The sequence below is a fragment of the Clinocottus analis genome, unplaced genomic scaffold, assembly GCF_023055335.1.
Source record: "Clinocottus analis isolate CAN_PGR_092001 unplaced genomic scaffold, fCliAna1.0.p SCAF_4, whole genome shotgun sequence".
In the NCBI taxonomy this organism is placed as follows: domain Eukaryota; kingdom Metazoa; phylum Chordata; class Actinopteri; order Perciformes; family Cottidae; genus Clinocottus; species Clinocottus analis.
Window position 1 is genome coordinate 21,971,821 of NW_027176153.1, and position 225,052 is coordinate 22,196,872.

Genomic DNA, 225,052 nt, shown 5'->3' on the forward strand with positions numbered 1-225,052 from the left:
ACTCTTGACAATAACTTCTTTCTAGTGCTTTGACACTTGACAATAACTTCTTTCTAGTGCTTTGACACTTGACAATAACTTCTTTCTAGTGCTTTGACTCTTGACATTAACTTCTTTCTAGTGCTTTGACACTTGACAATAACTTCTTTCTAGTGCTTTGACACTTGACATTAACTTCTTTCTAGTGGTTTGACACTTGTCATTAACTTGCATATCTAGTCTCTTTCTAGGGCTTTGACACTTGACATGAGTGTTTCTTAATTTGTATTAAACAAGCAGCTTCTTTACAAAAAACCTGTGCAAAGCATTTAATAGCCTAACTTTTTTTTTGTCTGTGGGATGAAATAAAAGTCCCAAGTCATCATGGGTTCTCTTCATAAACTTGTGATGCCAAATGTGAACGTTATGAGATGCTAACAGATCAAATCCTTATTTGGAAGACATATCTAAATCTATAATCTACAATGTTGCTTTTGTTGAGTTTTTTTTTATCATCTGGATTCACTGACTCAGTGAATAATTATGAAGTAGCCTGGTCGGATAAGTATTACACTTGTCGTCAAAAAGCAACAGCGTCCTGAATATATCACTCAGCTAAGTGAAATTGAATCTGTGTACTGTCATAAAAATATGATCTAGATGTGCCTATCTGGTGTTAAACAGAGGCAGAAAACCCAATTACCAGCCTGTTTGGAGGGTAGGTATTACACGCTGTTCACTTAACACTATTAATCCGGGTGTTCAAGTCCCCAATCAAATCTCATTGTGACAGGCATTAAGGGGATTATCCCTGGGGGATGTGGCCCCTTACAGCCGGCCCGGTCGCCCCGAGCAAACAGCACTATCCAGTAACAGTGGCCCTGCTTCTCCTCCCAGCCTGTCTCAGCCTGGCCGGGCCCGAGAGAGCCGCTGAGGCTCATGGGCCTTCACTCAGCTGTCAGGGCTCGGCCTTCAGAGGGATGTATGGCCAGAATGGGACGCTGCACTTCACAGACCCAGGTAAACGTAACGGAAGCAGAGCGAGCTCTGAGGATCGGGCCAGATTATTCCAGAATCGAAAGGGTCAAACGACAAGATGTGGAGTTGTGGAAGTAAAGCTGCTGGAAGCTAACCGGGCGAAAGCGGTGCCTGATGGGAACATTGGTCCAATGGAACTGGGTGATTCTGGTTTACTGCTGCTCGACTGCTGGTCTGTTTGAGGCGTTTCGGGAGAAGAAAGCTTTGAATTTTGATATTTTACAAGAGCAGGTCCATTGAGGAAAATATTGTATGTATATATGAGATTTTACTATCTTGGCAACCCCGATTATTGGATTCTATGTGATGAATATTTTGGATGCAGAATAATTCAGCCATTAGTCTGTTTGTGAATGAGACATTTAGCATGAGGCTGGTTACCTGAACGATGACCTGAATGCTGTCTTCGTGTGCTATGTGTCCACATGATGGCAGTATAAGTAGTAAGTTCACGTTGCCTGGCTGGCAGCGGTAGAAAGTTACTCAAGTACCAGTCAGGTATGATTCTCAGACACTAAACTTAGTGGTGACACAAAGTGCAATAACTAAAATTGAACTTTTATTGAATCTTGAGTATTTAAATGTCATGCTACTTGATACTTTTTTGTTTTTTATTCTATTTTTATTTGAAAAATGTAGTATTTTTTACTTTTTTACTTCCACCCATTTATCTGATATTTTTATATGCCACACCTTTAATTATAAAATGTGATGGTCTGTTATGAATAAAATATAGCTACAAGTAATCAACTGTTTATGATGTAGTTTAAATTTACTCCACCCTAACCATCTACAATATTATGGATAAGGATAAAGATATATTTATTGTCATTGGGAAAAAAAAAACATACAACGAAATTAGGTTGGCAACAAAAAGTTCAGACAGCAGTAACAGATAAAAACATGTATAAAATGTATAAAAACAGGACATCCTCATTTTAAATGAGACATTTTAATAAAAATAGAAAAACATAAAACACAGGCATCAATGATTTTAAAGTGACTGTCTGGTGTGAGCTGGGTGGGGTGGTGGGGGTGGAGGTGATGGAGGAAACCATCACTAAAATACAACTTACATATCTCACCTTGATTTTAAATTAAATTAACATAGAATACCCACAAATATATTGTACCATCAAACTGACCAGAAGTTTGTTGGCAACTAAATACACGTTGCTACTTTTACATAAGTAAACTGCAGAGGTCTATATTGATGTTTCCTTGTATTCTTTCACTGTGACTTTCCTTCTTTTAATCAAAAAAGAAAGGATTTGAATCATTTCCTCCGCCACCGTCGACTGGCCTGTGACGTTGAAATGAAAAATGACAGCGCGATCGCACCACAGAGTTTGTTTGTTCAAACACAACGAGACCAAAAGAGAGCAGCGTGTGACCTCGACGAAAAACGAGCCGATGGAGTGTTAAAACCATCAGCAGATGAATTATAATGCGTTTAAATATCAGTTAAACGTTTGGGTGAAGTCCTATTTGATGTAGGCCTCGTGCGTGGACAGGTTAAGGTTACATTCCTAAATATTTAGTGCCTTGTTATTCGAGCTGTGGAGGTTAAATGTCTATTGATTGGCTGCTGACTGAAGGACCTCATGGAGTATCACAGAGATAAAAGTGCTCAAAGCAGAGCTGCTGACAGAGGTGATTGGGCCAGCAGTCAAAATGAATTCTCAGCAAAACAGAGTTAATGATTACAGAGGCTTATCACAAACTGTGATTGATTTACGTCTTGCATGGGTCTTCATGTTTATTGATGCAATTGTTTACTTATTTGGTGGCACGGAGGCTACTAGAGCTTTTCAGTTTGACTGGATGTGTAACAAGATAAAACCTGTTTTTTGTGGATTGCTGATGTTATCTTGAGAATATTGTCTTCAGCTTGAAACATTACAAAATGTGCTGCGCTGAAGTCTTGTTTTGGCCTTAATGAATATGTGACGGAGAAAAATATTTGTTTTTGCACGCAAACTAGAAAGTTCTGCACTTTACAAAAGTTAGTTTGTAAAAAAATGTAATTCATTAATAGGACATTTTAGACCGTGTCAGAAATACTATACCAAGCAAACTAACAAATCTGAGTGTTGTATTATTCTTCTCCAACTGCATGATTAAATAAGCACAAGCTTTACGGACCTATCGTGGATGGGGACCATACGTCAACTCTCCTGTTCTTTCAGATGAAAGAGCTGATTTCAACATTTTTTTCATTTTTAATTTATTGAAATCATCTTCATAAAACACAATTAAACATTCACTTAAAACAATCTGGTTATATCGCTAAAGAGGTACAAAAACATTCTACAGCACATTTTTTTAGATCTGGCTGGTAACCTGATTACACACACTATAACATTTGTCCTTTTAAGACATCCTGCAGCATTGCAGAGGATAAATTGGCTTTGCGTTTGAGTACTAATTAGCCTCACTGGTGGAAGTATAGTGTTTTTATTTGACAATAAAACATAGGTTATTAAGCAGAACTGTTTCCGCTAAAAGCAGGAGAAACGTCTAACACAACTTGTCAGACTAAACACATTACAAACAAAACACGAGGATTTAAAAAAGGTCAAATAAAATCAATCTGTGTCATTTGAAGCAGTATAAGTAATGGCAAAGAAAATATGATATTCCTGCGGTCAGCCACAGGGGCTTGCATAAGCTGTGTTATTTGCAGATAGTTATCTGTTGACAAGGTCTTTGCCATGACACTCTACTCACCTATCTGCTCCATCTACTGCAGGAGAGCAGAGCAGCAGCCTCAAATATGCTGCAGCCAGCACATTGTCTCCTTCTGTTTTACTCTTATCAACATCATCACACTCCTGAATGGCGCTTTACAAACACTCACATTTCCCGTGTGGTGCAGCTCTCTTAGAAAGAAACAAAATAAGTCCACAGACAGTGTATATTCCACATCTTAATAACTCTTCCAGCGCCACCATGATTGTCTTTTTCGTCCCAGCTGCTGGTTTCCTGTCATTTTGATTTTTGACCATGTTGCTTTCCCGCCACCTGCCTTTGAGATCGGACTTGGGGAAATGAAATGTAGTCATTGAGGAGAAGGTACAAATAGGCTGTGGTTGCAAATGGAGTTTGGTCAGTGGTCGGAGATTCCTATTCAGAAGATAGACAGGACTTTGTTCACAAACTGGAGTTTCAAAGGGGAGAATCACAAGTGTTACATCAGGTCTCAGCGATCCTTTGACTTTTAGCCCCGGGGCAGGAGTTTGGGTGACTGATTATAAGACAGCACTGTGATGGGCCAGTATTTAGCAGGTATCTAACAGCTGAACGTCAGGCAGTTGTTGTCGGCTCCAGCCTTAACAAAGTGTTGTGAAAAAGTTCTGCTCAGCCTGACTGACTGCTTGTCATTTGTTTATTTTGTCCTCACAAACGTTACAATAAGAAAATATGATTTGATTCTTACATAAACATATAATACATTAACCAGACACAAACACACACACTAAATCAAATATATCGAGAAAAAAAATCTGGAGAAAAAAAGAAAATGTGCTTTATGCATGAAGCTAATGCACGGCACATGAAAGGCAATTACACTTATGTAATATTTCCATGGCATGATCTTATTGTGTGAAATATGTTCTTGCAGAAAGATCACGGTATGCTTAACAAGTCTGTGCTATCCGGCAGTAGCCAGGCAGAATAGCGCTTTAAGCTAAATGCTAACATCAGCGTGCTAACACGCTGACAATGGCAACGCTAACATGCTGATATCTAGCGGGTAATGTTTTATTATATTTACCATAGTTAGTTGAACGAGTTAGCATGCGAAGATATGCTAAGTAGCTTTTAATATATTTAAATAGATCCACTGGGGTTGATGGGATTTTTGCTGTAAGTATTACAGGTAAACAAATAGTTAAAAAAAAAAAACAACCTGATCCTGTTGTTAGATGTAAAACTGGTAGCCTACATTTAATCCTAACATAAATGTGTGTACACAATGTCATGGTAATCCATCAAAATTAGATGAGAAGATTGACACCACTATTGTGCACCTTTAGTAAATATGGAGCTACAGCCAGTTAGCTTAGCTTAGCACAAAGACTGGAAACAGGTAGAAACAGCTAGCTCCAGTAAAACCACACGATGTTTTTCACTTTTTTTTCTCACTATTTTTCACTTTTTTACACAGGTTTAGCTTTGGATTAAAGAACAAACAGGATTAATGCTCTTTAGACACACTGGTTGGGGTGATTATTATTGGGTTACCTATACCAGGCTAGCTGTGTCCCCTTGTTTCCAGTCTTGATTATGAATCTCATGGTGACGCTGGAGGAAAAGACAGATGACTCCCAAAGTCACAGATTATTTGTGTGGAAACCACAAATGTCCAAACTTTCATGGCAATCCATGCGATAGTTGTTGAAATACTAGAATGACTTCTCATCTAACTCTGCAGCAAAGCTAATACAAGTCAAAAGCAATTCAAAATCAAAAGCTTTTACTTTTGGAATATTACATAATTTAGACTTTTATTTACAGATAATAGAAGTTCTTCAGCAGCAGAATTTGTCATAAGTATGAACAGCAGTTTAAACTTTAGTTTTATTCAGATCTTTATACTTCACATAGCCTCTTGCACGTGTCAATTCAGCAGGGAACGTATGTACAGTATATATGCTAAAACAAACCCACCACCCACCTCAAAATGTAGATAAACTATGAGAGAATATGGAGCCAACCTGCCCTCTAACACATCAGAACAGTTTGTCAGTTTGTGATTAAGAAAGCTATAACCACAGATTATACTTTATAGTCCTGCATATATGACTGTTCCTTGAGGAGTTCACAGAAATTTAAGATGGGAGCAGCGATAAAAGCCCTTTAATGACGAGGAAGATAAGATTTCCTCTGAGTGACTCATTCATAGCCTTCCCCCCCCCTCTGTCCTCTGCTTACTGCTTTGAAATAATCAGCACACTTCTTGAACAAATAAGGGCATTGCAGACGAGCAGCACGGATCGAACATGAAGAAATGTTGTAATGCGCGACCTCTGTACACGCAAGCGAAACAACACGCTGCGACTGAGCTGCAGAGTTTGCTGCAGAACGGTCATCTGCGAGTGTGCAAAGAAGATGCTAATAATGTTCTGATCATGACTCATTGCGCCTGATTGAGTTAATCAGGTTGTTTAAGATTCCAAGATCAGCCAATCTAAATCTATGACAAAGGGGCATGAAAGGTCGCTGTGTGTTTAATCACAGCTTGATCACTACCATTTGCATTGGTGATGAGATTAAAAGGGGTTTTGTCAATATAATCATCAAGAGCCCCCGTGAATGTTATGGTGTTCGCCAGCGAGAACAATAATTTTATTAGCCCCCAGTATACTTTGAGTGTATGGTTAACAGGTTCACCTACATGCGGTTTACTGCTTCTGAGGTCCGGCCTGAACTCAAGATCGTTGACCTACTGCTATGTACTGGTACTTTCTCTTCAAATACAAGACTACTGTTTGCTGTATGACATGTGGAGGTGGGCGCTTTGCACAAGCCGACCATTTTTTATTTTTTAACTCAGGATTCAGGAGTGTGTTAAAAAACACACAAGTGTAAGAAAACCACCCAAAAAACTGCAAATAGTTGATGGAAAGTAACACCACTTTAGCATTAGGAGCATTTGTAAACACTTGATAAATAGCTAATAACTAATTAAAATGTAGCTATAAACAGATATCAATACACACAGGTGGTTTTTTAAATGTATTTGTCGAAGGTTATAACTCATGTAATGTCTGCCATAATAACTGTTAGTAAATTATTAATATCACAGTATAGCAGTAATGACATACAATGATTTAAGATTATATATATGTTTAATGTAAATCATTTACAGATGGCTTTGTATATGTTTATATATGTGCTGTTCTAATCTAACTTACGGTCCTCTTACTGGATTTTGCCCAGACGTTTCCTCCATCGCTGTGGCTTTTACAAACAGATGGAGTTTTTATGAATATTCAAAGTATTTAGACCCCAAAGAACCCTCTATTAATTAATTTGATATATTTTGATCACTGTGTGTATGAACTGCTAAGAACATGACTCTATTTGCAAAATGTTTGTAATTTTAATGATTTAAATTTTTCTATGACACCCTTATTAAGAATATTTTATATAATCCATTACAATGTAGTTGTAGAACATCTAAAATTGTTATTAATGTGTTAAATACTTCATAGAACATACTCATACTACATAACTATCAAGGCATTAAAAAGATCTAAATATTGGTCACAATGATTCACATTTTTATAACATAATCACAACAATGAATGCACGACTAATTTTCTTCTATTCAGTGAAGTGTTGCTTTTAAAGAGTAGAAAACTAGTTTTAGAATTTAACTTTCAACACCACAGGTCATGATCCAAATGTACAATTGATACTAAACATTTTCTCATTAGCCAAATGTTTCGGCGCTTTATGTTTTTTAAAGTTTAACAATGCAGCTGCCTTCCCAACAAGAATAGTTGAGCTTTTTTGGGTCAGCCCTTTTTCACAAACAATGAAGTCTTTTACATAAAGGCATCACTTTGCTTTAGCGAGAGTTATTTCCTCTGTTAATTATGCTGGAATTAACTCAGATTTACCAGCGTCGTATTATACATGGAAGTGGGGCTGAATGTGACGGACTGATATGATCTGGCTGGTTGGTTTCCTGACGTGGAAGAAGTTGAACCTCATATCAATACTACTGTGAAACTATTTTGTTGCAGTAAGAAGTACTGCAATCAAATTTAAAGATAGTCGGGCATTTATGTGTAAGACATTTACGTTTAAGGAGCACACAGGTTTTAAAATGAACATATGTGTTGTAATTAACATCTTGGAAAGTTAATTTAACTGTCAGCATTGAAAAACTATGTTTCATCAAAGTATACAATACAAATATTAACTTTAATCCGTTTTTTCAGCAGAAAATATTACCTATATCTCAGGTTTTCTTTGATAGTTTCTTGTAATTTTGTATTGTTTTGTATGATATCTGTGCAGAGGAACGTCAGGCTGGATCTGCAGTGACAGAAAGCTTTTTAACAAACTCTTCATCTCAGATGTTAACTTAATACTGAAGTTCAGATGCACTTTTTTAACACATGAGAGTACTGCTTCACCTGCAAAATGTTCAGACACTTATGCAGGAGAAGTTATGGCTCATTGTCTTAGACAATATATTGTGAACTCTTCCTCTTCCTCTGAAATGCAGTATAAGTATAACATAGCATGAACAGGAAATGCTCCAGTAAAAGCACTTTAAAGGTTGCAAAGTAAAGTACTTCAGTAAAATCACGTATCACTTTGTGTCTCCCTGCAGACGCTGGAAGGTAAGCTGCACCTTCATTTGGTCTTGGTTGCTTTATAACTTGATATGGATGCTGTAAATTGGTGTGCATGTGATAACAGCGTGCTTCGGAAAATGGTTGAAAAAAAAAACGAGCTGGTTAAAAGTGACAGAGGAGTGATTTGGCAAAGCGTTGGCAAGAAAAGACATCAGATATCAAAGTTGTGCTATCTCTTCCAGCCCCCCTCCCTCTTCCCCCCACGCCCCCCCTCAAAAAAAACAACCCTGTGATTCAACATTGAAGGGGCTAGTTAACCATCAACCAGAGAGACACTCCACCTCTCCTCTGGTTAGCGGCACGAGGGAAGGAGGAGAAAGAGGCGAGCTTCGCTGTCTGTCAGTGGTCTCCTCTGTGACACCAGTAGGTCCCCATCACACTCAACTGGGCCAGGGAGCTACCTTGTTACTGGGCGGAGCTGGGCAAGTAGGAGGGGGTGGGAGGGGGGGTTATTGGAGGTGTATGGGAAGAGTAGGAGAAGGAGGGGTGGAGGGTAAGGGGGGGGCCACATTAGCTTCTTGGACAAGTCTTTCTGTCCCACTGTCAGGTAGTTGAGAATTTGTTCATCCAAAGCACTGGCAGACATGGACATGGCAGACTACAGCGAGGCTTTGGACCCAGCGTATACCACACTGGAGTTCGAAAACATGCAAATGCTCCCCTTGGGCACAGGTGAGTCACGTATATGCCACTCGGGCATTGCACTTTGAAACTTTTACTCATTTAAAACGTTGGTCAGGAGAGGACAGAGTTAATTGTTGCGTATAAAAAGGGCTCATTCGTCCATGTACACGCAGAGAGAGGGTCCAGTGGAGTGGTCTTTTTTTTATCACCTCTGGTGCACAATCATGAAAACATTGAGAGACTTTGATTTACGAGACTTCGCTCTCGTCTCGATGCGTTCAGGTAATTTGGTCGAAGCAAATTTTTAACCTGTTTCAGCTTGGGGTGCGACATGGTCGATTGACGACTCGATCAGATCGATTACACCGGATTGATATTCATCCTCTGATGAAGCAGTAGTTGGAGTATTATGATCACACGTCTCTTGTTACAAACGGCCTGTTCCCACAGAGTCCAAAGTGAAGAAAACGGGTTCACGATGACGCCGACGTATTTATATATGCAGTCTCCCATGTCGTCCGGCTGTGATCCCGATTCTAAAATTCCCAACGAGACTCAAAAAAGGAAGTTTCACAGGGAACATTACTAACAACGGGACTTCATCACCACTGACATGTTTCTACTCTATTATATAAACGTATAACAATGCATCATGAGTCAGCCTGACATCCATAGCATGACATGCTCGATGATTGATTGACCCAGTCTGATAACTGTGAGACTGTGACTTAAAAGAAAACGGTTTCCAGTGATTGCCTTTTCCAGAGGCAATCAAGGCAACATCAATGATGCTCTGTTGACTCTGTCTGAGCTGCTCTGGCAGGTAACAGATCCTTGCAGGTTTATGAACATGAAGGCTGGTTTTGATCAGCCGTCAATAGAGCTGATCACTGCATTCGCTCTGATCCGTTCACACCTTCTTAAATCAAAATGTCATGTAGAAACATTCGCTGAACTCGTGAACACATTCCTTGATGTCGCTTTTATGAAAAAAAAAACAACACTCAGGTCTGAAAAGCTGATGATTTATTCTCTCTTTCTCTCGCTCTCTTTATGTTCATCAGACTCCTCACCGGCTGAGAGCACCAACATGAATGCTACCGGCCACCTCGGGGCCGGCAGCCTGTGTGCCATATGTGGGGACAGAGCCACTGGCAAACACTACGGGGCCTCCAGCTGTGACGGCTGCAAGGGCTTCTTCAGACGCAGCGTCCGCAAGAACCACATGTACTCGTGCAGGTGAGGGCACATCTGCAACTGATATTTCTACTGAGGCAAGACATTGCTCATGTGAACATGCCAGTGGAGCCAGTATCCAACTGCTGTTTTGGGACACAAAGAAAACAAGACCTTTGTGCTTGTTTTAGTAAACTGACTATAAATATTGCACACAAAAATAGCAGCCAAATGACTTCTTGGGCTGCAACTAGTCATTTTCTTTCTATAAAATGTCAGACAATAGTGAGAGATACCTGCACACAGGCAAGTCAACCTCAAAAGTTGTTCATTAAAATAGTCCAGGAATATTATCTCTAACTTCACTCATTCAAGTGTGTCTTTTGGCTCTATGTCTCACTAACTTGATCCACTCATTTCGCAGGTTCAACAGACAATGCATTGTGGACAAAGACAAGCGAAATCAATGCAGATACTGCAGACTGAAGAAATGCTTCAGAGCCGGAATGAAGAAAGAAGGTGGGAGCAGTTTAAAAATGTTTTTAAAGCACACTATTCATCTATTAACTCAATCTATGTGTTTTTATAAAACCAAAAAAGACACTCCTCTGCCGGAGTGTGAGCTGTCCTCGCTGAATGTTGCAATACTCTGGAGAGTAGTACTTTGTTAATGTTCACTCGGTGCAGCGCTGAAGTCTCTAACCAGCTTATGCTGAGCAAACATTTCCGGGCAATAATAGCCATATACTGATAAACATGACAGCCTTGGAAGACGTATTTTACTTTGAAATGACTCTGCAATCATTGTGTGACAAAGAAATGGGCAAAAAGTCCCTGTGTGTTGCAAGAAAATGGCAATTGTTTTCTCTGAATATTTCTGCAGTAATGATGACACCATAAATCTGTGTGTGTGTGTGTGTGTGTGTGTGTGTGTGTGTGTGCGTGTGTGTGTGTGTGTGTGTGTGTGTTTTAGCTGTGCAAAATGAAAGAGACAGAATCAGCACCAGGAGATCCAGCTATGAAGACAGCAGTTTACCATCCATCAATGCACTCATCCAGGCAGACGTGCTGTCAAGACAGGTAAAGACAGACTGAATCGTGTTTGGGAATCACATCAAACTGTGATTCATCGCTTGTAACAAGGCATCAAATGATTTCACATCTTGCCTCTGCCTCGTCTAGATCACCTCCCCTGCTCCTATACTGAACGGCGACATAAGGACTAAAAAGATCGCCGCCATCACAGATGTGTGTGAGTCCATGAAACAGCAGCTGTTGGTCTTGGTGGAGTGGGCCAAGTACATCCCAGCCTTCTGTGACCTGCCCCTGGATGACCAGGTAAGACTCATACACAGACACAGTGCACATAGTTGTATAGACACTCTGGTCACTCATCTACCAGTCGGCTTCAGACCATAGTATGGGCTGCACGAGAGCAGGAGTACTCCGAGGATGTATTCCTCCTAAATAAAGAAAAATGGCGTTAAGAAAAACAGGAGATACTTTCTTTCTTTTTTTTACTTTCAACCAACGTGGTTAATGTATTTTATATTGAGTTAGAATATGATGAGCTGTTTTTAAAGTTATATCCCAGCTTTAAAAAAAGTGCTGAATCATTAACACTGTGATCACCAGGCCTTGGTAACTGATTTGCTGATGTTATATCAATGAGAGAGCCAGTGAGTGTCTTCCTTCAGGGTTTTCCACTCTTCACTTTACACAGACAGCCTCAAAGAAGACTGACTTTTGACAGGGAAACAGTCAAATGAATGCAGAGTTATTATCACACAGCTAATAAGTCAATTGTATTTCAGGTGGCGTTGCTGCGAGCTCATGCCGGAGAGCACCTCTTGCTTGGAGCTGCAAAGAGGTCGATGCTTTACAAAGACATCCTCTTATTAGGTAAAACTGCTACATGAACTAGTGTTTTCCCATTCTCGTATTGCTCAATCCTGTTACAAAAAGCATTATCCCATCCTGCACTAAACCTAAAATGTGACGCTCTTGCAGGAAATGACCACATCATTCCCAGAAACTGCCCGGAGTTGGAGGTTGGAAGGGTGGCGGTGAGAATCCTGGATGAACTGGTGCTTCCCTTCCAGGAGCTTCAGATAGACGACAATGAATACGCCTGCTTGAAAGCCATAGTTTTCTTTGACCCAGGTACTACTACTGATCTGTTTTTTCTGATTGTATTAGCCACTTTGGAAAAGACATAAAATATCACTAGATACTGTATACTGGAGACTTATTAAAACACTTCTCTTTGTAAACAACACTTGTATTTGCTCACAGATGCTAAAGGTCTGAGTGACCCTGGAAAAATCAAGCGGATGCGATACCAGGTCCAGGTCAGCCTGGAAGACTACATCAACGATAGGCAGTATGACTCCCGGGGCCGCTTCGGGGAGCTGCTCCTGCTGCTGCCGACGCTACAGAGCATCACCTGGCAAATGATCGAACAGATCCAGTTCGTCAAACTCTTCGGCATGGCCAAGATCGACAACCTGCTACAGGAAATGCTTCTCGGAGGTGAGCTCTTCAGGATCACTTGAGAGTAATCATGACCTCTGACCTTAAAAGTTTTTGGCTTAATACACAGAGTCCATGTGTATTAAGGATATAGACATTAGAGAGGAGTGTGGCATTGTTGAGTCAGATAAGCAGTAGTAAATTAAGACTATTTTTGTGTGTTTTGTCTCAGGTTCTGCCAATGAGGCTCCACACGCACCTCACTCTCTGCACCCTCACCTGGTTCAAGAGCACCTCAGCAGCAATGTTATAGTGACTAGCAACATCCCAACGCCGATCCATAACGGTCAAATCTGTAAGTGCGAGAGACAAATGTGTAGCACAACTGTCGTGGCATCACGATCATATGTTCTGCAGTGAGCTTAAATGTTGAGGTTCATTCAGTACCACATGCAGGAGGAAAACTGGGACATTTTTGTCCGTCCGAGTTTGATCAGTATGATCCAAATTCATCTAAGTGAACACAAATCAATCATACTTTAATTGCCAGTGATGGTTAAATCTCCCTCACCCAGTTCCATGTGCAGCCTCAGGTAGCTGGAAGGACAAACAGGCTTGGCAGAATAATCCTCTAAATTCTTTATGGAAACTAATCTGGCTTATTTTGTCAAAGAGAACTTGTGTTATTCTTTCTTAACATGTTTAATGCTCTGAGAAATTTCACAAAAGTGCTTATTCCTCATCTGAAAATTAGTTTTGCCCTCAAGACATGTTATACCACAGAATGGTAAATATACACCTACTTATGCTGCAGTTTCCCCCTCTAACTCACGCCTGTTTCTTTGTGTTCTACTTTTCAGCCACTCCTGATACCCCAATCCCATCTCCGCCTACTTCCTCCAGCTCAGAACATTATAAACTGGCTCAGGGGGTCATAGCCACCGTGCCCAAGCAGCCAACCTCCATCCCTCAGCCCACTATTACAAAGCAAGAGGCCATCTAATAATAATCCTCTAAACCCTTATTCCCTCAGTTTTTGTATTGTGTTAAACCAGGTATTTGTATGTTTAAACATAATCAGCATTGAAGCTGTTAACTTGACTGAAACAATAAAGTTGCTAATTGAAAAGAAAATATAACTGCAATTAGTCCCTTGCAGATTGCTGTTTTTCTTCAGGGAAATATTTGTTCACACATGCAGCAGCAGTTGAACTCCACAGCTCAGCGAAAGCCAGACAAAACTATTAGTATCCAAACTATCCATTCGTACTGTTGTTCTGTAAAGTCGACGCCTAGGAAGATGTAAAATGTTGTATATATGTAGTTTTTTATTGGGTAACATCACTTCTTTTCACATGTCCTCAGTGTGTAAGGCTCATGTTAGACATGGTGGTGGGGTCATGTCAGTATTTTATGAATGTTACAACAGGCCTTCTTACATTGTCATGTACTTAGTGTTGCACAGTATTTTATTTTATGTTTATTAGTGATGAAATTGTGTCAACTTTCAGTCTGGAAGTCTTCATCAAAGTTAACAGAAATCACTTCAGAGTTCAGCTTTTAAACATTCTGTGAAAAGACAAAAATATATTTTGTTGTATATATTAGAAAATACATATCACACAAGTTAAATTGAACATGTTGAAATTTACACCAAGGAATCTTGGTACAAATGGTGAACTCTGTCGTGTCACTTTATAAAAGTCACAGGCAGACACACTGAGGAAGTTTCCCAAAAACATGTTGTATTTCTTTTTTTAATATATATATATTATATTTTTTGTTTAGTACTTTGTCACGGTTTAACTGATGGAATAAATTGTGCCTTATAACCTGTACTGCCTTACAAAAACAGGCAATATTTCGCCTTACAATGTGAAGATGAATTAATAAATCTCAAGATCTATTTTTACATTGCATTTTCTGCGGACCATATTTTACATTATCTATGCTTTTCTGAGGTATGAAATGGTTTGCACGTTCTCTGACTACTTAATAAGGAAATCCAACATATCGGAGTCTCTGGAGGGGAAAAAAAGGTCCAACGTGGCAGTGCTGCTTGTTCACTGATAGCCTAATGCAACATGTTACTTCAGACTGATAAAGTGCCATAAAATCATTATAGATAGCACTGATTTAAGAGAGGGAGAGAGAGGGAGAGATTTTTGACTTCAAGGTTTGCTTTCTACATTCTAGTTGAATAAGTCTGTAGATATTTATAATGTGCTCCATTTAGACTTAAGAGAGTTTCATGCGATTTGTTAGAAAACAAGTGGTAGATTCAACCACGTCATCCTCTGGATATCCAAGTAAAGTACTTTTGTTCTTTGAAATAGAAAACCTGATAGGCAGAAGGACAGCATACTTAACATTTAGGGATGCAGATCAAGCAATATGAAGGCAAACTCTGCCATCTACTGTATTAAACTGTACATGCAATCGAATCTGCCCACACACAAAAATAATAATTCAGGCAACTCTATAGTAAAGTTAACATAAGCTAAAACTAACTAGAATATTTGTATTTTATTGATAAATATACGTATGAATACATAGAATGTAGTTTTGTTTTAGCCAGTACAATATTTCAACGTCAGTAAGACATTTTTTCAAATAAAGTTTTTGAACAACAAACGTTTGATGTGAAAAAAAAATAAAAAATAAAAAAGACGAGACACTCACGAAACACCCACAAACATTTTTATACACGATCCATTTTGTTCAAGTTTGAGTGGCGAGGTTACGAGGGGCACTTGAACGCAGCATTGCCATCAAAGCAACAGACGCAAAGCTCAACCTCTCAGAAGCGACGACACCGCGTCACGTGCTATCAGATGAACCAATGAGAGACCGCCATCTCTTTACCCGGAAAAGGATTTTTTTCCTAACAGGTTAGTTGTGATTTTTGACAGTTTTCTGGTCGCTGCGGCTTCTGAATGAGATTTACATCTCTTGCCAATACATGCTCATAAAAGGCGTTGATGTGTGTCCCGAGCGATTCAAGTTAAACGCATATTTGGGTTGGTATTCAGCTATTACTCTGACTTTAGTTCTCTCGCTTCGGTTCTGCTTATGGTCAGATTATATTAGCTTCTCAGTTTTAGGAACTGACACATGCATGCAGTTATCATGGTTGTGGAGTTTAAGGGTTTTATCCCACTTGTTTCAATCATCAGTGAACGTTTTATTCCCACTTTATGGTGTTTAGTTTATGCTAACATATATTGATGGACGTAAACAATGTGTGTGCGGTGGTGGAGGAAGTATTCAGACCCCATCTAGGCAATAAATCGCTCCTGTGTTCTCCCTGCATATCTCGGGCATATTTCGTCTGCAGTGGGCAGACAGCAGCTGGTTCATTGACTGCATTATTTAGGATCAGTGCCACTCCGCCATTGCAACTCAAATTGTGTACATTTTTGCCATAGTCGTGTACAACACGCAGTGTTTCAGTTGCAAAACAAACAACACTGGCTGCCTGTGCATGTTAGTGTCGGTGAGTCCCTCAGCTGCAGATATTAAGTATGTTTATACCTGAAGACTGTTTACAACGTTACTTAAATTAATCCAAGGTCTGTTTAAGATGGAGTTTTCAATTTATAATATTTGATAATGAAAATAATGATAATTAATCATATTTAAATGATTATACTTTGTGATTAACATCTTAATCTGAAATGTAACCAGTCTCTCTGTCAGGTAATTTAAATATAATGTTACTTATTTACCTTCCACCACTGTGTGTGACATCTTCCAAAAGCTAAAGTGTTAGTGTCTGTTAGTGTTTTCAATAGTCTTTCTCATCCCGCTTGTGTGTTTCTGGCCAAACAGCTTCACCCAGTGAGTCCATGGCTGATCAGCATGAGTCCATCGATCTCAGGTCTCCTCCAGATGACCCGTCAGCAGCTGCAGGACACAGCTGGTTCCCTGGACCCCCTCCACCCATGTATTCCTGCACCTTGACCCCTGAGCTGGTGCACAAAGCCCGAGAGGAGCTCCAGGAGAAGCCAGAGTGGCGTCTGCGGGATGTCCAAGCACTGAGAGACATGATACTTAAGGTATTCCAAATGAACTTAAACGGCTCAGGTATATGTGCTACATGATAACTGTGAAAAGATCAAAACACTCGTATTCCGAAACTTTTTTAACAAGCCATGAAAATTAGCATGATTTATGGTCTTTTCTTGTTTTAAGAAGAAGTAAAAAAAAGATTATCACCGGCCTCACTTTATATTGACATGTAATTCTATGTATTTTATAGCTGAACTCGTATTCCTCCCCCTCACTCCGCAGGAACAGCCCAATCTCAGGACCCGCCTTGACGACACCTTTCTCCTGCGCTTCCTGCGGGCCAGGAAGTTTGACTATGACCGAGCTCTGCAGCTGCTGCTCAACTACCACGCAGGCCGTCGGGCTTGGCCAGAAGTCTTCCAGGACCTGAAGCCGTCCACAGTGAAGCACGTCCTGGACCTGGGCTTCCTCACAGTCCTGCCACAGCCGGACCCCAACGGGAGATACATCCTCTTCCTCCGACCAGGTTAGCATTGGCGTCGTCTGCTTTAATTCAGCAGTTTTATAATGAACAAACGTTTTTATATTGGCTGTTTTTCATTAAGATCCAGTAGACTTAAAACTAAGTGTATTTTTCCAAACTCTAAATACATACTGTTTGACTAATTCTTCCAAGGACGGCTTGACCCATGATGTATAATTACTAAATGTAATCTCTTTTTTTTTTTTTTTTTTTACAGGAAAATGGAAACCAAATGATTATCCGTTTGTGGACAATGTGAGGGCCATTTATCTGACTCTGGAGAAGCTGATCCAGCCGGAAGAGACGCAGGTCAACGGTATTGTCATCTTAGCCGACTACAGCGGAGTGGGCATGTCCCAAGCTTCCAATCCAGGCCCGTTCCTCGCCAAAAAAGTCGTGAGCATCCTCCAGGTAAAAACAAGCAACACACTTTTTTAAGCAAATAACTATTTTCTGGAATCGATATATGAATGACGCATTTACTGCAAATGTTTTTTGTGACTGCACATAATGGAATATTTACACGAGACACAAAACACATTTGAAATGTTTGACAAGGACTTGTTGTGACTGTTCTGAGTGCAGCTTCTCTTCTAATCCACAGGACGGGTTTCCAATCAGAATCAAGGCTGTTAACATCATAAACGAGCCAATGATTTTCAAAGGCATCTTTGCTATTATTAAGCCTTTTCTGAAGGAGAAGATGGCAGAGAGGGTAACTATTGTCCTTGAATTTTCTCTGTCTCTTTTGTTTTAAACCAAGGATTATTTTTCAATCGTGTGCCTCCCTTTTGTCTGTAGCCTCTGCTCCAGAATAATGGTCTATTTTCATCTGTGAAAATGAAGGTCGAGCATTTTCTTTTCAGGGGGAAGAACTCAACCCAACTACACAATCCTGTATTTTTTATATCTCTTGTATGGGCTTTATTTGGGTTAATTTAAACTGTTAGTAACTGTTTATTTATTTGGGGATAATGGAAATAAGCTATGAGCACAATGCTGACATGGCCTTTTCATTCAACGATGGGGCAAACGTTTTAGCAGACCGTTTATGAACACAACCGGCAGAGACAGAGCAACATTATCATTCATTTTAATTGGAAATAGGAAATATCTGTCCCCTTCGCTACTAAATGCTCCACTCTATTCACCAGCTAGCTGCTTACTCTGTCAGGCTGCCTTTTTGTGCCGAGCACGTTGTACATTTTGAGCTTTCCTACTGAAAACAGCTGCCTGCTGTGGCAGCCTTGAGAGTGAACTGAAAACGTAACGTTTTGGACTCTCAAAACGAAGCAATGAGCTGAAAGAATCTTTGTGAATTGAACTGCAGAGTTGGGTCATAATTCTTTGTGGGTGCATTACTATGAGTGACACCTTTTATAGCATGTCATGAAGTCGATGAATCATAGCCACTTCAAATAATGAGGCAGATGACTGCATCGGTATATCTGAATTTGTGCCGTCTCTTCCAGTACATGCTCCACGGCTCGGACCTGCGCTCTCTGTACCGCAACATCCCGCGGTCGGTTCTGCCAGAGGAGTATGGCGGCACCGCGGGCCGGCTGGACTCGTGCGCGTGGCTGAGAGTGCTGCTGGACTGCGAGGAGGAATTCATAGTGGAGTTCTGCCAGCCTGATCCACTAGAGGGCGTGGTGCTCCCAGACGCCATGCTTTTTGACGGCGCGCAGGCCAGCGGGCAGGACGACGACACCTTCAGGGGGCTGCGCTCGCAACTTTACTACTGTTACTGATGCAGGCTGTATACATGCATAAACTCCCATCACTGAGAGGACATTTTCTGTTTCATTTGAAACGAGTGTGTAGACTTTTACAGGGCAAGTTGCCAATAGTATACATGATTTATTTTACTAAGTAGCACTTCTATGGGTGTATAGTCTATTGTAGTTTACATGTAGCCCAGAATTTATTCATGGTTCCAAGGCAGCTGCAGGCTCAAGCAAAGGGGCTTTTGACATGAGCTGATACACGTTTAGTCCTTATTTGTGGCACTCTGTGAAGTTATTTCCTGCACTTAAAGGATAGGGTCACATTTTTAAATACATCCATCGCCCATATGGACATCGAAGCAGGTTTTGCCCGATGAAATCTGTCCTCTTGTCCATACTGGCTGTTAAAGGATCTTTTCTGAATATGCTAAGTTACGTTAAGGGGGACAACGTTCACAGTCCTTGTTTTGTTTTTTAGATGAAGCTGAAATGAGGCTCCAGTAGTACCAGCTGCACAAATCAAATGGGTACCTTCAAAAGTTAAACAGTTTTAAAATTCTCACTTTTTCTCATACCCACTTGATTTGGCTAACTGAGGCTGCTGGAGCCTCATATCAGCTTCAGCCGAACTGTAAAATAGTTGTTTTCTCCCCCCAGCATGCGAGGGAGGGGTCTCCTATCAGTATGAACCGGCAGTATGATTACAGCAAGCAAAACCTGTGCTTATACACACAAGAGTACTGTTTTAAGAGGGACATGGAAAATGTGAACCTTGCTTTAATCCTTTAATATTTGTTCACTGGGGAAGAACTCCTCAAACTAGCAGTTTATTTGGTATCTGCATATGGCCATTAATGCTCTGTTTGAACAGTTACATCACCCCACAACCAAACACAGGAATATGTTTTTGAGTATGTAACCATCGAATACATTGCCTTAAACTCTATTTCTCTATGTATCAAAAGATATGTCAGAGTTGTGTGTACCAAAGCAATATTCATGTGCATTCTCATCAGGGCTCGTTAGAAAAGAATGGATATACATACAGATGGCTGCTTTGACTTTGAGAAGGAATAATACATCAGATCTAAATGATTTTGCTCAATATTTCACACTTGCACAGTGTTGTAGGGTCTTTGTTTAGTTGATGGTTCAGTTTTCTCTAACTTGAATCTTCTGAGAGGATTATTTTTTTTAAATCAGATATTTTGCCTTATGTTATTTTTTTACATTTTTTTTTTTTGACTTGTTTGCTTGTGTTTTATCACTCAGTCTTACCACATGGCCATCACTGATCACAGGAGTCCCGTGAGAAGTTGAATGTTTAGTCCTGATTTAATGGACATCTGCTTTGCCAAAATTCCCTTCAGGCCATGTACACAAATGTGCAATATTGTTAGATATGTTTTCTTTCCAGTAGCCAGATGCTCATTTCAATAGTTTTCGTTGAGGAATGTCTGTGACTAAAAGCAATTGTGTGTTGCAGGATATTTATTGTTAGTAGTGAAGACAGTAAAGAAAAACTGAAATGGAGAAAATGCTATTTCTGTCTCGTTTGTGCTGTGGATGCTTTTGCTTGTTGGCAGAAGATGGTGGTGTGCTGCATGCTCTGGGGAAGTTGGGGCTATTTTCACAACACAATTGCAACACATTTCAACTGACTTAAACAGCGTTACTCTGTTCATGGTTTGACAAAGAGATTGTAAGTGATTGGAGGAATAAGTATTCCAATTTTTGTTGTGTAGTAGCAATTTTAAAATACTCAATTACAAGTAAAATGTTTAAGGCCACGTATGTTTGAACATAGGAGGAATTTGGCTTGTACATCAATACACATAACTTCTAAATAATTTTGCCTGGTGTCACCAAATTTCTTGCATGTGTGCACATTGCATCCTGCAACATACACCGTTTGTATCGACTTGGGAGTCCAAACTCCAGGGACGGCAGGACGCTGTACGGTCTTTCTGAAATTGGGATGGCAGCTTACTAGATGATGTCACCAACTCAGTTGTCGTGGCTGTAAATGAGTAAATCAAAAAGTCCTGCTGAGGTCAGGCTGTTCTCAGTGAGGTACTATGAGCACTGACCGCCTGGTGCTGATGAGGCTTACAGATTCCACTAGCAACACCGTGAATCTCCGAAATCTAAATGTTTTTAAAGTGGTAGAATCTTGCCAAACCGACCACAGATTTGATGCTTAAACAACTAACTTCGTGCCGAAAAAAAATCTTAAAATTACATTTCGTAACTCATCAGCAGTAGTATTTAGAACATTTTGACTTACAGTTGTGCGCTTTCTCCGCTGCCATTGTTTCCTCGTGCTGGTGCAAAAACCATTCCGAGATATTTGGGTGTCCAAAGTATGGACAAGTTACCTTTGATGCGTCCCAGGTAAGATGGACGGATCAAGTCACATCTGAGCATTTGGACCGTGCTTGGCTCAATGCAGACTTTAGAATAGGAACAGTACTTGGTCTGTGACTTATGACATTTCAAAAGTACAGACAAGTCTTGAGAATTGGCCCGTGTCTGGAAAATCTAGCTCGCTTCCAAATATTCCTCTTCCCGCCTCGAACACCTAACTTTAACCAGTATTACAGACTACGTAGATAGTGGAAAGCATTACAACCTAACCCTATACCGTTGTTCTCGTCGATGTTACCGAGCTAACATTAGCTACACATTCAAGTTACGTTAGCTACCTATGTTTCATTCGCCGACTGTACGAAGAAACATGGCGCTAATGTTACATTTTCAAACAGCATTTTCAACAAGATTAGAGATAATATTAATGACTAACTTACTTGTCTGTGTTAACTTTCCCTCGACTCAGCACTTTGTTGTCACAGTCAAAAGGAACAAATGTCCTTTCTCTTCTTTGAATTACCGCTACCTACTAGGTGGAGTAGTTTTTATTTGGATGATGACATTGACGCCGCACTGTGCAACTTGATTGGACAATAATTTAACTTGTGTGGTGTTAGTCACTCCTGTGAAATATTTGTACTATTTTAGCACAAACATTGATTCAACACTTCATGTGTTGAATTAGTACCAACACAAGAAGTGTGTATGATTTTAACACATCCTTTCCGAGTGTGAACATTCTGCCACATTTTCCCAAAGCCAATGACATAGTTGCTATCAACATTTTAAAACTGCTCTCCTCTCTCCTGCTTCAGTTGTCATTGCAGTATGAACCGATGCGACCCTCTTCCACCACATTAACCCCCAGTCTTCATCATATCCAGTGGCCAGTCTGCAGTTCACGCAGGAAAACTACATCTAACTCAGGGATGCGTTAGCCGACGTCGCAGACAGACATTCTTGGTTGCGCTTGCAAAGGGGGCACTTTAATTATTATCATTACTGTTATTGTTTTTGTTGTTATAATTATTATTTATCTGTGACTTACTGTCAAAATATAATGGCTTTGGCATGTGAGCCTGCTGGTTCGATCATTTCCTTCTGGAACATTCACACAGAACTCATTCATTTCTGCATCTTTTATGAAATTTCGACTTTTTTGTTGTTTTTACTCCACAGCCTACACTGTTGGATATTGTTAGTCTGCTGTTTCCATGACATTGATTTCGCAAATACATTTTTTTTTATACTGCACACTCATGTAATATGAGATCATAACAACACAAAAAGAAAAAAGACTGGTCAATTAAAGGGGCCCGCCACTAATTTGACACATGAAGTTTGGTTTCCAAAGTCTGCAGAATAAACGAGCAGTGGCAGTCAACTAGTGGCCCTGTTTATGCTCGAATCACAGATTGAAGCATGTATTTCTTTTCAAAATATAGTAGCGGTGATCTTTGAGAAACCTGAAAGGTCATTTAACAACGCTTAAATAAAAATCAGAAGACTTGCTGCTTTTTTTTCAATCGTACAATGTTGGAACAAGAAAAACACATTGTGAAGGTATCCCTTTTGGCTCTGGCTATTGTAACGGCAGTTCTCCCTATTTTCTGACTTTTCACAAACCCAAAAAAATGTATAGATCAATTAACAGAGAAAACAATCAGAAGAATAATCCATAATGATGATAATCATATGTAGTCAAAAACTAGATCCATCTCAACCAAATACAGCAGTGACATGCTGTTTTTAAATGCATGCATGAGAAACAACAATCCAATGATACAATATGTAATAGTATGACAGTGGAGGACATTTTCCTGATATTTCTTACCTATGTGCCATTGACTTGACTAGAGTCTGAATACTTCCTGGACCACTTCAACCATCAAAAGAAACATCTGAGGAGTTCCCTAGGAAATCTCATCAGTTGGGTGTCTGCTGGTTTTGATGTGTGTCTAAATAAAGCTCCAGTGACATGAAAGCTACATCGAATCATCCCGGGAAAAAAGGGAAGAACAACAGATAATGTGTAAGTGTTTGATCTTCAGAGTGCAGTGTGGCGTTGTCTCCAGCCCACAGAGGAGTGGGAGCCTCCACAGGCTCGCTCTGATTGGCTCAGACAAGGATAACTCCATTTTGGAAAACAGCTGTTTGAAGACACAACCTTTTCTCGTTGATTGCAGGCGGTACCCTTAGAAAAGCGCCGAGGCTTTTTAACACACACCCAATCACACACACCTGTGATATCCGCGGTGAGTGTATTTTTTGCCCAACTCGCGCGTGCTCCAGTTTGTTTCGGCCCCGGTTCGGCTCGCTTGCTGCGTTTTTTTGTCCGACTGCCAGGAAACTTAACTGGGGGGATCCATGGTGTTACATTTCCATCGTAACAAGTGGATAACAGGAGGCGACCCGACCAAGGTTAGTGGCGGTATATTTCTGATAACACGTATGGCTGGGACACGGCTTTATCTCTGGGTTTCTGTGCATAAGACGGTAAATGTTTGAAGTGGCCAGCCGCCGAGGAGCTGCAGAGTCACGAAGCGAGTTTTTTTTCTTCTCCCTTCCATGATTGTAAAAAAGGCTTCTTTTTTTTTTTTTTTTTTTTACCAGCCAGCACACCGACTGTAACGACAGACAATACATCTTTCTTTGCAGAGCCGTTAGTGTCCACAGTAGCGTTAAACATATTGAATCTGTCAAACGAAGACAATTAATTCACCCCGCGGGAATTGCATTATGAATGTTAATCACATTTTTCCCCTTCGAATCTATGAGGCATTCAAGTGCAATCCATTATGCGAGTGTGTATTGTGTGTGTGTGTGTGCAGTTTTAAAGGACTGGCATTCACGTCCTTCCCACACATTAGCTGCTGCATTCAGGGGAAGCTAATGAGCGCTCGGGTAGCTTTGGGAAGCTCTCATCTCCTCTAAACTGTGCTTTTTTCCCCTTCTCTGTCAATGCATGCATGCATCCAAGCCAAGCCAACCGCCTCCCCTTGGCAAACACTAATCAACTTCGTCTTTCATTTCCGAAGTCGATTAGATAACGAGGCATCGATGAGAGCTGGTTTTCATGCAGTAACCTGTCTGCAGAGGAAAGAGGAAACGTGCCCGTCCTGTTCCTCTGGAGGTGAATCTTGAGAAATGACAGGGCTGGCTGGAGATGGTGCTCTAGAGATTCAGCAGCTGCAGCAGCAGGCGGGGTGGGGGCAGCAGCCGTGGACCCCCTACTTTGCCTGAGTGTTGCTGGGCAAGTGCCAGTGTTACTGGGCATCGACTCTGGTGAAAATAAATACTGGCTTCTTGCCTGCATGTGTTGGTTTGCTTCACAGTCGACTGGCTGGCTGGCAGTAACCAAAAGCATTTTTTTTTCTCCCTGAGCTCAGTCAGTGCACGGTTAACATGTAATCTATTTCAATCTACCAGCAATTCTGATTTGCTTTAAATACCGGTGTTGCACAGTATCACCAGACCAGTGTCAGCGGGCTCGTGGCATGTCTTGACAGGCACAAGCTTTATTTACCGTGATGTGGCATTTCATGGCTCAGAAACTGTTGCACGTCACTTCACATCCTACATTTTGGAAAGAAAAGCAGGCAACTTTGTGAAGTGACAAAGGCAGGGTAATATGTAGGGCTGCAATTATTGATTACATTTCTCTGCTGATCATTTTTGACTAATCTTTTGACTTAATGTTAGAAAATGCGCATCATAATGTCCTAGAGCCCAAAGAGATGATATAAAATAGCTTTTATCAGATCAACACTCTCAAACCTTCTGGTGTTCAGTGTCATAAGTCGAACTAATCTTCATAATGTAGAAGCTGGAACTATGGCATGTTTTTCATTTTTGCTTGAAAAAATGTCTAACCATCAAAGTAGTTGCAGATTATTTTGTAATTAATCTTTTCAGATGTAAAGTAATATGCTTTCCCTTCTGCTTTATTATATTCTTAATCTTTTTGTACATTTTGAGATGAGTTTATACCAATAGCTTTATTGATAAAATGGAAACAACAAATGAACCTCCATGTTTGCACATACTTTCAAGAGCTCCAGCTGAGTGTGAATCTGTCTGGACACATGCCAAATGGCAACATCATTACTGGACATAATTAAAGAGTAAATGCTAGTTTTTGTATTGGCAGTAAAGTCATGTCATGGGGGAATAAAGTCACTTGATTAGTTTGTACAGACTGACATTAGATATGTCTTTTTTTGGCGTGGTTCTGTACTGCCTCATCTCCTCTCTTTGTACCAAGCTAACCAAACATGGCCTGCTCTCCTTCAAAATGGCCAAAGGGGGGTTGGAGAGCAGCCAGAACAGAACGCAGCAATGCAAGAAAACCCACTGCTCCTCGGGAGGACGCACAAGCCCCGCTGCCCTTAGACAGATCCCTGCAGAACCTCCTGTGTTTCAATCATATTTACCGACTCAAAACAAGTCTGCACAGGAAAAAGGAAACAACAGACCACTTACTGTTAAGATTACATGTGCTCATGGTTTAGATATTTTGAAGGTTTGTCCCCCAGAGGCCTTTTTGTGCCATATGCATCATCTAATCTGACGCCAGTCATTCAGAAAGCAGCTAAATCACGAGGAACCAGATCACGCTCGTGCCGTTATCTGCAGTGCTGCATGACCGACGCTCTCGCCAACACCGTTCCCTTCCTGCAACTCCTTCAGTGAATGGAAGTCATATCTGCGCCTGCTGAGGGCTGCCAACAATATGATTACCCTGAGAACATTTGGACCCCTAAATCCTGGTGCTAAGAAGGCTGTATAAAGAATACACGGCGGGGGTGGGTTGGTTACTGTGTTTTTTTTTTTTTCGTAAGTGGTCATCAGATTTTCTTTTCTTGCCAGACAGCTTTCTCTGATCTTCACTTCTCGCACCGCTGAAGGCTGGAACGGCTTTCCTTGTCATGTTGTAGTACGCGTGCGTTATTTCATTACTGGTTTGAGACTACTGCCCTTTTTAAATGGGAATCTGTGGCAGCTGGATTAAACGCTTTTTCTGCAGTGCGGACGGAACAAAAGATGCTTTCGATGGAGAAAAAAAAACACCTTATCTCAGAATTTGTTTATGCGCCTTTTAAAATTTCTTTGAGATTATATCCAGTCTGTCGCCTGCCCAGAGACCTTCCCATGATTCAGATAGCGGGGATCAGAAAACAGTCTGCAGTAACAGTGAGCCAGGGTCAGAACACACTTCTCAGGGTCTATTTTTGTTTGCCTCCATCTGTATAATCACGGGTTTAATGTGTACATATTTTGTGGATGGGGATTTGATGGTTCAACTGTGTTGACCTCCAACCGCATTCTTTGCCTTGTGTGCAGAGGACTTAAGCTCCTCTGTTTTTAGCTCCCTGCCTTCCCCAGGCGGAGAAAATGAGCACCATCACCCCGGCCTTCACTGTGCCATGTCCCAGACAGAAGAGGCGTTCTGATGCACAGAGACGAGAGGCTTTAGGTTATGAGTGACACGATTATTTTCTGTGACTTTTTCTCATTTTGTGTCGGCCGAGCTCCATTTCTCGTTTACGTTTCCTTGAACGTGAGTTCAGTTTATTTATGCACACCATTTTTGAGGTCAGATGTATAAACCACATGTATGCACAGAAACCGCGCACACATCGTTTCCCACACTTTTATTGAGAAAAGACAAGTTGGACTTTATGAAGACTATATGAAATGTACAGCAAGGGACAAAAATATTGTCTCTATTGGTTGGTAGTGTCACTGATATTTCTGCAGTCTCCCCTATAATGTGTAAATATTGTAGAATATCAATTTAAGGTTAATATAAAATAAATACCTTTTTTTTTGGGTATGCAATATTGCCAATCTGTTATTGGAGTCATACTTTTATCATCCTGTTTTAAGGCTCCTTTCATATTCTTTTATTGTGAAGCACTTTTTTTCAAGATTTGATTCCAGCAGTAAATTACATGTGATTGTCCCTTTGACGTTTAATGATGGTAACGTCACAGCCTATGATGGTCCATTGAATGAAATAATGATGCAGGCGCTATAAATAGGCACCGAGTCGCGAGTACCGTCATGTGTGATGATAGCTGACAGGTCTAATGGAGTGGTGGAGCCGGATGAAGTATTGATATGAAAACGGTTGATTAAGGGCACGTCACACCTATTTATGACTGGGGTTGTGCTGGTCTACCACTTTTACTATATACTGAGAATATAGGAAAAGAAACATACGGAGGGGAACAACACCGTCAATACTAAGAGTACCTTTTTTTTGTTTTGTTCTCAGACTACAGTACCTTTTTTTTTTTTTAAAATTTTTTTTATTTTTTATTAGCCACCTGGCTGCACTTCAGCCACAGCAGGGGCAGCAAACCAGGCTGCATGTCTCTACGATGGCCGTCATTGTTTATGCTAATGTTAGTGAGTCAACCTCGTGAGGCACTGCTTTGGTATGTAGAAATATGCATTTCCTGTGACTGACAAAGAGGCCTTCATGGGTTCTGCCCATGCACTTCATGCTTTTCACGACTGTCTTTTCATAAGCTACCAGCTTGGGAGATGTATTTACAATAGCCATGTTTATATTCATGGCCGTTTTGTCTAGAGCTATTGATGCTAGCCGCTTTCATAGGTTTCGATAATGTTTTTTTTTTAAAATTCTATTGTACTCTTGCTAATTTCCCCAGATTACCAATTCTACATTAATACACTTTTTGCACAAATTATTGTAGCTATTAACATCCAAAAGAAATCAGAACCTGTATGGAAAATAGCATTTTAAAATGTCAAAATCCTTTTTGAACATAAAAAGGACTAGAGCTAACTTTCATTCATGATTAATCTGACGATTATATTCTCGGTTAATCCAACCACCAAAAACTTTACGGTGACACAATCAAATGTCTTGTTTTTTTCTGACAAGCAGTCCTAAAGGCTGACATATTCAGTTTGTGAAGAAGTATCCAATCATGTCTGAGAAGCTGCAACTCTCAAATATTTTACACCCGAAAAATGTTTTGCAGTTAATTTTCGGTCTGTTGGATGTGTGCTGCAGCTCTAACTCCGCCCATGTTTCTTTGGCCCATATTTCTGTTTATAGATGACAGCATGAAACTCTAAATACTCAACAGGTGGTTCCAAAACGCTTGTAATTTGTTTCTTTAGAAGAACAGTTGGGAACACTTTATTTTTTTAATTTTTTTTTTTTAGCCACATGCTAGTGGTTGTGACATGCTGAGCTTTCCACAGCAAAAAAAGACATAAAGTTATTCTCCAGGAAGAGTCTGAGAAGTTTTCTTGGAACTTTTTGTACACTGTGAAACTGGGTCACCATTGAAATGTATTGTAACCGCTGTGAATACAAACTGACTCCCAAAACCCGCAGGGAACGAGTGTGAACCCAATGATTTTTGGGTGGAGTAGCACCTAAATGTTGGGTAGATTTAATTCCAACTGAAAATTGGCCACCGGAAATATCATATATATGCTGGCTGACTTAAATGGCCTGCTCATGTTCAGCTTCAACCCTACAGCTACAGGAAAATAGCCGGATATTACATATCCATTTGTCAATTATTTATTCTTTCTACATTTATAAGACCTAAATCTATTTCCTGTTTTAAGGTCCTCTTCAAAGGGGCAGCATGTCTGTTTTTCAGCATTAAGCCAGTTGGTTTGAAAGCCAAATTCTGCCCTCTTACAGCTGGACCGGCTCACAGCGCCAGCATACATTTCACAGATAAGGGTTGAGGTGTTGAATAAACAGGTTTTTTTTATACATTTGGTGAGATTTTTTTAAATCAAGCCTTATTATGTAAATGCATTCCCATCCATGAGGATTGGTTTGGAAGTAAAGTAGATGTGTACTGTTTTCGCCTCGCAAGTCAGTGAAAAGACAATTTGAGTCTCTCTCTCTCTTTTTTTTTTTTTCTTTTTTCATGGCAAAATGCAAATGAGCGTTGATTATTTCAGGTGAAGTGGCCCATTTCAAATTCCATGTGAAGTGATGAGACAGAAACATGCCGGAGGCTAAAAAGGAACGTGACCTTCCCTGTTTGACGGGGGAATCGTAAGCTTGTGATCTGCTTTACGCTTTGATTTGATCCACTTTGGGGAATTCTCACGCTCGGTTTGCTTTAAATGTATTTGATTGTTTTTCAGAGAAGGTTTTCATCCAAATCCCAGAGGAGAAACGATGAGCAATGTTGATAGAAGGTTGCTCACAGGAAGCAGAGAGCACATTGACTGTCATTAAAATACACTTTACAATGATTTTATTAAAAGCACATGCCATTTCCCTTTGTCTCGCTCGGAGAAAAAAAAATCATAAAATGTGCCAATTACTCTCAATTAGACAAATATGTTGTTAAATGAACGCTAAACGGTGACTAAATGGTCAACAGAAGGCTTAAAAAAAGATACAATTTTCATAAAAAACATACATTACATTAAAATGGTGAACGGCGGCCTCGACCTCTTGTGGAGGCAAAGATCACGCCGTGCCCCCAGGGAGTGCCGAGGCGGGTAATGGGGGTCCTACTCGCAATCATGTAGCACATGCCTACACTTATTACTCCATTTTTCATGTAGTGAGCCTCCCGTTCTCACTCCTAACTCTTCAAATACAGCGACCGAGTCAGCTCTGCTTCAGAGATCAAGGCGCAGCAGCCCCCCGTTAGCAGCTGCATGCAACGTGAGACTGGAGTACAGCTACGACGCTTACAACCGGATCATTCCTCAAATAGCTCGTTTACAGGCTAATTTTTAATCCAATGAAAAAGCTCGATCGTCATCAGACGTTAGCTGGTGGGGTTGCGTTCTGACCGGTGCTTGTTTTTTGCCTCTTTTGAGAGCAAGAGAGGATGGTGCAACGGTACGCTGTGTTTGCCAGTCAGCACACAGCAGGATATTGAGGATAATGAACGTTCTTTATCCCCTTTTTTAAAACATCAATTATATATTTTGTATGCCTCTGCCCTGTCAGACGGAGCCGGTGGAAGATATTATGTGTTCGCATGCATCTTGTGAACCCAATGTTTCTGGAGTTCTCTCTTCAGGAAACGTGTATTGCGTACTTCCACTGAGACTCAAAGACGACTTGATTTTGGTGCTCAAAGGTCACTCTGGCCTCGCAAACACCATTTTGTCTTTAACTCCTATCGGCCTTTTTATGTTTGTTTTTTTAAACGAATGTCTGACATTTTTGTGAAACTGCAATTACACTGGTCGGCAGAGGGATACGAGCACGAAGAGGTAGTTCTAGTTTTAACTTGTGTGGTACACTTAATCTAGCTTTGATGGCGCTGAGGTGTTCCTCGCCCGGCAGCAACAGCCCTCAGGTTTCCTTCAAGGACATTTTTAGAATCAAAGTATGCTTTCCTTGGATGTGACATATTTTTTTAAATTATTTTTTTTAGCCGTACGTATTCTAAAAGCTCAATATTTTCAGCTTATGAAATGATTTAATATCTCCCTCCCTTTGAACTGCTCGATTCTGAGGGATATTTTGATGTTGCATGAGCTCTCTGCTCATGTTGTACCGTCTGAATTAAACAGTGGATTATTCCATATTGGATGAGCTGGTAGATTGTTTATGTACTACACAAGAAAAACAAATCCCCAAGTAGATTATGTATTGCGCATATTGTTTTGACGGTATAATGATGGTAAATTTCTTGTATTCTAATCGGTTTAATAGTTTGTTGCAGCCCTTAATGTAGTTAGAAATATCCCCACTTTGACCAGCTATAACAATAAAATACTGCTTATAATATACATTCATCTGTAATCATCTAATCACCGATGTCACTTTTACTTTAATAAGTTAAATGCATCTTCAATGGGATTTTGAATGAAGGGGAATATTTTTACAATACTTTTACTTGATTGAATGATCTGAATACTTTCTCAACTGGTTTGGTGAACACTAGAAAAGGTGTGTGTGTCCCGTATGCCAACATGAGCGATGGTCTCCTTATCTAGGTCTGGATAAAAGTGCAACGTTTGCCTGGGCTCTTTTTTTTTTTTGTGTGTGTGTGTTTGCTCATGGTGGAGGGTTACGGATGTGCCTTTTTATCCCCGTCAACTCAGCAAATCGAATCACATGACGCCCACATCCTCCCAGGCTTGTGGGATTAAAGTGTGATGATGCAGCTGAGTGGCAAACCTCAGACACTCTGTGGCCATCGTAACAGGTGAGAGTGACAAATAATTTTATATGCAGCATAAAGAGCAGCTGTGCTTCGAGGGATCAAATGTAACTGAGCTGTCTTTTGGCGTAATGTTCCTTCTATTCTATGTTTTATTGGAGTGAGAATATTTGGGTTAAATTCTCCAAACGGGTCGTGCAGCGTGGATGAAGCCTGCAACCGAATGCATTCAGTTTAAATTGGCTAAATGGTTGAGTGCCGCAGAGGAGCATGGATTACGATTCTCAAGTTTTCTTTCTTTTTTATTTTGACTGGGCTAGTGAGGGATATTTCCATATTTAAAAAGCGCAGTAAACTGAGAACTCATTCCTTCTCTGCACGCCTCGTCCTCCCTCTTTTTCCTCACGTCATCATGCGTTTGTCTTTCCCTCATCCTCAACTGCTTTCCATCTCATCATCCTCATTACCTCCCTCATCTCGCACTCTCCTCCTCCAAACTAAAGGGTCTTTTTCAACCTCCAGTTGGTGCACAGAGAGCCTGGGAAAAGATAGGGCATAAACAACACGAGCAAACAAACCACCTGCTTCCTTTGCTGAGGTCTCGTGTTGTTAAATGTGTGGCCAGAAATAGAGGCGGGCAACCTTGCAGTAGAATTAGAATAGATAGAACGGACAGTGGGAGGAAATTCAGCAACCAGCATAGCAGTTACCACACGAGTACATCAGCCTCCAGATGTGGAAACTAAGCTTGGTGACAGCTGAGGACTTGTTGGCAGTGGGGCGTGACTCGTGGTTGAAGCTAAAACAATCGGTTAATTTAATTGCTTAGTCGGATAGGAAATGTATCTGCATTATAGATTGTGTTATAGATATAGACTTTTTATTTTACTAAACGTATTAAGACCAACTGCAACCTTGGCGGCTTTCATTGTTAAACTGTTGATGAATTTTCTGTTTCAACTATTCGATTGAGTTATAATTTTCTGAGCTTTACAAGCATACCATAGATAATGTAGGATTGATTTTTAAGCACAAATGTCAAAGATTCTGTAAGCTTCTACAATATTTACTGGTTATCTTTATCATCATATACTGAATATCTTAAAGTTATGGATACAACACAATACTGGAAGACACTTTTGACTGACACTTTATTTTCTGAGAATCAGCAAACCTTCAGTAATGTGTGCTCAAACCAGAGAGCGTTTAGGCTTTTGAGCTTTTCATTCTGAAAAGATGAATTCGGTATTGAAATTTGATTCAGCTGTAAAGAAGACATAAGTCTAAATATCAGTTTCGAGATTTCCGGTTCTTGTAACAAGAACAGGATGAAGATTTAGTTTACACTTTTTTTCACAACAGAATATACAAATTGATTTTACATTAAAGGCTGCAACGAATGCATTTACAGATTATTTTCTAAAAGGACATAGAAGATCATATCAGTCATCTTCAACATCTCAATTCAAACATCTTTCAATCACTTGTTTCTCACCAACGCGCCAAAGTCAAAAGAAATTTATTAAATAATGAAACGGAAAACATTTTTACGTTTGAGGAGCTGAAAGAAATGTTAAATGTGTTTGTTTATATACAACTTTCAAACAAATGGTGCATTTTTAATGTGTCCTTTCGGCTCAGTACTTTTCCAGACACACAGCAGAGTGACACACATCTAAATATTTTCAACTTAGCCGTTGCACCATTTTTAAGAGTTATAACCACGTCAGAGCCTCAACTTACAACATCCCCAGTGCTGCTGCAGACTTAAATTAGTCTGGCTTTAAGTAAACAAGAGAAACGGTTCAAGAGATGTTTTTCTCAAAGAAGATTAATGTGTACGTCACTTAATGGGACGGTTCACCCCAAAATCAAAAATACATATTTGTCCGCTTAACTGTATTGATATTTAACAAAAAAGATTATTCTGGTGTGAGTTGAGTGACGTTTAGAGATGTCGGCCTTCTCCCAAAAATAATGGAGCGAGACGGCAGTGAGCTTCTATGGAAGCCCATTTAAAAAAAAAAATCATTATTCCAACCAAAAAAATGACAAAAAAATCATAATGACCAAAAATAAAATGTGACAAAAAATTCACATCATAAATTCGGCTTTTTTTAAATCTCATTTTGCCTTTTTTTTAATTTTTTTTTTTTTAGTCTTGTGTGACTTTTTTTTTTTTTTTTTTTTTAGTCTTGTGTGACTTTTTTTGTTTTTTTGTCATTTTTTTGGTTGACATTTTGTTGTCATTATGACTTTTTTTTTGCGTGCCGTAAATGGGCTTCCATAGAGCTCAGACGATCAAAGGACCAAAAGAAAATGCATGAAACCTTCAACAGCAATGTTTTTTTGTTTTTTAAGACGTCATGAAGCTAATCCACAGATCTTGCTGCAACTATGGCCGAAAGAAACTCAATCCCGTGCTGACTTCACCCCGGACGCTTTCTGTGTTTTTACCACTCATGTCATAATAAAAATCTGTTTCTGTTGACACTTGTGTATGTGACAACATTCCCCGTGAAGAGTCTCAAGTATGATGAGACTCTCAGCGAACAGTTGCGATGCCATTTGGAGATTGAGATGTGAGAATGTGTTCTTTTTAAATATATTTATGGAAGGGGGGGGGGGAGTGTAATCACGATCTCATTTCAGAGTCCAGTCGAAGCACCTGCTCCTGACTCAGCTGTGAATCATGGGAGGTTGATGAGACTCACACCCGTCCTATTCCCACAGTCGACAAACACAAAGCAGGGGATTCCCTATAGCTGGAGGCAGCGCCTGCTGCTACATCAGACTCATCGTCTCGTATGTCTGGGCTGTCTGGCCACTCGTCTCTGCTGCCTGGAAAAAAAAGCATCGCTTGAGCTTATTTGCTGTGTTTTTTGGACCAGAGGGACACTTGCACAGTAGCGTGCGTCTAACACCTCTGGTAATATAACCTTTACTTCCCTGCAAACATGGATATCTGATCCCCCTCCGTAAATTCAATATTGTGACGCTCTCTCGCCTCAAAATCTGGTATCGATCGACTCGGCTGTTGCTAAGTGAGCTGTGCTAACAAAAGGGAACATGGTCTGTGGTAGAAATAATGTCTGTCTCTTCAGTGTTTATCATGCTCTCCTGCCATCTGTTTGAGACGATGTAGACTTGGTGGATTAACAAAATCAGGCGTTTTGGGTTCCAGGTTTTTGTTGGGAGGAGCGTTTTGCTTTTTATTCAAACACTTGCATACATGTGGTGGTCGAATGTTTTCAGCATTTGTCAGCGTTTCTTTTCAACGGCGGTGACGGGCGTCAGTTGCGTAAACTGGAAGTTGTTGAGGACTTCCTGTGCAGCAGTCAGTCATGTGAATGTGGTGTGGTCATCTGGGTGGAATCAGTTGCTGACGTCTTTGATATTTTGAAAGAATAATTGGACCCTTTTTTTTTTTGAAAATATGTATATTCTGTTTCTTCGCCCATTAAGATGGATACCCCACTTCATCTTTCTGTTTAACATGATGAGTCGTCACTGAAGCGTCCAAGCAACCAGCGTTCATTTCTAGGAAGTTGCACAGCACCCGACCAAGAAAGTCCAGTGTAACTAAGAGCAGCAGCCAGTCAGGCTGAAGCCCTTCAGAGGCGTGTTCAGGAACGTTTCAATGGGAGGTGGCGCATTTTTATTTATTTTTTTAAAGTGAGCAATGTGTTGAGCGGCTCATTGACGTCACGTTGCTTCTCTTTGCTGACGTCTTTTGCATGACTTTGTGGTTGTTTTGCATCTTTGTGGCTGTGTCGTTTCTCTATACGGGCTTTTTTTTTTTTGTTTCCGTGGTGGTTTTGCATCTCAGCAAAGTCACACATGTCCAGATCAGGCTTCTTAAGCAGAGAGGTTTTATCACTGCGGAAATGTGTTGCTTTTTTTTTTTTTTTTTTTTTTTTGGGATAGGGGCACTAAATGCTGAATTAAGAGTTTCATTGGAACTGGGTCTGGTGCACATGTGGGCGACCATAATTCTGTTAATAGTGACACCAATTCTATTTATTCTAAATGTCATACTGGCAGCTCACACAACGGTATTGGTCGCAACAATTGATCGTTTTGTGTTTCTAATACTAGATCTAATGGTATCACTTTTAGCAATAGTAACAGCTCCAAGCGACATCCACGGTGTGATCGTGCGAGCCTGCGTTTAGCTTTGTTTTACTACGACTGTGGTGGATATCGAGCAACAGTAAATCTTGCTGATGGGTGGATGGATTGCTGTTTAATTGCGGCCCACCTCGCACATTGATCCTCCTCACCTGGAGAACAAAGTCAAGACTTTTTTCACATTTCACTTGACCACAAAGGTTGCCTGTAAAGTGTGTAATAGATTTTTCTGACCACTGGGGTTCATGTTGCCTGAGTACCTCGTTTCATCTCTGACCTTCTCATCCACTAGGAGACAATTGTAGCCTGAAGTTTCTCAGGCAGGGAGCAGATAGTCGATCCTTACTTCTGGTGAACAAAACAAAGAATGATCCTGATGTTTTAAAGTCATCAACACGGTGAAAAAATGTTATTTGATTTTCATCTTCATACTGCACATTATAGCAACAATTGGATAATTTAAGACAGTCATTGTGATAAATTAGTCATTATTTAAACAATCTTTTAAAGGGTTGGTATAGCATTTTGTGGGGATCTATTCACAGAAATGTAATATAACTACATTACAACTCTTGAGTGTGATCACTTGAAACAGAGAATTATGTATTTGTTAACCTAGAATGAACAATGTCCACCTTGTTGCAAAGCCATTATACGGTAGCCCAGAACGGACAAACTAAACACTCGAGAGGGCGTTTTTACGTATGTTACCGCCACTGTCGTTGTCCCGCCCGCTTGAGAAACGGCAGTAACATGAGCCGCAGTGCACCGTGGTAGCCCACAAGCAGCCGCAGACTAACTTCCATTGCTCTTAAAGCAGTGTTATGGTGAGGATGGCCTGAGTGAGGCAAACGCCCTTACGGTGGTGTTGCGCTCAACAGTGCTGCAGTCTTGGAAAGAGAGGCGTTAAACACAAGGTCCCTTAAAGAAAATGTCACTGTTGCTTCTCAAATCTGTTTTTATGATGGTAAACTGGAGATATGTGGGTTTTCTTGATATAGTGCCACATTGCAACAGAGGTAATCTCATGATACTTTTCATATTGAGCAGGTTTAATAATCGCAGCTGTAGTACATTTTGGCGACACCATTCTTTACTCGTGCATTAAGTTGTCTATTTTCATATACATTTTTCAGGACATTGTGGTTTAAAGGGAATTATCAGTTATGCTATGTCTAACATTTCCAGCATCTGTCCTTTTTAGAAGAAACTGTTTTACAACAGTGAAGTACAGCTCAAGTGACTAGTCAATCAACTGTAAATTAATAAGCAGCTACTTGTATAATTGATTCATCTCAGGGGATGGAGGAAGTAGGACCCAAATGCCGTAGAACAGTTGAAGGAATATTTAATTCAAACGAAGGATTCTCTAAAACAGACCAGGAAACAAAGACAAGGACCAGGGACAGGAAACACCGTATGAACAGACAAGGAGACAGGAGACAAACGGTGTTTAAATACAAGAGGTAACGAGACACAGGTGGACACAATGAGGGCAGCACAGGTGCAGGGAATACACAATCAGGAACCAGGTAGACAATCACACAGTCACCAGGGCGGGAAGTGCAGAGACAGAGGACACAAGACTACAAAATACAACCTGGAACGGAAAACTACAAATCATGACAATTCATCTTTTCAGTCTTTTTTTTTTCTGCTTTTCTCATTTAATTTCTTTGTAAACGTTGTAATTGAATAATGAACAGAAAAAACATTTGAAGACTTAAGTCCTCAGGCTTTGGGAAGTGGGTTCTTCTTCCTCACTGACATTTTACAAACTAAAATGTTCTCTAAAATGCTCCGACTCATGAAGCGGGGGGACGCGCCTCTCTAGCTGGCCCTCGTCTAAATGCCTGCTAAGATCATCTGTCCAAGCTTGATAGATTTTTGATTTACTTGTAGCTTTCTGAAGATGCTTTCGGCAGGTCCTTTTGTTTTATTCATTAGTTCACTGAAGACGTTTCCACACAGCGGCTGATGCTAATGGCCTCGGTCAGGCTTCTTATCTCCTGTTCCTCGGCTGATTCATAATGCCTCCAGGCACCGGAGCTCAGTGCGCTCATTTAGGATGGCAATTACGCGAGAGTGGCAGCGATCATTCTCAGTATCTCCGCTCAGTGAGGAGGGAGATACCAAATTGCATTGAGTTTCCCAGCGTTATCTGTGATAATTACGCATGTCTGACAGAGAAGATGGGGACTTCTACTGTGAGAGCGAGGTGGTGACAACCTCTTTTGTAGTTGAGATTTGTGTGTGCTAGTCTACCCAGCAGGGAAAGTTTTCACAATCTGTTTTTTTAATGGCCGAAAAGCTGACGAGCAAAAGCTAGCAAGTTGCAATGTTTACGTCACTAGAGGAAATTAGGGGTTTCACACCAAAGCCCCCGGGTCCCATGGGAAGAGGAAGGATATAGGGCAAACGTATACACCAGAGCTGAACAGGCGAGGCTTTTATTTATTTATGAAAGGAAGACCGGAGACCGACAACAATGCTAATCCCGACGAGGAAATACAGCTCCCTTGTGTTTGAAGTGGGCTGGTTGTCAACCGAGCAGCTGCTGACATCATGTGAACAGACAGTGCCCAGACCCCATTCGTCAAGGGCTGAGAGGCGGCGAGCGAGAGGGCAGAAGAGCGAAGGGTCACAAGCGTTATGGCAGTCGCACTCTGTAGCACTTAGCTCTGGAGGGTGAAGGGATTTGACTTGGGCCGAAAGCAGTCCGGCTCTGCTCGTAAGGCACCTGAGAGCAGATGGCAGTGGCTCTGACTTTGGTAAGATAATGCAGTTTGTTAACGTTTGCTTCATCTTCTGCTTCATCGTTGGACCATGAGAATTGTAAAAAAAACAACTGGGACTTGATTGTCTGTTTTGTACATCAAGCTAATGTGGAAAGCAATTTCCTCAATTAGGACGCAGTTTTATTGGAGCTGTAATGGTTAATTAAATTAGTAGAAAATGAGTGACAACTATTTCAAATCATTCTAAGTCACATGGACCTACATTGGTTACAGATCCTCAAATGTTCGATTTAATGATGCAAGACAGAAAAGCATGCAATCCTCACATCTTTTGGGTTTTGAACCATTTCAAGATGTTGACTGTGATCAAAGTACAATATCCCAAATCTCAGGCACAGCCTGACAAACAAAATCCAATAAATCTTTGCTTGAAAGGCCGAGACCAGTAAATGTTTGGTATTCACGCTTACTAAAAAATAACGTGGTTATTGTTTTACATTTTCTCGGATGTTTGAAGGACGGATTGATAACTATAATCGTGACTATTTTTGTCAACTCGATCAACTGCTTTTATGTTGGATGAGATTAAGTATTTAGGGTTAAAAAAAAAAATGCCAGTGGAAAAGTTTAGTTGCTAGGAGAAGCACGAAGGCTTCTTTTTTTTTTTTTGCCTCGTCAATAAATGCAGCAGAGTTGGTTGTTGGACATGAAATGGGTTGTGTAGTCGGCCCTAATGGAATCAGCAAAGAGTTCTCGCCGGTCTTTTGTGTGGGTTATGGCAGATAATGTGAGTTTATTACACACATATCAGGCTTAAAAGGCTCCGGCGGGATGCTCGTGAGCCTGCCTCTCTAATGGGCCCCGGTGTAAGTGGCTATGCTGATTCATACACCCTCAGTGATCTCAAAGGCTTCTTTCCTAGCATCGACACGCCAAAACCTCTCCTGCTGCACGTCTCCTGGCCCACTGCGGTCACATGTTCCAACTGTCATGAAGGAAACCTTTCCTACACAATGAGGTTATAGTGCTGTTTTTTTGCATCGATATGACAATGCAGCTCCTTTACCTCGGCTTGAAGGGAATTATCATAATTAAAAGTTCTTTAAATAACTTTCATAGAGAAAATACCCAATGATTGAGGCAAAGTAGAGTTCATCAGCTGAGCTGCAGCGCTTTTTTTTTTTTTTTTTCCCCTTAGAGGATTGAGCTGTTATTGTGTTGTGAAAATGCACACCTGTGACATTTGTATTGTGGTCGTGTTTCCAACTGTGGCTGTTTGGAGTTTCCCTTCTGTATGCAAACCCTGGCCTTTTAACAAAGGGCCCTTTACTATTTAACCTTGGACACACACTTAAAGAGAGCTGCATTCATCATCTGCAGTCATCATTTCAATGTGTTGTGAGATGCTATTGAGACTTGGGTGACAAAGTTGTGAAAGATGCGAGGCCGGCATCTATAGGTCAAATATATTACACATACAATATGTCCTCTGAGAGGTCATATATCATACATAGATACACATTTAGAGTTTAAGTGCAAACATAACTAATCATTTGAGTCACTCATCAAGAAAAGAGGATGTTCAAATGTGCTGATTTATTCATTTCTTTACTATATTCATTTCTTTACTATTCTGTTTAATTTGTATCATTTAACTAATACATTTTAGATTTTGATTATTAGTTGGACGGAACAAGATGTTTGGCATCCCTTACTAAACAGGTTTTCACTATTTTCTTGACATTTTACAGTATAGACTAAACGATTTCTCGACCCAGATTCATAAAAATAGAATTTTCTTGTTTCAACCGTAGACGGAGTGCATCATTATTCTTTTATTCACCTCAATAAACAAGAGATTAAATTCCTTCAGTGACAATAAATGTCATTCTCTGCCGCCAAGACACTTTACATGTTCATTTGAATAACTCAAATCGCAGCACAACTTGTGCTGCTTCGGTCGTCAGTCAACGCTACAACTTCAACAACAACTTCCTCATCACGGTGTGATTTCTGGATATTGGGGGATGAAAGGATTTTAAAATGCAGCGCTATTAAACGGCACGTGCAGGAGGAGTCATCATAGTAATCATCATCATCCCTCCATGGAAACCTGTTAATGAGCTCACGGTAGGACTCGATCCACATGCTCAGGCAAGCCGACTAATTAAACAAATGGCAATTAGATGGGCTCCTGCTAACGGAGAACAAAAAGGCAATAATAAAACAGACAAATTCATTGCCGAGCTAAATAAACACTCAGTGCTTGTTGTTGGTTTAAACAGTCTTCCACTCTCTTTAGAACATGCGTTTATTAGTAAGCCTAACCTAATTTTCATATCGTTGAGAGCAATTTAAAGGAAGGTCTAAGGTTTTCATAATGGTCCAATCTACTCTTTAAGCTAAGCTAAGTTAGCCTGCTGCTGGCAGTAAATGGGGGATAAATAAAGTCATTATCTATCCAGGGAAATTCAGGTTCCTACTCAGCGTACAGACATAGTGAGTTGTCAATCTTATCATCTAACTCTGACATTTTGGGAAACTTACTCATTTGCTTTCTTACAAAGTTTCCCTCTTAATACATCTCGGTGACTACAGCATGTTGGTTAACGTCGTCTCGTGCTCGGCATCGCTTGCAAATTGATGCAAATGGTGTTGCGTGATGCTCGCACCGTATCTGCACATTTCCTCACATTATCTGCATGTTTGAGTTGGAAGGACCAAACTGTGTTGAATTGCAGCACTATGCAGCTTATTATGAAACCAAACTGATTCAACACTCTATAGCACATTTACAACCATGAAACATCTTAATGAAGTGGCGTAAAATATTGCTTTTCACTGGTTAAAATACAAACAAGATAAACATGTGGTTATTCAATACTACGTTGACTACAAAGAGTTTAATTTATTGCGATGGCAAAGTTTCTCAGAAAACATTGCAGTTGAGAGATTTTCCTGGGATTGCTCGACGCTAACAAGTGAGTCTCAGGTGTTTGAACTGAAGGTTGATGAAAAGGAGGTGCTGCAGGTGTGACCATGAACCTGTGAGACGCTGGCGTCCTGAGGCGATTTGGCATCGCTGATGACTGTACTGTCTGGCGCTCTCTACCAGGAGGTCGCGCCACCGTCTCTGCAGTCAGGAATACAGAGCGGCGCTTGTGTTTAGTGGACGAACTCTGGGGGGAAATGCCAGCAGCCCAGAACTCAGTGACATTTCCTGAGCTACCATCTTACCTACAGAGTTTGCCCTTCTCAGCAAATTACACATTCCCCAAACGGCGTAGTCTGCGTGGCTGGTGACCTCTCGGAACGACCCTGGGTGGCTTCCTGTTTGGCAGGGCGCTCGCATACTGTACACAAGCAAGAAACAAACAACTTCGGGACCATTTTAGGCAATGCAAAAAATGTGAGCGAAAGAGTTTGGGAGCAGGCCGGCCCTGGGTGGGAGTGTCTGTGTCCGCCAGCTCGTTTTTATTCCCCTCTTGTTCCCTTTCAGGACTCAAACACCCCCTCCCTGAAGTGTCTTAAAGATCTGTAGCTTAGCTGCTCAGCTGTTCTGTCGTGTTGCATGCTTTATTAGAGGGTATGTGTGTAGCTATAATGTAGTCAGTCATGCACAGCAGTGAGGTCTGTGGGAGGATGTTCAGGGACTGAAGCTGGAGAAGAGGAACTGAAGCTGGAGAAGAGGAACAGCTGTTGACGGCGTCTCTTAAGTTTCTTTCTCCTTTTCTTTCTTTGGACGACTTCCCACTGCTACTTTTTTCTATTCTTTCTATCGTTTCTTTTCTGGAGCGATCTTATTTTGTGTCCTCGCTCTCTCTGAGGAGTTACCAGCTGTATAGTGTTTTAGCGGTTGGCAGGATCCATGACCTAGTTAAATATGGACTGGGAACAGGAAACAAGAGGAATGAATGGCTAGTGAGAGCGCTACTTACTGTTTTTTAGCTGGGCCCTTTTTTAGCCACGCCTTGGCTTTTCCTTTTTAATGGTTTCAAGCTGTTTTTACTTTTTCTATATTTATTGATCAGTACTCTTTACAGCAACCCACTCCGTTCCCCCGCTGAATACATGCTGTGTAAGTACTTTAAGGACAGATAAATGGACTCTAGTAGAAAGCTATGACTGTGCAAGTGAGAGATTGTGCAGCTTTTTTCTTTTTTCCTGATGTAATTTGGAAAGCTTATTAGCAGAGATGCCGGTAGTGCCATTATTTGCTGTGCAGAAATAGGAATTATTAACACCGCCATTCTTCTTTTATTAATACTCTCCCGGCTGCTGTTGGCCTTTCAGGTGGTGGGAGTGCTTCCGAAGTACCCTGTTTCTATCCACTCTCTCACTCTGCATTGGTCATCCTCATTTGCCCCTGAAATAGCACGGTAATACATACATTTGCTGAAATCTTTAGCCGGCATCCCTGCGTCACATCCACAAGACACAGCGACGAGTCCTCCACCGGGTCCTGCAGACCACTGAAGGAAGACAGCCGGGGTGATTTATTTGCTTTCTGCGTCAATACCAGACATCTGACATCCCACTCCCCTCCCTCCCTCCTCTTCCTCTCCTCTCTTCTTGGCAGGTGTAATGAGAGAGCTGGTCATGGGCAGATAATGGACCCGGGGGCGCCGTCTTACTCTGAGTTCATCAACTGTGATCGCACAGGCCGCAGGAACGCAGTACCTGACATCGCAGGGGAAGGAGAAGGAGGAGAAGGAGCAGCCAGCACAAGTGGACTCACTAAAGATTTGGCAGAGATGGCCCTGAAGGCTGCAGGTCAGTGAACCCGCACCTGAATGCATGCGTAACACAGCGTGAGATGCTTTTGGACGGGTCCGTATGTGCCGGCAAAGTCGAGGTCTGATGTGTTCGGAGAGTTGCTAATGAATTATGGATGGCTGGATGATTTAGTATCATACATTACCACTACTATAGGGACCAGGCTGGACTCTATTCTGTTAAAACTTGTCTGTTTAGCATCTTTTGCGCTACCCTCATTCACACTGAAGTGTCATTACCTACTGTGTTCTATTGTATTGTCTATTTTAATGTTGCGTCTATTGTAATTTCAATATTCTAACGTTTTTTTATGCATTACGTGTGTGAAATGTGTAGGATAATGCAGCCAGATATGTGATTTTTAAAAAAAATATCAATGTAGCCACTCTACACCCAGGATAAGTCTCATGTCTCAATGGTAACAATCAGTTATACCTGATAACAAGTGGCACCAAATGACTAAAGAGGAAAACGTAGCTCATAAAAAAAATCTGTTCGTCGGCGTAACTTTTTGTTTAATGAGGTTGCCACGTTTTCTAGTATGGAAAAAAATTAAATTTACCCAGACTTCATGACATTCATCCTGCTGAAGAACTAGACCCGCTCAGTCCGTGTCTTAGTGCACCGACACCTCTCATCTCAAACAGGTGGTGCTGCTCAGCTTGCGGTCGCCATGAGATCCTGTGGTTTTGCTTCGTAGCCTGTTAAATGAGTCATACAGGACGCACGATGACTGATGGTCCCTGCTTCCTCTCAGCAGTGTCAAGTTGTGCCAGTCTGACCTTTTTTGTTACATTCTTATTCCTGCAGACTTTTAATTCAAAGATAAGTTTCCCATGACATATCCAATCTGATTGCTATACATCTACAGTAAGTGCTCTAACCCCAGTCAGCTGGGAAGCATCAAGTTTGGCAATGATCTCATCTCATGCTTGACACTTGTTACAGGAAGTTGTAGTTCCTTTTTCTGAATTTATCTTTATATTTTTTTTTCTTTCTGGAGCCTGAGGGCCGATTTATTGCCTGCTGTTAGGAATGCCAAACCAACTTGATAATATAAACACATGACTGTTCTCTTAAACTATGTGTTTTTTTTGCATATTGTTTCCTCCAGAAGGAGAAGCGGGGGCCTCTCCAGCCCCTGAGGCTGAGGGCTCCACCAGCCAAGATGCCAAGGGAGGTGAAGGCCCGTCCTAAACTCGGCCAGAGACCAGAAGGACGGCAGAGCCAAGCAGTGAAAAGTGGACGGAAAGCTAGTGAATGTGGAGCGACACGGAGTAAGAATAGAGAGTATATATTGGTTGTCCTAACTGGACTCGGGGACACCTTTGCTCACTGCCAGCCTGTTTGGAGCTTCAGCGGGCCCAAATGTTGGCCTTTTTTTTTTTTTGGGGGATCAGATTGTAAGACGCGGAGCAGAACTGACAATTTGAGATGCTGCTCTTGTGCTTCACTCTCCGCTAGTCATTTATATTCCTGACCGGACAAGAAAGCACAGAAAGTTTGGATTCGCGTCTGTGGAGATGAACCGAGCTGAACAGAATTCCTTTACGACACTCAAAACATTGTTCCAGCCCAGTGTGGCGCTGTGTCATGGACGAGCATATTCATAATCATGCGTTAGTCTTTTTTTTTTTTCGATGTATGCCTGTTCGTGACCCTCCCCTTTGTCCGCGTCTTTTTTTTTTTTTTAGTAACAAAACGGTCTCCATTATACTGTCGTGTACGGACTTCATATTTATTGCTTAATGTTCAGTGATAACTTTGTGATAGCGAATTTCTTTCTGTAATAAAATACTTATGAATTACTGCAACATTTGTATGTCATGTTTTCAAGCGTAATTAGCTTTTCACATGAGGCAATTTGCGGGATCCATTCAGACGCTGCAGGTACAGGCGCTGCCAAGTCAAGCAGGATTAATGACTCCAGTTCGCTGAGTTGTTCCAGAGCCATAAACATTATCGGATGCAGCTTTTGTGTACATTAGCGTTGCTGCAGGAGGCTCGTGTTTATATTTCCACCAAGCCTGCTCCCATTTATCTCTTCATATATAAAGCTACGGGATCGGAACGGCAGTTTGTCTGGAGAGATGTTTTCTTAAGTTAATTCCCTTGTTAATAGTAACAACCTGAAAAGATTTGTCCTAAAGTGGCATATTGTAATGAAGATGAAAGTCCTCTCTTTGGAGGAAAAACAAACCTACCAGTAATCATTTCAAAGAAACAAGCAGAGCAATTTTTATAATAGCTTTTATGTTCAAAGATACTTTTTTTAAGTGCCATAAATGTGTCTTTTACAACTAGAAGTGTTATGTCGTGAAATGTAAATAAAAAGTCTAAAATAAATAATTCAAAAGAATTGAGCTGTGCAAAACCAGTCAGTCAACTAGGTTGTCCATCAAGGTGACTGTAGTGCGCCCCCTTGTGTTCTAACGTGAGAGTACACCTTTGGTATTACCTTTTGTTACAGGTGTAGGGCAAAAAGCACACGTTTCTGACACTCATTCAATTACTTCTAAACCAAACTATGGATATTATCAATGCACCATATTTACCCCCCATAAGTGGCATATTCAATTATCCTTCGCCACATTTTTTTTTCCCGCTCAAAGATGAACAAATGCCCCCTTCCCTTACATGCTGACAAAGTGTTCAGACTGTTGAGTAAGTGCATCAACAGCTTCCCTGATTCTCTTCCTGACAACAGGATGTAAACACAAGATAAAGAATGTATCCAGAGGTTTCATATACACAATACTGCTTCATAAACACAATGATTTGCTTGTTTGTATTTTAACACCTTGCAGAGCACCATGACATCCTCTGGAAACTGAGCTTTAAACTAGAGTATTAAAAAGTATCCAAGTACTGATGGAATACTGACAAGAGGATGTACACATATGTGAGGTGAAGGCAGCAGCCATTTGACAAAACGGCATATTTCATATCTTATTGTCGGTTTTATGTCGGGACAAATTAGAAAAAGTCATTCCGCTGTGTCAGGTGGGTGGGATTAAGGGTTCAGAGCGATTCGTCCCTGGGTTGAGTCCCGCTTGCTCCTCAGACGTCCTTCATTCGTCAGGTCTAAAAGGCAGTCGACAGTACCATCCCGTACGCCTCGTACAGCCTGTGGACGAGCTCTTCTCTCTCCTCCTCAGGCAGGAAGCATGACTTTGCAGAACCGATGTTCTACGAGAACAAAGGAGGCATATTTAGTGTGCTTGATATATATATAGATATAGATAGAGAGAGAGATATATGCAATTTGTGATTGTTAGTTTAGCTTAGCCAGTCCAACCTTTCCTTTTAGTACAAAGCTAACAAAATCTGTCTACTTGACATGATCCAGTGGTGGAAACAGGGCTTTTACTGGAAGAAGTAAAAGCTTGTACTTTTCAGAATGTTTATTATTATAGTATTAATTCATGCATAAATGTGTTCATCACTTATTGTAGAAGCGTGTAAATGTGGATCTGATTTGATCATATTTAAATTATATTGAACGGGCCCTATTTCTCGGGTTGCCTCTTCACCTGTCGCATCGTAACGTCGGCTAATAGCTAAATAGCTAAAGTTAACGTCATCGTATGAAGTTAGAATAACTATTCTGGTGTTCAGAGAAAAACCTACAACACCATTTTGAAAAATAGTTTTTATTTTAAGTGTGCTGCACGAGCCATCCACTATCTGCCTAAAGAGATCTCCGAGATATAAAACTATGCAGTTTCTCGGCGGTGGAATTGGTTGCGATGTCAGCGGCATCAGTTAAAATCGTGTAACGTGATCTAGTGAGCTTTAGAGGGCCGAGTGGGCAGATGTTGTTACATCAATATCCCTCTTCTAGTCTGTATCTTGGCAAAAAAAAGCTAAGAAGAGTATTGTTCAAAAATGTCAACCTTTTTATTTAATGATCGATCCATGTGCAAACCGGATGTAACCCGACTGGAAAGCACAATCCTTCACAAAATGCATCAATAATTGTAATTATTAAAAGAATCTGAGCTTTTTTTTTATGTTGGCTTTTGTTCAATGCACAGGGCGACTACACCACCGGTTATGATTTTGAAACATATTCAAATGCCTTCATCCTGTGTACCCCTTCAGTAATTATTCATGCATTTGATCTCACCAGCCGCTTGAATTCCTCCTCTGTGAATCCCATGTATTTGTGTGCTGTGCTGTAGTCGAGGTGCAGTGTCGAGTTGAAGATCAGTGGGTCATCTGTATTCAGGGAGTAGTTTGCCTTGTCCTTCCTGAACCTGCATCAACGGGATATGAGGAAATCCAAACAAATAATGAATTAAGCAACTGCGATTCCACTGCAGGGTAAAAACCAGGCTGCCATGTGGAATGAACACAGCTCACGTGATGGCCGGATGCTTGGTGAAGTCTGGGTCGCAGGCACCTGTCAGTTTACTGGAAACAGGACACACCTGCAATACGTAGAGCACAGGCAGCACTGAGAAAATGTAATCACTGCAGTCTTCCTTCTTCCAGCTGAGACTCTGGAGGCTCCACTAGAGGTCAGCGTATCACTGTTCTCCAACCGGTAGGTATCGTAATAGTGCAGTGGGCTCAGTATGTTTAATAAATTCTTGCAGGGAGCAATAACCTCGTTGGTGATCATTCTGGCTCGTTCCTCACCTCAAAGTGCATGTTCTGAGCCAGCAGCTTTTTGTACAGAACTTGGTCTTCCAGGGTTCTGTAACCGTGTCCAACCCGTTCAGCTTTCAGCACTTCTACGGCCTAAAATGTCCAAGACGGGTCAAGAGGCAAAAGGTCACACAACACAGAAAAATCCTTCATGTCAGCAGAATTTGCAGGCTATTCGTAGAGGCGCATTGCATCTGCTGGGGCATATCTGTACTGTCACTTTCAGGCAGTGGCATTTAAACTTTTTCTGTCACGTCCCACTTCGGAGGAAGAAAAACGGCCCCAACAACATGGGAACAAAATGGTCCAACTTTTTTGAAACTCCTCCATCCGTGCTTTTTTAATCAAATTAAAGAAAATGTAAATCCCTTTCAAGTAAACCAGATTGCTCCATCTGACAAAAACTAATAACATGTGCAATCACTTGGTTAAAACAATGCAAATAAAGTTATATATGTGCAAAAAATAACTCATATTTGGCAAATAGATTACCAAGGAAGCCGGTTGGATCCCTGTTTTCTCCAAATAGTTTCATATTGAAGTGTCCTTGAGCAAGACACTGAAGCCCCAGAGCGTCACAGCAGCACAAAGCTCCTTCATTACTAACGATGGTACACTGCAGACAATAATTCCCCCACTACGGGATGAATAAAGGATTCTTAAATTGTATTTTTTTTTTAAATTTAAGAATCTGAGCCCCACTAGAGGGTCGCGCCCCACAGTTTAAGAACCACTGCTTTGAGGGAAGGCATGAGAGGCAGTGAGACATACTGTCGCCTTTCACTAAAGCAGTTTGAGATAAACAAATTGCATCGCAGCTGTTTATCTACCACACATGTATTTGTGTGCGTTCATGGAGCCTTTTGTGCAGTTGTTGTCCAGTCAATTTTCAGACACTCCCAATCTGCTCCTTCCCCGATTTTGTTTCTTTTGGATCTCTGCCGGCCATTGCCGGTTTACCAATTCACATAGTTTGTGCGTCACTTCATTGTTTTGTTTAGTTGCTGAGAGATGTGAGTCCTCAAAAGACTCCCTGCTCAGAAATGTCTCACGTTGCTGTTGTCGTCGTCGAGCGGCTTACCTCCTTCACGACGGACGGGGGCCCCACCTCTCCTGCGTGAACGGTCCTGTGGATCCCACAGCGCACTGCTTCCTGTCAACAAAATCCATCACAAGACGCATCAGCAAACCAAACTGCACCGCCAAACATCTGGCTTTCACATCTGTGATTCTGCAGCACCCAGCGAGGCACGGTTCATTATTGAGACAGTTTTTCAGCATACTCGATTGAAAAAAATGTGTATAATGTGTATACTGGGTGCTACAATTAAGATAACAATGAATGAATATGTGTACAGCGTGTGCACTTTGTCATCTGCTTTCATTTTAGCATTCTGACCCTTGGACACACTAAGTATGTTTTGCTTAATCTGCAGTTATCTAGAGGTCGCGCAGCCATGAAGATAACCATCAATATTAGTGTGGACTCTGCATAGTAAGTTCTGCTTCTCGTTAATAATTGAAGTATAAAAATGCAAATACATCATCATAAACTGTGTGTATACAGCGTTAGGGAAATTTACTGTACATTCTTGAATAAGTCGTACAAACACACTCACATTAAACGTCATACACACATGTGCCAGCCTGCATACACACATGACATCCTGAATTAAATGCAGTTGTAAAAAAGCCTTTCAACAAAAAACATATTTTACAATTTGATTTCAAAGAAGGCACTCATTTTGCAAAGTTAGTACAGTAAAGGTGGACAGATCCTTTGAATGGTGTGACGGCCTTTTTAACGTTTGATTGACTGGAGCTGAACAACAAAATATGTGCAGCCTCAGCAAATACTTTACACTTTTTATGACCATCTTGTGTATCATTGATCAATTACTTGCCTGACTTTTGACCAGCTGTGTTTTTAACTTCATTATGACACAAGTTGAGGCAGTGAGTGCATGAAAACATGTAATAGTTCACTCCTTCTTACCCACAAACTACTGAAAGCCACCCACTGGAACACCTTGGTATGTTTTCTATCTCAATAATGAGACTTTTAATTTGCTGTTTCTAAACTTCAAGCACAGATAAGAGATAATACATTTACCACAGCAATTCAGCAGCAATAGGTAGAAGACTATTAGGACACTTATATTACAGTATATACTTCATCCTCTAATCATTCTCATATTTAACTGAAAATGTATGAACAAAATATATGTGCAAAATATTATGAATAGTATGTCCCTGTATAGTCGAGTCCAACCATCCATGCAATCAATTCCAGGTAAGACTTGTTCCACTTCCAGCCCTGAAGCATTTAACTGATTAATCTACCGCATTCATTATGGTCTGACACGCAAAATTGATTACTTACTGCGGTCCTCTATGAATTAATCAATAAATGCTGTCTGAAAATCAAATTGGATTTTTTTTTGTTGGTTCGAGGAGATTTGGTTAGAGATTGGTTCGCGAGTATTAGCTTTTGCTACGATGTCGTGTTGGATAAAGATAACGATATTAAAGTCCACATCAATTTGAGAGGATTTTCTGACAGTGAAATGTAAAACAGAAGGATTGTTTGTCAGCCGAAACACCAGAAACCCCCTCAAACCCTTTTCACGAAGCCAGATCAGCGGGCTGGCAGCCTGTAATCTGAACCGTTATAGGACAGAATAACAATAGAAACTGGTACCGCAGGGCGTGCACCTATTCTGCAAGTTATCAAACAAGTCTTCCTTCAATACCAAGTCAATACCTTCTCAACAAGTCTGAGAGACACGTTCCTCCACATTAACAGTGTGACGCATGTATGACCCGCTTCAAAGAAGCTGTTTGAACTAGACTAAGAGTCTTGAGTCATGCTAGCAGCTGAACTGACATGCCAACCTGACACAATGAAAATGCTAACATGTTAACGCAGGTATAGTGTTTACCACGTACATCACTCAGCGTGTTAACATTATAATATTTGCTATTTAGCACTGAACACAGTACAGCTGAGGCTGATGGGTATGTTTTCAGTCGGTAGAGAAGGGCATCTGTTCACTACGAGGGTTTGTACGTCAAAGTGTCCTTGAGTGAGACATGGAAGTTGCTCCCTGGGGGTTTTACAGCGTTTCTTTGCTCTTAAAACACTTCGTAAGGGTCGAATGTCATGTTCTTTTACTGTCCCAACACAACAAAGCGTTCAATTCTTTCCAAGAATTCCTGAAAGTTGTTAAATAAACTGCAGCCATAATTCCATCAGCCTGCAGCTTGTGGTAACACTGGACTCTGACACGTGTTTACGACTTCAAAATGATGCAATATCTAGCAATAAAAAGGATGTCCACTGTGCTGTAATGCTGAAGTAAGCTGGAGTAAGCCGTCTACTGCAATTTTCCTTCAGCAATCACAAGCACCCCTCCTACAAACAAGAAGGTGGCAGCATTTTATCTTAAAAATAACTTTAAACAATGACAATTGCATTTAGTTTTCTACTGAGAAATTAGTGAAAATGCTAAGATATGATACCAGTTGTATATAATCTTTAAAAGGTTGTCAAGGAAGGCTTGTGACCCCTACTTTGGCTACCTCTTGTGGGGTCGGTTGGGAACCAGTGGTTTCACTGACCTTGGTTATCACCTTTATTGCTGGATACTACTGGTATACAAGTTGTTGCTATGTAGGCTACTTGGCGTGTGAGCCTGTGATTAAAGCAAACAAAACACGCCAAAGCCAACATCATCATCATCATCCTCATGCTTGTGACATCACTGTCTGTTGGTTGTGTCAACGCGCTCACCTCGTAGGCCTTCCTGTGCTCTGGATTGGCTTCACAGTTGAGTGACTCATCGCCGGCCAGATCGATGGCAACCACTCCTCCTTGTTGATGTTTCTTACACAGCTCCACCACATCCATTGACCAGTCTAGAGAAGTTTAAACACACATTATGTTACTACACAATTTGGTCCTGCCAACTCAAACACACACACACACACATACACACGCACTAGCGTACACACATGCAGATGACGTGTGGGTGAAATGTGACGTCACAGTTGAAGCGTCATGCTACATCCTTCTGTATCAATCTACAGCTGCGATTAGCATAAGACAACGCTAACCGACACGCTGCTGGCTGACAGTAACCAGGAGGAAAAGGAATAGAGCAACATTTCTAATGGTCTCCGTAAATCAAACGAGGATTGATGCCACTCCAGTCTTTTACTGTAGCCTATTTAGCTTAGCTTAGCTTAATGTTTGGATGTTGTTACTTTTGCTGAGTCAGGCAAGCTGTTTCCCCTTGTTTCCAGTGTTTATGCTAAGCTAACTGTCACTTGGACATTTCACATGTGCTGTACATACACAAGAGTGCTATCAGTGTTCTTATCTTCTTGCAAAAAAAGCATAACTATTCCTTTCATTTCCCGTGTCACATATTGACTTTAAATATTGTACGAAAACATAATACAAAACCAAAACAGTTGCACACATATGTCCCAGATCCTCATACAGTATTCATAATCAGAACACAGTGTGATGTCAGGCTGCAGTTAGACAGACACAAGTCCAACCGCATAGTGTTATGCAACAGCTTGTATAAGATGATGTTTTCCTTAAATAGCGCCGTGTATTCTCATGTATAATGACAAAATCAGACATCCTCCAAACGTTCAGGAAGTCTCTTACATTAAGATATAATCACTCTATTACTATGTACTATTACAGCTTGTTTGTGCAAGAGATGTATTGTGAAATACAGAATGACAGATATGATTTGCACTTGGCTGTTGGGCAGCACAGGAAACAGCTGCAGAAAGGGAGCAGAGCGGATCTGAGACAGCAACCGCTGATGTTGCAACCATTATTTTAACCTGTACAGCGTGTAGACTGTACACTGTGATTGACTTATATTAACATAGCAAATATTAGCACCTTATCCTACTTCTTTGAGCAAGTGAAGGCAATATTATCCATCTTTAATCCCCCACTTTGAAACATTTCAGCAATTATTAGATGAGTTTCTGTGAATACATTACTGGTCCCTAGATGATGAATCCTGTAGCGGCGATCTTCTCTCCGTACAGTAATCCATAATAATAATCCATATTACCACTGCTGTTACAGTCTTTGTGTTGGCTGTAAGCTTTAATATAATAAGGCAATAACTCCATTTTAACTCTTGACTTTGGTCATACCTTGACTTTTTCTCCAAGGCCACCGGCTGGTTTGTCTTTTAGTTTATTAGTGAAAATATTTCAACATTGAAAATTGAAAGCATTGAAATAGAATTTAATACAGATGTTCATGTCTCTCTCAAGATGAATTTGAACGACTTTAGTTTCCTCCCCTGATTTTTCTTCGATGTCATCATCATGTAAAAATGTGTCCGTGTCTAATACTTTGGTTTATGAACAAATACCTGCAAAACTAATGACATTCCCAAAGATACCCGCTTGACATTAGCATGTTAGCGTTGTCACTATATGCATACCAACTCTCTGTTTTTCTTTCTTTCTTTTTGTGGGGCTCATTAATTGATGAGAATAACCGAGGCCGAGCTTTAAGAAAAGACAGAAGACAGTAAAGTGAGGAACTCTGTCTCACAAGGTTGTTTTGGGCAGACAGGAGCGTGAACAGTTCATTACTTGGCATGTGGCGCATGCAGCATAGAATGGACCTGGCTTTGATATTGAAGGCCCTCTCCCCTTTGCTGAGGCCCTCGTTAACCAAACGCACCACATCGTCTGGGCTCACGTCCCCTCTGAGTGAAGGAAATACAGAAACATGCAATGAGTTTAACGTCCCTTAAAGCAACACCAAACTCCATTTTTCTCCAAAGACTTACTCTGTCTGGTCCCATGGTATTGGATCCACGTTAGTGTTAGCCAGAAAATGCGGGCTGTATCGGACCTCGACATAAATCACTCCTTCCTTGGCTTTGTCCTCAACGAACTCATAGGCAATCCTCTTGATGGCTTCTCTGTCTCCGCTTTAAGAGAACAAAAAAAGAAAAACACAACATGAGTCACAACGCCCTTTGGCTCTGATAAGCTCTTAACTAAGTGGTAATTTACAAATAAAAGCATTAGCCACTGCTCATCCATCATCTAATCTATGACAGCTTTCAAAATTAGCAATATAAGTATTTACTGATTCAACCGATTTAATCTAGATATCGCACATTAATTTGAGGATTAAGAAGAGGAGCGGAAGAAAAATCTGCAAGGATTTTTTTGGGGAGACTTTTCAAATCCTAGATTGATATTTGATTTCAGTCCATCCCTCTGAGAAATATTTCACATTTTAAATGACATCTAAAAAAAGACAGTGTTTGTGTTTGCTGAGAGTCATAACGGTGATAAATGAATCAGCTACTATTTTGATAATTGAAAAAAATATTCTTCAAGCAAAAGTAATTTTTCAAGCAAAAAAAGAAAAATATTTCTTTAATAAATCTAATCTATCTATCTATCTATCTATCTATCTATCCATCCATCCATCCATCCATCCATCCATCCATCCATCCATCCATCCATCCATCCATCCATCCATCCATCCATCCATCCATCCATCCATCCATCCATCCATCTATCTATCTATCTATCTATCTATCTATCTATCTATCTATCTATCTATCTATCTATCTATCTATCCATCCATCCATCCATCTATCTATGTATCTATCTATCTACCTACCTATCCATCCATCTATAAAGCTGGGAGAGCCCTCACTTATTTATGAAGTTTTCATAGTCCTAGGCCACATGCTTATCACATTTTATACATAATTGTCCTGCATGACATGATGTGTTGTGACAGTATTAGAAGAACCACGGCTCCATTTCCATCCTTACTTTAGACTCAGTAGAACAGCACATGACGGACAACAACACAGCTTCTGGCATTTACACAGGTCTGAATGTCTGTTGTTCTCCAGCATCTTCTCCCCCTGCCCACCACCACCACATCACCTCACTAAGCTCATACAACAATTATGCATGAGCTAAAATCAGCTAGCAAGTTCCCCATGCTGTTGAAGCTGCGCTGCACACACAAGGCTTTTCAAGAGCCTCGATACAAGAGGGTCCGGTCCATTCAGCACAACTGCCCGCTGCAGCCCGGCCACTACAGACCGTCATTGTGGAAAGCTTTCACGGCTATTGAGCGGCTGAAAGACTTTATTTGGCCTTTTCTTAACAGTTCAACTCTGTCGCTGAAGCGCTGAATACAAGACTCCGGAAAGGGTTTCCAAACAACTCTACTCTCCTCTTAGTTTAATGTGCCAATGTGACACTTGATCTCATTATTGATGTCTTCCTGTTCTGCACGTTTGGTATTTACACCCCCCCCTCCCTCATGAATCACAAACCGGCCCACTCACTCCGATTGTAACACGTTGGACGCATCATCGTTACATAACACAAAATTTCACATGTGTGTTAAAACTGCCCGGACGTTGAACCTCATGGCAGAACATTGTGGAGGAACATTCCTGTGACAGTAATAACGTGGGCCCTGACTCTTAATCACTCCAAAATATTGCTCTTTGCACTCCCTTCCACGTGCTCAGCAAAAAAACGCCATCGGTAATTATGAAACTCAGTCATTAAAAGGAGACATGTGAGAACTTACGCAACCACGTGCATGTACTCTGCAAACTTTCCCAGGAACTTGGTGAGTGTGGCAGGCTCTTGGAGTATAATGATCTGCGTCATCTCCTCCACGGTATTTGCTGGCAGAGTAATGCCGCGTCGCCTGGAAAGAGGAGAGGGGAAAATTGTTTTTACTCCAGGACAGTTTTGAAAGTTAAACCGTGTACTTTCCTTCGTATTTGAGACAAAAGGGAGCCAGAAGAGTGAATATTTTACTGCCATTTCATCGGGTGGACAAAACCACGACTCTAAACTAACGTGTCTGTTGGGTTTGTACATTAGCGACTGTTTGCTAACTTGTTGGCCATATTAATATATAGGATCAAATAAGAGCTGATAGCAAATTACCAGTATTCCTTTTTGAATATAAACACATTTTTAAGGATCGCTTCACTTTGGTTATCCATGAAATGTGGACTTGAAATGTTCTGAGCACATTTTGCAGTCAATAACACAAACCTGTGTGGTTTTTCTGTCCCCCTCTTTGGTGGATACAACTTTGTAATGTCAACAATATTTCAAACATATCTTTTGCATGCATCGAATGCAATTTCTTTTTACTTATAGACCACAATGTTTGTGATAATGTAACATTGGCCGATAGATACACCTGTTTGTGCCATTTATTTCAAACATTTTTTTTTAGTACAGTTAATCAAAAAAACTGGATGATATATTTTCTTAATTCTTAACTTACTTGGCAACATCAACAATAGTCTGCACCCTGATGGCTCCATCGAGGTGCACATGCAGCTCAACCTGTGGATGAGAAAGATACGCGATAATAAATAATGAACCAATCAATTCAAACAAATGCTCTTTAAACAGATGGGCGTTGCCATAGATCCAAGCCTCACTGAACACTACAGTTTAGAGGTAAAGATCCCAAACCGAGCAGCTAGGAAGCCCGGCGGCGGCGGCGGCGCTGCGGCTTAACGTTTTGGCTGCAGCACATCGTGAACGCAGCATGCATGGCCGAGCAACAAGTGGTGAAAAGGCCAGCAAAGGGTCAAAGAAGATTAAATGTTCTGGCTCTGGTTAAAGCGCTGAGGGCAGTGATTTACTCAGGCAGATGACACTGCTCCTCTTTCAACAGCTGAGGCCTAAACTTTGCTCATCAGTCAGGGTGAGGTGTAATTTGAAGAAATCCTAATAGCATGCTTTTCTAATTTTTCAGGTTTGAAATCTGGACAAAAGAAGCAGCTCGAAACGCTGCTTTGGATTTGACACAGCGTTATTTTCTAGATAACGCTCTTGTACTGTATAAGTGGGGGTCACACATAATCACACTATTTTCTCTATTATGAAAATGTTGGATCTATAAAGTTGAAGAAAGCAGTCATTGAGCCTTCTCATGACCTCAGTTAAGCTCCATTCAGCCGCTGACCCCTGGTGATTTTGTATTAATATTATTGATATTCTTGAAGAGGAAAGCTCCTCTTGACATATAAAAACGGGTGTGGCTGCACAAAGGACCCACACAAACATTGATTTGTCAAAAGACAGAGAATCAATCAGGAACTATTTAAACAAAAACTTCAACATTTTCAGTTTGTGCTGTTTTTTTCTTTTTGATATTATTGTAAATGAAATATTTTTAGGCTTTGAATGTGAAACATTTGAAGACACCACCTTGGACTTGTAGGGATTATTTTAAGTGTGAGCCAAATAATACATCACGAAATCAAGGAAGCACCCTGTGATAATCGGTTAATAGATAATAAAATAAGCACCAACGGAGGCCAAATGCTATTGAAACCTACTTCCTTGTCGCCTAGCTACTTTTATAGAGCGTACAAACATGAACACGTTGTACAACTGTGTCCATCTGTGTTGAGACAAAACCAAAAGAAGAGATCTGGAGATTAAACATTTACAAGAAGAAGAAATGTGTGTTACTGAAACTGCTTGTATGTATTTTCTTCCCTAAAAACTAAGCCTGGTGTGGTGTAGCGTGCCGAGGTTCACGGCTGGTTAACCCATCCGCAACTTCTGTGGAATTTCTTCGAATACACATAGAACTTCCTGTTGTTCCTGTTTTATCAAGCGATTCAACCGATTGCCTCAGAACATGGTGAATCAGAACCTTGGCACTTAATTCCTGTTGTGATGCAACGTTTATGTATCATTAATAATGTTAATCTGGACCGGAACAGAAACTCAACGAGTCGATTGACAGAAAATGTATTGTCAACTTTTGTGATAATGGATCAAGTCATTTTCCAAGCAATAATACAGAACAATCTTTAATTCTTTGTTGGATTATTGTGTAAGATTTAGTTTGATCTAGCGGGGAGGTTGCAGATTGCACAAAGATTGAACATCCTTCCTCTCAATCCACCCTTTATATGCGTGTCAGAGAACTGCGGTGGCCTCGAGGTAACGTAAAAAACGTGAAAGGCCTTCTCTCAAGCTCGTGTTTGGTTTGTCGGCTCTCGTCTGTACAAACATTACGGGGCAATATGGCGAATTCCGTGAAGAGGAGCCGCTCCCTGTGTAGATATGAAGGGCGAAGAATTGTTGTGTTATACTGAAGATAACACAACAATTTTTAGTTTTAGGTCATGAAATTAAACAGCTGACAGAAAATAAATGACCAACTATTCTCTTTATCGATACATTTGTTTACGGACAAATGCCAAATCTTTGTTTGCTATCACTGTTAACATTTTGTTTCTTCTTTTTTTCATTTTGTACCTTTGAAGATGTCAGACATGGATTTTATGACATTTTTATGGTATTTTTTTTTTTTATGGTTTTCAGACAATAAATTGATACAATAATCAAGAGATTAATCAATGATGAGTATAATCATGTGTTTCAGCTCTACTAACAATCACATATCCTTACCAACACCACTTACTACATGAGCACACACTGTAATAACCTGTAATAAACTACTGTGCTGTTGCCATATGGAGCATGGATGGTGAACCGATGGCTGCTGCGACAGATAATGACCCTACAAGTGGTATCATTTCCACAACAGCAAATTAATATTTAATGAGATTATCTCGAGCAGCCTTCACTCCAAAAAAAAAGGCCTCTCCTTTTACAATGTCTTATCTCTCTCTGTCTCTCTCAACATGCAGCCCACTCTCTCTTTGCTGTGTCATTTCCTGTCTTATAGTCAGCAGATTAGGTACATGTTCAGTCAACTCTCCCACTCCAAAGGGCAGCAGTGTGCACATGCCAGGCCTGATGTGCCTGATGTGCCTGATGTGCATGTGAAGCTGTGGCTGGGAATGAAAGCTCCACATGTCACCTCAAGGCTGGTTATGTAAGTGAGCCAACAGAAAAACTATCATAAAGAAAACAGTCAAACACATTTGTGTCTTTCTATAGCAGTCAAGAGAAGCTCGGGTGGAAAAAGGGAGCTCCTTTTTAATATATAATTTTAAAAAATAAATCTGTAAAAAGTAGTTTTCATCACCGTTAAGGCTTGTGTTTTAAAGCCAGGTGCTCGCATGTCAAACTGAAAGCATTAAAAATGTTCTTTCGTATTTTGCTCACCCACACACACACACACACACACACACACACACACACACACACACACATGCCGTATGCCGGTAAATCATGTTTTTTTGTTTGTTTGTTTGTTGTTTCTTCCAAGTTTTCCCACCTCGCCGTCATGAGCTGACGCTCCGGCCGCTGACGTACCTTTGGCTTGTTGAACACCACTTGATCTGACGGGAGCTCGGCCATCATCGCGCTGAAGAGCCTGAGGCTGCCGGTGAGTCTGCTGCTGCACAGAGAGCCGAGCAGGACTGGGGAGCCGAAGCCTATCGCGGCTCGTCTGGCTATTTTATGCATAGCTGCAGGACACGCCTTCCCTATTATCAAGAGGCAAACAGCAGTCACCAAGTGCATCGATGCTCCTGCACAGCAGAGACCGCGGGGCTGTAACGGTACCGCAGGTTACACATGTAGACTGCAGACGGATTAACGGATCTGTATGGCTTTGAACCCATGTGATACGAGCTTTGCCGCTGGTCTAATTGATATATGTATATAAATATATCCAGCCGGCTGTAATTAGCAGTGTCGGTTGCTCAAAACAACAGTCAATCTGAGTAAAATTTTGAAATTGAGTCTGAGAGTTTTTCAAGAGGTGACTCATGTCCAATATAAGTTGTGGTGGGATGTTGATACATTTTCTCAGGATTCTATTACGTTTGTAAAATGGGATGCGTTACATGAGGACAGTGGTTCTCAACCTTCTTTTTCAGTAATGTAGCCCTTGTGAAATGAAAGATCAAAGGATTTTGAATGGTTGCTAATTTTAAATGCATTTTTGACAAATCTCACATATCCTCTGGCTGGATCGCTTTTCACATACCTCTCGTGGTTCACATACTCCCATTTGAGAACCACTGCATGAGGACATTCTGGTATTTTTAGTATACTGGATTTACTATTTAGCCATACAAAATATTTTTTGTTATAGAACACTAAATAGTATGGAAGTATAGAATGAACATATTGTATATTAAAGCAGGAGTCATGATTCAATCAGAGCGGTTCCACTCGTCCATGTCCATGTGTCCTTAGGCAAGACACTTAACCACAATTTGCTCCTGTAGGTGTGTGAATGTCTGTCAGTCTTGATGGGCAGCGCCTGCCACCATCAGTGTATGAATGAATGAATGATGACAAGTAGTGTTAAAGCGCTTTGAGTTGTCAGAAGACTAGAAATGCGCTATATAAGCACAGTCTATTTACTGTTACTGTGACGCAGTGGCGAGTTGTCACGGCCCGCTAAGCCTTCTCTGCTGGCCTAAAAAGAGCCACAAAGTTATAGCTATTTTATCATTTAATTTTAAATTTAAAAAAGCTTAATTTTTCATTGACCAGCTGCTGTTTCCTGTCTGTTACTCCTGCCTTGCTGGCAAAGGTACAGCTGGCACCAATTCGACGGCCCGCCACTCCTGTGCCGTTTTGGAGCCCAAATTTGGTAGTTTGAGTGTTTGGCTTGTTTTGTTTTTTTATAAGAAGTGATGGTCTCATGAGCTGAAACGCGATATGAAAGAGTTAAAGCAGTAAGAGAATAAGGTGGACAACTCTGAGACCAAATAACACTGTGGTTTGACCAGACAATGAAAAAGTAGCCACAGCTCAAAGTATAACACTGCTTCTTTGTCTATCTTACTCTTAGGTTCTGTATGTTTATGAATATGACGTCATGCTGCAGTGAAGAAGACTTCAACTAGAAATTGAGACCAAAAACTCATATTTAAAATGTTTACTGAGTTAAAACAGTAAGCTGGAAGTATGGTCCTTTTCTTATAGACTTCTATACATTAGGGTCGCTTAGGCCCCCTGCTGGCCAGTAGAGAGAATGCAAATTGAGGGCACTTCTGCATCGACTTCACTCTTTCCAGACATGGAGGTTGTCATTCTTGTTTGGTTCTGAGAGCCATGTCACCCCCTCCCCCCTCCTTTTTTCCCCCACATAAATATTTATTTTAAATGATGTATATTGAAAGGAATTATTATTGCTTTTACTTTAACGCAAACAGCAGATGGGATCTGCAAGACCTACAACGAGGGAGCACAGCAAATATTAACAAAACACAAGGGTTGAATCCATTTGTTTTACTCGGTTCACAACTTTACAAAACTAAAATGTTACGAAACGCTTTTAGTCTGGTTTGGCTGCAGATTTAAGATCTGAACCAGCGGTGTTCTCTCCTGAAACTGATCTGATCAGCATTAATGTCTGCGTGGGACTTGCTCGTCTACTTCCACTTCCTTTGCCAAGATGTCTGCTGCTGACAGAGGAAACCTTTGGCATCATTTTCCTGCTTTTGAAACCAAAAAACAGCTGCAGAGATTCCTCTTAGTAAAGTATGTGTGGGTTCTGTAGCAGATCTCAAGAGATACTTTGAACTGGTGAAATATTACATACACAAGACCCTCGATGTCAATGGTCCTTCATTTTCATCACTTCTTCTTTTAGCCTTTACACAAACAAGCATCAATTACCTACCCATCAGTGTTTGAACACACAGCAATATATTTTTTTTTTCTCAAAACATAACTAAAGATAAGAAAGATTGCAAAGAACCACCTTTGACATCGAAATCATGTTTCTTATCCGAGTGCTTTGCTTTAACTTGTGCTTGCAGTTTTCTTCATAGGATAAAACGGAGACTTTGACATGGTAAATGAAACATTGCATCACAAGTTGTGAAACTAGTAGTGTCTTCCAAGAATTTACAAAAGTGTTGTATTTCATTCAGATATTGTGAAACCAAGTGTTGGGTCAATAAGAAAAATGTAACAAAGGGAAATTATTAGTACATTTTGGAGGGAAATATTGCAGTCTTATATTTTTTTTACTAAGTCTTACTCTGCAGATTTATATTATGAATACAACATCAAGTGCATACACATTTCTTCAGACTTTCGCCACCTACTGGCAGCACAAAACAGTGTGTTTTTAGTTCTAAAGCAATTCTACTGAGCAATTTGGAAATCAATACAACTACATGACCTGGAAAGAGCAACAGGACAGAGCCGGCTTTGTGAGAGCCAAGTTTGTCCGGATTTATCTGTTAAAAAGACATTTATTTGTTCTGCCGTTGGGATCCTCTTGTATTAAAAAGGCCCAGCAGGTGGCACTGGAACATAATGGAAACAAATACTGAAATCTGCCTTTGAAATACACATGATGTGTAGATTTCAATGGTAAATCCCCTGTGTTTGTATAAAAGTAACTAATAAATAGATACAAAGAATAGCCCTCTCGTTAATACTTATTATTTACACCTATGTTTTTAGGCCATGACATCAAGGTGTCCAATTCATTTAGATATTGTGTAATAAAACCAGATACATAGACGTATAACAAAACTCTATATGCAACAAATGCCAGGGATAATAATAATAAAGCAGATAGCAAACACTGGGTCTGCAGTTTGGTCCTCACTTGATGCGATGCATATATTTGGCCACTAGAGGTCGCTTTGGCTTTATAGAAAAAACCTTTGTTCAGTGCATCCAGAAAAAACTAAATCAATATCTGCAAATGGATACCTGACCTGGCTTCTAGACGGTTAACCAAATTGCAACCAGACGTACCAGACTGAGGAATTTAATCCCAGCATCCGACATGAAGAGATCTGCACCAGACAAGTCAACCAACCGTAACACTTCCATCTGTTTTACAGCTGATTTAGTCTTATAAAAGAAGTAATTTTACATTATGACACATTAAATAATCATAATATATACATAGTTTATTAAAATACTGGATTATAATCAGTGATAAACGCATGTGTTCATCACTTAATGTTGCAGCTTGTATAGGTGGAGCTTATTTTTTTTACTTACATGGATATGTCTATAAAGTTCCCTGGGGATTAATGATGTCATACATCATGGATAAAGTCCACATCTGTAAATCCAAAGAGCCATTAGAGCTCCCGTTACACATTCCCACACACTGGATGTCAGTACAAATTATTCCCAGAAATTGAAAAAAAAAAAGACAATCCATAAACACTGTGAAGAGTTACAACGCACGCTTTCAGACTGTTTCCAAGATTCCACAGAGAAAGCAACAGCACATCCTGACGACTCGCACAGAGGCAGCTACTGAACCGTTTCAGCTATAATCCAGTTATCTCAGCACTCCCTGTTCATGTCAGAGCTGTAGTCAATCTTTTACTCTCATGGGCTCATGTGAGCAGTTCTCAAAATAGTATTTGTGTTGTTTCTGGCATTAAAATATGAACAACTTGGATTGTGCTGTTCTTCCTGGTTCCCACAGAGCAGATTAAATGAATCAAACATGAGGTCAATTCTTACAAAATAAGTTGAAATGTTCCTTTAACATTTTTTATGTTGTGTGTCATGCTTTCACTTTCAGAAGAATCCCATCATATGTCTACATCTTAAAAAATTATGTTCCACTATTGTATCCATCATAACTTTATCTTCATTCAATTCATGATAGCGTTGTAAAAATCCCTGAGTCGGCTTCGTGTTTCAGATGTCTTCCCGCTGTCGGCAGAATAAATCTCTCCTCGAACCTCTGAACCATCTCAGCACAATCTCAGCTCAAAAATATTGACACTGTGTACCATGCTAGGAAGTGGTTGCCTTCATGAATTGAATCCTTGTTCCTTTTTTATTTGTTCTGATTTATTTTTAGTAACTGAAGCTGGAAATGGGTGCGTTGTTGGTTTAGGTGTGTCGACGAATGCAGGAGGCTATTTCCACGCTGTGTTGCTGCAATCATCTCTCCACAAACACCTCCTGAACCCGGGCACAAACAAAAAGAAAAAGGTTTACATAATTGAGAGCATGATGAGACGGCAATAATGCAAGTCCAGTTTTTTTGTATTGCCCAATATTACAACCGATGTGTCATATAGCCTTGTAGCGACATCAATGGAGGAATAACAATACGGAAAATGCAGTCATGTCAAGTGACAATGTTAATCTGATGTTAAATTCATATGCTAACCACAAGGAAACCACATACATAGAATAAGGAAGGGTTATAGCACCAAAGTTACTTTGAACAGAACAAATAACAAAAAAGGTTACTTGGGGTCATCTGCAACAACCAGTAACTGTAAGAAAAAAAGAGCTGCCACAGGTTCAAATGCGTATGAATACTTGAGACAAGGTATGAGCTCTACGCTACAATGATATAATGCCCCTTCCTGCTTATCTAGTTTCCTTGCTGTACCATCTTCACCATCGAAGTTAACATGCAAAAGTTTGTTAAAAGTACAGATGAGGCTAATGGAAATATCGTTAGCTTTGCAGGTATTGGACAAATCAAAATGCTGAACCCTGATGACGAGAAAAAGTTAATCAGCGACCAAATGTTATTCACATCCATCCTCAGGGGGACATAACAATTTGTTGCAATCCATCCAACTAAAACAGTTCAGCTAAAAAACCACAAACATCAACCTCATGGTGGGCTGCGGGAAAAGTCAACTATAAGGATTCCTCCTGTTGGGACCATGAATCTCAGTGTGAAAGGTTGTGTCAATCCATTGACCTGCTTGTGGTGCTTCATCAAGACTAAGAGGGTTACCAACATCTGTATGACTCATCCTCTGAGGAAGGCAATATTTCATGACAATCCATCCAAAGCTGTTGAGATACTTCAGTCTGAACCAAAATGGTAGACAGACAAACAGGCTGACTGTCATCCTGTTAGAAAACGCAGAAAGAGATTTAAAGAGATCCCGCCTCAATTATTACGTATTAGCACAACCATCTTTTTCATCATTACAATTTGAGGTCTGACGTGCAGCTGCCATGGTGAGTAGATGTCAATCAGCGTTTGCACAAGCTGTGCTTGTCTTCTGTCGCTGTAGACACGGCAGTGACCGCAAAGCCCGCATGTACGTCAGGTGTGACCTTTGGTCAGGACGACGTCCTTCTCGTGGGCTGCGGGTGTTCCTCTGGCAACACTGTGGGATTTTCACACATTGAACCGGAATGTCTGGAATTTTAGGTGTCATTTTAGAAAAAAACTCTGGTCGCGACTTGAGCTATTCATGTTGGGGGAGCCCCTTACAAGAAGTGTATGTGTGTGTCTGTGTCTGTGTGTCTTCTACTGCTGTTTAAATCTCCATCCGGTTATATGTACAAAGGACTTACACAATCATATATTGAGAGAACTATCCTTCAATGGTACAGTAAGTTTAGATTTTGTGGTTTTCCGTTCTGCTCTAAGACGTTTTTAGTCTTGGTGTGTGGAATTTTGGTAATTGCCGTATTTAGTTTCTGGCTCAGTGGCTGTGCCGAATTAAATCATGTCTCAGTTTGTTCTTTTGGATATATTTGGATCACTCTGTCAGGACAATTTAAGTTGTGTATTACATCACACAACAACTGTGCACCTGTCGTATTTCCTCTGCATTTTCACAAGAGTGATTTCAGAGGAAATGCCTGGCCTTCTTCGTGGTGAAAGTCATTTTTGCTACTCAAAAGTTCATCCTTTCCTCTTGTTTTGTCCCTTAAAACGGATATGATCAATTTGTGTTAAGCTGCACTTAATCCGCTTGTTATGTTACTGCCTATATTCATAGAATACCTAAAATATCTAGTAGTCATTAAACAAATGAGAAGCCTTTTTGCTCTGCCATGTTAATAACAGAAGACATTGACTACAGTCCTGACTTTAAGGGAAACCTGTTGAGGCCTTTTTTAAGAAGGAACTATTCCAACTGAGGTGTGTTGAAAGAGGGACAGAAAGAAAGATGGAAGAGAAACAGACATAGTGCAGTTTGAGCGTTTACTGTGTTTTGAATGGATTAGGACTGCTCGGTCTGTGACCTCTCCAGGGTGTGGTAGTGAGCCAGTGATGCCCGTCATCACATTCCCTTTCCAAAGTCCTTACTGGAATAATGAGTCAGTATATAACTCAATACATCAACATCAGGACCAGACTACAACTTGCATGCTTTCTGACTCAAGTCTGCAAAGCTGGACCACTTGCATACTCTTTGAAACAGCTAATCTTCCCCCTTCACTGAAATGATACCTGCAGATCTGGCACGGCCGGCCTACTTTGCCTGGAAGACTTTCAGCACCACACGGATGTCAAAACCTCACACACCAATTACTAAGGGCACTTGGAGCTGCTCATGCATGTGATGCGTGTGTCCTGGGAAAAGATTCAAATATTATTTGTGGCTGTTTCAGCCCACAGCCTGTTTATTCTGAGTCATGGTCAAATCAGGCTGAGCGAGTTGACATCACCCAAACCCACAAACTGGCACACTTGAATATCGTCTGGCTTTGCTGAAGTCACAAACGTTAGGGGTACAAAAAAGGGACTTTTCAGACTGGAGGCCTTTGGTTCAATCAAATCAGGAATTAGATGAAATTACAAACCTATTGAGTATGTAAACTTTTAGCAGCCATTTTAACAAGTGAACACGAGACTAAAACTGTGGTCGGACTGAAAACGAACGCAATTTTTCACCTAGCGTCATACGCTAAAATTTGTCCTGGACCTTTATTTGTGGGCAAAACGATAAACTGAGCAATAAACTAACTGTGTTTAGGGTCCATTTAGCCTCTCGCTGAAGTCTTTTGAAGTTATGTCTATCAACTTTGTTGCATTTCTACTACCCTTTAATTTGCCTTCTGTCTGAATGCTCCAAAATGTTCAACCTCCTACGAGAAACAGAGTTGCATTTCGCAACTCTGACTCAAAGTCAGAGTTGCAAAATGTGAACTCAGGCCAAATCCATTTACCTTGTAACTTCCCAAAGAAGCTGTTGTTCGACCTCACACAACAAAGGCAGCATCAATAGAAGCGCACATTGTAAACGGTAAACCATCAACAAAAAGGCAACGCTCATCACAGTATATTTGCCTGTATTTGTACATTTATGTTGCCTTAAAATTCATACGTATAATGCCGCATGTTACCTTATGTTTGATTTTTTTTATCCTCTGTTTTCATATGCAGGGAGGCCGCACTGCTGAGAGTTCAATCGTGTGTAGACAGTCAGCCATGTTTTTTATGCCTTTGCGCCAGAGTGCCTGGAAGGAATTTCTTCAAATTTGGCGTAAACGTCCACCAAGACTAAATGATAAACTGACTAGACTTTGGTGTTCAAAGGTCACTGTGATGAAGACATTTTGGACAGACGTGATGCATATCCTCCACTCAGTTGATGAGATATTTCAGTCTGACAGACATTACACATTCAATCAGCTATTGTTACCGTCTGACCTCAGCGTGAAACCAATCTTTACCAATTGTCTCTGGACATTTTCTATGACAAATGGAGGTTTCACATCTGTGAATGTGATTCCAGCCCTGCATACCTGCAGCAGAGTGTCACCTCTGAGGATCCGTACAACAGTCTGAGTCCAGGCTGCTTTTTGTTCAGCCGGTATTTTTGGCCTGTTGGCCAACTGCTTTGAACATGCGTTCAACATTCTTGTTGCACATTGATAGAGTTGGTGGAGTGATTTTCCTTTTTGCGATCAATGCATTCTTCTCTAACATTTACAGGACAGATAATATTTTCATTCCTGCGCCCCGCCGTTTTTTTGCATTTGCGAACCAACAAGGAATCCAACGGGATTTTCCTACATACCATCACATACCAAAACAATATTCGCCCCAAACTGAATGAGGGTCATTGTGCAGGATTCTGGGGGTTTCTTCAAACGTGTCTACTCTGAGTGAGAGTGATACTTTACTGTCTGGGAGCAATCCAACATCTGTGTGCTCTGGAAAAATGTGTCAGGCCTTCTCTGCCTCTCTCGGTTTGAATTGGCGGATACTGTATGATTTCACTGTGACTGAGTCTGGCTGTCGTTGTTATGTTATGACTTGGCTACATCTTTTTTCTTCCCACAGCCGTTGTTCATAAATCAAGCATCCTGAAGCTAGACTAACAATCTATTCTTATCGGGTGTCCTTCCAAGTACACGCAGGATCATTTGAGGAGCTTGCATTCAGAATCTTAAGCTAAGGAGAGAGCGTTTTTTTTCTTCTCCAAAGTCTCAGTCTGAGATCTTCCGCCAAACTCGAGTATGTTCTAGTGGAACCATTACAGTGCAATCCTTCCAGCCTCTGTCATTCTTGGAGAGCATGGAAAACACAGGGAGAGGTGGCCAGGACAGCATAGTTTTCAGAGAAGGCCTCGCAGTACATCTCCTCTGGCTGGCCACCTGGAGCCCACCTGCTCACACACACACACACACACACACACACACACTCGCACACACTTTCCTCTTTTCTATCTTTCTGTCTGTCGCCTTCTATTTATAACTCATCGCTGGTTTGTCTTCGCTGCCCACCCAGCTCTGTGAGAAATGTCTGTTGTTGAAATGCAGGAATCTAGTGTTACTTTTTTGACCGCATCCCTTAACCCGTGAACGCATGACGGTCTGTTTCCGTGACTGCAGACTTTTTGCTGTTGTGTTTGGATTCATGCGTCATGTGGCAATGACAGCATCTTTGTAGCATGCTTTGAACGTCGTTGTTCTGTCAAATGAATATTTATGTAATGTCAATTCAGTTTGAAGTTTTTTGCCACACTTAAGGAGGACTTAAAATGATTCTTTTAGCTCATTTGCATATAACGACACAGAAATACAGAAATAAATAAATGAAGAAATACTGTATTTTTTATACATTTATTTAAGCATTTATTTATTTATTCCTGTATTTATTTATACATTTATTTAAGGATTTATTTAATTATTCCTGTATTTATTTATTTATTCATACATTTATTCCTGTATTTATTTATACATGTATTCAAGCTTTTATTTATTTATTCCTGTATTTATTCATGCATTTATTTATTTATTTATACTTGACGCTCCACCACTATCGGGCTGAAATATATCAAGAATTATTTGATGGTTTTTAGCGACATTTGGGACATGCATTCATAGTGCCAAGAGGATGAAAACGTACGACTTTGGCGCTCCTGCCTCTGCAGTAACTACTCTGCAGTAATAAAGCGGCTCAGCTGTGCTCTTTCTAATCCAAGATGTGTCCTTGTGGCCTCTGAGTCCTGCTTGCGTCCAGGCTCCTATTTGAACTGTCTTCAAAGTGCAGCTTCTCTCACAACAGAAGAGATTGCAGTGATTCAAGTTCATGCCTCAGACATGCTGCCCTTACACCATGGAAACCAGAGGGAGGAGAAGGATTTAATCTCTTTTAAGTCTGGCTGAAGTTACACATAAAGGTTTCAGAAGTATTTTAGGGTTTCGGGGGATGAAAATGACATTGTGGCAATATCTGCTCTATGTCTGTCTTTTCAAAAGATCGTCTGCTATATCTGACTCACCATCCAGGGGAAATGGCAGCCTGTAAAAACATCAGCAAGATAAAAAATCTCGCAGACTTAAATCGGAATCGTCACCACAAAAGCCCCGCGAGCTGTTTGACTTGTGGACAACTGGGCTAATGTATTTTTCTCCCCTCAGCTCGTGTTAAGCTGTGTAAACTTAGAACGCCACAAGACTGGAAAGAGAGGGAGGAAAGGAAAAAGAGGGGAAAGACTTGGGGGTGGAGGTGTGTGTGTGTGTGTGTGTGTGTGTGTGTGTGTGTGTGTGTGTCTGGAAGTGAAAACGGGCAGCAGGGAGGAGGAATGTGAAACATTTCTTATGCTGGTCCAGTGGCTGTTTACACGGTAGTCCGCCTGTGACATCAGAGTCCAGACTTTATAAATGTCAGCAAGCGCAAGAATGAGCAGTTAGCAAACAGCGTCACACAGGTTGTTGAGACAGCGTGAGCTCCATCAGCAACACCAGCCCCCATGGACCGACTGCTGCGTGCCTGTGCCGTGGCCTCGGCGGTGCTGCTGTGCGCCGCGACACAGGTGAGGCCCGTTCCTGCTTACTTACTGGAGCTTTTTCTGAATGAGATGTAAGTGTTGTATGTGTGAGAGAGGAGGCGTGGAAGTTGAAGTGACAATTTCCAGGGATTTCTTTTTTTTGTGGCTCCAATATTGGAAGAAGATTAATTTATTGTTGATTTTTTTTCTTCTATGGAGGATATCACAGAGTCTCATGTACTAACAAAGTATAGTTTTTATTTGTTTAATGAGTGGATTCTTTATCTGCTGGTCGACCCTGATTTGAAATGAAGAACTGTGATCGTGTCTGGACAGAAATGAGATCACAGCTGTACAATTTAAACTCTTTAACTGTTACATTACATGTTTTATTGATTATTTGAATGATGTAATTGATTTGTTGTTTGGTAAAAATAATGGCCATGACTATCAGAAAGTTGCTTGTTTTGTTCAACTAACAATCCAAAACCCAAAGATATTCAGTGTATGGTCATGAGACGAATACAAGAAGCCAATCCAATCAAGACTTTCTGGCATTTTTGCTTTGAATATTATGTATAAGAGGGATAAATTAACTATTGCATTTTCTGTAGTTAATTGACTGATCATTTTAGCCATTAATATGAGCAAATTGCATTGGTTGTCACTTTTTGGTTTAAAGCTGATAAACAGTAAATGCATAATGTTTGATGGCCTTCAATAATTACAATACAGAAGCATTATCTTGTTGAGCAGTAAGCGAAAAGACAAGCCGCTGTCTGCGTTTCTCTCCATCATTCATAAAGCGCTGAAGAGATTCTTCTGCTCTAGTTAAGTGAGAATTGGCTGGTCCAGATCCTCCCTGTGTTTTGGCTCCACCAGCTAAATGTAATTGGAAACAGTGATTTGGCCTGTGTGTGTTGTTGGAAACCAGTGTGCAGTCTCTGAGAAGACCAATAACATCTTTCTTTACTCTGAACATGTAATCATGAGGATAACAATTGACCTCATGACGATGGCGCGAGGACAACAATGATGTATCATCCTCTCTAACCTTGTTCCCACCTGTGACCGCCCCCTGCAGGTGTTGTGCCAGCTGTGTGACACCCCCTGCCTCTGCCCCAGTTCTCTCCCCGAGTGCCCCGCGGGAGTCCCACTGGTGCCGGATGGCTGCCGGTGCTGCCAGGTGTGCGCCCGGCAGCGAGGCGAGTCCTGCACTGACGTGTTTCCCTGCGACGGCCGGAGAGGCCTGCAGTGCGACCGCAGCGCCAGCTTCCACGGAGAGCCCGGGGAGTGTGTCAGTGAGTGCCTCCTCTAACGAGCAAACAACCAGGCTTCACGGACGCGTGGGTGGAGAAGGGAGTGGAGGAGGACGCACAAGGGAGGAGGCGATAAAAAAAAAAAAACGCATTGCGTTCACATGAGCGGCACCAACAGACAGTTTAATGTTTAAAGTCTGCTCGACAGAGATGACCGGCGGGCCACGCCGCTCTGACAGAACCCTAAAACATTTAAACAGATCTGCGGTTGTCACATTTCCTCTGATGACTGTACATGGTAGATTGCAGAGACAACACACAAACGAATCCTGAGTTACTCAGTAGAGAGGCCTGGTTTCCCATGAAGCTACGTAACCCTCATTGGCACGGACAGCACCTCCTGTGTGTCCTCATGTGAAACCGCTCGCTTTCATTTCCCCCCTTATGTGTCACCTAATCTAATCCTTTCACTTCCTGATTATGTTTTCCCTCATCCATTTCAAGTTGCAGGTGCGTTTGAGAAAGTCAAGAAGCCGTCTGGCGCTGTGTGTGTTTCTCTTCCAGGTCAGGAGGATCTGAGCTGTGAAGTAAACGGCGTCACATACAATGAGGGCCAGTCCTTTCAGCCCTCCTGTGACACCTACTGCCACTGCAGAGGCGGAGGGCTCAGCTGTGTGCACGCTTGTCCTCTGAATGTCCGTCTTCCCACTCCGGACTGTCCCAACCCACAACAGGTCCGGCTACCGGGGAAATGCTGCAAGGAATGGGTGTGTGAAAACCTCGAGAACACAGTCATTCAGGATGCCATCACAGGTAAACCCGACAGATGGATGGGCGAGTTAACCCTTAAAGGAAAAAAAACAAACATTAAAGCTCCTCCAATGCAGGTCTTTATTCATGTTTTAAAGTGGTCGTACTAGCAATATGCAGCAGTGAAATACAGTAGAATATTCATAGTAAACTCAAAATGGAAAAGTGGGCTTTATTAGGAAAAAGCTTATTTGGGCTCTTCTTATCGAAAGTTAGAAAAGATGATGGATGCTAAGCTACATCCAGCAGCAGCTTAGCTTAGCAAAAAGACTAGAAACAGTGGGAAACAGCTTACTTGACTCTGCACAAAGAAAAAACTATTCAAAATCTGCCAGCAAAGATCACAAATGAACATCTTATGACATGACATATCTTATATTTAATAAGCTAAGCTAACTGTTTCCTGGCTCTAGCTTCATATGTCATGAGCTGACAGAAGAGTTGTGTCTCTGCGAGAAAGCAAAAAAGTGCATTTCCCAAAATGGCAAATTTGTCCTTATAATTATGTTCTGACTTCAGATCTAGGTATTTACAGCATATTTTCCAGTTTCAGATGTGTCTATGCATATACTATGATTGGTTTTCTCGGCTACAAACGTTGCTCATTGATGATCAGTCCATATGGCAACGTAATCCTTCCCTCATTTATATGAGGTTTGTCACTGGTGGTCATGTCTGGAAGTTTTTACTGCAGCATTTTTGTATTAAACTGGGGTGTGTCTGGCCAAAGGAAAACTCCCAAAGTCCAAATATAACCACATTTTGTTGGAAAAGTCAAAACCTTTTTTTTTTTTTTTCAGACACGCCAAGTTTTTGAGTTTCATAACAACTTCAGCCGTGTAACAATTAAACATATGAAGCCATGCCGAGACTATGACTTTCAAAAGGGGGAGTGTGTGAATGTAGATGTGAGTGTTAAGCAAATGAAGCCGCTCCAAAAACATCTGGAATTCAAAACATTGTCTGAGTCAAACAACCCGTGAGAGCAGTAACAGAACATTTTGTTCTTGGATGCAAAACCTGCGATGTCATTCCTGCAGATCAGCTGATTATCATGACTTTATCCATGTTTGTTTTGGTAGGAACGACAATTTGCTCCGGCATTTTTATGTCCACTAAAGGCAGAAGCATTGGCTTAATTTGAATTTCTTTGTGAGCATGAGAAACAATCCAATGAGATGTTAAAGTCAGTGGAAGTGAGTCGCTGAGCCGTCACCAGCTTCTAGTTTAGTGTACAGAGGTTCTCACACTGTGATGTGAACCGAATTTGCTTCTCACTCTCGTGATTGTTTTTATTTTGTCTTGTTCAGCCATGAGACCCGGCAGGTTGTGGCCGGCTCTCCCGATGGATCACCCGCTACGTAAACTGGTCCCACCTGCCCCCACCTGTCCAGAGCAGAGCACCAGGTGGAGCGCCTGTTCCCAGAGCTGCGGCGCCGGGGTCTCCACGCGCGTCTCGAACCAGAACCCGGCCTGCAAGCTGCAAATGGAAACTCGACTTTGCAAAGTGCGGCCTTGCCATAATGCTCAGCACGTCTCGAGGGAACCTATGGTGAGAGTCTATTTCTTCTACCAGGACCGTCCTCGAGTAAAGAAATGCTCAGTCGACTAACACGAGTACGACTTTATCGATTACTCATTAATTAACCAAGTTTCTCCACAAAGAATCATGCAAAAGCATCACTTCAAAGAATAAAGTATAACTGAATCAACTGAAGACATCTTCCGATTAGTTGACTAATTGACTAACAAGGCGGCAGCTTTACACATCTCACTGGGTTCCCCTGATGGCTTTGAATGGTCAAACCCACACAAATCCCGGCTTGTTTTGGGGTTTTATGTGCTGGATTTTGGAGAATATCTCCTAAAATCTGGATGGCTAATACAATACAATGGGAAACAGAATTTCTCACAAACACATTTTTAAAAACCAGAGCAATTGTCTGCATGGATAAATACATTGAAGGTAAACTTTTATTTGTTTTAATGATCCGAGGCAGACCTATGGAAGCCCATTCCCGCAACACACAAGAAAAAAAATTAGGACCAAAAAAAAAAAAAAGAAAAATTAGGCCCAAAAAAATTATTAATTAAGACCAAAAAAAAAAAAAAAAGAATTAGGGACGGAAAAAAAAAATCATAATTATCTGAGGCAGAGCTTTGGAAGCCCATTCCCACCACACACACAAAAAAAAAATTAGGACCAAAAAAAAAAAAAAAAAATTAGGCAAAAAAAATACTTAAGACGCAAAAAAAAAAAAAAAATTAGGGACGAAAAAATAAAAAATTAGGACCAAAAAAAATGAAGTCCTAATTTTTTTTATTTTTTTTTTTTGTCCTAATTTTTTTTTTTTTGGGTCCTAATTTTTGATTGGTGTGGCGGAAATGGGCTTCCATACAGAGCTGGCCTGCACAACCAAATACTAAATTAAAGATGGGAGGTAAGTGTTTTAAGTTTGTGTGTGTGTGTGTGTGTGTGTGTGTGTGTGTGTGTGTGTGGTTTTCCTAGTGGGGACGACAGGGGCGGTGCCAGGCCAGCTACACGTCACCCGGGCCCATCCGGCTAGTTCACCAAGGCTGCTACAGCACCCGCGCCTATCGGCTGCGGTACTGCGGACAGTGCGCCCACTCGCGCTGCTGCACGCCTCACCAGACGGCCACGGCTGAGCTGACCTTCCGCTGCCCCACCGGCAGACTGCTACGGAGAGCTGTGATGATCATCCACTCTTGTGTTTGTCACAACAACTGCCCCTACGCGCCTTACAGCAACCCGGCTCTGTGGGGATTCAGACCCTGATCGGCCTGGAGAAGAGCTGACATCCTCTAATTAAGGGACCTTGAAAGTAGATCAACTTTGATTTGGGTTGGGATGAATGAGGAACTTCAAACGTGTATAATCTCAATCTGCACTTATTCACAATACTTTCCACTCCTACACCTTGGTAACCCATTATACCGATGGTTTTATTAATTGAAAGAAAGAAAGAACACTGAATTTACAGTGTAAAGCACATTTTTTACTAAAAGTGCTTGACAGGAAGAAGAAAAGAGACAATGAAGACAATATATAAAACAACCAGAAACAAGTTTATAACCCATAAAAGAAAATTCTCAAATTAAGGAAAGAAGTTGGTTTTTAAAGAAAGATATGCACTGATTTTCCTTCTCTGAGACTTTCCCATCTGGGGGTCAGAGGGCACGATAACACCTTTAGTTTCAGAGGTGCCTGATGGTGTAACGCCAAAGTAAAATTCTATAATTAACCCTGTGACAGCGAGTCCATAGAGAGAAACAAAAGCTGGTGTTGTTTGTGATTTATATATTTAAATGTTGTCTGGTTGGCTTTCTCCCCGATCTTCAGACTGATGTTAAGGTCTGATTCTTGTAAAGTTCTTTAGTTTTAAAAAACAGGACTGAACAAGTCTTATTAAGGTCCCCATTTAGATTGGGATCAGTAATCTCACAATGTGTTTTACACTGCGGGAAATCTTTTCAGCAAGTGGACCGATAACGTTTGAGTAATTCTTCATCACTGTATCTGGGCCAAGAAACATCATTTTCTGGTATTTGAGTGTTTTTCACCTAAAAGACTTAAAATATGACCAAGGACAGCGCTTTGTCTTTTAGAGCAAATTTCATTTCATGGAAATTTATGCCACAGATTGACTCCAACCTCCGTGTTGACAGATGTTGTTTTTTAAACGTGAGCAATGCAACTTTTGACTTGTACAGTTTTTGTGTTTGTAGTCTCATGACATTGCACTTATTTCTTCATTTTTGTTGTGTTGTAAATAATGCTCTCCTCCTCTCATATGTATAGTGAAATTTGTCTCAATAATTTACACATGTCTTTTCTACTTTCAATGAGTTTTGTGTTTTTATTTGTATTGTTACAAAGTATTCACAGATTGACATAGTAGTGTTATACATGCTGTAGCTTCATCATTCATCAATAATTATTGTGCAGTGTACACTTCTGTCTTTCTTGACGAGCTGCCAAATATTTGCACGCAGTACTACACAGAACCACAGAAGTTAATGTTGATATTTCATATGAAAAATTAAGCCAAAAATAACTACTAATGTTACTATTAATGTCTTGTTGTTGACGTCTTCTTTTAAGTTGTGCACATAAGTGTGCAGTGTAGCTCAGTCATAGCAGACGAACTTGTTAGACATCCTGACATCTAGTGGACAAAAGAATCTACTGCTGATGCATTTTTGATCATTTTGAAACGATTTTATGATGAGGATATTATAATATAATTATATTTCAAAGTCCCTGCAATATTATTGATACTATGCACGTATCAGAAGATACAATAGGCTCATTGTTAAGCAACTGCAAAAGAAAGTACATTATACAGGATGCCGACACCCTCACAGTTTCAAACCACACCAGTTGTCTTCTCACTGAAATAGGTTACCCACCAGCAAATTACGTAACTGCAAGCCCTGCGGTTAAATTATTGTGTGTAAGCATTTTATTTCTGTAAAGACATCTTCTTCATGTAGAAAGAAAGATCTGTATAATGAGAAGCTAGCTACTCTTTGTAGCTACATGTCACAGAATTAGCTTTTAACAGACCTCCCATAAATATTTAAACCTCTAATGTTAGAAAAATTACTAGAAGCATTGCTTAGAGCGAGATATTCAGTTTCCATTTCTCATACGGTTTCATAAAGGGCATCAGACAAAAGAAAGAACATCTCCATGGGAGGCAGCACACACTCACTTTTAAACCTGTAATTGTCGTGTAAGTTGCTACTGGGGCTCAGCATCTACTCACTTCAGATGACCTAGATTTTATATTTTCAGTTCGAAAACAAAACAGACAAACCAGCCAACACAACCCATGTTGTTTCCTGAACACTGACAGGTGCAGAAACTTGATACAAAAGAGGCTGTGACAAAAAAAGAGGAAGTCTTCTCTGAACCACTCAACCAACAGTCATTCCATTTATATCTATCCAACACTTCTAAAGGGCAGAAACTGTACCAGCTGCTGTTCAGAGGACAATGAATAACACATATTGTCAACAAATCAGCTTTAACTTTACAGGCAGATTTCTGCCTCCTGTTTACATCTTAGTCTTCATCATTGGTCTGGTAGCTAATGGATGGGGATTGAAGTCTCTGCTGCAGAACTGGAAGAAACTGGGTAACGTCAACATTTTTGTTCTCAACCTTGGACTTGCAGATATTCTGTATCTGCTCACGCTCCCATTTTTGATGGTGTACTACTTCATGGGGAGTAAATGGATCTTTGGAGATGCTTTCTGCAAGATAACACGATTCTGCTTCAACATGAATTTGTATGGCAGCATCGGGTTTCTTACTTGTATCAGTGTGTACAGGTACCTGGGTATTGTCCATCCAATGAGAGTGAAGGGAAGAATAACTGTCACCCACTCTGTGGGCATCTCAGTCATGGTTTGGCTGTTGGTGAGCGTTCAAAGTCTTCCTGACATGTTCTTCAGCAAAACATTAAGAAACAAGCCTGGGAAATGCTACGACACCACCAGCAACATCTACGTGGAGGATTACCTGAAATACAGCCTTGGATGGACCCTCACTGGGTTTTGTATTCCATTCCTCATCACACTGGGCTGCTACGGACACGTGATTGTTTTTCTCTGCCGCACAAAAAATGCTGAAAAGGTACTGAAACAGAGATGCTTGAAGTTGTTGTGCATCTGGATTCTTCTCTTCTCTGTTTGTTACGCCCCCCATCATCTATTCAAGAACCTCAACCTCTGGTCAAGAGTTCTGTCCAGAAAGAAGTTATGCAGCGAGTGGTTTAATGGAGTCTACATTGCTCATCAGATAAGTCGCGGCCTTGTGTGTCTGAACAGTGCTCTCAACCCTCTGGTTTACCTCCATGGAAATGAAGATGTTCCTGCTCAGCTCAGACGACGGCTTCAGCCAGCCTGTCGGATATTCAGCTGCTTGAGTCCGTGTAACTTTGGCTGTTTGCCTGTGGCACAAACTGCAGATGAAGTTGAACCAGAGTTAAAATGTTAACATTAACTCGTTATGCTCAAACAGTATGCAGCTGTCATCACAACTAGTGGTGTGAAATGACTACAATGTACGTCAAATTGTTAATAGTTCTCTGATGTGTTGCTTTTTTGCCTGATCAATTATTTTGGCTCAGTCACATGTTTACAAATGTAGCAAATAAAAAAGGCAACTCAGATTAACCCCAGCGCTCAACGTATCTGTTTTCTTTCAGAAGAGTTTTTTTGGAGTGGTATGGATCACATCTCGCTTGGGGTGGTGAAGCCCAACACCATGCATCGTCTCTATAACTATATAGTTTGCGTCACAATCATTGCCTCAATCACTGTTATGTGGCTTGTAACATCCGGCCATAGTCATGTGACTGTTGCTATTATAAACTAACACTTATCACTATAACTCGTGCCGACTCTGTTTGCTGCTGCAGCTCCCTCAACCGCCATGAACTCAGTACGAAGCCTGTTTGTTCTGGAAAACCTCTTTTACCTCTAACGGGTCCCAAATATTTTTTATTTGCAAAACAATTTCCTCAAAAAGCTGGGTGCTGCAGTTTCTATCAAAAGTTACTTTTATTTCAGACAGCTTGATGGTCCGCTTTTGACTCGAAAATAAACACTTTACACACTATTTAGCATTAGTAAAGCATAAGTAAACACGTATGTACTGTTAATGAATTGCATACTAATGAGTTATGAGTGTTCATGTTGGAAAAATGCTTTATAAATGACGAATTAAGTGTGTACTCATGCTTGTAGTTCTTCTACAGTGCTACCGAATGTCCATACAATACTGTTGAACGTTTAAACTAAAACCCTGATGCTCACATGCACCCACTCACACAGTCTATTTCACTCTGTTCACACAAAAGAGTAATAGTTGCATGTCATCATCAACCTTCGAGGAAAAAAAGCCCAGCCGGCTTCATAGCGCATGTGCGCGTGCCACACTGGGAAGCTCATAGCTGCTCTGCGGTTCAGCTGAAACCGCCATCTCATCCAACGGCGGAGCTGCAGGAGCATCGCGTCTACCCTTTGGTTCGATCGACAGTGATCACTATCAGCTCCAGTAGGCTTGTCAGAGGTGCCTATGGCACAAAATACAAATGATATATTGTCCCTAATCCTGCACATTTTATATTTGGGTCTTTTCACAGGCATTGCAACATACAGATGAATGGTTATTAGAGGCCAGAAAGGGGTAAAAACCAGCATATGATTTGAAAATGAATTAATGATGCGCTTAAATCACTATGTGAAATATGCAAAAGATGTTATTTTTGCAAAACAAGACAGTAGAGAATAGTGAATTGTAGAATCAGAATTCCCAACACTTTCAGATGGAGGGTCCATATAGTGTTTATTTTCTGAGCACCAGAAACCTTTTTTCAATTATTTCAATGAGGAGAGAGCGTATGTAGAGAAAAGGCGCAGCAGGCATGACTCTTTTTTCTTTTAGCGCTCTGAATGCTTATTTTTTCTTTTCGGATAAGGTTTCATGAAGGACATCAGAAAGAGAAAGAACATCTCAGTGCGAGGCCGCACACGCACATTTAAAGCTGTAATTGTAGTCTAAGCTGGGCTCAGCATGTACACACTTGTGATGATCAACATTTTATAGTATTAGTTTGAAAAAAAACAGACAACGTAGCCAACACAACCCATGTTATTTCTTGAATACTGACAGGTGCAGAAACTTGAATGTGGTATATAAGAGGCTGTGGAACAAAAGAGGAAGTCTTCTCCAAATCACCGCAGTGATTTATTTTTATATCTATCCAACAATTCACGAGGGCAGGAACTGTACTAACTGCTGTCTAGAAGACAATGAATAACACATCTTGTCAACAAATCAGCTTTAACTTTCCAGGCAGATTTCTGCCTCCTGTTTACATCTTAGTCTTCATCATTGGTCTGGTAGCTAATGGATGGGGATTGAAGTCTTTGCTGCAGAACTGGAAGAAACTGGGTAACGTCAACATTTTTGTTCTCAACCTTGGACTTGCAGATATTCTGTATCTGCTCACGCTCCCATTTTTGATGGTGTACTACTTCATGGGGAGTAAATGGATCTTTGGAGATGCTTTCTGCAAGATAACACGATTCTGCTTCAACATGAATTTGTATGGCAGCATCGGGTTTCTTACTTGTATCAGTGTGTACAGGTACCTGGGTATTGTCCATCCAATGAGAGTGATGGGAAGGATAACTGTCACCCACTCTGTGGGCATCTCAGTCATGGTTTGGCTGTTGGTGAGCGTTCAAAGTCTTCCTGACATGTTCTTCAGCAAAACATTTAGAAACAAGCCTGGGAAATGCTACGACACCACCAGCAAGCTCTACGTGGAGGATTACCTGAAATACAGCCTTGGATGGACCCTCACTGGGTTTTGTATTCCATTCCTCATCACACTGGGCTGCTACGGACACGTGATTGTTTTTCTCTGCCGCACAAAAACCAGTGACGAGTTACTGAAACAGAGATGCTTGAAGTTGTTGTGCATCTGGATTCTTCTCTTCTCTGTTTGTTACGCCCCCCATCATCTATTCAAGAACCTCAACCTCTGGTCAAGAGTTCTGTCCAAAAATAATTTCTGCAGCGAGTGGTTTAATGGAGTCTACATTGCTCATCAGATAAGTCGCGGCCTTGTGTGTCTGAACAGTGCTCTCAACCCTCTGGTTTACCTCAGTGGAAATGAAGATGTTCCTGCTCAGCGAGGACGACGACTTCAGCCAGCCTGTCGGATATTCAGCTGCTTGAGTCCGTGTAACTTTGGCTGTTTGCCTGTGGCACAAACTGCAGATGAAGTTGAACCAGAGTTAAAATGTTAACATTAACTCGTTAAGCTCAAACAGTACGCAGCTGTCATCACAACTAGTGGTGTGAAATGACTACAATGCATTCTAAGTCACATGTTTACAAATGTGGCAAATAAAAAAAGGCAACTCAGATTAACCCCAGATCTCAACGTATCTGTTTTCTTTCAGAAGAGTTTTTTTGGAGTGGTATGGATCACATCTCGCTTAGGGTGGGGAAGCCCAACACCATGCATCGTCTCTATAACTAAATAGTTTGCTTCACAATCATTGCCTCAATCACTGCTATGTGGCTTGTAACATCCGGCTATATTTTCATGCAACTGTGGCTTTAATAATCTAACCCGTATCACAATAACTCTGCTGATACTCGTGTCAACTCTGCGGCTGCAGCTCCTTCAACCGCCACAAACTGGGCACAAAGCCAGTTTGTTCTTTAAAACTGTTGAAAAAAAATACAGCTCACAAATACATTATTTGTAAAACCATGTCCTCAAAAATCTGGTTGTTACTAGTATTTAGAGCAGCAGGATGGTGTTTTTAAACTTAAACCTGTAATTGTAGTCTAAGTTGTTACTTGCACTCAGCATGTACTCACTTGTTATAACCGACAATTTACATGTTCAGTTAAAAACAAACAAGCAGACAAATCAACCAACCCAACCCATGTTTTTTTGAATACCGACACATGCAGAAACTTGAATGTGATATATAAAAGGCTGTGACATAACAGAGGAAGTCTTCTCTGAAACCCTGCAGTCATTCCATTTATATCTATCTCGCACTTCACGAGGGCAGGAACTGTACCAGCTGCTGTTCAGAGGACAATGAATAACACATATTGTCAACAAATCAGCTTTAACTTTACAGGCAGATTTCTGCCTTCTGTTTACATCTTAGTCTTCATCATTGGTCTGGTAGCTAATGGATGGGGATTGAAGTCTCTGCTGCAGAACTGGAAGAAACTGGGTAACGTCAACATTTTTGTTCTCAACCTTGGACTTGCAGATATTCTGTATCTGCTCACGCTCCCATTTTTGATGGTGTACTACTTCATGGGGAGTAAATGGATCTTTGGAGATGCTTTCTGCAAGATAACGAGATTCTTCTTCAACATGAATTTGTATGGCAGCATCGGGTTTCTTACTTGTATCAGTGTGTACAGGTACCTGGGTATTGTCCATTCAATGAGAGTGAAGGGAAGGATAACTGTCACCCACTCTGTGGGCATCTCAGTCATGGTTTGGCTGTTGGTCAGCGTTCAAAGTCTTCCTGACATGTTCTTCAGCAAAATATTTGTGAACAAGCCATGGAAATGCTACGACACCACCAGCAACATCTACGTGGAGGATTACCTGAAATACAGCCTTGGATGGACCCTCACTGGGTTTTGTATTCCATTCCTCATCACACTGGGCTGCTACGGACACGTGATTGTGTTTCTCTGCCGCACAAAAACCAGTGACGAGGTACTGAAACAGAGATGCTTGAAGTTGTTGTGCATCTGGATCCTTCTCTTCTCTGTTTGTTACGCCCCCCATCATCTATTCAAGAACCTCAACCTCTGGTCAAGAGTTCTGTCCAAAAATAATTTCTGCAGCGAGTGGTTTAATGGAGTCTACATTGCTCATCAGATAAGTCGCGGCCTTGTGTGTCTGAACAGTGCTCTCAACCCTCTGGTTTACCTCCATGGAAATGAAGATGTTCCTGCTCAGCTCAGACGACGGCTTCAGCCAGCCTGTCGGATATTCAGCTGCTTGCGTCCGTGTAACTTTGGCTGTTTGCCTGTGGCACAAACTGCAGATGAAGTTGAACCAGAGTTAAAATGTTAACATTAACTCGTTATGCTCAAACAGTACGCAGCTGTCATCACAACTAGTGGTGTGAAATGACTACAATGTACGTCAAATTGTTAATAGTTCTCTGATGTGTTGCTTTTTTGCTTGAACAATTGTTTGCTGGACATTAAAGTGTATATAGTGTAACAAGCTGGGTGCTGTAGTTTCTTTTATTAAAATTAAAACAAATAGGCGTAACAGGTGCATTTGTTGGGGACTTTATTTATGAGAATTGAGTATTCGGGCAGCAGGATGGTGTTTTTGACTCAAATTCACCCAGTGCAACAGTGAGGCTCATTGTGTTTTTTATTGTTTTTGAACACCAATAGAGCTCTATGACACAGAGGGAATATATATATATATATATATATATATATATATATATATATATATATATATATATATATATATATATATATATATACACACATATATATAAGCTTGTCAGATGTGCCTGTTCATTACAGATGATCGATATTACCACCAATGCTACGCATGTTATTTGTGTCTTTTCACAGGTATTGTAACATACAAACGTATGATTAGATATTAGATACCAAAAAGGGAAAAAACATAAGATATGATTTGACACACTTAAATCACTATACATTCTGTGAAATATGCAAAAATCACAACATTATTTGTTTGGATTTTTTTTCCCACCCCAAAAAAGACAGTTCAGTCGAGAATAGTGCCAATAACTTGAAAACTTAAAAGCTATTATGTAATTAGAATTTCCAACACTTTCCTATTTTGGGCCTGTATCCATATAGAGATTTCTTTTCTTGCACGCCAGTGTCTTTTTATTTCCAATGAGGAAAGACTGATGTAGCTGCATGCAGACACTTACAGAAAAGGTGCAGCATCCTCAAGTTGTTGTTTATTGCGCTGTCAAATTAAGCAACCTCATCCATTTAAACGATGAGGGCCAGCATCTCCTGTTGGTGCTCTTTATGAATAAACAATGTTAAACAAACAGGAAGTAGCAGGCATGAGGGTGTTTGTATTTTGTCAAGTTACGTCAAAAGACAATGACAGCAGCACTTAGGCAGCACTTTGATGGCTCTTACTGATAGCACTTAGTAGTTTGACTTTATTTGAGAAATTGTTCTGTCTTGATTCTTGTTGTTCCTACTTCGTACTTACGGTTGAATGCACTTATTGGAAGTCGCTTTGGATAAAAGCGTCAGCTAAATGACATGTAATGTAATGTAAAATTGTTCGCTTTTTCGATGAAATACTGGGATGAAGCGCTCCCCTTTTATGCCAGAAAGACCATATAAGGACACAGGCCCTAATATATTCATATAAGTCCTTTATATTACTTCTGGTTGTCATTTCACAGATTCTGCCCCACTGTAAATTACATAATTTTTTCATCTCACTCATTTACACTCACTTATCTACAGTCTCCAGCTCACTACATCATGAAGTTATCTATTCCTTCTTGGACTTGGATGTGATTTTCTTGGTCCTCGTGAAACATCGCATGATACATCTACAGGAAACCCAAACAAATGTCATGACCAGCACACCAAACGCTAGGAAGGCTGCCATCACATCTAGACTGTGATAGGCATACCATGGCAACTTATATGACTCTGTGCGCAGATGCGCTGCGCCCTTGTGCCTCATGACGAACTCCATCCAGAAAACAGCGCTGTCTTTGGGTTTCATTGGTTTGTCGTGATGAAGCTGTGACAGTTTGAGCATATTCTGTTTGTACGGCCTCTCTGGGTCTAGAATATTCTTTAGGGCACTCGTCAGAGATTCAACAGCCAAAGTTGTCACTTCAACAATCTCGGCCACTCCACGGGACTTCAGACGCACCATGTTGTCATACTGGTCAAAGATGAGAGGAATGCCCAGAACTGGGACGCCATGGTAGATGGCCTCGTAAATCCCGTTAGTGCCCCCGTGCGTGACGAAAACCTTGGTTTTATGGTGGCCGAGTATATTGTTTTGAGGAAGCCATTCAACCAGCATGGTGTTGTTTCCCAGAGTGCTTGGTCTTTTCCCAACGTGTCGCCACACGACCTTCTGAGGGAGGTTGGCAAACGCCGAGGCGATGATCTCCGATATCTCAGGGCCGAGGTCGCTCAGCAGGGTCCCCAGAGTCATGACAACTACCCCATGTTCACCAGAACTCTGCACAAACTCCTCTAAATCTGATGATAGAGGCTTGGAGGGTTTACACTGGAAGCCTCCAATGTAGACAACATTGGGCATGCTGGGACGAGGAAACTCAAATATGAAGTCAACCCGCATTAGCCAAAGATCAGCCCCCTGTATGAGAGACATGACGCTGACATCAGGTCCAAAATAATGATCACACACAGCCTGGTAAGGTGGATTTGAAACAAAATAGTACATGTAAACCAATATACTATGATGAATTATATTATCAATTCTTTGGTAGAAGTTCATCTTGTCAGAGTTGTCAGTAAATAACTGAGGGACGTAGGAAAGAGGAGAAGGAGCGATGGCGAAGTGGGCCTCGCCATTGAAGAGCCAACGCACATTAAAAACCAAAGGAAGCTGGAGATGGTGTGCCAACAGCACTCCCCCTGGAAATGCCGGGTCAGTCAGAAAAAGGTCATATTTAGTTTCCTTCAGCTCCTTAATTAGTGTCGTATTCTCAAAGATGCTGACGACCAGTTTTGCCACAACTTTCTGGTTCTCCCCCATCATGTTGAAAAGGTTTCTATAAAAATCCACAAATCCCCACAGGGTGCCTCTATTCCGACGGATCTCTATGGACTCCTTCAAGAAAGACGTCATGAAGTCTTGGCTCTCCAGGTTTTGGGCTTGTTCCTGCATGATGGTGATGGAGGTGTAATAGGGTGAGAATTCGGAAACGTACCAGCTGGTGGAGGAACGCAGCACCGTGATGTTATGGCCCCGTGAATGAAGTGCCTCCACCAGGATTTTCATGTTAAGCCAGTGGCTCCCATCGATAGGGTAAACCAGAACCTTTCCACCGTCGCAAATGGAGGACAGAGTGGCTGAAAAAAGCAGGAGGAATGCCAGAGCTGGACCCGACCCCATCACTGTAGAAGAGACACCGAACTTTACTGAACAAATATTTGCAGTTCATACTGTAGTCAAGCTGCAGATGAACTCTACACGTTATCATAAACACACTGGCATTAACGTATCAGCAAACAAGTGACCATTTTTTCTTTGAACCGACATGGAGCAACATCAGCATTCATTTGGATTTTTTTTCTGTGCCAGCTGACAACTATGTTAAAAAAACAGTCCTGATATTATGTCGTTACTTCATTTATTTCCCATGAATCTCAAAAAATCGGTAAAACACCTGTAACATAGGTAAAGTTAAAACATGTAGTGTGAAAGATGTAGCTCATAGTGATGAACCCACACAGAGTTCACACCAACCGTGTCTTTATAGTTTTTACTCTACACAACTGCCCTGTGGCTTAACAACAAGCTAGTGACTAGCTGGTGATCGTGAGCGTTCATCATAGAGGAGCCAACAATTTTCCTCACGAGTTGAGGGAGACTAGACGAAAGATACAAAGTAAAGGATAAGAGAAGGTATTTCCTTCTGTATATTTTAGTTTGACACAATATTCAAATAAACGTTCCTGCCATCAACCAGATTTTCTGTTACCAGTGCAACATTAACATGAAAACATGGCAGAATTAGCAAGCTAACACCAGCCAGCTAACTAGCCAGCCATTAAATGAGTGAAATCAACCACCATAATGCTTCCTCTACACATTCTTGTTGCAGCGTCTACGCTTGTTATCGCCAGATAGTCAGGCATTACAATTGATTCAGTCATTTGCTGGGAGCTTAACGTCCGGGACACAGACGGGAGAGAGAACATGTTTATGCTGTGCTGTGATTGTAATGCCTCACTGTAGCATGTAATTAACAACGATAGAAACCGTTATGAGAGACGAGCGTTGACGTTCTTCTATATAATTATGTAGATTAGTCCCAAGGGGTCGACTCTATATCAGAATTTCCCTGGCAAGATTCGGGCTGATTTGACATTGTAGTTAGTGTTAAAATAGCTTATTGCTGCTGCTGGAAACTATCCAGTAAATATTCAGTTTGTAAAAACACAACAATGATAAGAAAAAACCTTGTTTAAATGGAAATTAAGCCCATGTTTCATATTTTTGCTCTGCCAATGCCTCTCAAAAACTACTCTACATCTACAAAAACAGATTTTGATGCTTGTTATGTTCTGTCTCTCATTTAGTACATATTTTGTGAATGACCATCTGCTTCAACTTTTCTTTTATTTCAGTGTCTCAGTTAGTTTTTTCTCTTTTTCCAGGAACTGATAAGTAATGTTCACCACTAATTAACCAAGTCAAAGTCCTTGTGCACATGATGCATGAAAGAGGCATGCACGTATTATCTAAGCAGCAAGTATTGTTGCAAAGTCTTGAATGTAAAATATTGAAATAAGGAAACTAAAGATAAAGCAAATTAAAAAAAAAATGCATGACCAAAATCAAATGCATGATTTTTCTGGCCTGAATGGTTTGTCTGCAAATGATCACTTCATAAGAAATTGTAATTTAGGTCACAACCACACACCATTTCAAAATGCAGTACACAGCAAAACCTTAGCTTCAATGCCCTACTTGACTGAGGCTAACTGTAGAATCAGTTTGACAATACATTTCAAGTAAAATGGCACATAAAATATTCTAAAATTGTGAATGTTTTTCTTGGCATCAGTAGTGTGTTACAATGCTACAATAAAGAAGCAACGTCTCACATGAACAACTAGCAGGACTGTTTTATGTTAAAACTCTGAACAATCTTAAGAGAATACCCACATTGTCTATAAAATAGAAAAAGAAAATAATTCTCCTGCAGCAACAGGATGTTTGTTAGAAAAACATCTCCTCACCTCAGATCTCTGTGACTTCTCACTAGGACCAGAAGAGACCAGTCAATCAACGAACCGTCCTGCTGAGTGGCCGGTCAAAATGCAAGTGAATGTGTAACTCTACATATCCCTGACTGATCCATTCTCCTCTCTGTTTGTCCAAGCAAAGGCAACCATGCGGAGGTCTTTTCTCAACCCTCCGCCCATTTTTCTCTCCAGTTCAAGCTGTTTTGCTTTCATGCACCAAACACCATCTGGATATAATTTCACAAACTTCCCGAATGTTGAATTTCACAGTTATCAAAAGGCTTTTAACAGGTCTGATGCATTCAAAACCAACAACAATGTAGTTTATACCGTCAATCACTGCACATCAATTTATCTCTTTAGGTTTTCAGAAAAAAATCAAATATATCACTCTGACCATATCTTTCCTCCCCACACACAAAAAAAACAATGTAGTTGCTTTTTTTGTACTGGGGTTAAAATAATGTTTCTTTTTCAAAGAATACTAAGTTTGAAACTTAGTTCCTACTTAAAGCAATGAATACAATATTTCCATATAATTGTGGATGACCTTTGAGTTCGGTCAAACCAGGTAACTTTAGTCTTCTCTGCTTTGGACCACGTGTTATACAAACGTCTGGAGGGTTATTGTTGCGGCTGTGCCAAAGAGGGGTTCATTCCACTAATGTGGTTATGTGAAAGGAAAACTCCACTGATCCATAATCCACATCAAAGTATTTTTTTAGCTGTTGGGGATTGCTGCTGTATATGTGAAGAAAGTTCACAAAAAGACTTTTGTGGCTGACAAGAGAGCAAACTTTTGGTTTGTTCACACAGGAAAAGTATGAAAATGAAAGATACTCAAACCAGACAGTTTGAAGCACAATGTTCTTCCACAAAGAAATGCACCGGGAGTTGATTACAGAGGGGGATTTTTTTTTCAAATAAATTCTGGGCGGTCAGTTAGCTTCAGAAAGAGGATACGAATATTTTAAGTTAAAAGTTTCCAAAATAGACCATATTTAGGATGCACAAGTTCACTTAATTTTGTCACAATATTATCCACATATCGTAATATTTCCTGTTTGTAAAAATTGACAAAATAGAAGTGTTTTACTGTAACTGCTTGACCATTACACCGTAAAATGTAAATAATTAGTATGTAGTATAGATTTGGGGCATGACGTATGTCATACAAAGTCAGTATAAATATATATTATAAAGTCACCGTTATGGATCTGTACTTTAAAGATTACATAATGCAGTGCATCACTTTCAAATCATATCTTAACTTTTGGGTTTTGATCTCAAGTAACCCTTTCCATTTGTTGACGCCGCACAGCCAACAACAACTCCCTCACCGCTGCTCATCAAACCGCACATGCACGATGAGTCTGCACACATGAATGTTGTCTTCCCTTGCAGCGACAATCGGCCTCTTGCCGACCTTTGCACATGTTGGAATTCGCCCTCTCGACGGCAGCTTCTTCCTCCCATGTGTGTAAGTTGTGAACTCTGGCCCTGGCAAACATTAAAGGACAAGCCCAGGCTGCTACTATCGTATGACACATGTGTCGTGAAAAGAGACGGCTCCATAGTTGTGGGGGTGGGTTGAGCAGAGGTGTTTAGTTTCTTTAAAAAGTCCTGTTGACTCGGACCTCATAATCCAGTGTGTCGCTGGTTTCAGCCACTTTTGCTGGTTGCTCCACTGGACTATAGTCAGAATGGAGTTTCTCCCGCTGGAACACGTAAGGCTCCGCAGGTGTGACAGTGCAGGTGAGCTCACAAATGAACCGCCTCTGCAGAGCACATGCCAAAACAATACACTGGAAGTCATGATGCAGCAAGGTTTCTATACTATGTGATACATGCCGGCTATAGATATGTTCAAATGGAGTGTGTACATCATGGATATAATATGCGAATACAAATAGACTTGTGCCATATAGTACTAGCTTTATGCAGAAATGCAGTACGGTCTGTGTTTCTTTAACCCTAGAACACTAACGTTAAAAATAGTCACACTATCACTAACGTCGATATAAATGTGCCTGATAAAATATACTTCTCATCAAAATATATTAAAATACAACAATACAAGTCAAATTAAAGTGCTCTTCTTTTATTTTACCATAAAGAAATTCTCATTAAAACAAAAATAGGTATGATTGTGGAACCCTTAAAAAAAGCCTCAAAATTGGTTGAAAAATTAGGGAATCGTCACTAAAATATGATTACAAATATAAATAATGAAGCTATGAACTTGTTCTATGGTCCACCTGTTCCTGTGACATGTGGGTCTTGTTCTGTGAAGGAAAAGTTTCAGTTCAATGTTAAAACCCATCCGGGATGTTTTCACCCTCGATCACTAACGTCTGGTGAAAATTACCCAAACACGTGCTTTTTGATTAAAAAAAAACAGGGATCGGAGCAGAGAGACACGCCCACCTCTGTGAGCAGCATGAAGCTACACAAAGACCCACGCGACTCAGACAAAAGCAACATAATAAAAATAACGCATCCACAATCGCTCGGGTGAAAACCATCCAACGTTAGTGTTCTGAGGTGCAAAGGTACAAATATTCAGAAACAGAAAGTCAAGAGAGTTGCTGGCTATTTTTAAAGTGGTTTTATTTTCCTTAAACTCCAAATGCAAGTGTGTTTGTTAATGTGTGTGTGTGTGTGTGTGTGTGTGTGTGTGTGTGTATGTGTGTGTGTGTGTGTGTGTGTGTGTGTGTAACTCTAGTCCCCCTTAGAGGACATGCTGAACTGCTGGCAGGCAAACACCCATTAGAATAACATATAGAGTACCTCCTCGAAATGGCTTGTGCAAAAACAGGAAACACTGGCCTTTATTGGCTGTTGCAAAATCAGCTTGATGAATATTCCCATTTGAGGTTAACAGAATGTGTGGTATTAAGGTTTGATCAAACGACCCTTTCGTTAGGTAGGATATATATCTTACGCAGGAAAAAATAAAGATATAGCTGTTTTTCAGTATTTGTTTGGTTCGGAAGATGTTCTGATGTCTCAGGAGACGTCTGCTCTTCAAAAGCATCAAATTACATTGTTGCTGTTCTTCAAGCCAACGTTTTCTTCATTCAGTGGTCGAGTCAACATGACTCCACTAGAGCTCTACATTGCAAATAGTTTTTGTTGAGCTTTGAATGCTCTGAATTTGGATCAGCTGTGGGGGGGTGACGGTGAGGGGGGGCGCAATCAGCTGTTAAACTCTACAGCTGGTGTCCGGACCATTTTCACTACCCATTACTGCACAAAATATACAAAAGATATCCCATGGGACAGAGATACATTGCCCCCCCCGCCGGTCAGCAGACCGGCGTGGATCAAGTCACGGCTATTTGCTGTCCGGCTCCTCAATGGAGCAATGAGCTCCAGTGATGGTAAAACATCGCATTGTAATGTTAAGTGACAGTAGAGACTGATTTAAATGTTTCTCAAAGATGGTTGAACCGGATGGTGGAGAGGAAAGGAGATCAAAGGCCTGTTGACTTTTCCTCACTTGTAGATGGGGTGTGTGTGTGTGTGTGTGTGTCTGTGTGAGGGGTTGGTGGTGGAGGGGGGGGGGGTCGTAAACAGAAAGGGGGTTGACTTCTCAGGGCAAAGGTAAATTGAGCTTCTTTGATCTCGTGGACTAGACGACAGCAGGTCAAGCAGATACCACGACTCAGCGTTTTGAGGCGTAACGCTCATCATGTATGAAGTAGGGTTGTGACTGTTATTTCACTGTGAATCTTATGTCACAGCCTGCTCTGGGTAGCTGCGGCATACTTTTCTTTTCTTGCAAGAAAATAAAGCACATAAGTCTTTCATTAGAGACTCTACTCCTCCTTAGCACATCGACAGAGAATATCTTCCATGTTACGCCCCATTGACATCAGGACAGCAAACTAAAAATACATGTTTTTTTCAACCATGCTTTGAAGAAAGAAAATAGCACTTACTTGTAGCACTTTGTCGCTTAACTTTCTTGAAGAAACTGTTCTTTCTTGCTTCTTGAGTTAATGTAATGTAGATCAGTACCTGCCCCGCAGTAGGCACCAAGAGATCTGCTGATTTCAATGTCTCAGCCTTGTAAAGTCAGCCCCCCTTCATCTGGTCAGCACCTCTTCTAGTCCATCGATTGGACAAGGCCTCGTCCTGTTAAGTGTTGGTCAACCTCAACCCCCATCCGCATAAACAACAGTCCTCAGGCCTTCAAGCAACCCTCACACACACACACACACACACACACACACACACACACACACACACACACACACACACACACACACACACACACACACGCACACACTCCTGAGCGCGTCCTCGTTATCTGCTCCAAGCTTCAGGCTGTGTACCTCATTTGTTAGGGGTCCTGATGTTTTCTGGATTTCCTTCCACAATCATCTAATACATTTGCAATTTGCATAATACACACAGTGTCATTCATTTGATACTGCATAATCATTTATTTGTCTTGACCCTCCGACATGCCAACTCATTTTCACCGAGGGCCACATGGCATCAACTCCTCCCGAACATAATGTCAAATAACTGTCTTTGTATTAGATTATTGTTTATTCAAGTGTAACAACATTGTACATGCATTTATATAAATGTAAAAATGCATGTAAGCAAATTTCTGTTATTATACTATAACATAAATCCATTTAACTTAAGGTTAAGAAATCCACATTACTATATTAAAAATCAAACTAAATACAGAATAAAATAACAAAGACAACAATCAAACGCACGATATTATATTAACTTTGTCCAAAGCTATTTTGTCACAGTTGAGAAGGACATATAACTCTGGTCTAAGTAATAATTGTGAGCTAATAAGAGCATGCATGTGGTCTTGGGCAGTGGTTCTCATCTGGTCCGGCTGCAGGACCTTCACCTTCACCCCTCAATGAAAACCCAAATCTTCCAAAATATATTTTGTGATCATTTCAAGCTGTCGCGCGCCACATACAATAACGTGTCGGGCCTTGAGTTTGACGCCAGTGACTCCTTATAGATACACAATAGCTCTCACCACTGGGAGCACTATTTAAACCCAGTTTTCTCACATTACCTAACAGTTCATAAAGTAGTCAATATAAGCTCCATTTACATGTTGTTTGTACCAGTATCAGCAATAGAGAAATGGAAGATATAGGCACTAAAATGATCAAATGTACAGAATGAGTACTTTGACTGCATTGCAATTTTTAATGCAGTTTACTTTTAAGTAAAGTCCTATTTATAGTGTGGTAGCTTTAATGGGGTGAGTAAGCCATTTAGCAGAATTTATTTAAAAAAAACAGTTTCCACATGTGCACAACATTTTAAAAATGTCCTGAACAATAAATGACCCTTGTCCTAGATTTAAGTATATGGTTTACACTGCCCTCTAGTGGTAAGAAAAAAAAATCACCGCTCCACATTCAACAAACAGACAAACAAACAACCTGTAACTGTGCTCATCTGAATTCCAGAGCGGGTCCCACCTCTGTTATACTGGTCAGACGACTCGGGTACTTTTACTTTCACTGAGAAACTGGGATGTGCAGGATGGTGGATGTGAATGCTTCTCTACTGCCTGACACCACAGAGACTGTGGCGGCTCCCCTCGGGCCTTTATTTAAATCTTGAAACAGACTGCGAGGCAGCATGGCCTCAGGTCCTCCCTCCCTCCTGCCTACCAAGTACTTCTCCTTAGTAACAGTCAGCTGACCTGCGGTAGGTAGTGCTCAGTGAAGCACACGCGTGCACACAGATCACAGAGCCTCAGTCGTTCACGCTCACTCCTCCATCTGCCACTCAGGCCTCATGGCTCTCAAAAATAACACAGAGCAGAAAAAACTCACCCAGACTCCACTGCTCAAGATCTGGGTGCCATGGATGGGCTGCAACTTGAACCGCAGGAGAGGATGTAAGTGCAGTGAAAACCCTGGCTCGGCCTGAATAGAAGCAGAAACATGATCTATTCTGTTTGTTCTGCCACTACTTTAACTCATTCTTGTTTCAGATTAAGCTGTGGTGTTTGCTTGCACACTTTCAACAGTCAACAGGTGTGTTTCATACGTCTGAATCCTTCAGGACTGAGCTCAGTACGGTTCAGGGGAACGCAGGTGGCGGTCCGAGAGACAAAGAGGAGTCAGTCATGGGATGACAGCCGAGCTTGACCATGCCAGGTCCGAGTTGGCTCTCTGTTCTGTGTCTGACGTGGGCCTTTGAGCATTTTGCTGACGCAGCATACTCCATTCATAATCGAACCGCCTGGATGCTCTCCTTGTCCCTGCATGGACTCTCACGGACCATCCGGGTTGTTTTTTTGGGGTACAGCGAGCGACCCTGCAGTCTGCCTTATAAATTAATGGCCTTTTTTTTTTTTGGAGACAAGCGCGGAAGAACTCATGACGGTTAAGAGATACACAAACTCTCCAAATGTACGGCAGATTTTGTGTAGAAATTCCTGAGGTCATTCTACAACGTTGCCTCTGTTTTCTTAACTGTAGCTTCAGTAAAATAAGTGCAATGTAGTGTAGCGACAGTCTGAATCAAAGCTTTAGATTTGAAGTATAACGGCGCTATATTGGGAACATTGGCTGAGTAAAGCTGGCTTGAGTTGAAAAACACCTGCAGGGAGGACACTCACACTTTCACACAGTTGGAGATTAGGAGGGTTTTACTCATGTTATTGTCGGCCATATGGTGCACTATGCTGATCTGGTTGTTTCTAAAAGGAGACTACCCGAGCATCCGGTTGCTAAACGTTGTACACATCTTTTAGGCTGAATTTGCAAATGTCCTTAGTTTTTATGTCTTGTTGAAGTGATGATTTAGATTCGTTGGTGGTTGGTTGGACAGGTTTCCGTGTCAGGTGCCTGCCAAAGACCAGCAGATAAGCCGTGTGACTCACAACTCTAGTCTGCAGACATTTGAGCTGCACCTTGGAGCTCTTATTCTCTCTACTAATGAAGATTACCTTGGCAGCGACACGCTGAACACATGTCCTGCAGCGCAGGGCCTCACAGAGTTGATCATGACTCTGATGTAACTGACACACAAGGACACAAACAACAAGGCTCGATGCTCTTCTACTGAATGATTCGCAACAATATCGCTTGAATTTCAATATCAGCAGCATTCGGTAACTATTGCCTTTATGTTTTTGTGCGTTTGTCTTCACCTCAGCCTCTGTGCCTCAGTTCTGTAACTCCCCCACAATGATTGTGATGGTGGGGTTGCCGGCCAGAGGAAAGACGTACATCTCCAAGAAGCTCACGCGCTACCTGAACTGGATCGGAGTGCCGACAAAAAGTCAGTTTTTAAAGTAAATCCTTGTATTCTGATCATAAAGATGTATGACAGAGACGAGGAATTCACTGTTTCAATGTCAATTTAAATATAAAATCATTGTGTTGTGCTGTATTTCTTTAAAACCTCTGTGTTTCTTACGTTAACCAGTGTTTAATGTGGGCCAGTACCGCAGAGAGGCTGTCAAGATCTACAAGAACTTTGAGTTCTTTAAACCTGACAACGAGGAGGCCATGAGGATCCGCAAGTAAATATAATATTGTTATTGTTGGCTTTATGTGGTCTGATCTGTCATTTCTCGTGCCAGATTCACCATGCACTCATATTTTTTGCAGTTTTTGCTCCTTTACCTGTGCGAGTGTCACTTCTCTTTCAGGGCCTGTGCGTCAGCTGCCCTCAAAGACGTCGCTGCCTACTTCTCAAAGGAACAGGGACAAGTCGCCGTGAGTAAGAGGACACTTGAAACTGTCCCTCCATTCCCAACGAAACACACTGATCCATCATGTATTGTGTTTGTGCATGAGTGTGTGTCTTTTTTACTGTTCATTTCTGCAGTTATCACAGAGATTATAGTGGTATAGATTTTACACATAAAGATCATTTTACTAGCCGTAGAGAGTACCACCAAATCTCTTGTATAATATCTTCTGTGGATATTTTTGGGACCAGAAGCAAGATATCTCAGCCTCTGTGGCAAAGATTTCAGCCCTTTTGTGTCATACAAACCAATTATTTTGATATTCCAGCTTGTTAAAGACTGCATTATTGTGCAAGTTCCTGTTTAAATCTGCACTTATTTGCTAAGCTTCCAGTTTATTTGACCAATGACTGTTGATTTCTTTTATTCTGATTCGAGAATTCAGAGCAAAAAGAGGAAGCTTTATCTCGTTTTGCACTTTTAACCATCAGTCTTGTTGAACCAGTTCACAGCATTTTGTTCAGGTTTTTTTTTTTTTAAACCCTTTCAAAAAAATACCATCTGATCTATCAGTGGAGATTACTTTCTACAACCTAAAAACATGTCAGTGTAACATGTTTCAGACATGATATTTATCCATGTGTTGTAATCTATAATACTATATTATATACATTACAATCGTCTTCTATTGTAATTCAGGTGCTTGATTGTTTATCACCATGATGAATAATGTAAATATACTTTAATTGCCAACGTTAAGGATGGATCAATAACACCTCTATGTTCTGTCTCATTTAGGTGTTTGATGCTACCAACACCACCAGGGAGAGGAGGGCAGTCATCCTTAGTTATGCCAAGGAGAGAGGCTACAAAGTGAGTTTGTATGTGGAACTTGGACTTTTTGGCAAATATGCTAATAAGCTTTCTTGCAGACAGATAGAGGACAAGATGAATATTATTCATTATCAGATGGGTCTGTTCAATTTGAAGTGATTAACTTAGCTTAGCATAAAGACTGGAAGCAGAGGGAAACAGCTAGCCTGGCTTGCTCGAAGGTTAAAAGTGTGTTTAAATTTTTTTTTAAACTATTGCTTTAAGGATGAGATTAAAAACACAAGATCACAAGTGGGAAAAAGTATATTTCACAGTCATATAATCTGAACTTTGAAATTGTGTGCAGGTGTTCTTTGTGGAGTCAATCTGTGACGACCCAGGAATCATTGCAGAGAATATTAAGGTCAGTCAAGGATGTTTTGTTTGGGCTGAAAGGATGAAGTGTTCGCAACTAATTTCCAAAACTGTCTTTTCTTTCCAGCAAGTAAAATTTGGCAGTCCAGACTACGTGGATCGTGACATAGTCGAGGCCTTGGAAGACTTCAGTCAGCGAATTGAGTGTTACAGGGCCAGCTACATGCCTATAGACGACGAGAGAGACAGGTACATTCCCATGATGCTTTTCCTCCTGTGAGATCAATAAGAGAACACACGGCATAGTCTCGTCCCTTTATGTCCAACAGATTAATTTCATTCATTTCTCCAATGCCCACTTTGAACAGGAAGCTCTCCTACATCAAGATCTTCGACGTGGGCAGTAGATACCTGGTGAACCGGGTCCAGGACCACATTCAAAGCAGGATAGTCTACTACCTCATGAACATTCACGTCACACCAAGATCCATCTACCTGAGCCGCCACGGTGAGAGTGAACTCAACCTGCTGGGATGCATCGGTGGAGATTCAGGCCTCTCGCCGAGAGGACAAAAGGTGAGTAGATTACACGAGACCAGAAGAGGGAGTATTCATTACCTTTACAGAAGTAACATTACTAATACCTTGTAAGAAGTACTCTAGTACAAGTCACAGTACTGCATTGAAAATGAAGTATATAATCAGAAAAATGTACTTCAAGCATAAAAAGTAGAAGTCCTCAATGCAACAAACAAAAAAAATGTTCCACCATTATAAATGACATTATAAGGTTATTAATACTCATTTACTGTTGTAGGTGGTTGAGGTGGAGTTCATTTTGAACTTTAAAAAAATATTATTTTCATTTAGGATAAATTTGGTGATAAGAATAGCGGACACAAATAAGTAAAACACAAAAATAAAGTTTCTTTCTCAAACTTTTCAGCAAATCTCCATTGATTGTTTGTTTGGTTTAAGATTCTGGAAAAAGTGAGAAATTCGGTCAAAATTACACAGGATGACACCTTTACAGTGAATGTTTTGTCCAACAGTCCAAACATTAAAAATATTCAATATACATAAAAAGAAATTGAAAGAAAAGGCCTTAAATATTCACATTTGTGAAGCTGGACCCATGAACTGTTTTGGCAAATGACAATTATGAAAATAGCTGCCAATTTCAGCCTTTCTTGTAAATACTGATGGGTAGTTGGGTGAAGTAAAAATTGGGTACAAATTGCACTAATTGTTTCCAGTATGCCAGTGCCTTGGCGACCTTTATCAGAGGTCAGAATATCAGAGACCTGAAGGTGTGGACGAGCCACATGAAGAGGACCATCCAGACTGCAGAAGCTCTGGGAGTCCAGTATGAGCAGTGGAAGGCCCTCAATGAGATCGACGCTGTGAGTCACATCTCTCCATCTTAAAACATGTTGCTTCAAACAAAAGACACACACACAGGGACAATTTAGACTTGTAGACGATGCTTTCAAATGGTGCAATACAAAGAGCATTCAATCTCCAAATAATGTAGGTTGAGATCTTCAAAGCCAGACGTTCAGCCGTGTTTTCATGAAGAGATGTTCGTTACTTTTTCCTAACTAAAGGGTGTGTGTGAGGAGCTAACCTACGAAGAGATTCAGGAGAATTTCCCCGAAGAGTTTGCACTAAGAGACCAGGACAAGTATCGTTATCGTTACCCAAAGGGCGAGGTGAGTACTCTTGTAGATGCACAATGACTTTTGTTTTTAACCTTTTTCTTTAACCAGTGAAGTATCACTCGGAGTTTTTCGGGAACACACGATCACACCTGCGAGCTGCACAGTTCAACTACAGTCCACGAGAGCAAGTCAGGAAGTTAAAGGAACAGGTCAACATTTTGGGAAATACGCTATTTGCTTTTTTTGCTCATTGTTAGATGAGAAGCTTGATACCATGAAGATGTTTGTCTTTGAGCTATAGAGTGCAGTAGACTGTTGACTAAGCGTCGCATAAAGACAGGAAACAAGTGTGAACAGCTTGTCCTGCTGCGTTTAAACTCCAGAGATAACAAAGTTGTGGTTTTAAGAGAAGCTCACAGCGATGACAACCCTCCAGGAAGTCACTGCATTTATTTTACGTATTAAACACACAAACAAGCTGTGGGGGGAGTAGTTCTCAGGTTAAAGAGAAAGTCCTGCATTAAAGATTTCACTCACGGTAAACTACCAAAGTACTGCAAAGTAATGCAAAAGAGCCCATTTAACAACATCTCAAAATTGTGCTTAAGTTCAGTAATCGAGTAAATATGCTTTGTTACTTCCCATCGCTACAAGAGACAAAAGAGATGTAACCATGTCAATGAGTGAAGATGTGCTGGAAGGTGGATTTTTGTGTTACTTTTGGACAGAACAAGGCTAGCTGCTTCCCCCTGTTTCCAGTCGTTGTGCTAAGCTAAGCTAACTGTTATTTGGCTGTAGCTTCATTGATGAGACGAAGCAAGTATGTCTTGCTCAAGGGGCATTTTTCACACTTTTATGTAACCCGTCATTATGAGAGAATCTGAATAAAGAGAGGTTGGGTCAGTTATAGACTGAGATGGAAAGATGAGAATGAGTTTGGTTAAATTTGTTATGAACTCCTCTATTATCGTGTCTTTTGTCCAGTCCTATGAGGACCTTGTGCATCGTCTAGAGCCGGTGATCATGGAGCTGGAGAGGCAGGAAAACGTTCTGGTTGTCTGCCACCAGGCCGTCTTCCGCTGCCTGTTGGCCTACTTTGTAGACAAACCTTCAGGTACAGAAATCCAGGCTTCCAAATACCTTGACACGATAGAATATGATGCTATTTTCAACACCACAAACATTCTTGATAATCCTCTTTCCCCCCTGTGAAGATGAGCTTCCTTATCTAAGATGCCCACTTCACACAGTGCTCAAACTCACACCGGTCGCTTACGGTAGGCGGCAAATGTTTTAGTGTCTTGACATCTCCATATCTTTGGAAATCTCCCGCTGACAGTCTGACTTTCTCCTCTGTTTCAGGCTGTAAAGTTGAGTCATTTTTCCTCAATATTGAAGCGGTCAACACACACAGAGAGAGGCCAGTGGTGAGTTTCCATGAGCACACGTGTCATAATAGATACTTAGCTTTGCCAACTATTCTGTGGGACAGTAATATTTATGTATTGATGAAATTAATATCCACAGCGCCTTGCAAAAGTATTCACGCCCCCCCCCCCCCCCCCCCCCCCCCCCCCCCCGTGTCTGCAGTGCATTGTGGGAATAGTGCCAATCAGGCACATTGTATTTTGCATGGTGTCCCTTTTTTGTCACTTTGAACACACTACATACTAAAATTTGGTATGTAGTAATAGTTATTATGGAATGAGCCAACAGTCTCCAAACAGGTCGTCAGTGGTTGTGTTGCTTTCGTTGCAGAATGTTGACATCAACAGAAACCCTGAGGAGGCTCTGGTGACTGTTCCTGACCACGCGTAAATGCTGTTTTCGGAGAAAAGGACTATAATCACGTGAAACTCGACGTAGTGCAACATATTAGTGACTACATATTAGAGATGCACTCCAGTGATTGTGTGAAAACAGACAATTTGAGGGAATAAAGGTGTCTAGATGGTGGAAATGGGATGTTAGCTACAATAAAACGCATCAGTACAAAAGCACATGGACTCCTGCTGCACCGACGGAATGGGACACATTTGGAGATAATGTTCAATTATTCATTTTTTTGTAAATTGTCACATTGTTTACAAATAATTTAGAGAAAATACTAATGCACCTTGTTTTGAGGCTGGGAGGAAAACACGAAAAAGGTTGTAGTGAGGTTGCCATTGCACTGATAATGTCTTGTTGATAATTGGATTATAAAGGCGGGGTTCAGCACCACGGACAGCACCCAAACAAACAAGACGTGTTGACTGTTATAGACACTAAACTTCAGGCAGGGTTTCATGAAATAATGTAAATAAATGCAGCAAACATCCAAGACATTGCTGAAAATGAATCTAATGTGCAAGTCCTTTTTTTTGCGTTTGCTTGGCGACTGTGTTGTGTTGTTAACTCTCCCGCAGAGAAGCTGAACTTCGATGTGACAAACTGATTCCACAACAGACCAACGTGCTGTTCCAGTCAGCCAATAATGGGTCTTTGTGAAAGAGCTCTCGGGGGGGAAATGAAAACTCACATTTAGGAGTAATTTAAGGAATAAAACTCAGACTGGAACATTTAGTCGGAACATTCCTACAGGGAGGAGGAGGGGGGGGAGGAGGGGAGGTGTTTTGCTAGCGGGGGTATTTTCCCCCAAATAGCCGAGCAGGGGTTAATAATCCCTCGTTTTTCGTGTACCTCGGTGGCAGCACTCTGTGAAATTTCCAGTATGCATGAACGCAAGCTGGGGGCTGCTTTCTTCAAGCCGAGCGGGACTTTATGCTTTTTTTTTGCAATTTCTTTTCTCCTTTTTTTTTTTTTTACCCCCCTCCTCCCCAACATCTGAGGGATGTTTAACAATTATCAGTGCACGTTTTTATTCTCACTGCAGTCGAGCCGTCTAAATTAAGCTGAGGTGAGGGAGGAGGAGAGACTGCCCCTTGCACAACATAACTTGTGTAAAATGTGAAGTATGTGCACAGCGTCCTGCTGCACGAGCTTCCTCAGTCCCGCTGACACCGTGAGACCACTTCACCTTGGAGTCTAAAACCTGAGGAACGACGGACATGATGAGCTTAAAGCTTCACTGCATTCTAGTGTTCATCACTTTCTATGTGCGAGAGGGATTATCAAAGGATTATGAAGCAAACCTCGGAGCAGACAATCTTTTGCAGGTATGTTCTCATTTTATTCACCTTTTTCCTTACTTATTGTTGCAATTTGTGCCACTTTTTTTTTTGAAAACACCCGGCAGAAACAAGACAGGAGAACACTGTAACAATAACGATATATAACGTGTAAACAATAATAACTCAACTTCAAGCTCAGTCACAAATATGAGGTTGATTGGTCTGTAAAAAAAATAGTTAAGTCCTTTTTTTCCCCTAAGTGAGCTTCAGCAGCTCTAAGACAACCAGTACAGTGTCTCACTTTGTGCGAACATATTCAATTGCCCAATTTTTTTTTTACATCAATTATATAATTTATATGTTTACCTAGAAATGGTTTCCACTCCTAAACTTTCATGTTTATGTTAAATTCCCAGCAAGGACCCAGCGTATGTAGTAATGTATTGACACAGCAATGACTTCTGTGCAAAATTAACATTTGAGAGCAAACCGTGCAACCCTCACTGGGCCTGTACACAGTGAAGGCTTTTATTTCCAGTTCCACTTCCCTTCATCCATGAATGGCTTTGATTCAGGCTATTTTGACACAAAATCTTGACCCAACAGTCACGTTACTTCAAAAAAGGAGGCATTTTGAACACACAATGGTACTAATAAAGTATGGATCATCACGTTGTGCCATCGGGTTTAATTAAAAGCACTATTTGCAAAAATGCACTTGATTGACTTGCTTGTTTCTTTCCCAGAGAGTAAGACGTCAAAGCAAACCAACAAAAGCAGTGGTAAGTTTTTTTTACCGTCATAAATTGTGTTATAAAATACTATTAATCCAATTGTTAGTGTAACATTGCATCACCTCATTCTTCAATGAGAGTCTCTCCTGCTTCACTCCTGGTAAACGTTTATTATAACTATGAATGCAAGACAAACATATATTTTTAAAGGTCACATTTCTATTAATAGACTTTTCTTCAATAATTACATTTGTCTAGTTAAATATTGGCGTACAAAATCCAAACCATTATTTAAAAGAAGCATCTGAAAAGACATGGCAATCGAGCCAAGCTGTCAATCACTGGCTTAATCTCAATGTTGTTTTTTATGTTAAATTATGTATTGAATAGTGTCGAATGAATGTAGTGCAGTAAAAAGTCTGTTTTCCTTTAAAATGTAGTAGAATGGACATGAAATGATCACAAAACGAGCTTGGACGGTACTCGAGTAAAAACTACTTAGTTTTTTCCAGCACTGATACAAAGTGACTCTCAGAACGAGCTTCACAGACAGGAAAACACCGTCAGCACCTCTCAGGGGATCATCAGTAGCTCCACTGTGACTTCCCTCAGTTTGCATCAAGGTTAACTGTGAAGCAATCCTCTGCAGGCACACAGTCATTCGGTTTGTATAGCACAAACCACAGCCTTCCTAAATACCAGCGAGCTGTGGCTCTCTTCCTCCTGCCGGTCTCCTCATCGAGCAGTAATGTGGGCCGGCACCGACCAGGTCGGTCTCAGCAGGCGCCGGCGTTACCCGAGTAAACAAGAGGTGGACAGAGACGCCATGCTTTGTGTTGTAGGGCAAACCGGGATGTGATGGTGGGGGTTTAACTAAGCATACATGGTTGTCTGGTAGTCATCCCTGACACCTGGTTTGTGTTTGAAATGTGGCATGAACCCCCAGTTATGATCTGTGAGGATGAAAGTCACAAAGAAAGTGGTGGAAGGTAGATATGTAGCCTACATTTACTCAAGTACTGTTTTTAAGCTCAAATACAAGGTACTGAACTTTACTTGAGTACTTGCACTTTTTGCAAGCTAATGCGCTACATCTTAGAGAAAAACGATTATCTTCTTTACATTTGTCTGACAGCTGTAGTTACTTTTCAGGTTTCATATTTTCATAAACTCCCTGCTCAGTGGAAACAATGTGGTGATTTAAAATGTTTGTGATGAACTGATAGATGAAGCGTTAATTCAAATCTTCACAATGACTACTTTTACTTTTGATTGGTCCATTATGCTAACACATGTATTTGTGATGTCACTAGCTGAAGGTCACAGACTACCATGTGAAGACTTCGGTGGTGTCGCGCTACGCTATCACCACCGTCCAGAGTTCAATATGGAACCAGCTGCCCATCACCAAGGAGGCTGCCTTTGAGGTGGACCTTCCTTCCTCTGCTTTCATCTCCAACTTCACCATGTGAGTCATCAGCTTTCTCTTCTACAGCAAACAGCTCAGTTTCTATTAATACTTCCTGTATTTTTTATTATTATGATTAGTTTATTTGAGTGTTTGTCTTTCAATTTCCTTTATCTCAAACATCAAGTCAGGAAATGCAACAGCACTCTGAACACGTGTGAACACTTTAATTCATCCCCTGGTGCAGTATCTAATACGTACAATATCCATGACTTTTAAGTATGTTGAAGTACTTTTATACACATTTTTATTCCATCTGTTTCAATATTCTTCTTACTTTTGTTTTATTACCGTTTTACTGTTCATTTACATTATTAATCTTTATTTACTTGTGAGCAATGCTGCTATAATCCTGTAATTTCCCCACTGAGGGACTGATAATAATAATCTTATCAATACTTATCTCACTTACAGATTGGTAATTCCTCACACTATACAGGGGTCAAAAAGTATCGACAGGAAATATTATTTCTTGCCTGCATGTATGTTTAAATAAACACAAGTAATTTACTCATTTATGGGCATCATCCATAAATAAAACTTCAGAAGATTTATGTCAGGGACTAAAAATCCGGTCTGGAGGAAAGATGCATAATTTGATTACGAAGAGGGTTTGCTCAGCGCTCCCTTTCAAAAACGCTAAATATAAACAAAACAAATAAGTCAACATTGAAGGCCAAACCTGGAGCTGGATTTGGGAGCGGAAGCAGGTCAGAAGGAGGAGGAAGAAGAGGAAGAGGAGGAGGAGGATGAAAGGGGGGAACCTGAAGCCTGAAGAATACCACGCTTTGTAAATGCAAGTCAGAAAGTTGATAGAGAAAATGACAAGAGTTTGCCCAGTCCCTCTTTTCTCCCCTGCACTGTTTACTCAGGCAGCCTGCCAGTTTAGATACGACACACACACACACGACTGTACGTATGCGTGCCTACATGGAGGTGGATGTAGACTGCTATTTTTTAAGTATGTGTGAGTCTGGCGCTAGTACAGGTTTTTCTTTTACAACTATAATCCTTCACTTCTGTGTTTCATTGACACACACACACACACACACACACACACACACACACACACACACACACACACACACACACACACACACCTTTTCTCACTCAGAACCTCCACAGTCGTCTGCACATCACCAAATACCCCAGAGGAGGAAGAGGGTGGGAGGGGGGGGAAGCTGTGGCAAATGTGTTGCGTTAGTTGTTTGGCATTTCTGTGTCTAACTAAGAACTCTGTGTTCTGTGTGTAGGTCACTGATGTACACACGTTCCTTCACCCCCCCTCGGCCAGCCGCACATATAAATACAAGCGCCTCCATTTTCCACTCTCGCCATTCTGCTCTGTTTCGCAAACAAGAACCTCTTCAAGCCAGTGGGTTTATTTTCGTTAGCCCTTGATGTTATTTTTCTCTTTGGATATATTTGTTCAAAAAGGACTTGACCTTAATTTAGTACCTTGTCACGTGACATCAGTGGTCACCGAAGTTTAGGACCCGCACTGTGTGAATTGGATCCCACTTTGGAGCGGCGGTTTTGGTCGGGATTTTGGCGGGTGTAGTCGGCGGCGGCACTCCCTCGGAGCGTCATCGGCCTGCAAGATCTCCCTTCATTATTGCTGTTTTAAGAAGGAAATTACTCTTTTCCACTCGCCCTGTTTATGACCCCCCCCACTTCCCTTTCACATGTTATGAACTCCATTTGTAAACAAGCATGATGCGTGTTTGTGAAGCTGCTTTGTGATCGCTCTGGAAATACAGGCAGCAAAATACAGTAAATCACGCTCAGCAACGCAACGCGGGCCAGGTGTGTTTCTGACTGAAACATAATCTGGCCACTGTGACTCACACAGAAAGCCGTTTCTTCTCCCTCTATCCTCTCTCTCCCATCAGCACCTCCAATGGCAAGGTGTATGTGGCCCAGGTGACGGAAAGAGCCGCTGCCAGGAAAATTTACGATGCCGCGAAGAAGCAGGGAAAAACAGCTGGACTTGTCGCTACGAAGTCAGTCCCAGGTTTTTCCTTTGACTTCCACAAAAATAAAACGTCTGAACGAGATAAAACGAGATTTGCTTCCCTCTTACTCTGCTGCGTTCCAGAGAAAGGGAGATTGAAAAGTTCCGCGTGGCCGTCAGCGTGCCGTCAGGAGCTCGGATGTCATTCTCCCTGTCCTACGAGGAGCTGTTGCCTCGTCGGCTCGGCCGCTATGAGCTCAGTTTGGGTTTGAGGCCGGGACAGCCCGTGCAGAACCTCACACTGGACGTCAGTATAACGGAGCGGACGGGCATCAGTTTCATCAAAGCCTTTCCTCTCAAGACGAACCGGCTCCTCTCCAACATTGCTCAAGGTAAAATATGACAGAGTTGCTATACCTGGCTGTGGTGGCTGGGGGGGGGGGGGGGCGTGGTTAAGCTCAGCTGAAGAGGGGAGGGGCGGCTTAGGGAACAGGTGCAGTTGATTAGGCCTAATTGGCCACAGGTGAAGCTGTTTAAGGGTTTGTGTCTTGTCCCCCATATGGGGTTCAGTGTGAATGGATCTGGGGGTCATTATTTATTTATTTTTCTTTTCTTTTCTTTTTCTTTCATTTTTCTAATTTAATTATTTTGGGGTGGTTTTGTTTCTGGGGTAAAGAGAGCCTATACTGTCTGAGCCGTACTCCGGAGCAGAAGGTGGCGGTAATGCACCAAATTTTTCCAACGGCCATTAAACTTCATGAAGAAGAAGAAGAAGAAGCGCTGGGGGCAGAGAGCAGAGGCACAGTCTGCCAGCATGCATGACATAATAAAACCTGTTACCAACGTGATATCAGTGTGCTCGTGTCATTGGTGCTCTTTCAAGGGGGCCCCACGTTGGGCTCCACTGTAACAAGCTCCTGCTACTTCCCCGGCTTTCCCCCCAGCACCAATGACACAAGCACATTAATATTACTTTGGTACCAGGAATCTCAAGAGACTTCCACCTTCAAACACTTAATTAGAGAATTAGTTTTTCAAGGAATAGTTTTGGGAAATAAGCATATTCACATGTTAGATGAGTAGATTGATGCCACTCATTTTGTGAATGTAATTGGTACGCTTAGCTTCACATAAAGAAGAGAAACATGGAAACAGCTAGCCCAGCTCTCTCCAGGTAACAAAGACCTGTTGTAACCGTGAGGTTGACAGAAAACTCTTAGAAATCACTGCTCCCAGCCGAGAAAATAGCACGTCTTTTAATCCCCAGTGCACCACATCTTTTTACGGGAAACAAAAAGCTAACTAACGCAACAAATATGCTAAGCTTAGCTAAGCTAACTGGCGTGGATGCTACTTTCCTACAGGTGATGCAGATGCCCCTGCCTCCACTCATGTTGAGCATAGCGCTGGCTGTGCTCGGGTTCGCTACAGTCCCACTCTCCAGCAGCAGAACAGCATCTCCTCCAAAGGCCTTAACGCAGACTTCATCATCCAGTACGACGTGGACCTCAGAGATCTCATGGGGGAAGTCCAGGTCAGAAGCGTCTGTTTAAGCCTGGCCTGACAAATAGACATGAGTATTTGTTACAAGACAGAAATGTGTTGTTGGTAGCAGTAAAGGTTGTCTTCTCCCCTATTTATTTTTCATAATTTCTCTCAGGTATATGATGGCTACTTTGTGCATTACTTCGCACCCAGAGGCCTTCCTGTGGTTCCTAAGGATGTTATATTTGTCATCGATGTCAGTGGCTCAATGATCGGCACTAAGATAAAACAGGTAAAGTGGACAAACCTCATGGACTCATGTGGTTTTATGATGAGAACATGTGTGAACATATAACAATATTCTGCAAAGATATTGTGGAATTTCTGTCAATAATTTGAATGTTTTTTGTCAGTAGACCAAGCAGGCCATGGGCACCATTCTCGGGGACCTTAGAGAGGGAGACCACTTCAACATCATCACCTTCTCAGACAAGGTTCACACCTGGAAGAAAGGACGAACAGTCCGTGCGACTCGGCAGAATGTACGAGATGCCAAAGACTTTGTAAAGAGGATTATTGCAGAGGGATGTGAGTTGAGAAGTGATACTGTTTGAGTTGTGGCATTGCAGCCAAAGTGATTATTGTATCGTAGTGTTCTTATTGTTTGTTCTCTTCCTTCAAAAACTGATTATTCCACTCTTCTGTATCAGGGACCAATATCAACGCAGCTCTGCTATCAGCCGCCCGGCTCGTCAACCCTCCATCCTCCGACTCCTCCAACCAACTCTCCTCCCGTCGGGTCCCTCTGGTCATTTTCCTTACAGATGGGGAGGCAACCACCGGAGTAACAGCTGGTGACACCATCCTCAGCAACGCCAAGGAAGCTTTGGGCTCCTCCTCTCTGTTTGGCCTTGCCTTTGGAGACGATGCAGACTTCCTCCTCCTGAAACGCCTGGCTCTGGATAACCGTGGTGTGGCGAGGATGGTGTATGAGGATGCAGATGCAGCCTTGCAGCTGAAGGGCTTCTTTGATGAAGTGGCTAGCCCTTTGCTATCAGACATCCAGCTGTCGTACCTGGACGACCAGGCGTTTGACATCACCCACGCCCTGTTCCCAAATTACTTCCAAGGCTCGGAGTTGGTGGTCGCTGGGAGGGTCAAACCAGGGGTCAAGGACTTCAAGGTGTCAATGTCCGCCACTGATTTAAAGCAGCGGGTCAAGTTAGAGAACGATGTGTTGATTTCCCATGCTCAGGGGAATGGGAGTGCAGAATCGCTGGACTGTTCGGCAGGTCTAGAGGGAATATCCAGTTTCGTGCGTCGTCTTTGGGCGTACTTCACCATCAAAGAGCTGTTACTTGCCAAACTGAAGGCTTCTGACCCCGCAACTCAAAGGTTACTGGCGGACAAAGCCACCAACCTATCCCTCAAGTATAACTTTGTAACACCGGTCACTTCTTTAGTTGTAGTTAAGCCGGACGCCGATGAAGCCGCTCCAACTCCAACCACCCTAAAACCCACCGTCGCGGCCACTATAACCACGACAGCAACGACCACTGTCACCACCACAATGTCAGCTGCTGGTCCTGCAAAGAAGCCCAGCTCACCTTCTAACCCCAGATCCAATAAAAACAAACCAGATCCTCCCCAGCCACCTACAAAGCCAACAAAGAGAATCTCATCACCAACTTCCACAGCAAAAACAGCACCATCCAAGAAAACCTCAACCACTTCAAGTCCCAGCCCTGTCAAAACTGCCCCAGCTCCATTCTCGGGTAAAAAGGCCTCTTCTTCCAGCAATGAATCCAAAACGGCCTCTCCTCTTCCTCCTCCTCCTCCTCCTCCTCCTCCTCCTCCTCCTCCTCCTGTCGGTAAAATACTCACTTCTCTGCTGAATGCTCTGAAAACGGCGCCGCCCCCTGCACCTGGAAAAGTGTCCACCCCGCTGCCCAAAGCCTTGAAAACAACCGTGCCCTCCACGACCAGCACCACGCCCGCGCTCAGCTCGGCCAGAACCGACCCTGCACCTCTGCCCGGGAAACCCCTCACCCCTCAGCCCGGTACAGCGAGGCCAGCTTTGCCTCCGGTCAAAGTGGCTGTGCCCTCCGCAGAGGCAGAAAACACCACCACGTCTGCTCCAGATGTGCCTGAAATCACCACCGCTCTTCCCGAGCCGTCGTCTCCGCTCGCCTCTCCCACCCCGGCACCAGCTCCAGCTGTGAATGACAACAACACAGAACTCGGCATCGCAACTTTCGTGTCGGCCACCTTTGCTCCTATGCCTGGTGTGACAGATGGGCCACGCCTGTGGGAAGCAGCGGGGCTTCTGGGTAGGTCATGCTCTGGTTTGTCTGTCGAGTCTAAACTGCAATCACCAATCAAAGTTTCAAGCTGAATATCAAGGATGCAGACTTTTGCATTTTTGTTCTTAACTGAATTTTATTCATCTCTCCACTAGATGTCTCTACTTTCATTCAAAGAAAAGGTGAAAGTGAATTTTCTCTTTTTATTTCAGGCAGCACTTTTTGTTCTGAAATTTTTATGACAGTTTATCTGGTAAAAATAAATCAAATGTTATAAGATACTCTGACCATGACAATCAGCTACACCACAGCATTGGAACTGAATATAAATCTGATGTTCTATCTCTTATAGATATCGACCTTGTAAAAGGTGAGTATAACCTTTAATTCTTGTTTCACATTTGTTCTCTGTAAATTCTCAATGATCTCATGAGCAGCTGAACGTGAACTAAACTTCAATTCTCAACGCTTGCCTTCATTTCCCAGACTATGATGCGACCTATGACTATGACTATGATCTCAACTATGATGCCTGTAAGTTTCAAATTCTTACTAAAGGTGATTCTATGCTTTTCAGGACTTTAAAAATATATTTCTTTACTTATTTCTAGGGGATGATACTGCAGACTCTGAACCATTTGGTAAGTATTCAGACACTAGCTGTCATTGATTTCAGTGTTTGGGTGTGAGGAAGACTTCCTTCAGTTGAATGTCTTGTGCTTTTAGATGATGCTCCCTCCAGATTGAGCACCATCCGGGTCTTCTCTTCATCAGGTCAAGAACTTAACATTTAATGTTTTTTTTACATACAATGCCAAATACGTTTTCATATGTTCTGTACCTGCGCCGTATTAATGCTTTTTGTGGTGCATTGTAGTTGATGGAGATCCTCATTTTGTGGTCCAGCTGCCGAAGCTGCATGAGAACCTGTGTTTCACAGTCGACGGAAGAGCTGACGACGTCCTCAGACTGTTGGAGGAACCAGAGAGAGGTAAGCTTCGAAATAATATCTCTTGTTTCAGTTATAGTTGCATGAATGCACATGTTTTGAGATCAACTGTTACTGGCATGAAATAAGTATATTTCTCAACGTGTGCTCCCTTTCTCCCGAAGGCATCATTGTTGACGGCCACCTGATGGGAGCTCCCTCGAAGCGCGGCGTAGAAGACCGCCCCCGAACTTACTTCGACCGGCTCACCATTTCCTCATCCGCATCCGGCTCCGGTGACATCATGATCACCCTCTCGTTGGACGCTGTGGTGGTGGAAGGGGAAGGGCGGGACACTCTTCTCTTCAATCAGCCAGGGTCCGTGACGAGGCAGGGCGTGACGGTCACTGTGGACAATCACCAGAGCTGCTGGATCGAGCTGAGCAAGGGTGTGAAGTTCCTGGTTATGTTCCATCGCTATGAACACCCCAGCTACCTGCAGATGGCTCACCTGGGTTTCTACATCACAGATGGACGGGGGTTGTCTGCCTCAACCCAAGGCCTGCTGGGTAAGTACACATCGGCTCTTCACTGTCAGCTTTCACTAGATCTTCGTATGCTGCTCGCGGCCCTTCATTCCTACCGACGTGCACTACAGAACTGTTATCATCGAAATGTACTTCAAGTAAAGTAAAGTAACAACCCATCCTGCAGAAAAAATGTCCTGTGACTGATATGTAATTATATATGACATTATTTGTTTGTCATATTGATGCATCAGAAGAAGCAACTTACTGTTGCAGTAGTAGTAGTAGTAGTAGTAGTAGTAGTAGTAGTAGTAGTAGTAGTAGTAGTAGTAGTAGTAGTAGTAGTAGTATGGCGGCTCCCAATGGGCCAGATACAGCAGAAAAAAGTTAAGTTAGGCTATAAAAAGCTTCTTTTTTTAACTTTTCCCGAAACATTGGACAACATTTATTGAAATACAATTACCTCAAATCTTTAGAGGAGTAATGTATCTGGTGGAATTGTAACAACTCATAAGTATCTGAAATGGCACAAGGTTGGAAACCACTGGTTGTAATCTTTTAAAACGTTAACTGTCATGTACATGATGCCTTTAAGTTACAATATTCTCCTCTAAAACGTAGGGGAGCAGAACTATAAAGTAGCATGAAATTGAAATATTCAGTACAAGTACCTCTGTTTTATAAGTACTAGACAGTGCTAAAGTAAATGCACTTAATTACTCTCCACCTCTGCTGTCCATTTTCTGCCTACAGGCCAGTTTCAGCACGCTGACATGAGCGTCAAAGCGGTGAAAGATAATCTGGGTAGAGGGGCTCACAATGAAGCCGTTTCAGCCGCGGGGATCCTGAGGTGGGGATCAGAAACCACGCGGGTCACCTTGCAGGACAAGACGCTGAAAGACACGCTGCGGAAACGCCACCCGAGCAAGTGTTGGGTGGTGCCCAAGGCCGAGGTGGAGAGACTACTGGGTCATCCGTACGAGAGCTACGTGGTGGATCGTGTGTCGTTCTAGCCGAGTCTGCTCCGCCCCGTTGTTGCCTCTTCGGCTGCACGGCTCAGGTCACAGCAGTTATTGGACAAAGCATGAGCACGAAAATTGGGACTCTGTGAGGGCTAAAAAATGACACGCAGGCACACATTGTCTAATATTGTGTAGGGAGCAGTGGAACACAGGTGTGGTCACAATAGAGGAAAACATTTTATAAGAGTAATGAGGATGTACGGCATGGCAAACATAATGAAGGACTGAATGATGCAGTTGTCCTCCATCAGCGAGTTGGATTTGAAGCTCTGTGTTCTGTGTCTATGACGCCGTGTGCTCCTGTTCGCATGGCAACCACAAAATGTCCATCGATGCTGCAGCAGTTTGTGCTCGCTCCAAAATGTCTTGCACTCTGTTTCACGACTTCAAAGATGTTTATCTTGGAATGATTATTATTATTATTATTATCACGTGACGACTTGTAATTATTAAAACTGTATCATTATTGTAAGTTGTATTTTTCCAGTACAAGTGTGTGTATATAAAATATTATTGTATGAATGTGTAGAAACTCTTCCCACAAACGTCACCGGGATATTGTGATCGCATCTTCTCTCGAGGATACACAAAACAAAATCAGGGTCTTTCCAGGTTTGCCATGTGCTTTTTATTTTTCTATCATTTTATTCATAGTTTAATTCATTTTATTTGTTACACAAGACATTAGGCATTGCTCACAAACTAGTGATCAAACAAGGACAGTAAGTTTTCTACTACTCAGCCTGAACTATTTCTTTTTGTCAATTTGAAGGGATATTGTCAATAGTGGTTTCCAAAAATGCCAAACTGGATGGAAATTAAAACAGTACAACCACACGTGAGGCTTTTTGTTTTCAATAAATAAGACGAGATGACAGTATCTGATGCTGAGGAAGGGCAGGAGAGGGATGGCTTCAGATATGTCTATGTTCAAAAAGTAAACAGTATTCCAGTTTTGATCCGATAACATGTTTCCAGGATGAAGACCACACACAGTGCTGAAAGCTGCACAGTGTGAACGTTCAGATTTTAATTTCAGCTCCACGACTGACTGTTGCTTTCAGTCTGCCTTCAAAACCGGTTTCTTAGAAATGCTAATAATCATATTAAATCGTGACGCAACACGGGAAAGATCACTGAGTAAGGTGAACGTAACACGTGACACAGCAAATAACAAACAAAAACAAAGAATTTCTTTTGTGCATCACTTTGAAATCCATTTTTATCATCAGAACAGAATCTAATAGCATAGCATATTCAGCGTTTGACATAAACCTTTCCACAATACATCAGTGAAATTCAAATAAATAGAGCATAACAATAAGACACGTCAACACCCCAAACACGGGATCACTTTGTTTAGAGTTGCTCGGGGACTTGTCGTGGTGGGTGAAGTGAGATGGAACTGCTTCAAGTGTTTTAAAGAAACCGATCGGGGCGTCTCATCTGTTTGTTGTTGTTGTGTAACAAGCCACAGATCAGCTGGCTGAGAGTGAATGTGCACTGCAGAGAGGTCTGCCTCCACTCAGGTGTACAATAACAGCCCTAATAGAATACAATATCCCTATATCTCTATAGCATTAGTCAGATCTGCGGAGCGACACACACACCAACAAACTGTACTTTTAACATTGCCAGCAACTTTTGCCAATAACAGCGACACCATTTTTGGCACTAGAACCGACCTGCCACTAACGATTAGTTAAAACAAAGCAGTCAACTGTTGAAAGGGCCCAAACGTTTTAATAAGACCCCAAATTAAGGCTAAAACCAAATAAAAGCATCTTGGTTCGTTCTTGTGGGGCAGCACCTGCAACTGTGGCTCCATACTTTTGCTACAAAGTCTTTGAAAGTTACGGGAATATCCAGCTTTTCCCTCTATTTAACAACTACAATTTTCCATAGGATTTAGTCCCCCAGGGAATGACTTACCTAAATGACATACACAAGGGTTGAAACAACCAAGACATGATCTGGTGCTTTCACTGAGCCGAAATTTCAGTCTTCATCCTCTTCACTCAAAAGTGAAACTTTCCAAAATCCTAAACATTTCCCACACGCATTCTGTTCCCTCCCGACACACTTCATCGCATCTCAACGAGTACAATTTGCCGTCATCAATTTGTTTTTCATCGCTCGTTCCAGTCCCTACAGAATACTTCATAGAAAGCCTCGTCTAACACTAGAAAAATCCTCCCCGTGCCTCATTTGCTTCAGACGTTCCCTTTTCTTTTCCAATGTCGCACTTGAAGACCACAGTTTCAACCTCAGATCTGTAAACTTCATAAATTCAGCCAGTGAAATGGGCACCAAATATATAGAAATAAAACTCTTTAATAATTTAAAAATGTTAGAATGTAAAGTATTCAAATTCAAAATTAACATCACACAACAGAGATAAACAAAGGAACAGGTTTTTTTCGGGGGGGTGATGGGGTGGGTGGGTGACAGTTATTAGCCACTGGTTAGCTTGCCTGCTAGCACAGGGAACACAACAGCATTGCAAAATGAGCACGATCATTTGACGGAACAGCCCATTTACATTTTTTTTTCGCCGTCTGACCAACAGATTTTGCCAAAGAAAAAAAAAAGAGCGGCGTCTTTTGACGAGAAACAGGCAAAAGACCAAGTTAGAGGAAAGTGAAAGCAGGGTTGACAGGAGCGATGTGTGGAATGGTCCAGCCTTCATACCGCAGTGTCATTTTAAGTCTATGTACAATACTACTGTGTGTAAAAGATGCATGCATGTCAACTGGAGGTGACCCTTCCAGAGGATTCTACACTAAGCCATTACAGATCTCTCGTGTTAGAGCTCGCAGTTCAGACCTTTCAATCCCATCAATCTTCCATCCACCCAGCCTCTGGTAAGAGGAGAATGACGTTACGGAAAGAATGAAATGCGTTGAAAATTGCCAACAACAAGTAATAAATTCACCTCTAATGATAATAGTTAAGACATGATTATACTGTAAATTCTACAATGGAATGAAAGACCATATCAACCCTGCTTTTCAGTGACACAGATAAGGATTGTGAGTATTTGTACGCCGTGTATGTGTGTGTGTTTGTGAGCATTTGTGTGTTTCAAGAGAGAGAGGGACGTGAGGAAAAGGAGGCAAACGGCTGAGGGCAGGCAGAGCTCAGGAACACGCCCTATCCGCCTCGCTCCCACCCGTTTTGTTTTTTAAAGGCCCTCTACCCACGAGCACCGCCGCACTCTTTCGCCCCGCCTCCTCCCCCGGCCCCGCCCTCTCTCGGAAGCCCCACCCCTCTACCACTCACTGCTCATCCTCCCCAAACACATCGTTCTGTTTGCGCTTCATGTTCTCAAAGTCAAAGTCGCTGCCCGTCATACGTTTGTAGATGTCCTTGATGTCGTTGCAAGTGGTCTCGAAGTGAGTGGTGGCATCGTAGGACCTTGAGGCGAAGACCTGGGAAAGATCAAAAATAACAGGAGTGAGAATCTGCAGCCTTGTTAGCGGCTCTGGGAGTTGAGTTGAATGATGATAACCTGCCGACATTTAGATGGTAATGTTTACAAAGTTCACCGTCTTACTTTAATCTAACTCTGTCTCATGAATGTCAATCAATTAGAATATATTTATATTCTTCCCACAGCAGGGGAGGGGCAGCTATGATGGTAACATTGTGATTATGGATGAATCTGAGTCTAGCGCAGCTAGCTAGCAATGTGACCTCTAACTCCATATTAGCTTGATAAGTAAAATTGTAATAATATAAATACACGTGTTGATCATTTATATGAAGACACACAATTCCAACTTTCTATAATGTATTGCGCTATTTTTTTTTAAAAAAAGAAACAGTTTTGTTTTTCACTCATGATGACATCATTTTGTTTTACTCAGGTAACTTTAACTTTTCTTTTCTCGTACCTGGCTTTCAGTACCATCATCTGTGGGCTCATAAAGGTCACTAATAGCCACAAACCTGTCAAAAAAAAGAAGAAAAACTCCATTAACAAGTATTATCATAGGGCTTCACTTATTTCACATTGTTGTCATGTTTAGTTTTATAGCTGCATGTTTGTAAAACCATGAATGCATGAATTGTTAACACTGACTTTTGGTCGATGGGCTCCAGCAGCTCCAGGGCCGGCTCTATCTCAGCCTCGGGCTCGCTGGTTTCCACTGTGGTGCTGACGATGGCAATGTACTTCCCCTGGGCTGCCACATTGTGAGCATAGGAGATCATGCACACGTAGATGTCTGGAGAGTTGACAGAAGGGTTAAGAGGAGAAAAGATGCATTAACTTTTTTTTTTTTTGGCCACTTGGTGGCAGTGGAAACAAGCTGTACACACAACACTACTGTATTATCCCCCTTTATACTTGATTTCGGAAACTTGTTGGCAAAAAGTTGTTTATTTATGCTCCCAGCAGCCATGGAGAAACATTAACGTTTCTTTCAAGTAATGTTTTTGGGAACCTACAATGTTCATACTGTCCTTTCAGCTCAGTCTAGTTCTTTAGCTGTTAATGGTTAACTATGTTCATCACCAAGTCACTAACTTTGTCTATTATGTGTTGCTGGTACAAAGAATTTTTAGAGCTTTTTTTTCTTGCTGAAAACAGTCAGCTGTGTCTGGAAACAAGCTGATAAGAGCAGTGAATCATAAGAAATGTTGAATAACATTCATTATAGTAAAAAAAAAAAGCTATTACATGAATATTCTAAATGTCTTAGCGCTTAGGGATTATGACCTTTATTGCTAAATAGCTAGAAGCTACGAGGGGAATCAATGGGAATCAAATTGTCCTGTTTCACTTTTGGAAATATGCATGCTTGATTTGTCGTTATAAGAGTGCTCCTTGATATCTCCGGAGCTTAAAATCAAATCAATTACATTGAACATAAAGGGAATCTTTGTAATTAGCACTGCTACAATTTCTAAGAACTAAACTCGACCGTTCAGCCGATCAGTCAAACAGTGACAATGATCCTTACCTGAGTTGCGGTTGACTTGGTTCTGAGGGATGATGATCTGGCAGGAGTTGGAGTCATTAGTGTTTTTGATGGGGTGGCTGAGGACGCAGATCACACGGATCACCTGACCCGCCTTCCGGACGCGGTCCGTGATGTAGCTGGGGTCGCAGATGAGCTGCTTACAACGAGCCACCTGCGGCGGGGAACGACACGGCAACGAGCACGGAGCATTTTGTATCACCTCTGCTTGAATAAACTCAACGACTGATTGCAAATTTGCATAATCATGGGGCAATAAATCAGCGCACCTCGCCCTCAGACTTCACTCCAACCACATGGCCATCTTCCATCACTATCTCTTCCACTGGTTTGTTCAGCATGTAGGTTCCTCCATAGATTGCACTCAATCTACAATGGCAGGTGAATAAGAACGGTTAAATCACAGAGTGGGTTAGCGCTTTTGTATTTACTATTAAAGACCAGTTGGGATCTATAATATTGCCCTATAAATAGAATATATATTAACAATTACCTGGCAAATCCCTGCGGCAGCTCTCCCAGACCATACAGGGGGTAGAGGTAGGGGCTCTTCCCATACCGTGCCAGCGACTCACTGTACAGCTTGATACGATTGATCGTCTCCAAACAGGGAACATCAAGATAGCTGAAGGAGATGAGTCGACAACAAAGGGAGATAATTAATGTGAATAAACTAAATTATTGAGATACCTCTAAATATGTGCATCTTCACAACCAAAAGGTATTCTACATACAGTTTTGTGAAGGAGGAGCATTATTAAGCCGTCATTTCAGCATATGTTATTTAGTTTCTTTCGTTCTATCATGTCAACATGATCATAAATGCAGTTTTATGTTTGATATCACGCTGTTGTTCTTACTCATCTGTCCTGTAGAGGGCCAGGGCGTGGCCAGTGAAGTCAATGACGTCCTGGCCGAGGTCAAACTTCTTGTAAACGTCCCTCATGGTTGTGATTTTGGGGTCCACGCCCTCAAAGGTCTTGGGGTCATTCTCATCAAAGTTGGCCACGAAGACTAAGAACTTGCGAAACCGTCGCTTCTCAAACATTCCCATCAGATCTGGAAATTCAATCAAAGGCTTATATAGCACATGATCACTTAAACGTGATTTATATACTTCACCCTCGGTATCTTAGACGAAGACATATTTGAGTGACTTACTTGAGGCTAGCGCCTCGGTCTCGGTCGACGGCACCTTGTAGATCTTTCCGCCTTTGTAGACAAAGCTTCCCTCCACTACCTTAAAGTCCAGGTACCGTGTCACTTCTGTGTATAGCAGCATCTTCACAAGTTGACCTGCAATCACGCAGACAAACGCATGTTACGACTACTTATTTGTTATCAAGCATTCTGCCTTAATTGCATCAAGACAGAGATTGCCATTTCACCTTAAATTCCTTATTCTTGGGACTTATCAGTAACACCAATTATGCATTAATTGCCCATCTCTCTCCTCAGTATATGAGTGAGTTTCACGGTGATATATTAATTTCTTGACAAAACAAAATCAGTGATGTGGGACTGACCGTTGGCCATGAGAAACTTGGGGATGAGGTCAACGTTCCAGTCCCTTCCTCTGCCCATTGACTCGGGCGGACTATCTGGAAGAGCGAAGCGCTTGTACAGCTGTATGAAACGACAGTAAAGGGAAACATAAACAACATCCTGGAGGATGAAATCTATGAAGCTGACAGAAGCCAAAGCATTTCCGGAGGATAAGACGGTGAGCAAATGAAGACAATAAAAACAGCAGCTGATGCACAATGACACGGGATGTAAACTGAGATGTACTGAGGGATATAAAACATATTGATTGCTTTTATAGAGCCCAGGGGCCCTTTACCTCCTCCAGTGGGGTGATGGAGGAGCTCTCTCCACCATAGTAGGGGTTCCTGTCCATGTGTAGAACCTTTTTCCCGTTCACAGACATTATCCCGGACAGAATGCATTCCTGCATGAAACAAAATTGAACGTCAATAAATAAAAATGATTGAACATGACTTAGCAAAGGAGTCTCACAAAGAGTTAATAGAAGACATGAACGACAGTTAAGAGGTTTTGACAGAAGGGTGCAGGGAGGACAGAAGGAACGGTGTGCGCATGCGCGACAAGATCGGATCATCCCGGTATATACTGTAATAATAATAATAATAATAATAACTGTAATAATATGTGTGATAATGTCTATACGTAGAACAATATGCGCATGGCATTATTACATCATACAATTCAAATGATTATGGCTAGCACGCACAAAAACGATAATGTAATACCTGTTACAAAACTGGTATGATTTAAGGAAAATGTCGACTGTGCACGCAAGCAACCTGGATTAATATCTCAGAAGATGTATCGGGCACATTTCCGCCGCATCGGGTGTGATGGGTGGAGGGAATTGAGGCGAGGGGAGCCGCAGAGAAAGGCTCAGTCATGTATTAAACCCGTGGCCAGGCCTGCGCCACCCTCAGGATGGAGGCCTGTCTATGCAAAGAGGACCATGACACACTGTGGGGTTACGCCTAAAAGATGCTACTGGGTGTAACACAACACTGAACCGGCTGTGAGAACAATACAACATACTTTTTTTTGTTTAACTCCGAGACGCATTGTTTGCTTCCTGTCATGCACACGCATGTCGAAGTACATTTAAACACATTTTTCTTGTTTCTTTATGTCACAAGCGCACAGGGATGCAGGAGGCTTTCACTTGTGGGCTCGGACAGATGAGAGGATACATGGTTTAAATAATCCTATGAAAGCTCGCACAATCAATCTGTTTCGCTTTTTTATTTTGTTGCAAAAAGCAAATGAAGCATGACTACTTACTGTGAGCCCGGTGCCCAAAACGATCACATCATATTCCTCATCCATGTTGTATCACCGCCTTTCCCGTCTCGCCCTCTTTTTTTGCCTTGAGAAATGAAGGGTGTTGAAGGAAAGAATCACCAGCGAGTTCACACAAACCGGGGATTTCAGCTCCCTTTTCTCTGCCCGCGTGCTTTAAACGACTCCTTCAAAGTTAGGTATTATTTAATAATCATTAGGCATTCATGACCAATGGAATAAACTGTCCACACTGTCACCGGCGAGGACGACCAAAGATGGCCCTGATCGTGGAGCGCTCTAGAACAATGTTAGTGCGCGTCGGAAAGTAGTGCGCATTCTCCTCCTCTCTTTCCATCATGCCACACAATAGACTCACACTGAAAGGCTGACTGTAACAGGAAACCCCGCTACGAGCTGGCGTCATGACGCGATTTTATATATCGTTAGTTCGTTTCATACTTTGGTTCAGAGTTGAACATGTTTTTGCAATTTTAAATATATTTTGTCCCAGTCTGTGCGTGCTCTATTTCCTTTTCTATCCTTCCTTTCCAGTTGTAGGCGCAGTGGTATCCCTCCGCCACCACAGCTGTGTGTGGATGGGAGTTGTTTTCACTGACTGTCGTGCTAACAGGCCCGTTTTCAATAGAAAGAACATCATTTCAAAACTTTTATTTTCTCGCTTGTTTATTTATTTATTTTTTATACCGTTACACAATCAGTGCACCACCAAATGTGGCTGATGGGACCTGTTGCCACGAGGAGTGAAATGCCTAAATGTATCAGCACCATGGACAGTTGTCAGGTATGCATGTCAGTCATTCATGAAGTTCAACGTCATCTATATATGTCAAAGGATTGGCATGTTGTGTATACAGTATTGGTAATTTATTGATACATCATCAAATGCTCTCTACTCTTCTTTGGTAAAAATACACAATTTATTTATAAATATATATATTTTAAACCTATTAAACAACAATTCACCCTTTAGTAAGCAGAAAGAAAGCTTGAATAAAAAAAAGTAACTAAAGCAGTCAGATAAATGTTGTGCAGTAAAAAAGTACAAGTAGTAATATTTGCTTCCAGGATATAAAAGTAAGTAACATAAAAGGAAACACTCAAGTAACGTTCACTACATCAAATTTGGATATAAGTGTGTTGCGTATACTTTGACACCTATTTTTGCAAAATCTTTCATTCATATTAATTCATCAATTAAAACACCCTATTTTGTCATGTGGAGGATGTTGCACATGCAGTATGTGAAACTATTAGGCTGTCAAGACACTTCGTATCTGTATGTTTTATTTTAAAAAATGTGTCTAGTGTGATTTACCCCTGACTCTTTTGTCCTTGTTCCATTTGTTTACTATGCTTGTATACTACATCTGTACTATGTTATTTTGTTTAAAGGATACAATACTAAAAAACTACAGCTAATGTTAGATAACGTATGTCCAGACTGAGTAATTAAACTACTCTGGGTTTCTAACACGACCAGCAAGGTGGAAAAGCTGCGGCCTGTCGTGGCGTTGAGAAGACAGCTTGTGGGCGGGGTCGAACGAAAGAAGCAGGAAGTGCCTCACATGACTGTCAGCTGGCTGGAGTCACGTGAGCAGAGCTTTGCGGAAAAACGAAAAATGGCAGGACCTAAGTGCTCTAGTCGAGTGAGATTAATGGCCTTTCTTGCCATTTTCGCCACCCTTAACTCCACAGCGAGCTCCGTTGCTCAAGTGCCTCTCCTGATGTGGTCCAGCGACGGGTAATACTTACTTTTTTATTATTTATTTGTCATGTAAGACATACGAGTAGTCAGCCGACTGTTTGTCGTGCTTGTGTGCTAACACCTGTTGCTAACTTAACTGTGTTTCTACTTGTATCCTGATAATGAAAACGCTAGCTGGTCGACCTAAGCTAGCAAAAATATATAGTTTCAAGTCTAAAAACAAAACATGTAATGTTCGTTTAGACTCATCATTTTATGTTAATTTGATGACGTCACAATTGTCTCTTATGCCAAACTTAATGTTTGATAAACTGTTATTAATCTCGCAGTGCCATTATGGAATCACTTCCCCTGTAAGCTAACGTTACTAAAACACATCACCTAGCTACCACAGTTTCCTCATACATGGAGCAGACACAGATATACTACGGTATAGTATATTTACTATACTAAAGTATACTACTGTATGGCTAAACAGGAGACATTTAACTTACTGTATAATGTTATGGCAACTTTATTTAGTTTATTTTACATAACTGGTACTGGATTCCTATATGAACATATGGTTCACACTAATGGTAAAATAAACTTGTGAATGTAAGACTTTTACTTAGGACTAAGGTTCAGTTGGCTGAAGAGATTATATTTTACTTTTGGGTTATTGTAACATAAGTTACAATAATCATACTAGTCTGAATCATAAATTAAATTAAAAAAAAAACTGTTTCAGTATTATCTCTTGTATTGACACAATTCACGCAATGTTTGACAGTGTTGTATCTCAAACAAAAACACAATTCTGTTGCACTTGTTAATACATTTACTTACTTTTGAGTTGGCGTCTTAAGCGTAACAAATCATGTGCATTGAAGGGATGATTTTACTTAATGTTCTGACAACTGCTATTATGAACACTTGTAAAAGATATCACAATCTTTTTTTTTTATACTTTCGACATGTTAAGTTTACCAGCACTGGCCTCAACTGCAGCTGGTCACATCACGTCCAAAGACCAATTGATGGCCTACTTTACCTCTGCCTTCGGCTCTGGCCCCCACACTGTGCTGTTGTTCCTGCAGGATAAGGTCAGTCCCTGAGACGTGAAAACTATCATCCTGCTCTGCAGCACACATGCTGGTTACAGTATGTCACTAAACAGATTGGAGCTAAGAGTGAAAAGTAGTGCATAGGAGGGCTACTTTGAGATTTCCATAGATGCACTGTTCGTCTTTTATATAGCCACTCTTTGGATATGGTATTTGTGTATAACAGTGAGTCATGTGTAGTAGTTTTGCCGTCCCATGTGACCCTGTGTAACAGTCTTCTCACTCTGGTGTGACTGTTTAGCATTACTTCCCCTTTCACAGCTCTTCTCGAACACACTGTTCGGGTTTATTATCTGTGGATCATCATTGTTGTGACTGATAAATGTAATCTTTTAGTTGCATTGCACTTTTGTTTGTATTAAGTTACAAATATCTTCATTTAGTTTAATTATTACATTTAATTTTCCTTGTGTTCAGTTAAGCAAAGATGACTTCACAGTCTTTGGTGGAGTGTTTGGAAATAAGCAGGATAGTGCCTTTCCAAATCTTGAGGTATGTTTTTATAACTTTATACATGAATCCTAAATAAGAATGATTTTGTCAGACTAAGAATACTGATCATTTTTTCTACGCCCTTCTCCTCCTCAGGCTGCACTGCAGTCTTCTTCCTCATCAGGGATGCTCCCTGCTTTAGAGTGGTCGGATTCCTCTGCCATCCCAGCTCTGCTGCAAGAGAAGCTGGGGGTCTCGCCTCTGCTTGTAGACGCAGATACTCTGTCACATCTCAGCATCAACACATCTGCCAGCAATCTTCTGCTCATCAATCTCCCTTATTGTACTGGGTACGACTTGTGTTCTTTAGCATATCCGTCAATATCTGTATAAAGTTGTTTCTTTTTTTCCATTTTTATTTTTGCGTAACTGTTTTTTTTTTTTACTGTTTTCATAGCTTGGACAAGACTTGCAAAGAAGTCCTGCATGAGAATGGTACGTTTTAAATGTATGGGATTTCAGACTGTAATCATTTCAGCATTTCGATCACTGTATAGTATGTTTTCAGACATGTTTAACTTAAGTGTACTTTTCTTTCAAAAGATGAAACTATTGGGAAAGTTCTGAGTATCATGAAAGACAAAGATGTCCTTTACACTGCGATGTACACAGGACTGAAGCCATCACGAGTAAGATATTCTAACAGCACATCATGTACCAAAAATGTACATTTTATTAAATTGGTATGATTCCTATGCCAAGCCATCATCATAAACTGTTAAAAAATGTTTTAAAAAAAACAAGTCAAACACAAATGTCTCATGAAGAAATAAATAATTATAATAACATTTTGATTTCTTATCTCTGCAGGTGATTTCAGAGACATCCATGTCTATCCAGCCAGCGGGGCGGTCCTTGCTCCAAGCAGTTCTGCCCAACGTCGCACCTCCCATCATGTTTAATGAATCTGGTAACCCTTGCATAATGCTTTGGGCTCAGAATCTCAGCATCAGCACCTCAAAAGATGTGTGGATCGACCTCGCTGCACAAACACCTTCCATGGCAGGATCCTTATGCAACGGCAGCAACTCACTGTGAGATGGCCGCCATGTTGGCGTTCTTTTGTTTATTCATGTGAACTTTAGTTTTTATGTTTCTTCAAAGTAGAGAAGTCATTTTGAATGTGTTCTTCTTTTCTCACCACAGGCTTGTCCTCAGCTATGAATCAGGCTACACACTAAGGTAAGATAAAAGACTACAAATATTAAACAATATTAATACATTTTGCGCCCAATACCTTCATATTCTACCAGTTCCATATATTACTACTGACAACCGCTGCTTAGCTTACGAATTAACACATCATAGCGAGCTCACATATATCCCCCATATAACCATTGTAGTACACTTAACACGAGAGAAATTATAAAACAAGATATGTGTTAAAATGTTTTTAGAGTTGTAGAGCTGCCTGCAGGTGGATCACGTTACCTTTGGACAGAGCCAGGCTCAATGTTACACTCTTGTCTATGGTCTTCATTCAAAGCTAAGCTAACCGGCTGCTGAATGAGAGTGGTATTGAAAGACATCAAATAAGCCCAAAATGTTAAACTGTTACTTTAATCGTCTTCAAATCTATAAGTAATGCTCTACTATATTAAATATGTCTGACTAAATAAGCACCGTCTTCAGGGACTATGTATCGAGCTGATCTGTTTGATTATGTTTTTATGGCCTTTAATCTTTGATCTCCAGGTTTGCGATGAGTCGGCGATTCTTTCCTGTGTCTGCACGGTTCTGGTTCACCTTGGATTCTGTGCAGCTGCAGGCAAACGGTCTAACTGCGTCTTTCATTGGGAGCCGCAACATCTACGCCCCTGCAGAGTATTCCTTCCACTGCCAGTCTGTCACCAGCTTCCGAGACACTCTGCTCGTGCCAAACAACACCAACACCAACACCACTGCGTGGATGCTCAATTTCATCGACTTCCAGGTACGACTGCATTTTACATCCTGCCATACAAGTACTCTTTAGATGTAAAGTGTTTTTGATTATCGGGTGTCTCTTTTTAGTCTTCCTGTTCACTCACTGAATTTCTAAATGCATTTCCTGATACAGATTCAAGGCTTCGGTTTGGCCAATGGAACGGATTTCTCCTATGCCAGTGACTGTGCAGGGTTCTTCACCCCCGGGATTTGGATGGGGCTGCTGACCGGACTGCTCTTTTTGTGGATTTTCGTATACGGTCTGCACATGATCATGCAGCTGAATACCATGGATCGGTTTGACGACCCCAAAGGTCCATCGATTTCAGTGCCTCAGTCGGAGTGAAACGCTCCCAAACACAAACACTCCTCAGTTCCTTCAGTGCCTCTAAGGAGAGTCCTTCCTTGTCATGTAGCTTTTGTGAGCTTGGGCCTAATTCATTGAAGATATTTGTCCGACACAAGGACCTGTCCGCCGATATTCTCTCCTGTAGATTTCTTTTCTGAATCGTTCCACAGCTGTCTTTTGCATATTGTTATCCTGAAGGGCACAATCCATTTCCCCTCTCCATACTTGCAAGTGCCAAAGTGGATGCACCTTTTCTATTTGATGATATGGTTTTGTGTGCTAAAAGAGGTTTTTGTGCCACTGTTGACCAGGCACTGGCTATTTTTCCTAAAATGATGAGCAATATTTTCTGATAACAGAGAATGTCTTCTGTGCCAACATGAATGTGATTGCTGGATGCTGCAGGACCGTCACAGACCTCCGTTCTTACTTCTTTTTTTCTCCATCTATAATTTATTGACTATTGGATATGAAAGAAGTGCCTGTATGCAAAGGCTAGAAAGCTTTTTGTGACTGTTTTGGAATTGCCTTACAAAAGTATACTAATACTTAACCTTGAATTAGTTCTGCTGTCATTACTCGGACAAATCCAAATCAAGTGCCACCACTTATATCCAATATTTTCTTGACAAATTATTTATTTGCATAAAAAGTTTACCCATTGCTTCAGATTTTATCAAAACATGTAATAACAGTGCCTCACTTCTGATTTTGTCAAATGTATAAATGTGCCATGACATGTGCATTGTCACTAATTGAAAATAAAAATCTACAAATTTTGATTTTAGTTTGATTGTTGTGAATGCAAAAAGAAATTGAGTAATGTGTGATATTTAACGTCAACCAAGGAAGCTATAGTTTATATATTTATTAAGATATATAACTAAATTAACAGTGCCTCAGTTTTGTTTTTGTGAAATGTATAAATGTGCCATGACGTGCATTGTCACAAATTAAAAAATAAAAATATAAATTTTGTTTCTAGTTGACTTGTTGTGAATGCAAAAAACTTAACTAATGTGTGATATTTAACGTCAACCAAGGAAGCTATACAGTTTATATATGTATTAATATACAACTATAATTAGCGCCGTCAGTTTGCGTAATTAACGTACCAACCCGGTTGCCATAGTTAAAGCAAGACAACACGAGATGGCGCCGGACCTGTGTTCGTGTAACTTCACCTTCTTTTTTTTTTTTTTTACTTCAGTTCTCACTGCTTTCTAGCACACCCATATTGTTTCTAAAAAATGTTACCCGCTCCTGTTCAGAAAGTACATTTCGGCAGCTGTCAAGAGAGGAAAGTCTTCCCCGACGATGTTGCACCCGACCGGCTGGGAACCGAAACGTCACGCCCGCAGGGGCCGCACGTCGGCCCGGGCTGCTACGACAACCACACGGTCGGTGTCATCGCATGTTGTTCAATGTGTTTTTTGAAACCATGATTTGCAGGTTTGCTTGATGAATATATGCGTCATTAGATCTCTCTATGTCGCTTCATTGTCTTCCCAGTTTGGCACCATTCTCTATGACGTACAAAAGAGACCTCAAAGTAAGAAAGGGTACAGCCTCTCAGCGAGGACCGCAGTGCGCTTCCCTCCCTGCGAATCAGCGGTAGGCGACACGACACAACGTCTGAAACGATGAGCTGCTCCAACAAACGCTTTGAAGCAGCTGGAGTTACCTTCAAGGGGCAATAAACACACTTTACAGATGAAGTTCAATTCATTTGGACGGTGGTGAAATGTAACTCCATACTTAAGTATTGTACCCAAGTAAAATGTTCATGTACTTGTACCTGTTTGTTTCATGCTACTTTTAACTTGTTTTACTCCACTACAACGTTGAAGCAACTACATGTATCTAGTAATATTAGTTATTAATTACTTCCCAGTAACAGTTTATTAATACTATGATGCATTCTGGATTCTACCAGCGGCACCTTTAAGTCTTAATAGTGTTTATCGTAATGATTAAGATGATGAACACTAATTAGTATATATGTGTATATATATATATATATACACACACACACACACACATTTAAAAAGTGTAGCGCTAAATGGCTGGAATACCTGTTTAAAAGTGTTTATGTTTATTTTTCACCAGACACCTTCCCCACAGCAGTACCAGCAGGATCAAACCCAGTCCAGAGTTTCTTCTCCGGGCAAAACGCCTTTCAACTCAACTACGCAGAGGTTCAAAATCATGTCCTTTATGGTTGATGACAACCCCGGGTGAGACAGAGACTCGCACAGACACACGGCAGCGCTGAACTCAGCTGACAGATGCTTTTGTGAAACAGGCCCGGGACCTACCCTCAAGATGCAGTGACAAACAGGAAAGTAAGCAGGCCGATGTGTTTCGGGAGCCCAGACTTGTCCAGACCGCCTCAGACGGAGAAGAAGCCATTCAGTTTGGAGGTAAGGTTTTTTAAATCCCAAATGTAAAAACATGCAAACACAAGAAAACGTACCAAATTTCTCATTGCATGTCATACTTTTTTTTTTAGACGTGTGGAACGATAGAGCAACATCTAATACTCTTGTTTTCCTTCAGCTGAACAGTGAAGCTGCATTGCAGAAGCACAGAAACAGAGTGGCCTACATGAGTTTATACTTTTAACTCTAAAGCTGACGGATGTAAACCCATTGCTGATGTTGCCGTTAACATAATTTGTACCTGAACTTTGAATGTAAATTTACTGGACTGATACTGTTATATTTTTTTTTTCTCCGATATCTGAAGTTGAAAGTAAAAAAAAAAATGTATTTGTCTTTCTTCTCAAAACAACTGTATTCCTGTATGGTTTGTATACCTCATCACATACACCATGATGTTGCTTACAAATTGACATTACACAATTTTTTTTTTTAAACAAAGTGAGTGCTTGCAGAAGAAATTCTTATCGTTAACACAACAAAAGGAAAGTTATCTCCAATAGAAGTCAGCTTACAAAAAGCAGACAGCAGTGCTGGTCCCGGCTCACGCAGCAGGTTTCTGGGGAGAGAGTCACTGACGGAACTGCTAAAAGCGCCAACCACTGTGGCGAATGTGAGTCTGTTGGTCCACATTGGACTCATTTCTTTCTTCTCACTTTGGGTTTCTTGACTGGCCGAAGGTACGGGTTGTCGATCACATTGTCCTCGCTGGCCTTTGCGGAAGGAAGAACTCCGCCAGGAGGAAGCATGGAGTTCTCTTTGTCAGCTCCTGGATCATCCTGAGTGAGGAAGGAGGGAGGGGGGGGGGGTAATACAAATTAATGTTCATTTAAATTAATTCAATTAGTTAATTGGCTTGCTTTAGAGTTGGAGCAGGATTTCCCATTAATTACTTAAATCTGACAACCCAGAGTCATTCTCCTTAGAGGCCATGTTGAGTGAATTATTCCACAATAAAATTAAGAAAAGGCACTTTAATGTTGGACTTTTTTAGCTTTTCAAATTCATATGCACATATGTATGAAGACAGACATATTCCCAGGACGTAGCTTTAAAATCTTTGAAAGTCTGGGAGCTGAGAGAGAGAAAGAGAGAAACCACAGACCATATCGGGCCACTTCCAGGCGGGGTTAAGACTTACACTGATGATGTTTCCTGCTGCGTTCTCGCTGTCCGTCTGGTCGTCCTGCTCCGAGGAGTCCGTCTCCTCCAGTGTCTGCAATTCCAGCTCCGAGGGCAGGAGGGCGCTGAGATACGGGATCGTGCTTGGCTGTGCTGCGATCACTGAAAACACATTCACAGGTATTAGAACTCGTGTAAAATACAACATGCTACTTCGGTAGCGTAACAGACGTGCAGGGATACAGACAGAACCCGACGACCCGAATGTGTGAACAACGTATTGCAGCCGCTTTTGGAAATACAAGGTCCACTTGGTGGAATCACTCACATGGGAAGGCAGTGACGTCGTCTTTGAAGAGGCTGTGAGTTTCTCCGGTCTTGGCCATGAAGCGTGTGAGCGCTCGCTCCACGTCTCTCCTCTGACTTGCTGCTTTTTCTCTCACCACCTGGTAGTCTGACACGGGCTCTCTGAACGTCTGAGTGCGGAAGGACAAAACACACGTCATCTGAATTTAATCTGTTACTGATCGCAGTGGTGAAAACGGAAAGGCGTTTCCATGTCAATAAATAAGTCAGAGCCAACATTATATAGCATGGATTATATTACGTCTTCATATATTATATTACTATTAGTAAGGAACATTAATTTAGTTCAGGGTTTGTCTCAGAATCACTGTAACAACTAGGTTTGGGTACCATTCGCATTTTAACCAATACTTGTACCCATTTCTACCTTTTTTGGTACTCTCTATAATAACAAAATATCTATTTTAGTAACATTAAAGTTATAAAAATCCCAACATTTCCTTTCATTATTTAGAAAATGTTTTACGCCATGGAAAATACAACCCTTTTCTTCCTTCCTCCCCATCTGTCCCCTCTCACACCTGTCCATAAAACCTCCAGCCTGTCAGTCAGTCTGTTACCAAGTCATAATATGAGAAAGCTTGACTCACGGGTGTTTTGATGTACGTGTGAGGGTCAGGAAACTCCGGGAAGTGGCTTGGGATGTGAGCTGGATGTGTGCGTTTCTGGCCGGCCGACAGTGCTTTGGGAGTCACGGGTTGGTTCGTCACTGGAGCTGAAATTCATCAAATCCAAACACAAAGCAAAACCAAAGTTCAATGTTATGTCAATATAATGAGTTAGAACATTAAAATAGATTCTAGGAAGTGAGAATACCATCACCAATAAATCCACACCAAGTAAAGTGCCTACTCACGGGCAGTTATAACCATCCTCTGTGACCTCTTGGCATACACGGGCAGGGTATCGGCTTTGAAACCTGCAGTATAACAAACAGATTGAATTATGTTCTCCATGTTACCTTGTGATATCAACGCATAATTGATACGATGGTGTCCTCCAGTACCTACCCATTTCAATGAGTGTGACCACTGTGTCCGACAGGGTTGGGATGCTTCTGGCTGTGTGTTCACAATAAGCTTTAGCACATCGGCCTATTTCAGATATATCTGTAAAAAGGACCAAATATATTGGGGATCAGAAAAGTCTCTTCTTATGAAGACTCAACATTTCGCATCAGAGTAGAGATCGATCAAATAAAACTCCTACAACTCAATGGTAGCAACTATAATGATGAATGACCTCCATAAGGATTGAACTATATCTCCAAATAAAGAAGACTTCACAAATGTTTTCGGGCAAAGGTTTCTAAAAAGTTAAACAAATTATTTCCATTCCTCTGTTTACATGATTGTTAAAGATCTGCCAACTATCAAGAGAGAATAAAAAGTTAAAAAAGAGATTCAAATTATTTCCCTCATTCAAAGTTTTGTCAATTGTCCATCAAAATTAAAACTTGTCCCAAAACTCTCAATGTATAATTCATGCATGTGTGTATTATGCCAAATGTTTTCAACCATCTTGCCTTTATCAGGGTTGAATTGGACGTTGCTTCTTGTCTCCTTGTAAACAGTGCATTGACTGCCAAGTCATGTCACTGACATACTACATCACAATGGATAGCAGAGCTGCAAGCCGACTTGTGTAAAATGCAATAGGCATTTTGGGATTGGCCTGTTTTAGAGCTGCTACGTGACAACCATATTTTAGTAGATTACAGCGGGATGAATGTTTTTGTAATGCTCATGTACTGAGGTAGCTCACAAAGATACTGGTATTGAAAATATGAAACTTTTATAGAGCAGGCGTCTCTAATAGGCAGACCGCAGTCTGGGTCCAAACCCAGAAGTCAATGCATCCGCACAAATAACAGATATGTTATACATAACAGGATGGTGCTTTGGAGAAGAACTGTGCATCCCGTTTTGAATTGTATTAAAATATGCAGTGCTTAGGAAAATGAACACATCTACTTTAAGGTTCATACATACAGCTCTGCATCATCTCAGTGAGCGTCTCCACTGCGGCCTTCTCCGCGCTCTCGAAGCCACACTCTGTCAGGAGGGCACTGACGACAACCTGCAGGGTGCGACGTCGGGCCAGGTGGTAGTTCTCAGCAGGGCTGGTAGCAGCTTTACCACCACTTCCACGCTGAAAAACATGCATGAAATAACACATATAGTACTGTACGATGTCTGTTACTATTTATTCATTTCTATGACGGCACATGTCCATGGTGTGGCTGGTAGCTTCCATCAATGTTTAAATGCACTTAACACTAGTTACATTTCACAGTATTCTATATAGATTCACATTACTCTGTTTTCATCAAGTGCATCTTCTTAAGTAGTTGAGGTGCCAAGTATAGACCACCATTATCTAGTATTGTCTTAGATTATTGAGTGTTATATAGATGTAGTGAAGGTAAAAAGTACAACATTTCACAGTGTAATATAGTTGACTAAAAGTACTAATAATAGGAAAGAAAGTGCACGTAAAGTACACGACATGACGAGCTTGGCTTACAGGACATAGCTACATATGAGGAGGTACTGAGTACTGAATCTGTACAGAAAATATGCATTTGTACATAACACATTATGTTGCTGTCTGTTTGTCCAGCCTGCGACATGTTGGTTCACTCAGCTAACTAGCTAGCTTATGTTAGTGTTAAAAAGTATAGCGTGCCGATTGTGGATTTAACAGGAGTCCCCTTAAGGTCAGTGATACTCATTCAGAGTCTTCTCACAGCGAGCTTAACGTTACAAGCTCCCGTAACGGCGTCACGTTAGCTAGCTAGCTAGCGGACGTCCAGCTAGTGACAGCGAGTGTAGACACCGTCTCTTACCCCTCCTGCGTTCAGTGAACCTCCCGCCACCACCGCGGGATCCGCCATGTGTAAGTACGTGTACTCTGCTCGGGATAAACCAATATGACTGGAGAGTGAGGAGGGATTTGTCCGACGGCCGGTTAGCCTAGCCGCCGTTTGGTAAACACGGTGCGAATCTGTGTCGTCACTTCCTGTTCCGCAGACGGAAGTGTATATCAACTCGTGCTCACTGTCGGCATCTAGTGGTTGCGTGTAGAATTACAGCGGTCACATTTTTAATGACGCCAGATCTTGTTTAATTCATTGTCCTCACTGAGTATAGTGGGGCAGTGATGAAATTTAACTAAGTAAGTGAGTAAGTACTTGTACCTAAGTACTGTAACATAGATACCAAAAAAGAAAACTAGCTTTATTAAATTGCAAAATGAATTAAATCACACACATTCGATTTTTCCCAACACATTCATCACATCCAAAGGTATCTGCTGCCTAGCTAGACACTGCTGTACCATCCATCTTTCAGTGTATCCCCTAGTTAATCTGAAATAAAAGAATGAGAGCCAAGGAACCAGTTCAACATGGGGTTTTAATTCACCACCATCACCATCAACATCACAAGTGTTGTTTCCATTTACACCGGGATTTGAGGGTTTCTTTAAGATGCATGTAAGCGGTTAGAGCTCCTCTGCCAAGCAGTCTCCAGATGTTTGGTCTTTGCCTCAATCATTACCGTATTGAACACGTCCACAACTGCAGTGGGAACCGAGGTGGTGTGTGACTTTAACGCCTGCTTCTTCTCCTCCTTCGTGATCAGCTCTGCTGGTGCGTCCTCGACAGTCTCTTGCTCTACAAATGGCAGCAAAACAGTTTCCACCAGTCCACCAACAACTCCCAGTACCGCCATAGTCGAGCCGAGCATGTAGATCTTAAGCATGCATCGGCTCGGCCGCTGGGTTAGTATCTCCTTAGCGAACGGGAGGATCTCGCCAATGGTTTCCATTGTGTAGTGTTTGATAAGTCTGTTAAAAGGCAAAAAAAGATTACAAGTTGGAGAAAATTGTCAGAGAACTTTACTTTGGAAACGTAAAGCAATATTTCCACAACACACACAAAATGTTGATATGCAGATACTCACTTTGAAGCACACGCCAAACTCTCAAGTGTACGACCCAGTCAAGGATTCACAGGGAAACAGACGAGGGCAGATCCTGCGATTTAAACCCAAAGTGGAGCCCGGTCAACTCCCACAGTGGTGAAGGAATGCATATTCATGAGGCTACGGCCTTTTTGGACATCAGGGCCTTTTTGGGTAAAAGGGCACATGGGGTTTTCGGGACAAGAAGTGAAGCAAATATTACCTTTAGGTGAAACCCTGCCTGTGACATCACACAAGGTCGGTATGTGTTGCAGATCTCAAATACTTCCCATGTTGTTGAACAGTGTAAACTGTAAATATTGATCCTCATCACGAGAGTCCATTCAACTATGTTCAGACGATCCCATTTATTGGCGGGAAGGCATTGGGATCATGTCGTCTTGGACGTCTCTGGCTCATGCTCACCGTCTGTCCAACAATAGCTGACCATGAAGCAGCGAGAGATGCCAGGTGTGTGTGTGTGTGTGTGTGTGTGTGTGTGTGTGTGTGTGTGTGTGTGTGTGTGTGTGTGTACCTTTGTTTGAAACTCTCTGACCTTAGACCTCGTCCAGTCACTGGATGAGAGGAGGGAGTGAAGTTAGGCAAGTAAGTTGTGAAATGTGTCTGATCTTTGTCACAGAGACACAGACGTGTGCTCGAATCTCAGTGAAAACGGCCGATGTCACGAGACGTCAGCATGTCGGTTCAACATCTGCACAACACACGTGAGAGACGCCAGAACAGATGATCCAGTTGGGTTTTTAGACTTTTTATTTATTGTTGTGGCTCAAGAAATGACCACTTTGACTCTGACTGAAATATTTGAACAGCTGTGGAATAGATTGCCATTTAATACACAGAGTCACATAGTCATAGTTCCTAAAATTACATCTTCCACTGATTTTGATGATCCCCTTAATTTTCCTCTAGTTTTTCTTTGAAATATCTTACAATGGTTACATTTTTTGTCCCCTCAAGATAGTTGTTATATCTTTGGTGATCCTTCAACTTTTCATTTTTAATAACCCTCGGGTCAAAAAGAGAAGAAATCCTCCCCTAAACAGCTGATGGTGTGTCACAGCCCAAAAGGACTTCTGCTGCTCAGGCTTATTGTCGCTGATTCCTCTCTTATAAGGTCTGAAGATATAAAGTACAGACACATGGGGACCAAACAGAGGGGAAATGACTCTTTCGGGGGATTATTGATCAACATTTGAACTCTTCCTCTGTGACAAAATGCGACAAAATTCAAGAACGGCCCTTCCCTTATTAGTCAGCTTTGGAGTGAATACTTTGTATAAATGTTGATGATAATATCACAATATTTACTCAGCCAATAATGTTCCTCTTTGAGCAACTCAGTATGGATTCTGGGCATTTATGTGTGTCGCTGCGAGAAACAGGTCAGATTGTTTGGAGACCTTTGCCCCACTTTTCTCGCTTCGACTGCTTGAATGGAGAGTCTGTCTCTACACTTGACTTGACACCAAGTCAACAACGTCATATGTGTGTGTGTGTGTTTGTTTGGAGGCGGGGGGTAGATATAACAACTCTCAACAGGAGCTCCAGGGAGAAAAAGGGTACACTGGGTTTTATGTGATGCTTGAAGAAAAATAAAATCTAAAAGAATAACACACTGAAGGATTGTATAAAGATGGCTGCCATTTAAAAATAGAATCTTAAGAGTTCAGAATCACTTCTTTATCAGTCATTTATAATTAGACCCATTTGTATCTGATGGCTTACTGTAATTTATCTCGGCTGAAACACTTTTCTCGGAAGACTCCGCTCTTAATCCCGGCTGAGCGGATGTGTCATCTAAGAAGTAAAGCCTGGTGATGGGTTTAGAGGTGAGTTTAATTTGGGTTTCCAGGTCACGTTACGGAATCAGATAAAACATTTTACTTTTGCAATTCATTGTTTTAATTTATCTTAAAATGGCACAAAGAACATCAAAACCCAGACTACAAGTGTTGCAAGATTAAACAGAAAAAAAACATATATATTTAATAGGAGAGAGCATTAAGACAAACAAAATGGCAGCAAAGCAAAGCAGACTCTGTACAGGCTTTATTCAGCATCCCATCATCATACATGGACTAGATCAACAATAAAGCCACTTACAGCTGGAGCAACAACACACAGACTCTGAAGTGGAGAAACATCTACAACAGTGTTTATGATGGACATTTACATCCCAGCTGTTTAATCGCAGTGATCAATATGAGTTCAGCACGTTCTGGAGATACTTGTGGCATTTGTTCTGTTAACGATTTGTCAGTTTGAAGATGTGTGTGTGTGTGTTTTTTTTTGTCTGTATCGCTCTATTTCTTTGATAAAAAAAGGAAAGATATACTTTAGAAATGAAAAAAATAAATAAGATCAATAAACAAATAACACAAAGAGGGTAATACAGATAAGAAACAACTTTACCAGGATATATTATAGCAGTATGGCTTATTTGAAGCAGTAAGCATGCACTTTTTTTCTTCTTCATAAATTCTATTGCACTTACAAATGCTGCAGAATATTATTTTACACATGAAGCACGATGAAATTGCGTGTATTTTCTTAAACAACATGCAACCACAGTCCGAATAAGACTGGCCAGTGTGCGTTGATAAAAAAAAAGTGTGATATGAATAAACGCTACATGGGATCAGAGGCCGCTTCACGATGAACTCGCAGGACATTCAGCAGCCGTGAGTGAGCCCATCGCTCCAAAGCTTTAATTCTGATCTGTAATGTTTAACTGAAGTCTACCCTGTGCATCTGAGTGTGTGTGTGTGTGTGTGTGTGTGTGTGTGTGTGTGTGTGCGTGTATAGCCCGCTCAAACCAAATGGCATATGAACATGTGCAGCTCATTTAGCGTGCAATACAAACACCTTCCTTTCATTTTGCATGTCATTCGTACGGCATGTAGTCTGTGCTGACTGCAATGAAAGCGTATCCGCGTAACTATGACATGCTTTCAAAACGTAATGTCGCATATGAAATATGCGAGAGGGACCGCTTGTGGTGTGAAACAAACACAGGACTTCACGTGATGTTAAACTAGCATATAAACAACAAGCAAAAGCCAAAGAATGGATGCTAACGACACGTGGGCGTGTCTCGCTATTCATACGCCTTCCCGTGAGATTGGGTTGGTGTGTGTGTTTGTTTGTGTTTGTGTACTTCCGCGTGGTTGTCGGGAAGCTTTATATAGGCACTCTTTCCAAAGATGAAGATGTCCCTTTGACTGCGGGGAACCTCTTGGACCGTTTGGGTCCGTCAGAGGATGGACCCACTGCTCAGTCACAGTACCGGGGGACCCGCTGACACAAAACAGCTGCATGCTGAGTCAGCACAGCGACACTGACCTGCGGAGGACAGAAACACACTCAGGGTGAGACACAGAGACAGTTACACACACACACACACACACACACACACATGCACACACTGCACAGAACATTAACAGTCAAACAATGTATTGTCACAGCATTTAATTAAGTGCCCTGCACATCCCAAAAAGAGATGTACTTAAAGAAGGAATAGGCATATTTTTCATGGAAGACATATTGACATGTCACATCAGGAAAAGCCGGCGTAAATAATACAATCAATATTGCTTGAATTCCATGAAGCAGCTTTATCTTTCATGCTAGTCCACTGTCACACTGAGATGGAGCCCTCTGTAAAGTCACCTGTGCTTCTCCGACTATGACATCATATATTACATCATAAAGATGTAATACAACGATTGCTATATAAAATATATTTGCTAAATATTGGGGACTTGTAATAGAGATGTGATTCAATACACATATGACTTATACTACAATGCGTGTGATGATGATGTGTAAATGCGCAACTGGAACCTACCAAGTAAAATGCTTGTTTCCATGTAAACTTCCCGCCGCCTTCACATGACTGAGCAAACTCCGGTCTGGAGAGTCTTGCCGTTACGATTTTTCCCGTACCTGAAAACGAGGAGGAGACATTTTCATCAGGCGGCAGTCCTGCTGTGACAGCAGAAATACAACAAGAAGACCAAACCCGCTACACACCCGTTGAGGTTGGCGGGCTCCGAGTGGTAGACGTTCTTCCCCTGCTCGGCCATGGTGGGAGCGTGGTGCGAGACGGCCTGACTGTGCGCGGCCTTCAGCGTGTGGTAGTGGCTCTTTGTCTCGATGGGACTCGTGGGCAGCGACATGTGAATCGTCGCCTTCGCTTTCCCGTGGACCTCCATCATTTTGGGGTCAAATTTGTTGGGATCAAGGCGTTTGTGGTTGTTCCTTGGGGAGGACACGTCGACCACCTTGATGTCCGGGATGCTGGTCTTCCTCAGCGCCCGCTCCGAGTTGGCCAGATGCAGCTTCTTCATGTGGTTGATGGCGACGGCTGCGTTGTAGGCTTGCTGAGAAGTGAACAGACACAAACACAGATCTGAGATATATGACCTTACTCTACTTTAGCTGCTTATCAATGATGATGCGTATACGATAACACTCTGCTTCTGGTACACAATCACATCTAGATTTACATTTATGATGATTTACACTTCATATATGCACAGTTATTTGTATTCTATTGTGTATTTATGCAGTTATTCATATTCTATTGTGTATTTATGCAGTTATTTGTATTCTATTGTATATGTATGCAGTTATTTGTATTCTATTGTGCATTTATGCACATTTATTTGTATTCTATTGTGTATTTATGCAGTTATTTGTATTTTATTGTGTATATATATTTTACATATTTTGCACATTTTGTTTCCATTTAATTTAATTTCCTTAATACACTGCAGTATTCCATTGTGTTTCTATATTTTATATGTATTTTATTGTATTATTTTATTTTGTGTGTTTAGTTTCTTCAATTTGTTCCATGTGATGTCTGTAAAGTGTGTTGTGCTGCTACTATGACAACAAATTCCCCCTTGGGGATTAATAAAGTACATATTTATCTATCTTTCAACACACCTGAGCGTACAATAGATTCACGTTTAAGAGTCATTTTACTGCTGATTTAAAACTCAAGTGCACTTTGGTTCTTGCTCACATGAGTGGCCTTGATTACAGAGCAACTTTGAATCAAACTGTCCTTCATCAGGAAGGATTTAGGCGGCCACCTGATTAATCTACAATAACCTACAGGTCCTAAATGAGATTACCACATCAAAGCCAGGACATCAGCAAGGACTGACCTTCCACTTGGACTTGGCGAAGTTCTTTTGGATCTGAACGCTGACGGAGTAGTAGATGTCCTGACTCCGGGCCGTTTTTCCAATAATCCTGAAAAACAGATGATGTAACGGAACGTTTTAATATATTTCAAAGTAGGAAATAATCCCAAACCCATCTGTGTAGAAAGACACATACCTACTTTGTTAATGTGTTAAGTCACTAAAATGTTATAAATCTAAGGATTATAATGAATTTTCTTTCACTCTCTCTTTTCCTAGAAGAGATATTTAGCTGCTTTTTGGGATTAGTGCTGCACAGTAAAAAAGAAAAAAATGAGCAATAACTCTGTTGGATTTAAATAACTTTCAAAACAAATATAACATTCAAACTATGTTAGCCAAGAGACATTTTACTGTGAAACGAAAAGCCTATCTCTGCTGAAGAAATACAAATATGTAGCAATTTATGCTGTTAAATGTTGTTGTTTTTTTTAAAAAAGAGACAGTTTCCCACTGTGTGTGTTTAATTTAATGCATTATAACCAACATTTGTATCACTCACCAGGGATGTCTGAGTGCAAGGTCAGTGGTGTAGCGCATGCTGGGATTTTTCTGCATCATGTTACGGATGAAATCTTTAGCTGCAGATCAAAAGGTGACACACACACACACACACACACACACACACGCACACACGTTAGGGCTGGGGCTGTATAGAGGCATACGGCTGCTACAACAGGCTCCGTACATTATGTCTCGCCATGAAATTACCAGATTCAGATATGTCGTCCCAGAAAGGCGAGTCAAACTCATACTGCGCCTTCATGATCTTGGAGAACAGTCGGCTCTCACTTTCCTCATAGAAAGGCGGATATCCACACAGTCTGAAACAGAAGCATTTATTATTTGTTGGAGCGCTGAAGAAACGTTCCACGCGTAGAGATAGTTGACAATGTGTGCAGTTTATTTGTCAGTATGCTCACTAGGTGGTGCTGTGGCTCAATCATTGCATCATTGTTCTGTATTTAGGTATCTGTGTCAAGCTTAACACCCACATGACCAGAAGTGGCTTTTAATCTGAAAATCTACTTAAGACCATGAGCTGATCTGCAATCTTGGTCATGGTTTTTTTTTTTGCTTTCCTCCTCCCCTTCCCTCTCTCTCTCTGACTGATTCATCACAACTTTTATACTTACAGAATGTAGGTGATGACTCCGATAGACCAACAGTCCACCGCCTTGCTGTAGGGCTTCTGTGCCAAAACTTCAGGAGCTGAAAGAGTGGAAACAAGAGTCAGGCCTTTATTAATTTGGCCTGTAAGGGCAGAGAAACGACGCCGTCGTGCGTTCATTAACCAGACACGCCTCCTTACCTACATATCCCGGGGTGCCACACGCCGTCGACATGATATCATTGTCAACCATCTTGGAAAGTCCAAAATCACTGATCATTATTTTGGAGTTCTCTTCCTGGCTGTAGTACAGGATGTTCTCCGGCTGCACAGGGGACAACACGTACAGGACAGCTGTTCACACATTGATGTCCTCAAGGAGTATTATAGCATCGCAATGTGTCACTTTGTCTGTGGTGGAACATCTTCTTGAGTATCACTTTCTATAAAAGGACCACTGCAATAATCCAGCACATAACACTGTACAATTATTAATTTAAAGGTTACATTGCAAATAGTAGTTTGATTGTTTTTATCGAGGGGTTCCCTCGCCAAAAAGCATTTTTATTTTGAATTATTGCAAAAAATAAGATGTGTGGCAAACACTTACAGGTTTGGTTCAACAAGATAATCTTCACGAATAAAGTAGGCGAGAAACAAATTAGTGGAATCTGACTCATATCATGCTGGATGTTCATAGTTACGATCAAAATATCTTTTAAAAGGGATTTTTTTTTGCAGGTATACATTTTTTTCCCCAAGACTTTGCTGAACAAACACATACAATAAACACAAGTATTGGACTTTGCTTCAGTCAATGCAATCGTATGACTTTGCATTCGACCTGCTCTCACCTTGAGGTCCCGGTGCACGATGCCGTTCTCGTGCAGGTAGCTGACGGCCTGCAGCACCTGCTGGATCACGCTGCTGGCATCCTTTTCTGAGTACACCCCGCGGTCCAGTATGCGGTCAAAGAGCTCCCCGCCTGAGACACTGGCAAGGAGACCACACAAACATTAACGTGCAATCTGAAATGCCAGTTTATTTAGCTCACCTGCTCATTTAAATAATCATATGAAAATTAAAAAAAAACCTCACAGCTGCATGATGAGATAGTAATGGGTCTGACTCTCATAGAAATCCTCCATCCCCACAACATTGTCGTGTTTGATTCTGTGGAGAAAAACAACATTTACGGCATTGCTGGCATAATCCCACAGCGGAATTGACATATTTGCATCATAAACAACCCTTCGCTGACTACTTAGAGAATATGAAATGAAAGCCATAGGCTCATAAAAATGCACACATTAATTACCTTTTCAGCACAGTGATCTCATTCTCCAGATTGAGGTCTCGTTTCTGTTTCTTCTTCACACATTTCATGGCAAAAAACTTTCCTGTCTCCTTCTCCTTCACCATGTACACCTCTGAGAACGCCCCCCTGTTCATTAACACACAAACACATTGGGAATGAGTTATTAATGACGAGACATCACAGAAAGATACAGCAAGCCTCCTCCAGCGATAGGAAATGAGTCTTCCCTCTTCTTAGACCTGAACAGAGAAGCGTATTACTTCTTGGTGGTGTACTTTGCATTTGTCTCAACCAATCAGGGACATTTTACTTGCTTTGTTTGTTTTGTATTCATGGGCCAAATGTGACTTTTTTAATTTGATAATTACTAACCCAAATGGTTTGTGCCTATTTCCGCCATAAAAAAAAGTTAGAGGAGCTATGGTTGCTGTGGATTTCGTTACCTTTAAACCGAAGCAAGCAACATTTAATCCTCTCTTAACCTTTTGGAAACCGTTCGAAAATCCTCCCGCACCAATTTTAAGTCCCAGCATGCCCCGTCCAGACAATCTTTTGGCATAAAATACGTAATTTTTCCATTTTTTTTTAACCGAACGACACGAGACGACACATAACAGGTCAAGGCTTTTTTTAATTGTGATTTTGTTGCAAATTCCAATTATTTAGGTCATAATCGTTCCAAAAAGGTGTCTTATTGACCGCTCCAGGAGGCATTTTTGGGGAATCTGGCTCATATCATGCTGGATGTTCATAGTTAGTTTGTTTTTTTTACAGATATACATTTTTTTCCCAAGACTTTGCTGAACAAATACATACAATAAACACAAGTATAGGAATTAATTTGGGGTTCCTACGACGACTCAAACACAGGGGAAAAGGAGGTCTGGAGCGAAACATTCGTCCCACAGTTTTCAACGGATTAAAGTGTTAAAAACGTCTGCTGTTTCGTTTCTATAATTTCATCATGTTTTTTTTTCTGTTTTTCCCGGCGATGGAAACAAACTAAATTTCTTGGTGCACCTCAGAATTAAAATAAACACACGGCAATAACAAGGGGGTTCAATTCAGGTCTACTGAAGATCTCTGTGGCTTAACTATTCACATGTCAGAGGCGCATTACGCCGCTCTGCGCTGCGTTGTCTGGGAATAGTTGTTCCACCAGGTGGATTAGGTGCTTTATCCCTGATGTAACAGAAACTGGCAGAGAGCTCGAGCGTGAAGGTCCGAGGCTGAGCGCGAGCGGCGGGGAACAAGCTCCACGGACAGATGTGGAGGCCCCGCCCTCTGCATGTAAGGTGCAGACTCTGACCCTGACGGATGAAGGAATGCACCGACACACACACTGATGGAGGATGCGTGTGTTAAATCAACAGCACGATGTGAAATTAGAACGGTTTCCAGTGGGATTTCCCATTGTTCCAAGAATATTGTTTCACATTTAGAAGGCCAATGTTGCCACACACACAGTAACACGCACACACATATACACACACACACCCACGCTGCTGCTCCCACAGCGTCATCCCAGCACTTCACATCCCACTGCTCAACTGATTTCTCCTTCCTTACACCACAGCGTCTAATCCTCCGATCTCCTTGAAGATTATTGTTACTCTCAAGAGAAATCGCCAATCAAGGCCCGAACACAACGGACAGCATCCTGTTACGAAAGCACAACAGGGCAATCACAAATCACCGGCGAACGAACTCGAGTGTGCAAATTTGGGAGCTTAAAAGTCAAAAATGTTGATGAGAATGAAAATTGCTCTGTGCGTTTTTTTTCCTTTTTTTTCGAGAGTTGCTTTTACCCCCGAAGAGACTCGGTGCTGATTGCCAGGAAACCATTAAGATGTTGTGTAAACTATGACGGCAGAGGCCCCGTGAGAAAGGTTGTATTTGGTGATATCCTGTCCCTTCTGGATTCTCTTCCTTTTATTGTGATGGAAATAAACCCAACGTATACCTGAGAGCGTCACAGCTCAGAGGGTTCAGTCTGTTGACGCCTTCAACAGGAAGGAAAAGCATTCAGAGGCTCCGGCAGCAACGGTGATCCTGAAACACGTCTTTTAAAACTCTCTTTTGGTTCCTAAACTAAAGCATCATTTGAATCCTTAAGACGAGGGGAAACACACCAATCACAAATAGGTCGGCGCTTCTCCTCCCTACGTTTCCACAACGCTCACAGAATTGTTCGGGGAAATTAAAGTAATTGGGCCGCGTGTTATATCATGTAGTGTTCTCAGGAGGGCCTCGCCTCCTCCACTGTCCAATCACCGCCGGAAGCGTTCCCGGCAGCCTTCTCCTCGGCCCTCAGCGCAGATCCGCTGTGTTTTCCCGAAACATACCGGCAGCATTCGCATCCGCACCTTTATTTACCGTGAGCCTATGACCTTCTGTTCTCCGAGCCACTCGCTGAATCCTGCAGAGGAGCCGCAGATCATCAGCGCTGACTTCACGGGAATTAAGTAACATGCAGCAGTGTGACATGCAGAACATCATCTCCGTTGTTGTTATTAAAAATAACTCCATGTGAACTGATGAACATCCCTTTCTTTTCTTTCAGGGATGCAACTGAGGATTCATTTCATTTTTAATTTCATTTGTTCATTTTTTTCTTGATTCATCCATTGATTTTTCTATAACATGTCAGAAAAGAGTAAAAAATGTCCAACGCATTTTTCTAAAGCCAAACGTGATGTTTTGTAGACAAAGATAACCAGTAAAGTCTTGGGAATATTATACATTTTTGCTTCAAAAATGACCTAAATGACTCAAGTTATCAAATATGTGTTGATTATTATGATGTTTTCTACTCATTTTCTCACCATTTATTTCTTATGTTATCATATTTTGTTAGTGTCACAATTCAATGAGATTCTCAAGAAAGTAATTCTTTTAAAAACCAATCCTTCCCCTTGGGGAGGAAGACTGAGCGAGTGTTATATAACAATGTAAATCATAGCTTGTTTTATGAAAAATTAATCCCAAAACTGCTGTATTCGGCTATATTAAACACCATGAGTATTATACAAGTGATATATACGGTTTGAGAAAATTCAAGTATCTGCGCAAATGAGTGCTTGCCTGATTTGTTTTCTGTACTAAACCCTCTTTAACTTTAAAGTGAACCTTTGCAGAGGGGATGTTCACATATTGTGCTATGATCTGGGTTAGAGTCAGACCTCACAGCTGCATCATTTCAAAGATATAATCATCTTGAAAGGGATTGTTTTTCTCGGCAGACCTGAAACCTTTTCATTTGTATCTGTGTGTCATCTTCATTGACTCTAAACCAACAACATATAGACTGATATTTACACATCTGAACACAATCTCACATGTGTACCTTTTATCATAAGATCAAAATTATTCAAATAGCTCTAGTGGTTTCAGAAATACACTATTTTTAGTTTGACTATGCACTTTTTGAGGAAAGGGCCTAAAAAAGGTGATACAAAATGAATTAATTTTGTGCTTTTATCATTTTGTGCCCGTAAAGCCAAACAGACTAACAACCCTTTCCAACAGCCAGCACATGTTGTTGTCTAAGACCTCAGTAAAGTCGGCCTCCCCATGTCAATCCAATCAAACCAGTAATCTGTCCTCCAACTTAAACTGCATGTGCAGAGGGAATTATCACGCCATGTGCAAGTCAAGACACAAGTTGTACTGCCTCAACATCACTGAACTGAAACATCCAGCACTGGTCCACATTCCCAGAGACACAGGAAGACATCTTACATATATACAATAAAACTGAACAGGACATTAAAGCTATAACTCGGTAAATATTAAGATTTCTTAAGATATATATTAAGATGTCTTTTTTTTGTCTTTTCTATTAATCTTTTGTATATATATGAAGAGCAAAGAGAAACCGGAGTCAAATTCCATGTACGGGAACATGGACATGGCCATTAAAGCTGATTCTGATTCTGAATAAATAAACGGTGCTATCTTGCGTTGAGTAAAATGTACTTACGATCCCAACTCCTCCATGAGGTCAAAGACGTCCTGGATGTTTTCAGTGACCTTCTTCCACAAGTGTTCCGCCTCCTGACGACCCATTTCTGCAGAAGCTTCGACAGCAGTTTCTTTTAGAGTGAAGGAGGAAGAAAGTAGACGTCAACACACATGTGTTCAGGTTCCACAATGCTCCTGCTTCATTTCCTTTGAGTATATAGTTTTAATAATCCTGGCTTATTGCTTGGACATCACGTTCATAATCATAAACAGAAAGTCCTTTGGGATTATTAAAGAGTCATGCTACAGCAGGCGTGAAGGTTGTCTGCTCAAGACTGTGCAGGAGGACGAGCAGATGAGACCGACATGTGACCGGCTGACAAAAGGTTAGAGCAGATAATCTGTGCTGGAACTAGCACACAGGAAGGTATGAAGGAAGCAGTGCCGAGCCAACGCGGGTTAAATTATACTGTATGATATGAAAGTGAATCAATAATCTGTCAGAGATGTCAAACGATGTGGAAATGTGAGGATTTCAATGTGAAAAATGTGTATTTTGGATTAAAAATAATAATCAAAAGCTGTTTGTAAATTATTTTTAAATAAAAATCCAACACAACTCTGATCATCGTACATTAACTTCTTATGTTGAGACAACACTTGTCTTTGCTTAGATGATGAACATTTCTTAGGATTAGGAAGAATGATCCAATGAAACTGAAGCTGAGCTGGATTAGGAGCACTATAAATGAGCAGGTTACCCAGTTTGGTTCCTGCCTTCTTTTCTCTTATATAAAGGATAAGTAACTCTTGATCTGGAGACTTGACCTCGTCACAGGTATATAAATACCACAGTATAGCCTCAAACAACTTAACTTTAAGTGCAGAAGTAATGTATTTAACTACAGCCAGTGGAGGACGAATGCCAATCCTGAACTAAAGTAAAAGTACTAACACACAATGTCTAAATATTATCTTACATTTAAAAGTAATAATAAGTTAAAAGTATGTAACTATTGGAATAATGCATGAATATATACAGATGGGGTGAGGGGGTCTGATATCCAGGTGTTTGAATGGATCCATCTCTCATGTTTCATTTGTCCTCATGCATATAAACATGAGCTCAAAGGTTGCAGAGCAATCCATTTACGACATCTCATTTGCATACTAATACATCGCTCGGTCCAGAGTGTTGTCCATCCACACTGTGGGGGTCTGCGGCTCTCATGGTTTCCCTCCGCAGCAGCAGCAGCCTTATCGTGTCTCTGCTCAACAGATGCAGCAGCACATGCTGCCACGAAGAGGAGCCAGCTGAATGCCGGAGAATGTGCTCAAAAACAACAACAAGCAGTGATGCAAAACTCGTTTGCAGAATCAAACCCTGCAGCATTGATCCATCCACAAAGTATTGCGGTTATTAGCTGTTGTTGTTTTTTGCGCAAAAATCTTTATTCCACAGAGTCCGACTGCTCTTCCCTTACTTGGAGGTTTAAAGTCGAATCGCGCGCAACAAAAACACAACACGTTTGCACCCCGATACCATTCAATACATGGACAATAACAAGGGAACCAGTAACTGGCGGCGGGTGGTGCTATGCAGCCCTTCTTCTCTACTCTCAAGTTGGCTGCGGCATCGCGCGGAAACATCACTCTGCGGCAAAAAGCAGTGATCACATATTCAGATCAAGCTTGCAGCACGCAGTTGTGATTTCAACTGAACATGCAATACAAGCACGTTTGGACTCGTGATGCTGCATTTGAATGCACGAACAAAAATACCCCCAAATTACGCACAGAATACAAATTATAGGGAGCAGCTGGCCCGTCTTCTGGGCGGAAAACAGTTGTATAAAAACAACAACAGTCGTTTTTAGTACTTCCAGATCCAAGTGAATTCACAGAGAAGAAGAGACTTACCTGGAGACTCTGCGCTCTTGTCGCTGTGCTCTGACTCTCCTGCCAAATGCCCGCCGAGGTCTGGACAGTTCACTTTGTCCGGGACTGAACAAGTACCTGTTGTCGAGTCAGAGATTACATCCATGAGGGAGAGCCGAGGGGAGGGGCTGCTGGCCGTGTCACAGGTGCACGTTGAGACTTCAGGTCAGGCTGCTGCTGCTGCGTCTGCTGCTGCTGCTGCTGCTGCGTCTGCTGCAGTCATCTTTTCAGCTATACAAGTTTAGACAGATTCATTCAAAACAGCAACATGTGCACGCGCATGCGCAGCTCCGCGCACACGCACATCAGTGTGGCAGGCCTCTCAGCACTAATGGTGTTTTTTTTTTTTTTTTTACAACAGGTGCCACGGTCCTATAAAGCCCTAAAAGGCTATATATATATAATATAAAAGCTATATATATATATATATATATATATATATATATATATATATATATATATATATATATATATATATATATATATAATATTATATTTCTTCATTAACACAGAGGATGGTTATCAATATATTGTGATAGGCATAATTGTAAACTACCAAAAAAAGAGGCCGCCACAATCAGAAGTATATTGCAGCCAATTGGATGGATACCATAGAATGATCCTAATTTAAACTGAGGGGGGCACTGTCAATTATTTTTGATGGAGACAGACACAGATGTCCTCACGAGGTCTGGTTAATAATGTGTTTTTCTCCTTCAGATGACATTAATTGCGTTTTGAGAGGAAAAATAAAGCTGTGATGGTTGTTTCATGTTTATTCTTGAGGTCCAATCGAGTGTGTAGTCCTTGTATGTTATATGTTGAATGAGTTTTGATAAATAAATACTTGAATTTAGGGGTTGCAGCTTAATACTGTATTTGACTTTCAAAGCAGTCCTGATGGTTTAGGTGCATCCTATTAAAATGGCTGAATAGTTCTGCAAATATGTTGTTTTTTATGTCATCAGATATTAAATGGCCATTTTCTTAAAAGGTAATACTGTAATAGAAAATAAACTAGCAATCATAAAGCCTTCACCATAATTCATTCAATCTTGTTATATTCTCGGCCACTCTTTTGAAACATTTACTTTTTTGAACAGGAAAAACGAAAGATGCTCATAAACGTGTTGTTAATGCTCTATAAAACATTGGTGAATGATTTATGAATTAAAAACGTTTTTTATATCTCTTAAACAAGCGACAATCAGAAAGTGATACAGAAAGCAGAAATGTGTTTGGAAACCGGTTGCACACCTGGACCACAGAAGGGGACGATGGCGTTCGGCTCTCGGCACGTTGCAGTATTCAACGTGCTCTTCCGAGGCGACCTTCAACAGGCTTATGTATTAATCTGCATCATGTGCACATGAAGCAATACATATGCAGCGGCAGAAGACAGCGCTCGCTGCTCGTGTGTTCACTGCACACAAAGGACAAGGACACACAACAAGTGTGTGCCATGCAGAATAATTATGCACGATGGACAGTTCTGACAATGCAGGCATGTTTAAAGACAACACTCTTTTTTTTGTGGTACCGTTATGATTTCATCTGTCAAATGCTGCCGTGTTTGATATCTGCCAGGTTCAGGTTTTACAGCTTGAAATGCAGCTTATAATACCTCACATGGCACGTGCTGCAAACAGAGACAGAACATCAATGGCTCAGCTGGCTCATTGTCATGGATATTGGCTCTAGAGGTTGTCATGAGCATCCTCCATTTATGGCGTCGCTTTTAAAACACGAGGTCAAGTGTTCTCCGTCCAGGAACAGCAGCGTCTGTACAGAGTCAGAAGCAGCACAGACGCTGGTCAGTTATCAATAAGTAGAGAGCATTTAAGCAGGACAGGACAGGAAATAGACGCTCAAGAAACACCCTTAGTTTGCAGAACAGATTCATTACAATATTCCAATATATTAAATCCCAAATATGTCACATTCTATACTCTAAGTTGTGCAACAAGTATTCAGATCCTTTACTTAAATAACAGTATTAATACCACACTGTAAAAACACTATTTACAAGCAAAACTCTTGCATTGAAAATATTACTTTTAAATTATTATTTAGATGAAAAGTATTATCAGGAAAATGTTATTAAAGTTACTTCAAGTTGAATGCAGGACTTTCTTTTTACATGTACTGATACTTTTACTGAAGGACCTGCGTTCTTCAGTGTTGTGTCTCTACAGATTGATGAAACACTAAACATCAGGAACGACAGAACAAGACCCGTTTGAACCTTTTCAACTCCCTGCTGGTGCCATTAAGCAGGGCTGCTCAGTTCAGGGGGACCGGAGGGTTGCTGGTTCAGGTCTCACACGAACCAAGTCTAGAGTGAGGAGGCGCCAGTTCACATTCTGGTCATTTCAGGCGTGTGTGTGTGTGTCAAATAACAAGGAGTGAAATAATTTAATTTCTCTTGTTGAAGCGACATAAAACAAAGCGGAAAAACCAAACACTCAACATCGGCCCTCTTAAAGCTCCATTGCGAGTAAATGAATGGTGAATGGGATCACACTAACGGGTTCAGGTTTGTGTTCAGTGCCTTATAACTTCATCGGTTACTGAAGTGTTCTCACATGATGGAGAGTCATAGAAGACATTTAAACTCATCACATCTACTGACCTTCAGAAATCAATTAAAAAAAGGTAATCAGGACTCACACAACCTGAGATTAAGAGGAAGTTAGTGCTGGCATGAAACTAGTGACACAAGTGATATCTGCACACGATCAAGGTTATGCAAGGAATCAAATACATATATTTATTTGAAATGCATTTGTAAAGAATAGGTTATTTTGTAACACTTTTTATATTTGGCTCCATAGAGTAACATAAATTAGTCCACACAAAGAATCACGTTTACATATTAGCCGCAGTGATTTTACTGTGGCGCTTACCTTCAGTCCAGCTTTGAAGTTTTCTTCAAGTATTTCCATTTAATGCTAGTTTATACTGTACTTTTTACTCCATTAACCTGAAATTAAATATGTTTTAATAGATTCAAATACCAGTGTGTAAAATAGCGAACATGAGCTCCACTTTGATTAGCGACAACAATAAAATGCTGCTCACCAAATGATTGATCAGTAATAATAATAATCAAATATTATAATATAACATTGAACAAGGTAATTCTGTTTTATAAGGACTTTTACTTTTGAAGTGATGGTTCTGAACACTTTCATGGTCTCTGGTAAGCTCCTGTTGGCGTCTCTTAAGTCTACCGGCCATGCAGAGGGAGAAGAGTGCACCCCAGAGGTTAGAAGTCAGAGTACCGCAGGCGGTAAAACCTGTTATACTCGTACAGTGTAAAGTACTCTATTCATATAAAAAAAGTCAAGGTTATCACAACACGTCCAGAAAAAAAAAACTCAAAAACATGAAAACTAAAACATCAAAGTGCGTGACCTTTATTTGATATGCTGTGAAGTGCCGTCCAGGCGGCACAAAATGGCAGAAGATCAATGAATAAGGCTTTTCTTTCTTTCTTTGCTTCCTTTTTTTTTTTTAAACCGACAACAAAATGGTGCTTGACTCAATTTTGGCTATTCTGCTAGCACACACAGAGGAACACCTGCAAAAGATAAAAGATAGCGTTTAGAAATAGATGAACCAGTCCGTGAAGTCTTTTTTTCATTCAAACTCAAATCCCCGTGTTCGTATAATCCAGCAGCACTTGAAGAGCAGCCAGGGGGCCGACGGTGAAAACCCAAACTCTGATCCACGAGGCCTGATGGATCCACCCGTGAGATTATCATCCCACTCGCTCTCGGTAAAAGGACATAACGAACAGCATGGAGCGCTACAAAATTCAAAAAACCAAAAAGAAAACTGGACAATAAAAATGTAATTATAAATACTATTAGTAGAATTTATTTATTGTAATATTGTATCTACCCCTTTGTTTTTGTTTTCCTTCACCATCATGTTTCTACAGTTTACAATGTACAAATATTAAACGTAGAATTGTATGTATATTATATCATTGTGTACAGTGGCATTTATTCATTAAAATATTTCTCAAAAAAACAACATCCATCGTGTGCTTTTTTCGACTGAGATCCGTCTGTACGTCTCCAGAGCTGCGGGTTCCCCACCGCTGTAATTGTACGATGCTTCGTCTTGGTTTTGCACTCGAGTCACATCTGACACCACAACAAGGCCGAGGCCCGGGCTAGGTAGTAATTATCTGCTGTGTGGCGGTTGCTCAATTGTACAGCAGACATTAGGGCTCTTAATACGTGCTCTGTTGCTTTGACCACACTATCAGGCGGTATTGAGCGCAAAGCATCAGATCCCCAGGCTTATGTCTCCCTCTAGGGGGCAGATCTCACCACATTCACTCAGCCTCTGGCCCATAAGCCTCAACTCTTCCTCCTAGTTGTATAAAGAGGGACCGCTTTCCCCTACCTCAACAATTCTGTATCATCTTTGGCTTTGCAGAAGTCACGTCTCAGGTCTGAAAGCAGAAAAGTCTCACGTACAGTAGATGTGAGGGCATCTAGCTGCACAGTACACACAGGTTCATGCCGAGTATGTGTGTGGGTGTGTGGAGAAGCCCTACGCCCAGTGAACCTGAGGGCCTGCCTTCGAGTGCCGCTTGGCCTCCCGGATGGAGAAGGCCTCTTGCTCCTCGCTTATCTCATTCAGCCTCTTCTCATCCAGGAACAACACCAGGGAGTCCCTCATGTCCACCACTTCGATCATCTGTTGGAGGACCCGATCTTCTTCTGCCAGCTGCTCTGATGTCTTGTCTGCCAGACAAACACATATGCACGTGTTAACGTTGCTGCAATCAATATCTTTATAGTAACAATACTAATAATAATGTACTGCTGGCAATGTGAGAATAAAGATCACTTGAATCTGCAGCACCGCTCAGCTTTGCAGAGTTTATAGTGAGTTCAGTGTTTAGATGTCCGAACTGCAATTTAGTGAACTACCGGTTTAGTTCACCTTGTTTCCAGAGAAAAAGCTCACACTGTGCACCATCATACAGTTAATGACTAGCTGTTGATCAAGGAGGACCATCTTGCAGCTAAAGAGACAGATATTAGTCTCAGGAGTTGGTGGAGGAAAGTGAATATTCGACTTTGAATCTGTGTTCAGAGACAATGTTCTGTTTGTTTTCTCCTTTGTCTTTCTATTTTTTGTTTTCTTCCGTTTCTCTCTGCCTTATGTAAAGCGTCCTTGAGTACTTAGAAAAGTGCTATATCAAATTAAAGTATTATTACTTTTATTCATCACGTGGACAGAAGCATGACTCCAAATGAATGAGAATGTTTGTGTAAAGCCTTTTGCTCATACGTAGGGAACAGCTTTTTTTAAACTAGCATTTCAAACGTTCAGTCAAAGCTGATAAGTACGCTATACCACAAAACAAACACGGATTGATTGATGTTCTTATTAGAAAAAATACACTTGGCTTAACACAACTGCGCTCTCTTCCAACTGCGTCAAAATCAATCGGACTATTTAAGAAGCACGCCAAAGTATACGCACCATCCATTTCCATGAATTTCCTGAGCTCCAAATCCAACATGCTCTGCTTGTCTTCGAGTTCCAGCTGACGAGACCTGAAAGAAACACAAACATCCTGCTGTAGCTGCGTGTCATCATAAGGCCATGTGACAAACGTAGCCCGACTGTAAACATCGGCTGCAACCAAGGTGAGAGCAACCAGTAACCACAGCGTTTTCATGTGGACGTCTGCTCTTATGTGGTAATGTGTCACTTCTACTTTGCACAAAAGCTGGTGTTGTGGTCCGCCATGTCGACTCAGGCTTTTAGTGGGGGCGTCACTGTTGTTTTTGTTTTATTTGCAAGGTGTACACTCACGCCACCATGAGGTCAGATTCCTCAGACACCAACGCGTTCTTCTCGTGGACGAGCTGGATCCAATGCTCAATCATGTCCGGAGAGCCGTTGCTGCCTAAGAGGTGGAACAATACAGTGTCAGGGTGTCTGCGTTGGATGTTTGTTTGGAACGTTGAAAAGAAGAGAGGAAGACAGGTTTTTATGCAAATTCTAGATATAGGGAAGCGCTGCATGTGACGCAACGAGCATGTAGGCGAGCACATCTCGCATGTGAATTCAGCTGGCTTTTAAAATTCAAAGTTGAACATTTGTGTGAAAATATTTTTCAATGGTTCTGGCTATTTATGTTTTTAGTGAAAACAAGGAGCCTGCTGTTGGCGTGCGGGTCTCACCAGCCTCTCCACGCAGCGTTCTCTCAAGCGCTACACCCTTATCCTCCAAGTCCTTGAAGGTCACCTCAATCTCCTCCAGCCTCCTCTGGATGGACTGTGAACCAGAGACAAGAGACAGTAAGAAAGGGGCTTGCATGCACACATACTATGATCATTGATCTCAAAAGTAATTTGTATCGTCAGTGGCGGAGTACGTCATTCCAACGCTGGGTTCAAATTGCCTATCTGAGCATGAAAGATTTGCTTACTTTTATCTCTTTAATATCAGCTGCAGTATTTACTTTTACCACTTATGGATTTATATTTTGAAGAAATATAGAGATCCGTTTAAAATATGCAAGCGAGTATAGGGACGAGAGGGAGCAGGCACACTAAGATTTCACATGAAGAGCTTTTAGATGAAGAGTCCCGACAAGGGAACCAACTGCTTTTACTGTACCCAGCTGTTGTGTTGAAAACTACTTGTGCAGTGTGCAGCATGAAATCAGACCGCGCTAGCTCATGCTATGATGTAAGGAGAGATTATTAAATGACTTCTTTACTAAATCAACTTGTATTTCTGAACAATCTACTGCACAATGGGTGTTGGCTGGCCTCAGAATAGTGAGGCCTATAGTATTAAAACACTTGCTGTTACCACAGATAAACACGGGTGTCACCAAATCAGCCAGGAAGTAAATCCCAAGGACTACAAATCCAGCATACGACCAATATTCCAAACAAATTGATACACTTATCACACCTCACATGCAAGTTGCTCCCGTGAGTAAAGTTAGAGGAGCCACAGACCAATAAAACATAGATGAGCTGCGAGTATTGCAACGCTGTGGGAGACACTGACCTGGGCTTGGCGCAGACGCTGTAATTCGCTCGTCTTGGCCCGCCGCTCGAGCGTCCTCATCTTCATCAACTCCATTTTCTCAGCCTCGACGGGGTCTGACGGCAGCGTCTGAAACTGAAGTCAAAGTGTCAGTGTTGGAAGTCTACAGGCTAACCATCATGCGAACATATATATCCGTGCCATTGCCGTCCTTACTTTCTCATCAAATAAGTCAACATCATCTCGCTCAAACATGTCATCTTCCTCATCGTCATCGTCATCATCATCGCCACCCTCCTCCGAGGTGCTGTGAGCGTGTCTGAACGTTGTTTCTGTCGTACAAATGCAAGAAAGATGTTGTGACAAGTGTTTTTCCCCCCCATTCTCCTGCTAGCGGCGATCTTTTTCGCCGCCAAAGATCAAAGAGAACGTGTCCTTACTTACCCACTCTCCCTGGATGATGAACGTGGACGCTGAGCCGGGTGTCTCTGCTGATTCTCGGAGAAGAGAGATTCCAGGGGGAAAACTTGGATCGCACCCTGGTCTGCCCGCTCGGAATCTCTTTCCTCCTGAAGCAGCGTCGGTTCCTCTTCTCCCGGACGTGACTCGCGGTGCTCCCGCTCCAGTAGCCCTCCTCTTCTTGCCCGTCCAGACCCGCTGGTTTAGGAGGGCTCAGACCTCCTGCGGTCGCAGAAGACGAGGAGCAGGAGGAGGATCCGCCGGGGGTCTCCGAGTCCGAGTCCGCGCTGAGGCTCTGAAGGTTCACCAGTTGGCTTTTCTCCTCGTCGCTCAGCTGAAGCTTTCGGAGCGAATGCTTAGGGCGGGAGTCCGGCGCTGCAGCGGAGGTATCTTTTGTCGGGGTTGGAGATGAACGCTTTTCTGGTATCGAAGGGTTAAAAAGCTGGACCGTGCGAGGTTTTGCTATTGGAGGAGAGCGCTGAGGGCTGGGTGTGGTCAGCTGAGAGAGGCGGGGCTTTGGCACAGGATAGGACGCCGTCTCGTCCTCGGTGGGTGCTGCCGGCTCAGGTTTAGATGGAGGATGTATGGGAGTTTTTGAGGTGTGTGGTTTTGGGGAATCCTCTTTGAAGTCAAGCACGTGTTGGTCCTGTCCTTCAGGTTTATGTGACGGCGAGTGAGCACATGGACCAGAGTCCAGCGTATGCTCGTCGTCCTCATCTGATGGAGATGGTGTATAATCTTCACTGGAAAGCCTGTTCTCCTCGTTTGTTTCTTCATGATTTCCTTCGCCATCCTGAAGACAGAAATGTTGTTGAAAAAAAAAAGAAACGACAACCAAAGAGCATAACTTCCTGTTTAATATGTTTTGTTCCTCAGACAACGTTTGCTTTGACACAAACATGGTCGATAGTTGTGCGCAACTGCTGCGAACCAGTTTGACGGCATCGGAGCAGGCAGCAGAAGGATGATACATCATGCAACAGAAGATTGTGTAACACGAGCATCACGAACAGAGGGATTCAACGTGGAGTCCCGAGCAGCAAGCCACAGAATGGTTAACATCTGTTCTGTTCAGTGACCCACCTTCGACAAGGTTTCAGCCCCGTTTTCCAGCTCCAGGTCTTCAGAGTGCAGCTCACAGTAAAATCTCCCTGAGGAGACATCACAGACGAAAGCAATAAAAAGGAGTTGAAAAGTCAGAGACAAGTGAATGTTGACGTGCTAAAGAAGAAAACGCCTGCTTATTTTCGTCAATGATTTATGTCCTTTCAGTCTAAATGGAAACCACTTTAAAAAAGAGAAAGAAAAAAAAGGGCCCTGGTGAAAATTATTAATTTATAAATACATTAATGTGATACTCCTTTTAGCAATTAACATATCTGTTTGAATCAGAAATACAAGTGCTTTATACCGAGCAACAAAACATCCAGTGCTTATACTGAGGATTTAGCAAACAAGAGACTGCTAAAAAAGGGATAACATAAAACATATATCACACCAAACATATACCGATACTTGGGGAAACTCTGAGAATTACAACAATATATTAAATATGCGTTGGGTGTTTGTGTTCCATTAGTTCCTGTGACAAATGAGGACAGGAAGAACTCACCTGTAGTCTGTTCAAAGGCGTATCCTCCCAGTCTGAGAGTGATGCTGCACCGATGGCAGGTGAAGCAGCTGCGATGGAAGAACTTGCCCTCGGCACTGATGCGCTCCAGCACGTAGACCCGCTGACCGCAGAAGTAACACTCCTCGCTGTTTCTCATCGACGCGCCAGCACCGGGTTCAGGATCAAGATCAAGAGCCGGATCGGGTGCAGGACTGAGCTCGGGGGACACAGGAGGAGCCGCCGTCTGAGGAGAGAAAGAGTTAAATTCAGTGAAGCCACACTGGCGACAAAAATAAATAAGAGATGAATTAGTAGAGAAAGCTACACAACGCACACTGTCCTCATCTCCCATGCTTGTCTCTTTTTTTCTTTTCTCAGATGACAGCTTTTCCTGCAGAGGAAATAAGAACAACTATTGACTGCTTCTGTGGAGGACATTCAAACAAATATTCAAACCTTTTAAAACGAGTGTCTAGAAAACCATATTCCTTATTATAGCATCTTTGCAATTTGTCCCCAAATAACAGATGACTGGCGGACGTGAGTCACAGACAGCACAAGAACACAGACTAAAAAGGCCCAGACGTGAACTCCAGCCCACAATAAATATCATTATCAAACATGTCTCGGTGCTGTGTAAACAGCGAACACACAGTAACAGTGGGCGTACCTTGCGTCTTTGCAGAGAGTTGTGCTTCAGCTTGCTCAGGAAAAAGACAGCTGACTGTGCCTGGGAGAGACTCAGAGGCTTGGACAACGGCAGGAAGGCTGCAAGGTCTAAAAGCAAACAGATACAGAAAGAAGGAAAAGAAATTGCCAGAGAGGGACACACACCAAAATCAGTTTATCTGACTATAGCACTAGGGTGCACACCAAAAGACACCTGAGCCTTAGCGTTGGCCTACTTGCAGCTCTGCATATAGCAGCTTAAAATATTCCAAGTGTGGCTTCTTAAATATCTTCAAGGTAACATCCTTTTATGTTGATACTCTTGTCAGAAATATTTATAACCCATCTAACTTGTATTTTCTGTAGCGTCACAGCGGCTGAATTTAACTTGTCGATCCACATAAGAACTCTTCAGCTCCTGCCCCGGACTACCACTCCCATCCTTTCATCATTCAGATAAGGTTACCGGAGAGTGACAGCTCCCTCCTGCCTGCACATCAGGCGGCGGATCCCAAGCAGAGCAGCATCACAGACACAGAGAGCGTTTATCACACCCACTTCAGCTCATTCAGCGCCTACGAACGCTGGGCTCCCATTTGCGCTGCACTATACTCCCCCCCCACACGCTGCAAAGCCTGTAAAAATACCTCTGTTGCAAACAGCCGGGAGAAAAATCCTCCTTCAGTGCAGGATTAGTAGCTCCTCTTCAAGAGACGCTTGTCCCATCAGACCTGATACACCAGGTCCACACGGTGACTGTTTGCTCTGTCTGCTGCTGCTGCTGCTGCTGCTGCTCGGCTGGCTTAGTGCAGGAGAACAGCACTACCAGTGGAGCTGGCTCTAAGCACAGCACTAACCATTTAAGCCAAATGAATTCTGGGTAGCGGGCTCTTAAAGAGACAGCGATTTGATCGCTTCTCAACACCAAACACATTTCAGTGGGAAGGCGTCTGACCCTTTTAAGTTGATGCAAAATGCTGTGCAGTGTCTAAGCAACCGAGACTGATGCCGCTGTCACCAAAAGGTAGCATCGGAAATGCATCATAATATTAATAGCTTTCTTTTCGAAAAAGAAAAAAAAACAATCATATATTAAAATGTGGTAAAGTGTTTTTTGGGGGGCTTTTTAATTATGCTGCGACATTTTTTTTTACCCTAAAAATTATTACCTTTTGTTGGCACAGTGAAGGCATTTTTGACCTGGGTGAGGTAGAGGACCATGGACAACTTGTCTATCTGACCACTTTTGGATAAGTCACTGGCAGACATGACAGGCGTGATGCCCAGCTCCTTCTCTAAGACACTGAAGGCCAGTTGGTGGTTGTGAACAGCACTGGACTCATCCAGGGAGGACATGTCGCTGTGTAGGAAGTAGATAAACTGGGATTACTCTACATTATTAATTGTAGACAGTTTTTTTTCCCATCAAAAGGTGACAATCACATGCAATGTGTTCAATGTAAATACTGAATGCAAACCTCTTTTTTAAAGAGCTGCGTCAAACTAACACAAATCAAACCAATACATACAGCATCCTAAAATCAGATGAATGCTACGACAACTCACATGAGCTGAGGTCTGAAGTGGTGGATCAAAGCACACAGAGCCAGCCCGGACCGCCAGGATTGGGTAAAATCATTTACATTCACGTTCTTATAACCCGCGGTGTGTTTCTGACACCATCTCAACAACTCTTCAAAACCATTTACTGAATCTGAGGGGACAAACAAAGACAAATTGTCAGATAATGCTCTCTAACCATAGTACCGTGGTTTCAGAGTTATAAAAGTTTCTCTCTTTGACATGTGAAGGTGTGAGGGAATTGTTTTGTTTAATGTTTGATGTATCAATGTTGACCACAAAGCGCTTCCTCCTTCAGTCAACACAGCTGAATATAGTCATCGTTGAGTGCCTGCACGATGAAGAGCGGCTGACCTTGACGCATGGGAGACAATTGGCTCTTCTGGTTCTTGATCGATGGATTGTATTTATCAACATCGTATAGGTGCTGCACCTAAATGAAGAGACAGATCCATACATTCAGGCAAAATCAACTCTCAACCAGTTCATTAAATATATTATTTAATCCAATCCATACTTGTGATTTACAGTGACCCATTCAATACCTAACAAGAAGTATACTTTGTGAGAATCAAAACCACTGTCTAGCCACAGAAATTATGAATATTAGCAGTTTTACTTGAATGACAAGAAATATGTAAAACTCATAATACAAAAGAAAACAGCTATGGAGCAGTAACTCAAGCCAATACTTTTTTTCTAATATAGTATTAGATTTTATTTTGTTAATAGTATTTTGCTTTGACCGTGGGGAAAATAAAAAATAATGGATCGTAGCTGCTGATAGCACCATTAAATGTGCTTTATTTGCCACCTCATTCTGCCTCTGCTCAAGGTCCAAGCCAAAAAGATATTGGGCTCATGATATGACGGTAAACACGGCCATAAAGTTTGACATGCAAGTACAATGTGTTCTTGTTTTGAGTCTGATTAAAATAATCTATGTGGCAAAGTAAAAATACGCTAAATAAATGCATCGGTTGCGAGTAGTAAGATGTAGCCTCAGGAAGAGCTTCCCAGATATCACTTCCATCCAAACCTCCAGAAGGCAATTAAGAGAGTAAAGGGATGAAAATGTACGCCCAGAATTTGGATAAGGAGGGAGAGAAGAAATACTTTGTTTATATAAATCAACTTTATTATTCATTCATCCGTTTATTTTCGCTTGTATTTAAACATAATTATCTGTCAGGGAGCTTTATTCCTTTATTTTCCTTGACACTGACAACTGTCATTGCATCCTGTCACTGCTTTATAAAAATGTAGGAGACACTAATAATTTCCCAGAAACTGTGTGGCGATTAGCTCGGATCTTTGTGAATTGGACTGTCTTTGCGATGAAGCTTATTTGCATATAAAGGGGACGATTTTCCACTAGATGTGTGCGTATTACCTGATTTAAGCTCATCCAAATAGCAGAGAGACGCTACTTGCTTGGTAGCACAGTTAAGGGTGTATTTCACTTTCTGAGAGTACTAGTCTGTAATCTACAGCCTTGACCTCCGTGATGATTAAAGTGACTGATTTAGATGTTTAGTAAAGAAAGGATAACGGTCCTGACCTGGTTGGTCTGGATGGATGAGAGGTTGGCTCTTGTGTATCGCGTTTTGGGGTCAATGCTGTACCCGGCGTAGTTTTTGCTGGTGTTTTCTGGTGTGGTCTGGGACAGGACCTGGTAGATACTTTCTCTGCACAATTGTGAAGAAACGAAAAAAAGGAGACATTTAGAGCCGAGCAAGGCCCCCCGAATCAATCAACAGATGGAAACACAGTGAGCAGATGAAATTTAACAGGAAATGGAAACTAACAATAATAAAAGACAGTGTGATAAATAACTGTGTGAGTTTAGAGATCACAATACACATCATTTTACTTCACACTAGATAAACAGAAACAGACCTCAGATACCGTAGTTAGTAGAGTAAAGAAGTTGGTAGATGTTATGGGTTAACATGACTTTTGTGCTTATTGTCTAATGTTACAACTGTTTAAATCATTTTTTAAGTCAGTGTTAGGGTTCAAACTAAAACTAAATATCTAACTAACAGTATAACCTGTGGTGTTTACTGTGTGTCTGAACAGAAAGTAACACTTTGTTAAATTAACGTCAGAAACAGGAAGCAGCTGCATCACACAATCGTCTGTATTGTTTGCTGCGTAGTAGTTTAAAAAAAAACGGCTCACCGCTCGGCTAGGACCTTGAGATGCGGCGCTCCCATGCCCCAGCTCCTCACCATCCACGCTGTGTCAAAAGAAGCTAGAAACCCACGGGCAATCCCGGTGCCCAGGGGCCAGAAAGGCTGCAGAGAACCGAGCAGAAGAACTCATTGTAGCACGTTAACGTCGTCACACAGTCGACAGCGTGCCATGTATAAAAGATGATGGAGCAGACAAAGAAACAACTGCCCAGATTTTCGTGCAAACTCTACGGAGGAGCTCGTCTTCCGAATAATCAATATCTATATGTAAACAACACTATAAGAGTTCATGGCAGCACTAGCTGCTGTGTCAGGGTGTTGTTAGTCACAGTGGGTATTTAGGATGAACAAACACTATGAAATGAAAATGCTAACATGCTGATCTTTCAATATAATGTTTCCAATGTTTACCACCAGCTTAGTTGGCATATTAAAACTAATATTTACTAATGAGGACAGTAAGTGCAGCTGAAGCTGATGGGAAAGTCAACAGTTTTGGTTATAAAGTAAAGTAAAGGACTCATTTGATATATGACAGGCATATATAGGCATTATGCTTCTGCCTCTGCCTCTTTAGTCATATTGGATACTAGATTGTATGTAGGCTATATTTATTGTATTATGAGTGATGGCTGATTTAAAAAAAGTCGTGACCTGAATCTCCAAAGTTATTAAGGGGACATGAATGTCTTTTCACTCTCACAAAAGTGAACCTCATGGGGGTGAAAGAAAAGTTAGTGGATCACCAAATTCCTTACATCATCCGACAACCATGGATGATTTTGTAAAAAATGTTCTGCCAAGCTGTCTAGTGAATGTTGAGATATTTCAATGAAACATTTGACCTGCTTGTGTAGCGCTCAGGGATTCATCCTCTGGGGACAATGAATGCATGAGTTATTGCTTGCTCATCCATGAAAATATTTCAGTTTCGGTCAAAGTGGTTGACTGATCCAACAGACATCACAGAGTAGCTAAGTAGGGTACATTTGCACCACATTAAACATGTTGCTCCATACCTCCACCAGGCAATCTCCAACAAGACCCATCAACAATTTCTTCCCCCTCCTCTCCCTGACCAGAGAGGCATTCTCAGCACGGTGCATGCAGGTGAAGTCGAACATGGCCACGTCGGGCTGGCCGGCGGGGTTCTTAGCAAACTCGAGGTCAGGTAGTTTGCCACCCGTGGAGAAGGAGGCCGCGTCATGGGCGTAGCGGCACAAAGCCTCGTGATCCACGTTCGCAGGAGCCAGCAGCTCCTCTGCATCGCTGTAGTCCTGCGGAGACGGAGTGAGCGGTGCAATCTGATGAGTCACGGCATCTTGTTATGATTCTGAGTGGCACTTCTAATATTTGGTTTAGAGCTTTAACTAATGGGCCAGGCTGCAGAGGAAGAGGAGATGATTGACAGTTTATGTCTTCACACCGGAGCACCTGCACGGCTGTTTTATCCATTCGGTTTGTTGCTTTTTCTTCACCGGCCAAAGATGCAGCTGGTGCCAATAACAATCTCACTTTTTTTTCCTTGGTAATGGATGTGCTGTTCTCACCCGCTTAATGACCCCCATCTTCAGCAAGCTCTTCTTCTTGGCAGTCATGACAAAGTAGTGGGTGTCGTCTTTGTAGTAGACAATATTCTCCAAATCAATACCTGGAATGAAAAATGGTGAAGGACCAGCGAAAAGAGTGGGAGCATCAGGAGTGCTGACTTTAACAACGTTTTTTATTTGAGAGGGATCTTTTTCTACATGATTAGCTTGCTTGATTTTCTACTACTTTTCGGGGTCAGAGTGAATAAAAAAAAAATACAATTGGGTGCTGTGAGGGTTATAAGGCGTCACATAATTCCTGGAAGGTTTTTTTTTTGTAAGCAAGGGCGAGTTTCACCAGGGTTAACGCTGTCGCAGGAAATTAACTGAAGATTGGAAACACAGATTAAAAGCCTCACTGCCCTTTTCACACTCCACATTGAACCCGACTTGACAGTGTTAACATTCATTTCATGCCTTGAGGGTTTCGTTCAGCAAGGCACAACAGCAGAACAGTATAATGACAATAAGAGTGCTGATATTCTTATTAGAAATGTTATGGCTCAGCGACTCTCTCATAATCCCTGTTCGCACTCAAGTGCAAGCCTCGATGTAAAATTAGCTCATCTGAAGCAACTGATTTCCTCTTTTCTTGCTCCAAGTGCTTTAACAGTTTACTAAAATGGAGCACACACAGTTGCCTCCCTGCAAATATAGATGTCCTCTTCCACCCAGCTGAATGCGACTGTAGATGTCACATGGATTAATTACCCGTCTCAGTGAGCAGCTCTTGGAAGAACTTCTGGTTGTAGATGCGGGCCACACCGCTGATCTCTGCTACATGGGCCTCTGCAGCTGTGTGTCTGTTGACGAAGTTGGTTGTGATGCCGATAGCCAGCTTGCCTCTCAGCTCCTTATGCTTAAAACCTGATAGTTTTGGGAGAGCCAAAAAAAAAAAAAAGGGGAAATGGGCTGATGAAAGCTCACTTATTGAACGTAGCTGCTGGAGGAAGTTTGTGACTGTGTGTAACCACGAGGCCTCGCAGAATGTCAAACTGCGGCTGTTGCAACAGTGGGAACTGAAGTGACGCATGAGTGCATGTGTGTGTTTTTCTCACCATCAGGAACAAACCTGCCTCCTCCAGCAGAGATGAAGACGTCAAACTGGAAGGTCGCAGCTGGATGAGACCCCGGCTGCAGCTTGGCCATCCAACCTGTAAGTAACACAACTGATGATGGTGCACTGAGAGAGAAAAAACCAGCGGGCAGAGTGGCTGCTGGTTGGCAAATTTAAGTACCGTTTTCTCCCGAGGGCTCAATCAAGCCCTGAAACTCCACTCCGGTGTGCACTTCCACCCCGAGGAGAAGTGACACTTTCAATAGAACCAACTGAAGCTGACGGATGCCTGTAAACATACGTGTAAATTTCATTGAATATGTGTGTATGCAAGACACTGAATACACACAAAGTCATGCAAACAGAAAGTTATTGGGAACGAGGGCTGTAACACATTATTTATAATTCTGACTAATCAACACATTGATTAATTATTGTTTGGACTGTGTCAGAAAATAGAGAAAAAGGCATGTTTTCCCAGAACCAAATGTGATGTCTTCAATTTGCTTGTTTTGTCAGAGAATACATTATTATTCAATAATATTCTGCATGTATAATTATTATAACTTAATTGTCTTTTTTTCTCATGATGATCCCTGGGAGCTTTGCAAAACAACACCAGACCTGAGCCACAGCACAGGTCGGTCCAGTAATTCGTCACTCACTGATGTGATCCAGCGACCCGGTGCAGAATTTGCCGTAGAACTTCTTGGCTCCGAGCCCGCGGAGATCATAAATGGTGAAGGGCCACAGGTGCAGAACATTGTTCCTGGAGAAGCACTCTCTCTTCTCCAACACCACCACCTGAGCCCCCAGCAGGGCCAGTTCAATGGCCGTCCTCAACCCACATGGCCCAGCACCCAACACAAGACACTGAGAGAGAGAGAGAGGGAGAGAGAGAGGGAGGGATGGAGGGAGGGAGGGGAGGCGGGAGGCAAAAGGCCAGCATGGGTGATATGATACCATACAAGGAATAAGGAAATGAGGTCAAAGTCCATCACAGTGAAAAATAAAAAATGGAACCACGCCATGGTTTAGATTTCCATATTTTCCTGTTGGTGTCTTTTAAAAACCTCAAGCCCTCGACATTGTGTGTGTCACAGTGAAACAAATGATGCAGTTCCCTCATTTAGCCAGTCAGTATTATGTTTTAAACAGTTTGAAAGGACCATTGACACGGTTGGTTTTAATCTGATCAGAAACAAGTCCCACAAAATCGGCACGATAAACCAATGAATGGAAATTGTTGATCCATTCTCTCTTCCCAATAGATTATTACAATTGTATGATACGGTTTGAATAATTTCAGTTCAGATAAAACTACAAAACATATTATCCATAGTTGTGAATAGTGACATTTTGTACCAATATTTATATTAAATATTTGGATCAGAAAGTCGTCTAATATTATTTTTTTTGTGTGTATTCAGCCACTGAGTGTATGTTTACTCAAAATGGAAATAAAAATAATTATCAAAATAAAATAGCCTTTGACCAAAAAAAAAAAAAAAGCCAACCACATCCTTTTAAAAACACAGAAAGAGGAAGAGATCCTCTAGTTGAACTTGCCACTACCTTGTTCTTGGTGGAGGCTTTTCCTTGCTTGTAATCCGGGTGAGATGCTCTTTTGTCCAGCTTGGTCCACAGGGCTTTGGCCTTCCAGTAGTTTAGTCTTTCCTTCAATTTGATGTAGAAACTCCTGAAATCCTTAGGATCGATGTCCAGTTGCTTGCAGAGTGCAGCGAAGTGGTGCTTCACATCCTTACAGCTCTGGGCTTGGACGAAGAGGTCAAACGTAGCGTGTGACGGGTTGACAGCGTCCTTGCTCGCCATTGTGGAGAATGACGGTCACTGGGTTTGTTGATCAACTGCGAAAGAGGAGGTTATAGCAGACATATTGAGAACTTCCTGCCTGTAGATAACTGGGTCAAGAGGATAGGATTACTGTAAATGATCAAAGGGCTACAAAGTCCTTGACGCCTTTGTTGCTAACATTTATAGAGTCTTCAGCCTTCTGTGCTATGGGCAGGCTCCTCCTCGTGTTCTCCTAAATATAGTCCAGATGCTTGAATGTGTAGGACTTCCTTGTCATCTCGTACACTGAGTCATTACTAACTTCCTCAATCTGTTTTCTGCAGCTCTACATCTTGCCTTTTTTTTACAACTGCTCTGCACAGAACAGCCCGCCCACAGCTGATGTGTCATCCTCACACGCTGCCTCAGGAGGTTGGGCCTGTCTTCAACTTCAGTATGCAAGAGTTTAATGGAAACACTTAGCTAAAACACATAGTGAGCATGTAACTTTTTCTATATGTCTGGACGGGAATGACTGTTGAGTATCGCAAGAAAATGATAAGTACCGCATGACGGCAAGTGTACGCAGTTCAGCGCAGACAAACCAACACAAGAAGGGGTACAACTGAACATTATTTTCATAGATTAATCTGCCAACCATCTTCTCCATCAACTGATTAAAGGTTTGCTCTTAAAAAACATTAGCATGATTAACATGAGCACAATTCTTTTCAGCCCCAGCTGATGTCTTTAAATGTCTTGCTTCGTCCAACTAACAATTTGTCTGCAAAGGACAAATACATTTAATTTACTATGATGCAAGACAAGGAAAAGCAGCAAATTCTCACATTTGAGAACCCGGAAGCAGCAGTGGATTGATTACGAGAATAAAATGTCGACATTTTCCATCTATTGACTAATCATTGCAGCTGTAGACACAAGTGTAGAATAAAAACTCAAGCAGCAGATTCTTAATTACAGTTTACCTGGAATGAAACAAAATGGTAATGTTGACATCAACATCAGCAACATTTGTATCACTTAAGACATGCCTTATTATCAGAAACATTTGTTTTACTATACAAGCTCATAATCTATCTGTCAACATTTACTCAAGGGCGGGTATTTTCAGAAACGACTGGCTCCGCAGGCAGCGCTGTTTGAAGCACCGTTCCCACAGGATACGTCGACCACATCTTTTCTAGCAGCGGCATGAAATGCAGATGCACTTCAAATGTGAAGTCGAGCTGTTGCTGCAGACATTTCCTGTAAAAAACTTATGCATCACTTCCTAATGATACACTCACCGCCACTCCCTTATGCTACTAAGTTTGCAGCCCCTGCCTTTCCACCTGAGACACAGTCTGTGTAATTACTGGCACAGCCACTGCATGTGTGTGCATGACTGTGCTCGAGTGTGGACCTGAAGGAAACTGCATTCAAGCTGCCGCTAAGATCAACATTCTTCACTCACATGGCTTAACAGATGTTCATAGTCAAAGAGCATTTTGATGACACAGCTTTAGAACAAACATGACGAGGAGTTAAAACTCTTCTCGGTCTTCCTGTTTCTTTACCTTTCACTCTGCTGCATGTAGATACAATTATTCAAATAAGTTACGACCTACTAATAAAAACAAAGACAAACAATTCTGGGGCCTCCATGGAGATCGAAATGATACTGAGGCTTTAACAAGGCTTTAACATGAAAGCATAGTTCAGGTGAATATAATCCAGCTTTAGTGCAACCAGAATTCTCACGATGAGCATCAATGTTTATTTTTTTAAGGATAATAATTTTCTAAAATCAATAAACGTCCCATCTTCCGTTTCCCTATCCATGACGCGTAATGTGGACACAACAAGAGCAAGTAAATAAACTCCCTGACATACAGTGTAGAGTTACCTTCGGTCTGAAACTATTAATCAAGATTGCACCAGTCAAAGTCTCTTAACGGGCTACAAATGGAGCCAGTGCTCTGCCAGAACAAAAACATTTAGCGAGAATAAAAAACGCCTGTGAAGACAAGACAACCTGTCAAAACTAAAAATAACTCCAGATGATCATCTTTTATCTAATTCTCCAGAAGGCTGCTGTATTTATACTCTGTTCTGATGCTCCCATACACCTAGAACAGGAAATATAGCCGAAAAACATGAAAGCAGAAAACTACTTCTCCTGTGGTTAAAAATATATAAATCACCCTTTTCGAGGAGCCTAAATATAGCGTGCAAATGGTCATACTGTAAGAAGTGTCATCTGTGGCAAAGGTAAACACACACACACACACACACACACACACACACAGACACACAGTCATCATCCTCATCATCTGACTTGTGTTAAGCAGTTCTAGGGTAGAGTCAAGTTTTAGCAGGAATTCTGTGAACAAGATGAAGCCTGATTTAAAAGGTGAATTGACCTAATTTTCCTGGCAGCCATTGGATTGGATTGGATTGACTTACCTCATTACATGTGTAAGCTCTTCTCAGTGCGTCTGGCAGCGCAGTGTGAATCAGGATGTTGGATCAAAACACTGATCTCCAACCTGGCAGGTTTTTTTTTGGAGAGGTGACACAGAGAGAGAGAGAGAGTGAGAGAGAAAAAAACAAAAACACAGAAGGGAGAATGAAAGGGACGGAGAGAGGAGATGAAAGAAAACACATATTTTTTAATGTACTGCATTAATCTGGCTGGTGAGACATTAAACAAAAAACCCTTTAATAAAAGTATAAGACCTCACAACGATAGGAAGCTGATAAAGGAACAGGAAGGTGTGGCCGTGAATGAGCAGGTTGCAGTCACAACATGTTACACAGTGCGAGCAGCCACTTTTTAAAGAATGCCATGAAAGATGACGTATAGGCAGGACACATGGTTAACTTATACATCCTGTATTTACCAAACACACCGATACGGTCTATGAACGTCACCACAGAGGACCAGCAGACCACCAGGCTACGAAACCCACCGACACACGTTCAAACTTAGCCACGAGATAACTTACGAAATGACAAATAAATACATCGTCCCGCACACTGAACAACAAAAGAACTGAACAAAAGAATATTTTTCTTACAGGTTAAATATGAGAAGGTGCCCGGGCTCAGGAAAGTCGTCCAGAAGTTACAGTAGTAGTTTAGAAGTCGTACCGGGAACTGGTTACCGTTGAAAGTGTATCCAAGCTGCCGTTTCCATGTTTGTTTGCTTTTTTTTTTTTTTTTTTGGTTCAAGGTAACAAGAGTGCGCGCGCTCACCTGCGCCTCGCGCTCACGCTGCGCGAAATGCAGCCTCTTCCGGGACTTTCTGGTAAACGTTGCGGATGCAGCGGCACGTGACGGCCGGGTGGGAAGGCTCTGAGGTGATATGGCTATCCTGAGGGCATCGTATGGAAAACCCATTTTCACCACAACAAAATCGTAAATATGAGATAAAAGGTTGTAATTATGAGATAAAAAAAAGTCATAAATAATAGATAAACAGTCATTATTATGAGATAGTAAAGTCGAAATTATGAGATAAAAAGTCATAATTATGAGATACGTAGCCGTAATTATGAAATAAAGTCGAAATTATGAGATAAAAAGTCGTAATTATGAGATGTAATAATTATGAGATAATAAAATCAATATTATGAGATAAAAAGTCATATTTATGAGGTAAAAAGTAATAATGAGATGAAAAGTAATAATTATGAGATAATAAAGTTGAAAATATGAGAAAAAAGTCATGAGATAAAGTCAAAATTCTGAGATAAAAAGTAATAATTACTAGATAATAAAGTCAAAATTATGAGATAAAAAGTCCTTATTATGAGATAAAAAGTCTAATCTCATAATAATTACTTTTTATCTCATAATTTCAACTTCATTATCTAATAATTATGATTTTTTATTTTATTTTAGTGGCTTCCAGGACCGAATGAGTGATACAATAGAATAAATACATATTCTTCAAATCTAATAACAATGTTAATGTACCTTAAATGTACTGTACAAGTTGAACTAGAAACCTGAGTGTGTTGTTGACATTGGCTTTAAGCCCTGAAACTCTGACAAACACAACTCATTGGTGGTTTTCCATGTGCTTTTCTCTAATCTGTTGAATTAATATAGACATAAGTAAAGTTCAAAATAAGTAAAGTTGAGCTGATAAAAGGCACATGCGGTTTCCAGGATCCCGAACACAGCTGTCGAAATATAAAGAGTTTTGAACTACATACAGCATACATATGCTGATTATATGTCAATACATCAGTAATAAAAATTAAATACCATTAAATCAGTCGCGCTTCTGTTTTTTAAATCTGAAATACATTTAGCTATTTATACTTCTGTACTTTTCCAGTGGAATTTCCACTTCTGCTTTAGTAAAATATTGTAATAATTGCCTCATAATTTACAAACACAAGTACATACTAATACAATGTTATCTCAATAGAATGAAGACAGAAACATTATTTTCATTTGTATTTTCTCGTGGATTTGATCTGGGTGTTCACATTTTAATTGTGTCATCCTCTATAACACGGTATTCCTACTTGTTCTGCTAATTGCAAGGTTAATTTCCACAAATTATCACACGATTATTTTGGATTTAGTTCCCAATATTCATTGATATTCTTGCAGCTGGATGTGGGAAACATCTGTTAAAATGTCATCCCCACTCTGAGGCAGCTGACTGACAAAATTAAAAAGCAGGTCTATCATTAGTTACGACCTTTGATCACAGACTTATTGACTCACAAATACAATCTCAGCAAATGCTTCCTGATAATAAAGACCGAGTTTATTCAGTTGATAAACACGATAGGATACAGTTGGCAATATACAAATTTTATTGAAACGTACTTTCAAATTTGAACAATAGTCAGTAAGATTTAACAAAGATCTATTCAGCTGAAAATTCCCATTGGATACAGTAGAAAAGAGTATAGATAGGAATATCACAGATTTAAAAAATATCTGCATAGCCAGAGAGAAGACCCACAGAACCCAACAGGACATAACCTTGGCTTGTAAGCAAGGCTGCATACAAATAATATGATCTTTTTCGTGCACTTTTTGCTCATAAGCATTGAGTGAGACAGGTCAGGAAAATTAGGGAACGATGCCAGAACACCCGACCACACCCATGCAGGTCAATGCATTCATGGTGGCATATGTCCACAGGACACAGTACGCGTCACAGATATCAAAACTTCTTCAATTCATGGCGGCCAAATCATTATCTGTATGGAATTATTTAATCATGATGAGTAGCGCTTTATGAACAACAAGCTGGAGATAGTTGATCAAACTACATACACGCACACGCACACACACACGCAAACGCACACAATGTTGGTCAGGTGTACCCAGAAACCCTCCAAAAACGTTTCACAAGAATGACATTTGATTACCTGCTCGTTTACCAGCCTCAGAAGCAGCACCAACATGATTTGAAGAGAAACACAATGTAAACATTTGTGGTTTTGATTGCATTATGGGAAGAAGTAACGCTGGTAGATGATCAGTATCTGGCAAGACAGAACTGCTGCGAGTACTCAGGGGATACGGAGCGGTTATCCTCTATAATTCGGCCATAGAATGAGTCATATTGGAAATATACAACCAAGATACGTTTTACAGTAATACGAGCACAAAGAGAAAAGAAAAAAAAAACATTTTTTATTTCTATAATATATATTTATATCGTTATTGTTATGTTATTTAACCCATGAAAGTACCATACACATTAAGGTTTGAACGATGATGATGCCAAAAGTCAAATAAACAATTGGGTTATTTTTCAAAGGAATAAATTATAAAGATGATATATATATATATACAAAAATTATTAGCATTAAGGATATTTACAATTAAGTCTCAAGATGCCAATTTATTTGCTGTACATGCTGTTTATATGGGAAGGCGCTCTGGTCTGCTCACTACAGGCTGGAAAGAGGCATAACCAGAACACAGGAGCGCTCTGTTGCTCATTTATCAAAGAAACATATTATCTCCAGTGTACCATTGTGCACAAAAATGCAGTAAATAGGAAAATACTGAGGCTGATTAAAGATAGAAATCTTCATAATAATGAAGGTCAGCACGGAGACTAGAAGAAGAGTCGCCTGATTTGAATTTGAATCCTTGAAAAACAAATCAGCAACGTGAAACCCTGCCGGTGAGCTGGTTTGGGACTGTACTCGGGTGCAGGATCTCAAAAAAGCTGACAAACAACTGCTTACATAACTCAAACTTCATTGTAAGAAAGGTAGAGTAGTAAAATACACTTTTACACAGTAGAAGAGAGTACAAAAGAGATTTTCAAATGGCACAAAAATCCTTGCAGCAGAATTCTTGTCTTCTCCATCCTGAGATGACCATTAGTGATCAGTAGCCTTTGCATTTTGTGTGTAAGAAAAGTCACAATTAGAAAATAGATAGACTCTGCCTGCTGTCTTCTTTGACTTCAGCTGTATGTTGATTCACAGCGATACACCAATTCGTCCAATCGGCGAGTGAGACTACACACTCTTATGAGAATCAAAAAGGTGTTAGTCTGGAACTTAATCTCACAACGCTTGGGAAAATGTTGCACAGCGGAAGCATGATCATAAAGTCAAATCGTTCACCTGAATTTAATCCAGTTGATCCAAGTCTAACAACAACAAGAAAAACCCACAACGTCCTGGCAAATTATTCTACGGTCCAAATAGTTGCTTTTTAATTGGCAAAGTGGAAGACAGACTCTGAGCATTGTGTGTTTTTAAATGGTACCCCAAAGAAAATTTAGAGAAAATAGACATCCTGAAGAGGGGCTTTTAGCAGGGCAAGGCTTGAATCCAACGTTCCTTCTCTGGACTCTGGATGGAGTCTTTTGTCATCGTCTAGTGTCTCTTGCAGTGTTAAATCTGGCAAACTAAAAGATCAGTCGGGTGAGTTGACACAGGAAGAGTGCATGGGGAATGTATATTATTAGGGCGCCTTACAGACACAAGGAAGGTAGAAAAACATCCTTGGATGTTTCGGGTGTTGATTTGACTGACAGACAGAATAACACAGGACTGTATAATGGACTCAAAATATCACAGTTTAGTCTTTTACTTTGAAAACGGTCCCATGAGAGCGGACAAGTTGAAGAGCGTGACTTTGGAAAGAGGCAGGAACTGAAAGTTGCTGATTGATTTCATGTCCCGTTGATACTCCTCGGAGTAACTCATAGTACCCAGAATGCAGTCGGCTCTCTGCCCCTCATACAGCACATACATTACCCCCGACACGTGCGCTCTGGGAGTAGATGCACATGCTCAGTTTTGCGCATGCAGGACGCATGCACACATCCACATTCGGCCCAGTTACAGGTTCTCTCCCGGCTGGTACTGAGGCTCTGTGGAGGTGAAGTAATCCTCCAGGAAGCCCTGCAGGTACTCAAAGGTGGGCCTCTCCTCGGCCTCCTTTCTCCAGCAGGTCAGCATCAGCTCGTGCAGGGATTCAGGGCACTCTGCCGGGATCGGCATCCTGTAGCCACGTTCCACCTGGTCCAACACCTCCCGGTTCACCATACCTGGAAGGAAGGCATGATGTAAGATACACACTATCTCAACTTGTGCCACATCATTTCTAATGACTAATAGACTCCTAATCATAAATCTTTATGCCGGTGGAGCGTGATGACTCAGTAACTGAGTCTCTGTTATAGACTTACACAATCTAAAATACACAGGTTCATCTCTCCAAACTGACAAAATGTGCTAAAAAAAACAATCCTTGCCTGGATAGGGCACTCGGCCTTTGGTGGCCAATTCTGTCAGCAGGACTCCGAATGACCAGACGTCAGATTTAATGGTGAATTTTCCGTACAGAGCCGCCTCGGGAGCCGTCCACTTGATGGGGAACTTGGCTCCTGGAGGCGGGAAAAGGTTTATTAGCCAGTTAAAATGGGAACAGTCAGCAGAGAGTTAAACTAGAGTCACTGTAGTGGATGTTTGTCTCAAATGTGAAGGCTTCCCTGAAATATCGCATTATCGAGAATGGAAAAAACAAATCACACAACACCTGCTGCATAAATTATAAGTTTCCTTGAGTCTAAAACCTGAGATTATCAAAGTGATGAGAAAGAAAAAAAACCTCTGATGCATGAAAATCTTTTACAAATGATTGTTTTTAATTTACTAAATACTTTCACCACTTCAGATCTAAAGAAATTATTCAAATTAGACGTGCTGAGAGAAATAGCCCTCTTCAGTTGCACTGTTCATAACTCACCAGAACCTGCGAGGTGGTGTCACAAACAAATAGGACGTTATTCTGGTCACAAGCTAAGCAGGTGGAGAACCACTGCGCTACATTGAGAAACTGTAAAAAACAACAACAACAACATCTTCCTGGTCTCACCTTGCCGAGCTGTATATTCATTGTCCTCAATGAGGCGAGCCAGACCAAAATCAGCCACTTTGCAAACCAGATTGTCTCCCACCAGGATGTTAGCAGCTCTCAGGTCTCTGTGCACGTAGTTCATCCTCTCCACATAGGCCATGCCTGAAGCAATCTGAAGAAGAGACAAAGTTTTGTGATGGTCTGCACTAAAAGAAAACACCAGATACACCTAAAGGAAGTGATGCAGCAGCAGTTTATTTGTGCTGACCTGTGAAGCCATGTCCACCAGTTGGGGGAGGCGGAGCATTTTACCCATGTCGCCTTTCAGGAAATCCAGTAAGCTACCTGTCGGCAGAGACACATGCAGGCTCGTAAGACATTGTTGGAGCTGTTGTGGTCATTTCAGATTTGATAGTGTGTCCCTTTATTGTGCGATTAGTCCATTTAATGACATCCAGAATGAGGTGTGCAGAATACAATTGTTATTATTATCAAGTGTGAGTTGATTGGTTTTGAAGATCTTCTGTAGATATGTCTGCCTTCTCTGTAATGGAGTTATATGTCACTCTGCTTGTGGTGCTCCAATAAAAAAATCTAACATTTAAAACATATATTTGTAGTCAGTAAGCACATCATAGCTTGACTATTGATTGGCTCCAGTTATAAAACAAATAATCCTCACAGTCATGTAGGTTTTCAGTAGCTAGATTGACACAAATATCGTTTTAACTGGGCTACAACTATATGATATATAAAAAATGAAAAACTTTATTTGTTTCCTGAGTTCTACGGTAAACATGATTATATGTGTCATGAGTCCTTGCTGACCTTGTCCCATGTACTCTGTGACGATGTAGATCGGTTCCTCGGACACCACGGCATAGAGCTGAACCAGCTTTTCATGTCTGAGTTTCTTCATGACCTGAGCCTCCATGAGGAAGGCCTCAGGAGACATAGTGCCGGGTTTCAGGGTTTTTATTGCCACCCGTGTTGTCCCGTTCCAGGTTCCTGTAGTTGCAACGAGGGACGAGGAAAGATCGCGATTAGCTATAACACCTAAACACCACGTGTATACGTAAAAAGCTTTCAAAAGCAGGCAGAAATATGGAAATATGGAGCTAATGTGATGGCTAAAAGGTTTCTCCCGATCAAAGTTTTAGATATATGAATGCAAACAGTGCCAGGTGTAAAAACAACCACTTTTAGTAATAGTTCAACAGCAAATCTCCACAGAACGACAGAAAACCAGGAGAAACACTTCCCGAAATGTCTGGGTTTTTTAATCAAGAAATAGATCAAAGCCCGGCTTACCCATCCAGACTTCTCCAAAGCATCCTTGTCCCAGCTTGAGGTCAAGACGAAGGGACTCTCTTGGGATCTCCCAGGCATCCTTGGACAAGCCCTGAGTCTGAGGCTTCAGCACAGGGCAGATGTCTGACAGACTGTGACACAGCCCATCAGAGTGCTCTGGTGGAAACACAAGAGAGGACATGTGGTAAGAAAAGGAAATCCAGATTCTGTCCAAATCACAGATGAATCTTGATGGACTCACTGCGATAGTGGTTGACAAGCTGCTGCAGGTTGCTGAACTGTGTGCGTGATGTGATGTAGAAGCCTCCGCTGTCCAGCTTCCTGATCTTGTAGTGCTTCACATTCAGCCCTTTGGTGTTGTCATAGTCCAATACAGACAGACAGTAGGCACCTGGAAAGATATTGATGAAGAGCAATATATATTTATACGTGACAAGTCGACATTATTCTAATGACTGGGACGAAAATATTGAATCCATCAGAAATATCACACAGGTCAAATGGCATAATACAAGTGTTTGTGTGGATATTGAAAGGAGAAATAAGGCTGTAAAGTTTGGGTGACAATGTGCTCTTTCCGCCACCAGAGGGCAGTGTCAGTCAGATGAATAAAACAGCATAAATCCCAGAGCTCTCTGATGTTTGAACTGGGTGATACGGCCTGTAGTTGTACAGTCCTCATGCCTCAGCTCCACACTGACCTAATTCTGTCGGGCTCACCCACCCAGTACCTCTCCACTCACTCATCCACTCGCTCTCCCTCATCCCTCCCCACCTTGTCCCTTTTCCCCATTCTGTGCAGGGCTTACATAGATATCCAATAATGGGACACTATGGGAATCCTGAACGTGTAAGCAAATCACACACATACACGCACACGCATACACACAGATCTAGCTAAAACCTGTGGGGACCTAACTATCTGCAGACCGAGTCCCACAGGCGTCACATGCAACCTTCTCCCATCTGCCTGCGTCGTCTCTCTACATGTATTCACATCTGACACGACGCAGCGTGCCGCACGGCGACGCGTCTCGATGCTTGACAGAATTTTTTCTTTCTTCTCCTCTGTGCATTTTGGAAGGACGTGTCATGAGCTTCATGTTGAGATCTAAAGGTTTTTTTTTGTTTTTTATTTTGACAAAATAATAATTTTAAGTAAATAAATAACACAAAGAAGCCCACACAAATTGTATTTGAAAAGATTTCAGTAATAAATTGTATTTGCAGCATTTTTTTTTTTGCTTCAGGTGTTACACATTATCTGAGTTTCATTGAAATATATATATTTTTTTAATTCAAATTTATATCTTAATAATATGGAAGCCCATTTTACCCACAAAGAAAAATAGGACCAAAAAAAAGAAGAAAAAAAAATTATGACCAAAAACAAAACAAAAATTAGAACAAAAAAAAAGTAGAAAAAAATTAGGACCAAAAACAAACAAAAACTTAGGACCAAAAACAAACAAAAAATTAGGACCAAAAAAATAAAATTAGGACCAAAAAAATAAAATTAGGATCTTTTTATTTATTTATTTATTGGCATATTTACCTCTGTTGAGGATTTTCTCTGACATAAGCCTTTTTTTATTTTAAAGAATTTTGGAGCAAGCTTTGAATACTGAACATGTTTTGATACTTGATGCAAAGATCAAATTTTGGTCAAGACTCGAGGCGTATTGAGGTTTGACTCCCAGCCAAACAGTCTCCTCCGTGTGAGGCACACTTACCTTTGGTGGTCTCACTCTCTCGCACCAGAAAAGTCCCTCTCCTGTTCTCCAAACTGAGCAGCAGCCTCTCTGAGTCGCGGCGAGTGATTTTACCAAAGTACCACCTGGTGAGGTTGAGAGAAAACAAAAATGGAACACACAGGGAGCAGGTTGGTGAGGGGAAGAAGATGTAATGTGGGTGGAGGAGAAGGAATGAAAAAAGCAAGGATGAGTTGTTGCTCATGGTTTCCAAAAATGTAGTGAGACTTCGTCTTTGCATTCCAGGTGCAATGCATACTAATGCACACAGTGCAACAGCTGCTTACCTGGACTCTAGAGTCAGTCTGAGATGACTGGAGGAGCAGGAGGAAAAGTGAGAAATTGAGTTGTTATAAAAGTAGAAAAGGTGTGTGTGTGTGTGTGTGTCTTGATATAAGCAAGCAGGTTAGCAGGTAGAGGTAAGTAGTGTGTGTCCGACAGGAGGAGAAAACAGTGAACAGCCCTTCAGTCATTCAAAGAAATACTTCTACATTTTGGGAAATACACTTATTTGCTTTCTTGACAAGAGCTATATGCAAAGATTAATACCGCGCTCATGTTTTTAGGGTAATTATGACGCTACTGCCATGAGTCAGTTAGCCTAGCATAGCATAATGACTGGAAACAGAGGGGAAACGGCTAGCCGGCTCTGTCCCTCCCTCCAAAAATAATTTCTAGGTGCAGTGACTTCCGTCTGAGGTTGCCAGACAAACAGCTGAGTCTCTAGGAAGTTGCGGTTCCCAGCCAAGAAATAGTCCCACACAGAACCACGCGCACAACCACAAAGTGACGGTTTCACACTTGGGTTTTTGTACAAAGTACACAAACAACATAAAGTGTGTTATTACCTGAGCTCCGTGGGTTTAGGTCAGGGAATTTCGCTAGCTTTGGACGGAGGCCAGGTTAGCTGTTTCCCCACGTTTTCAGTCTCTATGCTAAGCTAAACTAAGCAGCTATCTGACTGTATTAATCTAAAGGACAGACATTAGCAATATGTGAATCGTCTCATCTAACTCTCGACAAGAAAGCAAATAGGTGTTGCACTTTTCTTCAGAGGCCTCATTTGAAATTCACATTGACATTAAAAGCGAGAAAAATCTTCAAAATCAAATGTTTGAGTGCGGCTTATTAAAGACAGATACAAGAGACGGCAAAAAGAAAAAAAAGGGTTTACTCTTCTGCCTGGATGGAGTCAGATGGAGCCACATAATTGCTGGGGATATAGCCGCTCTCTCCAGTGGTAAGGGAGCGCGCCAGCCACCAGTCGCCTTCTCTGCACAGATGAAACGATAACACACAACTTTACGCAGGCTCATCACACACCCGACACACAAATGAGTCAGTCTGACTTTAAGGGCTGGTGTTTATCAAGTGTCTCAGAATATAAATGAGATGCTGCTGCTGATAATTTTCGCTTTCTCTGTCGCCACTCACAAGGTTTTAGTTCCCACAGCAATTGAGCTCTCGGGTCCTGAAGAAGCTTGATAAATACAAGCCCAGGCATCTCTATTTGGGTGTTATGTAATTAGAAAACACACATGCATTCATGTAGGTATGCCAACAGGGAGGGATGGTGCTTGTGTGCTACACTTAATCAGGGAGTGAATAGCTTTGCAGCACTCGAGTCACTTCCAAAATCAAATTACCGTTTGATTACATTAATTGCCTCTAGTTGACCTGGATTGATTGTAAGTGCTGCAAGGCTTCGCACCAACTTCCCCAGACTACTTTACTGAAGGTTCAGGGGCTGCAAGGGCATAGTTTATGTGGTTTGTACCTTTCTAGTGAAGTGGTATTACGGTGCAAAAGTATGTTCTAGTATGCTTCAGATGATACAAACACAGAGACAGACGAATGGCACATTCAAATACAATTCCAGGGAAGCTTCACAAACCTGCAGTTCACTTTCCTCCTGTAAAAAACATTGTGATGGTTTGTGATGAAATGGAAAAGAGAGATGGAAGGGAAATGGTGGAAAAGGAAGGGGTTACAGAAAGAAAGAGAGCACGTTACGAGCCGTTGAAGGATAGCAGAGTACAGAATTCATAATATGGTGCATAAAGCTATGACCCTAAAATATTTAAATCATTGCATAACTTGCAGACAAGGGAGGCACAGTGATGAGGCAAAAAGCCGAAAAACATGCAGGATGCACAGCAGTATTAGAATAAAAGCCTTTTAGGTCACCGTACATGGCTGCAAAATGCATCAGAAAGCTATGACAAGTCTGCCTGACACCTTGTTTGCCTGTGATAATCCGTAAACTAATCTTCGAGATTGTTAATGGATTCTGCTTGTACTTGACCCAATAATGATCCAGGTCTTGGCTTAAGGGGGCAGATGCAGTGATAATCCACTATTGTCCTCAGTTCCTGCCTTCTAGGTCAGCAGTTTGTAAGTGGGGAAGCAGCACTGGGGGTGCAGCACTACAGTATTTGGTTCACTGCACCTCTATTGATTCATAGTGCGAGCACTAAAAACAGACATTCTCTAGAAACAGGTTGATTTGTGTTTGGCAACTGGGTCTCGGGTGAAACCAACACAAATAGCCACATTCTTACTGAGGTGGGCCGAGCAGCGAGTTGAGCTGGTCTTTTGTGAATGAAGCAAAGATTGTGCAGAAAACGCGTCAGCAAGCTCGACTGAGGAACCCCGTTTCTGTGTTTACGGTGGGTTTTCAGAGAAGCGACGGGCATTTCGGGGTGCAAAGCAGCCAGTCAGACAACCGAGCGATAACTCAGACGGACAATCTGTGGACGCGTCTATGTACACCATTCACACAGTGAGTGATAAAGATTGATTTTTTTTTTAAAAAGAGAAAAAGGACATGGGATGCGGTATTTTCCTTACGTGTTGTTGACTATCTGGAGGCGTTCGCCCTTCCTGAAAGAAAGGTCCGAGGCCGTTCTAGACTCATAGTCATACAATGCCACAAAGGTCGTCACGCCTCCTATCGGGACAGAAAGTTTGGCCATTTACCAGAGTTGTACACACAGTTCAAACAACACGACACAAGGAATCCCCCCCCAAAAATCTCACCTGCGAGTGTGATTCTGTTGGGAGAGTTGACGGCATTGTTCTCCACACCTCCGAACAGAGACATCTCTGCACTATTGGTCATAGGCTGATTGCCACCCAGACCTCCATCCACAGTGGGACTACGGTTGGGTGTCAAGGACTGTTGATTGGAGCTGAGGTGGTGGCCGCCAACGCCTCCACCGGAGCTGAGGTTGCCTTCGACGCTGCGGGTTCGATGGCCGACATCCTTGGGCTTACTCTTGGATCCCCCCATGGCCAAGGCCTGTAGGGCATTGGAGGAAAGATATAACAGTCTATGAGACCACAGGTGGAAAAACATTTTTTTTTTTTTTTAAATGGAAAATGCATTTCAAAGCACTGTGAAACCGAACCAGTTTGCATCAGATAGACTTGCTATAATATGTCCTTTTCTCAAAATACATTCCCTGGAAACATTCCTCTGACTGCAACAAGGCCAGATGCGGAAACCAGAGACGGAATGGAGACCACGGCTCTAAACCCACCGAGACACAGTGTCATGTAGACCACATGAATCCCAAATTCCCAACGGACGGAGGAGCAGCTGCCTCTCCACAGTTTCCAAACACACACACATACACACGAGATGCATTTCATCCTACTGCCACCAGCTGAGCACATACACACTGCAGACATGTCGCGCATTCCTGCATGAACATGTGTCAGACGCAGATGCACAGAGCCATCTGAATTTGGTGGTATGATAGTCCGTAGCTTGATTCGAATTGATCATTTAAAGAAGACTCAGGTTGTTTATGTAGTCAAGCTGCGTCTCTCCTGCCAAATTCACTATTCACATCCACGCTCTTGTAACGATATGGCTGGGGCAGCAACACCTTGTCCACCAAAAGGAAAACATCCACATCAGTTTGAGTGTACACCATATTTAGAATATTTTTTGCTGGTTTACCTTGCCTTGAGGCAGCCATTTTTGACAGGAAACTGAAGCAGTCGTTTTGATCTATGCTCTCTCCACAGCCAACAGACGCCATTGAGAAAATAAGCGTGGTTTTACCTCGCAGACTTTGGTACATCCAAACTAACACTTTAAAGACACCAAAGTCACACTAGAAGACATACATACTACCAATGAAGGCAGCGGTAGACTGGAAACTCAATGGTTCCGCAAAGATAACTGTATTTTTAATTATTTTTATTTCAATGGAGTCTTTTGGCTTTGGTGAGAGCGGAGACATTCAATGGTTTGACACTCTCAAATGTGAGGATTTTCTTTATTTTGTTGGTTGGACCACAGAGGCAAATTGAAGACATAATCACGAACTGTAAAACTTAAACAATTGCCTGAAAGATGCGAAAATGCGCTGTCATTTGGATGAAATGTAATAACTCCCTGTGGTTCAATCACTGCAAGGGAGTGACCCTGTGGACATTATGGCTCATTTGCTCCCTTGTTAATTTGAAACAATTGATCGGTGCAACTTTAAATGGTAAAAATAATCAACACATGAATTGACAATGAATCCTCACTTGCAACTCTACTGTGTAGCCACTGATTCATTCATGTGCTCGAGTCAGTGTGGATATTTGACAGCACACTACTTGAACATCGTTTTGATTTTTTTCATGTTGCTGACTGTCGAAACAGTGAAGCACTTCCAGATAGATTTAACGAGTGTGAGCACAAGTGAGTCATCAGATGACAGTGTTGAAAATCAGTCAGTTTTTTAACAATGGGATTTGTGTTAGCTTCTCTCCCGAAGCACGATGAGAACAGGCCAAAGGTCAAGAGGGCAGTTTTGGATTGGATTTGGACTCTACGTCTCTTCATGACTGAAGCTTCCCGCCTACTCGGGCTGATGAAGTGGCTCTAATAACAGCTTAGTGCCAGGAAATTGTAACACTAAGCCAAGGATAATTTAGAGACTCAAGCCTGTGCTATCATGGATAGATATAACCATGGGGGGTCCACTAGAAAATGCTAATTTACAGAAAACACTGGAGGTGGGGTGTCTGGGGAGCCCTTGTGATAAGCAGAGGAGGGTCACAGTGCATATGGGTAGTGTCAGGATGCTCAGCCCTCAGCTGACACCACCCCACCCCGCTATTTAGGAGGCCATACATCTGTTGGATCCGACATTGGAGTCGGCCTAATCCTCAACAAGAGACAAGCTTTCCATGCAAAGGCTCGCTGGCGTGCTCGCCTCCAGGGCAATGCAGCAGTGGCATATGTTGGAAAATGTGTGGCACAAAGAAGAGCACGGTTATCTAACCACGCAAGGGATATTAGCAAAGCTGTCACTGGTTCTTGTCCGTCACTTTGCCCAACCCCCCCCCCCCCCTTAGCCTTATTTCAGACTGGCAATCAGCTGGGAAATGGCTTTCAGTCAGGTTTGGGGATTCCTATAGATGTATAGATGTATATTATGTGCAAGTATCAGAAACAGAAAGAAAGTGGAAGCAGGAAAAATTAACAGGAAGGGAGGACCAAGCGGGGTTCATTTGGGTTGGCATCGTAAACGGGGAGGGGTAGGGCGAGGAATCGAAGAGGGGGTCAATGAAGCCGGGCAGTCGATACCCAACCCCTCCTCCCTCCCCCACGCCCTCCACCCTTCCCCCTTCCCCCAGGGCATGTCTGTGTAAATGGGGGTCGTATCCCAGCAAGTGTGACATATAGCGTGCAGGTTGACAGACAGACACAAAAAAGTGCAGACACAAAGATGTCGGGTGGGTCTGGGAGCTGCTCTTTGTGTGATCTGCGTTCTCCCCGAGCAGGCAGACTGGTTGCATAGTTAATAAGCTATCGGAGGCAGAACGCTGCCTCTCTCGTCTACAGTTGTCGGCTGAGTAAAAAGCTTTTCCCCGTTCCATGCAGATGCTTCTTTCACTTGAGGGTTGTCGCCTTAATGCGGGGTAACTCTTAACTGCTTTAATAAGACATTATGTGGACAGAGCATTGCTAAATAATGATGACTGATGCCAACATGCTGGAAATGCTTGTAGGACAGCAGTCGTGCATGTAACATGGCATGTGATATGATTTTAACCACTCACAAATTTCAAGGTTGAAAATAATTCTGTTTATTTGGCCAGCAGCGTCCCGATACTCTGACCCAAACTGCATACCCAGAAAAATACACTGAAAACACCCGGAAAGGGAAGATCGGACCAAGTAAACACCAAACAGAGCACTGGGAGAGTCTCGGGCCTTTCTTCACACACAGTTTGCAACAAAACCATCTTTTGTCGGCTCGCAGCAGGCGGCGTAAACAACACACAGAAGTGGCCTGTAGCTTGCAGGCTGCCAGATCTTAGCGTGTTTTAGCTCCAACAGCCGGCAGAAATATGGAAATGAAGGAAGTCAGGAAGACAAACAATGTCGTGTTTTGCGGGAATCATGTTTGTGTTGTGTATCATCAGTATAGCGAATGGTAACGAGAGCCTGATTCTGGCCTAATAGGACTGAGGTACTGTAACAAGCACCCACTGTCTGGGGATGGGGAGGGGGGCTACATTAAAAATCCCTCTGGCAAAGTGGGGGTGTGTGGCCGAGTATGTGGGGGATTTGTTTAATTATGCATAAGATCTGACAATGAATTCCAAATCCTTCAAGTCTCCTGGGCTTTTTGGTAAATGGGAATAGTCTTTGAATATTGCTGCCGGGGTTGTTTTCCCCCTACAGGATGTTGAATAACCCTGTTCCGCTGGCTTTTTCATTTTTATATGAAAAGAAAACAATTACGAGGCCTGTCATTGAAATCAAAGAAAAGAGGTGGTGTCTTTCAACCATTAATAGGCTTCACTGATGGAGTCTTTGTCGGGGCAGGATCGTGACACTGGTCCATTTCTCCCAACAACACAGGCTTTGTAATTAAGTCTCCGCTGCTCTGGCTCCTTTAAAAAAAAAATAATAATCTTTTCATCATTCGAAAGGATCAAATAGTCAGGAACATCCAAATTGAACAATGCTGCCTCAGAGGTTCTGTATGCAGGCTTAATGAGAGATTCATAACTACGGGGCTGAATGAAGCAAACCCAAAGTGATACTGAGGGAGACGGTGAAACTCTGCTATGTGACGTGGCGTGTCGGGGCTTGTATGTTGCGATGACAGCTACAGTAAAAAAGACCACTCACTTCTACCGCACGGTGCTAGCTGGTGTTGTTGGCCCGTGGTTGGGCATGTTCTGACAATCTACCGTCACTAATAAAGACCGGTCTTTATCGCCTCAGGCATTAGGTTAAAGGTCACAATTAAGCTTGAGCTGAAACAGTACAATTACAACAATGAAACTTTTGTCGAAACACTTCGTCACATTGTAGGAATAACAAGTGTTCCTGCGTGGTGGCAAATGTTTTATTTGACCCGGTTCTCAAATGACGATGGCTCACCAACATGTGATAGTCTGAAGCCCTGTGCATTTTGAGATGAAAGATGAAATACATGCAGAGGAACCTTAGAAAATATAGTTATTGACATGATTATAAACATTTTGTGTCGGTCTATTTGAACTTAATGTATCATTGGCCATGTAATTAAAAAAACAACACCGTTCTGTACCCCAAGCAAGTCTTACTCAGCTCTGTAAGGTTCAAGTTCCTGTGACTAGTTTAGACATGCAGACCTACATTTAATATGCAGGAATCTCAGATGAATTCAAAATAAATGAAGGCGTTTCTAGCCGGCTAGTCGCTGGTCATGTCAGGCCCAGACTCTGACGGGCATGTGCCCAGCTCGACCACTTCAAAAGAAGCACATATAGATCAAGAAAAAACATGATACGATCCTGAATTGGCCAATCTCTGAGTCCTCTTAAGGGAGCTGAGTGAACAGCTGCTAGTCTGTAGGGAGATATTGTCTTTTTTCTTCACTGCATTTGCATAAGTGGACATGCTTAAAATGGTATGCGTGTGTCAACAGGGAACATATACAGTGTGTGCATGTGTGAGTGACGTGGTCCTAATGTCTGATGCCTGGCGGATGTATTGCTTCATCGCAATGCTCTCTATGTAATTACTACGAGGGAGGGGGGGGGAAGGAGAGCACGGAGGCTTTGGCTCCTGCGTCACTAGCCACCAATTGTAGCATAATCCAGCCTTGCTTGTTCTGTCCAGATTATTAACATCTATTCCCTAATCGTATTCACGCCGTGATGACATTCCATCTGGGGCCTGCGAACAACTCGGGCGCTGCTGCGACAAGACCGGACAGACCGGTCAGACCACTACAACTGTAGCCGCTGCTGCGAGGCCTCAAAACCCTGCTGCTTATCTTGTCTCAACAAATCCATCTGCTGTGGGAAAACAGCTAAAAAAAACTCCACCCACAATAGTTTACGAGCCACTTATACAGTTTGATAAAGTAACGCAACACTCATACTGTGTCACGACAGGTGGGCTGGTTCCTGGTTCAGGGCAAACATCGGTTGGAGTTGGACGTCATCTTGTCTCTCTTCCCTCTTCAATAAACATAAAATAGAGGAAATGGCTCTTGGATGCGTTTGCACACCATTGAATTCTCTGATCAGCCACTGATACGTACCCATCCACACTTCCCATTAATATCCCCATTAGGTTGATCGTCACAAAGAGCTAAGATGAAGTAGCACAGCAGCAGTATGCAGCAGAGAGTAAATGTTTTAAAGCGTGCAGCGTTAGCAGCTCTTTTGTTTTGTGAGTACACACCGAATCAAACTATGAACTCGGAGCTGCTTCTCTGTGTTTGGAGGTGTGAAGGTAAACAGACGCCCCCGGTGGCAGGACTTTGCTGAGTCCTGGATAAAGTGTGTGCGTGTGTGTGTGTGTGTGTGTGTGTGTGTGTGTACTGATCTCACCCCCACACACACCCCTTACCCTGTGCTCCTGTCACGGACAGACACTGGGATGGGAAGGTGGTGAAGTCAATATTTACCATTCCACACATGCACATGCACTCACAGACACACACACACACACACACGCGCGCACACACACAGCTTGTTTCCATGGATGCGATGTCAAGCATTCCACAAACCAACAAACTACACAGATGTAGTCTAGTTGCACGTAGACGTTCTGGGCCAGACTACCGCATGCCTATCTGATGAAGTCAAAGGCTAGATTAGCGGAGGCTCCATCCCTCTAAATTATGTGCGATATCTGTCACTCCCTGAGAGCATTTGGGACAGAAAACAGAAGACGGGGTGAGATAACGTGGGAGATAAGCGACACAGAGAACCAAAGGAAAGGTGAGATCACCTGAAGAAATTCTTTCCATTGTGATGTATTTCCGAGATCTACCGCGGGAAGATTCCCATCAAAAACATTTATGTTTACTCATTTTTTCCCTCCAGTCTCTCAGGAGGCTTCAGGGTTTCTGCTCCTATAATAGGATCAGAGGCCGTGAGCCCTTATCCCTTTCTGTGAGTGCCTATTTGTTTGTTTCTCACCACTGGTATTTGTGCTAAAAAAGCGACCTGCGTGTGCTCAGATCACCTTTTTGTTTGCCAAACGCCACACACACACACACACACACACACCGCTAACCCGGCCTTTAAAATCATATGACATCTCTGGGCTCGTAGAGCTGAGCAGCTGGCTGCTCTATCTTAAACCCCGTGCTTACAGAGGAATTTTTTTGTCCACTTTCAAACAACAAACACTGCTGGCACCAACTGCAGGTTCATGGATTTTCTGTTATCCCCTGTTCCTAATCTGAGTATGACATACACCAAATTATTTTGGGATTGAGGCTCAGTGAGAAAATATCTGGGCCATTTTAGATGGCGAGACCTCCTAAAAGAGTTTATAAAACGAATAGTTCAGCATTTTGGGAAATGTGGCAATGTGCTTTCTTGCTGCAAGGTGAGACGGGAAGATTGATACCACGTTCTTGTCTGTATGCCTAATATGACAACTGTTAGCTTAATTTAGCACAGAGACTATGAATAAGGGGAACAATAGGCTGACCAGGAAGCAAAATATGCCTTCCTTCACCTGCAAAGCAAAGTTATATCGCCTTTATTTAGCTTAAAAGTTTGTTTATGGTTTTACGTTTACAGCTAGGCTAGTTGTTGCCCCCTGTTTCCATTATTTATGCTAGGCTAAGCTAACAGGAAGAGACGTGGACTCCACAGAGACCTATTCCTCCTGATTATAAATCATCTCCAGTAAACTCCTCCCGTGTGTGTCAAATCCCAGACGGCAACACCCTGTTTCACAGCAATTAAATATGGAGAAGATGCCACCCCATGGTGCCACGCATGTCATACAACATTTCTCCTGCCACACTTTCAAGGAAAGTTACACCATATGTGCTGTGGTTGTGCATTGAAAACACACTCATTTTGCACCTTTCCAAGTCAACTGTATCCTGCTTTGAAACACTCACCTCTGAAGTTCTTAGAAAACCTTGAAAAGAAATTGCACAAAAGTAGTGCCGTGGTTTGACTGAGACATTGCACGAACCTTCCTAGACTGGGTGTGACAGACCTGGCTTAGGCGAGACAGACAGAGGACATTAATTTCCTCTTCTTAGGTCACCAGGTGTGTTGCAAAACAACAAATAAATTTCAGCACATTAACCAATAGTAACCATGGCGCAATAAAAACACTTTACAGTTGCATGTTTATAAGGAAGGGAAGACATGAATTCAGATGGAACAATAAACAACCTCATGTTAAAACACATGCCCTGTTTTACAGCCCAAGGTCTCTCAGCTGTTCCCTTATCGCTTGTGATGAATACAGACACGCAACAAGCAGCAGCAGCAGCTATCATTCCTCCTGAAAACCGATGTGATCTGAGGCATCTGTGGCATGCACAGTACCGTGTGCAGGGACCTGGGGGTGTTCGCTGTGTTGTGTTGATATGGGGGGGAAAAGCTGCGCATTGTTCCTTGGTGGCACATTGAATACCAAGAATAGACAGAATGCTTGAAATCTGCTCCGCTGTTTCCCAACAAACTCCAGCTTTACTTCCGTTTCTCTCTGTTCTGCTCTCATATAAACACGGTCATTAAGTGAACTGAGACTGATGAGCTGCGGTCACGTGGTTCAAACGAGAAGCGGGGGAGAGAGAGAGAGAGAGAGAGAGAGAGAGAGAGAGAGAGAGAGAGAGAGAGAGAAGATAAATATAATCCTCAAGGGCTTTGGTAACCCCCACCCTCCCAGTTTTACTCGCTCACTCTCGGTCCATCCCCGCGCCCCTCCCCTCTCCAACTCTTTGCCCATAATTTACCCAATCCTTTCAGGAGAAGGAGAAAGGTGAACATAAAGGATCTCAATCCCTCTGATGTGTCAGCCCTGTGTCACATCGATGGTGGGGGGGGGGGGGGGGGCATCATCCTTTTCTTTGCTTACCAAACATTGGCGAACTGCTCGTAAGGGAGTGGAGGAACATTCAGAAACAAGAGAAACTCCTTCGCCGGTAATGCGACGTGACAAATGTACCAGAGTCGCCAGCATTAGCATGCAATTTAGCTCTTCTGCTAATATCATATGGGCCTATAGGCTTTATGGCTTCAGAGTAACTGAATGTTGCCGACAGTGAATCCTTAAATTCTCCCCTCTCTCATCACATTTCAAAGAGGGAGCATTTGATCAGCTCAAGTCCGCATTGGCTTCCAAGTGCCTCACGCGTCAGTAACCTAAGGCTTCCACCATTTCAGCATTAAACTTCTCATCTGCACAGCCACGCAGTAAGAGAACCCCCTGCATCCTAGACATGTAAAGTTCAACTTAACCCAAAGGGGAACTATGTACAGTATAAACCTACGTATACACATGGAGAGAGAACTGCTCATTAAATACAATAGAAAACACTAGATCATTATATAACGCAATATAATCGCATGTTAGCGTGTTCAAATATGTGAAAGTGGGCCAGGTGTTGCATGTGCACTTGTGTGCATTGTGACATTCCCGGGTTTGTTGCAGCAGTGCGACCGAGCCCAGTCATGGTCGAAGAATGCAGTGTGGAAGAAAAAGGCGAGTCGCAACTTCTCTCCCTGCTCGCGCAGCCCAAAGCAGGAATGCACGGGGGAGCAGGTAGAGACACCGTCAGATGCCCGGGCTTCCCCCCCGAGCCACACATGCCACCCACCCCATGCACATTCCCTTTACCGTCTGTCGGGGGAAAGAAGAAGCATCGAGCAGCCACGTTGGAAGAACAAGTATGTGAGTCAAGGTTGCTGGGCTCTGGACCAGCTTGTTCTCCGTGTAAGGACAAAGTTAAAAGCATGCTGAGGATGTCATACTGCTGTGTCCCCAAGACAAGAGCATCTCTATTATTACTATTGTTCAAATGTATATATTTTTAAGTAAGGCTTCACTGACAGCAGGGGGGAAGAGAACATTGCAAAACATGTTGGGAGTGAGGGAACAGCCGACTCTGTGCTTCTGTGCAGATGCAGACTTATAAATATAGCACGCTGGATCAACATTTCTACAGCCGCTATGGCTGACTTCACAACTGAAAGCAAGACGCAAAGATCCCAGCCCTGCTTCCTTGGAGATAGACAAATAAGAGCGGCAGAAAAACAAAAAAATCTGAGAACACCCACCAACGATTTGGCATTAAATTGTTTAAATGTGCCCGTGTCCCCGCTTCATCATCAAGACATAACTGCTCCCAGCCACGACATTTCCATAACAGATTGGAGGGCGAGACCTCCCGACACTGGAGTGATTTCCTGCATCTCTTTTAATCCAATCCTTTGTTTCGAAGGCGCTGATTTCAATATTCAAATTCAACTCAGTGGGGCGGCGATGCCGGGAACTACACGCTGACTGCTAGACAATCAAAAGCAGAGCGTTGGTTGTGTGGTTGGAGCTTTTTCTATATGAGACAGAGTTGGGTTTACAGCTGGGTTTAATAAACTACCTCCCTGCTGAGAAAGAGGAAAATGTCCCTGTTCTGTATCTGATCCAGACTCACATCAGAGGTGAGGGCAAAGGTCAACGCTGGAACAACCTGGACCTGTTAAATGTATTAAAGCTGAATTTCCATACAAAAGGGTACATACAGCTAAGAGGTGATGATGAAAAACACTGGAACACAAATAAAGCTTTTAGTTTGATTTTTTTGTGTCCAGGAGGGAGATGTTGGTGTGTGTGCGTTGAGTGCATCAATTAACAGCTAAACATGAAAGGAGCTCTATGCAAAATTCAAAGCATATCTGTTGCCTCGAAATGGCTTCCAAGATGGCAGCTAAAAGGTGCCAACGGCACTATAAGAGCGGACAACTAACTGGGCTGACAGAGCTTCCAGTGTTTACATGAGGGGGAACCGGAGAATGGGCGCTACGCTTCTATCTACAACGATGCCATTGGTGGAGACGGGTTTACCCGTCATGTGTACTGTCACATGTACTGTACTGTGTGTCAATATGAGAGCAGCGGCCATAAGCTCACCAGTGGGACGCAACAGGAAAGAATCAAATGCATTAAAAGGCACGCAAGGCATTATGTAAATAAAGCTCTGATCATCACGCACAGAAAGACTCGACTGGCTCAGGTGGACATTAATATATCTTTACATAGACAACAGTTGTTTTCTGCTATATATGTGCCTTGATTATCATAAAGAGAACCTGGAAAGTAGGTGGATTTTGAAACACCAATGAGTGCATCTATACAGATAAAAGTGAGAAATCACAGCTTGATGGTCATGCTGATAAGAGAGTAAAAACATGACTTATTGCTGCTTTAATATCTCAATTACTTACAGATGAAGCATGCAATGATTTTCATTATTCTATCAGTTATTTTCTACCGAAATTCTGTCTTTTCAAATGAATTGTTTCGTCCAACCAACAGTCCAAAACTTAAAGGCATTCGGTTTACTATCACGTAAGAGAGACAAAAGAGAAACTCCTTGAAAAATGTGATTATGTTATTACAGATATTTTCTCTCCATTAAATCAAAAAAAACAAATAATTGCTTCAGCTCTAATCATGTTTTGGTTTTATTGTCAGGAAGTAATGACAAAACAAGTAAAGACATGCACAGCAATATATAAACAGGTTTTTTGTGTTGTGATAGTAATTACGGTTCGTACAACGATGAATAACAAAATCATCAGTACCCACGTCTCTTCATGTATATTTTGACACAGATATGTTCCTGCTCTACGGTTTTGTTCAGACGTTGGGTGTGACGGGATCGATTGTCTCCGCAAGTAACCGATCTGCATAAAAACTCCCATGTCAACATATCCCACAGTGATTCTCAGAGGATGGAGCGCCTCCCGCTTTAGGGAGGGGGGGGGGGGGGGGGGTGTGTGAGGAGCAGCATGTCCTCCCCTGAAGCAGCTCATCATCCTGACCAGGCTCGCACAGCTGCGCCTACACAAAGCCGCACACAGAGGCTTCTTTCCAAATGCCAAAGACGCTTTTCCTGTCACAAGAAAAACGTGCACGGGGGGCGATGGGAATGAAGGGTGTGAGAGTGATCGCTTTTCCACAGAGGCAACAGTGGGTGGATTGAGTGGAGATGCGTGGCCTGTGTCACCCTGGCCGGTTCCCAGAGCAGAGGGACAGGAAGTGGCGACGGGATCCTGGGAGCACACAAGCCCTCCTCTGTTTGTCTGTGTCAAACTATCAGATACTTCATTCAAATGGACAGCAAGCGCACAGAGCGCTCGGAGGGATATGTCAGGAGCGCTTCAGTTCTGCATCCTTATCATTCAACTGCCGTTACTGGATGCAACCCACCGGCTTTGCCGCTCCATGTTTGAGCAGTGTGTGTGTGTGTGTATATCAACTTCTCTCCTGCGGTCACTCATTCAGGAAGTAATACCACACTAAGTGTGTGACAAAGTAGAACCGGCAAGGAAGTGAAACCGTAAGGTTCATGGCTGACAAAGCGCTCGCTGTAATAACGACGGAACACAGAAGTAGGCCACCGACACGTGAAGCTCAAGCGCAGGGAGGCGGACGAATAAAGGCGGGACGGGAGAGAGATGAGAGACGGGGAGAAAGAGGGAGAGAACAGGTGGCACCGGCATTCCCATGCTCAACCGTGAGCCCTTAGAAAGTGGCTGGGCACTAATGACCGGCAAATATGGGCCAGAGCGACAGAAGTTTAGTATCTGCCGCATGAAAAATTCAAAGGCTGTTTGTCAGCAGGAAGCTCTTTGGTGTTTCTCTCTTTCTCTCCCTTCGGAGTTCGTCGCACATCTCGTTGGCAAACTGAAGAGAGGTCGTTGGCATTAGACAAGTGTTTTGTCGTACTCCAAAGTACTCCAACGCCAAAGGGGAATGATGCGTTGTTTCAACAAAGAGGAGGCAAACTACTACTACTACTACTACTACTACTACTACTACTACTACTACTACTAGAGCTCCGACTCATGTACAGTCATCCTCTGTCCTGCTGTTTGTGAGCTCTTGTTGTTTGTTGTTGGCCAATAAGCTAGATCCTCTTTCTGTATCACAAACAATTGCAATATGTCCTCAGCGCTCAATGCCAATTAATCCCCTTCTGACCTAAAGGAAAGTGGGCCACTCACTCGATCAAATGATAAATTCCACAAACTGCCCAGCGAGAGAGGAGTCTGTTTAAATGCGAATGCTCAGTTCACTTCGGGGCAGAGGCAAACACACACATCACTATCAATGTGCTTGGATGGGAAAAAAGGCCTCTCTATAGACCACCCTTAAATGTTTCTCTTCCATCTTTCTGAAAAAGGTGCACAAAGGCAATTTTGAAAGTGGAAGCGACTTGTTTTAAAGCCACCGATTCCTCCAGGGCCGGATAGCTGTGGAAACAAGCGCTTCATTGATGCCAGCGCCAGTGTATCACCGTGACAGACAGACCACTCCAGTATAAGAGGAGGGGGGGGGGGAGACAAAGGGGCCAGTCCACAGCCACGTTGCCAATTAGCAGGAATTTGGTCCACGAGAGCCACTTTCCGCCAATCGCATTGGAGCCGACATAAACATCGACAGCTTTCACTGGGGAGCATTCATGGGATTCCAAGGAGCATTAGGTCCCCTCAGTGGAGCCTGAAAGCAGGCAGTCAGAAAGTACAATGGGCCAGCTCGTACCACTTTGAGAAAAACTTCTCACTCAGTGGTCGGCTGTGCAGAATGCGTGTTGTTAGCTCGCGTTATGGGAGAAGCTGCAACAGTTTGTGTCGGCATTGCGGGAGATGGAAGAACGCGTCATGAACCGGGTCGCTCTTTGTGATGACGTTAGATGTGGGAATTTAGCAGAATGTGTGATAAAAAAAACAAGCAAAAGAGGGCATCAAAGAGGCCATGTGTGTGTGTGTGTGTGTGTGTGTGTGTGTGTGTGTGTGTGTGTGGAGGGGGTTGTGCTCAGCATCAGTTTGCACGTCATTGGCCTGATACACAATTTAAGGATATTGAAACAGGATCTAATACGTTTTTGCCTGCATGTTGCCAAACATTCTAATTCCTTCAGGAAAATGCAAAATACATTCAAAATCAAAATCTGTGGAGGATTAGTGTAATGCACTCTTGATCATTAAATATAATAGCAATGTTATGTTCATAAAAAAAAAAGATTGATGTCTCTCTGGAGAAATGTTTCAGATCTCAGGATTACAGAGACAGTACAAACGAGCTGGAATCCACTGCTGGTTTATACATCATATTTAGGTTTTAGGCAGATCAAAAAGCTCAGAAATCACACTGCATCAGTGACACAGCAGGTTCAAGTGTGTGTGTGTATGTGTGTGTACGTGCGTGTGTGTGTCACAAGCTGAAGGAAGTGTCGTGTCTCAGCTGGCGTGATAGTAAATGTCTCACATAGTGTCGTCTGACACAAACATCTGACAGTAAATCTGGTCGAGACGCTAAATCGGGTTTAATTTTCTCGACAGGTGACAACTGACTAAGTTAGCAAATCTGTGCGCTGATCCGGGACCAGCAGTCAGAGAGTCAGAACTGACGTGTACAGCAGCCGACAAACGGTAAAGGCCAATGTCACAATGTTAAGACACAAACAATTTGGGAGGATATGGACTTAATCTGTATGATCAGGGTCATCAATTACAGGCTCTCGCTACTTAGTCTTCTGTATCCTTCCTCACCACCACATTAGAGTCAATATTTGGGCCTTTGAGTCACGTTAAGAGGGAGAGACTCATTTTAAGCATATTAGAGACACGTCTGTGTGGGATAAAGAAAGGAAAATCTGTGGCATCCTGAGTGAAAAAAACTAATTATTTAGAGGAAATCCAGTTTAAAATCCATACACAGTCTCTCTGATCTTCTCACTCACACATACAGCAGCACAAGTTCAGCAGATAGCCCATAAAAAAAGACTCTCACTGCAGAGCAGCTCCAGCTGCCAGGTTTCAGATGGTCTTGAAAGAGCTTCCACCCAGGGAGCCATTTCTCTTAAAATTGAGGGTATGCACAGTAGAGGGCTGCGTGATTATGCTCCTAAAAAATGCTGCAGAGACAGGACTGTATAGATAGTACAGAATATGGCCTCAGCTTGCATCTTAAAAAAAAAAAAAGAAAGCTCTGATGAGTCACGTCACTGTAACTCTGTGGTACAGTTGCTGGCAAAACAATGATTCTGATGAATCATTGTTGAATCCATCTGATCATTAAAAGCAGAATCAAAAGTATATTTGTCCACATCATATTTGGGTCATAGAGATGCGACGCCTGACTCTAAAGTGGAGAGTTTTGTCACAAACAGCATAGTAGCCTGATCTGCAGCAGCGTTGTTGTGATCCAACCTCTCCATTCATGTTTAACCCAGTCTGTCTGCCCTGCCTGTCATGACTGAAGTCCCCCGCACCAACAGAACAAGTTTCGGGCTACTTACCCTGACGCGCAAGGCTACCGCGGATTTGGCGTCGTCGCTGCTCCGACGATCAGACAGGCGGATCTCGCTTCAAACCATTCATGAACCGGTAAGAGGAACCAAAAGCTCACAGATCCTCAAATCGGCGGCTTAGAGCAGCGGCGGCGGCGGCGGCGGCGGCGCAGACAGTCGGTGCCAAAAGGAGCGACGGAGAGGCGATGAGGAATCCCATTCAGCTGGAGGGGCGGTCCGGTGGTGAGGTCATGACGGGGGATGACTCCAAGGATAAGAAAACATCTTCCACGCACATGTAAATGAATAACAGGAATAAGTACAAAGACCAGAAGGGGGCCAATCGCATATGTCAAGCTCGATTCTCCCGACAGACGAACACCAAATCACGAGCAAAACACTGGGAGGAGATCTGAGAGGCAAGGCAGGGGAGGAGACGCAGCGGATTGTCGGGCTCCGATTGGTGGGATGCTTTTTGTGCACGACCGAGACCTGATTTAGGTGAATGGCGTTTCGTGGAAGTCCCTGCTCACCTGAGGGTGCAGGTGCGAACGTGGCTGCTCGGTTATTCATATTGGAGACTGGACCGTTTGTTGTGTTCGTGCAGAGGCGTTTTAGTCAGCTTGCATCCGTTTTTCATTTTGACAGTTTGTGCTCAAAACTGTTGACTTCAAACGCGAGCCATGCCATGTGACTGCAGCCTTGATAGAGGGCATTTAAATATAATAAAAGGCGAGCAAAAGACAGTACCTACACGAAATATACGTGGAAATATACGTCTTTTTATCTTTTGGTGAAATACAAAATCATTGATAAGCTTCTTTGTATTTGGTGACACAATGCTGCCACCTACTGTTTAAAAGAGGCAGCAGGTCTCGAATATATAAGCATGAGTTGCAAGAGCGCCAACACTAACTTGTGGCCTACTTTTTGCTGCAATATTGTGTTTTTTTTTCTTTGGAAAAGAAGGAAACATAGTAAACTTCCCCAAAAAATACTCTAAATAACTATCTCTTTAACCAAATCACTCACATTGAGACAATTGTATGTGGTTTTGATAACTAATGTAATATGTTAAATATTTTTATTCATTGAGTCTCTCCTGAAATTATGGAGGCCCAAAAATTAGGACCAAAAAAAAGAGGCCCAAAATAATAATAATAATAATTAAGACCCCCTCCCCACCTCCCCCCCAAAAAATACGACCATAAAAAATAAATAATAAAATTAATTTTAAAAACAATTTGGTCCTAATATTTTTTTTGTTGGTCCTAATATAAATAAATTATATATATATATATAGATATATCTTTAGTCCTAATTTATTTCTGTGAAATGGGCTTCCATACAAACACATCTGGAGAGGCCCGCCTCCCATTTTGAAAACCTCTGTTGTAGAGGAAATTGAATTTTGTGTTCCCTTATCTAATTTTTAGGAATCTTTTTATTATTGAGAAGATTCATAATAGCCATTTTGCATGTTTTGGGGGCGCAAGGCCGACTGTTACGGCTGTCGGCCCTCTATAATTAGAAGAGGTATTGGGGCCAGGTGTTGCTCATTGTGAGGAAAGCAAACAGTTTTTTGACCGTTTTATGGGACAGTGCTGCAACAAAGAAAGAACATTGTTTATGGTTTATTTTATGATTTGAGTACCGGCAACTAGTTTCTGACGGTGAGGTTATTATTTTTGTTTTCTTTAGTAAGAATAAACATGATGGACTTAACCGCTGGACTTTGTCTTCAATGAAACGCGTCAGATCAAACACTCAAGTGAGCCGCCGAGCAGCGCCTCATGGTGGAATAGGCAACAGGGGGGCACTACAATCTTTTTAAAAAATTTCTTCTTGCAAAATTGACAGAAAATGTGAGAAAGACGCATCATTGAGTCTACACAATAAATAAATTGAATAACTCTTTCAGAGGCCGTGTGAAATTTGAATCCAAAAAGTACAAATTGTTGACTTTCCACCACTGATTGCTGTATTTTGTTCCTTCTGCGTGTGCGTTATGACACCGTGAGGCTGTCAGTGGATTTGGATGTCTGCCAAGTGGTGGACTGACTTTTTTTATTGTGTTCTGTTTTGTCCCCAAAAACAATTCACCCCGGGACTCTGGGACGATGACGTCTGAAGTTAAAAAGAGAAGCGACAACGAAACAAACTTCTGTTGAAATCCACTTTAAGGGGAGAAATCATCATAAACGGCTTTGGATAGCAACCGCAGTAATTACAAGCACAACAATGTTATCTTCAATGTCCAAAAGTATTCAAAAATTGCATATGGAACCTCAAGGAGCAGACAATTAATACACCATAATTAATAATATGTGGATGCCGGCACTGCGGGGTGGAGGCGTGTGGGGGTAATTCTCAGAGTTTCAGAAAATAATCTGTGAGCTGAAGGGTCACATTTGAGCACTTAACCTTTGGGACTTAACAAAAGCAGAGAGCATCTTCCATGACGTGACACCGGCCAGGAGCACATGACATCAACAAACCCATTAAAACATCTGCAAAAAACAGAGAAGAGAAACATCAGCATGTTGTTGGGTCATGAGGAGGCCGCGCTCATGAGTTACATCATCTCTACGCTTCAATGCTTTATGGTTTATTGTGTTTTTTCTTGCTCTGTAAATTGGACTCGTATTTTGATCCCATATTACAATTTTTCATTAATCTTTTCAAAGAAACATATTTAATGCTTAAATCATATTTATCTATTTCACAATATTCCTCTCATCCTCTTCTGCGTGTTCCTGTTGTTCATCCAAAGTACACTGCTACGGCACGGCTGCATTTCTGGGAAAAAAATAAATCCCTTTTCTCCTCTGTACTTAATTTATAAAGACTTCTTGATCACATGTCTATCTAGATTATCTCTACCTCTCCACCCTTCTATCTAGACTCTCTCTCACTTTCCACCCTTCTATTGAAATGATCTTTTACTCTCCAACCTTCTAGATTTCTCCCTCTCCTCCACCCTTCTATTGAGATTATCCGCCTCTCTCTCTCTCTCTCTCTCTCTCTCGTCATATTTGCAGACTCCCTCTCCGTCTCTTCCTGTCCCACTCCCTGTCTCGCTGTCGGCCCGCGTCGGACGCCCCCGCGGGGAAGAGGCCGTCGCTCTCCAGGGAGAGGTCGCTTCCCAGGCCGGCCATGCGGCTGCGCAGCAGGAAGTGCGTCCTCCTCTGCAGGACCCGCTGCTGCTCCTGCTTCAGCTCCACGTACGACCGCGAGAAGGTGTGGAAGATGGAGGTGACGGGGAAGGCCATGAGGAGGATCCCGCTCAGGATGCTGCTCAGAGCCACCACCTGGCCCGGGATGCTGCGTGGCACCATGTCCCCGTAGCCCACCGTCGTCATCGTGATCACGGCCCACCAGTAGGTGGCGGGGATGCTGGTGAACTCCTGCGTGGCGACCATTTCGTTCTCAATCAAGTACAGCAAGGGGGAGTAAAGCGCTATGGCCACGCACAGGAAGAGGAGGAGCAGCCCGAACTCCCGGGTGCAGCGCCGCGCCGTCAGGCCCAGAGTCTGCAGGCCCAGCGAGTGGCGAGCCAGCCGCATCACGTAGAGGATGCGCAGGGCTCTCAGGACGCGCAGCACCAAGCCCACCTTGTCCAAGTAGCTGTTGCCGGAGCCCAGGCGCTTCTCCCCTTTGGAGGTGCTGTCCACCACCAGGGTGATGTAGTACGGCAGGATGGCCACCACGTCGATCAGGTTCAGCGGCTGCCGGAGGAAGGCCAGCTTGCTGCGGTCTTGAATGAAGCGCAGGGTGAACTCCAGGGAGAACCAGGCCACGCACACCGTCTCCACGATGAAGATGTTGTAGCACATCTGGGAACATTTGCCCTGTTAAAGACACTGGAGTTAGCGGTGTGTGCAGCATCAGCGCGTGCGAGTGGTCGCTGCAGTCACTAGAGGGAACCACGTCTCTGTGAAATCAAGAGGCTCGGCACTTTGGGATGCCGCAGCGATGCTCGCAGCGTGCAAGAAGTTTCTACAACAAATGAAAACAAAGAAAGAAAAAGACATTTGCTCATTATAGAGCCAAAATGGGTCTCCTGCAATTTTGGGAATGGAGTGCCATAAAAACATAGCAACGGTTAACTAGAGAATTTGTCCTTCAGAGTGCATGTTTTCAGCTTCTTTTTTTTGGAAAGCTTAGTGTGTTGTGTGACACAGCGATGGTGCTGAATCAATGCGTGGCCGAGAAGGCTCAAAGCATTTCAAAGCACAGAGCACATGGCACGGAGCCTTTGAATGCAGTCCATATCAGGGCAAAATATCATTATGAAACACACTCCCACAGAGGAGGAGATGCTGTGAGTAGACCCATACAAGCACCTGAAAACTCCAGCAAACCCGTTCTTGCTCCGAGAGAGGAACACTTTCAATGCGAGACTCTGTCGTCTGCCTGGAAGATATTATGGCGGCGGAGTTGTTAGTAGTGATTACTGGCACTTTTAATTAAAATGCTTGATTGTAACAGACATCGAGCAAATGTGTCAGGTCAAATATGGAACTTCATCAATGCAGTTGTTGTATTTCTTTCATTTTCTTTTCATTATTCCCCATCACATTTTCCTATGACATTGATTAATGATTGACTTAATGACTGTACAAGAGAGGACGATAAACTCATCCCACATTTAAATTGCTTGATGCACTGGAGCTCTCAGACGCCACATGACGTAAATGAAACGTAACGATTCCCAGATTAAAGTCGGCCTGTTGGATCAGAACGATGAGTCAGCAGCACGTTCAGTTACTCTCAAATCCAAAAAAAACGTGGAGATTTTGGTTTTTATTTTCCACCCACTGACAGTTCCCCACATGCAGTACATGTACTTGACTTCCTGAGTGTATACAAGTAAAAGTAGAACATTTGAAAAAGGAAAGCAAAGTAGTGACTGTTGCTCTCCAAAGTAGATCTTTCTACAAGAGAGAGATAAATTAATCAATTAAAAACAGCACTTTCCTCTGAAAGAAAATGTGTGCGGCTCAAATAATTCCCTGTAATTTGACTGAAAAGGCCAGTGTGCCAATTATGATTGTGTTTAAAGTCAGACATAAGGATGAAAGCAGATTTTAAAACCGTTTTTTTTTCTCCTCCTAAATGGCAAAACAATCTGCTTTCTAAGCAGCCGGCTGTTTTAAATGACATGACAGCTGAGGCGTGCCTTCATTAGAATTTTCTAATCACTGCTTTTCAGAACAACATGTCAATTTTCCTCACTGGTGCCTTCGAACGCAGCCCAGACAAAGCCCATCTCGCCACAGTGTGGGGTTCAAACGTTCACCGACTTCACTTTGGGGCGACTCATTTATGCGGAACGGCAAATTCCCGACAGACAATGAAGTTGCCTTCTCCTCGCTGACACGACAACGCTTGACTCTGACAACAACATGTTTTCTTACTATCTATTTTTGTTGGTGTCATGTTAAAAAAAAAAAGAAGTCAACTCACCGCCTCCTCCTCTTCCCTCATGGCAGGCATGGTGCTGATGGATAGGTTGACGGCAGTGATGGTGACGAACATCACCGACAGACAAGCGAAGATCTTCCCCGGCAGGCCCGACTGCGGCCTCTCCACCATGTCTCTGAGGTTCCCCATGCACCGATTGAGTCTGGATTCCCCCGCGCGCTCCCCGTGCCCACTGTCCGAATCCTCCAGGAGTTCCTCCTCCTCCTCCGCCCTCTCCATCGCTTCGAACTCCTCCACGCGCTGCAGCAGACGCCGGCGGCAGCACCACTCCAGGCTCTCCTCCGGGACGCCCCAGTAGAGCAGCTCCTCCCTGAAGGAGAGGGCGCACATCTCCCGGAGGGAGCGCAGCTTGCCCGCCCGCAGGAAGGTCAGGATGGTGCGGAAGGCCGAGGGGCTGCGGTCGAAGAAGAACTCGTTGTGCGTCACGTCGTAGTCGTCGCAGACGCACATGATCTCGTCGAAGCTGTTGCAGAGGTGCAGCTGGCCCAGGCGAGACAGGGGGAAGTCCTCCAAGGTGGTCCAGGGCAGCTGGTAGCGCAGGCCGCCCACGTTGATGACGGCGTGGAGCTTGCGGGCGGCGGACAGGAGGGCGTCGCCGTGGACGGGGCCGAGCTCGGGGGCCCGCTGCGCCCTCTTGTAGAAGACGCCCTTTTGAGCCTCCTCTTCGTGAAGAGGAGGCAGGTTAAAGGAGGAGTCGGAGGCGCAGCTCAGGGCGCTGTAGTCGTAGTCGGAGCCATCACCCGCCAACAGGGTCATCTTCACTGGTCCATGCTCAGCCGGCCACCATCACACTGTCATCCTTCACAGGGGGAATAGAGAACAAACAGAAATTTAAAGGACGTTTATGAGGTTGATTTTTTTTGAAGAGTTTCCCTTAGTAAGCCTATTTAAAGGTACATTGTAAACTGATTTACACTAAATATTTAGAGCAATACTGACACTGTTATGCCATTATGCTTTGCCACTAAAAACATCAACATCCTTTTTACTGGAGGATGGGTAAAACCATGGTGCAGCATTATTGCAGCACTTAGATTATTGACATTTTAATGGTCACACAAAGGCATAGTCCTAGATATTATATTTCACGCAGGCACACATAAACCTGCTTGAACTATTTCACCACAAGACCTCTGGTATTGTGAAGATAACGAATGAATTGTAATAGGTTTTTTTTTCATGGTTTTTCCAATGGTTAAACTATGTGGACCTATAGGAACATCAGAAAATCCCCTTTGTGATGAGTGAACTTTATCAAAGCTCTGACTGTGTTCCAGTCGTATGAGATTTATTAAAATGTAGTCTCCGTTACATCACCCATTGATTTTTTTTAAAGTAATCATTTGTGAAGCTGAAAGTGTGGCGCCAGCCGTCGCCATCTTAGCGGTCATGATGCAGTTTACGAGGAACACGACGACGACGTCACCCGTTTTCACACCAGGCTGTAAACATGTCTGCTATGAAGTTGAGTATTAACAGGATGATCATTGGGGATGGGGATTCGCTTTTGGAGCCAGACTAAAGTTGCCACTGGAGGATGATCAGTTTTTGGCGCTGGCTTCACTTTTCCGCCATAGAGGCGCCACAGAGGCGCCACTCGGGGACGACGCTTAATTGCTTTTGCTGCTGAGATTTTTCTGCGTAGACTGATACCGCTCTCGCTCGTCTAATTATGGAGCAGCAGTCACGCGGCGATTAGCTTAGCTTAGTTTAGCTTAGCATAAAGATTGAAAGCTCTCCCGTGGGCCGACCCTGCAATGACAAGACGAGCAGCAGAACTCACCGCAAATACACAACTTCAATTCATGCTTTTGTACGAAAAAACCCAACGAGATGGAAGAGAACCGGGTTTACTGGCTGCTCCTATACTTTCAATCGTTAATCTAATTAATACACTGCAAAAATTTAAATCTAAGTAAGATGAAATATCTTTATACGCTTGTTTTTTGATTGACAAGATATTTCTTCTTATCAGGCAGTTTTTATTTTAGAGCATTTCACTTGTTTCAAGAAGTCTTGGCAAGTCAAATACTCCTGTTGTGTTGGCAGATAATTTGTCTTATTTCAAGTAATATTTCCCTCATTTTATTACTTTTTTTTCTTGTTTTTGTAAGCTGAATTTTTGCAGTGTAATAAACTCCGGGCCAGTGCTTCATGATTAGCGTTAGAAGATGAGAGACGTGTTGAACTTCTCTTGTCACTCTTAGAAGGAAAGCAATCAAGCGTGCATCCAAAGATGTCAAATTACTAAAACAATTCAATTCAGCTTATAACTTCAACCGAATTACGCAATCAACATGTCTTTGCCGTCGTCTATGAATATTTTAGTTATGTGCCATTAAACACGATCACTGATCTTGATACATGAGGCATCGAGGGATAACAATTTCACTCCCAACTGTGTGCGTGAACATCTGTTACCCGCAGTAGCCTGGGAATTACACATAATGGCCTGATGTTAAACTGGCTGTTAGATTATTCACTGATGTGCTTTGTGCGGCTACTGAAGACACAGATTCTTCCAGTTTGTTCTCAGCACTCAGATGTTTTTTCAAGCAAAAGCAGAGACATAAAACAACAGAGCGTTAGAGAGAGAGAGACATAACAACAATACATCTAAAAATAGGATAGAGAAGATGTTGACCGTCACCAGTGCATATACCTCGTGGCCTGTGTCCAAACTAATTTAATCAATTACAGTAATCTAGGGGGAGGCAAGTTAGGAACAGTGAGGAATTAAAATGTCAGTGTCTGGATTTGCTGCACCACTAATTTTGGTTTCAGGAAGGAGGCCTCAGTTTCTAAAAAAGGGGGATGTGAATGTGTCGCTGAATAGTTATTAGGCACCTGCATCAGCCACTGTGAGACCCTGATTACAGTCAGCGCCATCTCCCACCCATGAAATTAGAGAAAAACTCTCCAACACTCTGCCTATTGGTGTTTAATTGTTGGGCATTATTTGATAGTTTACAAATCTGAAACTGAAATACGTCTCTAATGGAGCCTTAGCGGCACATTTTTCCATATTTTGAGTACAACTATTGTCTATCAAATCATCGCTAGTGATTAATAAAAACCAACACACAAGATTAAAAAAATATATCTATTCTCAAAATGGAGTAAAATCCCTCCCGTTCGCTGCTATAAATTCATCAATTCTCACATTTTCCCTCCGTGGGGCGGAGGTTATCGATACGCCTCCAAAGCACCACCAGCGTGGTGGATGTGCACAGGCCTCCGCGACTACACTAGATTAAATCACACTTAACCCCTCGAGGCTGTTTGATTTCTCCCCCTCTCTCTCTTAAATCGACTGTGCTTTTTGCCTCTCCGCAGACACAAGAGCATTTTTTTTTTTTTTTTCAAACTGCTTTCCGTTGTGTTACGCCTCAGATGTCTCCTCCGGGGTACGAAGTCTATCTCGAAAAAAAAAAAAGGAGAGATGAAACACTCCAAAGACGGCGAAGGCTGTTCTCCCCCACCAGATCGGCTGAGGTCTGGCCTCTCTCTGTGCCAGCGTTATCGCAGCTAAGCCACAGGGCATGTTCTCCAGATTGCCTAGTGAGTCACTGGGTTCTGAGTCTCTGGTGCCCGACTGCATTGAGCATGCATTACCCACAGTGCCCTCCTCTAGAGTCTTTGAAGAGCACCACCATATTAAGTGAGATGATTATAACGAGCGTCATAACGATAGCTATCACTGCGAGGTCAACGCAGAGCAAACCTTTAAGGCATTTTGAAGCCGATGAGAAGGGGAAGTTAATTTTCTGCGTGAGGAATGCGTGCGACATGTTCTTTATGACGCTCCTGATTGATGACATACATTTAAAAATGAACAGGTGCAGAGTACGTCTCTCAAAAAAAAAAAAAGAGAGACACGAATAGCTCCGTTATTCATGATTACTATTTATGGTGCTGCTTATCTGCATACGGGTGGAGGTGCTGTGCAATTTGAAAAAGAGTCAGGATTTGGACCGTACTTCCAATCTGTCTCCGAAATCGAGCATTTGCAATTCAATGACTGAGTCTGTGAAATACAAACACATGGTAATTAAATGGGTGATCGGGAATTGTGATGAAAATCTGAAGCGCAGAGACTTACAATCAAAGGAAACATATTGAACAGCTGTTAGCCGTCTGGCGACAGCTGTTTCGGAGCGCCGTCTTATTTTCTCGCACGCAACTGAACAACGGTATCTCTTCGTATTGGCGTGGAAATAATGTGGCGTTGTAAGAGAATGCTTTTTGGCAAGATGTTTTCAGGAGCTGTCCTCCTTCACGCTCTCTCTCTCTCTGTCTTTTTCTTTCTCTTAATGACCACTTCCCCTCCCCTACAACCAAGACTCCCATTTCCCTAACAGCTCACTATTTCCAGAAATGGACTTGAAACCATCAAGACCCAACTTTCTCTCTGCCCTTCTCCCTCTGGGATCTGGTTAAACGCTGAAACAGTCAGGCATTGCCAGAAGCATTTCCACCCCAGGAGCCCTCTTCCTTACAGTAAGTCCAGCAGGAATAGTTGTAAACACAAATGTCTCTTTTGTGTTGCTCGTGGGCGGCTTTAATGCATACTGAAAACCCTGGAAAAAGCCTTAGCTCCGGGGCAATATGTGTCTCCCTAACTCTGGATGCAGTCCACCACAATGTGTTGCTCTCCATTTCTGAGGTGCAGAGAAACATGCTGTGGATATAATGCACTTCAACAATGATCTGCGTTTGCATTAAGCATTGTTTAATATGTGTTTTGATTTGATCTGCGACCCACACATCCAGTAAATGCATTCGTTGTCATTATTGTGAATGCTGAACAGACAGTAACCTTTTGAAATGGCCTCCATCTTTTACCGTAACAAAGAGCAAATGAGGGAAAAGCATCACGGCGCTGTCATTTTCAGTTTATTTCCCAGCCCATCCCCCGTCTGTCCGTCCTCTTAAAGCACTCTATCCCCCCAGACGGGATCTGAGCCAAACCCACTAAAATCCCCACATTTCTGCATCGCTGCTCCACATTATACCTCAGCACTCCTTAGCTCTAACAAACTGTGACATATAATATCTAATCAGCCCGCAAAACATCTCACCATCACACCTACATATTCACTGTATACGAGTGGATGATCGCACACTCACCGTATACGCGGGTGCTCAACTAACTCGATTATCTAAACATTGCATAACATTAAGTTATCTGCATTGTCTGTGTGGGCATTAACCAATTCTCGCTTTTCAGAATTGGATTCCTCTTTTTTCCAGCTGCAGCAGTCAGTGGTGCTGAGGCCAGCCGGGCGTGTGCAGGCACGCACGACCTCGCGCCGCTGCAGAGACCTGATGGACTGTCACCACAGAGTGTTTCAAAGGATCTCTGCAACGGGGAACACAGCGGACGTCCCCGCGGGACGAGGTGACAGGAGGCACAAGCAATGACCAGTCAAAGATAGGTGTCAGGAAGCTCTTAGCACCATTACACTGAGTGAAAAGCAGAGTTGATGGGATGGATGAAAAGGACCAAACATACAAGCACACAGGTCATCTTTCGGGCTTGGTTGATGGCGTTGAAATGAGTCTACGTGAAGAAATAAGATCATCAAGTGATGGGCAGTACTTTAAATGTTTGGTGTTGAGTGCAGAAAATTACAGCTTCCCTGTCACTGGATATGATAGGCCATGTGAAGAAGAAGAAGAAAAAAAGGTGCAAGGGACAATTGGCCTTTGGTGTGGATGGGTCTCATTCAACCACAGACCAACATGTTTTTGCAAAAAGATGTGATTTCCGAGAGAGAGAATAAGTGTATCCTCCTTCCACTTTCTGAGCAAATCCATCACTCCATCTGTGTTGTGTCTGGTGCTCCTGGGAAATAGTGTTACTGTGGGGACGGCGACTCTTCGATCTGCTCTAATGAAACTTGAGGACCTGTATTCCAGATACCTTACACGTAAAGGCACCTGGGAATAGCATTATAATTAGTTTGTGCGCCCTACTTTGCAGGAGGGTGGGGGGGGGAAATCAGACTATTAGCTGTCAGAACAGGGAAAAGTCATTAGTTCATCTCATTACAGTCACAATTACCTGGAGGAGGGAGAGCGGATGATCTATTACATGTCATATATATCTCTGATCCAGAGTCTAAGAGAGAGGCGTTTGCGTTGTGGACTCGTAATCACGTTACGGGGCGTAATCTAACATCATCTTCAAAATGAGACCATGTGCTGTTTTGGAATATGATCGCTCACTGACACCGACATGACTCACTGGTTGGAGGACTTGAAGTGGCTCTCAGATTTCGAAAGTACGAAAAGCCTCGCACGAAAAGCCTCGTTAAACTTATCGAGCGTGCCGGAGAAAGTGTCTCTCTCCAAGTAGTCGATCCTGCAGCCGTGTCACCACGGTGTAGCGCAGGGTCTCCGGTACACACCTTCATCTCTGATCCAGAATAAAATAATGCCACTTTTTAAAAAAAACGAGCTGCTCAACCCAGATAGCGAGCTAAGTCACCACTTTAGCAGTTTATATTGCTTCTAATTGGGATGAAGAAAACATCTGTTGAGTATTTTAATGTAAAATTGTTTGATTGTGTTGAATTAAAAACCCCAAAATACAACACTTGCTGAGTAACAAAAAAATGAACATCTTACAAGGGTTAATCCAAAGTACAATCTTTTCACAAGCTTACTCTATTAAAGCTTTTAACAATACAAAAACAAGTGCACTGAATAATTGTACAACTCTAATTAAATACAATATCCAAACAATAATCTTAATACCAACCCTAATCATCTGGTAAAGCATGTAAACCCGGCCATTTCCAACTTCTTTCTGTAACAACCCCCCCACCGTGCTGCATGTGACAAACTCTCAAAGTGTGACTTACAACTCCAAAAGTGTGTCTTAATGCACAACCAACGCCAAGTTTGAAAAAAACGCATGAACATCGCGAGCGAAAAAAAATGAAAATACTCACCGTGCGTCCAGAATCAGTTCCTCGGCAGCTGGTAGTTTGAAAGCGCTGAGAAGGACGCACATGAGGGAAACGCGTGAAATCTGTTTCCAGCTTCTGCTGCTTCCTCGTTTACCTCGGCTCCATCAGTGCACGTCGGGCGGCGGGCTCGTGGAGTACGAGCTGGTTATTTGATGATCATGAGCAACAGGCTGCCCTCCCCTCCCTCATTCCCTTATTCCCTTCCCTTTGCCCTCGTCTCTCTCCCTCTCCCTCTCTTGCTCAACTCCTTGCTCGAGCGCTGACATCAGAGGTGGGTGTGCCATCACACCAAAAGCTTTTGAGAGAAATCCATGGCAACCAACATCCAGAGAGCCGTGCATCCCTTCCACCTTTAAATGAAAATATTCCCTGTTTCTTTTTCTCACAAAAAGGTTTATATTAGTCCAGTGGGTAAACCGACGGAGGAGGAGGGATGGAGGGATGGATGGAGGGAGGAGAGGAGGGGAGGGCCGCTGGAGGCTGGCTCAGACTCAGCAGGGTGTCCAATTTTAGACAAGTGGTGGGAAATTCTATCATGAGGTATGCTGATAAGGAGGAGCGGATAGCTCATACAGAGAATGCTCCTGTTATGTGTTTGCTTCTTAACATTTGTTCCCAATGGCCAACGAAGTGAGGTCTTGTCTTCAGATGAGAAGACAGACGATTGTGGCTAGAATACAGCGTCGAAAGTGATTTGAGTAAATGCAACTTAAACAGAGAAAACAATGTAAAATATATTTGGATTGCACACCAGAGCATTTGCGTTTCAGCTTGCGTGGCACGTCAGCATTTTGTCCACTGAGCCTTTACCTTAGAGGTGTGTTTGGGTTCATTATACCTTTATCGATCTGCCTGTCGAGGATGTAAACACACACAACAAATCAATCTCAGTGTATTGTTTCCCTTCAGTGCTGTTATTATCCGTCATATGGAAGTGGGAAAAAAAACAAATGTGCATCACTGTTTTGGTGAAGGTTCTCTTCCAGCCTGCTGTGTATGACTAGCATTTAAAAAAAAGATTATTATTTTATGACTGTGCACTGAGTGTGTGTTTTCATATAGAGATATATAGTGTAACAGAAAGGAAGCATGTAATTCATGTGAGCTATTATGTCCCAAGAGCAGAGCTGTTTTATAGCTGGATAAGTATAACAAAATACAAGAAAACATCATTTAAAATGATCATAACAGGAGCCAAAAACATTATAAATAGTTGAGAAAGCATAATAAAATATACATTAAACACGGCGCAGTAAAATACACAATAAAACAAATAAAGAAAAACAACCAAAAGCAACTAAAGATAATGATACGGACCAAGAATGACAATACAATATTGATGCAGCACAAAATCAACAACAAGACGGCGTGATATTCTGAAACGCTGATTTCATGAAGCAATTTGAGAACTGTTGCTTTTATCAAAACAAACCAAGTTAAATGATTCTCATCTACCTGCTGTTGCCTCCAACAGGCTGCACGTTGATTTTGTTTGAGCTTCAACAGCATGTAGCCAGACCGCTGTGGCACACCAGACATACGTGATCATGTCCCATGACATCAAGACGAAGAAGCCTCACTATACTCCAGAGTCCAGACGTCCTGTAAAGTAACAACAAAAGTGCTGTAATGTCAAGTTTAATTACAGTGAATGGGAAAGGTGGGATATTCATTACAATAGACAAGACTGTAGGGGTTTACAGACTAGCACCTCTTTGTGTTTGAGCTAAATGCCTTTATATTCTATGTTTAGCAGGTATAATAGTCATCATTTTCACCATTTTAGTTTATTGCGTAACATTTACTAATCAGCACTAAACACACTCAGGTACAGCGAAGGTGGATAGCAAGACAGTTTATGTTAAACTGGTCATAAAGCAAAGTATTTTAAATTCTTGCTGACGAGCTGAGACATGACGATGATAACAGTAGTTGACGTGAAGGAATAAAACCTGCGAGCTCCAGTTAAATCCTCAAGCGAAGGGCCGACCCAAAGACTTGATGGATTTGTTTTAAGTTGAATAGTTCAAAACCAGTTTGAGCAACAAAAACTGGAGAGTTGTTCCTGATGACCGACCAGAACCAGACCAGCGTTGCCATCAACAGAGCCAGTGTCTGCTAATGAGGCTAAAAATATGCGCTCACTTTCATGTTACAGCTTTTTCGGTGGCACGATTGAGCATTTCTAGATTTAGATTAAAGATGGCTCGTTGTTCATGACTAAGTCTTGATGTATGCTAATTCGGGCTTGACACTCGAGTGGGCCAGTTTAGAGGTGTTAACTGAGGCTCGGTTTGAACGCACGGCACAAACAAAGGGTCTATAAATCTATTCTGAAACCACATCAGTGACAAATCCACCTTTGCCGTATTTGCAATTCATGACTGTAAATCAGCACATTAGGATTCAGGCATGCTGTGTTTCATACAGATCCCTTTTGGAGTACTCTACCTGAAGTATAAAATCATCCCAAAAAATGAAAAGAAGCAGGCACTGGATGTTGTGTGACGCTGTCGTCCCCAGCAGTGATTGCACCTACAGGTGTTTGGCTGCTGATTGTTGATTGCTAATTAGGCTGCCGATACAATTTTAACACATTTAATTGTGAGGAATGACGTCGCCCCCTCTCTATAAACTCTCTTTTTCTCAGTGGTGAATTGCTGTCTTTCCACTGTTACATGAGCTAAAAAATCTTCTCTGAACCTCCAGCATGCGGTGAAGTGTCTTGGCTTAATAATCAAATACCATTTTCAAGGCCAACGGATGCGTACTTTGTGAGAAGCATAAGCTCTATAAAACCTTTGACTTGCTGTTAGACCGCTTTGAGTAAGAGCTCTATTCAGTCAGCTGAATTATTGTAAGTGTTTAATACTCTTATAAAATACTCTTTCATCATCATCACGGTTATTTCTCACAAGGTTAAAAAGATTAATTCTCACCACAGACATTTAACTTTTATCCAAAGCAACTTACATTTTTGCTCTATACACTGTAGACACAGCAACGGGGAACAATTAGGGGTTAAGTGTCTTGCTCAAGGACACAACGACATAGACTAGTGAAGCCGGGGGATTGAACCACCAATCCTCTGATTGTAAAGGCTGATTTATACTCAGGTTTTACTGTTGCGCCACCTGCTGTTCTGGCGTATGGAAAACGCACAGGAACTATAAACCAAAACCAGTCCGTCAATCCGACTGCGTGGCCGGCCGCAGCTGTAGTTGCAAGAGTATAATTCGCCCTTAAGCCGGGGATGCTAACCACTGAGCCACAGTCGCCATGACTCATGTGTTTCTACTTGATAAATGCTATAAAAAAAAAAATGGAACTCTGTCCCATGAAAGTTTTTAACGTTATCGAAATCTTAATTTTAAAAAAGCAGGCCCACTACGAATTAATGTGGCTCGACTATTGCTTCACTGAGTAGTGTGTATGGTGTGCCACTGCGCTAAAATATTTAGCATGAGCAAACAGATGCTTGTGACTGCTAGGGTATAAGTCTGTGGACAGATTTCCTCGACATGCAGTGTAAAGATAGTCATGAAACTCGTTCTTAAGGCCTCATTTAAGCATCACCTGGACTTTGCAGTGTAGCGCCGGCACATTGAGGTTCATGTTTACGCTCGTATGAGTCACGCCGGACATTACACATGTTCTCACGTCTCGATGAGTTCCTGGTTCTGTTGAATGGGTTCATGTTATTATCAGATTTTGTGGTCGCCAACTTTCTCCATTAGCTGTATTTCAACTTTCATTTCTAAACACGCTTCCTGGCAGCGGTGCACTGATAGCACAGAACATTGTGCTACTTAGCTACGAATATGGCGCCGCTATTCAGAGCCATCTTTACTTTCTACGCTTCCCACAGGCATCTTATCACCGTTTGAATGAGTCTAGGGCAAAAAAAATCGGTGGTTGAGTAAAAATAAAAAGCACTCAGAAGATAATCATAATTATTTTGCGAAGTATTTCTGCTGCTTAGAAAAAGGAACCCATTGAGCTTCTTTTTTTAAACTTAGAGCCAAGAAGAGAGTGGCGCTGGCTGCTCATGTCTTTTCAGTTTGTAAATTGGCTTCTGAGTCTCTGCAATCTGAGTGATGTCCGCTGTTATTGATCGAGAAGATTCATGCTCTCCTGTTTGCAGGGATAGACTTGAATATTGAGACATCTCCCCTGTTTCTAGAATTAATTTTTTTTTTAATAAAAGCTTGTGTTTCTCATTTACAACACGTGCAGAGACTCATTTAATTTACACGTGTCCAAACGTCTCATGTTCGCACTGACAGACTTCTGATAAGACGGTCAAGACGAATACAAGGTTTTGCCACGTTTGCCTCTGCTGTTTTAACCACGAGGAGAGAACGAGGTGAAGACTTTGCGGGAGGTATTCTTTCAATATAAATGGAGCTCTTTCACTCACATAATTGTATATATATGTTCAATAGCTTTTGTTCCCTTCCATCGTCAGAGAGGCAGAAACGGCTTTCTTTGTCATTAGCATCTTGCTCACTGCATAGTTGACGCTGTCCGTGCAGCAGCCCTGATGACATTCATTTGAAAAAGTTAGACAAAGGCCTTGTAGTTAATGAGAATCACGCTCATTGTCCCCGTGTTAAAAACAACATTTTTGACCAAACGGAGACATATTCCAGGAATTGCAGCTCGGGGGTTCTCCGAATGACATTCGGCATGCTCTAACTCAGCGCTGACTAATTAAGAAAAAATAATGAGTGTAGGAGGGGACAGTTAGATTGATCATCTAATTTTCTCATTAGCTGACCTGTTGTGGCAAGAAAAAAAAAGTATGTTATACTCTGCCAGAGGTCGATACAACAGCAGCAAGGTATAATGTGCAACCGGCAGCAGTGATTGGAGCAGAAGCCCACTGGCTTTGCTTCTATGATGTGTGATTTCCAGAGGTGGGGGAAGGGTTCAGATGCTGACTTTAAAGGGACACATCAAGAAAAAAGCTTTTAGTCTTTGTGCACACACACACGTTTGGGTATCTGGAAACTGTGAGACAACACGTTGAGTTTTTTTGCGGGCTGCTTCGAGAAGACGTGTAACAAAGCCGTTCAGATTTGACTTCCTTTCATCTCATGCAAGTGTGTTGGAATATGCCACCGACTGTGTGCCCCCCTGCCAAAGGATCACAAGATACATCTGAGGTGGTTGAGATGTGTAACAAGGTTATAAAGAAGAGAAAAAGAAAATTCTGCAACACACATTTGACAATGTTTTCTAATCTTTGCTTGTTTGGTAAAATACTAAATCATTAGACGTCTTTTGGCCTTGACCATTAAATTGAATCCATCTGAGAAGCTTAGAGGTGAAACGAAGGTTTGTAAAAATAAAAATGTGAAGTAATGATAGCTGTCAGGTAAACATAGTGGAGTCTAGGTAGGTAAATAGTACCTCAAGGTCGGTTATGTAGGTTTTAGGGATGTGCTAAGAACCCAGTATGTGTGTCTGTATTTGTTATGGCAGCAACATACATGTATTCCAATAAAAGTGGAAATAGGTATCTCCTATTTTCAGGCAATTTCCTCATTCAGGTCAAATAAACGCCACAAGACAAGTTAGTTACAATAAATTAACTCAGCAACCCACTTAAGGTAAAACAAAGATTAATTAAATAATTGAATTGAGCCATAATTTAATTGAGCCATCATTTGGCTATATTTCAAAATCAGGTTGTGCTGCACATGCAAAACCCACCGCTGGCACTAATGTGGAAAAACAATCATTTTAGATGTGTTTTTTTTCTTCCCGAAAACTATTTTTAAAACATTTTTTCTCCAAATAAATATTTGTAAAACTAGCTATGCTTTTCCAAATACATGTTTCGGCTCCACCCCTCGTAAATAATCAAATAAACGTAAGCTAAATCAAGTCAACCTCGACTTTTGGCAGCACTGCACGTCCTGGCTCACAATCACGTGCATGATATATAATTTGTGATGCATTAAGTTGCAACACGTGAATGTACAGCCTGCTCGAGTAAATTGATTGTTTTAGGTGCTTCACTTTTGAATGAAATCGCTCAAAAATCGTAAAAAAATCCAAAACCAGAATGAGGTCCAGGTGCCAAAAGAGGCACAGCTGCATTTGTTTGACTTGAGATCAGTAATGAGCTTTACCTTGCAAACTCCACTGAGTTGATCTGGCATTGCAAGCGTAAATATTATAACTTCTTTGAGCGCGAGTATGAGATAAAGATAACCTCAGTGTGTGCTGGAAACAAATAAGAGAAGCACGAGATCGCAGTAAAGCGGGAACGGCTACCGCGAAGCGGAAGAGTCGGAACACAATGTATGACAGTGTTGAAACGTGTGGGAGGTGTCTGTGACCTCAGCCTATTTCTGACAGCTGCCAGGCCACAGTGCTGCTTCAAACAACACACTCTTCATGCTAATCACACGCGAAAAGCACTCCATACATTTACAACCAAGAACTGTGTGTTATGTACGAAGATATATGCGTTTTTTTTGGGGGGCTTGTGGGATTTGAATATAAAGATAAAATATGCAAGACACAGTACATGTATTTTGTTCATGGTCTTAATATAAACACAATATTAGATATACAGGAAAAGATAATATTAAAAAAAGTGTGTGATGACACATTTTCATCCAATCATGAAATGTTAAATCGTCCACCTGCACAGTCTAAAAAACCCATCTTCCAGTAGTAGCTCAGGGATCTATTTCAAACCCATTTTATTTTTGGCAGGTAAAGCGGTCCATCTGTTGGGTGAGCCAGTTTGCATAGTTCCTAAAATATGTACTCATTTTGAACATTTTCCTCTTAAAGTAATGTCTTATTAGGCAGCGTTATATCGACTCCAGTGAGACACAGTGGGCTCTAAAGATTTAAAAGCTGCCGCGTCCAACTGGCTGAAGAGGTTGATGCTAGAATTTGCCTTCTGATTTCAGGAGCAGGATTTTAAATCAGCTTAATCTGTAAAATTATAAAACACGGTTGAAGCCTCCCACCGCTCACGAGCACACAGCAGTTACGATGCGTTTCATTTACCTGGGAAATCGAAATCGAAGTCAACGCCACTCAAGTACGGAAGTCACGTGACAGAAGAATCAACTTTTAGACATTGGACATTACAACCCCTCCCCCCCCCCTCGCTCTCCCTACCCCCACACACACTGTACGGGGAAGCCCATTTTCGCCACAAACCAAAAAATATATATAATTTTGACAAAAAAATTCAAAAAATTACAAATATATAATATATATAATAAAAAATTACAACAAAAAAAATATTTTTGGGGGGGGTCAAAATTATGTTTTTTTTTTGTGATAAAAAAAATTGCCAAAAAAAAATTGTATATGACAAAAAAAAAAAGGCCGCAGGCTCCACCATCAACGGTCACCAAACGTTCTCTTAACGTCCCTCAAACTCTGCTCCCGTTAACTCCTCAAGCGCTCGCTCACAGCGACACAGGTCATGAGACCTTCACTGACCTTCTGTTAATTTCAGATTGTACTCTGACTTTAGGTCCACACAGATATGGAACACATCTTCATCACATGGAAAACATCCTTGAACACTCTTCAAGGCAGATTTAAACATTCCCCAGGTCCACAGGGTGCAAACAATCTCTGCCGCCGTAAATTCATGTCATAAATAGAGAGCTCCAATGAGCTCTGCGTTGCTTCTTAAAGCATAGTTTGCATGTTTAGACCTGGGATGGGATGAAGAGACATGTGAAGACAGAGCAAGCAGCGTTTGTTGACTGTTGATGGTCACGTGATTGTCACGTGAACAAAGGGGCGAGACAGAGAAGTTAATTGGATTGCTAGCATGAAGTTAGCTTCGTGTTACACCAATATTACGGTCGCGTGCGTGTTCGCGTGTGTTTTATATTGTGTAATTGTCAACACTGTGATCATTAATAAGGTGGTATGATATTTCATATACGTTGGCGTGTGTTCAGTACCTCCAGTAGTTTTTTTTCCTTAAATCCACAGTCCAGTCTGCCTCCAATCAGTCTGCTGGCGCTCACTCAGCACACAGGTGCTTCATATGATCCAATCAGTTCAACACACACCAACTGAGTCTTTCTGATGAGAGACAGCGTCATAAACAAAAGCTTTATATTGCAACGTCTTATGGCAGTAGTAGCCACACTTGTAGTTGTATTAATGTTTTGATAGTTTTGATAACAAGATCAGAATGAAACACCAGAACAGATCTACATCTTTAAAAAAAAAAAGGCAAGTGAGATTAATCCCGTTGCAGAATAAAGGCAAGAATCATATTTTTATTCTTTCTTTCCTGCCAGGTGAAAAGACCCCTGAAGGTAAAAAAAAGAAAGAGTTAGACTACCAGTTTCCCCTCTTTCAGAGACTCTTGTGCAGAGGAGGGGGCATCAGCAGGAGGTAGGACACAGGAGGTAGGACCTAGGAGGGAGGACCCAGAAGGTAGGACCCAGGAGGCCAACTTGAGAGGCGAGAAAGCGTAAAGACTTTGAGGAAGAAGTAGAGTTGCTAATGTGCAGTGAAGAGACGTGACTTTGTCCAGAAGGCGAGAGAAGTTCAGTGTATCCTAAGATCCAAATACCAACATTTATTTTCCCTACTTTTCTAAATCAATTCATAATATTTAGTTTTCCTTTTGGACTTTTCTTTCAACAATCCATAATTTGTCTGACAGCGTGTGACTGATTTGAGCTCATGTTTCAGACCATCGCTGTGTGGGATCAGAAAAGTATCTTATTTGTGATATTTTATCAGTTTTGGAAAGACTTTGTCGGATAAGAAAATGCTTATATACGTCAATCATTGTGTATTATAGATTAACAAAGTAGGCAAACAATGTATACAAGTACATTTTAACACATTCACTGTGATTAAATTATCTCCAGTGAGTGAAACTTTTTCATTCATTTTAAAATGGACCTGATGATTAACTTATTGCGCTCATACATTTGGGTATCTGGCGTGCCAATCAACCCACAATCTGTAAAATAAAACAAGCCAGTCGGGTTTGGTGGGCTGCCGAGAGAAAACATGTGAGTCAACAAGCCATTCAGACTTGGCTCCGCTTCGTCTCATGCAGCTTTATTGGAATATATGACCAGAAAACACCCACGGCTGGATAGAGCTACCTCTGCAAAAGTTATACCATGTTTTTCTCACAAGCCAATGAGAGCTGACTGAAATATTTTCAGTCAGGGGGACGTAGGCTTAGTTTATGGTTGACGTAGTCTCGGTGTTTGGTCGTGCACCTCTTTGTAACTTGGCGATCAGATGTTCTCAGACATATAGTCCCGAAAAAGTACGATTAACTTTTGATACTTCATATTTATATTTAGGTATTCTAACAGTTTAACGAGAAATAAATCATCCAAAAGTAAAAAAAGAATAAAAGTACTTAACCATCTGGCCGAGAGGGCCACGAAGAAACTAAATGTTTAAGCAAGTAAATAAGTAAAAATAATAAGAAAAAATAAAAACAACCATGCAACACTTCAACAATGTCTGGATCTAAACTTATATATGTGGCGTTGCATCCTGTATATGTGCATCCGCATATTTGTTTGATAAAAGCACCATTTACATGTCTAGAGACAAGAAAATCTAATGTGTTATTAGATGTTTTAGAAACAGGTCTTAAAAAGTATATAAGTTTATAACACACCACTACATCTTACGCACTTGGCCTTTAAAGAGACTTTAACAGAACATTTCAGACACAAGAAGAATACAAGTATATATTTAGATGGATGGTCTGAGAAAAAGAAGATTTTTTAACTTTAGAGCATGTAAATATGTCCCTGTAGAAACACAAAATACAAGTACCTGAACATGAGCTGTGTATGTCCCCTCTAGGTAACTCTTTCAAGACATTTTCTTTGAAAGTGTCTCCTTTTCTGCAGTTGAGTGAATTCATATATTGAAAATTGAGTTGAGAGAATCATATATTCCTCTGCAGAAACTGCTCCATACTCAACATCCAGTAAGAACAGAACAAAAGCAGGATTAAGGAACTCATTAGTGTTTCAGAAATTATAGAACTGAGACTGCAAAGTACACAGTACGCTGTCCTCCTCGAGAAGAATAACACACAATGTCAATACTGTGTCCTTCATTCATAACTCACACGACAGGAGAATGAGTATAAATGCACAGAGCTCCAGCGCTTGATGACAGAATGCAATTATACCAGCGTTTCACATAATATAAAGAAACCGCAGTTGGCATGGTAATATAGCCCCATTTCTGCAGCTTAAATATCACAGGAGTTCACATGGCTTGGTACCATAAATAGCACACGGTCTTAGCCTTGCATCCAGTTTTCTCAAGACGAACATGCTGCGACGGCAGAATAATGATTTGTGTTATTAGCGCTGCGGCTGCTGCCGTGGACAAAATGTCTCCTTTCCTGCCTCCTTTCCTCCCTCCCTCTCCTCCAGAGAGCGTATATTCAGTGTGACCTGCATGACTTCATCCTTAATTCCCTGAGCGGGCTAATCTTGGTGCTCAGACTGCTGTTAAAGCACACGATACAAAAGCTGACCAAAATTTCAGATCTGTTGCTCTCCAATAATTATTCTTACAAGTTGTTGCAAACTGTTACACAATCTTTTTTTTCTTCTACTCCATCGAAGCCCTCAGGTCAGGCCACTTAAGATGTAAAATATCAAAAACATTTTTGACTGAGGTGCAACTATTGCTTTAACAATTGCTATGTTCCATTAAGAGTCCCTGGAGGTCTCCGTGTGAGCCGGCATGTGCAATATCAATTTGTCCTGCGCTGCCACTAATAACGAGGGATAAATATTTCTCCACTTGCCCATTCTTGACTTGAACTTGCTCCGTTAAGTTGAATGCACCCATACAATTCAATTCAATTCATTTTGTTCAGCCCAAAATCACAAATACAAGATTTTCGCCTCGGAGGGCTTTACAATCTGTACACATGACATCCCTGTGCCAGGACCTCGCATCGGATCAGGAAAAACTCCCCCAAACGAAGATAATAAAAACCTGTTTACAGGGGGAAAAAGGGAATGTACACATACAAATCTACTCTATTCCTGCTGGCACCTAAAGCACAACAAGTTGTACACCATTTTCCACGTCTCATGAACAACGTCATGCTTTAACAAGACTGTGCAGCTGTGCACAGCATTTAACACATTTTGCTTAACGCCATTGGTAATAATAAGAAATAGTAGTTATTGAATATAGGGACAATAAAGCTCCCCAAGTGTCAGTGAACAAACGCGTTTGTTATCTTAGCTTAATCACAAGTTTATACAGAAGATGTATTTGTACGAGCACTCTCTTGACTCTCTTGATTCTCTAAAATGTAAAAGCGCCATCTTTTATCATAAGTGAGAACACTCAATACTCGATCGACAATTTTTCTTTTTTAGAAAAAAGTACACTTCACTGTGTTCCTGTATTTATATATATATATATATATATATATATATATATATATATATATATATATATATATATATATATATATATATATATATATATATATATGGGATAATTTTGTTCTCTGACACTGGGGATACATTGACCAATCAGTAATCAGTTTTACTGGCCCTTATTTTTCCACTGAAGTGAGCACTTTTCTCTCTATTCATTCTTTTCTGCTATTTCTCCGGCATTCAGTCTGAACGGCTGTATAACAGTAATTCTCATCTTTGACTTGATTACAGTGATTTGACCTTGATCATTTTTGAACTGAGACGTTTGGTGCGATACATATTACAACACAGGCCACGCTCGAGTTCACGTTTGGAATCCTCACCAGGTGAACATAAAACCAAATGAAATACCTTTAATTATAGACACAGTTTTAATCTTGGCCGGACAAACATTGATGTATTCAAATCCTCATTCAAGCGTCATGTTAGCATTGAAGTATTAATGTGAATTCAAGGAATCTCAAGCCTCCAGTAAAACGTCGTTACGGCCTTTTGCCTTTCGTTACTTCCCAGTGAAATTAATAGCTTTCTGCAGAAGACACTGCTTTACGCAAGAAAATGAGGCTTCCCGCTGTGCAGCCAGCTTTTAAGGATCTCATCGGCGCTGACGGTGAGCAGCTGATGACCTTTGGCTCGGCAGCGAGCAGCAGGACTCATCCCTGTGCAAACAGAGTCATCCGATCACTCGGGAGGGTTGCGAAGATGAGCAACACATGCAGTACATCCTCTTGGAAAATGACATGGAAGGTCACTCTGGCGAAGAGGTCAGTGACGAGAGAAGAGTGCGTCGGTAAAAATAGCTGGAGATCCAGCTGTTCAAAGGCACACTTGACATTATCCTTCAGTCGAGAGCAACCGTATGGAGCCCCGCATGTCGAAGGCAATTTCAGAATGACACGGATTGTGAGGCTTTACTTGAATGTTGTCATGCAAATGTCACTCTTCATCTGCATGATCCATGGAGGTATAACCCACGTGTTGAAATCGAGCACGAGTTCAAGAGCTCTGAGCCCCGCTGACCTTCATCTGAGCCATTCAAACACAGCACAGTATATCCACCTTCTGGATTAGTAATGAAACATCATCATGCAGAATTCAATATCAGACTTTTAGACCACAGTGTTATAATAATTTCATTCATTGAGGCTCTTGAGATCAATGTGTGTGATGCGCTGAGTGCATCCCATGACAATCTATACTTCATCGCTGTGATTTTACTCACTGGAATAAACTTTCAATCCTGTCTGCGAAGCAGGATAACCTAGTCTCCTAGAAATTATACAATAATGTAATAAAACTAAACCTGCTGGACATATTTGTTTAACTATACAAGGATGAATGCATCATCATAATAATTATGATATTTTGCTTTTTTAAATTTATTATTATTTTATTCCATCTGTATTTTTATTGTATTAGATATGTATATTTTATTCCATCTGTAAATGTATTTATTTTTTTATTGCTATTTTTTTTCTTCTAAAATCTTTAATCTGTTTATTACCGTTCTGTTTATTTATATTGTTTCTTTTCATGTTATTACTTGTGAGAAGTGCCACTGTAATCCTGTAACTTCCCCTCTGAGGGACTAATAAAGGATTATTTTATTTTATCTTATAGCATCATGCAGTGACTGTGATTTAAATGAACGTATCGACTGAACAGAAATGCTTCTCTCAGTTGCCGCAGACTAAAAACAGATTCAGGTAAAACGAGTGCACAGTCGCCAGGTGGCAGACGCGCGGGTCAAACCAACGCTAACGTTGCTCTCTCACTGCTGCGTGTGTAAACACTGAAAGCAGCTGCTCGCAAGCAAGTGTTACCATATCAACTGTTAGTTCCCCTTTCACAACCTGCTCCTCACGACTGAGGAAGAGGGAAGATGATGGCGAGATGATCTAGTCAACTGTTTCCAAGGAGAAGAATGAGCTCAACTCCTGAGCGGTAAAGCGTCACAGAAATACTTGAGTTCAAAATCCTGTTAACAGGATAGTCATCTAATTAACACAGATCATCGTGAGGCCAGCTCCTCAAATACTGTAAAGGCCAAGGCAAAGTGTTGCTGGTTCACCCATTACTATTTACAGAAGTGATGAAGACATAAATATCCTTTGTTTTACGTTCAATTAAGTTCATCCGGATGTGGCTCTGTTGCTACGTGGCAGAGTGAAGAGAGGAGCTGGAGATTGTATGCAGTATGTAAAGGTATGTGATGCATGTAGAGTGTGTGTGTTTATGACGAGAGAAACTATTGCTTCTGCTATTTGACAATAACAGCATTGCTTTTGCAGAAACAGTCTGTCGGGATTTATCGGTACTAGCAAGTTATTTCGGTAATACAGATTAAATGCAAGTCTATCCGCTCTTTTCTGCAAATATTCACCTCAAATTGGATTTAGAATTGTACTTATATAGGTCAGTGGTGAGGATAACTATTCAATTTAGCACTGAATACGTGAGGCCCATTTGTCAAACCACTTGCAAAACTCAATTACTCAGGGTTAATTTAATCAATGAAGCTGGTTCCTGCTTTTCTCCGTTCTTCCAGCGTTATTTGAAGCCTCTTTGTGTTTGTGATAAAAGCTTCACAAAAACACCAAATGATTCAAGAGAAAGCGCATGAATATGCCAAAGGAAAAAAAGAGTATTCTTTTGCTTTCTTTCCTTCTGTTCCGCTTCTCTGCAAAGTCAACTTGCAGTGTGAGGAGTTGACGTCTGCTGTCAGTGTTAAGATGTCACTTTATAACTCAGCAGGTCTTGTTGATCACTGTGGCTTTGATTATAGCTGTGCAAAAATAACAGCTCTCCTCTCCGTGCAATCTGTGCAGGCTCTGCTGTGTGCCTTTTAGAGGCTCCTTTTGTTTCCTTGAGGCTTTTTCGCTGATCATAGTTATCACTCGCACTGTATTACTGGTTTAACAATGTGCTTTTTTCTTATTGGCTCGTTGGTAAATACCCACAGGTATTCGTGTATGCTTCCTCCATCAGTAGTCCAACTAAAACGATGCAACCCGAGCTCTAAACTGCATGTTGTGCATCGGTTTTCCTTTGGTGCTTGACCAACGAAGACCTCTCGTGGGACGCTAGCAGAAGCTGTGATTTCTTTCCAAACTCTTAAGCTTCTGACGGTCATTAATATGTGTCATTTTATTCATCTTTGCACAAGGTTATTTACACCATTTGGACCGAGATGAAGCCTCTGCTAGATGTAAATAACATCTTTTGATGAAGGAACAGGAGGCCTTTGGTGTCTGTTCGAAACTCGGCAGATGGATTCCCCCCCATGCTCTTTCTCACGCTTTCCACGAAGAAAATATGGCAATGTTTCCAACATGGCATTGTAGGTCAAGAATGCACAACATTGTGGGCAGAATATTTAGAGTATTTATATTGGCAATACTTGTGAAGCAAATTAACTCGTTGTCTCTTGTGTTTGAATGTTTACGCTCAAACTGAGCTAACACGTGAATACAGAACATATATAATTATTATATTACACAGTGTGGAAGCTCTGAAGATCCAGATTTTGGAGAATAGCAAGAAACAGAATATGATAATACGCAGCACTTGAAATAATGAGCAATTATCTCATACATGTTTTTCCATAAATGTAGAAATTGGACTTTGTCAAAGTCTTTGCTTGTTTAGTTAATTCACGACAGTTCATAAAATACATAATTAACCGTTTTCCCCAAATAACTTTTTATTAAAAAAGAAATAATAATGCAGATTACATTTTAATATGACAATTTTGAAAGAATCCTAACGCTTATTCGGTGTAGAAAAAAGTCCTAAATTGTCAACACACTGAATGAAAGTGTCTCTTGAAATGAGTTATAAATACACTGCAGCAGAAAGCAGCGCTGTTACCGTGCAGATCGGTCAGCGGTTTGATTTCTGAGATCAAACCGCTGACGCCACTTTGATTCTCCTCTGAGACGCGGCTGCAGCCGAGTGCTCGTGAAATGTGAGAGAAGAAGATAAAGACCGTTTTATGTAATGTGTCTTATGGGCATTTCCTACTGAACTACCAAAAACACTTCCTCTATGGAAGCAATTAGATAAAACTGAGCGAACCCCTTTTCCACCAGCAAAATCCTGCTGCTCCTAACAAGTTGTGAACAACAAAGTTATGCACATGCACACACACACAAACACCTATATACACACACGACTCGTGAGGAGGAACACACTGAAAGTTTCCTTTTATCAGAAAATAATATTTTGCTTAAGATTAGTATAGTAATAGAGTACAGCTAATTACAATATACTTTAAAAAAAATACTTTAGGTATTTATACAACCACAAAAACTACGCCACTCAAAGGTAAGAAGGAACACAAGAACACGGAAGAACAGAAGGAAATAAACATACACACACACACACACACACACAGAGAAAAACATGCAGGTAAATGAGTAAAAAAGAAAAAATATGATAATAAACCAAAACAACCGTGCAACAATTGTCACTCAATTGAGTCTTTCCAACACACAGATACATACAAAAAATCATATTCAATGAGTTCTATTCATAAACCCGTGAGATTGCAGTACATGTTGTTGTTTTTTATTTTGCGGCTGACCTTGCAGACATCACCAAGTTGCGGCTCAGCCAAAAGATTTGAACGTAGGTGTGCGACTCAGACAAGAGGGATGAAGTAAAAACGGTCCACTTTTACATTGTATCACAAAACAAAGAAAAGCAGGTAAGCTTTTCTTTGTTTGTTTTTTTAAAAAAAAGGGGGGTCTGGTTGCAGGGCAGCAGTCTGAAAGACAGGCCGGCTGACCATGAAGCTGGAAAGCGAGGATGGAAACACAATAGACAATCAGGAGAGGAGTGTGTGGGAGTGGGCTGATGAGGGGAAGTGGAAACAGACCAGGAGGAGAATGACAAAGAGTCAGGTGACGGAGACAGGTGGAGAATTGCGAGAGCATCTGGTGGATCGATGGAGAAGGTGTTCTTCACGTGTTCTTCATCAGTTCATGAATGTATGAATGTCCAAAATCTGTATATCCAGCCAATAATTTGAGACTGGCCTACCTTCAACCACACATACAAGGTGTGTAGGTAGATACATTTGATTACAGGCAACACACTCACATCTGCTTTTCCGCAGTCTAGATTAACTAACCAATGAGATCTGATGATTTACTGGATTGCCTTTCCATGAATCCGGATATTTTCTATAAATATATCCTGCCAATTACTCCCCTGTCAGGAGCGGACTGCGGTGAGAAGGAAGCATTATGTAAACGCAATAACTCTGACACTGGAGAGAAGTAAAGAAGTGATCTATGGAGCCGTGCGTTGCCCGTGTTGTTGGTGGTGGGCGGCAGCTGTATTTACCACTCGACCCCGCTTGTTTCCTGCGACTTAATGAGCATCAAGGCCACTTCAGAGCTGACGTCACTGTTCTGGATTTTACCAGCTGGTTGCGATCATAACAATAATAATAAGAACACAGCAATTTAACAGTGTGGACAGCTCTCTGCAGGCTCTGCTTTAGTTCGGGCTCTGCTGCATGAGGACGTGGTGTCACTTGACATTTGGATACTCGAGTAGCATTGAGGTCTGCAACATGTTGTGAGTTGATTTGGGCGCTAGCTTGTTGTGTAGCTAATGTCAAGTCTAATCAGTAGGTATTGTGTATTGTGTTTTTTTCAAATGCAGAAGGTTTGCTGCATTTTCAATTATTATCCATCCATCCATCCGTGTTTATGTCCCTTGTGTGTTACCTGTATCCTGATGTGGCTGCAGACATTGACTATTGCTATGTCATAGTTGCTCAGACCCAGAGACTGTATATGGACATAGTCACTGTGGCATTAGCCATTTACAAATAGACTGCATTTATTGTTTTTAATATTTTATGAGTATGTTTTTCTCACTCTTGAAGGCTACTCTTCCTTCAGTGAAACACATCATCCTCTTGTTCAGCGATCGTGACGAGTGAGTTCTTCAGGAAGTACACACCAGGTTTTACGGCGCACTTAATTTGTCTAATATGACACAATATTGCACTGAACCGATCATCACTCTTTGGCCTGCTTTATTGACTATTTTATTCTAACTAATGAAGTCTGAGAGACTACATTTGGAAAATGTTTATTGAGGTAAATAAATCAAGTGTGATGTAGGATTATCATCAAACTTTTGGACTTCTATGAAATCTGACTTTTTGTATATTAGTCCCACCTGCTGGCCAGTAGAAAGAATGCAGGTGTAAGGCACTTCCACATTGGCCTCACCGACTGGTCAAAACCAGATTATCATGATTTAGAGGTGGAGCTCAGAACTGAAAGCCTTAGTTTAATGTGTGATATTCAATATGACTTCAGTTTTAAATGATACAGTCAAGTGACGCTCAAGGCCAAAAAGAGGTGCATTACTTTGTTTTTCTTACTGTAAAATGTGTTCATGGTTTGCCTCTCATTGATGTTTAATTATGGGTTAATAAAAAAGGACGTGGGCTTGACTATCGTTGCTAAATCATAACAGTCCAAAATCCCAGTTGCTTCAAAGGGCTTTACAATCTGTACAACAAAGAAAACACGTCTGTCATCTCCTCAGAAGTTGCCGGATTGGGTCGGCCTTCAACAGACTCAAAATGGTGAAATTCACTGCAGTTGAAATGCTAAAATGTCTTCAGAAAAGCTGAATAAAGTACAGCTGTTTTGTCAAAGAAGCGTTTGTAAACTGCTTCATTTGACTCAATTTGCAATACTGATGGAATTTTCCAGTTCAGTGGTAAAAATACACTGTGTTGAAGTATTCTCCTCTGTTGTACAACGTGCCTCAGTTAAAGCCTCTTGAGTCCAGTGCTTCTGGGTCTCATTCTCAACTTCTTGTCTCCCCCTGCAGGACATCAGCAGAACTCACCGCTCACGTTTACTTTCCTCCTGCTACACTAGTTGTCACTGTAATGGACATACGGTTGTGTACTTGGACTTGTGTATTTGTTCCGTGCATATCATACATGCCTTTGCATCGTTCATATAAAATAGTTGATCATCAGATCTGTGTTTTCTCCAACTATGTTTCTCATGGGTCAAAGTATGATTATGTTAGAAACTTTACCACAAAATGATTCTTTTATTGAAACAAAGAAAGCTGATTACTCATAATATCATACATCTCTAAAATTGACGTACTTAATCCTTAAGCCTTGCTTTGGATAATGTTTTAATGCAACTTTCCTCAAATCCATACTCCACCTAATAATTCAATAAGACAAACTACTTGAGCATTCAGGAGGGGATTTGCACACCTGAAGCCCAGGAAACTGACTCATGTCTGAAAAAAAACTTTTGTGGCTTTTTTTCTGAAGTGTCTGCAAATGGACAACGTCATCTTTATTCCACACAAACAGCCCGTTATACTGTTGCTCCGCAGCGGACCGAGTCACTTTCTTAAAAATACTTTATTCCTCTGGTAACACCATATCAAGACACCTGAGTGGAGCAGTAAAAAGTTCAAATAAATAATACAGCCAGTTCAGCTTTGCATAGGGTCATTACATCATATTAGTGCATTGAAAATGAGGCTACAGCCAAAAGCTAATGTACATAGCTTAGCTTTGCACGCAGATTGGAAATGGAGTGAACAGCTAGCATTACA

At 41.7% G+C, this 225,052-nt stretch overlaps 19 protein-coding genes across 27 annotated transcripts; 11 read left to right on the top strand and 8 right to left on the bottom strand.

Annotated features, from left to right (window-relative positions):
- Nucleotides 1-959: 959 nt before the first annotated feature.
- hnf4a (hepatocyte nuclear factor 4, alpha) lies at nucleotides 960-13,671 on the top strand. Of its 3 annotated transcripts, none has more exons than XM_068597745.1 (10): nucleotides 960-1,005; nucleotides 10,085-10,259; nucleotides 10,621-10,715; nucleotides 11,170-11,276; nucleotides 11,379-11,534; nucleotides 12,011-12,098; nucleotides 12,207-12,359; nucleotides 12,492-12,728; nucleotides 12,901-13,023; nucleotides 13,529-13,671. In XM_068597745.1, the coding sequence occupies exons 1-10, from the start codon at nucleotides 960-962 to the stop codon at nucleotides 13,669-13,671; spliced, it is 1,323 nt and encodes a 440-aa protein (XP_068453846.1). The 3 variants fall into 3 exon arrangements, with proteins under 3 accessions (XP_068453846.1, XP_068453847.1, XP_068453848.1); XM_068597746.1 differs by lacking the exon at nucleotides 960-1,005 and adding an exon at nucleotides 8,954-9,068 and having other exon boundaries at nucleotides 12,901-13,044; XM_068597747.1 differs by lacking the exon at nucleotides 960-1,005 and adding an exon at nucleotides 8,954-9,068.
- A 1,816-nt stretch (nucleotides 13,672-15,487) lies between these two features.
- Nucleotides 15,488-18,991, top strand: ttpal (tocopherol (alpha) transfer protein-like). Of its 2 annotated transcripts, none has more exons than XM_068597702.1 (6): nucleotides 15,488-15,559; nucleotides 16,500-16,726; nucleotides 16,962-17,205; nucleotides 17,420-17,613; nucleotides 17,807-17,917; nucleotides 18,675-18,991. In XM_068597702.1, exons 1-6 carry the CDS (start codon nucleotides 15,511-15,513, stop codon nucleotides 18,951-18,953), a joined length of 1,104 nt encoding a protein of 367 aa, XP_068453803.1. In that variant the 5' UTR covers nucleotides 15,488-15,510; the 3' UTR covers nucleotides 18,954-18,991. The 2 variants fall into 2 exon arrangements, with proteins under 2 accessions (XP_068453803.1, XP_068453802.1); XM_068597701.1 differs by lacking the exon at nucleotides 15,488-15,559 and adding an exon at nucleotides 15,560-15,688.
- Nucleotides 18,992-23,436: 4,445 nt separating this feature from the next.
- On the top strand, nucleotides 23,437-44,889 carry pkig (protein kinase (cAMP-dependent, catalytic) inhibitor gamma). 2 transcript variants are annotated; one of them, XM_068597906.1, is made up of 3 exons: nucleotides 23,437-23,720; nucleotides 42,890-43,083; nucleotides 44,201-44,888. In XM_068597906.1, exons 2-3 carry the CDS (start codon nucleotides 42,921-42,923, stop codon nucleotides 44,281-44,283), a joined length of 246 nt encoding a protein of 81 aa, XP_068454007.1. In that variant the 5' UTR covers nucleotides 23,437-23,720; nucleotides 42,890-42,920; the 3' UTR covers nucleotides 44,284-44,888. The 2 variants fall into 2 exon arrangements, with proteins under 2 accessions (XP_068454007.1, XP_068454008.1); XM_068597907.1 differs by lacking the exon at nucleotides 23,437-23,720 and adding an exon at nucleotides 42,264-42,388 and having other exon boundaries at nucleotides 44,201-44,889.
- Nucleotides 44,890-45,410: 521 nt separating this feature from the next.
- On the bottom strand, nucleotides 45,411-59,150 carry ada (adenosine deaminase). The gene is made up of 11 exons (XM_068597846.1): nucleotides 59,050-59,150; nucleotides 56,084-56,145; nucleotides 55,367-55,489; nucleotides 53,580-53,723; nucleotides 53,380-53,495; nucleotides 51,533-51,657; nucleotides 48,821-48,892; nucleotides 47,731-47,832; nucleotides 47,452-47,519; nucleotides 47,216-47,345; nucleotides 45,411-46,275 (listed from the first exon to the last, which is right to left on the bottom strand). Exons 1-11 carry the CDS (start codon nucleotides 59,095-59,097, stop codon nucleotides 46,171-46,173), a joined length of 1,095 nt encoding a protein of 364 aa, XP_068453947.1. The 5' UTR covers nucleotides 59,098-59,150; the 3' UTR covers nucleotides 45,411-46,170.
- A 10,501-nt stretch (nucleotides 59,151-69,651) lies between these two features.
- Nucleotides 69,652-74,543, top strand: ccn5 (cellular communication network factor 5). The gene is made up of 5 exons (XM_068598369.1): nucleotides 69,652-69,722; nucleotides 70,762-70,978; nucleotides 71,501-71,749; nucleotides 73,057-73,298; nucleotides 74,256-74,543. Exons 1-5 carry the CDS (start codon nucleotides 69,660-69,662, stop codon nucleotides 74,541-74,543), a joined length of 1,059 nt encoding a protein of 352 aa, XP_068454470.1. The 5' UTR covers nucleotides 69,652-69,659.
- Nucleotides 74,544-76,766: 2,223 nt separating this feature from the next.
- LOC137800981 (P2Y purinoceptor 1-like) lies at nucleotides 76,767-77,771 on the top strand. The gene has a single exon (XM_068598359.1). The coding sequence runs from the start codon at nucleotides 76,767-76,769 to the stop codon at nucleotides 77,769-77,771; it is 1,005 nt and encodes a 334-aa protein (XP_068454460.1).
- Nucleotides 77,772-79,495: 1,724 nt separating this feature from the next.
- Nucleotides 79,496-80,705, top strand: LOC137800837 (P2Y purinoceptor 1-like). The gene has a single exon (XM_068598192.1). It carries the CDS (start codon nucleotides 79,592-79,594, stop codon nucleotides 80,594-80,596), a length of 1,005 nt encoding a protein of 334 aa, XP_068454293.1. The 5' UTR covers nucleotides 79,496-79,591; the 3' UTR covers nucleotides 80,597-80,705.
- A 703-nt stretch (nucleotides 80,706-81,408) lies between these two features.
- Nucleotides 81,409-82,525, top strand: LOC137800918 (P2Y purinoceptor 1-like). The gene has a single exon (XM_068598288.1). The coding sequence runs from the start codon at nucleotides 81,409-81,411 to the stop codon at nucleotides 82,411-82,413; it is 1,005 nt and encodes a 334-aa protein (XP_068454389.1). The 3' UTR covers nucleotides 82,414-82,525.
- A 1,331-nt stretch (nucleotides 82,526-83,856) lies between these two features.
- Nucleotides 83,857-85,467, bottom strand: LOC137800348 (UDP-glucuronosyltransferase 2B20-like). Its single transcript, XM_068597508.1, has one exon. It carries the CDS (start codon nucleotides 85,465-85,467, stop codon nucleotides 83,857-83,859), a length of 1,611 nt encoding a protein of 536 aa, XP_068453609.1.
- Nucleotides 85,468-88,968: 3,501 nt separating this feature from the next.
- pfkfb1 (6-phosphofructo-2-kinase/fructose-2,6-biphosphatase 1) lies at nucleotides 88,969-100,224 on the top strand. 2 transcript variants are annotated; one of them, XM_068597804.1, is made up of 14 exons: nucleotides 88,969-89,081; nucleotides 94,494-94,619; nucleotides 94,767-94,863; nucleotides 94,993-95,059; nucleotides 95,833-95,907; nucleotides 96,215-96,271; nucleotides 96,350-96,471; nucleotides 96,591-96,798; nucleotides 97,479-97,625; nucleotides 97,830-97,934; nucleotides 98,868-98,997; nucleotides 99,098-99,160; nucleotides 99,246-99,310; nucleotides 99,642-100,224. In XM_068597804.1, the coding sequence occupies exons 1-14, from the start codon at nucleotides 89,030-89,032 to the stop codon at nucleotides 99,699-99,701; spliced, it is 1,374 nt and encodes a 457-aa protein (XP_068453905.1). In that variant the 5' UTR covers nucleotides 88,969-89,029; the 3' UTR covers nucleotides 99,702-100,224. The 2 variants fall into 2 exon arrangements, with proteins under 2 accessions (XP_068453905.1, XP_068453904.1); XM_068597803.1 differs by lacking the exon at nucleotides 88,969-89,081 and adding an exon at nucleotides 93,102-93,228.
- Nucleotides 100,225-100,932: 708 nt separating this feature from the next.
- itih6 (inter-alpha-trypsin inhibitor heavy chain family member 6) lies at nucleotides 100,933-112,244 on the top strand. The gene is made up of 17 exons (XM_068597077.1): nucleotides 100,933-101,041; nucleotides 101,743-101,778; nucleotides 103,044-103,198; nucleotides 105,091-105,201; nucleotides 105,297-105,544; nucleotides 106,517-106,686; nucleotides 106,813-106,929; nucleotides 107,054-107,225; nucleotides 107,348-108,967; nucleotides 109,096-109,122; nucleotides 109,293-109,310; nucleotides 109,427-109,474; nucleotides 109,552-109,581; nucleotides 109,667-109,714; nucleotides 109,818-109,931; nucleotides 110,054-110,437; nucleotides 111,149-112,244. The coding sequence occupies exons 1-17, from the start codon at nucleotides 100,934-100,936 to the stop codon at nucleotides 111,406-111,408; spliced, it is 3,666 nt and encodes a 1,221-aa protein (XP_068453178.1). The 5' UTR covers nucleotide 100,933; the 3' UTR covers nucleotides 111,409-112,244.
- On the bottom strand, nucleotides 112,023-119,526 carry gdi1 (GDP dissociation inhibitor 1). The gene is made up of 11 exons (XM_068597078.1): nucleotides 119,229-119,526; nucleotides 118,246-118,353; nucleotides 117,929-118,028; nucleotides 117,564-117,698; nucleotides 117,263-117,461; nucleotides 116,896-117,027; nucleotides 116,672-116,771; nucleotides 116,385-116,556; nucleotides 115,502-115,646; nucleotides 115,314-115,368; nucleotides 112,023-114,848 (listed from the first exon to the last, which is right to left on the bottom strand). The coding sequence occupies exons 1-11, from the start codon at nucleotides 119,271-119,273 to the stop codon at nucleotides 114,696-114,698; spliced, it is 1,344 nt and encodes a 447-aa protein (XP_068453179.1). The 5' UTR covers nucleotides 119,274-119,526; the 3' UTR covers nucleotides 112,023-114,695.
- A 1,318-nt stretch (nucleotides 119,527-120,844) lies between these two features.
- Nucleotides 120,845-125,609, top strand: atp6ap1b (ATPase H+ transporting accessory protein 1b). Its single transcript, XM_068597664.1, has 10 exons — nucleotides 120,845-120,990; nucleotides 121,919-122,039; nucleotides 122,478-122,552; nucleotides 122,649-122,842; nucleotides 122,950-122,987; nucleotides 123,096-123,181; nucleotides 123,363-123,586; nucleotides 123,699-123,734; nucleotides 124,248-124,485; nucleotides 124,612-125,609. The coding sequence occupies exons 1-10, from the start codon at nucleotides 120,869-120,871 to the stop codon at nucleotides 124,822-124,824; spliced, it is 1,347 nt and encodes a 448-aa protein (XP_068453765.1). The 5' UTR covers nucleotides 120,845-120,868; the 3' UTR covers nucleotides 124,825-125,609.
- A 350-nt stretch (nucleotides 125,610-125,959) lies between these two features.
- si:ch211-66i15.4 (uncharacterized protein LOC560315 homolog) lies at nucleotides 125,960-127,620 on the top strand. Its single transcript, XM_068596772.1, has 5 exons — nucleotides 125,960-126,227; nucleotides 126,340-126,441; nucleotides 126,937-127,064; nucleotides 127,133-127,250; nucleotides 127,387-127,620. Exons 1-5 carry the CDS (start codon nucleotides 126,078-126,080, stop codon nucleotides 127,450-127,452), a joined length of 564 nt encoding a protein of 187 aa, XP_068452873.1. The 5' UTR covers nucleotides 125,960-126,077; the 3' UTR covers nucleotides 127,453-127,620.
- On the bottom strand, nucleotides 127,027-131,762 carry taf8 (TAF8 RNA polymerase II, TATA box binding protein (TBP)-associated factor). Its single transcript, XM_068596770.1, has 8 exons — nucleotides 131,605-131,762; nucleotides 130,748-130,907; nucleotides 129,767-129,865; nucleotides 129,613-129,675; nucleotides 129,347-129,471; nucleotides 128,719-128,866; nucleotides 128,410-128,552; nucleotides 127,027-128,047 (listed from the first exon to the last, which is right to left on the bottom strand). The coding sequence occupies exons 1-8, from the start codon at nucleotides 131,650-131,652 to the stop codon at nucleotides 127,907-127,909; spliced, it is 927 nt and encodes a 308-aa protein (XP_068452871.1). The 5' UTR covers nucleotides 131,653-131,762; the 3' UTR covers nucleotides 127,027-127,906.
- Nucleotides 131,763-134,695: 2,933 nt separating this feature from the next.
- On the bottom strand, nucleotides 134,696-146,511 carry camk1gb (calcium/calmodulin-dependent protein kinase IGb). Its single transcript, XM_068597358.1, has 13 exons — nucleotides 146,271-146,511; nucleotides 144,370-144,481; nucleotides 140,388-140,513; nucleotides 140,168-140,242; nucleotides 139,924-140,062; nucleotides 139,271-139,394; nucleotides 139,095-139,170; nucleotides 138,670-138,782; nucleotides 138,461-138,539; nucleotides 137,920-138,007; nucleotides 136,775-137,124; nucleotides 136,590-136,687; nucleotides 134,696-136,084 (listed from the first exon to the last, which is right to left on the bottom strand). Exons 1-12 carry the CDS (start codon nucleotides 146,392-146,394, stop codon nucleotides 136,630-136,632), a joined length of 1,464 nt encoding a protein of 487 aa, XP_068453459.1. The 5' UTR covers nucleotides 146,395-146,511; the 3' UTR covers nucleotides 134,696-136,084; nucleotides 136,590-136,629.
- A 2,591-nt stretch (nucleotides 146,512-149,102) lies between these two features.
- Nucleotides 149,103-167,537, bottom strand: mical1 (microtubule associated monooxygenase, calponin and LIM domain containing 1). Of its 2 annotated transcripts, XR_011079590.1 has the most exons (26): nucleotides 167,366-167,537; nucleotides 166,752-166,834; nucleotides 164,067-164,359; nucleotides 163,157-163,364; nucleotides 162,673-162,780; nucleotides 162,493-162,588; nucleotides 162,146-162,301; nucleotides 161,396-161,496; nucleotides 160,865-161,122; nucleotides 159,832-159,947; nucleotides 159,209-159,335; nucleotides 158,002-158,080; nucleotides 157,633-157,780; nucleotides 157,236-157,426; nucleotides 156,068-156,174; nucleotides 155,732-155,788; nucleotides 155,398-155,641; nucleotides 154,869-154,936; nucleotides 153,771-154,578; nucleotides 153,543-153,658; nucleotides 153,348-153,461; nucleotides 152,507-152,600; nucleotides 152,136-152,229; nucleotides 151,800-151,873; nucleotides 150,708-151,051; nucleotides 149,103-149,871 (listed from the first exon to the last, which is right to left on the bottom strand). XR_011079590.1 is itself a non-coding variant. In XM_068597659.1 (25 exons), the coding sequence occupies exons 3-25, from the start codon at nucleotides 164,322-164,324 to the stop codon at nucleotides 150,858-150,860; spliced, it is 3,816 nt and encodes a 1,271-aa protein (XP_068453760.1). In that variant the 5' UTR covers nucleotides 164,325-164,359; nucleotides 166,752-166,834; nucleotides 167,366-167,537; the 3' UTR covers nucleotides 149,103-150,857. The 2 variants fall into 2 exon arrangements, 1 of the variants encoding a protein (XP_068453760.1); XM_068597659.1 differs by having other exon boundaries at nucleotides 149,103-151,051.
- Nucleotides 167,538-169,075: 1,538 nt separating this feature from the next.
- src (v-src avian sarcoma (Schmidt-Ruppin A-2) viral oncogene homolog) lies at nucleotides 169,076-193,879 on the bottom strand. Of its 3 annotated transcripts, XM_068597034.1 has the most exons (14): nucleotides 193,513-193,879; nucleotides 178,751-179,012; nucleotides 178,562-178,661; nucleotides 177,606-177,623; nucleotides 176,886-176,984; nucleotides 175,999-176,025; nucleotides 175,694-175,797; nucleotides 174,202-174,351; nucleotides 173,961-174,116; nucleotides 173,478-173,657; nucleotides 172,918-172,994; nucleotides 172,668-172,821; nucleotides 172,045-172,176; nucleotides 169,076-171,837 (listed from the first exon to the last, which is right to left on the bottom strand). In XM_068597034.1, exons 2-14 carry the CDS (start codon nucleotides 179,001-179,003, stop codon nucleotides 171,629-171,631), a joined length of 1,659 nt encoding a protein of 552 aa, XP_068453135.1. In that variant the 5' UTR covers nucleotides 179,004-179,012; nucleotides 193,513-193,879; the 3' UTR covers nucleotides 169,076-171,628. The 3 variants fall into 3 exon arrangements, with proteins under 3 accessions (XP_068453135.1, XP_068453136.1, XP_068453137.1); XM_068597035.1 differs by lacking the exon at nucleotides 175,999-176,025; XM_068597036.1 differs by lacking the exons at nucleotides 175,999-176,025; nucleotides 177,606-177,623.
- A 1,863-nt stretch (nucleotides 193,880-195,742) lies between these two features.
- Nucleotides 195,743-206,068, bottom strand: kcng1 (potassium voltage-gated channel, subfamily G, member 1). Its single transcript, XM_068597852.1, has 3 exons — nucleotides 205,950-206,068; nucleotides 198,973-199,789; nucleotides 195,743-197,354 (listed from the first exon to the last, which is right to left on the bottom strand). Exons 2-3 carry the CDS (start codon nucleotides 199,744-199,746, stop codon nucleotides 196,533-196,535), a joined length of 1,596 nt encoding a protein of 531 aa, XP_068453953.1. The 5' UTR covers nucleotides 199,747-199,789; nucleotides 205,950-206,068; the 3' UTR covers nucleotides 195,743-196,532.
- Nucleotides 206,069-225,052: the final 18,984 nt, after the last annotated feature.

Coding starts and splice junctions, on each gene's coding strand:
- mical1 (XM_068597659.1), bottom strand. CDS start 164,324: ATGGCGAGCAAGGACGCTGTCAACCCGTCACACGCTACGTTTGACCTC. Junction 162,781..163,156: donor CGGGTCGCTGGATCACATCA/GTGAGTGACGAA, acceptor GTATGTTTACAG/GCATCCGTCAGCTTCAGTTG. Junction 161,123..161,395: donor AGATGGGGGTCATTAAGCGG/GTGAGAACAGCA, acceptor CCGTCTCCGCAG/GACTACAGCGATGCAGAGGA.
- pfkfb1 (XM_068597803.1), top strand. CDS start 93,126: ATGGCTCTCAAAAATAACACAGAGCAGAAAAAACTCACCCAGACTCCA. Junction 94,620..94,766: donor GATCGGAGTGCCGACAAAAA/GTCAGTTTTTAA, acceptor TACGTTAACCAG/TGTTTAATGTGGGCCAGTAC. Junction 95,908..96,214: donor CCAAGGAGAGAGGCTACAAA/GTGAGTTTGTAT, acceptor AATTGTGTGCAG/GTGTTCTTTGTGGAGTCAAT.
- ada (XM_068597846.1), bottom strand. CDS start 59,097: ATGATGGCCGAGCTCCCGTCAGATCAAGTGGTGTTCAACAAGCCAAAG. Junction 55,490..56,083: donor ACTATTGTTGATGTTGCCAA/GTAAGTTAAGAA, acceptor TCCTCTTTCCAG/GCGACGCGGCATTACTCTGC. Junction 53,496..53,579: donor ATACCATGGGACCAGACAGA/GTAAGTCTTTGG, acceptor TCCTTCACTCAG/AGGGGACGTGAGCCCAGACG.
- si:ch211-66i15.4 (XM_068596772.1), top strand. CDS start 126,078: ATGTTACCCGCTCCTGTTCAGAAAGTACATTTCGGCAGCTGTCAAGAG. Junction 126,228..126,339: donor GCTGCTACGACAACCACACG/GTCGGTGTCATC, acceptor TTGTCTTCCCAG/TTTGGCACCATTCTCTATGA. Junction 127,065..127,132: donor ATGGTTGATGACAACCCCGG/GTGAGACAGAGA, acceptor TTTGTGAAACAG/GCCCGGGACCTACCCTCAAG.
- ccn5 (XM_068598369.1), top strand. CDS start 69,660: ATGGACCGACTGCTGCGTGCCTGTGCCGTGGCCTCGGCGGTGCTGCTG. Junction 71,750..73,056: donor CATTCAGGATGCCATCACAG/GTAAACCCGACA, acceptor TGTCTTGTTCAG/CCATGAGACCCGGCAGGTTG. Junction 73,299..74,255: donor ACGTCTCGAGGGAACCTATG/GTGAGAGTCTAT, acceptor TGGTTTTCCTAG/TGGGGACGACAGGGGCGGTG.
- src (XM_068597034.1), bottom strand. CDS start 179,003: ATGGGGGGATCCAAGAGTAAGCCCAAGGATGTCGGCCATCGAACCCGC. Junction 174,352..175,693: donor AGAGAGTGAGACCACCAAAG/GTAAGTGTGCCT, acceptor ATATCTTTCCAG/GTGCCTACTGTCTGTCTGTA. Junction 172,822..172,917: donor TGGTGGACATGGCTTCACAG/GTCAGCACAAAT, acceptor TCTCTTCTTCAG/ATTGCTTCAGGCATGGCCTA.
- atp6ap1b (XM_068597664.1), top strand. CDS start 120,869: ATGGCAGGACCTAAGTGCTCTAGTCGAGTGAGATTAATGGCCTTTCTT. Junction 122,843..122,949: donor AATCTCCCTTATTGTACTGG/GTACGACTTGTG, acceptor CTGTTTTCATAG/CTTGGACAAGACTTGCAAAG. Junction 123,182..123,362: donor CAGGACTGAAGCCATCACGA/GTAAGATATTCT, acceptor TTATCTCTGCAG/GTGATTTCAGAGACATCCAT.
- camk1gb (XM_068597358.1), bottom strand. CDS start 146,394: ATGGATGTAATCTCTGACTCGACAACAGGTACTTGTTCAGTCCCGGAC. Junction 144,482..146,270: donor CAAGAGCGCAGAGTCTCCAG/GTAAGTCTCTTC, acceptor TCACTCTAAAAG/AAACTGCTGTCGAAGCTTCT. Junction 138,008..138,460: donor CTTGCACTCAGACATCCCTG/GTGAGTGATACA, acceptor TCTGTTTTTCAG/GATTATTGGAAAAACGGCCC.
- LOC137800981 (XM_068598359.1), top strand. CDS start 76,767: ATGAATAACACATATTGTCAACAAATCAGCTTTAACTTTACAGGCAGA.
- itih6 (XM_068597077.1), top strand. CDS start 100,934: ATGATGAGCTTAAAGCTTCACTGCATTCTAGTGTTCATCACTTTCTAT. Junction 105,545..106,516: donor CCTCTCCAACATTGCTCAAG/GTAAAATATGAC, acceptor ACTTTCCTACAG/GTGATGCAGATGCCCCTGCC. Junction 107,226..107,347: donor GAGGATTATTGCAGAGGGAT/GTGAGTTGAGAA, acceptor CTTCTGTATCAG/GGACCAATATCAACGCAGCT.
- LOC137800837 (XM_068598192.1), top strand. CDS start 79,592: ATGAATAACACATCTTGTCAACAAATCAGCTTTAACTTTCCAGGCAGA.
- ttpal (XM_068597701.1), top strand. CDS start 15,631: ATGCTCATAAAAGGCGTTGATGTGTGTCCCGAGCGATTCAAGTTAAAC. Junction 17,614..17,806: donor AAGTCGTGAGCATCCTCCAG/GTAAAAACAAGC, acceptor TCTAATCCACAG/GACGGGTTTCCAATCAGAAT. Junction 17,918..18,674: donor AGGAGAAGATGGCAGAGAGG/GTAACTATTGTC, acceptor CGTCTCTTCCAG/TACATGCTCCACGGCTCGGA.
- LOC137800918 (XM_068598288.1), top strand. CDS start 81,409: ATGAATAACACATATTGTCAACAAATCAGCTTTAACTTTACAGGCAGA.
- gdi1 (XM_068597078.1), bottom strand. CDS start 119,273: ATGGATGAGGAATATGATGTGATCGTTTTGGGCACCGGGCTCACA. Junction 117,699..117,928: donor CAAGTTTCTCATGGCCAACG/GTCAGTCCCACA, acceptor GCGTGATTGCAG/GTCAACTTGTGAAGATGCTG. Junction 115,647..116,384: donor CCAAGTCAACCGCAACTCAG/GTAAGGATCATT, acceptor TCAACTCTCCAG/ACATCTACGTGTGCATGATC.
- LOC137800348 (XM_068597508.1), bottom strand. CDS start 85,467: ATGGGGTCGGGTCCAGCTCTGGCATTCCTCCTGCTTTTTTCAGCCACT.
- kcng1 (XM_068597852.1), bottom strand. CDS start 199,746: ATGACCCTGTTGGCGGGTGATGGCTCCGACTACGACTACAGCGCCCTG. Junction 197,355..198,972: donor TGAGGGAAGAGGAGGAGGCG/GTGAGTTGACTT, acceptor TGTCTTTAACAG/GGCAAATGTTCCCAGATGTG.
- taf8 (XM_068596770.1), bottom strand. CDS start 131,652: ATGGCGGATCCCGCGGTGGTGGCGGGAGGTTCACTGAACGCAGGAGGG. Junction 130,908..131,604: donor GTTCACTGAACGCAGGAGGG/GTAAGAGACGGT, acceptor CATGTTTTTCAG/CGTGGAAGTGGTGGTAAAGC. Junction 128,553..128,718: donor CGACGTCACTGCCTTCCCAT/GTGAGTGATTCC, acceptor ATGTGTTTTCAG/TGATCGCAGCACAGCCAAGC.
- pkig (XM_068597906.1), top strand. CDS start 42,921: ATGGACCCGGGGGCGCCGTCTTACTCTGAGTTCATCAACTGTGATCGC. Junction 43,084..44,200: donor GATGGCCCTGAAGGCTGCAG/GTCAGTGAACCC, acceptor TGTTTCCTCCAG/AAGGAGAAGCGGGGGCCTCT.
- hnf4a (XM_068597746.1), top strand. CDS start 8,981: ATGGACATGGCAGACTACAGCGAGGCTTTGGACCCAGCGTATACCACA. Junction 9,069..10,084: donor AATGCTCCCCTTGGGCACAG/GTGAGTCACGTA, acceptor TATGTTCATCAG/ACTCCTCACCGGCTGAGAGC. Junction 13,045..13,528: donor TAAGTGCGAGAGACAAATGT/GTAGCACAACTG, acceptor TCTACTTTTCAG/CCACTCCTGATACCCCAATC.